The sequence below is a fragment of the Ascaphus truei genome, chromosome 2 (genome assembly GCF_040206685.1).
Source record: "Ascaphus truei isolate aAscTru1 chromosome 2, aAscTru1.hap1, whole genome shotgun sequence".
NCBI lineage: Eukaryota > Metazoa > Chordata > Amphibia > Anura > Ascaphidae > Ascaphus > Ascaphus truei.
In genome coordinates this window covers 79,437,855-79,726,212 of record NC_134484.1, presented here as the reverse complement: position 1 = coordinate 79,726,212, position 288,358 = coordinate 79,437,855, and the positions used below count along the sequence as shown (strand labels likewise).

Here is a 288,358-nt window from a genome sequence, read left to right as displayed (position 1 = left end):
TACAAGCGGATCGCGTTAGAAATAATGTACAATTGTATGCATTGTACAATAAAGTATTTAAGATACCAATAATCACGTAGTAAAGTATTCATAAATACGAAAATTGGGAGCCACGCTTGCATCGCGTTATAAGCGGACGCGCGTTATTACAGGGCTGAGCTGTATATACACTGCCTGCTGCTTATGTTAAGTGCTGGTTAAAAGCTCAAACCTAACTTTGTGAAGAATGCTGAAAAAATGCCAGAGTTGCCGTTTTAGGGCTGGTTTGTTGACCTGTTTTTAGAAACGTGTGACCATTAACAGACCCCAAATAAAATGTTATCACATCAATATTTCTCATTGGCCGAAAGCGATTTGAAATTCTAATTGACTACCATTAAATACATGTAAAATGTATTAAACATGCTTATACGTAGTTTGATTAAAGAAAGGTATCAAACAGACAGAATAAACCCCACAAACATCACTACCAGAATGAAGAGACGAAAAAAGGAAGGGGGCACAAAAGGAGGAAACAAAAGTAGTAAAATCTAAAAGATCAGAGCAGGTACATCCAAGTAATGTTTCAGGGCACTGAGTCCTTGCTTCAGACCTATGAACCCATAAGCTATGTAAGGGGTTGATAGGTCTGAAGAAAGGACCTTTGTAATGGGTTCATATGTCTTAGGAATGGACCTATGTAACGGGACCTATGTAATGGGTTCATTCATAGGTCTGAAGAAAGGACCTAGGTAATGGGTTCATATACACATATATTAAATTAAAGAATAAGTGACCTAGAAAATATATAATGACAATCACAGCATGTGTGGTATCCTGTCAGAGGTTTGTTAATTTGGCGTTCTGGGTTATTAAGCTCCAGGGGATAAAAGGCTGGTGAGTTTCAGATTTGAAATAGAGCAGCTTTAACAGCAAACATCAGTAAACAGCTCACACCCTTTGGCTGCGCCATAAGCTGTCCGCCTTTTGGGGCAACGCAGATGTACTCTGGGGTTATTGAGATTCAATGCAGCTGTGAACAAACAGTTCTTTGTGTCCTCTTGGCTCATTAACATTCCAGTGGGTGGGGTTGACGTTCCACAAAGTACAAGCAAATGTTGACGCTTAGCACGCTGTCCTGTGCAGAGGGGAGCAGCTCTTGGGAAGCCCCATCAGCGCAATTACTGTACATATCGCTTCACAGCAGCAATACACGTGACAATCATACAAATATCAAATAGCACATAATGGGAAGAAGTGCTTCATATATAAAAGTAACATTTAGGAAAAGGAGTCCCTGCTCCGACGAGCTTACAATCTAATTGGTAGGTAGGAAGAATGTACAGAGACAGTAGTAGGGCGTTCTGGTAAGTGTGTCTGCAAGGGGCCACAGTTTATGTATGAGGTGTATAGTATCAGCCATGGAGCTACTCATATGCTTCGTTAAGCAGGATTTAATAGGAAGCCAGGAGAGGGATTTCAACAGGGGAGACGCTGAGACAGATTTAGGCCCCGCTCACACAGCACGCTACACGATGTGTGCCAGCGCGCTTTCGTCACAGATGCCTGGCGGCCAATTGTAGTGTTCAGCATTGAAACTTCCATTGGCTGCATAGTACGGCGTCGACGCTGCTGCAGTCGCGGTAGTCTTTTCAATCTGTGATCTCCGGCTGCAGCAGCGTGACGTCAATTTCAGCAGCCAATCCATGTCCAGAGGTTTACATTGATTGATCGGCTGCTGAAATTGAGACTCGGCAGTGAAGACGGGGGAGGTCTCCGGAGCGGAGAGCAGCCCAGCACAGCCATTGTCAGAAAGCTGCTCAAGGCCATGTATACCCTGAATTACTTAAGGTTGATTATATCTGTAGTTGGACTTAAAAAAAAAAACACATTGGGAGGAAAACTCAAGATTACAGATTGCTATTTAAAAGATAACTAATGATTATTTATCAGTACAAATATCAACTTCATGCTTTAGGACTGGATTACCTGGTGGTAACCCAACTAATGAGTGTTCAACAAGAGCTAGCAGCTTTTTATATATTGGTAAATACCTGCAAAAGTTTTTGTTGCTAGATCACGAGAAAAAAACCACGAAGATGATAGCTTGAAATTACTTTTTTTCACGAGTAAATTTGTATTTTTAAGACCCAGATAACTGATTTTCTGTGACATTCAGCCCTACGATGCATCGCAAAGCCACCCTGCGCCCGTGACACCCCGCGGTCACACACTTCCGGGATGTCGGATCATTCCGTCTGCTTGGGATGAGCACACATCGCCCAGCAGATGGAGGCGCGCACACACAGCGTTGCGAAGCCCCCTGGGGGAACGCGGTCTTAGCAAAGAGTTTAGTGATTCTGGCAGCAGCGTTTAGGATAGATTGTAGGGGAGACAGGTGATAATCAGGAAGGCCGGACAGAAGGCGTTTTCAGTAATCGAGACGGGAGAGAATGAGGGCCTGTGTCAGAGTTTTAGCAGTTGAGCAACAGAGGAAAGGGCGTATCTTTGTAATATTGCGGACGATAAAACGGCAGGTTTTAGCTACCTTTTGAATGTGAGAGGAGAATGTGAGAGAGGAGTCGAGTGTGACCCCTAAGCAGCGTGCTTGTGCTACTAGGTGAATGATAGTACAGCTCAACCCTGTTATAGCGCGGTCCTGGGGGGCCACCCGATCCTATAACCGGGGTCGCGCTAATGGGGGGGAAAAAATGGCCGCCGAGCGCCCGATCAGGGGTGGGGGGGGAAGAGGTGGAGTGAGGCGCCGGCAGCCCTACACGTCCTGCAGCAGCCACCGTACTTCTCCCAGCATTCCCCCACTCTCAGCAGCCTCACTTCCCCCAGCAGCCCCGCACCGATCCACGCACTAATCCCCCAGCCCCGCACTGATTCCCCCAACCCCGCACGGATCCCCCCCAGCCCCGCACAGATTTCTGCCAGCAGCCCCACGATGCCCCAGCAGCTGACACCAAATGTAGGCGGGGCTGTGTGCAGTGCAGTGCAGTGTGTGTGTGTTCAAAAAATTATTATTTTTTTAATATTCGGGGTCCACGCTCAAACCACGTTATAGCAGATCGCGCTATAACTGGGTTGAGCTATACTTCCAATAGTAATGAAGGGCCATCCAGGATGATATAGAAGAGAGAAACTCAGAAACTTCAGTCTGTACAGCAGGTGTAAGGTCAGGGGTTGAACATTAAATGTGTGTCGTTGGCATAAAGGTGATATTTCAACTCAAGAGATGTGATTAGGTCACCTAGAGAGAGTGGAAAAAGAGAAGAGGTCCCAGAGCCCTGGGGTACCCCCACAGAGAGATCGATAGAGGAGGAGGTGTTGGCTAAAGAGACACTGAAAATACGATGTTAGAGGAGATCCATGACATAACACAATGGGAATAAGCGCCTCAATCATAAAACAATAGGAAAAGGAGTCTGTGGCCGCAAAGCCTACAATCTAATGTAAAACTGTTAGGTTCGTGTTTTTTCCTCTCCGTATTGATCTGCTCGCAGAAGCCTCCATCACAGCTGCCTGTACATATAGATGCTTTCTATTTAAAGCAGCATGTCGGGTTTATTTTTTCTGGTATAAGGAGGTTCATTCAAATTCATGAAGAATAATTTTGTCTAGTCTTGTGTTTTTCTTTTAACTCCAGTTCACCAGCATTCAGGTGCTTTCACAGTCCTGCTTTTTAATATATTCCTTTCTTCCTGCTTTTAGCGTTGCAGATGGCAGCACAATGTGTAACCAAGGTAGAGCTGAACGTCTCCTGTGACAATCTTCTAGATCGAGATGTGGGCTCCAAATCTGATCCTTTGTGTATGCTCCTCATGAATTCCAGTGGCCAGCAATGGTTTGAGGTACTATAACTAAAGAGTGACACACTTGTGTGCTCATTTAAATGTCATTACCCAGAATTCCTGGCTGCAGTGGAAGCACTGTATGCTAAGAGATCATTTATTTATATGTAACCCCCTTTCCCTATGCCTAAGGGAACTACGTGGGTAACTACGCAGGCTTCTATACCTGTTTGCTCACAGGAGGCCTAAGCCTCCGCCTCAGGGAGCCTGGGGGTGAGCTCTTTCTCCTTGCAGTGCAGCGCCTCCACCTAGAGGGATCCCAGCGTGGGCGGGATAACCCCTCACAAGAACCAATACACATTAGTGAATTCTATTGTGAACACTACTTTTTTTTTGCAGCCTAAGGATGCCCTGTTTCACTTGCATTGAGAGCCCATTTGACCAAGTTTGACAAAGTATTGTTCCCAAATGTAGGTGGTAGGTGGGTATAGCTGCAGCGGCAAACTTTGCAACATGATTGATTATTGGAGAAAAATTAGTGGGCCCATACAGTTTAATTTGTGGAAAGCATAACACTTCAAATTGTATAATTTACATACATATGGTGTAGGTCATGTACTAGTATCACAATATGTACATATACAATACAATATATAATTGTACAATAATACAAAATATGTATGCATACTGTATAGTACACTTCAAATGTAGCAGTAGGCAAGCTGCACAACAACGCACGGCTTCTGTAAGTGCATTTTAACATATGTACTGTTCTGCTATAATACCTGACTACAGAGATTTTGGTTGCTCCGTCGCTGGCGCGCCTACTATAAGCGCATGCGACAGATTCAATGCATTTGTTTTGATGCGACATCGTGTCGCCAGCACTTTAAGTGCAGCCTTACTGAAGTCTACGTACACCAGTTCCACATTTGGATCATTGTTTCTTGCAGATTGATCGCACAGAAAGAATACAAAATTGCTTGAACCCCAAGTTCTCCAAGAAGTTCTTGGTTGACTACTACTTTGAGGTGGTTCAGAAGCTGAAGTTTGGAATTTATGACATTGACAACAAAACTGTTGATCTGAGTGATGATGATTTCCTGGGAGAGTTTGAATGTACACTGGGACAAGTGAGTAAAACGCACCTATTATTCGCACAGCAACCCACAAACTACGGACCTAATAGCCATGATGGTTCAGGAGAAGGCAATGTTGGAGATCCCAGAAGTCTCTTGGACATACAGTAGAATTAAATGTACTGAAAGGGCATGGATGACATATATAATTGTGTACCTTTTTAATTCTGTTTTAAAAATGTTTTATCATTTGTATATGTGATTTATACATGTTTCTTATCATGTATATATTAGAAATGTGTACATAAATCCATGTAATTGCTACATTAGACTAAGAGGCATATGGAATGGAACATTGTTATTTATCTACAGTATGTTGATAGTAAATTCATGTCCGAACATAACTTCTAATTATAATTCACAGCCATCATAACATTTTTATCCAGTCCTTGCCAGGTTCACATTTCACTAGAAATGCTGACACCAGGATTCACTAAGCTCCGATAAGGGGAAATCATAGCTCGACCAAATCAAGCTACAATTTCCCCTTATCAGAGCTTAGTGAATCCTGGTGTCAGCATTTCTAGTGAAATGTGAACTTGGCAGGACTGGATAAAAATGTTATGATGACTGTGAATTATAATTTTATGATGACTGGGATGAATACTTTCCCCTTCAGTGCTAGAGGGACCTGCAACGTTCTGAAATGGTTAATTAAAACCATAATGTTCACAAATAAATATAACACGTTTTTTTGTTCTAAAAGGTTGTCTCCAGTAAGAAACTAACAAGACCCCTTGTTCTCAAGAATGGCAAGCCAGCAGGGAAAGGAAGCATCACGGTATGATCATTACTCTTTGGCACTCTTACCCACATGTTAAGGCCATTTACTGTCAAATGTTACTAAACCTGGAAGTCAGCTGCGTAGATATCCTCTTGCTGCACTGTACATCTACAGAGCAGCCAAAGTACCACAACAGTGACTCAGTCACTTACTGTAACTGCAGAGAGAGAGATATTATTTGCTTAGGAATTGCTAATTTAAGCAATCTTTTAATACTTTATAATAGAATGTATAGTGGGCATGTTGTGAGTCAGTTGACATGCACTCAAATTGTAGTTTTGGATTGCACAAATCAACAGAATAATTTTGTGGTGCTTTATCTGTAGATTGCCTGTGGTGACAAATGTTATACTGTATTATAGATTTAGTTTGAGACTTTATCAGTCTGAGTCAAATCCCATTGGCTGCCAACAGAAGTGGTGGGGTCTACAACAGGACTCCAGTTAATTGTTTCATGTTCGATTCAGAGGACTTCATCAGATAGGGGGAGCTATTCATTAAACTGTGATGGTGCTGATGGGGGCACTATCGCACAAACTCCCATTGGGTTAAATGGCACTATTGCTGTTTAAATGAATAACCCCGGGGAGGATTTTCACAATCACTATCTCTGCTTCATTCAGAATCATTATATCCTGTCATTTAGTTTGACTCAACTACAGTATAACTTAACTACACACACGAAAAATAGATACAATTGTGTTTTAAATGTTTGCAGGGATGGATAATTCGCATTTTTCAGGTGTACGTTTCTGTGTGTTTTTTGCCTTATCTTTCCTTCATTTGTCCTGCAATGTTGGTGTTGTAGATTTATGCAGAAGAAGTGAAGGATAACAGAGTGGTCCTATTTGAAATGGAAGCAAGGAAATTGGATAAAAAGGTACTGTAAAGCCGTGCTCTTAATGTGATTTATTCAATATATTCAATAGAATCTTATTTTCTGATTAGGATCTTATATTTGTCTATGTACTTAAACCATTAAACCTTTCCCTGAGCTAGTGTCCAGGTACACAGAGAAGGTGTTGATCTTTAGGGACAGGCATTACAAATATTGTATCCTCTGTCACTGATCCTTTTTTCTATTTCATATGTATTGGGTGATGGGTGTACTGTATCATGCTCATCTCTTGCTTCCATTCATGAAGTCGCACCCACAGCGCAATTCATTTTCAGTTATATAGTATAGCTCTGCAATAAAGGTGCAGTGATAAGTCCTCCCAATCAACATATATGGGAGATGAATACATTTCATGGGTGAAATATCTCATATAATATAACCTATGAACAATTGTACCATAATTAAAGCAGTTTAAAATGGATGAAAATTAAGTTGCAAATAAAACAATAACAAATATCATGGAATAGGCAATAAAAACTGCTCTTCTTAAGATTAGGCACTGGTGGTCTGGTCAGGATGGCATACCAGTTGTAAAAATATAAAATGAAGTGTTAAGGAAATCAAGTGTCTTTCATTTTATTTAAATAGCGAGACAAGAAGAAAACCAAACCTTTGCTTTTCACAGAACATATTCAACTCCTAACTATGCTAACACTTATCATAACAAAAGCATATGGGATTGATCCTTTACAAGAGAGGGGGAGGGGGTAATTCCAGTCCTTAAGGGCCACCAACAGGTCAGGTTTTCAGGATATCCCTGCATTGCACAGCTTGTTTCTGGGGGCACACTTTGACATCCCTCTGTATAGATCTCTGCACTGCAGCCTTCCTGTAAGTGTCCACCCTGCAGTGCTGACCGCTGTCTTTTAAAGATTGCAGATGTTCCTTCAAGCTGCTTGCCTAATGGGTTGGTTTTCTCCAGGGTGCTAGGACTTTCCCATGTATAATGTAGACTCCTTTACAGATGTTTTTTTTTTGCATAGCTATGGAAATAAGGGTAGAGCAGTTCCAGAATTGCAGCAATGCCATGATTGATTAGTTCAATGACTCGGGGTCATTTCTGTACCGTGTAGGAAATACAACTTTAACATAAGCCTGGAGTGTCGGCTGTGCCCAAACTTTTTATTTTTTTATTTTTGTTAGCCTGCAGATTCTATGTTGTTTGTATTCTTCTTCTTTTAAAGTAGACAAACCTAGGAACTTTCTTGTAACTATTAGCATATGTACTAAAACAGACATTCTCAAACATATCCTCGGTATCACTCGGCCAGATCAATAAATATTCTAGTTATGTGCCTTCACATATCAGTACATGCATTGATGGGCATCCTTATACTAAAATGTAAGTGTATTTCATAAAAAGAATCCGCAGTTTCACGTTTTGCAATACAATTGTGTCCCAAACTTACAGGATTTATTCGGTAAGTCTGACCCATACCTGGAGTTTCACAAACAGACTGCAGATGGAAGGTGGCAGATGGTCCATAGAACAGAAGTAAGCATTGCTCTTTTCTTCTGTTTATATTTTTCTTAATGTTTTCTACAAGATCTCTGCATTATAACCAGGAGCCATATTTATATGCAATCTGCCCTTTTGCTTGTATTTCTATTTGAGCTGAAAGTTACATATTTCAATCATTTAGAATCCCTCCTTACACCTACAACGTTTTCTATCTTATAGAATAGGATGTTATTGTTATTCTTGATATAACATTTTTGTAAAATGTTCTCGTAAAGGCTTTTTCACTGACTTTACTAATTACCACATGTCCAATTGTAACCATGTTACACCTTTATACAGTATATTATATACCCACTGATATATGTATATCAGTGTGCGTGTGTGTGTGTATTTAGATATATAGAGATATAGATGTGTGTGTATATATTGTCAGCAAATTCTGCAGGTCTGTGAGAGCAACCTGGGCACTGCAGCCTTGTATGTGAGGGGAGGCTGGCAGTGCTGCGGTATGTGTGTGTGAGGCTGCCACTGCGACTGTGTGAGGGTGAGACTTGCAGTGCCGCTGTGTGAAGGGGAGTCTGCCGCTGTGTGTGACGGTGAGACTTGCATTGCTGCTGTTTGTGTGGTAGGAGGCTAGCACTGCTGCTGTGTGAGGGTGAGACTTGCACTGCCGCTGTGTGAGGGTGACTTGCACTGCTGCTGTGTGGGAGGAGGCTGGCACTGCTGCTGTGTGTGTGGGAGGAGGCTGGCACTGCTGCTGTGTGTGTGGAAGGAGGCTGGCACTGCCGCTGTGTGAGGGTGAGACTTGCACTGCCGCTGTGTGAGGGTGAGACTTTCACTGCCGCTGTGTGAGGGTGAGACTTTCACTGCCGCTGTGTAAGGGCGAGACTTGCACTGCCGTTGTGGGAGGGTGAGACTTGCACTGCCGCTGTGTGAGGGTGGGACTTGCAAGCTGCTATGTGAGGGTGAGACTTGCGCTGCTGTGTGTGTGGGAGGAGGCTGGCACTGCCGCTGTGTGTGTTTGAGTGACTATGCCAGCCTACCACTCCTACGGCAGCAGTGCCAGCCTACCACACACACACACACACACACACACTTGCAGTGCCAGCCTCTCCCACACACACACTGGCAGTGCCAGCCTCCCCCACACACACCCAGCAGCAATGCTAGCATACCAGTGTGTGGAGTACAGGGGAGGTTTGTGGTTAAAAAGTAGATTGTTACTTTTATGTCTGAAGCACTTATTCCCATTATGTGTTATTTGTATTATTTATTATTTACATTATATCACGTGGATTATGGCTGTGAAGAGCTATGTAAATTAATGGTGCTTTATAAATAAAGACATACATACATACATACATACATACATACATACATACATACATACTGTACTAACATAAAAATGTAGACTCTGAATCCATGAATCTGGCATGCTTTTTCCAAATGTTATAACAGGTCTTATATTTGTCATAGTAACAATAACCATATGTTAATGAGGGTCATTCATACGGATCTGTGCAGCACAAACTGCTCCAAGACCTGACACGGTTTGGTAGTTCTCAAAAATGTAGTGTTTCTCTTAAAATATTTTTCTGTGTTTGTATATTTCCCAGGTGATTAAAAACAATCTGAATCCCGTCTGGAGACCCTTTAAGATACCTCTGCGTTCTCTCTGCGATGGCGAAATGGAGAAACCCATCAGGGTAAATGCTCGAAAAACATTTTTATGATAAAAATTGTGAATTAAAAGTTTAAAAAATATATTTATAAAAATAACGGATTTTACAGAGACGGCAAAGTAGCTACAGTATATACAAATCTCCCCAAACATTATTTGTTGTGCAATTTTGCAATAAGTCCCTCATTGTTCCATATAACCACTGCTCATAGCACTCATTGACACAACTAGGGAACAATATCCTGTGCAGTGCTTGCAAGGAATGCATGTGCAAGATGAAGCTTTCAGTGTAAGAACAAGAATTGTTACATATACAGTACTGTACAGTGTACATTTGAATATTGCCCTAGCTTTAGATATAAACATTTAGGCTCATTGTTTCTATGTGGTGCTATTCCACAAAACACCTTCTGGCGCCACGAGACCTAATATGGTTCATTCAAGTGAAGGTGCTGGGAGTAGTCTTCCAGGGCAGGAAGGTAGATTTTATGGTGTGGCACCAGTTAGTAAGTATGTCTCTCCGTCTTCTAATTTGTGGAGATGTGTTAATTTGATTTTAGTCTTCATGTACTGTATGAATATAGAAACTGTAGTATTGATGGAAGAAGGCTAAGCATTGTTTAAACCTTTTATATATCCAGTACCATGGGCTAAGTTGTGCTGTTATGATATTGTAAGTAAAACAACTTTCAGTTTTATACTTCCCACCTACAACTGCATTCATTTCACAAGAATCAACAGCAGACTATTCCATGCATTATTTGCCTCTGCTTAAGTGTTGTGTTGTGTGTACTACAGTGGTTTCAAAGCTGGCATCTAACATGTGTTTATGGCCTTATCATCAGGGCTGTAGGAATGCAAGCAAATCATACTGTACCTTCATCTACGTTTCTGACTGATGTGATGCTTCTTTAGTGCTGTTCTATGCATGCACCTGTATACATCTCCTGTCTCACATAGTTAACGTTTGTTGGCATAGCCAAAATGTGAAAGCACTTCGCCATATCTACAATATTATAATATTGGTGTCAGAATAGGTATTGGATATTTGTAACAGTTTCTCAATATTAGGCGTGAGAAATATGCTGTTCTACGTAGCCCAGGTATATTAAGGTTGCTACAAGTTAACTCTAATTTGTGTTTCTACCAGCTTTAATGTTTGTTTCATAACGTTCAAGTTTTTTTTAAATGTACACTTGGTAACAGTGCGCAGAAGAAACTAACCATGTATTAAGGCTTTCAGGCATGACCCAGTATACAGTGTTATTTCTGCTGTACACAAGCTTACGGAGAATTTGTAAACAGGGCTTGGGAAGCAGTTATGAAGCAGCAACAATGTGGTGAACAATATCCAATAAAATGAGAAAGATAACATTTATACCTTAGTAGAGTAACAATCTTAAACATGTTTTAACATGTCTTCTAACAATGCCAAGTACAAGAGATTATCACTTACCCGCCTTTCTCAATACCTACTTCCTAGTAAATTGTGCCAAAATGTTTCTGCATACATTACGTATAGGAGCAAATTGTAACATCTTGAAATATATCCCACAATGTATTGTAGATAAGTCACATTAGACAGCATGGGGCCAAACCCAGAGTTTGGGAGCAGATCAGCCAGTTCGACGTAAGGCTTCAGGCATGCGCTGACCTGTGCTGAGGCGCGCTTACGCTCGGCACTGAGCCCCTGCAGCCGCAATGAGAGTGGCTTTAGCAGGGGCTCGCGAACGCTTCCGCAAGCGTGCAGAAGCGTGTCTTAGCAAAATGTAAAATTTTCGCACTCATGGGAGCGCAGGGCTGGACACATGAGCGGTTCGCCCAATGAGGGCGAACCAGCTCCGTGACGTCACTGGCCTGCCCCCGGACGGCGCGCGGTCTAAGGCCAGGGAAAGCACCCGCTTTCCCTCAGCCTCAGCGCGCCTCCGCCCGGCATCACTCACCATGGACGCAACCTAAGAGTTGAGGCTCCGAGTGAAGCATGTAGGGAAAACACTTCAGGGTAGCTTTATCTGTTACTTTGAGCTGAGGCGCACTCAGTAATGACAGATAGGACTCACGGTTTGGCAGGATGCGTAAAAATCATACACCAGCCTTAAATTTAATTTTTTTTTATTATCTTAGAAGGAAATGTATAATGGTACAGTGCTGTTCCAATGGCTGAAAATAGTGTAACTCGTGTGTTTGTGTTTTTCAATCCCAATTTAAAAGGCACATTACTTTTTCAAATGTGAAACAGGAACATGGAATAAAGAAAATGTGAAGCTTTGAGCATGAATGTGACTGTTTCCTAATATTAATATCATTCCATGCAACGGTGGGCTTTTTAGGTCTTACTCTATATTGCTGTCGACCATTTAGTTTTGCAGATGTAGCATGTCACATTGGTCCCCCAAATATATCCCATTATTATGCAAATGTCAGTTTCCATATGATTCGATGGCAGTGCTGGTGCAGCAGAGTAGCACAACACATCCCACCTTCATGCACTGGAAGGGACAATGAAGCCTGCAACATCTGCCTGCACTGAACCATTTCCAATGTTCTCTTGATCTGTGTTCCAGGTTGAATGTTTTGACTATGACAATGACGGATCACATGACCTAATAGGAATCTTTCAGACCGAAATGTCTAAACTTAAGGAAGCCTCCCGCACAATGCCAGTAAGTATTCCCCAACAGGGAAATACAAATAAGCCACATGCACGTTGATTCTCTAATTTACAGTTGCAGTCTGTGTTCCTTAACGATGCACTTGTTTTAATGTCACCTTTTTAAACGAGATGTTCTTCTCTTGAAACGCTTTAATGTCTCTGTATTAATAATTTCATTCCCGAGACGTCTGCATGTAATTGTTGTAATTACCGGTGTAGGACATAACATCTGTGCACTTAATGATCACATGTGTGCGCCTTCTAAGGACGAGCAGTATATAAAATAAGTGCATTTTGTTTAAGGAATTAAAGCGTTGTATAGTTTCCACAGGTATTCTTTAAATCTGGTGTAATTCCTAATTAAAGTGCTAATTCTGTCTGTTCGGAAGGAGAACATTGTGAGAATGGGATAAGCACGTATAATTTGGAGGTGCGGTGTGTATATCACATCTTGCACTAACCGTTTTGCAGTTGCTTTATCTTGTGAGGCATACAGTAGGTCAGAGGTGGCCAACTCCAGTCCTCAAGAACCCCCCTCCCCACCCCCCAACGGTCAGGTTTAAAGATATCCCTGTTTCAGCACAGCTGGCTGTTACTGAGCCACCTTTGCTGAAGCAGGGTTATCCTTAAAAACTGACCTGTTGGTGTCCCTTGCGGACTGGAGTTGCATTCCCTGCCTCCCCCCTCTTCCCCCCCTTGCTGTTGGTATATAAATAACAGACAGTCTCCTGTGAACACAAAATACTAATATATACAGTATATGGTGGCATTCTGTATGTGATTTAGAAAGATTATATACACTGCTAGAAAATGTAAAGTAGCTTTTTGTTGGAACCAGGTAGAATTGACACTTTTGTTTGTTGCGGCAGGTGGAATTTGACTGCATAAATGAAAAGAAGAAGCAAAAGAAGAAGGGTTACAGAAATTCGGGGGTAGTGAGTGTAAAACAGTGTCAGGTTCGTACGAAACAAAACTGGATCCGCAGAGGCTTTTGTGTTTAAGTATATTCAGGATTCAATCTTACTTGGGATCTGAGTGATCTAGTGGTGGCTTTTAAGGTTAAACTGATCTCTGACACCTCATTTAAATGATATATAAGCAGACGAATATTCATATATATATATATATATATATATATATATATATATATATATATAATTTTTTTTTAAACATTTTTATTTCTATTTGTACTAAATCTCAATATAATAACACACGGACTGAACAGGTAACTTCCAGCGAAGACACTTACAGATGTAATCTCACTACGTGATGCTCCAGTGAGGCATGGAACAGTTTCTTTACCGATTTTCAACATTGTGTCCAATATCTTCGTAGCTTTTTACATTTAGATCCAAAAGTTAACTATGAAAAGTGCAAAAGGAGGGAATTCGGAAATGATAATACATATAACTTGTGTTGTAGGCTAGCAAGGGTCATATGTAATGCATTTTTTTTACATTTAGAAATGGCTAGCGATGCATTTTTCTTAAATCTGTGCAAAAAGTGCAATTATTTGTAAATCATTTTAAAAACCTGTCTTGGATATGTTTGTAAACAAGATACCTTGATAATGGGCAGTTTACTCCCAAATATTTGTCCATCTTTTGTCAACGTATAAAAACTTGTTGCACCACTTTCTTCCCATGGGTCTGTTTGAGATGTAGTGAATATCAGTAGGATGACTTAAACAAAGATGCATTGTTCACATATTGTATTGGATGTGTGTGTAATATACAGCCTTAAACTGTACAAGCAAGTACTGTACCTTTAAGCGAGTGACTGAGGTTAACAATAGGACACATGGCAGCCATCTTATAAAGTGGATACATTCTAACCTACGTTCAATCTACCGGAGACTCTCAACTCTCAACCAGTCTAAGTTCTTTCAAAACTAAAGCTGTCTCACATTTTAATCTGGTCTGTAACTGTTACATGCGTCTATAATATATAACTCTGTGCCCAGGACATACTTGAGAACGAGAGGTAACTCTCAATGTATTACTTCCTGGTGAAACATTTTATAAATAAATAAATAAGAAATAACCTGCTGTTGTTGCAGTTAAGCTGGGGCCATGGTGCCTTCGCCAGTGTGGAGGCGTGCGTGGCCGTGACGTCACCCGCTTGAAGCGGGTGCGTTTTTCATCCATGGTATGCGTGCCGTCTAGGGGCGTGCCAGTGACGTCACAGAGCTGGTTCGCCCTCATTGGGCAAACCGCTCACGTGACCGGCCTGTCACGCCAAGAAATCAGTTTGAACTGTTTTCTTCCGCAACGCGTGCCCCCTCCCGCTTCCGCACGCATGCCGCATGGACGCGAACACTGCCTTAAGGCAGTCTGAACGCTCAGCCCACACGGTCTGCAGTACCATGGCCCCAGCCTTAGACATAGCTCTATGCAGCTCCTGAGACAAAGCTATAGATACTCTGTTCTGCTACATGAATATGTTTGATTTATACTGACCTGTGTGTAGCTAGTGTTGCCAGGTGTCCATTATTGAACCGGACTGTCCTGTATTTTGGGCACTTTGTCTAGTAAAAAATGAGAGGTAATACTGGACTTGTATCTATCTGGTATTACCTCTCTGGATGTAGTGACCTGCAGCATTTCCCTGAGCAGGGAGAGAGCAGGGCTGTTGCTAGGGGACGGGGCAGTTTCCTCCATCCTGATTGGCTGCTGCTGCTGGGTAATCCAGCCAATCAGGAGAAGGTGTCAGGAGCCTGGGGATAGGGCCAAGAAGAGGAGGAAACAGCATGGAGCAGAGAGGTGTGTGTGTTTGTGTGTTTTCTGTGGCTGTCCTAGGGGATTGAGAATGACAGGCAGGGAGGTGAGAGAGGATGAGGAGGTGGGTAAGAGGATGAGTGGGGGGGGGGGGGGAGAAGAGGGGAAGAGAGGATGACGAAGGGTGCAACAATCTTGGAATTTGTGGGAGAGGAGCATTAAGTTCAGTATTGCTCGCCATGGGCCTGTATGACTGCAAGTATTGTATGTCTTTATTTATATAGCGCCATAAATATACATAGCGCTTCACAGTAGTAATACATGTTGTAATCATATACATAACAAATAATATAAATAACAGGTCATGGGAATAAGTGCTTAAGACATGAGTGACATTAAGGAAGGGGAGTCCCTGCTCCGAGGAGCTTACAGTCTAATTGGTAGGTAGGGAGAACGTACAGAGACAGTAGGAGGGAGTTCTGGTAAGTGCGTCTGCAGGGGGCCAAGCTTTATGTATCATGTGTCCAGGATTATCCACAGTGCTATTCATATGCTTCTTTAAGCAAGTGTGTCTTAAGGTGGGTCTTAAAGGTGGATAGAGAGGGTGCTAGTCGGGTATTGAGGGGAAGGGCATTCCAGAGGTGTGGGGCAGTCAGTGAGAATGGTTTAAGGCGGGAGAGGGCTTTAGATACAAAGGGGGTAGAAAGAAGACATCCTTGAGAAAGACCGCAAGAGTCGGGATGGTGGATAGCGAGAAATTAGGGCTGAGATGTAAGGAGGGGCAGAGGAGTGTAAAGCTTTAAAAGTGAGGAGGAGAATTGAGTGTGAGATGGGGGATTTGATCGAAAGCCAGGAGAGGGATTTCAGGAGGGGAGACACGGAGACAGATTTAGGAAAGAGTAGAGTGATTCTGGCAGCAGCGTTTAGTATAGATTGTAGGGGAGACAGGTGAGAGGCAGGGAGGCCGGAAAGCAGGAGGTTGCAGTATTCGAGACGGGAGAGAATGAGGGCCTGAGTCAGAGTTTTAGCAGACAAGTAACAGAGGAAAGGGCGTATCTTTGTGATATTGCGGAGGAAAAAGCAACAAGTTTTAGAAATGTTTTGAATGTGAGAGGAGAATGTGAGAGAGGAATAGAGTGTGACCCCTAGGCAGCGTGCTTGGGCTACTGGGTGAATGATCGTATTTCCAATAGCAATGTGGAAGGAGGTAGTAGGGCCAGGTTTGGGAGGAAGAATAAGGAGCTCTGTTTTTGCCATGTTAAGTTTCAGTTGGCGGATGGCCATCCAGGAAGATATTCCAGAGAGACATTCAGAAACTTTGGTCTGTATAGGAGGTGTAAGGTCAGGGGTTGAAAGGTAAATTTGTGTGTCGTCAGCATAGAGGTGATATTTAAACCCAAAAGATGTGATTAGGTCACCTAGAGAGAGTGTGTAAAGAGAAAAGAAAAGGGGTCCCAGGACAGAGCCCTGGGGTACCCCCACAGAGAGATCAATAGAGGAGGAGGAGATGTTGGCAAAAGAGACACTGAAAGTATGATGGGAGAGGTAAGAGGAGATCCAGGATAGAGCTTTGTTCCGAATACCAAGAGTATGGAGAATGTGAAGGAGAAGAGGGTGGTCCACGGTGTCAAATGCTGCAGAGAGGTTGAGTAATATGAGCAGAGTGTAATGACCTCTGTCTTTGGCAGCTTGGAAGTCGTCAGTTATTTTAGCGAGGGCTGTTTCAGTATGTTATTTATAAATGATCTGACCGTTATGTACATTTTTCTAAATTTCCCTCCAAGTATTCACCAATTTGCACCAATTCATATTCTATTTTGTAAAAAAAATACAAAAAAAGAATACGAAATGGTGCAAATTGGTCTATGGTCCTACTTTGAGTGAAAAAAAAATGATGTAACGATCAGATCATTTATAAATAACAATCCTACCCACCGACTTTTCTCGCGCGTGTCGCACCTTTCACCATGGTGTCCAGTATTTTGGGCCATCTGTCACATACAGTAGCCACCCTATGTCTAGCAAGTGTGCTTGGAAGAAGTGAAGTCTTTCAGTACAACTGAGAACATAGCAGCCACTAATCTGCAGGTTCTGAAACTAAATTCTAGTAGCCTCGATGAGGCGAGATTTGCACAGGGAGAGACGTCTCTCTCTGTGCAGCTCTCTGCAGCTAAAACAAATCGCCTGAATTGGCCTTTTGAGGGAGGCGATCATCACTTCGCCGACTACTCGCCCGTTTTGGGAATTTTGCTATCACAGGTAATAAAGGCTTTCTGACTACCATGATAGCGAAGCTCCAAAAACTGGCAGCGAAAGTGGGCCAGCGATTTTTTTTTTTTTTAAATGAAGGCTTATAGAATAGGCCCCTATGTATCTTCAGGATCAGGTTTCCACACTTCACTGGCTATTATAACATTGCAGAAAATGGTCCGGTGTGTGAACAAAACATTTTTTATTGTTACATAGGTGGAGATTTGTCAGTTTGTGGGGTAACGCACCCAATCTGGTGTTTAACTGCCCTTGATTTTAAAGGTAGTTAACGCTGGATCGGGGGCATTATACCACAAAGGACATTGATGGATTTCTCCTGTAGATCCTGCTGAATTACTTTGTAAATGCAAATGACCTTCTTTACTTTACTTTATTTTAGATTATAGTTGAATACTCTTTCCTGGACTATATCATGGGAGGATGCCAGATGAATTTTGTTGTAAGTATAATTATTTGCTATTATTTGGACTGAGGTTTTTTTGATAGGTTTCTTTGTTCTGTCTAAAGTAAGAGAAGAGGTCGTGTATACGGCACCGTCGTAGAAAACAATATTAAGGATTTTTCCAGCAATTCAACAATTGGAATATACAAAAGTGCAACAAGCAAATCATAGCAAATCACAACCGTATATTAGCAACAATATGAACCACATTTTATTTAAAGTTACTTCACTGTGTCCGGGAAGATGGAGAGGTTTGATTATAGTCTAATAAAAATAATTGACCTCATTTCTATAGGTACAAGGGCATATTAACAATTATGATATGATATTATAGCCGCACTTGTGGAGAACATTCATGTTGGTCTTTAAAACCTAAGAAAACATCTATAAAAAGACAGAAATTAAGACATAATGTATTTTATTTTTATTTTCCGTCTTGTGCAATCGAAGCGCATATTTTATTTTTTACATTTTACACAGGAAAGTAAGCAGGTGGTCTCCAGAGCTGAACCCCATTAATCTCAGCTCCCTGGTTCTGCTGATACAGATCTCCGTATGGGTGTGCCGGTAGGAGCTCCGGCTGGGTTCACAATATGGCCGCTTCACAAGCTCCCCCACCCTGCGGGCCAATAGGAAGCCGTGACATCATGCGGTGCGACTTCCTATCAGCCCTCATGTCGCGGTGTTTAAAAAGAATCAGAGAGATACCGGCACCCCCTACGGAGGCAAGTATTTCCGTATGTAGGAGGTCCCCGGAGCTGAAATTAGTGGAGTTCGGCTCCAGAGACCCCCTGCTTCAATACTGTGTAAAAAAAATAAAAATAAAAATAAAACAACAAAAATAAAAAAAAATGCTTGAATTGCCACATTAAATAACAATGTAGTTATGATCTGGAGAAGGAAAGACACAGAGGGAAACATGGAAATGTAGCTATATATTTTTATGTACTGTCGCTGTATAAACAACATTGCTGCCTCTTGTAATTACTCAAATGCCTCCTGAATGTGAGTGCCCATATAATCCTGATTGTAATATTTAACACCACTGCTTTATCCTTGCTGTTCCTCGTAGCACACCAAGCAGTAGGGATGTCAAGGAAAGAAAAACCAATTGTTCATAAAGACGGTTCTTCTTTTGACAGGTTGGAATTGACTTCACAGGCTCAAATGGAGATCCCCGTTCGCCAAACTCCCTGCACCACATCAGCCCGAATGGAGTTAATGAATACCTGACCGCCATCTGGTCTGTAGGAATGGTGATTCAGGATTATGATGCGTAAGTAACAGGGACTTTCTTCCTGTAGCTTACTGGAATTAGCGATTTGTTTAAAAAAAAAAAAAAAAAGATTATCATAATCAAATGAATTAATTATCCAGTAACCTATATACATTTTTTTTTATATATATACAGAGATCAAATGTTCCCATCCTTTGGTTTTGGAGCTCAGATACCACCTACAGGACACGTAACTAGCATATACATACTATAAATGTGCCATTTGTCTTCATATATCTATCTACAGTATATATAGATAGATATAGTGTGTGTGTGTGTGTGTGTGTGTGTGTGTGTGTGTGTGTGTGTGTGTGTGTGTGTGTGTGTGTGTGTACAATAAGAAAGCTCACATTGACTATGTTTGCAGGTTTCACATGAGTTCCCAATCAATTTTAACCCATCAAATCCCTTCTGTGCTGGTAAGTAGTATACATTAAATGTACATTTAAATGATTAAAATCATACATGCTATTATTGTACTTTATTTCTGCTTTGTTTTCTCTGGTATTGATTTATAATTTCTATATTTACTGGAATGTACAATGTTTTTTGTCCCTGTGGCACGAGCACATGTTCCATGACTAGGCCAGAATATATTTGAAATTGAAAGGAACACATTCCTTAAATCTATGTGATTGTATACAGTTGTTCATATAAATTATTTAGACTCCATGGGCAAGATTAACACATTAGACTTTGGCAAATGTGGAAATGTAATAAAAAAAAGCATAATAAATGCATTAAAAAAAGTATAGCAAAAAGGAATGAGTGCACCGAGCTAAGTAAATGTAATAACCGGAAGCGATGTGTTGTGTCCCAACGCGCTCGGGACGTATGATACTTAGTCAGGGTGATTAATTCAGACGTGTGTGTGTATAATATATATAACAAAAAAAAGTTATATAGTAGCGCTAAACCTAATGTGCTTGTAATAAAATGGGAATAACGTGAATAACGTGATCTGGTTAATGTGCTTGTGTTAGTGAAATGTAGAAAGTGACCTCAAAATGTGAAAACAATACTATTAACAATACTATTAACAATACTATTATGTATGTATGTCTTTATTTATATAGCGCCATTAATGTACATAGCACTTCACAGTAGTAATACAAGTGACAATCAAATAAATAACAAATACATCAAATAACAGGTCATGGGAATAAGTGCTTCAGACATAAAAGTAACATTTCAGAAGAGGAGTCCCTGCCCCGAAGAGGTTACAATCTAATTAGTAGGTAGGGAGAACGTACAGAGACAGTGGGAGGGCATTTGGCTAAGTTCGTCTGCAAGGGGCCAAGCTTTATGTATCATGTGTATAGTTTTAGCCACGGTGCTACTCATATGCTTCTTTAAGCAAGTGGGTCTTAAAGGTGGATTATAAAATGAACAACAATAATAATTGTTAGTGTTCAAACAATGAAGAAATGGTGTGAGAATTCCAGTTCCGGAAAATAGTTCTATGGAGTAGGCTGTAGCTTCTAGGTGATCTAGCCTGATCACATGGATACCTACAGAGAAAAGAGAAAAAGAAGCGCCAGCTCCATAGCATAATACTGTATGCAGATTTATTATAAAAGAGAGTAGGTCACAAGGACATGCACTCACATAGTGGAATAAAAAACACTCGTTTGAGAGAAGCTGTAAGCAGGTGTCACCAGCTGGAGAACGGATCAAGTGATGTATCACAAGCGATGCAGTGCTGAGTCAATCTGGGAAAGCCTTGAGATGTGTGCGTCTATGATAACCTGGTCCGCCGCAGGGCTCCTCTCTCTCGCCGATGCCAGCGATGATTACTCTGCCTAACTGGCGTCGCATGTACACCGCAGCTGATCTCGGGGATGAAAGCACCTCTTGGCAAACACTCCGTTCCTCCTAGCTGAGCATCACTACGTCTATGCGTTTCGTCACGTTCCTTCGTCACGTTACTTGGATGAATATATATTTTTATATATAACAAGTTATGCGCAAGCAGCTGGTTGGCCAAAAGGAGAATCCCTTGAGAAGCTCCTTGATTAGCTTCCATATCACGGCGCTACACTCCTTGCGCTTGCTAAGTAAGTGCCTCAGCATTTATTGAGTAAATGACAAGTTACACATACCTATAAAGACATACTCATATTTACTTAGCAATCAGAAGCAGTGTAGCTCTGTGATTATTGAAGCTAACTAAGCAGCCTCTCATAGGATTCTCCGATTCTTAATGCGCCTGGACTGCCGGTTCCTGCAGTCTGACGCGGGTCACTCAGAATAACGCTATTATCTTGATTACCATTTATTGCACCTTGTGATTCTTACCTACAGATGCAGCAGTCGTTATTTTAAGGCATCATGGCGCCGTTTTCGTGTGCGCTGCTGTACTCCACGCAGCATGAACGCGGCCAATCGCCCCAGGCACACGTGTTTATTGCGGTTGCTTTGTTTGAATTTTATGGATTGTGTGCAATTATATGCAATGAAATGAATGAATTGTAATTTGCACAGTACTGTGCTACTGTGTCAATGTCAGGTGTTTAAAAACCCGAACACTAAAATGCAATTTTCTGCACTGGCGTCTTAAGGCGGTACGGTTGGAAGTAATCCTGCGCCATGACATGGGTATTCCGAGGTATAAACCGCGTGATTTCGTAAAATTATGGCCGCTTCATCTGTACCTTTAAGTTTGACCATCGGTTGTATTTTTGCCTTATCTCATTTACTAACCTCGGTGTGCTCCTTCCTTTTTTTTTGTTTGGAGGAGGATCGCCCTGTAAAAGGAAATCTGCCAGAGGAAGTTTGTAATATTGTTACACGAGTGAGTCCTCTGTGCAGAGGATCATGTTTTGAACTTTCTGGAAATATGTAACCCCTATTGGTACTCCCCAAATCACAAGCAAAGGGAGCAAAATGTCTTGCCTCTAGATGAAAATACATTTGTACAGTACATAAATCTCAAAGATTACATGATACATAATTTCCCAATCGACCTATTCCTAATGTGGCAGCCATTCAGTGTGCTGTGAAGCTGCCTTCCCGGTGCTGGAGAAGATTTTAGTCCCATTACATTTGAATTGAGGTGACCTCTTCTCTAGCATGGGGAAAACCTGTTCACTATATAATGGGACCAAAATGAACAATAAGTTTGTCCTATGCTCTTTTTGAGGCGTTTCTGCAGCCTGGATTCTCCTCCAGAGGTGCTCGTTATTAGAGCCAGTTCAGTGTGGTTTAGCTATTTAGTGTAGCACTGTATTTGTTTTTCACATTATTTTTTCTCTCTCATTTCCCCCCCCCAGGAATCCAGGGAATTGTAGATGCTTATCGAGCTTGCCTTCCACAAATTAAACTGTATGGGCCCACTAATTTTTCTCCAATAATCAATCATGTTGCAAAGTTTGCCGCTGCAGCTACACAACAACGCACAGCTTCTGTAAGTGCATTATAACATATGTACTGTACAAGCACATATACAAATTTCCTTTATCCTTAGTAATATATAGAAGAATGATGGCAAAATCTCTGCGCGCAGGATTTTTTTTTTAAAGATGAGTCACTGGGACATTCAAATGTATATACATTTATTTGCAGCAAAAAAAGCACAAAGATTAATGGAAACAATCCCCTTCGTCAGGAGGCACAAATACAGTGCTCTTTGGTCGCTTAAATTGTGTGATGGCTGTAAGTCCACCCTTCATTTACATGCCAAGTTAATAAAATCCTAACATCATCATATACCCAACAAAGTGAGCAACGTAAGGCTAGGGCCATGGTGCCTTCGCCCACGCGGAGTCGTGTGGAGGCTGTGAGATAAGCGGGTGCTTTCCCTGGCCATGGTGGGGGCCGTGGGGGGGGCATGCCCAGGGGTGTCATGGAGCTGGTTTGTCCTCACTGGGCGAACCGCTCACGTGACCGGCCTGTCATGCCCAAAAAATCAGTTTGAACTGATTTCTTGCGCAACGCGTGCCCCCTCCCGCACGTACGCGCCCGCACACCACATGGACGCGAACACTGCCTTAAGGCAGTCTGTTTGCTCAGCGTGCGGACACCTCTGCACGGTCTGTGGTACCATGGCCCCAGCCTAAACAAGTTCTGTTCCAAAAGTGACAAAGTTTCATTTGTTCTACCAGTCAATTCCAGTTGTGTTAACACAGTTTATTTTCCTTGGGGTATATTATTTATTTAGGTGGGCAGACACTATATCTGACTTCTCTCACTACCAGTCCTGTGTGTGTATATACTGTATACACCAGACATTCAAAAAGTTGTGTATATACTGTATACACCAGACATCCATAACCAGACATTCAAAAAGTTATTGTGGGTTAAGAAAGTGACAAAAAAAAAACTCCATTGTACAGTGTATAGCAAATAAAAATACCACGTGTGGCGCGTTTGCATGTCTCAGATAGGTGGGCGACCCTGTCTTTCCCCATTATCGCTCAGCATACAATGCTTCCACTGCAGCCATGGAGTCTGGGTAATGACATGCAAATGAGCTCTCACAGTGAGTCACTCCTCACTTCTTATCCATTTTAACATTGACCCCTATAAAATGGGTAAGAAGTAAACTGACACACGTGAGTGCTCATTTGCATGTCATTACCCAGAATCTTGGCTGCAATGGAAGAATTGTATGCTAATTGACAATGGTGAACCACAGGTTTGCAGAACTGTCTGAGACCATGCAAATGTACCCACAAGTGGTATTTTTCTTTGCTGTATGCTACGATACCTACTCAGATCCTATTGGGTGAACTAGTTGGTTTACCTTGGGTTATAAATATTCAACACTTTTAAAGCCTAGCTTGCCTTCTTTCCTTCCACCAGACACTTATTACACGTCTAATGTCAAAAACGCAAACTCTACTTACTGTCCATATTCCTCTTTAGAATAGGGTGACCACATTTGTCCCAGGACACATTTCGTGCATGTGTGAATGGGCGGTCGACAAGCACACGAGCGTCCGCCACGTCCCCATTGCGCATGCGCAAAAGGCAAGCACACGTGCATGAGGGGCTGGCAAATGACGGCCGCACATGCACAATGGGCTCTTGCTTGACGCTCGTAAGCATGAGTGACCGGAACTTTCCGGCAAGTGCCAATCGTGCATGCTTGGCCAGTGCTGTCCCAAAAACTAGGACATTTAAGATCAAAGTCGGGACCTGGGACATCTGGTCACCCTACTTTAGAATTAAAAGTTATTGTTTTCATCAGCATCTAAACAGAAATATAAATACTTGTGATGTCAAAAATTCTTCCCCAAATTTTACTTATCAATCGTCTTAGACCCGGATTCATTCAACTCCATTAGGCTATTTACACTAACCTAAATTAACATTGGGTTAATGCTGCAGTGCCACTTATACAAATAATACAATAATAACCCAGTCATACTCCATTAAATAGTGAAAGATACATTTAGTCAGAGAGTCGGTGGTAATTATATGTAAAAGAGGCGTTTCCCCTAACATTACATATCGACTAAAATCCGTTCAGAGAGATAGATACCTGGGAAATATGCCAATATAAATTATTTGATTGATTATTATTATTTTGCATATCATAATTAGCATATATCCCAGGTATCTGAGGTGGGTTCCTTTTTGTTCTCGTGTATCTCTACACATGTTGTATTAAGGAGTGTTTGGGGAGGTATACAAGTCCCTGGTTAATTTGATAAAAAATAGGACTCTACTCTCCCTTCTTGCCCCAAAACCCACACCTCTGGGTCTGGATGGAAGTAACGCCACCTTTAGCTAAGACATGCTTAACACCAGGTTATTTGAAGCTAACACAATGTAGTGCTAACTTAACCTGACGTTAAGTCTATGCTAATGATAAACAACGGCCATTGTTTTTGCATATAAATTCAGGGAATAAAGTGTACATTATTATTCTAGGTAACCTAATGTTGTTTGCCCTGATTTAACTGATTACATAAATACTTGATTAGAAAGCAAAAACATCTCCAGGTTATACATTAAAAAAAATTTTTTTTTTTAATTTTTATTGAATTTGCATTTTTCCCCATAATCAAAAAAACAAAGCAAACCAACTTTAGGGAACACCAAAGCATAAACTAGAAACATAGCAACATTTTAGAGACAAAACCAACACACCAGGGCTAGTGAACATTTCGGCTTTTCTTCACATCACTTGAAGTCTTAAACTTTGACATCATTATATCCTGTTGTATGTGTATGTTTTACAGCAATACTTTGTGCTCATGATTATCACTGATGGAGTCATAACAGATCTAGACGAGACCAGACACGCCATTGTCAATGCTGCCAAGCTTCCCATGTCCATCATAATAGTTGGAGTTGGTGGAGCTGACTTTAGTGCCATGGAATTCCTTGATGGTGACAATGGAGGCCTTAGGTCGCCATCAGGGGAAATGGCCATCAGAGACATTGTCCAGTTCGTACCATTCAGGAACTTCATGCAGGTTAGTGCGCTTCCAGCAGATTTGCATGATATGACAAATTCAGTCAAGACGGCTCTCTACATATGTTTTTTTTTTTTTTTTTTAAAGTATATAACCTATAATTATTCTTAGTTTATTGTAGCACTATGTACGACTTTGCAAGATGAGCAGGATATTATTAATTATTACTTGTTGACATTGAACTTCTAATGTTCTCTTGTCCCTGTATTAAAGTCTTTATTTTATTTATTTATAAAATATTTTACCAGGAAGTAATACATTGAGAGTTAGTTACCTCTCGTTTTCAAGTATGTCCTGGGTATAGAGTTAAGATAAATAAAACATGGTTACATAAGTTAACAGGGTATTCATTATATACAAGACATTGCATGCACAGTTAAAGAAAATATATATTATAGGCGTATGAAACAGTTACAGACCAGATTAAAATATAATACACTTTGCTGAAGTGTATCACAAAAAAGCCTGACATTCTGATCAAATCCAACATTCATTATTTTCTGGTGTATGTCAGGCAAGAAATATATATTTTTCAAGATTTCCTTGTTAAAAAAAATATCACAAGGTTTCAGAATAAAAAATATATTTTTCCATGTAGTGCAATACATTTTCAATTGTAAATAGCTTTAGCTTCTGTGCAACTACGGCCTAGATTTTCTAAACTTCAAGATTGATATCACTCTGTGTTAATGGTCAACAAAATTAGCTATTTTTATTGTCGTCTTTGCGAAAGGTTTAATGATGAAATAATTACATTTTATTGCAGCGATACGTGCATTCTAAATTGAAAAGAATCACAAATTAGCATGTAAATGAGTGCATTGACTAATTACATATGCTAGAGGATTAACTTCAGTATGCAAATTAAGAAATAACAGCCAATTACCTATTCACGTGCACAAACTAAACTCAATACCTGGCGATATCGGCTAACGCCAAAAAATATTGTCTTTTTTTATCCCTTACGCTAGCTAGACTGGGGTTAAACCTATCTTGTTTACGTATATAATACATATAAGATAAGACTAGCCAACCTAGATTGAATTTTAAATACGCCACATTAACAATTGTTAACCTCATGGAAACACAACTGGTCAGCTACGCATGGTTAACCCATGACCCGGACACGTGGGCTACCAAAGTCTTAATAATTGCACATATGGATGATAGGATTTTGGTGTTCTATATTGTATATTAACCCCTTTTGGTGCCTGAAGGCATGCATTTACAATGTACTGTATTAGTAGGCTCAGCCATCAAAGGGGTTAAATCATTTTCTGCCATAGGGTTTTGTTAAAAGATTTATTACATAACCCTTTGGTAGAAAGTATGATGTCTTCAAACCCCCTCTCCCTCCTCTGCCCCCCCCCCGCCCCACAATTGCATCACTAGCGCTGATTAATGCAGATTTCTATGAGTTAATGCTTTATTGGTATCGATAGTGTTAATTAAGCGGAGTTACCGCTTTTGTGATATCTGCAAATTAGATTGAATATTGCAACCCACATATGAATAAATATGGTGGAATTCTCCCCAAAATATTGCTGTGATCCGAATATTTTATAGCGCAAACTTTTTTTAACACAGCGGTTTTGACCTTTATTACATCTAGGCCTACATTTGCAGAATGAAGGAATGTCATTTTAGTCTATTAAAAGATCAAAGTGTCTAGTTTTAATAATCTAGCTGCTACAACCCATTTATAAAAATGTTATTTTATGGTGAAGGATTATTTCAGCCAATAATACACATCTTTTCATTTTTCAGGCTCCAAAAGAAGCCCTTGCTCAGAGTGTCTTGGCAGAGGTGCCCCAGCAGGTCGTCTCCTACTTCAGCTTGTACAAACTCAATCCACCCAAGGACCCTACTGTGAAATGAAGAAACATCGGGCGGGGGCATGAATGCAATGCTCGCACCTGCTGAAGATTACTGGTTTTATTACTAAATACACATATATTGATTTTACTTTCTGTACATACAACTCAAAATTCTGATGTAAAATGTTAAATGTACCACAGCCCTCAATAAAGTCACATGCATTCTCTTAAGAGTTTTACTTCTTCTGCCTAATCAACTATATCTTGTACTGTTACATGGATATTCTAAAAATACCTTTACTATGGGGTGTATGCATCATGACAATTTTGGAGAGACTCCGGGGCATTGTCACCCTGCACCTATGTATCGAGGCATTTTGCCAGAATTTTTCCCTTTGTGCTCTTGCTCACTACTTATAGAGTGTCAGTAGGAGGCGCTACAGTACATGATGCGCAGACTATAATGCGATGTGGCTCAGTCTGCGTCTCTTTGAGGCACACTGTTTGCCTTTCATTTGCCCCAAAAATCCTCCATCTGAAGTGGTGCAAGTCTAACATTCTCCATCAGATGTAAGAAACAGTAGTTACACCTGCTGCCCCACTGCCGCTCTGTAGTACGCATGCTGTAAAAACACTTCTCTTTACGTTGATGCATAGACCCCTATGTTTTTATGGCAGCTGATATGAATAGCATTTGCATGGATTGGCATGTCGTTAAATATTCTGATTATCATGGAAATTAAAAGATATAGGAATAACTATAGCGTTCAGTTCAGAGAGATATGTTCTTCCAATAATACCATTACACAATTTAATTCATCTTCGTTTAGTTACAATGCGGTATCATTAAAATTAAACTGGCCAAGGCTGCTTCTTCATTGCATTGACTCTTCATTGCATTGCTGAATTTCTGAGGAACTTACCTTCTGTTTATCTGAACTCGTTGCTTGGAATCTATTGAGCCCCTGAAATTCGCTGTAATTAATTCTCTGGAGCACATCTTGGGAGCCCTCCCCCTTTTTTATGTTATAAGGAGTTTTAGGGAAGTACCAGTGGCGCTTGGCCTATGGGAATGGGCCAGAAGATGGGGCTTGTTCCCCTTTCTATTCCCCCCTCCCCTTTTTTCACTCTTTCCTATCCCGTTTGGCTCCATTGTTGTTTTTTCCTTCCAATATTATCTAGTTTCTCCCGCAAATGCATTATACATATCCTCCATTTACTGGATAAGTATCATTTCGATTATTATTTACACCTGTACGTTGTTTTTTTATGTCAGTTATGTGTTTTTTGGACTAGCGCTGCTGTATAACAACCTTCTAGTCAGTAAATATATATTTTTTTCTGATAAAGTCATTAGTTTGTTTTGGTATTTTATCACCCTTTGAGTGCTGGGAACTCCATGTGTATTTTGTTGTTTATCTTGTGGAAATAGGGTTCCTCATTATTCCCTTTGCAACACTTCTTTATATCACTGCAGTAAGGACATATTTTCAATAGCACCATACACCTGTGTCCGTACACTCGTTTTGCGAGTACGGAAACTTATTATTTCCTACAGACCGCCATAGTAGTGACGCGCTGACTCCCCTCACCCAATAGGCAAACAGCAGCTCGCGCATGCGCCTGTCAGCACGTCCTGAACCGCAATACCGGCTCCCTACCTGTACCTAAGCATCGATAAGTGGAAAAAAGGTAGTGCTTCACTTTAAGTACATTTTCTCTTTACATACATGCTCGGGACCCATTGCGTACGCTAATGCGGGGTATGCCTGTATTTGTTTTCTAGAGTGCTGTCTATACTGTACTATATACTTTTTGGCCTGCTTTACAAGTTCTCCTGTCTCTTAAGTTTTTTTAATAAGGATAAATGAATCCCTGTGCACTAATGTGAGCCGATATTAGAGGTTTTAGAAGCTGCAGTGGTGAATACACCGTATGTCATCTCTTCCATCACCCATATTCTTCCAAAAACGTTTTAATATTAAAATCCTTGTTTTGCCAAATGAAGAACCAGATACATTGATACAACCCATGGACCACCTAAAAAGTGTATAAATACTATCATATGACCGTTTTATTGTTTTTTTTGTTCTTTCTCTTGGGTTTTTTGCCACCAGTTTGTCAAACAGTTCGGAGTACTGTACATGTTTTATTGATGAAACCGCCTGGAACATGTTGGCACCTTTTTTGTCTATGCAGCCTTTTTAAAACCTATGTCATTGTTAAACGGCTCAGTTAATCTGTTATCATTTGAAATAGAAATGTGCCTTATTTATAGTAATGTTAAAGTACTTTCTTATTGAAAGTGAATGTATACTTAATTAGTTGTGTTCTTAAGTAATTCTACATGATGGTCTGACTGCAAGTTTGACTTCTGTAATCCTGTTTCCTTGTCTACTATTCATGTCGCTATTGGAACAGTAACTTTGAACACCAAGCCTATACCCTAACCTTGTTATTAAACTGTTTGAAAAGGGGCTATGTTACCATTAATGAAAGTTGCTACTTTTTTGAAAATCTCAATTAATTCTAATTACTGTTTCAAATGTTTGCGTTTTAAAAAAATGTACTTCTCTATTGTCCTCGTTTATTTCACCAGGAATTGTCAAACTAAATTGTGGTTCTGCCAAGCACCTAAAATCTAATTTTACCATTAAGTTAGACTGTTTGACTATTTGTCTCGTAACATCAGTGTACAATGCTACTTTTCTCCAATGTTGCCCAACTTTAAATCATTGGGCACTTTGTGTCATGGTTACATGGAGAAATAAAATAATTTATATACAGTATGTGGTTTTTGTATTTCCATAGTACTTTCATTTACCTTCCTTTTTCCTGCTAAAGAAACTTGTGCCAAATGTATCAAACTTGAAAATAAGTTTTTTGACCCCGACTGTATACAAAAGATTACAATAATGCCCTGTACTAAATGACATGAATAAATGAAGCTGAATACAGAACCTGTGCTGTATATTCTTTAGAACTGCTTTTAGTATTATTTTGTAAGTGAGTTTTTTTGCATAAACCTATACAGTAATGTACGTGCCATAGGTGATATCAATATCCATGTTTGACTGAATTTTATTACCTAAAAATAATTTCAAACTTGCAACACTAAAAAAAACTGAAAGTAAGCATTATTTTCTGTTCGATATGCATTCCTAGAAAAAAACCCAACTAGAATATCAATAATGTAATTTTGCTACTTTTCTATATTTACATATATTTAAACAGGTTACTAAATGTGTATAACTTTTACATAACTTTTATGCCCAGCAGTGTATAATGGACATGTATTTACATTAAATGTTGACCTAAAAAAAGTGTGTTTCCTTTTTATTTTAGCAGAAAAAGCACATACTACTGAACATGCAAAGTCAAGATATTAAAGCGAACATTTTCATTGCTATCTGAGGCATTCCAAAACGGACCTTTTTATAGAAAAAGGTGCTGCTTGGTACACAACTTTATCAATAAAATGAAAAATGTGTGAAAAAATACACAGGAAAGACCGCAAATCTAGTTCTCTAGACAGCACTAGATAAAAAATTACCTAAAAATTGGGGGATTCTAACAAACTGGAGCATTACTAATAATAATGTAATAACTTCTCTGCCACTTTAAAGCAGCTGTATGTGCTGCTCAATGGGGTTTGTTTTGTAAAAATAGATGTCTCTCCTTAGCCCAATTCAGTTTGAGGTTACCAGTAGATATCATTTTTTTTTTTTTAAACATAAACATTAAATGAAAAAAAAAGCAGAAAAATGCTCATGGTGCAAGATCTTGGCATTATACTGTATGTAACGGGTATTCCCCCACCCAATCGCAAATAGGGTCTCCTAGGGGAAATGCTACTCTGGTCACAAGGCATAATAGTGTAGCGCACCTGCTGGCTTACAGGACTCCTGAGTCTCCCGCTTGATGGTATTATGGGGAAGGTCAGGACAGGCTTCTGGGGACATACCCAGTACGTACTCACGGTGACAGTGCCTCCATCTATTGCAGGCCCCAGGATATGGGGTGAAATCCCTGGAATAGAACGCCCCACTCAGGGATGAGAGATTCCAGTCTCACAACCGCTTTTTTATAATCAGGAACACTTTATTTCCTCTGTAGCACACTGTACAGCATACACAGTCACAGCAGTACTTCTCAGGAGTTCTCCCTCAGGTTGACCCTGGCCTTCCACTCCCAGTCAGGGCCCTGGAAGCAGGTCTAGCTCTTCCACTACCCCCTATCAGAGTAGGGGGAACAGTCTACCAGCCTCTCCCAGAGGGAGGGCCTCAAGCCTGCCAGGTCCCTGACAGCTCGGTTAGGTAAGACTCAGCTCCTCTCAGGGTAGGAGCAACTGACTCAATACAGGAAATGCAGATCATTAATACAGATACAACAAGAGCCCGCTCCTGTCCCTTATTGGACACAGGCCTGACTGCACTGCTTTCTCTGCCTCACTGATCTGCAGTGAGTGGGGAGAACCCATCTTAACTCCTGGCAAACTTGCTCTTACCAGGGATTATTGCACAGAAGGAGGACAGAATAATAGCCCAAACCTACCAGGGCTATATGTACAAACTAAACTAGGAAAGATTGTTGCTTTAAACATTCTGTATACAGTGTATTTGATATGAAGTTAATTGATTGTTGTTTTCTTTTTCGATTACAATCATAGCCTAGTGCCCCTGGCTATGGGTTTCCCGGCCCTGGCGCATAAGTCCTGGTAAGTGCAGACAGTGTTAGGGTTAAATCCTTCCTCGTGAGTCAGCATGAGAGTCCTGCAGCACACTACTAATTGTATCTGAATGTAGCCATAGCCAGGTGCAGGCTAGTGACCATTGAAAGCATCATGCCTGGGGGGGGGGGGGTTATAGGTGTCTGCACCGTGGGGTGATGCCTGTTCCACCCTCCGACCTGCCAAGTTTTGGTCAGAGTCACTAACTCCTCCCCCCAGGTATATAAGATGCTTCCTTCCCAAATTATAAAGAGATTCCAGGATGCTCCTAGGGAATGAGATGGTTCTACCTCAACCCATCTGGGGGGTGACCACTAGCCATGCGCCTCAAGCCTTTGAGGGGCCTAGTCAGGGACAAAGTGACCGCAAGATACGAGGGAAGGTGTTCATCTGTAGGGTGTGATGAAGTACCTCTTGCGTGGGAGATGGAATCTGCTGGCCTGCGAATAAATGGTACAACGTTCCCTGTCTCATGGTCTAATTTACTGGAAAGAGGTTCCTTTGAGGTCACTCCTCTGCCCCTGGCAGATCCCTACAGGATGGCGGTGCTGCACCAGATTAGTTCCCTTGCCTTTCCCCATAGTAACGTGGAACTTCAGGCTTCCTAACAGACAACAGGTGAGCCTACACAGCACCGAAATACACCCGTAACAGCCAGATATCCCCTGGGGGGGAGGGGGGTGTTACATTTGGAGGCAGTTTGTATTTCTACCACAGTAGCAATGTATTAATTAATTTGCAGCCAATACATCAATATTCATGTTATCTTTTTGTACTTCTCTACTCCTTTTTGTACTTTTCTGCCTTTTGCAGAATTTATTTTCGAAGGCTCATTGGTATTAAAATCTTACTGCCCTTGAAGATTATTCTTTCTATCACTGAAAGTTCATGCCTGCAGCTCCAGTCGTTTCTTACAATTGTAAAGTAATCTCCTTTTTCATCAGACCACCCTTTCATTATAACATATTGTGATAGAGTCACTGTCTATCTGTTGGAGTAGTGCAGCTAGTGTAGGTTCCAGTGTGCAGGAGGTTAAATTCCTCCTGGAGAGGTTAGCTACAGGTGTAGCTTATTAGCATTGAACTCTGAAGGAACAAAGGTTTTAAAAAGCAGGCAAGCAGATACGTGGACTGAGAGTGACCTCTCTCCAGCCAGGAGGAAGCTGGCTGGCACGTCCCCTATGCCTGCTGGACATTGGTCGCAAAGCCTGCTGGGACTGCCTGGGAAGCAAGGACATGAGTATGCTGTGGAAGCAGGGCAGTTCTGTCCAGATGATTGGATCCAGAGGGATCCAGACTCTGCTGGGACCGGATCCCCAACAAAACATATATGGACTATGATACAGTTGCGAAGTGCATATTTGTAAGCAGAGTGGGTTGTTTAAAGCTGGGAACCAGGTTAGTTGGCCAGCAACAGAGAGGCTTATCCTGACATGCAGTCAGTCTCCAGGAGTAGGCCTTTATTTTATGATTTGTTTTCTTAAAAGGTCGGTGGGCCTGGTGTTATGTTGTTTTCCCCCTGTAAAATAAACCCTGTGTATATTGTCACATAGCCTTTCCGGCCTTGAATATGGGACAAAAGAACCCGCAAGGTGACGGAGGAATCACAATATGCAAGGATCTTTAATAATTAATACTTCTGTTTCTCTTTGATTCTTTGAAGTTGGTGGTTAGCAATGGGAATTGACTTTACAATGCATTAAGATGTACATCACACAGAAGACAATGGGAAAATATAACTATTCTTGTGTCAAAGGGTTTTGCACACAAAAAGTATACAGTATATTTACTAAAATTACTAAAATGTACTTAACATATAGCAGTTTATCAGCCATATAATTGTGATAAGGACCACCTCTTCTTTTATCACTCGCTTACTCATGAAACATTATCACTGTCTGGAATTCATTCATCTCAGGATCTTCCCCATTTTCAAGACTTCAACTGAAAATCCCCATTTCCATGGAAGCTTTTTCATAGCATGTAATTTATCATTCTTGCATCAATCATTTTAATTGTCTTCTTATACATGTGTATTTTACTTATACTGTCTCCATATGTCGTTCAAAAACACAGAATAAAAAAAAGTGCAGAAATAGCAGTCAAAAATGGGCACGTATCAAGAGGTACATGTGCCCTGATGCAGTTGCGTAACAAAATTGCCTTTATTTCTGTCTGAAACATTACATTTATGACGTGTATTTCTACTGTTTTAGAATTTGGCGCATGATGTGCTAGTATTCTGCGCTAAAAAAAATGACTCCATCTTTAAAGTGAATTTTATATTCTGTGAGTTTTTTATTCTGCAAGAAAACGGTGTATATAAGGCGCTACACACCCTATAAGTGCTAACACAATCAATTAAAAGTGACTTTATGTGATAAAAAGTGCATTTAACATAAACGTGCAAGTGCAAATATATAATATAATAAAGTGTAAAAACTCCCTGCTTCTACCCTCTGGTTGGGTTGTCTTCACTCTTTCCCAAATTGTAGAACTTGTATCACACGATCCAGGGGGAGCATAAGGGGAAAAAACACATAAAAAGAAAAACTAAGTGCAGATGTAGGTCCAGTGATAAGAATATTCTGAGTATTCAGGTGTCCATAGATGTGTGGTTATATTGTTACATTATGTATAATGAGATGTATTTCGTTTAGAGAAGTTCTATGTATAGACCAATTAATCCCATATAAATTGTTGCTATCAGTCTCAGAAATTATTGTCATTCTAATATTCTATAATATTTTATACTATTATAGACGTGCTGTCATTTTCTAAGAGGTATTATTGTCATTGTATAACCATATGTGATATACTGTTCCTGCATTGTTGCCTCCTTTGTCCAATATTAAGCTAGTATGTTTCCATTTCCCAATTGAATGGCTTAGATTAGTTTTTTTATTGTAAGTGTTTAATTGATTAATTGTTTAATAAATAGAGTTTAGATTAAGTATATATACATGGTATGGGAAAGGGGCAGGTACACTCCTGAGGAAGCCGAATCAACTAACAGGCGAAACGCGTAGAGTTGTACTGCCCACAACGTGACGCAGCTGTGGAGGAAGGCACCCCTGTGCTCTATACCTTACACCCTGTGCTTATTGGGGCATCGCGGTCGGAAGTGACGACATCACCCCGCGACCGGAAGCGGAGCAGCGTCTTCCGCAAGCGGCAGTAGGATCGGGTGACTCAATCGGAGCTCCAGACGGAGGCGGTGCGGTGAGAGGCAGTGTGGGCTTTCATCCCGGCTGTATCATCAAGCTTTTATAGCTTTAATGCTTTTTTATTATGAATACACCGTAAGTGTGCATTTTTAAGGTTTATCGATAAATTAAGTCTTTTTGCCAGATCTGTGCTACATGCGTTTTTCTCCTCTCGCTGAGGTATATCCCATAAGTGACGGAGGCCATTGGTTTTCTTTCCACCATTCGTTAATTAACCTACACTGCCTGAAAACCTCGTATCCCTTGTGAGTAGGACAGACATAGGAGCCAAGATTGAATAGGGAATATTCTTATCACTGGACCTACATCTGCACTTAGAGTTTTTCTTTTTATGTGTTTTTTCCCTTCTGGTCCCCCTGGATCATGTGATACAAGTTTTTTATTCTGAACAAAAATTGAATAATGATTTAATTAGGGGGTTGAACTGACCACCAGTGGGCAAGTGAAACAAATAAATGCCCACCTTTCTCCCTGGGGCCTACTTGTGCAGCAGGTCCATGTGATGCGGTAGCGATGCAGGGATGCTGCCCCTGCCCGGTAAGGACCAGCACTGCAAGTAGGGCCCAGGGAGGGGGTGTTGCGAGACGGAGGCCTTCAGAAATGCCAGAACACTGTTCTGCCAGCTTAATTATGTGCCGGAACAGCACTCTGGCACATGGAGGATGGGCCCATAAAGGTGGTGGGCCCTTGGGCAGCTGAACCGGCTGTACATATAGTAGGCACCCAATACAGTATTTTTACTTTTTAAAGTTTAAATGGGCCAGTGGCTTCCAGGAGAATATAATACCAGGAAGCTCATGGTTCTGAAATACTCACCCCAGATGTTGCAGAGCTATTTAGAAGTAGATTATGCCACCAGTCAATGGATAAGCAGAACATTATGAACTGCAGCCACCTAATTGACTCAGGAGAAGTGATATTGCAAGTAGCATGTTCACAGCATAGTGTATCCCCTCTTACTTCTAGGCCCCAGACTGATACCTATTGGTGAGGTGGGGACCTGAGTCCTTTATTTATAATTGCTACGCCACACGTGGTGGAGGTCAGACAGTGGGAAATAAGCACACACAGTTTGCTTTTATATGACAGTTAGTTTACTAATACTTAAGAACACTTTGATCCTCACCGAAAGATCACTACACATGTAATACAGCTTATATCACAACAGTACACACAAAAAAGCACGTGTGTATGTCAGTGTCAGTTAGAAGATGGCCACCCAATCCTGGGTATATTGATCTATATAAATGGTGGCGGAACACCGTTGAAGCTCTAAACACACTAACATGTAGCAGGACTTCACAAAAGTCCTACGGTACCACTGTTAACTGAAAACGTTGAGGGACCCCCTGCCATGGCGATTGACACACTGTGTGCGTTCCGGCGCGGATCTGCGGGAACTTGCTGCATCAGGTACTGCTCTCCCACCAGTGGATCCCCGCTCTCTCAGCGGGACTCAGACTGGCCCTGGGTCACACTTGATCAAGCCTGAAGGCATTCTGGCTTGTGCAGCTCTCACTCCGCGTGTCATGGATGTCCCACTTAAAGGCTCCTATCCCTCTTAGTCCTAACACTTACATCTGGTCATTGGCTGTTATTATGTTCATCACCAGTCACATGTTCATAGCACACTGGAGAGGAACTTGCCACGTGCAGTGTGAATGTGTTGCTTGCATCGCACATGGGGTTATTATAGTAATCAGCATTTTGTATTTTGCTTACATTTGCACCCACACACACACACACACACACAAACACACAAACGTAAAGTCTCTTATGTAAAGGTTGTTTGATTCTTGGCTTCTGCTTTTCATTTTTTAATCTGCCCTTGAGGCAAGAAAATATTGTTCATCTTTGTTTTGAAGATGAGCGATAGATATTGAATAATCTGAGTTTGATTTGTGTGATTTTTTTCCAATTTATCAACCATGCATGTTGTTCAGCATTCGATTGCTTCGCTGAAGGTGTTGATGTAGACATTTTTCTTGGTGGTGCTTTTAAGAGGCGATAGTCAACAGAGGTAATTAAGCACATGCTGCTAATACTACCATGACCACAGCAGACAGCTGGGGAGAGCCAGGACAGCTGTCCCAGGGGTCCTGACCAGCACTGGAAGTTTGGCCTGGCCAGAGGTTGAGCCAAACATCTGCATCCAGCTTCTGGGCCTCTGTTGGCTACCGGGTCCCAGCTCTCCTTCGCTGTGACCTGGTCTTAACTTAAGCCCCACCCCTGCACACACCAGAAGTTTGGCCCACCCAGAAGTCATGCCCAACTTGTGCATATGCCCAGGGGATCGGAGTGGTACCAGAGCCCTCCACCCAAGGTGAGTGTGAATTTGGGGAGGTGGTTATTGTATGTATTGGGGAAAGGGCGGGTTATTGTATGTATTAGGGTAATGGGAGGGGGGTAATTGTGTATATTGGGGAAGGGGGGTTACTGTATATATCGAGGGATGGTGGGTTTATTGCATGTTTAGGGGAAGGGGAGTTATTGTATGCATTGGGGGAGGGAGGGTTATTGTGTCTATTGGGGGAAGGGCGGTATTGTATGTATTGTGGGAAGGAGGTTCTTGTATGTGTAAGTCCTCTTTACCGGGCTCAAAAGTGCTACATTGAGGTGTCTTATTTACAGTGGTGGTCAGTGTCTCTATTTGCCTTCTCAGGGTGCTGGCATCTGGGCTAGCTGGGGCGTGTATGCTAAGATGGGATAATGAAGGGCACCAGGAACTCTATTCGTACAAACAAGAGTATTATCTGTTGCATTGATTGGGATCCACATGCAAGGACATCTTTCTACAGGCAATAATAAGTGGCAAATAATGCAGGCGCACGTAGTATTCTTCCCCAGACAGCTATCACCACTATCCTATGGAGGTACTTAACTTGGTAGGAAAATAAGAACAAACAGCGCACAACTCATAGTGTAATCAATTCAAATTATATTGAAAAGAAGTGAAGGTGGTAGTAAATGCACGTACAGAAAAAATGATGTTATCAGGCAATACATGAATTGTGGCACATGTTACCAACTGAAGTCAGCGTTCACAAAAAAGTTCCTCATCCAAATGACAAAAAAAAACAGGTACACCTCAGTGAACCAATTAGGTGCTCTAGAGGTATGTCAATTGCTGGAACATAGCCCATTTCTATATGTATATGTAGTGTGGGTCTCGGGCAAAGGCTAACCTGGTAAGGGCAGTCTCAAACATCAACTTGGCTCCCCAGGAGCACTATAGAGTTAGGAAGGACTTACCCAGGTATAGCCGTCTGTGCCATGCCTGTGACTGTCTCTGTCTGAAGCACCGCCTACCCTCGAACGACTCATCCGTCGTGAGGGCAGTCTGTGACCGGCGGTGAGAAGAGATCCAGCTGATCAGGCAACTCCAGCAACCCGGCGTGCGACCGGGAGAAGCAGATACGTGAAGACACCTCGTGGAGGGAAAGAACACGATGCACAGCCGTGCTAACAAATTGAAGGCTGGTCACAAAGGCCAATCGGCTGAAACGCGTCAAAGTACCTGCTAGCTCCACACACGGTACAATAACGTTTTTTCTAGTCATCTGACCAGCCTTCAATTTGTCAGCACGGCTGTGCATCGCGTTCTTTCCCTCCACGAGGTGTCTTCACGTCATCCAAATGACAGCTTGATCCAGCATCCACCGGTAATCAGGGGAACCCGTCAGCCACGGACACCGTCCCAGCTTTCCGACACGTCTGTGCTCCGGATATACATCCCGGCTATGTATCAGATACACCACTCAGCAGCCGCGTGAGTTTGGTAGCCTCTGATCTTCCCACCGATGCCTAACGCTGCTTGCTCGGTCCGGTATTGAATCCGGCTTGGAATTCCCTGCAGTTGCCCGATAGACATCACTCGACCCACGTCATAGAGTCATCGTCAGATATACTCCGGGAAGGAACAGTGTAAAGGCAATAGAACGCTGGCTATATTCGCTTAATAAAGCTCAATAGTGCTCACACAATGATAGAGGTGTTAGCTCCATAAACACACATCCTACGCGTTTCGTTATAAACGTCAGGGATATCCCAACGCGTTGCGTTATAAACTTCTTCAGGGATATCACTGAAGAAGTGTATAACGAAACACGTAGGATGTGTGTTTATGGAGCTAACACCTCTATTATTGTATGAGCACTATTGAGCTTTATTAAGCTAATATAGCCAGCGTTCTATTGCCACCTTCTTTTCAATATAATTTGAATTGATTACACTATGAGTTGTGCGCTGTTTGTTCTTTTTTTCCTATATTAGCTACATTGGATGTTGAGTCATCTGAAGTAACACAGCAGCAGACTCCATTATTATTATTAAGGTTTTCCTTATTTTCCATCACTTTCCACTTTATTGTTATATATTTAGTATTCACTAATATATCACTTTAATTAACACTTTAAATAACACACAGAGTTAGCACTTACTTGTTAATGAAACTGATATGGATGAAGGTTAATTTTATTCACTCAAATAATATATAATTAGTAGCGCAGATTTTTTTCCCTTTCACTTTTGTCACTTTACTTGGTACTTTTAGCACTTGATATGCCTCCTTCCCACTGGGACTCGTGGAAGAGATACTTCTATCGCCATGGATACATATCCCGTCACCCTGATGTCAATCTAACTGTGCTACGGAGCCTTTTATTTTAAAGGATTCCCCCAGAGTACCATTTATTCTCCTCTTTTATTCAACCTTTGACCATTACTATAGGCCAGGGGTTGAGCAAACTTTTTATGCTGAGCCCCCCTTTTTATCCATGAAATTTCTCGGGCCCCCCTGTCTGATGTAATCAAAATCACATGAAAACCCCCCCCCCTTTATTAAACGGTATACAATGTAAATACAAATATGTCTAAGGCCGCGCGTATAGTGCCCGCGATGGAGACGCGTGACGTCACCCGTCGCCGCTAGTGAAAGTTGTATTTCGCTTTGTGTCGGCGCAGGCGGCCATTGATTGGTTCAGGTGCTGTCACATGAGGCGACAGCCCCTGAAAAATCAAATATTGTCGGCTTCAAAAAAATCGCGTCGCCCCGTCGCCTGCACTATAAGTGCAGTCTAAATACTTACATACTTCAACAGCTCGCTCTTGCAAAATTAGGCTGCGTCCACGCTGCTGCATAGAGCGGTGACATCACCAACTCTCCAAGCATGAGCACAGGGTGTCCTGCATCATTTTGCAAGCACGAGCGGGGAAGTGTTTTCACTTTTTTTTTTCTTCATTATTTCTGTACATTCATAGTATGATTGATATAGTGGCAGCCTACCCTTTCACTCGCAGAGGATCGCAGCGAAGCAGGTTGCCAGCAGAGGAAAGCATGAATACAGCGCTATTGTAGGGCAGACACCGGAAGGAGGGGCGTTTGACATCACAGCGCTGGGGCGTGCTCCTACCCCGTACCTCCGTATCACGTGGCCGCCACCTGCACTATCCTGTTCGGCCACCCGCGCACATCTTTTTTGCCACACGCGTCCAGTTTGTGCACCGCTGCATTTAATCACAACTCCCACACACCCCATCAACCCCACACACCCCTCAACCACATACACACAACCGCCCCACACACACACACACACACACACACACACACTCAACCCTCCCCCCACACACACACTCAACCCCAACACACTCAACCCCCCCACCCCCCACACACTCAACAAGCCCCCCCCCCACACACACACACACTCAACCCCCCCACACACACACACACTCAACCCCCCCACACACACACACTCAACCCCCCCCATACACACACACACACACACAGTCAACCCCCTCCACACACACACACACTCAACCCCCCCCCCACACACACACTCAACCCCCCCCACACACACTTAACCCCCCCACACACACTCAACCCCCCCCACACACTCAACCCCCCCCACACACACTCAGCCCCCCCCACACACACTCAGCCCCCCACACACACACTCAACCCCCCCACACACACTCAGCCCCCCCACACACATTCAACCCCCCCCACACACTCAACCCCCCCCCATACACTCCCTCTTCCTCTCTGTGTCCCCCCCTCTCCCTCTCTGTGTCCCCCCTATCCCTCTCTGTGTCCCCCCCTCTCCCTCTCTGTGTCCCCCCTATCCCTCTAATTTACATCTATTTTTTTTTCTAAATTATTGAATCACACACACGCACGCGCACGCGCACACACACGCACTCACACGCACACGCACACACACACACCCCTGATTGTAACAGCCTGCTCAGGTCCCCCATGTGCTGCTGAAAACGGACGGCTAACAGACAGGAGGAGGAGGGCTTGTCTGTGTGCAGGGAAGGCCTGCAGCAAGGCCCCGCCCCCTCTGCAAGACACAGAGCAGAGAACCAGCAGCCTCTGCACGGAGCTTCTGGCCGCCCGTGCACAGCTCTGCCCGCCCCCAGGTTTCCCCGCATGCAGCCCGCGCCCCCCCCTACATAATCTTGCGCCCCCCAGTTTGCGCACCGCTGCAATAGGCTATGACTAGAAGGGGCAGGTTCCCTAACTATAAAATAATAACATGGACCAGACATCCTTCAGAATATAACAAAAGACATACAGCACAGTATAGAACAAAGGACAAAAAGGCCTAGTGCTACATCTAACTTGACATATTATATAGTTAAATACTTATCTGTTTACAAGCAAAGGTCATTTTGTTCAATTCTTTGGACAAAGTATTTTAAGCCTACAACCATTTCACGGCATGGCCCATCTGTAGGTCCTATTCCTGCTGCACCTGAAAAAAGCTCACCTAACCTCTCTAATGGAGGGAGGGCTGTATTTAATAGACTGGTCACTAACAGGTGCTTAGCAAGAACTGCAATTAAAAAGGTGAAATGAGTGAGCTTGGAATCAGGGAGGAGGAGTCACTAACCTCCAAGTTGCTCTACCAACTGAAATTAACAAAAGCACATAGTCACTGTAACCTCAGAAGTTAAATCCACCACATCATATCTTCCTTAAACATATAGCTCTACAAATAAACATCAGAGAGACTCTATCGCTGGGATTCACTACGCCACAATAAGGGAAGTCAGAACTCGATCAGGTGTTAACTGCCTTGACTTATGTAGCGCACTTTCCGCCACCTCCTGGGAGATATGACGGCTACCGTGTATGTTGTGCGCTACCTGCGACTCACAGGAGGCCTGGGCCTCTGCTGCTGGGAGCCTGGGGTGTGCCTGATCCGTAGAGTGACAGCGCCTCCACCTGTTCAGGATCCTACTATGTGGGATAACCCCGTTACAGGACCCCATGCAATAAAATACACACTGATGATAATAACAATTTACTGCATGCATGAAAAGAGTAACCATAACTAGTCCCCACCATTTAGGCCACGCAAGGCCATGCCCTCAAACACAATGTCCCCACTGGGTAAAAAGTCCCCAAATTACTGCGGGGCCCTTGGGCCCCCAACCACCCTGGTGACCGCAAGTAGCAACCCACCCAATGTGTGAGACAGCGCTGCCCCACTAATGTGTGTACAGTTGGTGCACTTGTCGAGGTGAGGTACCTGCCGGGTGCTCCAAAACCCGGTAACGCCCCAACGGGTGGATAGGATCCACTGATCCAGCGACGGTTGTGGTGTAACGCTTGCGAGCCCACAAACGAGACCTGACCCCGGCACTGAGGTGGGAAGGACTATGCCACGCACCCACAGTAGCGGGGGTGTTTCCAGAAGGTGGTTTATCAGCGTTGCTGGGTCTGGGTATGAGAGAAAGGATAAACTGATATTTGCCGGTGTCCGTGGGTTGGAGAGGTACACTTAGTTGATGTCCGTAAGCCAAAGGTCTAGGATTGGAGGGATACACGTAGTTGGAGTCCATAAGCCAGGGGTCAAGAGCCAGAGAGAATCCACAACAAGCTGGTTAGGTACACAAAGGCTTAACTGCAAGAAACTAGACAAGGCAAGGCACACACAAGGCTACACTTCGTTATGCTTAGCAAGGTATGACAGGAAGAGGCAGTCCTTTATAGGAGACAGGAACCAGTAGGAGAGGAGGCGGAGCGGAGGCAGGGCCTCCGCAGATGCCAAAGATAGGCTGCAGGAGACAAGGGCTCATAGCTAGACTTGCCACGCAGCTGGGGCTCGTTGCGCACCGTCATGCGCATGTACAGCACACAGCAGAGGTGCGGCCTGTCCGAGGGGGCGGAGCTATGCTCCGTGACCGTGCATAGAAGGAGCGGGTGTGCGTGTGCTCTGTAACAGGAGTGGGGATGCGTGCATCAGCAGGGGGCGGATCTTCGGCAGCTGCCACTGCAGTACTATAGGTAAGCGAGGAGGGAACGCGCCGCAAGGGACGCGGTCCCCGATTCCTCACATGTGGTCACCGACGAGTCCACCTCCGCATTGGGTGGTGTCCAGCTGGAGGGTCCCACACTGAAGAGAGTCTCTCATATGTAGCTGATGGTCTGGTCCCAAACCACCAGAGGCCAGGGTGCAGCCGCGTCCTGGCTGTGTCCAGTACACTGGTACTACAGGGGAAGTGTCCCTAACTGATGGGCCTATCCCTGCAGCAACCACAAGCTGAGGTGAGTCAGAGCTTAACTAGGACCAAAGGGGGTCTCTAGCCTAGTGCAAGGGCCACTGACACCCTGTACACTCACACCCTACCTTCTGATGTCCCAGCTCCGACTGGCGTGCTCCAAATGTGCAAATAGTATCTATATCTCTGCTGCAGGGAATCTCAGTGCCCTATTGGCTGCTGTGGTCCATGTGATGCTTCAGCCCTATGGTCTTCTGGGAGCTGTAGTCCTCCTGCAAGGTTCCTAGGCAATGGCCACCACTCTCCTGCTCTCTGCGCATGCGCGACTGCACTGCACATGTGCGGCAACATCTATCATGGCAGCGCCATGTTATGGGAGCCGCCACGGACTGTCAGCAACCCGCTCGCCTTCCCTAACCGCCCGCAGGCTCCTGCATCTCCCCCCATGCTCCCCCAGCCTCCGCTGCCAGTCACAGCTGCAGCAAGAGGTAGGGGACAACTGTGGGATCAGGGGGGACACAGGTTAGACTTATATGGAAGCTAACACTTGATCAGGCTCCAATGAAAACTTTGTGAATCCCCCACCATGGCTGCCATTCCCCCCCCCCCCTATAGTCCCAGTTTGTCTCATTGTCATCGTTTCCCCTGCCAAATAAGGGAAGGCACATCTTTCAGATTTAAATTCATCGGTGTTTGCCATGATATTCTATCCGAAAGAGCAGAGATATATAGAGGGACTTTCTCTCACTTATAAAGGCGATCAATCAATTGAAATGTTTGGAGATTTTATAGAATCGGCCCCTTAGAAAGGGTCAGTGGTTACTCTTTGTAGGATTGTGGAAGGATCCTTTCTAAGGGCAAGGAAGGCATTTTTAGATTGCTTCTATAAAAGTACTTTTACATTCATAAGGGTTTTATATAAAAGTCTGATTGTAAAAGTGGGTTAAAACTGGTAAAAAGAACAGTTTTTGAATCAAGAGAGGAAAAATCCATTTGCTTTAAAGGCGATTTGTTTGGCACTTTACTTGTTTCTTCCACAGTTTTGTAGCCTGATGATAAATAGCCCATTAGGAAACGAGCACATGCAAAATGTACACATCGGGTACCACGTGCTGATGTCACAATGTCAGCGACAGTCTACTGTATACTCCAGGCAGCCGAACGAGTCCTTCTAGCTCCACATGGTACTGTACCAGTGTGATGGTCTCTCTCTGCAGATCGATTACTAACAGATATTATACCTCTACCTAGATTGCGCTACTAAGTATAGAATTTAGAAATAGGGACTTCCTTTTCCCCAAATTTCCTGCATAGCAGGGCACAGAGCAGGAGATTCGAACGTCAAGCAAGACAATTCTGGAATTTGTATTTATGGAAAATTGAACGACTAATTAAAGGGATCTCCCATCCCACCCACTGAGCTGGGGCCCCCCGGACATGTCCGGGCATCCCAGACGGTAGTTATGCCACTGACCTATTCACTTTTAGTGGGCTTTGTTTAACCAAATCTTTCATAGCTACTGCCGTATGCCCCACATTTACAGTATATGCAAAGCAGTGTGGAGAAGCCTGGTAAACCATCAATGACCACCAGATGTCTCCAGTTATCCAGTTTAACAATGTCTTCTAGCCTTCTTTGCCACATTACTTCATAACACAAAATTTACAGTAGTTGTACCCTGACTCACATTTCCCAGGGACACAGGAAGAAAAGCATACAAGGGATATCTGTAAATACTACACCTTTGTTCAGTGTATTCATACAGTAGATACAATGACTTACCCTATTGAAGTATTGCTCAATTCTAGAATGAAGAACCATTATACACATAAAATATTATATATATATATTCAGGGTTTTATTTTTAGCGATAACCGCTTATGGGCTAATTGAACAGTACAGGTAGTCCTCACTATCCAATGTTTCACTTTACAATGCATGGCATACCCAACGCTTTACAATGCAATCCTAAGGGCCGTTTTTCAACACCGGAATGCGTGATCCGATGCCTGAATGTGTTATCCAACACTCACCGCCACTGATTAACACGGGACTCACTTTACAACGGTTTCACTATCCAACGCTACTTCCAGAACGCATTCCGTTGGATAACCGAGGACTGCCTGTATCTAGTCACTGTGTTAGGTTTGTTGAAATCCAAGGTTATGTAACGGGTATTCCCCCACCCAATCGCAGATATAGTGTGAGTGCGGAGAACCTACTGTTACCAGGTGTGGTGCTTTACCTGTTAGGCTCACAGGAGGGCTGAGCTTCCGCCACGGGGAACCTGGGGCAAGTATATTATGAGTAACCCTGTACTCGGTGCAGCGCCTCCACCTGCGATGGCTCCCACCAGAGGGGGAGTGGTTCCTCGCAGGACAATATATATCACTCAACACACAGTATATATAACCACCAATACCTTTACTTGTAAGCATAGGAAACGTACTTGCATATAACATCAACAGATCAACAGGTGTCCCTCTCTAGAGGAGACACTAACTAATGCGTCTCGCAGGACGCTACCCCCTTCACCAGGTGATCCCACCCCGTGTCCAGTAAACACATACACAATATGTCCGCACCCTTAAAGGGAGAGGATATGTGAGACTGCGCAGCCACTAGTCCCGCAATAATAATATGTGTAGGATCGTTGGTGCACTTGTTGATGAGGGTTACCTGCCGAGCACTCCAGTGCTCGGGCCTGCAACGGAGCTTCGCAAAGGATCAGATGACGGATGAACACAGGAACTACCGTCCGGGGCGATCCCACCCGGATGGCCCCTGCAGCAACAACAATGATCTGCGCCCAACCCTCTGGACTGATGCGCAGCATCTGCTGAGTCCCTAACTAACACTAATAGTAAGGGTGAAGCTCGCTGCTACTATAGGCCGTCCCTACAGCACAGCAACCTTAAATGTCTTCAGGGGAAACTCATAGGGGCCTACGGGGTAGCCTGTCCTATGAAGGTGGGTCACTGACCCCCTGCACCCACACTACCTCTCCCCTCACCACCCGGGTCCCCTCTGACTAACTCCTACCTAATACTCACAACACCTGCAGCAACGCACTGCAACCTTACACGATGCCCTCTTGTCAGCCCTCACAGCACTGACAGCTGTGACCTGACAAGAATGCACACCACACGCACCTAAGGGCACAGTCCCTAACCTAGGGGCCTTCCCTTATCACTTACCCACTAACCTGGTGGGGAGTTGGGGCCTGTCTGGGACCTGGGGAATCTTACCTGGTGTAGGAGCCACTTGCTCACTACACCCTTGCTTACCCTTCTTGCTCCCAGCTCCAACTGCCGTTGCTCTAAGCCCGCGAAATGTATCAATCTGTCCCCAGAGCAATCCTTCAGCCCTATTGGCTCCCTGGCGTCACGTGGGGCGCTGCTGAGGCTCATGGGACTTGTAGTCCCTTCCAAGAGCCTTCCCTGGTAGGCTAGTGTTCACGCGCTTATCACTGTGCATGTGCAATGTCCCTGGCTGGCCGCCGCATGCAGGGACTCACTGCGCATGCGCGAGCACATAGAGATTGGCGGCGCCCTGCTGCCCTGCTTCGGGAGCGCCGGGAGCCCTCGCAACGCGATCGCGGCCCTGGCAACCGGCCGTGCGCGTCCCCGGCAACCCCCTTGAAGCCAGGTCCTCGCCGCTCCCACTCTGGTGATCGGCCGACGGGACCGCCATTGGACACGGCGGCCCCCGTGATTGCTAGCAAGGTGAGGGGGGGCTTGACTGGCAGGGGGGGCCTGGGGGGGGGGGGTCTGGGGGGGGGGGCCCTTCACTTTTCATGTCCATGGCCAAGGGAATATTAAGATTTTTGCAATAACATTTTTAAACTGATTTGTTTGTCAGTTTTGTGGTAAATCCTAGTGACACATATAGATGTTGCAGCTGTTATTGCTCCCGTTGGCAGAGACCGTTGTAATGGCATTTGCCGTGCGTGATAGTAGTGCAGGCAGAGCTCCTGCCTGTAATATCTCTTACACTTGTATTAGGTGTTGGTGCCACGTGCATATTAGGTCGTGTGACGTCATCAATCTCATTAACATGCAAAACATATTGGGATTTTTTATTTATTTTTTGTGAAGCAGTATGTAATACGGCTATCTAAATTGTTATCTGAAATTGCCATATTACACACCATATAACACGTCATTTTGTTGCTTTTCATGTGCTGTAGGTAATATTTTTACAACAATGATACAACCAGGCACGGTTATATTTTCTTAAAGTAGGTAACCAAAGGTATCTTGGGAAAGGTCACTTGAAACTGTCATACAAAGGCTGACTGTATGGATTGCCCCTTGCTATGACACATGCAATAAGTATAATTATATTCTTCTTTGCTAGAGTAACGTGCACTTTGACTCTCTCTTACAAATATGGGGACCTTATAAATGAGAGAGGGCACAACCAACGTCAATCAAATGTAACCTTACATTTGCATTAATAAAAATGTGCCAGGGGGATCTTGTGAAATAGAAAATGGTCAAACACAATGTAGATTCAAATGTATGTGCTACATGGTTAGGTATTGATTTTCACAGGACCACTCAAAAACAATTGTGTGTCTGTGTGTGTGTGTACACAAACAACTAAAAATACCAAAAACTGGGCTGCTCTCTCTCTCTAAACTTCAAATTCCCCTCTTACCCCTCTGACTGGGGTAGAGGGGGAAGGAAGGATGTGTGTGAAAACAGAACTCATTAGTAGTCAGTGTAGGGCGACCAGTCGTCTCGGATTTTTCGGTTCTGTCCCGGATTTTCTCATTGGCCCCATTTTTTAGTTGTGTTTGTGGTGCGCTGAGGCGGCTGAGGCAGCGGAGGCAGTGAGGAGGAGGATGCGAGGATGCGGCATCCCGGCCGGTGAGTATTTTCAGATGCCAGGGTTTCTTACTTGAATATGTCGGGCCGCTGGGGATTGGTGGAGGATGCCGGGGGCGGGGCTTTGGCTCTTCCCTGCTTCCCGGGCCCGGTGAGTCAGGGGGCCCACCCAAGTGTCAGTCACCCACCTACCCACGTGTCAGTCAACCACCCTCTAACCCACTCTCTCTTTCTGCCACTCTCTCTCTCCCACTCTCTCTCTCTCTCTCTTTCTGCCACCCTCTCTCTCTCTCTCTTTCTGCCACTCTCTCTCTTTCTGTCACCCACTCTCTCTCTCTTTCTGCCACTCTCTCCATCTCTCTTTCTGCCACCCTCTCTCCCTCTTTCTGCCACCCTCTCTCTCTCTCTTTCTGCCACTCTCTCTTTCTGTCACCCACTCTCTCTCTGTGTGTCACCCTCTCTCTCTCTCTGTGTGTTTCACCCTCTCTCTCTCTCTCTCTGTGTCACCCTTTCGCTCTCTGTGTCACCCTCTCGCTCTCTCTCTCTCTCTGTGTCACCCTCTCTCTGTGTCACCCTCTCTCTGTGTCACCTTCTCTCTGTGTCACCTTCTCTCTGTGTCACCTTCTCTCTGTCACCTTTTCTCTGTGTCACCCTCTCTCTGTGTCACTTTCTCTCTGTGTCACCGTCTCTCTGTGTCACCTTTTCTCTGTGTCACCCTCTCTCTGTGTCACCTTCTCTCTGTGTCACCATCTCTCTGTGTCACCCTCTCTCTGTGTCTCCGTCTCCCTCTCTCCATCTCCCTCTCTCTGTCTCCCTCTCTCCGTCTCCCTGTCTCCGTATCCCTCTCTCCATCTCCCTCCCTCTCTCCGTCTCCCTCTCCCACCCTCTCTCCGTCTCCCTCTCCGTCTCCGTCTCCCTCTCCCTCCCTGTCTCCCTCCCTGTCTCCCTCCCTGTCTCTGTCTCCCTCCCTGTCTCAGTCTCTCCCTCCCTGTCTCCATCTCCGTCTCCCTCCCTGTCTCCGTCTCCTTCCCTGTCTCCCTCCCTGTCTCCATCTCCTTCCCTGTCTCCCTCCCTGTCTCCGTCTCCCTCCTTGTCTCCATCTCCCTCCCTGTCTCCCTCTCCCTCCCTGTCTCCCTCCCTGTCTCCCTCTCCCTCCCTGTCTCCCTCCCTGTCTCCCTCTCCCTCCCTGTCTCCCTCTACCTCCCTGTCTCCCTCTCTCCGTCTCCCTCTCCGTCTCCGTCTCCCTCCCTCCGTCTCCCTCCCTCCCTGTCTCCGTCTCCCTCCCTGTCTCCGTCTACCTCTCTGTCTCCATCTCCCTCCCTGTCTCCGTCTCCTTCCCTGTCTCCCTCCCTGTCTCAGTCTCCCTCCCTGTCTCCCTCTCCCTCCCTGTCTCCCACTCCCTCCCTGTCTCCGTCTCCCTCCTGTCTCCGTCTCCCTCCCTGTCTCCGTCTCCCTCTCTGTCTCCTTCCCTGTCTCCGTCTCAATCTCTGTCTCCCTCCCTGTCTCCTTCCATCTCTCCCTCCCTCTCTTTCATCTTAACTGCCGTATACCTATCCTGCTTTCTTCCAGATTCTCAAGTTTTACACGTGAGACATCGGAAAACAGGTAGGGAACACCTCCCCTCCTGTATAGAACACACACACACACACACACACACACACACACACACACACACACACACACACACACACACACACACACACACACACACACACACACACACACACACACCTATGCTACAAGGACTAATGGTAGTAAAGTATAAGTGTAATACAATAAATTAACTGTTAATGTAAAAAAAAAAAATTGTGTCCCGGTTTTTCATTTTCAAAATCTGGTCACCCTAAGTCAGTGGGATACAATACAGGACATATAGTATACACGTATCACATATAGTACACTATTGCAACAAGCCAAGGCTCAAATGTTAATTCTTAGGCACAACTATACATTAATGATAAAATATACAGTTTCAGATAAATGTAATGTAATACACCTAGTGACTGAATTACCCCTACAGGGCACCGCTTCCTAGAATTGTAGCACAATAAATAATGGCATTGTCCTACTGTCCCAGCTAAGCTCAGTCTAAAGCTTGCCGGGAGCTGGCCGGGATCGTAGCGGGCTAGCCACGGGTCCGTTGTCCGTTTAAAAACGGAGTTTCCCACGCGGCGGCCGCTTCAATAGATAAGCGCTAATGGCGCTTACTATTGAAAGCGCCCGAGGCGCAGGAAAACCGTCCGAAACCGGCCCGGTTTTGGCCGAAGACAGCCCACGCGCCGCCCGCGCTATTTTAAAACTGCGGTGGCGGCCGCATTAGAGTCAGCTCGGCCGCCACTGTAAGTCACTACAGCTTGTCTGCTCTAGCCTTGATTGTTTAACAGTAAACAACTTAGTAGGTCCTACTTTGTGGGAGAAGAGACTTATGAGATTTCAAAAGCTTTGCAAACAATATTTTAAGTTATGAAGAAGTCTTTTGTTGGTCCTTTAACAGTTACGGTATCACAACCTGTAATAAATCTAGACTTATCAAGGATCAATGTGGTTAATAGGACTTTGAACTATTTATTCATTGAGGAATACAAAACCAGAGTGGTTTACACAGGTTAAGACAGTAAAAAGTGGCACAAATGCCAAAACTCTCTAATAGCGCGTCTGAGATCAGTTACATTGTAAAATTCTTCTGTATTTGATACAATTTTTAAATGACCTGAAAATTGCAAGGAACCTCTTAGGGATGCTCGGGAACCCAATTTCCTAGGAACCCCCATTGAAAAACCACTGCGCAAGGGGATCTAAATAGCAGCACAAACTAATGATTACTTCATAATTAGGAGAGTAAATCAAGTCCACTAGGGCAAAATTAAAAGACAATTACCATGAGAAAAAATGGGAAGTCTTCTTATACTATCAGTCCCTTTTTACACTGAACAGCGGCGGCTACCAAGACTTAGTGCATGACACCCAGTGGGAGATGTTCCACTAGCAGCACAATTAGGATACAGAAATATTCAGATAAACAGTCTGCAAAGATGTACATACATTTTACTGGTAAGTTGAAGTGGCAGCTACTCTGCTCACTTTACACAATATAAATCAAACATTCACAGTAGAGGAGCAAATTGGAAAGCAGCATGATACAAAGAGGGTGTGGTTCAGGGAGGAAGCTTACTGTAACTGAAGGGGAGTCGCAGTTTCATGGTGCAAGTCATGATTCAGCGAGGAAGGAGAGTGATGTGGTTCCATGTCGTAGCTCCTATGTGCTGCTGATATACATTTCCTTGACACATAACTTTTCTTGTTCTTCCACCTCCCTCCAGAGGTATAGTACACTGTACACTCTTTCTTTCTTTGCATCTTTCGCTTGTTGCATTACAAGTTTTAACAAATATATTAGAAAAAAAATGTCTAGATTATTTCTTTATAAAATGTTTTACCAGGAAGTTATACATTGAGAGTTACCTCTCGTTTTCAAGTACGTCCTGGGCACAGAGATGATGACAGATACATGGTTACAAATACATTGGTACATTAGGTGAACAGGGTTATACATTATATATAAAGTCATTGCATTACATTAGATGAACTGTGTTATACATTATATATGAAGACATTGCATGAACAGTTAAAGATAAAAAAAGTTATAGGCGTATAAAACTGTTACAGACCACATTAAAATGTGAGACACCTTTAGATTTGAAAGAACTTTGACTGGTGGCGTTTTGAGAGATTCGGGTACAGTATATTGCTCCAGTTTTGGGGTGCACAGTAAGAGAAGGAGGAACGGCCGGATACTTTGTTGAGCCTTGGAACCATGGAAAGTCCCTTGGAGTCAGATCTCAGGTGATACGTGCTGCATGTGGTAGGGGTAAGGAGCTTGTTCAGATACGGGCAGATATAGAACTTTCTCCCACCAACAAATACAAACTTCAGTCTTTAAAATGAATTAATTTTATTAGACTCTGTTTTGTATGCATGTATGTCTTTATTTATATAGCGCCATAAGTGTACATAGCGTTTCTAAAACAATATAGCCGATTACTTTTCACATGGATGATGGTCAATCCTAGAAACCTATACTGCACCTACAGTATACCTACACCTGGCTGCAGCGTATGGCCCCTCTGCGGACCGTTCTGTATGTACCTGTAGTTCTCATGTCGGTCCATTATATGGTATCACAACCTGCAGCAAATTTACACTTCTTCAGAATCAATGTAGTTAACGGAACGTCGGAAAATGATAGTGCACAAGTGAGATTTGTCTAGTGAGAGTTGACAGATCTTCACTTATTGGTTTTCCTAGAAAAAGTGTATTATCAGCTTCCTAACACTAAGCTCCCATTATTTTTCCTGTTTGACAGTAATTAATTTGGAAAACAATAATTATAAATACATGTCTCTATGTATGATACAAACTACTCCAGTAATATATTTGTTCTAAAACACGTCATTATTTAAATGATAGACTTTCAAAAATACAATACACAGTATAAACAAAAATATAGTGTTTCATAAAACAAATACAAGATTAATGGAAAGGAGAGAGAGAATATCCAACAACTTACTCAAAGGGTAATTTACAATATAACAATGGAAAAATATAAAGAGGAGCCAGTGTTAAAGGTAGAGGGCCCTCTAACCACTTACAATATCACATTATTAAGAAGAAATAACACGGCACACTAAAAAATATGCCAATAATGTTTTAGAAGTATCAAAATGAAATGACAATAAATCATTTTACAAATAAATTATACAAATACATCAAGCAAAAAATAATAATATCACAGGGACAGACAACATACCAATGGCAATGAGGCACTGGTGTGATGTTTCGGGGTACAAATCTCTTGAAATGATTATATATATATATAGTTATAGTTATGTGCTGTATTTAATACATTTATTTTCATTCACCTGAGTGCTGTCTCCCTTTTTGCTGCTATGCGGTAATGTATACTTTTATATATATATATATAATTATTAAGGTTATGGTGGGTAAAAAAAGTGACAAAAAACCCTCCACAGTAAAGCATAAAGCAACTGTAAATATTACTGTATGTTCATTTGCATGTCTTAGACAGGTCTGCAACCCTGTCTTTGACCATTATCGCCCAGCATACAGCGCTTCCACTGCAGCAAGGGATTCTAGGAAATGACATGCAAATGAGCACTCAGTGCCACCTTTTGTCTCAAGCTCGTATTACACAAGCAAATCCTCAAGCCAATGCATGCTGTTTTTAACACAGCTTTTAGGCAGAGGCTGGGATGAGAGGCAAAGCCATCTAGTCTCAAACCAGCTTAGTCATTACAACCAACCTCACACTGATGATACCCATAAAGGTTGACACATGTCTGTGAGTGGGTTTAATGGCTTTGCATCTCACCCCAGCCTCTGCCTAAAAGCTTTGTTTAAAGCAGCATGCATCGGCTTGAGGATTTGCTTGTGTAATACGAGCTTGAGACAAAAGGTGGCACTAAGTGCTCATTTGCATGTCATTTCCCAGAATCCCTTGCTGCAGTGGAAGCGCTGTATGCTGGGCGATAATGGGGAAAGACAGGGTTGCAGACCTGTCTAAGACATGCAAATGAAAATACAGTAATATTTACAGTATATATATAGAGGGTTTTTGTCACTTGAGTATATATATATATATTTTTTGCTTGATCTATTTGAATACTTGATTTGTAAAATTATTTCTTGTAATGAAATGTTGATACATTGTTACTATTTTTTTAGTGTGCAGTGTAATTTCTTCTTCAAGTTGGGGTTTCATAAAACAAAACATATTATTTATTCAGGGTGCTCTGTTCATACAGTAAGTAGATTGTAGGTATCATATTTTACCAAGTGTTTTTTCCCCCTACATAAACACTTCCTAAAAATTAGTTTTATGCCATAAAGAAAGGCTGAACATTTAACCCTTTTGTGAGATTTTAGCATTGCCTCTATCATCTGTCATACTTTAGTATACAGTCATTTGTTTCTATCAAGGTGTGAAAGATATCTCATTCTCTCCAAATGTTACATTATTTTTATTGTAGTGTTATTCGGTCTTGACCACGTGAGAGTCCTCTACAACTCTATTCTTTCTTTATACTTTCTCTGACTTCAACAGTGAGAAGTTCCCCTTCTCCAGCATTGGGTGATGGGGACATGCTAATAATATAGGACTTATGCTTGGTCTCTCTTAGGCTGTCTGTCTTGGATGAGGTTTCTTGCAATGGAAGTACATCACCTGGGCTTTCCTCTTCTCTCTGAATGTATTTTGCTTGCTTTGATTGATCATGTGGTTCTCTCTGTTTCTCCTTAGAAACATTACATTTCTTATTTTGTTCTTTGGAATGTGATGGTGCTACTTTGCTGTAAATCATCTTTGAAATCTTGCTAGGCTTTTGGTCTTCTTCCTAAAAGAAGATATGCATTTATTTGTATATAGCTATTCTATAAATACATTTATGTAATGTCACAGATAAATAATATATGCTTCTACTGATGCCACAGATCATGTGAAATAGTTTTGCAGTTTCTTGTTATGAATAGCCATCATAGGTGCAGTATATCAGAATATATGTACAAAGTGTACTTATCACTGGTAGATTAATAAACCAGTGAATTACACCTCCCTTCTCTCAGTTACATCAAAGTAAAAATCTATTGCATTGTACATGAAGTAAATCTGAACCATTAAAACAGAGAACCATGTAATGTAAGGCCGGAAGCCTTAGAACTTGCAAACAGTGTACGGGTGACATAGCTCATAAGATAAGCTATATTTCAGAGCTTGAATTTGGAGAAATGAAAAAGGATTCGCTATGCTGCTCCTATTTTGCAGATATTTTTTTTTGTGAGCTGTTTTTGTGTCATTTAGCAGCAGAGCCGCCAACAGCAATCATGGGGCCCAGGACAAATGAAAGAAGTAGCCCCCCCGCAACCCCGAATCCATAGCGCACCTACCATGAAATTTTTTTTAGCGCTCAACTTTTACTTAACTGTTTTCTTCTTATTGTAATACAGAAACAAACATTACAATGCAATCTGTTTATTTTTATATTTTCAACAAAAGACAAAGATACCCAATGCTACATCAAATGTGACAAAAAGTCTGGGGGGGATTCAGTATGGGACTGTAGGTGGGGAGGGGGTTAAGTATGGGCCTGGGGGGTTAAGTATTGGCCTGGGTGACTGACTGCCTATGGCTGCATGACTGACTACGTGGGTAGGTGACTGACTGCCTGGGTAGGTGGGTGACTGATTGCTTGGGTGACTGACTGCTTGGGTGACTGACTGCCTGGGTGACTGACTGCCTGGGTGGGTGGTGACTGACTGCCTTGACTGACTGCCTGGGTGGGTGACTGCCTGCGTTGGTGGGTGACTGACTGCCTTGGTGGGTGACTGACTGCCTGGGTGGGTGACTGCCTGGGTGGGGGACTGACTGACTGCCAGGGTGGGTGGGTGTGTGACTGACTGCCAGGGTGGGTGTGTGACTGACTGCCAGGGTGGGTGGGTGACTGACTTACTGCGTGGGTGGGCAGGTGAGTGACTGACTGCCAGGGTGGGTGACTGACCTTGACTGGGTGGGTGCTGCTTCCTGCTTCCCTGCTCGCCAGATGCTTCCCCCCCATAACCCCGATCCCCGCGGCTGCTGCCTGGGGTGGGAGGTAGGCTCAGTGGGGTGGGGGGTCAGGAGGCAGGCTGGGGAGGGCGCGGGAGGTAGGCTGAGGGGGGCTGAGACTGGCAGGCTAATTCCCGTGGGAGCATTTCCCCCTGGCCCCTGGTCCCCATGGTTGCTTCCTGGGACAGGAGGCTGGCGTGAGGGGAGCTGGGTTGGCGGGAGTTGGGGGAGCTGGGTTGGGGGGCACAGGCTCACCACTGCGCTTCCCCTCCGTCCCACATTGGGAGCGTGGGGGGGAGCAGGCCCACAGGCAGCAGACCGGACACCCAGATTTCCCTGCGCATGCGCGCCGAGACCTCTGCTCTGCGAATGCGCACGGGGATCGCCGGCAATTTTTTTTCTGTCACTTTTTTTTAAAAATGAAACAGGAACGGCAATGCAGGGGGCCCGAGCAGCCGAGCCCCCTGACTCACCGGGTCCGGGACGCCAAACCTGGCAGATCCCCCCCTGTTTGCGGCCCTGCTTAGCAGGATAGCACCCCAGCAAATGTATCTTGCAATAAATGCTTAAATACAAATTGACACTGGATAAGATGTAAGCGGTAAAACCTACAGTTTCATACACTCTACCGCCTTATATGTGAATGCTTTGGAGTTGGCAGCATTACTGGTATTTTGAAAGTGTTTACAGTGGTTTTTATGGTTCTGATTGTCCAGTCTAATTATTGCTGAGTGCTTAGCAGCCTTGGTTAACTCTGATTGTCGGTGAATGCTTAAATCATCTCACCAACACTATTCTAATGTGTTCAGTTATCATGATCATTTTCAGGTCTACAATGTACTTACAGTCCCTCTCAGAGCAAAGATGAATGAATGCCAAATCCATAAAGAGGTTTACTGGTTAAGGTTTGTTAATTGTTTTTTATTATGTTTATGTACTTTTTTGTAACGGTCTGTTCTGAAAAGCTGTGTAATAGTTCAGGCATAAGCTTATAGGGGTTGTCCATGTTAAAATGGATAAGAAGCAAAAGGTGACACTGTTTGCTCATTTGCATGTCATTACCCAGAATCCCTGGCTGCAGTGGAAGGACTGTATGTTAAGACAGGGGTGCGCAAAATGGGGGGCGCAAGATTTTTCAGGGGGGGCGCGGTAGTTGCAGAGGCTCCGTGCTCTTCCCCAAGGCATTTAAATTAAATGCCGGGGGTTCCTGTGAGGCCTCTGTAACTTCACTTACCTTGTCTCCGTCAATGCATCACCATGGCAACGTGGCGTCAAATGACGCAGCAGGGTCATGTGATGTCGCATTGCCATGGCAACGTGACGTCACATGACCCCCACGGCGTCATTTGACGCCGAAGACATGGTAAGGAGGGGGGCGCGAGTAGAGGGTGGAGTGCAGACAGGGGGCTCAAGGGAAAAAGATTGCGCACCCCTGTGCTAAGAGATAATGGCGATAGACAGGGTTGCAGACCTGTCTGAGATGTGCTCACAAGTGATATTCTTATTTACTATTTTTTGGTTCAAGGCAAATGTATATATCTTATTTTTATAATTTGACCAGAAAAGGTAAATGGAAATGTGTACCTCATTTTCAAGCAAGCGCTGGGAAAGTAATAGATGGGTTGTCAGCTAAAGTCTGTGAGGAAATGTTAGCAATTCTGAGCATGTTCAGCCTTTAGCTATAGATAAGATCTCCAGGAACCTGGCAGAACTAACAGTAAAAATGTGAATCCAGGCATTGGCCCAGAGGAGTTAGTTAAAAAAGAAAAGACAAAGCATTTTGTTTTCCAAAAATGGTAATTTTCCATAATATTCTGTTCGTCTAAATGAAGAACACTTTTTCAAACGTTTGAAGCGCTTTTATGTTAATTTGAAGTTTTTGATGTATCCCACTGTACCTGTTCATGAATTACTTTACCCTTTCACTGCCAGGAGGCCCACTACACATTGGAACCCTCTGGTGGCAAAAAGGTTCAAAAGTTGTAGCCCAGTGCCCCTGGCTATGTGTTTTCTGGCAATTGCATTATAAGTCCTGGTAAGAGCAGGCAGTGTTGTGGTTAAACCCCTCTCACATGGGCCAGCATGTGAGTCTCTCCACTGGGTGGATTATTTGTATCGGTTAACAGGTACAGTCTGAAAACTGTTGGAGCATGTGCCAGTGGGGGTGGGCTCACTGGAGGAGTGCTGCCCAGTTACCGGAACTTAGAAGTGGGACCCTACCCTGGTATAAAACATGGCTCCCTTCTAAATTTAGTCTGTTCTATGTAAGTTCCAGTGTAGCCTGCTTCTTAGGGACTAGGCTGGATTCTACCTTTACCCATCAAGGGGTAAGGGGGTAAAAACTAGCCCAGGGGCATCAAGCTCCCGGTGGCCTAGTCAAGGGACATTGTCCTGCGAGCCAGGGCCTGACCATGATGCTAGATGCAAGCTGTGAGGGATATGCCGTATGACAAGGAGTAAATGCTGCACACCATAATATAATAAAGAGATTGATACACTTTTTTGCACTTGACAAAGACCTATTAGGTCAAAACGTTGTGTATGCTTTAATAAGTTATTTCTTTTTTTTTTAAATCCGTGTGCCCTATCTTCTATCCTTCTCGGATATACCCTATGGACATCTGTGGGATTGTACCTCACTTGCATGGGAGTTATATGGAGAAGGAACTGTATGAGCTGGTCCAGCAATAAACCTTGTTATACTGTTCCTGGTCTGTGGCTGACTTACTGAGAAGGTTCCTGTGGGGATAAACCCCTGCCCGTGGCAGAGCTCTGCAGGGTGGAGGCGCTGCACCAAAGACTGAAAGCCTGTCCTGTTGTCTACTCCCTATACCATCTGCGGAGACTCAGACCTCCTGAGAGACAATAGGTGAGCACCATACTACCCTAACACTCAGTATTATCAGATCTCCCCTTAGGGGGGGTTTCAAAGCTATGTAGTTAAAGTAGCTGATAATTACACAGCACTGCCTCATAATTATACTAATTAGTGTAATGCACCCAGGAAGTGAGTTACATATGTGGTATAACCTCTCTGCAACAATAGGGGTCACTGATGCATTGCTTCACAAATTATACAATGTGTAGTATTTAAACAGAACAGAGAACCTTACATTCAAGTTAATTGAGGTGACAATGAATTAAAAAAGATTTTTAAAAAAGAGGCATTTTGCAGTTACCAAAAATCAAGATATGTCTCCTTCTATAGAACTGGATTTTGCTCTACTTCACCCTTTACTTAAACCAACTAAAGCAAGATAGGCAAAAATATTTAATCATTGTGTCAAACGCCTTGGAAACATTTTGTTAGAGTTCGAATGACAAAGTGGCTTGAAGTAGAAATGTTCTTGCTATCTAGATGTGCATTGTACAGTGCATTTGTCTATGCTGATGGGCCTGTATACTGTAGTTTATTGTTTATCCGCCTTTAAGTACGCTCCACATTATAATTCCTTTGCTTATGCAATCTATCTTTTCTGCTGCTATTTCTGTGAGCGGCTATCCATCATCTTTGCCAAATGATGTATCTATCTGCCTTTTTTCAGAAATGTGTCACTAAGGGCAGAATCACAGTTTGCTTTCCTTATACATCTTTCTTCTGTGACCTTCTGCATAAGCTTCCTCACCTTGGAGTGTCACACGTGTGAGTCTCTGTAATGCTCAACTTCACTATGCATATTATTGTTTTAGTAATATTGAAGGTCTGTTATTGAATGACTACCTGTTGCCCCAAGTTTATCCTGTATATGAAATTATGCTTAGAAGAGAAATAAGGTACTGTATACAATAAAGCTTACATTAAATTCAGTGGCTCTAGACTGAACTTAACAAGTAACTGTCCTAATTAGACTAGGTGGGTGCATCTAAGGGAAAAATTAGAAGCAAGACGGAGGGAAAACCCACAGGGGGATAAAGGAAAAAGTCCCTTAATCAATGCACAACCACCATGAAGTCGCATCGGTGGCTATCAGTATAGCTGTAGGTGGACTAGTGCCCAGGGCATTGATTAAGGGACTTTTCTTTTACTCCTCTCTGGGTTTTCCCTCCATTAAGCTCAGTTGGCCTAGTAAACTTGTAGTTGGTGGAGTCTTTGGTGTCCCTGTGTTGTAGATGGGATTAAGCCCACAAAGCACAAAAATGTAGGATCAGAACACTAATCTGTTATGTGTGAATTGAGTCCTCCTCACAGAATATTCAGTTATATTTTAGCAAGCAAGGAGGACCCCATATTAAATAGAGATACTAGAAAACCTGTGAAGACTAATATCTAGGGAAAGAGAAAAGCAGGAGCAGATAAACAAAGAAATAGTAGAACATCCATAAGTGCATGCTTACTAATGTAGGAAATATGACAGCTAAAATGGAGGAGCTTGAAATAATAGGCATTACTGAAATATGATGGGATGGAACGCGGGACTGGGCAGATCATTTAGAGCTAGGGGGCACAACTCCAGTCCTCAAGACCCCCAACAGGTCAGGTTTTCAGGATATCCCTGCTTCAGCACAGGTGGCTCAACCAGAAGCGGAGTCATTGTGAGGATTTGTTTGTTTACAATCTCACTGCACTGGAAGGTGTCTTATGGAATAATACAGCTTGGTAAATACTGTATGGGTCTATGTGTATTTCTTTAAATTAAAATATGTGTTGGGTATGGTCCTTACCTGTGCAGCTTGCTGTCTTTTCAGTTTCTGCATTATATTGAATCCCGGATTGGCAGCCGCAGCAGCAGATATTATGGTTTGGAACATGCGCGGGGTTTTTTGTTTTGGTGGTATCAAGTGGGCAAATCCTTTCCTTATCACAGCGGGCACGGTTGGCTTTCCCTTCTCCTGAAGTAATATCCTTTCAACACAGAAAACTCTGTTAAATGTATGTCCTGTAGCGTCATCTGCAAAGTACATGGATTATTTTCATGCACCAAGTCTCAGCCTCAAAGATCAAACAACCGAATCTCTTTTTTGGCGCCCGAGACACAGTGAGATTCAGAGGAAAACTTACTAAGTGGTGGGTCGGGCCCGGGGCCGCACCGCTGTTCTGAAGTGGTCTTGTGGAGAAGACACAGTCTGGCATCTTACATTAGAACGAGTTCATTTTAATATCAAACCGGATATGGAGGTAGCCACACAGCCATCCTTGCTACATGTATAACCACCAGCCTAATGTAAACCAATGTCAACTTAGGGAAGTTTAGGCCTGAATATTTCATGTATGAGTGTATGATAATGTATATGATATTCTAGTATGTTTATTTAAATAAATGGACTATACTTTTATCTTAAGCAGCATATAAAATACACATATAATGCAGTATACAATAAAAATACAATCATTTGTATTATCATATTTGTTTAACTTGCCATTAACATATTCAATTATCAGAAAGCACAGACACTTATATATAAATGATTGGGCCTATATTTCCATTAGGTTTATAATCATTTTACAGTGTTAATATAGGTATTTTAGAGCTCTTATTTAAGACAGGTGGTTTATAAACTTTAGAGCTATTCATAAGCATTTTTCACACACATTTCTATACGATGTATTATCATTTCCATAAAACAGATGAGTATATTTGGCAGTATGGCTTCTTCCAGTCGGCATAGAAGCACCTGGCCACAACATGTCATTGGATGTGGTCAGGACTCTCGCTTTGTCGATCTCACCTAAAGTGTCCTGTTCAAAGCAACAATGAGCTGACACTGGGATTCCATTTTAGTTTGCCCACTTTAATAAAGGAAATTATCTTACCACGTTCAATAATACATCAGGGTAGGGTTTCCCAACTCCAATCCTCAAGACCCCCCTCCTACAGGTCAGGTTTTCAGGATATCCCTGATTGAGCCACCTGTGCTGAAGCAGGCTCTTCTACTGAGCCACTGATTGAGCCATCTGTACTGAAGCAGGGATAGCCTTAAAACCTGACCTGTTGGGGGGGGAAGGGGGGGGGGGGGAAAGGGGGAGGGTCTTGAGGACTGGGGTTGAGAAACCCTGCATCAGGGGATAAATATCAAACCTTATTTCAAATCTAAGTGTCTGAACTTCAGTTAATAGAAAGAAAGAAAATAAGTGAACATTAATTTAGAAATAGCGAAGCGGTATTTAGGAGATGTTCTATATGTGCCGAAATGGCCGATCGTGCAGGTTTGGGCCAAAGTTTCCCATTGACTTCAATTTTGTATCAAAAGACTAATGTGATGTAAAGTCCGACAGTTTAAAAACCAAACAAAAAAAGACCTCTCCCAGGTGGGCACTCGCCATGGAGACCAAGCTTTGCACCTTGTTTTGGTGAGGGAAGCTGCTATAGTTATTTTAATTTCCCTCAACATATAAAAAACCAATAATTTTTAGGACTTTATTCTACTCGTGTATCTGCCGAATCAGCGTTTTGGGCTGAAAATCACCATTACAGCCCATGGGGACTTTTTGCCTAAAGATGAATGGTGGTTGTAGAATAACGCTATTAATCTATAATGACTACTGTATGTAGAAGGTTTTCAATGTTTGCAATTTAGATTTCTAAAGACAGTCCTACAGTATCTAGTCTCCAAATTGATTTTACACCGGCAATATAAATATTTCTCTTTTATGGCTGTTTCTTTGTTTTTTTTTGCGGTTGCACCTGGGTATCACGTGTCCTTGGAGATGCAGTGGAGGTTCTGATTACATTCTTTGTGACATACTTCGGTTTAATTGTGATGCCTAATCTTACAGCTGTAGTAAATCAGTACATTCCAAAGCAAATATTAAAATAAATATTTTATACGTTCTTTGGAGCATGACAATTTATTAACCTTTCACAGATGAAGGGCCCTGAAGCGCACATTTACAGAAATTGCATTGCAAGCTGTTCTAGAAGCAAATGTTAGTACAAATAATACTTAGTACAACATAATTTACCTACTCTATCTAATATAGAGATAATTGTCCATTAGTTTCCTATATTTGTTTTGGAATACTAACAATTATAAATACTTTCATATAATATATAAAGAAAATACACTTGCAAGAAAACACCACTACCGAGGGCCACTGACAGGTTTGGGGGGGAGGCGGGGAACTGAGACAAGTGTCCCGAGCCCGGTGGCTGTGGAGGCTCGGCTGGCTGGTGCTGAAAGTTGGGCCCGGTCGGAGGTCAGACCAAAATTCTGCGTTCAGCTGCCGGGTCTCTGGTTGCTCCCGGCTCTCCCCAGCTGCTGCCTGCCTCTTCCCATGTCATCCCCTCTCTCCCACCGGTGCGCTGCAACCTGGGCCTGACCTCCGGGTGCACCCAGCTTTGGGAGCGCACCGGCAGCAGAGAGGATGGGGTGGGAACAGGAGGTAGCACCTGGGAGAGCCAGGAGCCAGGGCTCGACGGCGGCAACTAGAGGACAGGCCTAGCTGCCAGGCCTCTGGTTTCTGCTGCTATCGGACCCTGGCTCTCCTCAGCTGCAGCCACCTCTTCTCACACTGTCCCTGCCTCCCTCTCCCGCCGGTGCGTGCCAGAAGCTAGGTGCATCCGGAAATTATGGCCTACAGCTTTCGGCGTGCACCATCGGGAGAGAGAGGCAGGCCCAGCGTGGGAAGAGGTGGCAGCAGCTGGGGTGAGCCAGGGTCCGGCGGTGGTAACCATAAATAAATGTATTTGAGAAGGGGGAGGGGGATATTGTATTTTGGATGTGTAAGGGGGTTATTATATTTTAGGTGTGTGTGGGGGAGGGTACAGTATTGTATTTTGGGTGTATGGGGGAGGGCATTGTATATTGTGTGTGTGTGTGTGAGGCTTATTGTATTTTGGGTGTGTGTGGGGGATATTGTATTTTATGTGTGTGTGTGTGTGTGTGTGCGGTGGGGTATTGCAGATCTTCATCCGCTTCCTCAGTGGTAAAGTTATGGTACTGCTTCTGGAGTTATTTATAGCCACGAGCCCTTAATTATACAATTAACCCTTTATGGTTCTCCACAGATAGTATGCATCCACAGGCTATAAAGAAGTGCTATCAAAATTACAACAATAGGGGGATCACAAGTCATGATAAAATGATGAAAAACCACACACACACATATATATATATATATATATATATATATATATATATATATATATATATATATATACATATATATATTGAAAATGTGGTAACTCTTAAAAGAGCCTTTGTTTTTCGGGTATATATATATATATATATATATATATATATATATATATATATATATATATATATATATAGAGAAGAAATGACCTAGGCGCAAATAAGCCAGGAAAGAAACAAAGAGAAAAATATCATAGGGCAGTATGTCTGTTACTTTCAGAGTTAAGGTGGTAAGGTATACACTTACACTTAATCAGCCAAATATAAGCCTTTAATCCACCACTGGGATTCAGGAACACTGCTGCTGGGATTTCTTTGCTGTTTGCATGGATCTCAGACTCTCCACGACTGCTGCTTGCTTCAGGGGTCACCTTTTCATCTGCAGCTGCGTGTCTCAAACATCCAGTAACAATAGGCAATGGTTTGCAGAATTGTGCATCTGGTGTGCAGAAATCTTCCTCTGTGGGGATACTCCGCCTGCTGCCACAGCGTGTCCGCTGCTCCCTGTTGCCTCCACAGTACCCGGAGTCTCCTTCCGCACCACGTGACTCCTTCCCCCGTTTCAGCGTCGCAGCAGATCGGCGGTTCAGGGATGATGTAATTACAGACCGGACCAACAAGTTATCCGCTCCCTTCCTTCTCCTCCACAGTATCCCGTTCTGCACTCCTCACACACCAAACCTTCCTTCTTTCACCAATGAAAGCCAAGCGTTTAGAGGCGTCACACCCTGACGAAGAGGCCACGCCTCTAAACGCTTGGCTTTCATTGGTGAAAGAAGGAAGGTTTGGTGTGTGAGGAGTGCAGAACGGGATACTGTGGAGGAGAAGGAAGGGAGCGGATAACTTGTTGGTCCGGTCTGTAATTACATCATCCCTGAACCGCCGATCTGCTGCGACGCTGAAACGGGGGAAGGAGTCACGTGGTGCGGAAGGAGACTCCGGGTACTGTGGAGGCAACAGGGAGCAGCGGACACGCTGTGGCAGCAGGCGGAGTATCCCCACAGAGGAAGATTTCTGCACACCAGATGCACAATTCTGCAAACCATTGCCTATTGTTACTGGATGTTTGAGACACGCAGCTGCAGATGAAAAGGTGACCCCTGAAGCAAGCAGCAGTCGTGGAGAGTCTGAGATCCATGCAAACAGCAAAGAAATCCCAGCAGCAGTGTTCCTGAATCCCAGTGGTGGATTAAAGGCTTATATTTGGCTGATTAAGTGTAAGTGTATACCTTACCACCTTAACTCTGAAAGTAACAGACATACTGCCCTATGATATTTTTCTCTTTGTTTCTTTCCTGGCTTATTTGCGCCTAGGTCATTTCTTCTCTACATTATCCATTGCGGCAAGTGTGGAGCCGCAGACCTAATTGGCTGCATTCAAGCAAGAATAGATTGTAAGGTATAACACCTCCTGTTTGACTGATTGGCAAGGGGTAGTTAATATTTTTACTACTACAACCCCACTAAGTGTTTGGAATTTGCGCCGATTGTATTCTGTTTTCTATATATATATATATATATATATATATGTGTGTGTGTGGGTTTTTAACACACACACACACACACACACACACACACACACACACACACACACACACACACACACACACACACACACACACACACACACACACACACACACACACACACACACACACACACACACACACACAATACAATATCCCCCACACAAAAGCTATTTGTTATGAAAGATGCAGCTAAAAAATAAAACATTTGTTTTACTCTTAAAAACGTTTAAATAATATCTATGGGATATTTTTCTAATACTTCTAAATGTTCTCAAAAATCCCATATTGTTCATATTAATTTTATTATCTGCTAATAAATTGCAGAATTATATATATATATATATATATATATATACATATAGTCATGATAAAATGATGAAAAAACCCCACACACACACATATATATATATATATATATATATATATATATATATATATATATATAAAAGAGAGAGGAGAGAGCGCACGCCCCATAGTATAAAACCGTAAATTTATTGAGGGGAAGGGGAAAGGGGGGGTAAAAAATGCACTCACAAGGGTACAAGTATTAAAAGCATATTGTGATTATAATCACCACCATCCGGTAACTTCAACTGGTGCTGTGGAAGACCCTCGGTCCCGAGATTGCATGAACCACGCTGTTGGCAAGATTTCCTGGGCAGTTGGATATTGAGGAAACGATTTCCAAAGATCCCAGGGGAAAGCAGCCTTGCTTGCAAATCTCTGTGATATTCGGCGCTCGAGTCAATTCCTGCTGCGCTCCGTGATGACGTAATGTCCATGCGTCGACGTGATGACGCTCCCTGACGCGTTTCGTCACACTGCACCCACCGTGCTTTTCTTGCAGTTGCAGTAGTAGGCGGACATATTTGATGTTCAGCTGGTCCTGCCCTTGCATGTCCATGTTCCAGGATATTTGGACACGACTCTTCTGTGTCCTGGGTCCAGACACCCCCAACATCCTTGGGGTGTGTCACTGGTGCATCTTGCTGAGGCAGACTTCACTCGCTGAGAGACCACTTTAAAAAACCCATGTGTTTTTTTCTGCACACATAGTGGAGTAGACTTTCTTCACATAATCATTACTGTACTTTGTGTGTGTGTCACCGTCTGTAGCAGTCCCCCCAGTCAGACTGTGGCATTTGTGGCTTTATCGAGCGCAGTGTACTTTTCTGCCTGTATCTGTAGCTCCCTGCTGGACTCAGTGGCTAAAGAGAGGATTTTCCATCATAGGCTTTGGTCCCGCTGCGTCCGGCGGCTCGCGCGGCTGCGTGCACGTTACTCACCTGCAGGGGTATCCTACCGAGCCGGGCCCAGTCCCCCCTCGCTGCACAGCTCACTACGTGCTGTGACGCGTCAGCCGCCAGGGGATTCAAGAGAATTGCGATCCTGAGTGGTGACGCGTCACGTGGTGCGCTGGTGAGCCTATCAGCGGCGGGTGCGGGAGCTGTCAGCCTCCAAAGGCAAGAGAGGGGTGTGTGTGTGCGCGCGCCCCGACGGAGAGGAGGGCATGTGTAGGGGGGGAGCTGCTTACCTTCCAGCCGGCAACAGCACCCTCCTGCAGCCCGGGAGACCGACCCCCGCTGCAGCCATCCGTGTATCGAATGGTAGATGTGGAGGGGGGGTATCGGATGGTAGATGTGGAGGGGGGGGTATCGGATGGGAGATGTGGAGGGGGGGGTGATCGGACGGGAGATGTGGAGGGGGGGGTGATCGGACGGGAGATGTGGAGGGGGGGGTGATCGGACGGGAGATGTGGAGGGGGGAGTAGCACGGAGAGCAGGAGAGGGCATGTGGCGGGTCCCTCCTGCAGCCCGGGAGACCCCCGCTGCAGCCCTCCGCTCAAACCACGCCACCCCGGCCGCCGCTCCCGCTCCCTACAGACCGCAGATAGCGGTCAAGTGCCTCTCCAAGCGCTGCCTGTCTGCAGTGCGGGCGCGTGGTCTGAGGCAGCGGGGCCTTAGCCCAAGCCTTTAGAGAGGGAAGAGACCTGGTCACATTGCCCTTTCCAGTCTTGTTGTTATTTTTTTTAAATCTGTGGCTTCGTTCAGCAGATATAAGTGTTTGAAATATTAAGAGTTTAGGCGTTTATAATGAAGCTCTCCCTAGAGTTCAGTGCACTCTAAAGGCTGCCATGGTAACCTCAGAAGTCAGAGAGTATCACTTTAAGTGCCAATGGGGCCACGGCATCAGAGTATCAGGCCTCTGGCTCTCGAAACCTTGTGATTGGCCCTTTCCTCTTCCTCTAAGATTGCTCCTGTAGGGGAGCAGAACACGCTCTTCATTAAAAATGAGCAGGACATGCTCAGAAGGCCAGATACTAACATTATACGAGTTAAACGTAGTTAGTCTTTGAGGGGATTATGCTTTAAGCATGCAATAAAGAAAGAGAAACCTTTATAAATAGAGCTGGTAAAATATATTTCAAGATTGACTATACATTAATAAATAATGTACATATTTTAGAACAAAATAGTCCTATATTATGCCTAATTGCATTACATTGGCCTAAGGCACGCACTGACAAGAAACAAAAAAAAATAGATGGATTTAATTTGGTACACTAAGACAAGCAGCCTATTTTAAATATAGTGAACACTATGTACAGAAGAGTTTGTATGCTGTTATATTCTATTCATTAATTGTAATGAAGCTCAATTTTTTTTAACCCGTTTGGAGCTGACGATTCCTTGGATTAGTCTTAATACTTACCCATTACAAATAATAGCTTTTTCAGAACAACAATACTGTACATCTCTCTAAAAATGACCATACATAACATCCTTATAGTACATTGTAATATTCAATTTATGGTATACCTCTCAGGCAATTTATGTCCCATATACATTTATATAAAGCTAACAGAAAACGTACTTGGCTTTCTTCATAAGGAGTTTCTTTGAATCTGGGTAGTGAACCAAAATGTTGCTGAGAGTCTTTTTGTCCAGAATAAAGAGATTGGCAAATCCATGGGCCACCACATCAGCAGTACGTCGATTTCCTCCTCCAGCCGAGAGTAGGCTGAAAGACATCCCAGTAGTGTGGTTATTTGTAAGTAAATAAAGTCTGAATAAAATTAGTCACTTTTCATTACAATCAATCCTGCACCTATGTTGGTTGCTTATTTTGCTACTTCTGTGTTGGAAGAGCATGCAGTGTACCACAGAGAGGTTTTACAGAAGAGGAGTTATGTTTGGGTATTATGATTTCAGGCACATTTTTAAACCTCATTCATGCAAATAAAATGTATATCCAAGTTTAATAAGAAAAGAGAATAAAAATTGACTTCCTGCTCACTTCAACAAGATTTTGCTTACTGGGGGTAAATATATTATTTGCAAATATATTACTTGTTTTTTATTCAGTGATTTACAGGTTTAAAATTGTAGATCTGTTTTTATGTAGCACCTTCCTATTAATTATGGTCCTGGCTTTCTCCAAAGGGTTTATAAAACTGCATTTGCATTTTTTACAGTGCCAAAGATTACCCCGACAAATATATTTGTTCAGATTCTTTGTTAAAAACTATTATAAGTAGAATTTCATTATTTTACATTCTCCTCTATGCCATTAAACATTAAAACTGTGTTTCCCCAATTATCCCCCCCCCCCCCGGGAGATCTGCATACAATGGGTGGTATGGTGCTAACCTGCAGGCTTACAGAAGGCCTGAGCCTCTACTCATAGGGAGCTTGGGGGTGCCAGGTGCAGCGCCTCCACCCGTGAGGATCCTGCCGTAGACAGAATGGCTCTTCACGGGAACATATGTAGCAAATAACCCATAACCATATGCCCAGCGTTGGTTCTGATCTGGAGCTCAGTCACTGGAAGCTTTAAAAATTTAGTCCCAAATACCATTTTTACAGTCTTGTCAGTGTTTAAAAACAGTAATCACTTAATTGGGAGTGGACACATTTTCCCATGACTTTGGATAGTATTGGGAGAAGAGAGATTGGCCTGTAGTTTGAGACAGTGTTTTTGTCCCCACTTTTGAAGATTGGGACAACTCTGGCAGTTTTTCCAGGTCTTGGGGATATGGCCTTCAGACAGGATAGGGTTGACTATGGAAGCAAATGGTTTGGCAATGGCTGGGGCACCAAGTCTTAGGAACTTAGATTGTAGCAAGTCAGGTCCACATTGGCTGCTTAGTTTTAATTTGAGGAGTATTTGTGTGATCTCTTCAGATACTGGGCCAAATTGAAAATTGTGGGCAGTGTTGGGAGGGGGTGGGGCTATATGGGTACTCCCAGGATGAGATTCATGTTTGTGGTTTGGTTGCCATTTCGTTAATAAATTAGTAGCACACCCCACAAAGTAATCATTGAATGAATTTGCAATGTCAGTGGGGTTTGTCAGAGTAATATCCCCCTTAGCGATATTACTTGGTTGTTGATGATTAGAAGGCTGGAATATATTGTTGATCACCTTCCAGAAGTTAGCTGGGTTTGATGTATTCTTAAGGAGATTGTCAGAGTAATATTGTGCTTTTGCATGCCTTGTTTGCCTTGTGCACATATTCCGCAGGCATCTGTAGTGATTAAGATCCTTGGTAGTGCCAGCTACTTTGTAGCTTTTCCACAAGGCATCCCTGAAATGGTAGAGAGCTATAAGGTCAGTTGTAACCCACGGAAGGTGGACCCCCCGTATTCTTACTCTGTGTAGTGGAGCATGGGTATCACAGAGTTTTAAGAACTCGGATTGGAAATAGTCGAGCGCAGAATCAGGGTCAGGAATTAAATCGATTCTGTACCAAGGGCAGTTGGTGAGGTCAACCAGAATCTGTTGTGGGTTAAAGTTTCTAAATGTTCTAATGAGGAGAACATAAGGGCTTGATTGGGGTGGTTTAATTTTCCTTACACAGTACAGTACATTATTGCATGGTCACTGAAAATGGCAGGAAAGATGTCAGAGGATTGGATTCTGCTGGGATTTGAGGAGAGAATCCAGTCTAGCAAGGAATGGTTGTGCGATTTCAGGTTTGTCCGTGTGGGTTGCGATAGGTTAAGCGACTTGATTTGTATCTGGATTTTGTGATTTTTAGGGTCTAGCCAATTGAAGTTGAAATCCCCAAGAACTAGCAGCTCACTCTTCTCATTCAGAGAGGAAATGGAGCCAAGAAACTAGGTGATATCAGTGAGGGATTGTAGAGGGGATTTAGGGGGGCGGTAGAAGCCAGCAAGCAAAATAGACTTAGAAAAGGGGAGGCAGATTCTGCCAAGTAGGATTTCAAAAGTGGGTGGGCTTGGGGGGCAATTTACCATTGTAAATTGTATGGTGTCTGCAACATAAAATAACACCCCTCCTCCTCCTCTCTTTGACCTACTGTATTTCTCCTAGAAATAGAGTATCCCTGAATGGTAATATTTGCATCTGGAGTTTTAGGTGTTAGTCATGTTTCTGTGAGAATGATGGCTTTTGGCTTATGCATAAGGCACCATGCTCTTAATTCATCCAGTTTGGGCAGCAGGCTCCGGATATTTATATGGGCGACAGATAGCCCTTTTTGGAATTTGAAGGTGATATTCTCAGGGGTATGGGACAGAGTTGAAATGGGAGGGCCTGGGTTAGGTTTAATATCACCTGCTAAAGAGAGTAATAGTATACACTACCGACACACTTTATCACACTGCGGCCAGATCCGCAAGCCGGGAGATTTCCCGGCTTGCTAGTGGCCGCCCCTCGGCGTGCCGCGTGACATAGACGCGCGGTCACGCGTCTTCGGGAGCGTGCGCCCCCTGCACGCGCGTCCAGGGGCTCCCCGAGGGAGCCCTGGTGTCCCGCGATCGCGGGACAGCGGCAGGGGGTTCCGGGGGACCCGGCGGACCCGGCAGCGGTAGGGAGAGCGCCCCGATCGGAGGGCGCTCTTCCGCTGCTTCGGCGCGCGCCCGTCACTCTCGGGCGCGCGCCAGGCTACTGCTGCGGCCAAGAACGGGCAAATGCTCGAATAAACTTGGCCGCAGCAGTAAGTATAAATTTGAGTAGTTATTTCGAAGTTGTACATTTGTGGTGTTTGCCATTGGAGTGAGCAGTGGTTGGTGTGCTGGTTTTTAGAGTTCTCCACCAACGTTAAGTAGATAGTGCAAGGCTTTTGAGTAGTCCAGGGTGTATGGTGATATTGTGTGTGGGCCAGGAGGGAGGAGTTTGTAATGGATAGAGGGAGTAACATTTCCATGAGGCCACGAGAAAGAACAAAGTTGAGGTATATACCAGGTTCATTATGCCAGAGGTAGGTAATGTTGCATGAAGCTTTTGTGAGCCAAGTGTGTGTAGACTAAACAGCAGGGGTGTGCCTTTTCCTTGTCAAATGTTTTGCTGCATTGCAATGCTATGGTCTATTCAGGGTTTGCAGTGGGCTGAGTGGGTGTGGGAGGTAGTTGTGTGTAGTCAGTGCTGTACTGAAATAAGTTGTAAATGGATGGGGGGTTAAATTGTGCAGGCTAACAAGCAGGGGTCATAGTGTGGTCAGAGTAGCTCACCGTTTGTTGACTTGTGTAGAAGAGTTTGCAGAAAGATGCAGTCCCCAGGCAATCTCTAGTCAAACTATAGTCTAACTGTATAGAGGCTAGGATAGATCTCACCCACTCATAGATGTAAATGGTGACCGCAAAGTCCCTCAGCTAAGTCTCCTGCGTCCTGGAGACTACAAATATGCCGATCTGGATGATGTTTGGCGTCGTCACTCCAAAAAAACCGGACGCCCCGATGGCCATGGGGAAGGGTAGAGGGGGGGGAGGGGGAGAAGAGAGAACTCAACTGCACAGCTGATCCCCAAGCCATCAGCATTCTCCTATGCAAGGATCCCACATTCCCTCTTGCAGAGATCTCTGTATAACCCTAAGCGTTTCATCAGGAGGGGTACTGACTTCATCAGGTACCCTTTCTGACGAAATGCGTAGGATTATGTTCTTAATCTAATTACCCATCAGCTGCACTGAGGACTTTCATACTTCAGGTATTGAGAGATGGGAGAATCTTGCATGGTGGTTCATCTATTTACAAGCGGAGATAAGAGTGAGGTGGCCAGTCTGCTGTCACCATTATCACCCAGCATACAGTGCTTCCAGTGCAGCCAGGGATTCTGGGAAATGACATGCCAATGAGCACACCGTGTCACCTTTTGTCAGAAAAACCATTGTTACATGGAGCCTATAAAAGCTAATGCTCGCTGTTAACACAGCTTTAAATCACACCATGGGAATCAGATGCAAAGCCAGAAAAACCATTCACAGACATGTTTCAACCTTAATGGGTATCTGTAATGGATCGGGGGACTCGCTCTTCCCAGCGTGTCCCCGTCACCTTGCTCCCTCCGGCCAGCCCTTCCCTTCCTTTGCCTTCGCAGGCGTTACATTATGCAGAGCCCAACAAATGCAGACCCCCCTGAGGTGGGCCAAGGTGTTACTATGGAACACTGGCAATTCTTGAGCAATCAACTCACTGATGTCACTGAGAAAATTTCTACTCTATCCTTCCGGGAATCTCCTGTGACACCACCTACGCCGGTCCCGTTACCTCTAAACAATCCGGGACCACGTATTCCTCCCCCCAACCGGTATGACGGGGACCCCCTCGCCTGTCGTGGATTCCTGAACCAGTGAGAGGTACAATTCGAAATGTCCTCGTCCAACTTCCCTACTGGTTGTTCCAAGGTGGCCTACGTATATGCCCTGCTCACTGGTGATGCCCTTGCTTGGGCCTCCCCCCTCTGGGAACACAGATCAGACCTAATTCAGGATTATCTCAAATTTCGGCATGAGTTTCAACTAGTGTTTGATACACCGGCACGTAGGGAGACTGCTGCTTTCTCTTTATTTCACCTTTCTCAGGCTTGTAGGTTGGCTGCAAGATACGCGGTGGAGTTCCGCACCATCGCTGCAGAGACGCAGTGGAACGACGAAGCTTTTGCTGCAGCATACTGGCATGGATTGTCCGAGTCTCTCAAGGATGACCTTGCAGCCCGTATTGATTGGAAAAATGTTTTGCCGATCCAGTGGGCTGATTCTCCAGAAAACGCTGGTTTCTCCTCCTGTTGCTGTGCTAGCGGGCCTCGACACCACCTCATCTTCTCACTCTCCTTTGCCAAAGGTATATCATGAATACTTATATGTCTTCAATAAAACTCAGGCCGAAGTACTACCTCCTCACCGCCTTTACGACTGTCCCATTGATTTGATTCCTGGAACCAAGTCTTATCCCTTGTCTGTGCCCGAGACGGAAGCGATGACAGCCTACAGTACATCCAGGAGAATCTTAAGAAAGGGTTCATCTGGAATTCTACCTCCCCCGCTGGGGCAGGCTTCTTCTTCGCAAAGAAGAAGGATGGCTCTCTAAGACCCTGTATCGACTTTCATGGCTAAACAAAATCACCGTAAAGAACCGGTACCCCTTGCCGTTGATTTCTGAACTTTTCGACCGTTTACAAGGAGCCTCTATCTTCTCCAAACTCGATTTAAGAGGAGCCTACAATCTCATTCGTATAAGAGAGGGGGCCGAATGGAAAACCGCGTTTAACACGCGTTTGGGACATTACGAGTACTTAGTGATGCCTTTCGGCCTTTGCAATGTCCCTGCGGTATTCCAGGAGTTCATGAATGATATCTTCCAGGACGTGTTGGGTACGTTCGTCATCGTATATTTGGACGACATCCTTATTTTCTCCAAAAGCCTGGAGGAACACGTTCAGCATACCAAATTGGTGCTCTCTCGACTTCATGCTAATCGCCTCTACGCGAAAATGGAGAAATGTTTTTTCCATCAATCTTCCACAGCCTTCTTGGGCTATATAATTTCTGACAAAGGCTTTACTATGGACCCTGAGAAATTGAAGTCTGTACTCGATTGGCCGTTACCGAACTCTCTCAAGGCCATGCAGCGCTTTCTTGGCTTTGCCAATTACTATCGGAAATTCATCAGTAACTTCTATACTATTGCCCTACCAATCACTGCTCTCACCAAGAAAGGTGCTGATCCGACTGTTTGGTCTCCTGAAGCCAACGAAGCCTTTGACTTTCTCAAAAGAGCCTTTGTGTTCGCCCCTATCCTCCGGCATCCGGATACTTCCCTTCCTTTCACTCTCGAAGTAGACGCCTCGGATGTGGGAGCTGGCACAGTGCTTTCTCAGAGATCCTCCCCACAGGAAAAACTCTATCCGTGTGGATTGTTTTCTAGAAATTTTTTTTGGCCGAGAGAAATTATGATGTCGGGAACCGCGAGCTGCTGGCCATCAAGTTGGCTCTCCAGGAATGGAGACATCTCCTCGAAGGTACCAAAGAGCCAGTAGCCATCATCACCGATCACAAAAACTTATTGTACATCGAGGGGGCTCGTCGTTTGGGATCCCGTCAAGCTCGCTGGGCCTTGTTCTTTTCTAGGTTCAATTATACTATTTCTTACATTCCCGGTACCAAGAACATCAAGCCTGACGCTTTATCTCGTCAGTTCTCCACCGAGAACGAATCTAATGAATCCTCAGAGTCAATTCTTCCGGCTAAGTGTATTATTGCCACCAACACTTTTGATATCTTGGACGAAATTAATAAAGCCCAGGCTCATGTTCCTAGGAGATTTAAGGTGCCAGAGGGACGGTTATACGCTGCCCCACGTTTCCGCCACAAGATTCTTTTATGGGGACATTCGTCTAGAGCTGCTGGTCATCCAGGCTACAAACGAACTGTAGATCTCATCAAACGGATCTTTTGGTGGCCTAAAATGAATAAGGACATTTTTGAGTTCACCAGGGCTTGTTCTGTCTGTGCCCAGAGCAAATCCGTCCATCAGAGACCTTCTGGTCTTCTCATGCCTCTTCCTATTCCGGAACAACCTTGGAAACATATCTCCATGGACTTCATTGTAGAGTTTCCCAATTCTAAAGGGATGAATACGATCCTTGTGGTTGTTGATAGATTTTCTAAGCATACCCACTTTATACCCCTCAAGGGTCTTCCTAATTCAGCTACTTTAGTCGACGTTTTTTCCAAGGAAATTTTCAGATTACACGGTGTACCTATTTCCATTGTTTCTGACAGAGGTACTCAATTCATCTCTAAGTTTTGGCGAGCTTTTTCTCAAAGACTTGGCATTTCCCTTCTATTTTCCTCGGGTTATCACCCACAAACCAACGGGCAGACAGAGAGGATGAACCAGACGTTGGAACAGTATCTTAGATGCTTCGTGTCTGAATTGCAGGACAATTGGTGGACCTGTTACCCTGGGCTGAGTTTGCTATTAACTCATTAAAAAACGAATCCACGCAAGAGTCGCCGTTTTTCATTAACTATGGATTCCACACCAGCAGTCTTCCCCTCTCCTCCCTCCCCTCTGGTGTTCCCGCAGCAGATTCTCACATTTCCAATCTTCAGAATTCCTGGAAAAAGATCATAAAAACTTTGCGAAATTCCGTTCTAATTCAAAAGACGCAAGCGGATCGGCGACGCCAAGTGGGCCCAGAGTTCAAACCCGGAGACAGTGTGTGGCTATCTTCCAGAAATATTAAACTCAAGACCCCTTCCCAGAAACTGGCCCCAAGATTCCTAGGTCCTTTCAAAATTCTCGAAAGGATCAACCCTGTCGCATACCGACTTGCACTTCCTCCTTCAATGAAGATTCCTTCGGTGTTCCATATATCTTTACTAAAACCGGAGATCCAGAATCTCCATTTTCCGGACCGTCCTCGGAGGCCTAATCCTGTTGTTATACAAGGACAACAAGAGTTTGAAATTCAATCCTTACTTGATTCTCGTTGGCCCCGGGGCAGACTCCAGTTCCTTGTACACTGGAAAGGATACGGTCCGGAGGAGCGCTCCTGGATACCTTCTCACCACGTCCATGCCCCAACTCTCCTCAGGCAGTTCCATCGGACGTTCCCTCATAAACCTTGGGAGGATCGTCCAGAGTCCGATCCTCAAGGGGAGGGATACTGTAACGGATCAGGGGACTTGCTCTTCCCAGCGTGTCCCTGTCACCTTGCTCCCTCCGGCCAGCCCTTCCCTTCCTCTGCCTTCGCCTTCCCTGCCCCACTCCCTTGCGGCGCGCTCAGCGCGCTCCCGTTCGCGGTCCACGCATTCGCACGGTTCTTCCAGGGTACATGCGCGTTCCCGCTCCCTGGTCCCCCGTCAGGGGACTCGCACCCTCGGCGTGCCTCCGTTCCCTCACCTACTTCCCCCTCTCCTGCCCTTCTGCCGAGCACCTCCTCCGCGATGCTTCCCCCACGCTCTGGCACTCGCGTGTTGCGCGCACGTGACCGTGTTACAGAGGGCGCGCGCACCTGCTCTATTTACCAATCCTCCCCTGATACTGGTTCTGCCCCTCACAGCTTACAGGCCATTACCCTAGATTACCTCCCTGTCTCCTCCCCTACTCTCACTCACCTATCCCTGCAAGCTCCCAGACACACCCCTGCTCTTCCCCTTCCTGCTATTTGTCCTCCCTCCTTTATAACCCCAGTCTGCCCTCTGCTTCCTTGCTCTGCATAGCTTTCCTGTAGCTCCTGTGTGTGCAGTGTCTATGCCCAGCTCCCTTGTCTATTACAGCTCTCATTCCTGATTCTGCCCTTGTTTGGATTCCCTTGGTTTGAACTTGAACTCTGCTTTGGACTTTGACTACGCTGCCTTGTCCTGCCCTTGAACTTTGGCTTTCGGATCTTACTACGCTGCTCTCTCCTATCCCTGGACTCTGGCTATTGGACAACTACCTTCCGACCTCTGGCGCCCCGGACTCAGCAAGTATAACGTTAACCCTTTCTCACCAGGCCCGGCAAACGCAATTACCACACTCTGGGCACGCCCCCACTGCTGTGGGTGCGTGTTATACCCTTACCCACCTCAGTACTGGGGACTGGCCAGGTCTGCGGGCATACAGGCATTACAGTATCATCAGTGTGAAGTTGGTTGTACTGCTGTCTTTGCAATTTTCAAGACTGTAGGGTTTACCATCACGTTTTAAGTTATGGTGGGTGAAAAAGGCAACAAGAAACCTCCACCATATTGCATATAGCAAATAAATAGATCACATGTGAGCACATTCACATGTCTTAGGCAGGTCTGTAACCCTGCCTTTCACCATTATCACCCAGCATACAATGCTTCCACTGCAGCAAGGGATTCTGGGAAATGACATGCCAATGAGCACACCATGTCACCTTTTGTCAGAAAAACCATTGTTACATGGAGCCTATAAAAGCCAATGCTCGCTGTTAACACAGCTTTAAATCACAGCATGGGAATCAGATGCAAAGCCAGAGAATATTTACAGTGGTGTGAAAAAGAAAGTACCCCTCTTTGAAGTCTATGGTTTTACATATCAGGACATAATAACAATAATCTGTTCCTTAGCAGGTCTTAAAATTAAGTAAATACAACCTCAGATGAACAACAACACATTACATATGACACTGTGTCATGATTTATTTAACAAAAATAAAGCCAAAATGGAGAAACCATGTGTGAAAAACTAAGTATACCTTATGATTCAATAGCTTGTAGAACCACCTTTAGCAGCAATAACTTGAAGTAATCGTTTTCTGTATGACTTTATCAGTCTCTCACATCATCGTGGAGGAATTTTGGCCCACTCTTCTTTACAACGTTGCTTCAGTTCATTGAGGTTTGTGGGCATTTGTTTATGCACAGCTCTCTTAAAGTCCAGCCACAGCATTTCAATCGGGTTGAGGTCTGGACTTTGACTGGGCCATTGCAACACCTTGATTCTTTTCTTTTTCAGCCATTCTGTTGTAGATTTGCTGGTGTGCTTGGGATCATTGTCATGTTGCATGACCCAATTTCGGCCAAGCTTTAGCTGTCGGACAGATGGCCTCACATTTGACTAGAATACTTTGGTATACAGAGGAGTTCATGGTCGACTCAATGACTGCAAGGTTTCCAGGTCCTGTGGCTGCAAAACAAGCCAAAATCATCACCCCTCCACCCCCGTGCTTGACAGTTGGTATGAGGTGTTGTGCTGATATGTTTTCCACTTTTGAATAATCTTTCTCAATGTAGAATGATGGACTTTAAATTGTTTGGAAATGGCCTTATAACCCTTCCCAGATTGATAGGCAGCAACGATTGCTTCTTTAAGATCATTGCTGATGTCTTTCCTCCTTGGCATTGTGTTAATACACACCTGAATGCTCCAGACCAGCAAACTGCTAAAACTTCGGCTTTTATAGAGGTGATCACACTTGCTGATGATCAATTAATCAAGGGCATTTGATTAGCAGCACCTGTCTGCTACTTAGTATCTTAATTCCTATGGAAGCAGCAAGGGTGTACTTAGTTTTGCACACATACTGTAGCTTCTCCATTTTGTCTTTATTTTTGTTAAATAAAACATGACACGGTGTAATATGTCATGTGTTGTTGTTCATCTGAGGTTGTGTTTACCTAATTTTAAGACCTGCTAAGGAACAGATGATTGTTATTATGTCCTAATATGTAAAACCATAGAATTCAGAGGGTGTACTTTCTTCTTCACACAACTGTATATATATATATATATATATATATATATATATATATATATATATATATATATATATATATATATATATATATATATATATATATATACATACAGTTGTGTGAAGTTGTGTATATATATATAGCATAGTTACCAATCCAAGAACTGGTAAAGGAGACAGCATACAGCAGGGAGTAATCCAAAAGGCAATTGTATTAAAAAAAGAAACTCACTATTATGTGCAGCTAGCCATCACCCACTGCCATTGAAGAAGGGTCTTCACTACTCGCAGCTCCTAAGAGTCAAGAAGATTGCAACCGATCCGGAGGAGGCACAAAGGGCCCTCATACTGATGGCTGCACGCTTCCGGGAGATGGGCTATTGTGCTAAGGACATCCAGTTGGCTCTACAGAAGTGACCCGGCGCTAACAGTGACAACAATACCCCAGTCCAATGATTAGTCCATTTAGATAGGGAAAGTTCTCTTAGTGTTCCAGTTGAAAACGACGTGATGATTCAATTTCTGGCTGTTACTTCAGAACTCCTCCTGTAGTGTGATAAACAAAGGGAGAAAGACCATTGCGCAGCCACAAGTATCAACAGACGACTCCAAAAAAGGATTTTAGGTAATAAACTTACAAAAGTACTGTCTCAATATTCATTTGAGAGAATCTGTGCTTTAACCAACTTCTTTTCCTGGACTTCACGAATCCCCCGTGCTGTCAATCATACGTCAGCTCACTCTTCTGTTAACTCACAGCCTTAACACTCAAGAGTGATATCAGTGAGTTCCCAGAAAGGAAATGACACGGGAAATGATGGTGCAGATTGCTAAAAATTTATCACTTCATCACTTTGAGTCACGAAACGTGTTTGGAGAGGGAGGAGTTGTAACTGAAGCGTCCGGCAGCAGGGAGATTGGAGGGGGCGCCACCGCGTGACGTCATTGAGGTGCGCGGTGACAGGCGGCAGTCTCCGGTAGACTGAACAAAGAGAGTACACCTATCTCAGTGCTCACTACCCCAAGCTGCAAAAGCATCCGGTAACAAGGAAAGGGGAGTGACGTCAGTGAGCTGCGCAAAGTCAAGCGAGGATCTCTGGTATTGAGAGTAGTGAGAGCGCGATCAACCCAGGGATCATTACCCCTTACCATATCAAGCTGCGGAAGGCACGTTGTCAGTTGTCCTGTTACAGCACGGTTTATGTGAGTAAGCTTTTGGCTGTTTTTATTATTTTTACTGTCATTAAATTTTTAGCAATCTGCACCATCATTTCCCGTGTCATTTCCTTTCTGGGAACCCACTGATATCACTCTTGAGTGTTAAGGCTGTGAGTTAACAGAAGAGTGAGCTGACGTATGATTGACAGCACGGGGGATTCGTGAAGTCCAGGAAAAGAAGTTGGTTAAAGCACAGATTCTCTCAAATGAATATTGACACAGTACTTTTGTATGTTTATTACCTAAAATCCTTTTTTGGAGTCGTCTGTTGATACTTGTGGCTGCGCAATGGTCTTTCTCCCTTTGTTTATTACACTACAGGAGGAGTTCTGAAGTAACAGCCACAAATTGAATCATCATGTCATTTTCAACTGGAACATTAAGAGAACTTTCCCTATCTAAATGGACTAATCATTGGACTGGGGTATTGTTGTCACTGTTAGCGCCGGGTCACTACATTTTTGTAATATTGTCTGTAAACGAATTTGTGATTTATTTGTTAGGCAGGGACCCTATGGCAGCTTTCACTTAGCTATAAGTAGAATATTTTTTACTTATTGTAAACACATAATTAATGGTCTTAGCGCTGAGCTTTAGGGTATAAAATCATTATTCATTCATTTTTTTCTCTACAGAAGGTGGCACAGATCGACAGGAGTGTGCTACTGACACCAGTGCCCAACAAACAGGTCACTAATAGATTTAATATCGTCAGCACCTTCAGTACAGCCTCCAATGAGATCAAGCGAAGTATTCGGGACAACTGGCGCATCTTGGCAAATGACGAGAAGATTGGTGCGTGTGCCAAAGAACCACTGTTGTTTTGTTTTCGGCGAGGCCCCAGTATTGGTGATATGGTCACTGATTCAGATCCCATAGAAAAATATGCTGTCCCTAAAACCTGGTTGGCCAAGAAACCCGGCTCTTATCGGTGCCACGGCTGCACGAATTGCCAGTTCCTGCAGCAAGGCCCGAGTTATAATCACCCGCACACAGGCATATCTATTAAAATCATGCAAGCACTCAATTGCGAATCCAAATTCATGGTTTACTACATCAGATGTCCCTGTGGACTCCTGTACATTGGCAAGACTGTGAGGATGCTGAAAGAGCGGATGGCCATGCATCGCACTACTATTAGGAAAGCTCTAACGTGTGGGGTCGATGATATGGACTTAAAATGTCTCCCCGTTGCCAGACACTTTAAAAAACAGAGACATTCCTTGGCCACGCTTAGATGCATGCCTATCTTTCAGGTCCCTGTACCAAGACGGGGTGGTGACAGGGGCAAAATCTTGTTACAACAGAAGGCCAGACTCATTTATGAATTACGGACATTGTCACCTTGTGGCCTAAATGAGGAGTTAAAATTGGGGTGTTTTCTTTGATTGCTTTTTATTGCTGTATTTGCATGTGTATGTTTTAGGATCATCTTTATTCATTATTTGGTACCATTTGTGATTTCTAATGTTCACCATAGCTTCACTTCCCTTGCACAATATTCACTTCCTTTGTTGTCTATGTACATAGATGCACATGCACGCCTTTAATTTGTCCCTTCCTACCTTTTATACCTCTGTTCTGGCTTAAAATAGCCAGCAGTTTGATTACAAGTCATAGTTATATATTTATGCTCCGTGACGGTGCCGGTGGTTGTGGTGTTTCCCCCTTTGTCTATTAAGACTAGTGCGTATGCGCAAGCTGTTCGCTGGCATCTGAGGTTGCTTGGGTTACTAGAGACGCTGCTGTGTCCTGTTTGAGCACGCAGCTGCGCTCTCACTGGCTCCCCAGCTTGCAGCATTGGATGATGCGCATGCGCAATGGCTGATGCGCTGCTGACACCGGCACTAGTCGCTATGTTATGACGTCAGAACGGGCTGCCCTGATTGCAGCATTGATTTCCCTCCGGTTGCAGGTCTGGAAGGTATTACTCGTGTATAGGTATTGGTTAGTGGTATGGGACAGGCAGGTGAGGTGCATCTTGGTACTGATTGGGTGATGGTGATTGGTGTATTCTGTCTGTGGTGCACTTTGGATGGGGGTATATATGTGGGTCACTTACACTTTGTGTTTGCACGGCCCTGGGGAAGGCTTCCCTGTGGGACTGAAACATTTTCGTGTAACTGTTTGTTTTTTTAATAAAATTGCCTTTTGGATTACTCCCTGCTGTATGCTGTCTCCTTTACCGGTTCTTGGATTGGTAACTATGCCATGTGTGTTCTTATGGGATTAGCATCTGCCTTATGCCCTACATCAGTGTGCTGACTGTCTCTGCGATATTATATATTTATATATAAATATATATTTCCACACCCACCCACACCATTTATATCCACTCCCACTCCACACACACCTTGTGTAGAGCACTGTTTATACTGTGGGCTCTCCATTAATTTTTATTCACACTGATACACATACACACTCTTTCTTCACTTGCTTTCATCTACCTTTTGACACCTCTAGCCATAATACACATCCACACCGGGGGAAGGAACAGCACAGATAACATTCCAAGAGACACTGTTTTTAAGTATACCTTTTGCTTCATTCATTGTAACATCGCCGGAAGAAGAAATCAGTGTATCTCGAAAGCTCGCACAAATAAAAGCATTTCGTTAGCCACAGAACGGTATCATCTATTTATTTTTTGATTATATAAATATATATATATATAAATTGTGGGAGGAGCCTACAGCCAGCCGCAGAATTGCACACCACAGCCTTATAATTGTGTGTGTAGCCAATGGCATATGAAAGAATAGAGCTGCTTGGATGGATTATATGATTGGGTGATTGGTGCCATTCGGACAATCGGAATAGACATTGGTATGGGGGATGTGTGGCTTTAGACCTGAATACATGGCCAAAAAGGGGGGTTAAAACCTTTGGACTTGGGGACAGTTTATCCTTTGGCACTCAGGAGAGTAAATAATCCTAGTGGGGGAAACCTCTGTGGATTCATTGCTGAAGAACTAGCCCTTTCTTTGAGGTTAAATGGGAAAATGCAAAAAGGATTTCTGAAATAGGATTGGGGATGTAGATTTTCTAGCAAGAGGATCTCCATCTGATCAATTTCATTATGATGTAAGGCAGAACTTTATTTCTAGAGGCTGAGGAAGCAGTGCTGATTTTGGGGAGAGTGACCGGGCACCATGGGTTGTATGTCGGTTAGTAGGGAATGATGACAACTTTTAATAGGCTTTCGGTTGGAGTGGGAAAGATGCAGTTGGTAATAGTCAAAGGTTGTAATGAGATTGAATTTGGTGAGATCAATGGCTGATTTTGAGGAGACTGTAAATTCTCGGAAACCCATTTAAAGGTTAAGTGGGCTGCAGAAATTATAAGATTGCAGAAGAAAATGGTGAGTAGCTAGGAGGTTGAGGAGTTGGAAAATCAATGGACCTTCGATTGTAAGGCCCTTGTTCGGCTGGGCAGAGTTGATTGGAATCCTTGTAGAAGTAACTTGATAGAGGCGTTCACCAAGATGGAAGGACTGTCTGGGTGTGTGATAGGGATGTATTGTTGAATACCAGGTAGGTAAAGCTTAATGGTTATGGGTGGTAATCTGAGAAGCAATAGGTGGACAAGGCCAAAATAACTTTGTGGAAAATGGAGGGGCGAAAATTAAGAAGATATTGAAATTTCTCCAGACGAGTAGGCTTTTCTGGTGCTAGGATTGAGGGTGTTCCACAGGAATTGGTGAGCATGGAGGAACAATGTGTGGAACTGTGTTCAGTTCAGCTGTGGGATGATGGAGAAATAATTCCTTGGTAGTATGATGTTGGGAGTGGCTTATGTCGTAGAAAAATTGAGTTTCACACTCGTCACTTTTCAGGTAAGTGATTTGATTGAGAACTTTTATTGCTAACAGCTGTATGCAAGAGTGCATTAATACAAATCAAACATTGCTTTCTGAGTAACACAAAGGGCACTGCTGAGATAGTCCAAAACAGTCTAACTTATACCCCAAAAAGGGGCGGGCATGCATTAATCATATGTCATTATTGGTTATACATTTGGTATATATTTTAGCCGACTAAACTTATGCAACCTGGCAATCTCATCTTCCCCCTTCAAGGCTAACTGCTGTATATCTCTTGACTAACTCTACAAAGAGACAATTAACAGATAAGAACTTGACTTGCCCACCTCAGGAAGCTAAGCACAGCTATAATAGAACAGTTATTATAAGGTGACAGAAATTCAGAGAAGAAAAAAAAACTACTTTCAAAGGTCTATTCTACTGCTTCACTGCTACCCATAATACACTGTAACAACATGGCTTTTTATATAGTTATACATATTAGTAATATAAAAAATATTATACTTCCACACTTGTCTGGATAAAATAGTATGGTATGATGGTTCCATAGGTGTCCCCACATAGAAACAGCTGCAATAATGAGGTAGATTCGGGACAGGGCTGAGGTTTGTGGAAGTGTTGAAGGGAAATTAATTCACATAGCAATGTGACAAAATCCTGGCATTTTGGAAGATGGCAGCTTAGCTTTATTAAGGGGTAGCATATGTGAAGGCTTGCAGCAAGGAGGGATTGTGATCCTGGCGAAATAACATGCAACCTTTTGTGTTTAAGGAAATAAGCAGTTGTGGATGGTCGAATTTAGCTGAGGCATCAAATTACACTAGATTGGGGCAAGTCCAGGTAGGAGAGGATCAAGAATTAGAGATGTGGAAGGATTGCCACTGCGAAATAATGCACATGGCGAACTTAAGATAGCCTAAAGTGACAAGCTCTGTCACGCTGTGCTCACCACAAACAAGACAAGACTCTGGTACTGAGGTGGGAGTAGATATAACGCCACCGACAAGCACAGGGGCAGGTCCGGAGTATGGATAGTCGAGATCGCCGGGTCTGGGGTGGAGAGGTTAGAGTCGTCGTATATACTTGCCAAGGTAAGGGTTGGGGAGGTCGGGAATGTAGTGGGTACTAGAAGCCGAGGTCGGAGCTGGAGAGGGTAGAATGGTCGTGGTCCGAATGTTGAGGTCAGGGTAGGAGAGTTGCAGAGAGTTGAGGGTAGCCGAGGTCAGCAGTCCAGAGAAGCGGTAGTCCAAAGGCAAGCCGGATCGGTACACAGGTAAGCAATAGCAGGACAAGACAGGACGTCTGGAACACAGGAGAGTTAAGCACAGGGAACAAGAATCTATGCTCAGCCAAAGTGCCAGTGGCACAGCTGAGCATAAATAAGCAGAAGGAGCCAATCCCCTGGGAGGGGTGGAGCAGAGGTGCGGCCTCCGCGGAACAGCGATAGGCTGTAAGAGAAAGCCAGGGGAAGGTGGTAAGGGCTAATGTCCTGTTGCCACGGAGCTTGGGTGCATCACGTGCGTGCGCCGCACGCTGATGATGTGGGGGGATTAGATGAAATCTACTTGCTTAAAACAAACTTTTTGCAACCTGGTATGCAGCTATTTCTTATCATTGCTGGGCATCAATTATCTCCAATGTGACTGACTTAACTTCCGCAGGAATGGAAGTGCACAGTAGGAACCACAAAGTACAGTTCCCACATCGGCAATCAGCAATTTCTCTGCCCAGTGACAGTGACGAGAAGGCTGCTAAATGACAGGCCTCAATCTGTTTCTACAATTCCTGTGAAAGAACCACCACATTCTCAGTATTGTAAACAGGAATGGATACGGTGTATATTTGTGTAATTTGGCAGAAAGTCACAAAATTGCATATTTGTTTGGTGACATTCTTGAATGTAAATCTTTGCAAACTACATAACAAACATACAGGACACCTACAAGCTCATATTGAACCCCCAAAATTACCACAACATATATATAAGCATATAAGTAGCACATAGGAGTGCTACTGAGCATGGCAATATATATTTAAAACTAGAGACAGAACATGAAACACAGACAGAGCTCAGTGCACATCCAGTGAAACTTATACACGGTACAGTGCCCAAATATATATGTATAGATATTTATTTAATTAAAATGGTCTTTTAGTTTAACATTTTGGGCAAAGTGGTGTAAGCCCTTGAGCCCCACTACACAGCAGACCACATCTCAAGGGTACCTAACACTAATATAAATTCTTAATAACCTGTGCATTACCAGGAAGAATGATTTATAATAAATCTGTCTCTGGTTTTAAATATATATTGCCATGCTCAGTAGCACTCCTCTGTGACACTTATACGCTTATATATATATATGTTGTGGTTATTTTGGGGGTTCAATATGAGCTTGTAGGTGTCCTGTATGTTTTACAATTCTTGTTCAGCTAGTCTTAGCTGATTGGAGGGTGGCTCCTCCTACCTAATTGAAGCTCACCCCCTCCCACATTTAAATGGTTAAAAGCTCACTCCATTGCATCTCCCACTCTCAGGGGAACTTGCTTGCTTGCAGTTTGATTATGACAAATCTAATACAGAGTGCTTTTCCTGGTAATGTACAGGTTAATAAGAGCTTCAATCAGACTTAGAACTATGCAACTAATTTTGACAGATTTATTATAAATCATTCTTCCTGGTAATGCACAGGTTATTAAGAATTTATATTAGTGTTAGGTACCCTTGAGATGTGGTCTGCCGTGTAGTGGCTCAAGGGCTTACAACACTTTGGCCAAAATGTTAAACTCAAAGACCATTTTATTTAATAGATATCTATACATATATATTTAGGCACTGTACTGTGTATAAGTTTCCCTGGATGTGCACTGAGCTCTGTCTGTGTTTCATGTTCTGTCTCTGGTTTTAAATACATAACAAACATGCAACTTTATGTAGAAAGTTAGAACATTATTTGTGACAAGAAATGCAAGACACCCACACATCTCTAGTTATAAAGTGTATGTAAGCAAAAAGTTATATTTACCAAAAATATATATGTTCCAATGAGCTATGCATAAAATAGCATATTAACATGTAAAACAGTACAATGCATATGGTACAAATTGTGCATAAAGAAGACATTGAGATAATGAATATGCAGTAATTTAATGTTTCTTTGTAATGTTGATTTGGAAACAACTTACAAAGTATGCACGTTTGGGTAATATTAATGTTTGTACATTTTATAGAAAGTGTTGTCAACCTGATTTCTCCAAACACCGCTCCATCCTTTAGAGTAACCAATACTGTTTTGTCATCTGGCCCGCCTAATACTTGAACTGCACCCTGCTTTATGATATACATCTCTCTTCCAATCTCTCCCTAAATATAGAAATATGAAAAACATATTACTCAAATATGAAACATATTATGCATACATTATTAAATATCTTGGATGGTATTTAAAGAAGGAAGTTTGTAAGGCAAACATGTATTTTAATAGCTTTATACTAAAGTTCTATATCTCAACTAACTTCTCTTGCAAAAACCAGTGGAGAGCCATAACTCAGTTTAGTTTTATCATTGCACCATTTTCATAGTTTTTAGATTCAGTTTGTGTTATAGTAACGACCAAGCAGCACGGCTGTATTTGAGGAAGTCCAAATGATTTTTTTCATGAAAAAAACAAGAACATTTTTAATTGTTAAAATGTTTTCCTTGTCTCAGTTTTGGAAATGTTGGACTAGCACAAAATAAGGCAAAACAGTAAGTCTTTTACTTGGGAAACGGTTCTTTTACTGTATCAGCAAAGGTACTGTTGGTAGAGATGGGCAATTTTGGGGCCGGATTTGGATCCGTAGCGGATCGGCTGGTTCCTTTGCGGATTTCAGCGGATCAATCTCAAAAGGAGCGATTCGCATTTTGCAGATTTTTAAATTATTATTACTAATACACTCCACGAATTCCACAATTCGTTGACGGACGTTAAGAAGATTCTACAAATTTAACGGAGTATATCCAAAGGCTGTTTTTGATGAATCCGCGTGGATTAAAATGGACCTAATCTGTTCGAACGAATTTTGGGGGGAAAATGCGAGAAAATCCGGGAAACGGATTTGGGCAGATTCGCCCATCTCTAACTGTAGGAGCTCCAGTTACTTTTTATACACATAAATAGTATGGAAAAGTTTAAGGAACTGATAGGGAGTGAAGGGGTTAACTTCCTCACTCTGCAGGATCAGAAGACCACTTCCTAGCTGTCAGGTCTGCTAGGGTGTTTGCAGTTAACTCCTGAGCAGAAATGTTCTTTAAAAGGAAGAAAGTTACCGCCTGTCATAGATTCAAGAGTCTGCAAGGAGACAGGTTCATGTTTCTCAAAGGGATTGCTTGAGAAACAGCTAGGCCTCAAACCCATCAGGAAAACCCACAGAAGTTTCCCAGGACCTGGAAGGAAAGGTTTATGTTGCCCAAAGAGATTTCCTGTGAGTAGGAGGTATTCACAGCCTGCAACAGAAGCATGTGAAGGAAGCTGGGTTTCAAAATCCTGGAAACACTGCCTAGAGACAGCCAGGACTCCTACCTGCTAGCACAGATAAGGACCTTTTTGTTTCTGGCTGCAGACCGTTTCTGGTTATTAAGACTCTTTATGTTGTGCTGCACTGCAAAACAACTAAAACGTGGTGTGTTGAGTACTTACTGATCGAACCAGGAGGCCACCCTGTTACAGGGCCTTATTTTATATCCACCAAAGTAGCTGTTGGTGTTGTTTGTGGATGAAAATCCTCATTACCACCTAAGAGTATAGTGCACAACTTTATTTCTAAACATAATCCCAAAAATAAATACCTAATAAATAGCAGTCATAAAAATAATATCTGAAGTAGGATTTTTGAAATGTGAAATATGAAGGCAGCTATTTTGTGATGTTATTTGTTATACAGAAACTAGTTAAGAAGGTGCCATTCATTGATATTCATTATTATTCACTTGACTTTGTCTCTTCTGAAAGAACCTGTCTAATCCTTATTCTTCTCTTTGCATTTTACATGTAGCGGTCATGTAAAATGGCTACAGTCATCTCTCCTGCTGACAGTAAGGCCTGGTAAGTTGTGGGCATGCCAGCAGTAATCATGGAGGTTTGCCCTCACACCCTGGTGGGGTGCCCTGTGTATGGATGGGAGTGGTCACATGCTCTGACTCCATGGTTAGTGATGTCAGAGGTGTGTCAGCTTCCAGAGTGTACATAAGGCACAGCACTGAGTCTAAAGTTTGTTCTGGCAGGAGTTCAAGTTCTAGTACTAGCCTGAGTTACTGAGAGTTCTGGTTATGTTATAGTAACTGAAGAGGAGACTGTGTCCAGGGACCTGGCACAGGGCAGAGATCCCTGCGGGGATAGGGAATCCCTATCTAAGGAGAGATACACCTTTTAAAGGGAGGCACTGACTGGACATGAGTGGCTAGATATCTACTGCGAGGGGCAGCTAGCCCACTCAGGCAATAAAGATGTTCTCAATCACAAACCCTCTCGTGTACATGTGTGGAATGAATATACAGAGAGGAGCACCACGGAGGAGTTCCTCAACAGGATCATCCCCATGCGGACGCAGGGACCCTGATGAGGTGGAGGCGCTGCACTGGAACTAGGTGAGACTCGGCACACTACCTCAGCTGCCTGTCTGGACGGGTCCTCCCCACACACCATCATGCGGGAGACTCAGGAGTCCTGTTGCCAACAGGTGCACCACCAGACACTACCACACTGTAATGGGGGCCGGTTAGACCACAGGGGTCAATGTGAGATTGGGTGGGTCAGGCCGGTTCACAAAACCCGTTACATACACATAAAGGATAAAAGAGGAGAGACTAGTGTTGTTTCAGAGCAAATGTAAACAAGGAGTATTGCTGAAACTGGATGCATTTCAGCCTCCTTTCTGCAGTACTTCTATGGAATATTTATCAAAGTCTTCCAACGGCAAAACTGGGGTTAAGTATTTGGGAGACTTTGATAAATGGGCCCCCTCTCCCCCCGCCTAGTATCATAAATTATATCATACTGCTTCATGATTCCAAAGAAGAAGCCATTTAGTTTTGCATGTAATTATCCCTATACTGTACATACATTTTGAACAATCTGAAAAAATATATATATATATATATTTCAAAAAGGCTGGGGTCTACCTTTGAATTATGGAATAATTTATATGAATCATTGAAAATGACCTCTCTTCACCTAAACTGGCAGTGCCGTCATCATATCTCCTAGCTTTCTAGTATAAAGTATGCAGATAAGTTCAATCTGAAGCTTCATTTACACATACTGTACACTCACTACTCCGATGGGTTATGCCTCAACATTACGACGGAATGACAAACTGTTACAGGAAGCAATGAAGAGCGCGGGAGAGTGAGAAAGAGATAGTGATATATAGTAGAAAGAGTGTGGGAAACATTGCATGACATGTATAACATAACACATTTTGTGACACTAAGAGTTGGAAGAATATTGTGTGAAATAGAGGAAAACAGTTATTGCCTAAGAAGTAGGGTGACCAGATTTTCAAAATTAAAAATCGGGACATATTAAAAAAATATTTATGCAACAAATAATACCACTAAAAAAAGAAATATTATAATTATATTTGTTTAATAGCATCCCCCTTTATGCTGTATTATTGATGCTCTACCTCGCTCCCCCCATTCTTGTGCCCTTCCCCAAATTACCCCCCTCATTCTCTCTCTCTTTCTCTCTTCCCCCACCATTTTCTCTGAAATTCCCCCCCCCCTGCATTTTGTCTCTCACTCTGCCCCCATTCTCTCTTTCCCTTACCCATCATTCTCTCTTTCTGTAAGGGTTCCAGTCCAGGCTTTGGCTGGAACCCGCCCTTAACTGGCTGCTGTGGACATTTTGATTACTGGTAGGCTGCTATATTGGATGCACCTGTTTAGCAGCCAGTGAATTCCAGCCCCTGCCTGAGCATGGCATACTTTTCACTGTGTTCCTGGCCACCCTGGGTTCTAGTTCCTGAGCCTTCCCAGTTCCTTAGCCTTCCCCGTCCCCATTCCTGAGCCTTCCCTGTGGCTTGCCTATCCCTGTGGCATTCCAGTTCCAGAGGCCAGCCTGTTTCTGTGGCTTGCCTATCCCTGCGGCTTCCCTGATCATTTGGAATTCATGTTGCTGACCCCAGACTGTGACCCCGACCTCGCTGCCTTGTGTCTGCCCTGACCTTTTGCCCGTCGCCTGGATTCTGCACCACTGCCGCCTGCCCTGACCCTTTGCCTGCTTACTGACCACGGATACTCTAACAGGACTCTGTCCCTGGGCTCTGGTCGGTTAATTGTTAGATAATATATACTATTGGCATTCAAAAGAGGCCTTCCACTGTACGTCCAAATCATAGCCACTATGTCTTTTTAATGATTATCCCTTGCCTTTTAAAAAGAACACTTTTGCTGTTGGTATTCACATCGTTCTGAAGGTTACATCTTTCAATGTGAAGATGCCCTTTGCAAAGCTGTCAAATGTATAAAATAGATGTCTGCATAAAAGCTTCTATTATAGAACATTTCCCATGTTTTGTACTGTCATTTTGCTGTAAACACCCTGTGTTTAAAATGATTTCCAGTTCAAGTTAAAGGAAAAGCTATAATTATAAGTAATAATAAATGTTTTTCTACTACCAAAGTGTGTTTTTATTTTGTTTCTCACTAAACTACGTTTGACATTTAATAGCTGTAGAAAACTCCACATAAGTGATTAGCCCTACGGAGAACTGCTTAGCACTCAAAGATCTTTAGAGATGCAGTTTATGGTATTTCAGTTCTGATATATACAGTATTTTTAGTTGAAATATTATATATTATAATCAAGTTTTTCAACGTAACCAAATATTTTACCATGCAATTAACTAGCATTTATATTTAAAAATGATTGAGGCAAAATAATTTTTTAGGGACGCCTACTCACATTCTGTATGTATTAAATACACTGTTACATTTCACTGTTAATGTATGCATCAGTAGTCAGACAAATTGCATATTCTTACTGAGGTGGAAATTTTGAGTTGGTTGTACATAAATGCATTAAAAATCCAATTGCAAAGAAGATGTCAACAAAAATCCTGTTAAATATTTTGGAACACAAGGTATGTTTTCACTCACTTTTTTGCATACAAAATCGCCTGGTAAATAGACGATGGATTTCAGTCTCAGTAATAGCTCATGAATCATTTGTGAGTCGCAACCCTGTTAAAAAAAAAATTGTTGTTGATTACTATAATAAACCCACTTGGGGTAAAAAGTACCAGCAAAACATTGCATATTCATACACATACTCTTTTAATGACATTTCTGATGTAAAGCAATAATACATACTGTGTGTAGTCCCACACCCTTAACACAATGTCCATTCTGCTGAGCTACAGATGTACAGTAGGAGACATTACTGCTCCCATTAATGCAATACTTTACATCAATGCTGGACTTGCTGGTGCAAATTAATTTGAGCTTCAACGTACTGTAGATGCTTTGAAACATATGGTAACAGGAGAACTTTCGTTTTTCTCATTATTTGTGCAAAAATTACTCATTAATGGGAGAGGCGACGTATGTTACTTCAGTGTGTATAGTTGTACCTAAATGCTCTCAGATGTACTGTATGTATAGCTTTATTTACAGTATATAGGCCAACAGTGTTCTCAGCGCTTCACAAAGCCAATAGAGTACAGGGAATTATAATAATACAATAAACGCAGCAAATTCAGGCAACAGGAAAGGAAATCCCTGCCCCGAAGAGCTTACAATCTAAGTGGTATGCTGGGAGACTTAGAGACAGCAGGTGAGGGAATAAGCGCAATAGATGGCAGTGCTTGGCCACAATGGTTGGTAGGTAGTGACTGAGTATGGAACAGTAGCCATGAGTGCAGGCAATTGGGATGCTTCTTTTGCGATTGAGTTTTCAGGTTTTTGGTATTAAATCAGATGGGTTAATACCAAGCAGGGAAAGATGTGTCGGGGAGGCGTGGGTGAGAGCAGGTGTGTATATGGATGGGCCCAGGATTAGGAGAGATATGAGAGATAGATATGAGAGAGATACAGTATGAGAGAGAGAGAGATATATATGAGAGAGATGAGAGAGAGATGAGAGATGAGAGAGAGAGAGAATATTTGTGAAGGTGCTTTATATTGAGGGGTATAGAAGTTGTTGGGAAAGAGGCGTGTAAATAGTGGTCCAGTTTATGGGCACACGAATAGGTAGAGGGGAGGAGAGATGAAGAAATGTGGATGGAAGGAGGGGAGTGGGGAAGTTGAGAGAACAGAAAAGTTTACAAAGGAGTGAGACAACAGCTTACAAAAAAAAGCAATAGGGAGGGCATAATCAGAGGCAGGAGGAGAGACTTCCCAGGTATTGAAGGGTAAGAGTTGAAAGAGAAGGGTTTTAAATCAGGCCTGGGAGGGCAATGTAGCACTGAAGATTAAGCAGCAACTTAGAAACAGAGTCTATAGATGTGTACACGTTGTCAGAGCATTTAGAAAGTCAAGTTATAACAGTTGTAGGATTGTTGTTGAAGTGCAGATTATATTAAGAAGGCAGAGTATCAGTCTCACAATATATTATGCCATATTTATTATGTAGTGCTATACAATAAACCCCCTTCCAGCACTGGTTAGTAAATATGGCTCTTTAAGGCCTGTCTAAGTTACTCCGCATGAAGGGTGTCTCATTGAGTAGCACTTCTTGAATCATTGTTTTTTTGCTGTAAATTGAGGCTGACAGAGGCATTGTATATGCGCAATTTGGGGAAGAGGGAGTTGGGTATGAAATCTACTTATTATAATTGAATGCATCAGGTTCTGTTCCTTACAACATATAAGACACCAGCACTCCTTAAGAAACCAAGATAAATATGGTGAATAGTGCAGTGGGGAAGACAAACAATGAACACAATTGAAAAACTGGTAAGCAATTGACCCAAGTGGTCCCCCTACATAACAGCAATCAATCACACCATAGTTAAACCCTAACTGTATGAACCAAACATGAAAAGGTAGAGCTCAGAATACCCAATAGTGGTAATGATATGATGTACTGTATATGATAAAAACACTTTTATTAATGATATAAAGCTATAATAAGGGGTATTAAAAAACTCCCCAGAGCAAAGAATGGGCTTCAAGAGTAAAGACTCCAATGCAGTACTAAATGACTGTAGCTCACAGTGGGGCTGGTTAGCCTGACACAAATAGGCAGATGAGTCTACAAGGAGGAAGGGAGCTCCTAAGCAAGCTTCCCCCTCCCACGACCACTCTATAATTGATACTATAATAAATGAAAATCCATACTCAAAATGGGTATGTAACTGTCAGGACCGCACCTCCGGTCCCTGCACCTTCCTACCTACCAGCGTCCACGTCCCGCCGTGGCTGCCCGCGCAGTCACGTCCCCCACTCCTCCACCGGCCCACGACGAGTTGGCGTGTCGCTCCCGCCTTTCGGGGACACGCAGCGGGTCAAGTCCATGTGCGCATCTTGGCGCGTTGTGCTCCGGTCTCGGGCGCGCACACACCATTTAAAGGCACTAGCTTCTGCAATAACGCCTGCACTAATCTCTGGGCTACACCTGTGCCACATCCAGCCTCAGCCTATTATCGCTCTACCTACATATGAGCCACTCCTTCCCCCTCTCCCTCATTGGTTCTCACCTGCATATATTCTCATTCCGCCCTCTGGTTGTTGCTGAGCATAGACCTTTCTATGCACCGTGCTCATTCGCAGCCTGAGTACTTGTTCCTGTCGGTATCCTTATTCCTCTCGTGACCCTGCTTGTGCCTGACCTGCCTCTTCTTGTTTCCCTGGACCTTGGCTTGTTTAACGGACTTCTACGCTCTCTACTCCACGACCACGGCTTACGGACCTCGACCATTCTACGCTCTCTACTAGACGACCACGGCTTACGGACCTCGACCATTCTATGCTCTCCAACCCCGGACCATAGGTAAGTACCCGGTCCAACACTAGTATAGGGCAGCGATCCCGATGGCCGTTTCAGTCGTCTCAGATACTGTAGTGCCCACGGTTATTCTAACACAAACCAGTGACATTCGCCAAAAAGACCCAGGTACACCCAGGTACATGCTGGATACATGCCTTTAACTTGCCTTAAACTAGACCCAGCATTTCTGCATTGATTCTGCATCAGATTAACGGCGTGGGTCCCTGGCAGCCCCAAGGGACTGCCAGGGACCCCTGCTGTGTTAATGCTATGGGTCATTATTCAATGCAGAAATGCCTTAAACTTGCCTTAAACTAGCCAGGTTACACATTGAATGTAACTGGGCTAGTTTAAGGCAAGCTTTAGAATACTCGTGGTCTCATCTGTTATCTAATATTATTCATTGGCACCTTCTGCTTGCCGATGAGGACTTGTGTCTGGTACTCAAATCCAGATCAACATTGGTAAGCAGAAGGATGAGGAATTTAAAAGACCTACTCGTCCATAGTCACTATACTACACCAGTTTCTAAAACGTGGCTGACGAATATACCGAATGGATCATTTAAATGCGGGAAGTGCAAGGCTTGCGCCTTCATGCTGCCTACCAAATTATTCCACTATTGGAATAATACCAAAGAATATCCGATCAGGACCTTTTATTAATTGCACAACTATTGTGGTCATTTATATGGCCTCATGTGATTGTGGCAAAAAATATGTGGGGAAGACCCACCGCCAACTAAGACGCTTGGTCTTGGAGCATGTGGGGTCTATTCGCAATCATTTGGAAACACCAAATAGCTAGGCATATAAATGATGCACGAGGGCAATATGCAAGTCCTTAAATTCTTTGGCATAGATCATATGAAGATGGTCAAAAACAGGGCGACTGGAAAAGGATCCAACTGCAGAGGGATTCTAGGTGGATCTACGACCTGCAGACCCTGTCCACTAAAGGTTTGAATGAGGGGTTTCTTTTTACCCCTTTTCTGTGACATGGTCCATTTCATTTTTAACCTTTGTTTTTAGTTATTCCTCTTTACTTACAATGTTCTCTAGTTGCTATCTGCACTTTATATCTAGGTGTTACATTTGCTCTCCAGTTCCCACCTTTGTATTTCGCTCCATAAAATGGGTCGATTTTTGTAGTTTTAATATATTCATTCCATTTACTACCATAAGTAGTAATTTTGAGCCGACCCAAAATTTTGATTTTGACGCGCTTTAACTAGTTGTAACTGCAGCTCGCACATACTGTATTGTGTGCCTATATCTTAACCCCTTAGGCCTTGGCTATAGAGGGCGTGCGCACGACGGAGCAACTTGTGTCATGTGCGCCTGTTGCCCGAGTGATCTGTGGACTGAAACCGCTCGCGACGGGGAGGCGTGGCGGAGGTGTGGCTGTGACATCACAAAGCTGGTTTGCCCTCATTGGCTGAACCGCTCACATGACCCAGCCATCGCGCGTCAAAATCACATTTTTGGGTCGGCTCACAATTCAGCCATGCCGTCGTCCTTCATCGCACGCTCTATGGCCTGCCTCATAGAGGTGCAGCTCGTTGTTCGCACCTGCTGATAGGGTTACCTTGATGTGGTTGCAGGCTTGAAATTTTTGGGCAAAGGATTGAACTACATGACCCATTCTTACTAATAATATATATTTTTAAAAGAACACAGAAAAAAACATATAGTAATGATCTAAATAATTAGTTATATTGGATGTGCATTGGGGCTTCTTTGTTTACTGGTGTATATTTGAGGTCACTTTCTCAGTAGCTCTCCAGTAGACACAAATATATATATATATATATATATATATATATATATATATATATATATATATATATATATATATATATATATATATATATATATATATATACACATAATACTGTGGGAGCCTGGGTTTTGAGCTTGCTAAAATTGGGTATGTCCCAATAATATTTACCTTGCTTGCAGGTGTAGCAGTGGCACCAGAGCAACCTCAGAGGAGCCGCACATGTCTGGAGCGGTGGTTCTGCATCCCATAATGGCTGAGAATCCTATTCGGGACGCTCGCGGCACGTGGCGCAATTACAGGCATTTAGTGGTCACCTCAGGGTGGGATGTTGCGCCATGCCATCGGGAGTAATTTCAGTAGGCGGATATCACCATGGTTGGGCGTTCTGTCCATCACATGTTATCTGCTGCTCCAGCAGATCGTGAACGTGTGGTGGGTTTTAAAAGATATTTGGTTATGTTTTCGGGTGAGTCAAGTGTTGGTTCTTGTTGTTGCAGGATTGTGCCAGGGATTGTTTCTTGAATATAGGGGTGGGGGGAGAGAAGGGGATAAACCCTGCTCAGCTAGTGATTATGGGAGGAGAAACTAACAGTGGTGCTATCTGGGATTGAGGGGTACATGAATAGAGGAAAGCAGAGATCCCTGCTGATGCACTCACTTGAGTCAAAATAATAAAGTTTTAATAAACACATAGAAAACAGAAAAAAAATCAAATATTTAAAACCTGTGGTAGCGCATGTACTATCAAACAAGAGTGAGCAGATTCTCACTCAGGGCAGAGAAAAATTGTAAAACCTATTAAATAACAGGTAAGTATGTTACAGTGTATTACTCCAAAGAATAAAGAGGGGTAAGTCCCCAAACAAATCAAGGGGTCTTGGTCTGGCAATGGGTAGGGAAAATGCAGAAGCACTGCATAAATCACTACAGAGTTACCAAGTGCAGGCTACTGCTAGCCTGGTCGCGCTATGACGTCACCCGACACGTGTTTCGTTCCAGGGTGCATTGCTGTCTATACACGGGCAACATTACAGGTTGCCATGACAACATTTGTGTATAAATAACATCCAGGAGCAAGGTCCGCCCACCCCCGAAAAAGTTTCACCCTGGAACTAAACACGTGTCGGGTGACGTCATAGCGCGACCAGGCTAGCAGTAGCCTGGTCAGTCTTCATCCACGGTCTGAAGGATTTGCTCCTAGTTTAGCTAATAAAGATGTGGGCCGTGCAGGATCCCACTAGCTAGAATCAGAGGCTATTACAGCTCTCACGGGGGGTACTGCTGGATGTCAGTGTGGCTTGGGGTACTCAGTATACATGTCTGTGGAATAGCTATCAGCCACAGAATGCTATTTTGAAAGTGTCATACCCAGACTGTGAGTTGCAGCCCTGAGAAGGTAACAATTTGATACTTAGATTCAATGTATCTCAGCACATGTCACCATTACTACAGTAGCCTGCACTTGGTAACTCTGTAGTGATTTATGCAGTGATTCTGCATTTTCCTTACCCACTGCCAGACCAAGGCCCCTTGATTTGTTTGGGGACTTACCTGTTATTTAATAGGTTTTACAGTTTTTCTCTGCCCTGAGTGAGAATTTGCTCACTCTTGTCTGATAGTACATGCGCTACCACAGGTTTTAAATAGTTGATTTTTTTCTGTTTTCTATGTGTTTATTAAAACTTTATTATTTTGACTCAAGTGAGTGCATCAGCAGGGATCTCTGCTTTCCTCTATTCAGGAATTGTTTCTTGACAGATTGTAGTTCTCGTCGACAATGCACAGACGCATACATAAACAATATGGTGTAAGGCCACAGCAAAAATATGAGTGCACGAGCCGATGTAAAAAAAAAAAAAAGACTCGTAGGTGGTGGCACCCCTTCCCGCTCCTCCTATACTATTTCCCCTCATTATGTAGATATCCATATTCGGGCATTACATCGTCAAGGGACTGAGACTGCTTTTTATCTTCTGAGATGCTCTGGGACCTGGGACTCACGGAAACTGCTCTGTGCCATGTCTCTGTCAAGACTGTCTGATTGGCAAGGATTACTGCTGTGGGGGTCACATTCAGAAGTGTGGACTCCTGCAGAGTTAGTCCCCCCGGGTGGCAAAATGTATTGCTTTAAGTGCTGCAGATTGCCGCATGTTGGTCTGCGACACCAAAAACGCTAAATTTGGATATATATATATTTTCTATATATCAAATAAAAATGTAACTTGTGAGCACATTCACATGACTTCACACACTATGTTACCGATACTCCTCCACTGAGACCGGCAATCCGGTACACAGCTATACCGACACAGGAGCTCTTCACCACGATCCCCAGCGGATGCACACAATCCCAGTGTCGGACCAGGGTAAGATTAGCCATAAGTGTAGATTTTTATTCCCCACCCCTTACCCCACCTTACATTGCAGGGTCATGTATGTAAAAGGACAGTTAGCCCTGAACACTGGTGTACACAAGTTAATGCTGTTGTAAACTATGCTAGAATATTTTGTCACTGGCAGAGAACAGTTTACGAAGTGAGGCATTTTCTGTCCATGCAGTCTACATTGACAATGTTTCTTCAATTGGATTTTAACCAACTATGGATAGTAGCATGATTGATATAATCTGCTATTGCTCTCCTTTTACCTGCTGACAGAACAGACCTGTAAATGCTGTGCTATCTATTATGATAGTTTAGGCACATCTTTATGTGTATGTATGCTGGTGATTTTTGTACACCCTTTTACAGTTCACAAAGTGAGGCAGTTTTTGTCCATGAAGTCTAATTGACAATGAATTTTCAATTCTGAATTCAACCAACTATGGATAGTACTTGTTACTGCTCTCCTTCCACTTGCTGACACAGCGGAACTGCAATTGCTTTGCTATTTATCATGACAGCATAGGCACATATTTATGTGTACACCTGCTGGTGATTTGTGCGCACCACTGTTTGGTGTATCCTGCTAGTTTTGGGAGTCGAACCCACTGTGAATATACGTTCCGTACGCCCATTTATTAGTTCTTTTAATTGACACCGCATTATTTTAGTGATTTATTAATTAAAGAGTTAAGTTTAACCTAAACAATCTTTACATTACAACCCCTAGGGGTCAGCAGATCACTCTCCAGATATTATATTGATAATCTGGAATTGTCTGACAGATACACCCTCTTCCATCCTTGGGGAATTATACTTACTGTTGAAACTGCCTTTTGTTCCATTACAGAGTGTAGAGGGCTTGCAACCTGGGGCCTTTCTCCTGCCTCTTCCACAGGTTCTTTTTCTATTATTTGAACATCTCACGTATTACCTAGCTTTTAATTTGGGGACATTTCCCAGTATTACACACAGGCCCAGGTACACTAAGCTCTGTTAGGTGATTTAGTTTAACGTTACAGTTAGGTTAATAGTAACACTTATCCACTAAAGTGAATAACCTAACATTAACCCAGTTTTACTCCTTTGAAGAACATTACATTTGTATGGCTGCTAAAGCTAACGATTTACAAAAAAGACATTTCCCCGAATATTAGGTTAGTCCATTAAGGTTAATACACGGAATTAACATTGTTAGTTAGGTTTATATATCGATACCTAAATATGGCTATTACTCCCATCAAGACCCTAAAATATGGGTTTTGCTGTAGAGGGGAGAGTGAGGTTATATTAAAACTAGCATATCAGTGAATATAATGTCCATTGCTGTTTTAGGTAATATAACTTGCTCCGTGCATCTGGGCCATACTGTAAAAACTGACAATGTGATGTTTTATTGAAGCGCATTTAATCCTTTATTTCTTTTAAAAGAAACTTACTTTAAATAAGTCCACTTTGTTGACAATGGTATAGGTTATATCAATTGCGATAGCCAACTGCATCTTTGTTGGCATTTCCTCCAGTAGCGAGTCATCTGCAAGAATTATCCAAATAGAAGGATCTGTTGCATGTATCTCAATTTGTTTAAAATTGTAGTTACAAACATTCATGCAGAGATATAGCAACCATTATTGTGTAAATGAAAGGGTTTTAGCACAAATATCTTTACAGTGTAAAAAATCTTATGTCTTAAACTGAACAAAATTCATCTTAAATTGATATACAGATGCATCAACGAGTATCTGAACACTTGCCTGGGAAAATCTGAGGCAATCTCCCAAAAATACTGCAACATTTCTGTGATATTTCTGCAGACAGACTAATAGCCCATCGGATTAACACAGTGGGTCCCTGGCAGTCCCATTCAGTTTGAATTCAAACCCCGTTGTGTTAATCCGATGGGCCATTAGTCTGTCTGCAGAAATATCACAGAAATGTTGCAGCATTACTGGGCGATTGCCCCAGATTTTCCAAGACAAGTGTTCAGATACTCGTGGCTGCATTTGTACAAGCCATAGATTGAGTGTAGCTCCATATTGTCAAACTTGCCAAGGATCTGTAGTAGAATGTCCAAGGTTTTGCAGCCCATTACGGCTGAGAATCCTATTCGGGACGCTCGCGGCACAGGGCGCAGTTACAGGCATTTAGTGGTCACCTCAGGGTTGCATGTTGCACCATGCCAATCAGTAATACAGATGAGGCGGCCGTTCTTCGAACATTTCACGCGTTGTATACCTCGGAATACCCATGTCATGGCGAGGATTTCTTCCAACACCTGAAATTGACACAGTAGCACAGAAGCACAGTACTGTACACATTACAATTCATTCATTTCTGCCACGGATCCGCGAAGAATTGCACCCAAAGAAACCATAATCCATGAAATTCAAACAAAGCAACCGCGATAAACACGTGTGCGTTGTGTGATTGGCCGCGTGGAATACAGCAGAGCACACGAAAACGTCTCTGTGAAATGTTTGAATACTGGCCGCTGCATCTGTATTTTCAGTAGGCGGATATCACAAAGGTTGGGCGTACTGTCCATCACATGTTATCTGCTGCTCCAGCAGATCGTGAACGTGTGGTGGGTTTTAAAAGATATTTGGTTATGTTTTCGGGTGAGTCAAGTGTTGGTTCTTGTTGTTGCAGGATTGTGCCAGGGATTGTTTCTTGACAGATTGTAGTTCTCGTCGACAATGCACAGTCGCATACATAAACAAAATGGTGTAAGGCCACGGCAAAAATTTGAGCGCACAAGCCGTTAACATTCTCTGCACGGAAAAGCATGCTCCGAATTGCACAAAGTCTGTGACAGTTTTGTGCAAGCAGAGTCCACCCTTATTACTGGTAATGTACATAGCATGTACATTGTTACCATACTGTACTGGATTCTTTTTTTAAGCTATATAAAAAAAATTGCAACATTTGTACAAGTTTATGTGCAATTAATGGCACAGGAACATTAAGCTTGCCTATAGTCAGGACCACAGACAGTTTTCCGGGCCTCCCCTGTGTCGATGGTCTTGTGAGACCCCCCTCTTTCTCTTACACTCCCCCCTTCTCACGTACACCTCCTTACTCGCACCCCTTCTATTTCTCTCCCCATTTTCAAACACTATACCTGTGTCTCTCTCACTCCACCTCCTCTCTTACACCACTAATCTCCCCCTCCCTCTCACACCTGCACATCTCCCTCTTTCCCTCTTACAGCCAACCTCTCCCTCTGCCTCTCCATCACTCACTCCTCCAGATCTCCCCCTTACACCACTTCTATTGCTCACTCTCCCACCCTCCTTCTCTCTCAATGCCCCTCTCTCACTCAATCTCCATCCCTCCCAAATCCCACCCCCTCTCACACTTAATCCCCCATCCCCACACACAATTCTCTTCCTCAGAGCCACAGACAGCTTTTCCAGGGCCTTCCCTGTGTCGGTGGTCTTGCGAGACATAATTATTTTATTATATTTTAGGGAAAAAGTTCATGTATGTCACGGTCAGACAAAATGTGCTGGTTGACCTTTACGATTAGTTCCTTGAATGCTGCTTAGGAAGACTCAAATATTTTTCTGAGGATTAGTATCAGACCACTGGCTAATGAATTACTCAAGTCTTGCGAGACCACCCTCTTTTTCTTCCACTCCCCCCTTCTCACTCACTAACCCCACCTCCCCACACTCAAACACTCCTCCCCACACTCAATAACCTCCCAATCCCTTCCTCACACCCCCCTCCCATAATACACACACACACAAGAAGCCTCCAAGCCTCCAGAGCGACACCAATCCCACAGTCGGGTATGGGCCCAACTTCTGCTGCTGACCTGCACATGCAGGTATGGGTCTTGCAGTGAAGGCCAGGTCTGCAGCTAGTGAAAGTTGGGGTTTGGTCTGGCAGCTGGATGCGGATGTTGGGTCCAACCTCTTCTTGGGCTCAACTTCTTGCGTAGGCCAGCCCCCCACAGTTGCCAGGCCCGGGACATTTGTCCCAGCGCTCCCCCCCCCTACTGTCTGTGGCCCTGCCTACAGTACATCTGTACATTGTAGCATTGGAAAAAATGATTAGTCATTAAAATAGTAATATAACGTGGACATAATGTCTAAGTAACTTTCATTTCTTCAGGCGCCAACCCACTGCAGAAAACATTACATACATAACCGAAAAATAGCCCTATAATGAACTTCTTAATGCTGAAATTGTGAATCACCCACAATCAAATGCATATGCAGTAGGCAATTTAGTATTAAGAGATGTGATAACAATATAACTAAAGAGATTGATTTTATTCACCTTGAGAAAGGACTTGTTATAGTCCGAAACGCGTTGGTGTGTATCTTTTTTGTATCTGACCCATTAAATAAGCCTGCACTGTGGGAACGCATCCTTGCATTTTTTGGCATAGCCTCGTGGATCTAGTGCTCCGTTTTCTCCCCTCCTTTGCTACATTTGCTCTTCAACAGGCGGAGGCACAGTTAACCCGTGGACACCTGGACACCTGAGGACCCACTTTTCATCATGGACACCTTCCCATGTGAGTCTCTCCAGGATAGTTCTGGACTTTATTTATTATGATTGTTCCTTTCATATAGATGCTAACTACTCAAACATCCTTACTACAGTGCATTGTGGGATTGTAGTGTTTACATGCATCTTCTGGACATTTCATATGCATATCCTTTATTGGGTTAATCCACTTTTCTACAATCAAGACACGTGTAGTGTTTGCTGTATTCTTTAGAGCACCATACAACGTTTTCATCAAAGAGATTGATAGCCAAGTTTAAAAGGGAATTAAACGGTCTACCAATGGGTCATTTTAATTAATTGACAAATGACAGAATTTGCTCTCTCTTTCCATAGATTATCCACAGGTTTTGTTTCCTCTTATAGAATGTACATGACATATAAGGGAAAGATGTCTATGGCCCTGCACGCTCATGTCCTGTATTGCAGATGGCTTGTAGTTCCCATAAAAATTACAGCCATTTCCATATAAATGTATTTTTATAAAAAATCACATCAACCTTGACTGTTTGCCTATTTCTGTTCATGTCCATACCTAACATTCGTTGTGAGTCCCATGTGTATTCATACCAGGTCCGCACACGATTCTGCACAACTTTAGGGATGTTGTATGTGTTCATATAAGAGATGGTATTATCTACAGCGGCTCGGTAATAGCTTTGACCTGCAGTTGCTGCTCCAATCACATCCCTCATCTAAAAAAAATGGGATTTAAAAGATTAAACATCTTGTAGTATAACGTTTCAAAAAATTTCAAGCAATATACATGAAGGCTCTACATCAAATTAAGGTGCAAAGGCAATTTACATGAGTATTGTAGGTTGAAAATAAAAATCTGGTTTCCATTGCAATATACTGTAGTAACTGGAGCTCATGTTAAAGAATGTTTTTAATCTTTCAGGATGCTCTTTTGTACTGGACCACATTTGCATGAACTAGATTCGATTTATGGATAGAAAGCATAATACAGTATATTTAGTCGGAAGTATAATATATATCAACATTAATTTCTGAATCAGAATATTAGTTGTGTTATTTCGGTAATGGCGGAAGATTTGGTATAATTAATGTAGTTGTTTACCTGTCCAATTAAACTTGAGAAGACAAAGACACCAGAGAAATAATTTAAAAGCTGAAAAAGTATCTCAAATACTGTTTGAGGTTCGGCAAGACCACCAATTGTGATCAAAGTTCTAACGGCAAAGTAGTAACACCTCAGATACCTGTGGATAAAAAAACCCCATTAGAAATCAGAAGAGTTATTCTTTCAGTTTTCTAAATCATATTTGTTATTTGTTATTTGTTAAATGTTATAGAATTATTTTAAACCACTTTTGGAGTTGGGAGAATATTATTCAAAACCTCTTTAAAGTCTGTTTCGTTTATGCAATAAAAATTCTGTTGAGATCTACTGTACAGTAAAATTCCTATAAATGCTCTTGGAGATATAACGTCCAGTCTGAAGCATCATTTGCTTATTCCCTTTCCACATGGTCATACTCAGAGAACCCACAGAAGCAGATATTAAATAGGAGGTTTGGTCATTCCACAGCAGACTAAGGGACTCATTCACCAAGCCACAGTATCTGTAAAGTACACCATAAGCCTTTTGAAGTGAATAGGTTTAACTCTTAAATAAACACAAACCAAATACAGACCATACTTAGCTCTACACTGCTAATAAAGGGTGGTGGATAGAGGATTGAAACATGAAAGAGGGAAAGACAGATCCCTATATCTGCACTAAAAGTAGAATGGTTTAACGCAACCCAGGACTGATAGATAGTGCTAATAGGTGTAAGCTAAATGATGGGACTATGGGAAGGATCCCATGATGTCCCTAAAAGGTGCCAATAGAGAACATAATGTTGTTATAATTGCCAAAGGTTAACCAGAATCAAATTAAAATAAAAAGCCTTTAACTCCTAAAATACTGATTGTTAATACTTATTTTTTTTTTTTTTTAAATATATACAGTAATAAGGTTAGATTTTATATTTTGGGTTGGAGTACAGTAATAGGGTTCTGTCTTTCTCTGTTTGCAATAAACACCCATAAATTCACACATGCTCCACGTGACATTCTTCCCAGGCCGGGGTGCTTTCCTTGTATCCATATCATGATACTGTCAGAGTGGAGCAACCTTGACAATGCAGGGTAGGTCTGAGTGTCTGATGAGAGTAGAAATACAGCTTAAGGCCGCTTTCCGCTCTCCTCACCATAGAAAATAAATATCTTTTTTTTATCATTGCAAAGTGCTTTAGCTACTGATGGATTATTGAGAAAGAATACCCACCAACAATAATTGCCTGGTACTTCATAAGACTGGACCACAACCAGCCAGATTGGAAGGACACTGCCAGACCTACTGCTTTAGCCAAGGCCTATTGCCACCTTCTCCACCACATCCAACAGCATAACTGACCGTCAAACCTAGTGCCATCTGATCCATCTTCCACTGCCTATTACAACAAGATCTACAGCTGCATGCAACAATAATATTCAACATTCGCCTCCATTCTGTATCTCGGCTTTTTTTTTTTAACGTAAGCAAAACTTACACTCCATACACTTCATATTCCTCTTTCCTTTGGACGTTCTACAAACGCGTAACATCTTCTTACCTAAAGAAATGTGGGGGTCTTGACATCATGCACCCCTGAAGTTTTTAAAGACCCAGGGGGACTACATAGTTTCTTGATAAAGAAGGAAGGTTGCTGTGTTTGATAGAGATGTATTCTTAAACACATGACTGCATTAAACCAACACACCTTACAATATTGAACCATTTTTTAAAATCTCATTGCCAGTATTAACTTCATCTAAACTCCTTTGACAACTGTAACACCCCCTTTGCATACACATAAGGCTTAGTCCATAGATACTTTGCCCGTGCGGAGGCGCGCTGAGGCTCAGGGAAAGCGGTGCTTTCCCTGGCCTTAGAGCGTGCGCCGTCCGTGGGCGTGTCTGGGGGTGGGCCAGTGACGTCACGGAGCTGGTTCGCCCTCATTGGGCGAACCGCTCACGTGACCAGCCCTGCGCTCCGGCGAGCTCTGAAACATAACATTTGTTAAGACACACGCTTCCGCAGGTGTGCAGAAGCGTGCACGAGTCCCTGCTAAAGCCGCTCTCATCGCGGCTGCAGGGGCTCAGTGCCGAGCAGCAGCGTGCCTCAGCACGGGTCAGCGCCTAAGAGCTGACCATGGCCGAGGCCTTAGTCTATTGATGGACAATTGCCTCTAGCCAATGACTGGAAGGAAGAAAGAGTCTGGTGAAAGGGTAGGAGGTGTAAACAGCAGTAACAGCAGAAGCAGCAGCACCACAACTCGCAGAGACCCCTACTGAAGATAGAAGGTCACATGAAATGACAGCAATGAGTGACAAGGATCAGAGGTAGGAAGACCAGATCTGCTAAGGAGACTGAGCAGACAGGAGTCCCTACAGAGCTTAGGCAGGGATGTGTGCCAAGAGATCTGAAAGAGATCAGTGCGAGGGAACCAGTGAGCACTCTTCACAGCTGAGAATTCCCTCCTATGAGAGGAGAAATATTCAGGGGGCGGCTCTGCTGCACTACGGTATCCTACACACATGCCTGATTAAGGGGCGGGTTAGCCAGGCACTTGCCCGGGGGCGCCAACGACAACGGGGCTCCGAGCCCTCCTACCCCGGTGCCATATTTAAAAGAGTCCTGCGCAGCCTCGTCAATGTCGAAGGACATTTAACGATGGGACGTCAGAGCGGCAGGCGGGCGTTGAACTAGGAGCGGTAGCAGAAGCAGCAGCAAGGGAAATTTACATTGATGAGGATGCTCGGCCATGTGGGACATTGACGGACCGGCGGCTCAGACAGGGCATGCAGGACCTGTCCCGTGTCACTACTAGGTCAATGTCCCACATGACCCAGTGCCCTAGTCAATGTCCCTTGCAGCCGCCTCTACTTCGAGTTCGGTGCCTGCTGTTACGATATGCCATCTTTAAATGTCGCTCGACAGTGATGAAGCTGCGCAGGACTCAGGCATTTAAAGATGGCGCCGGGGCCAGAGCACGCATGCTGCTCTTATTCCACTTCCTCTCAGAATCCTGATGTCACTAGGTGATGTGAATAGCCATGCATAATAATGGACTGCAGACATCTTCCCTGTTGGCAGTAATCCTGGTAAGTACAGGAATGCCAGCAGTAGTTATGGAGGTTTTCCCTCACACCCTGGTGAGGTGCCTATGTATGGATGGGAGTGGCTGCATGCTCTGAGTCCCTGGATAGTGACATCAGAGATGTGCCTGCCCCCTGAGGTATATAAGGCACAACACTGTCAAGTTAGGAGTGGTTGTTGCTAAAGAGTTTGGCTCCTGTGAAAGGGATTGCAGGATAGCTTTGTGACCATTAGTGCTGTAACTAGCGGCACGAGTTAACCGATCAAGCCTGTCAAGGCCACACTGTGTCCAGGGACCTGGCGCAGGGGTGATCTCCCTACGGGGAGAGGGGATCCCACTCCAATTAGGAGGCAGTACCTGGCAAAGGGACAGCACGGAGGAATGTGCGGCTAGAGCTGAAAGCAGCATAGGGCAGTCTACTATCTTCAGATCATCAATAAAGATGCCCTTGTTAAAGATACCCCCACTGTGTGAGTGTGAGATTACTCTACAGTGGCAGTCACCACCGAGAAGGAGTTCCTCACCAGGACCATCTCCCTGCGGAAGCATAGATCCTGATGAGGTGGAGGCGCTGCACATGATGTAAGTTGGACTCGCACCCACTACCTCAGCTACCTATCCTGATGACATCCCCTAATACCATCAAGCGGGAGACTCAGGAGTACTGTTACTTGCAGGTGCACCACATACACGATCAAGTAATGGGGAACGGTTAGACCACACGGGCCAATGTGAGATTGGGTGGGTCAGACAGGAGGGAACAAGTGTTACATTTGGAGGTGCTGCTGAGATACCTCTCAACAGGACAGGCTTTTGCTAGGCACACTAGGAAACAGGGAGAGTGTCTGCTGCCATTTTGTGCTGTGTGGGACGGAGCCAGGGGTAGTCGGGGAGCTGCTGGAGCTGTAGACCGCACAGGCGCCTTGGGATCCTGCAAGGGGTTAGTGGGTCTGGAGAAGGGGGCTATTGCTGTTCTAGTCGCCTTGAGGTAGCGCTGGTGGGGGATGCCTGAAGGGGTAAACTGGTAACTTAGGGCAGGAATTCTGGAAGGGTCCGCGCTAGGCTAGCCAACAGTAGGTAGACGCCCAAAGTACTGCATGGAAGAGCCAGAGTACTCTAGTCTCCATTCCAGACCACTTACCAAGAGGAGCACAGACTGGGAGGAAGAAGATACAGTAGACACTGAGAGAGTGAGCCTAGCCTGAGGTAGTGCAAACATGAGTCAGATCTACGTTAGGTACACAAGGTGGTGCACAAGGCATTTTTATTGTACTGATGTGGTAGCTGCCCCGCAGAGCGGAGCTCCATGTACAAGAATCTTATATTCAGTGACCAAGAGAGAACCACAAGAATGGAGGATCTGCAAAGTGCAGAAGGTCCAGGATGGCGGACAGATGAAGAGATCGCACCTGTTCTGTGCGAGTATGAAGAACAAGCTACAGAAGAGACTTTTGTGAGCCTGTTGTGGACTGGCGTGAAAGCCGTGGCTGTGCCGTGTCTGTCCTGCTTATGCTCTTGGGATAGTACCCCCGAGAACAGTGAGGACGACAGTGTTATCCGATGGGAGGAACGAAATGGACTTGCTTATCATTCGATACACAAACAACCAAATGTGATGCAAAAAGATAATACGAACCAAGATGGCGGTTCCCGCGTTCCCGGGACACCGCGTGGGCCAGCTGCAGAAAGTCTTGCAACTTTGCAGTTTGCTAATTGTTGGCCAGGGTTGGCGCCAACGAGAAGACCCCACCCTGTTGGGGAGTTTTGCACGAAAGCTGGAGCCGCGCCCTCATGGACTATGACTCACTCCGCCACTGTGCCGGGTCAGCCTACAAGTCTACGAGACCTCCCCCTAGTTTCAACCAGGGGGAGTGGTTTGCAGTTCCACCGGATGCCGATGGAGAAGGTAGGAGGAGGGGTGGCCAAACCAGCCCCTGCACTCCAGTTGCGAAGAGCCATTGACCAGTACAGACCCCTGAAGCGAGTCCCTCCACTGGTGAATATGGCTGGTGTCTCTGAGCAAGTTGAACAGAGTCCTTTGATTACGACACATCCCTACTCGGCTCCAGGAGGCTTCCTGATCCTCCGGGTAGAGGGTGTAGAGACTGTGGCTTGTCTCTGCCTGCAGTGCAGACTGCCGGGTGGAGCCGTGGGCAGTGAGTCCCGATGCCCTCATTGTGGACTGCAATATCTGTGGCCCATGCCGACTTTTGTGCCGGTGCAAGCCATGGAAGCCAAGGAAGATGTCCCTATGCTGGCAGCGGAAATTCCGGGTGCCTTATGGCGAGAATCCACGGGTCCCGAAGAACCGGTTCCGGTTCTCAAGAAAGAGAAAACCAGTCACCGACGGGGTGACAAGAGAGGGGCACATCGGCGATCACCTAACGGGATGCCCCGCCCGAATGTGAAACTAGAGTCCTCGGACGAGGAGTGTGCCAGGCTGTCTAGTGCGATGGATCTAAAGACAGACTACCATACTATTGGTACACCTTGGCGAGATGCTATCCCTCGTGGTGTGGAGACACGGAGTCGAGTGTCACCCGTACCGCGTCAACCCAAGCAGCGGAGTTCCACGGCCATGGTGACTGGCGGTTCGGAAGGAGGTCGATCCACCCCGACACTACGAAGTAGTAAGCCAAAACAGTGTTTATCGCAGGCTCCGGGGGTGGTGGTGATTAAAGAAGAGCGGAGCCAGGCCCAGACGTGATCACGCCAGAGCAGGGCGTTGCCGGATGTCCTGGTGGAGGAAGAGGTCTCAATTGGGGACCCAACCCAAGATGGCGGCGAGGCACGTGCGTACACGGAGATGATTTCCGGTGACCAGAGCGGGGTCGAATGGGAAATGATTGCGCCTCTACGGTCGAGCAGCGGAAGCCGATCGCCTACGTCGAGGAGGAATGGGCGATCGAGTCAGAGGGTGAAGAGCCCCAGCACTGGTGAGTAGGAGAGACTTTGTTGTGGAGCAGAGTCAGGTATTGCCGAGGAGCAGGTCGTAACCCTGCCGATACCTACTGTCCGTCCCCGTCCCCAAACCCCGTCCACTCCCAAAGTTAGCCCCAAGGCCTTAGATAAAGTCCCTAGCTAGGGGATAGCCTAGGGATGTCAGGGGATTCCCGGGGTCCTTCCGAGGACCGGACTGTAAGCCTGGACTTGGGAACATCGGATGATGGATCGGTGGGAGGGGGGAGGATTTCCCGACATGTGTCGGTGTCTAGTGACTGTCCTAGTGCGTTGAGTGTCACCATTGGGAATAAGTCACAGCACCGGGGAATTACAGCATCATCAGAGGGTACCTCAGGGATATCTTCTGGGGGGCCCGAGGAGGAGGACTCCATAGAGTCAGGTCAGGAAGAGCTTAGGGAGACCAGATGGTGGGCCCCTCTGTATGAGGGATATGTAGCATAGATTGACCGCACCCGATTCATTTTGGAAAAAGATGGGGTGGTGGATCATTGGTGGGCTACAGGGGAGTTTGATGATGATGCTTACCTTAAAGAGTTGCGAATGAGGTGGGGTAAGATTAAGCGAGGTTTAATTACGCCAAAGGGTTCCGAGGGGTTAGAGGATCCCGTGAAAGCAGACGAGCCCCTGTCATAGGTGTTGCCGGGGAGGGCGGGCTATGCTAGGTTGACTCAGTCCTGTCGAGCCGAGCGAGCCATCGCTGCTAAATATAAGAGGTTTCATGGGCTTGAGTACCCTTATGTCCCCGAACCTCTGATGAGGGAGATTGAAGATAACCGGGAAAGGTGGCTTCGAGCTGACATCGAGTATTATATTGTTCAGAAAGGGGGTGCCATTACGGGAGTTCAGGCCGAACAGCGAATTTTTCAGCTAATGAGGGTTTGGACAATTGGGTGCAGTATCTACATGCATAAAGTAGTGTACCGCAACGAGCGAGGTTTGCCCCGAGAGTACAGCGTTACTGCTGCGGCACAGTTTATTCGAGCATTTGCCCGTTCTGTGCCGCAGCAGTAGCCTGGCGCGCGCCCGAGTGTGACGGGCGCGCGCTGAAGCAGCGGAAGAGCGCCCTCCGATCGGGGCGCTCTCCCTACCGCTGCCGGGTCCGCCGGGTCCCCCGGAACCCCCTGCCGCTGTCCCGCGATCGCGGGACACCAGGGCTCCCTCGGGGAGCCCCTGGACACGCGTGCAGGGGGCGCACGCTCCCGATGACGCGTGACCGCGCGTCTATGACGCGCGGCACGCCGAGGGGCGGCCACTAGCAAGCCGGGAGATTTCCCGGCTTGCGGTACCGACCACACTTCAATAAAGTGTGTCGGTAGTGTACAGTGACTGATGCAGCGGGAAGGGACTTGAAGAAGCAAGACCCTAGACATTATTATTAGGTTGCCTAACTAGATAGCGTCTGTGTTTAATCTAGCGCTCCCTGCTAGTCAGTGAGCATAATAATAGCACCACAGAGAAGGAGTTCCTCACCAGGACCATCTCCCTGCGGAAGCATAGATCTTGATGAGGTGGAGGCGCTGCACATGATGTAAGTTGGACTTGCACCCACTATCTCAGCTACCTGTCCTGATGACATCCCCTAATACCATCAAGCGGGAGACTCAGGAGTCCTGTTACTTGCAGGTGCACCACCATACACGATCACGTAATGGGGACCGGTTAGACCACACGGGCCAATGTGAGATTGGGTGGGTCAGACAGGAGGGAACACCCGTTACATGTGTTTCCATGACAATGGGACGCAATGTGGCATCACGTTGTCACAGCAACATGTCGCCACGTCAAGTCGCTGTATCACGCCTGCATGAGGAGGGGCAACCTGCCCAGGGTGCACTACTTCCTCTGTCCGGTACTGCCTATACCGGCACCCCATACTGGGGCCTGTAACTCAGGAAGCAGGGGGTTCCTAGGGCTGTTATTAATGTGGTTCAGCTCCGGAGACCCCCTGCTTCAGTATTGTGTTATTAAAATAAAATAAAAGCCGCAGGATCGCCTGTTCGAGATGCACAGAGAGAGGGACTGACTCTGTCTGCTCTCACTGAACATCTCTTCCAGACTGATGTGGCCCATAGTACTAACACAGCGGGAGTCCCATTCAGAAGCAGGGACCCCCGCTATGTTAATCCTGAGGGGCAATTCCCCCCTGCCAGGCACTTTGCTGGGAACACTCCATGTTTGGTCTGTAGTTCACCAACTCATGTGCGGGGCAGGTTGAAGATACAACTGACTGCATCTGTATATGAGTTAACCTCTTGTTTATTACTACAATAACTGTCTTTAAACCCTCACTGGATATTTTTACCACTCTCTTTTGTGGTTCCAAATGATACCAATTTTCCAGCTCACGAGATATGCGGAAGAGCATGTGTTTAATGGGAGCCCTTCAGCATTCAATATAGAGGTCGTTGCTTTGTGAATTTTTTTATTTTGTATATAAAACAACAATCAAAAAGATGCATGGCGTTAATAACAGAGCAAATGGCCCTAGAAATAGCTGCATATGTAAAAAAAATTGCAAACTGATTGATAGAGAATTAACATCCAGTAATCATAAGCAGAGACTTTTAAGGAGAGATGAATCAAAACACATGCAAATCATTAATAAAAATGGATATAAAACCACCGTACTATAGGTTATGCCAGAAGGCCATTGACACCAATGCTAGGCCTTCTGGCACTGAATTAAATATTTTATTATAGAGTGGCATACTGATATCATGTGAACAGCTACATTAGAATTTTGTCGACCGAGGAATTATAACAGGTAGTGAAGCTGTGACCGCAGGGTTTCATGATATGTGTATTCTCTGATGTACTTGCAGATGGAACATATTTAATTAAAAAAAAAATTGCAAATGAGAACGTAGTAAGCAGTTCAATTTACAGAAGAACAATAAAAGAAAATTGAACTTTAAAATGACCTACGTGGGTATTTTCTTTTAAATTTGAAAGAGTCAATAGAGACAGATGTTCTTTATTCATAAGCCCTTGGACCAAGTAAATGAACCAGTACACGAACCAGTTTACAGGGTACATTAATTCTGAGCCTCAGGTTGCTGAACTACAATCCATTATTGAACAACTGTATAGATAAATATTGCTCCTAAAGCATCTTTTTCATGATATTCATTTCCATAATTTATATTGTATTTGTGTCATTCGTAGCTTGCATAAGATAAAAAGGATGCCTGGAACATAAAATGTTTATGACAGAAAGCTATGTTGGTTTGTGTTTGTTGAATATGACCTTTCATAATGACATATTAGCATTTTTATAATGCCACAACAGTGTAAGGTGTAACATTTTTTTCACTCACAAAACATCAGCAAATCATCTTTCTTAACCTTAAGTGACATTTAATAAGTCACAGTAGCCCTTTTTGTACTAAATGTTAGAGGCATTTCTTACTGCTAATATTTATCAACATCAAATTTATACTGATGAAGACTTACATGTTTCCATTGCCGTCATACACCCATTTAGTGGAACCAATTCCTTCAAAGGTGGAAGCCCAGTAATAAATACATGCATTTATGTGAAGGATAAATAAGAGATAACCGGTTGTTCGAATGACTCTGTAAAGAAATAAAGGCGTACCATTAAAACCAATATACAGTTTTGTGAATAAGTAAATTGCATACGAGCCATGTTAGCTGAATCTCTTTGGACTGATTTAATCAAAGTATGGGGGTCTCATTTCTGCGAGAAAGCGTATTGTCTGATTGTAAATAGCACCTTTGCATATGCTTGTGTAGCAGGGCCACCCCTGACTACTATTCTGCCCAATGGGCTGGCAGTAAACCCTGGTACTATCAGGTTGCCAGTAGTTGCTATGGGGGTTTCCCCCTCACATTTTGGTACTGCACTTGAGTGACAGCTGGGGGTGGTATATCTTGTTGTAGCTGAGACAACTGGGTGCCCGCCTTCTGGCTGTACTTAAGGGTAGGACCCCCCTAAAGTTAGTAGTTCCTTCCCCCACTTGAGGAAGGCAGGTCACACATTGGAGAGGCTGCATATTGGGCCTACTCTATTCCTCTTCCCCTTGGGGGAGAGTGAGTGTGGATCATACCTCTGCCTCCGCTAGGGAGGTGGGGAGAGCTAGGACGGCTGCGGGTGCCCTTGGCCTGTAGTGGCGGTCCAAGGACCAACACCCGGTGAAACCTGAGAGACTGTATACGACAGATCCTGCCTTGTTCCTGTTACTGCAGTGTATAGTAATAAACCCGGTCCTGTTTGCAATATAGCCTGTAAACTGTTTGCAATATACAATCCATTATTGACAATAATGTCTCCAAAGCTGACACACATTAATATCAGCACCGGAGGCCACAGGGGACAGGCCCTGTTATGGTGTGGTGGTAATCCCAATGCCTTTAAATGTCCCATGTCACATGAATGGGGCATTTAAATGCATAGGAGATACCGGCACCCCATAACGGGGCTTGTCCCAGGACCTAAAATCAAAGAGGTTCTTCTCTGGAGACCCCCCTGCTCACGTACACTTGTATTAACATTTTTATTAAAACGGCTTCATTACCTTAGCGGCTAGCCCCACTACCCACCCAGGAGGCCTAACCACCCACCCCGGCACAAGTACCCCCACCCTCTACCCCTGATAGGCCCCAGCTAAGCCCTGACTCACCTGTAAGCTTGTGGCTGCTACAGAGACAGGCCTCTTAGACTGGGACACTGCCCCATTAGCTGATCAGTATCAGGGACACAGCAGAGACGCCGCACAGCACTGATGGCCTGTGGTCTGGGACCAGACCACCACCACAAGGTCTAGAGACTTTCTTCAAGGTGGGACCCTCCAGCTGGATACCATCCCATGTGGAGGTGGACGGCGACAGTGTTGGATCAGACGGTTCTATCATCAACTGGTGGTACCGGGTGCCAGAGCACCCGGCAGGTATCACACCATCTACAAGTGCACCAACCATAACACTTATTGTGGACAGCGCTGTCCCACTCTTCTGGGTGGGTTGGCTACTGTAGACACCAGGTTGGGATAGGTGCCCAGTACATTGGGGATACTCTCACTGGGGTGTGGACTAAGTAGTTGGACAGTGGGATACAGTGTGTGGGTAAGGCCGTGTGAGGCCTGAGTATATGTATTATTGTGTTACCATTTTGCATGTCAGTAAACCTGTTATTATATACGCTGTGTGTACTTATTGCATTGGGTCCTGTGAATGGGGTTATCCGGTGCTGTCAGGATCCCACACATGTGGAGGCGCTGTCACCAGACGATCCAGGTACACCCCAGGTTCTGATCAGCGGAGGTTCAAGCCTCCTGTGAGCCGCAGGTAAAGCACCACATACACTCAGTAGCCGCCACATCTCCCATAGGGTGGGGGAAACAGCGCTACAATTAAAACACTGCGATCACTGGCGAGATATGCGCAGGGAGTGGCGGCTCTCTATGTGCAGCTCTGGAGCCAGATCGCACGAGTAGACCTTTGAGTGAGGCGGAGATGAGTTTTTGAGCTGTCCCGAGTGGTTTAGGCATTTTCCTGCACCACGGTTTGAGATGGGTTCAGATTCTTTCTGAATACCGTGATAACTAAAATTTCAAACCGTTTGCGGGAACACACCAAACCGTTCGAAATAGCTGCAAACTCATCGAGGCTACTAGAAAGATGCCCTTAATATGTCAAACGATGATAACTCCTGGACGAAACATCAGATTTAAAATATAAATAAAAACAGAGCTGGAAATGGCAATGTGTTTTGTCAATGGGATGTAGCATTGGGCACCCCTGTCTCTTGGTAATAATAGTTGTCAGATGTTTCATTTTAAAAATACCTCAGTTACCCATATGTAATACCTTAAACATGTCTGTGCCTGTTTGATCCGAAGACAGACTGCTAAAATAGGAACAGACATTGTTTCCCAGGAATATGTATTGAAAAATGTTGCCCAAATGAATACCACACGAGTAAAAGTTCTTACATTTGAATCTTTTTCTCTGTATTCATTCTGCTGTGAAGCCAGTTCCTTTGTGCTTGAGAACACTCGTCCCATTCATTTAAATGCACTTGATCTCTTCTTCAGCACTGGAAAGCAGCTTGTTGAATAAGAGCCCATGTCTGATGTATTCAATATGCTTTGTAACCTCTACCAGTTCTAGAGAAGAGTTCAACATTTCCTTCTACAATGGGCAGCAGATTCACAGCACACTGAATACAAGTGTAACGTTGTTTCCCCCACCCGGTCGCAGATAGGGGCCATTACAGGGTGTATGGTGCATACACCTGCTGGCAACAGGAGGGCTGAGTCATCTGCCGATGGTAGTAGGGACACAGGAACAGGCTTCTGGGGTTTCTACCCCACATATCACTTTAGAAGTGCAGCGCCTCCATCTGCCGTAGGCTCCAGGAACTGAAGGTGATCTCCCAAGGTAGAACTTATTACCTCTCCCCCCAATAATGCCTTGTGGGTTTCCAAAAGTGGTGCGTGTGAAGTTTATTGGGGTCAGTTTGTCGCGAAGAAGAAATTAAGTTCATCTCTAAGTTGATTAAGGACCTTGTTTACACATAACAGGGACTCATTCAGTCTCAACTGGTGAGATTTACAAGGGTTAGTTTAGAAAGGGAGATGGTGGTCATCATGAAATTGCCCAGGCTTCAACCCCAAATAAGTCTATGCGTGAATAAAACTTATGAGGTTTGGAGAAAAAGATATAGTCTTGTCCTGTGGGATGCAATTGTCTCCATGCATCAAGCACCTGTAAATCCTTAAACATTTTGAGCAGAGCTCCCAGTTCCCCTGCGGCTGTGAATTCCACTTGCAAATTGGGTAAACAGATTGTTAGGAGGGACAGGGACTGACCAGGTGGTCTTGGTATACGTTGGCACCAATGACAAAGTTAAACAAAGATTGAGGGTCCTAAGTATGATTTGAGGGATCTTGGCCAAAAGCTTAAGGCAAGGCCATTCATGGTAGTATTTTCAGAAATACTACTGCCCCAGGATGGCAGCAGAAGCTTAAGAATGTTAATGCATGGCTAAGACAGTTGTGTACGAAGGAGTGTTTGGGGTTTCTAGAACAGACAGATAAAAACCTTAAGTACGCTTGTAATGCCAGAAGCCTGACAGATAAAATGGGTGGCTTTAATTAATAACTAGCATGTGCAATGTGTAATTATAGGCATTACTGCAACATTGTGGATTAAACAGTTAATTTAGAGGCGTATTACTTTTTTAGGGGGGATTGAGCAAATAGAAGAGATGGTGGAGTATGTTTATATGTTAAACCACATTTAAAATCTAATCTAAAAGGAAGATGTTTATGAAGGGATTGATGAAAATGTAGAGAGTTTGTTGATTGAAATTAATACTGGAGGTAAAAATAGAAAAATATGTTTGTAAGGAAATGCTATAAACCACTAAATATCTGAAATTGTAGAAGCCAAAATACTTATGCACATGGAGAAGGCCACAAAACTAGGTAATGTTTTCATAATGGGAGATTTTCATTATTCGGACATGGATTGCAGCAATGAGAATAGCATTACAACTAAAGGACGCAGGTTTTTATGAGGTGAAAAAAGACAATTACATGAGCCAAATTATTGAGGAACCAACTAGGAGTTCACTCAAGTATCTGGGATCTTGGGCACAGTGTATCTCTCGGAGAGGCCTCCAGAGCATCTCCCACGATCGCCTATCTGGTTAACAGGTCTGCTCCCTCAGAAGGGTTCCTGGCCAACATCGTGTCCCTTTGTGGAAAATCATTAGACAGAAAGTGTAACCCCCTTTTGTATCTTATTTCCTTCTGGTGCAGGGCATCTGTGATGGGTGCATCTCCCATCTTCTTTCCAGGTTTGTCAGGGAATGTCTGCCAAGAATGGGAAAGATTCCCTGCCAGGGTCAGCGCGGGGTGGGATCTCGCTGCTTGCATGAGAGCTTCCTTTGTATGGAAGTGTTGGTATCTCACAATTATATTGTGGTGCAGCTCAGGGGCTGCTGGTTTAGGCTGTAGAACTCTGTTTGGTTGGTCCAGACGGAGTGAGACTATTTTTATGTCTGGTAGGATTTGCTTTAGTATGCATAGAACGATTTGGTGCACTGTCTCAGATGATTCTGGGACCCCACTTACATGGATGTTGCTCTGCTGGCCCAGAATGATGCTCCCAAGGGTTCTCAGCTAAATTCAGTAATAGCCAAACCATTATATTTAATATTCAAGGACTCAATTTCCACAAGCTCAGTACCACAAAATTGGTGTAAAGCAGATGTGGTGCCTACAGTATATTTAAAAAGGGAGCTTGATCAAAACCGTAGGAATGACAGAACTGTAACCCTGACATCAATAGTGGGGAAGCTAGAGTTAACCTTACTGTCTCCTGTGCCGCTGCCACTTACGGTCACACTACTGCTGTGGTCATGGCACCAAAAGTATTGATGCTGCTGGGTGTTCCATTTGGAAACATGGACGCCCCGGAGAGCGATCATGGCAGACACGGTCTCTGACGCCGCATATGTTTGCTTCTTTGACTGAGGCGCCTGGGACAGTTAATCTTAGTACATCTGCACTTGAAGGTTTAGTATGGGATACTATTCAGTAGTACCTAACGGATAACAAAATTATTAGTAATACTTTAATCAGCATGGATTTATGAAGGATATGTCATGCCAAACTTAACTTATTTGTTTCTTTGAGCAGGTAAATTGGAATTTAGACCAGAATAATGCAGTTGATGTGGTCTACTTAGATTTTGCAAAGGCTTTTGATACAGTTCCACACAAGAGGTGTACAAAATAAAGCAAATTGGACTCTAAAAATATTTGCAACAGGATTAAATACTGGTTAAAAGATAGAGAGCAGGCAGTTGTCATAAATGTAACATTTTCAGGTTGGGCTAAAGTTGTGAGTGGAGTACCTCAAGGAGCGGTACTGGGACCCCTGCTTTTAAACATGTTTATTAATGACCTTGAGGTTGGCATAGAGAGAAAAGTCTCCATCTTTGCCGATGACACTAAATTGTGTAAGGTAGTTAAAATCAGAGTAGGATGTAACTTAGAGCCACAGTGTTTAGCATTTCATGCCGCGGCTCCAGGGACAGTAACTCTGGCTACATCAGTACACTGGGTATCACGCAAAGTGAAAAGTAAAATAATTAATGTGTGCGGAAAGGGGGGAAAAAAAAGTTTGCGGCATCATCACAAGAAAAATAAAAGGGCAGTGAGCTGGACATATTACAAGATAAAATCAACATGGTTGGACAACATGATCCTCAATTGGATTCTAAGGGATATCAAAAGACCAAGGCAACAACCCAAAGTAAGATGGGGGGGGTAAAATTAGAGAGGCTTGCAATGGAAGTACCTGGAAAATGATTGGACCTTCATCCAACAGTGGATTGACAAGGGCTGGAGATGATTATACATACTGTACGGTGCAGCAGAGTAAGCGGAGGACAGTAAAAGCCTTATACGCTATACCAACACTCAGTGCAGGAGCACTGGAGCAGTCAGAGACTGTATACTGTTTTAGCCAAGATTATGGTCTCTATTTACACTGGATGGGATGCCATTTTTAATAAGTCCATTTAATAAGTCCATTTTTTATTGTGTGTAAATTTGGCTTTGCCTTACAACATTTATACTTATATTAAATAAACTTAATAGGCGTGTGCGCTATGTTTCTTTGCAGACAATCTTAAGACGGTGGAAGGACCTTTATCACACCAGCAGCAACACCCAAGAGTTGATTTATTTGGACTTGTTCTAAGATCTAGTGGGTGCTCAAGAATGTGGACTAAAGACTTGGTATTTAACACGCACACATTGTTGCAGATATGAGACAATATTTTCATGTGTATGTGTATACATTTACATATTGTGACACGCGCACCCGTTCTTGACACTTATATTAATCTGTATAATATACATACATACATACATACATACATACACACACATACTACATACATATTTAGATTTTTTTTTAAAGTCCTGGTGCATTTTTTTTGCATTAGTTTTTTCGCCATTTTGCAGCTGCGAGACCATAGTAAATAACCCCCCATCTTTCTACAAGTATAATAGAGAAGTCTTATAACTAAAGTAGTGATGGCTACAAAGACAACACTTCTGATGAATTGAGTAACACCAATAAAAAAGGCTGTTTTTTTCCATTATACTCTAACTGTTTGCATTTTACCTGTAAATATATGCTTTATCCAGGACAGCTTCAAGTCGATCATTAAATTCAAAGAAAGCACCATACTGGAAAATAAAATAATAGAAATTAAAGTAAATAAAAAAACAGCTACAATTGAAAAAAATCAATAACACAATAAATAACATTGGCAATCATTATTTTGTTTTAATTTTAATTTTCTGCTACTTAATAAATGCACTTTTAAAATGTAAGGACCGTGATCTGAATAACACTGACACATGCTTGCTGATTGATATGATCATAATAGACATACAAAATCTATATGTTAAGAAGTAAAAATAAACATACATTCAAAGCATGAAATTAAAAAGAACAATTTACTATTATGCAAATACCTCTTGCCATGTAACGTATCTCTTACACACATTAAAATTCATTGCATTCAAATATTATGAATGTATTGAAACTGTATATTGATACTTCCCTTAATAAAAAGTATAGGGCTATATTTACTTATCAGCTTTCTGTCATAAAGCACCTACAGAAACATTTGATAACATTTAAAAAAGGTCTCATTCTTGTACATCCTTTAATGTCACAGTCATGGAGCTTTAGGATGGGAACGACCATTTTGAGCTAATTTAAATAGATTAGGAATAGGCACGCCTCTGCTCTGCCCGCTAGTTATTATACTGACAACCTCCACACAACTGGCTTTTATACCTACATCTCCCCTTTCATTAGCCAACTCCAAGCTCTATTTCAATATGCTATGAAGCCATTTACCTACAGTATGCTGGAAAGTATTTGCGTCCAAATTATTTAAACAGAGGTGAATCCTTCTCCAGTGTGGGGAATAGCCTTCAGTTTATTGAATAGGACCTCTGAAGAAAACCATGGGGCAGCCAGATCCAAGAGGAAACACATTGTACACCTTATCAACTCCTGAATGCCACTACCAAGTTTAGAAAGGAGATAAATGACAAACCGTCGCAGCAACGACATAATAATCAACAATGTTGTGTCAATGTGTAGCACAGATGACTGATTTCCGGATGGTTGCATTGATAAATAGAAAAAATGAAAGTAGCGCTATCCACTATATTACAAGCTAACAAAGGGTGAAAACTTAATGTGGGATGGGTGAAACTCATATAAGTGAAACACCCAATTAATCACGAGGTAGTAATATGTCCCAAATGGGATGATACTTAAGAGCGGCAGCCAGAGTCCAAAGGAGGGATTTCCACGTCCCTCCAAACAGTAGCAGAAAATAGGAGGACTTTCTTCTATTTTTTGCATTGATAAATGCTTTGGTATATTGATTGTACATGTAAAGACCAAGCACAAAATGGTAGCAATTACATTACACTATGAAATTGAAATAGTAGTGTTACAGTACCTTTAAAATTCGGTTTATTCTCAACACTGGTTTGCATCCAAATACCAAGTACAGAAGATCAAATGGTATCACAGATGCTGCATCAAGCTGTGAAATAGCATAGAATAATTTAGAGTTCCAATGGAATGAAACAAATGACATTTTCTCATGTTGATGCATTTACTATGTTAGCACTGAGCACTGAAATGGATTAACCCCGTGGTGATCAACTACAGTCCTCAAGATCACCCAGCAGGTCAGGTTTTAAGGATATCCTCGCTTTTGCACATGTGGCTCAATCAGTGACTTAGTCAAAGACCTGACCTGTTGGGGGGTCTTGAGAACTCGGGTTGTGAACCCCTAGATTAACCTGTTCAGACTTTAAGCAGCTTGAAATACATTGCTCTATCTACAGATGATATATGAGAAGAGAGGACGTGAGTAATTTTGGACACTTACCAGAATACATTTTGCCCATCTAATTATTTCTCCAGTAAGATCAATTGGAATATGTTTATTCTAACATCAACCTATGGCCTGATTTACTCATCGCCATTTCAGAAATCCATATTTAGTTTGAAATTTATCTTGAAAATGTGTAGGTATGATATATATGTTTGGATAATATTAGATTGGCTATGATATACAATTGTAGGGAATACTGTATTATGGATTTTCTGTAACAGAGCAAGTCTTTAGTGTAATATTCTAAAATATAGAAATAAATATTTATTTAGTTTTAACATCTAAAAACAAGTTCAGCCACACAAAATATATATATATTTTGCATAAATATTTCTTACCTTAAAAATATGGAATTACTTACAGCGTTGGTCTACATTTTGTTATGAGACTTCTATAATAAGTGCAAACTCACCCGAAACTTTGCAGATTCAAAATAGTTTTTTCTCATTTCTTTTGCATCCGTCTGGTTAAAAAACAAAAGTGCATGTTGCATATACATATTTTATAAGCCAGACAAACTAACACGTTACGGTGAGTAAAACGTACTGTACTAATAGAAACCCTCAACCATAGCATTTTTAATTGATGCATTTTAAATGCAGTCATCTAGAACTATACAATGATGCATATGCAATATCATCTAGAATTAGGTTTAGGGTTTAGACTGTTTCTTTCTCTATAATAGAGCTTAGCAGTTTTTTTATTTAATCTTTCTACTTATTTCTTTTTTAGCTACTGTGCACAGTATGTAATAGTTAAACAGTATAACATTTATTTATTTTATTTATTTATAAAAATGTTTTACCAGGAAGTAATACATTGAGAGATACCTCTCGTTTTCAAGTATGTCCTGGGCACAGAGTTATAAAAAATACATGGTTACATTAAAAGAACAGAGATTATACAGTGAATTCATAGACATTTCATAGGACAGATAGAGTTGGAAAATTGGGTACAGGGGATAAAGGGCATATGAGTTTCAGATAGAAATAGAGCAGCTTTAACATCACTAAAACATCAGCGAACGGCAGCAAACGGTTCACACCCTTTGGCTGCCCTTCGGCTGCACCAAAGGCTGTGCACCTTTGGGGCAAAGCAGATGCACAGGTGGGGTGGGTGGCTGAGATGCAATGCAGCTGTGAACAAAAGCTCTTTGTGTCCTCATGGCTCATTAACATTCCAGTGGGTGGGGTTGACGTTCCACAGAGAACAAGCAAATGTTAACCCTTAGCACGCTGGTCCTTTGCAGAGGGGTGCTGCACTTGGGGAGCATACATAATGAGACATTGCACTTAGTAGAGAATATATAGAGAAGGTCCTTGGAAGTGCAGAGCACAAATAAATGAGAATAAACAGTGACAATATGGGGGATTTTAGGGATACAGAAAGCTTTGATAAGGTTTTTATAACTTCCATAAAAAGCAAGGAGGGAGTTTCTTTGTAATAATATATTATTTAAACGCCTTCATGCAGTCATGTCCTGTGCTGCCTCGTCTGAATTCCTTCATCGGGGAATCATGGCACTTTACCAAACTCTACTCTTCTTGACAGCCTTCTAAGCCAAGCACCTCAACCACCACGCCAACGGGGTCACCTGCCAAAATCTCCTGGCTACAAAGTCAGGGCAAACCCAGGTCAAAAACACTGCACTGGATTTCCCAAACCAGAAAAGTCCATTGCTGTAAATAGTAACGTTTTTCATTAATAAATCTGGTGCAGTTTCTTTGCCACGATTTTGTATCTGGGAGACTTTGCATAAATAGTTATCACTTTAAAAACAGGTGCCTTTCAATGATTAAGGGCAAGTACATGAAGGGCCACCTAATATTACACATGTGAATGGTCGGTACAAAAGTGTAAAGACTTGAGGGATAATACACTCCAGACTTATTATTGTTTAAGAATACAAATTGTATTATTGACGTCAATGTTTCGGTGCTTTAACCCCACCTTCGTGAGGACATAACAAACAGTACCACATACAGTGACTTAAATAGAGCCCGAACTCTGCCCAAAAAACTGCCACAGTACGAGCACATCCCCTTCTGAGATCAGATGTCATGGATGACACCAGGCAATAACCATGTCTGCTGTGGTTATAGCACCGAAACGTTGACTTCAATAAAATACTTTTTATTCTTAAACAATATTAAGTCAGGAGTGTGTCATCCCGCAAGTCTCTATGATTATGTGAGTAGCCTGCAGCAGATGCTGATTAACAGCACCCTGTACCTTCATGTAAATGGAGCCATGGAGGATTCACAGTGAATAAGTGCGACACTTACACCAACACTATCTCTAAGTGCTATAAGTGGTAACACATAAAGCATTACTGTGAAAGAAACATTGATACAGTGGAAACGGAAACAGTTAAAAATGATATGTTACACATACGATTATGTCTCCACCCTTTACAAATTGCAGTCGTGGCTGAAACACAAGCATGTCCAAAAGATATAAAGCATCACATATGTAATCAGTGGCCATCCAATACAATAGGTTTTGAGGTGTTTGAAATGGGAAGACACAGCGCATTGGAATAAACCAGCAGTTCCAGTTGAATGATAGAGCAACAAGGAATAGCCACAGCACATAGGAAAGATCTAAGAAAGAAAACCATTGTGAGTTACTGTATATATTTACATAATACTTAATAATAATTTGTAAACTAGATAAAGAAAGAACTTCCAGTTATGGTACATACAGTATGTCTACTCAATGATGGTTATTATTCTACAGAAAGAGAATGCTTAGTACATTATTCATAAACTGACCTTATTTATTAATTGTTTATATGAAGATTCCAAAGAGTGACAAATAGCTTGTTTGTTTTAATATTCTGTATCTTGCAGGGATAGGCGAATATATTTATTGTTGTATGTGCAATTCCTTCTCTTTAAGATAACATGACGCTGAGCTGCTACACCCCCATTTTCCTCTATCATCTTTCAGCTGATTAATAACATGGTTAATGACAGGGCAATGCTACTTTTGGGCAATCAGCAAACTTCGTTTTGTTCCCATTGCAGATAATAGGGGTCAAATGTTACATGACAAAGCAATGGAGGCTGAGTTCAACAAGATATTGTTTTCAAGGAGAGATCAGTGTTAGGCGCTCACACTACTATCGTGGCAATAGGATATGACACAGGTTCCGTTTCCATCTGAAAATCTAAATCTTTGGACTCACATGTAGAATACAGTATTTGCTGGAACTTGTGCTTTATTAGGTCCCTTATGTTTATATTAAAAGACTTAGGGCCTCATGCAGAGAGCATCGTTATTTCAAATCTCGCCATTTTTTGTAGAATTTCGCGCAGAAACCTGCAGAAAATGGCGAGTTACGGAAAACGCGCCATTTTTTTTTTCCTATTTCAAAATCTCGCCGCGCGGCTGGCGAGAACCTTCATCTCGCCAGTTTTAAAATTCTCCGAATGCAGAGAGGTACGAACGGCATGTAGCGGCTGTTCGCGCCAAGAAAATGGCGCGATTTTCTCATTTTTGCCGCGCCAGGAAAAGTTGGCAAGAAGATGGCGCTCGCCGCCTATAGTAAAGGGGGAAAAAAAAGCGCGATTTTTTGTTTACACATTTCTGAATCGCGCATCTTTCCCATTTAAACTCGCCACACGCATCCATGTTAAACATAGCAGAATTCGAACATTTCTGCATATGGAGAATAAAACTCTCCAAAAAAGCTACTTTTTATGAAATTCGCCAATTTGAAAATTCGATGCTCTCTGCATGAGGCCCTTAGATAGTAAGCTCTTCGGGGCAGGGACTCCCTTTCCTATTCTTACTCTCATGTCTGAATCTCTTATTCCCACTGTGTTATATTACTATGTCACATGTATTACTGCTGGGAAGCACTACAGTATATAAATAAAGTTAGGTATACAGGTATACATAGTAATAATATGTTCTTGTATAGTGCTGCTAGTTTTTCTTAGTGCTTAACAGAGACATTTTGCAGGCACAGGTCCCTGCCCCGTGGAGCTTATAAACTGTTTTTGGTAGGGAGGGAGATAAAGTGACTTGCCCAAGGAGCCAACACCGGGAATTTGACCAGGTTCCCCTGCTTGAAACTCAGTGCCAGTCAGTGTCTTTACTCACTGAGCCACTGCTTCTGTACATACATGGTACCCATGATGTTGCTACTGTACCTTATTTGTACATAAGAGATTCTTGTACTGAGTAAGTAGTTTTAAAAGGAGGTTTTTTTTTTTTTTTTTACTCTTTCAGGTGCAAATACTCGCACAATAAGTTAATTACCATGTGATATTAGTCATGGTTAAGTGAGGGAAAGTAAAAAAATAGTATTTTCTTTCTTTATTAATTTAATTTAAATATATTTACCACATTATAGATAAACCTTTGTATAAAATGAAAATGTTGCAGAAAAGGTTGTACTTGATTAAAATGAATGTCTTCATCAACCTTAACAACAATATATCATCAACGTGCCTTAATTCCTGATTTCAAGTACCTGTATAGGCATCAATAGAATCAGGCATCTTGAACTTTTTGAGGCATTCTTTAAATGTTGATCTCTTAAATTTACAGCACAACATGTCACAGTAGTGTTCCTCATCTGATTCATTCTGTGGTTCTTTCACTATATTCTCTTTACTTTTTTCACCATCCTTTTCTTCCTCCTTTGTAGGTGGAGGAGGTGGAGGAGGTGGAGGAGGCTTATGTTTGATGGGAGCTGAAATATACAATGCATTGGTTAACAGCGTATCTTGTATAAACAGCACTCAATAAAGCTTAACTAGTAGAGACTTGTGAATGTCTCCAAATGTAATTCTAGAAATTATTTGTGACTTCTCTGTAATTTTCAAATTTTTGCAAAAGGTCACAACGCTTGAAAATGAGCCAAACTTGGGAAACTTGAGCTAAAATTCGCATCACATGAGATACCTATTTAGCAGAGGAACCATTTACTTATATACCTTCAAATACCAGACCTGAGAGCATATTTGTATGTTTAAATTTGCATATTTCCCAGGTATAAGTGACTATTTGTCCGTATATACCGTAAGTAGTGCCCTGTTTATTATTTACTACTATTTATTAGTAGACCAATTGACTTATATACCTCCAACAAAAAACACCAATACTTCACAGGTTGAGATACCTGTGACCAACCTGAAGGTATCTGAGAAGTAAGCTCATATCAATATGCAAATATGCTTCTTTCCCAGGTATCCCCGGTGTGTTTACAGGTTTCTCTCCACATTGACTATAAGTGACTATATTTTGAGGTACTGTATATAAATAAAACATTGCTTCTATACTAAATAGTACTCATTAGATCTATCACCAGGCTTACATATTGGATGTTTTAGAGGTCAATTGAAAACACTGTAAAACTTTTACATTTGTGTCTAGGTCCTGTTTATTGCTCATTGGTTTCTGGGTATGGCTTGTTTTTGCTCTTTTTATTGTAAACAAAACATCCCTACCGTATATATGGAGGTCAGATACTAAACTCTTCCAAGTGCAAAACCTGGGAAAATCCAATGCAAAAGAATGGCATAAGAATGGAAGAAGGAAAAACTGCAATTGCCTGTACTTTCAATTGGATTTCTTTTTCTTTTATTAAATATAGTGCTGGTTTTGCAGGGATTTTGCTGCCTTAGTAAAATACTAGGAAGCTTTTAATTAATAAACAGACATGTCTAATCCACATACCAAATGCAGTTTTGTGTAAAGCACTTCATGAAAGTTTAACATCTACCTCTTCATCCTTATCTTGTTACGTGTTTCTCTTATATCAGTGGTCCATTTGTCTATATTTACCTAAATGTATTTAAAAATATTTGAAGAGGAAAAATTCATTAAGTTAATATTATATCTACTCTACTACTATATATCCATTGGGATTCTGTAAGAGACATGCGCAGAGGTGCAATCAGGGATACATATTTGGTCGAAATAAACCATGATTTTTATTCAGCCCATAGCCTCAAACAATACGAAAGCAACCAAATAAACAAACAGCTTATCCCGTTGTAAGTGCTAACTCACTCTGATAAATAGGGAAAGTGGGGACAGGGATCAGTTTGGCATATACAAAAGAAAGCACCGTCCCAAAGAATGATACTCCCTATGAACAGTTGTAATAAAAGTAACTTTGTACAACTTGATGTTGAAATGTAATGATTCTGTAATATGTTTATACGGACACAGGTTAAATGTTACAAATTTATGCTGTAAAGAATAGCATGCACTTTTGTAACAATGGGAGTTCCTCTTAAGTTAAGTAAAAACAGCTTTGATTGCTGTGTATGACATCCGCATAAGGTCCTCACTATAACAGCTCAGGACAATAATGTGAGCCTGATTAATGTGGGAAGCCAAAACGAGTTGGATCCCTGTTAGGCACTGCTAGGTGTCTCTATTAATAGTTATGTAACGAGTATTCCCCCCCCCCCCAATCGCAGATCTAATGTGGGTGCGGTGTTACCAGGTGTGGTGCTTTACCTGTTGGCTCGCAGGAGGGCTGAGCTTCCGCCAAGCGGAACCTGGGGCAATTATGATTTATGAGTAACCACTTACTCGGTGCAGCGCCTCCACCTGCGATGGCTCCCATCAGAGAGGGAGTAGTTCCTCGCAGGACAAATACAATAATCACATACACTGTATGTATAATAACCAATACCTTTTACTAACGAGCAAAGCAAACATGTAACATCAATACCACAATAACAGGTGTCCCTCTCTAGAGGAAACACTAACTACTGCGTCGCGCAGGACGCTTTCCCAACACCAGGTGATCCCACACAGTGTCCATAGAATTCTCACCCAATGTCCCGCACTCTTGTAGAGAGAGGCAATGGTTGACTGCGCAGTCACTATTAAACTAAGGGCCCGTTGGTGCACTTGTGGATTTGATAGTACCTGCCCGAGCACATCCCGTGCTCGGATCTCCAACTGGCTTCACAAAGGATCTGGCGACCGAAGAACACCGGAACCACCTCCAGGGCGATCCCACCCGGAGGACTGCCACAGCCTCAATGAAGAACTGCGCCCACTCGCTGCACGGTGGCGCAGCGTCCACTGTGTCCCTAAATGGTTCCTTCTAAACTACAGTGACACGCGCTATACTATAGGCCGTCCCTACAGCACAGCAACCTGTAATGGCTTTGGGGAAAACTCCTAGGGCCTACGGGGTAGCCTATCTTATGCAGGGGTCCCTGACCCCCTGCACCCGCACTACCTCCTCCCGTACTACCCGAGTCCCCTCTGCCGCACTATTAACTAACTGGTCCCAGCGCCTGCAGCAACAAGCTGTGACCCACTGGGGGCTGGCAGCCAACGTGCTGCACAACACTGTGCCTACCTGTCAGACCTCATGGCACTGACAGCCGTGACCCTGACAAGACAGCACACTAACACTAAGGGCAGCGTCCCTATCTTGGGCCGTCTCTTATCAATTACCCCACTAGCCTCTTGGTGAGTTGGGGCCTACCTGGGATGTGGGTACCTATCTGGGTGCAGGAGCTGCACTCACTCCCCGCACTCTTCCTTCCCTCACAGCTCCCCAGCTCCAACTGCTGTAAGTGACAGGGTCCCTAACCTGAGGGCTGTCCCTGGCAACACTCACTATACTGGGCGACTCAGAGCTAACTTTGGCCTTGGGGGCTGCTGGCCTAGTGCAGGGAGTCACTGACTCCTGCACCCTACCTCCTTCCCTTGGCTGCTCCTGGGTCTGACTGACTAGCATGCTCCAACTCACAAAAACCCTGTCTGCAAACAACATTGTTGCAACTCTGCAGCATGAGAATATGCCAGCTCTATTGGCTTCAATGCTGCCTGTGACAAGGGTGAAAGTGCAGTCCCCAGAGGCTGCTGGGAATTGTAGTTCTTGGTACAGCTCTTTTCTATGGGGTCCGCGTGCGCGATCTTTACTGCGCATGGGCGAAGCTCGCTCCATAACCAAGAGGGCGGTGCCCACCGGGAGAAGTCGCCGTCCCCTTCCTCCACTGCCACAGGGGTAAGGCAGGGGGCAAAGGAAGATCAGGGGAACCGGGGGTGACCCCCTTACAGTTATAATTTACTGTATGGTAACCTCGGTTGGACCGACCGTTAGATGGCATTAAGTTTGGTGTAAATGCATCGTAACACAATTCAGTGTGCCAGTTTATAACGGGACTGTACCCGTCAATGTGATAGAAATATATTCATGGGGTTGGAGGAGCCTGTAGGCTCAGTATACTATAAAGCTTACAGTGAGGCACGTTGTCCTATAATACACCATATCACGAATATAGCCTCAGAAGTTTACAAAGTATTATTACATTCATAGTCATAACCTCCCTTCCCAGAGAGAGGCGCGCCAAATCTTTGAACCGTGTCCTCTCTCCACAACAAGCCGTGACGTCACTGATGTGTTTCGTGTGATTGGCTACTATTGTCTTTACCAATCATTACCCATTTTTATCAATTTTCTAATAAAGGTTATTTTATACAAATTTTATTTTCTCCATTTATTATATAAAGAGTGCAACTAAGTTGGGATCTTGTTATTGCCTGTGTGACTAACTCACTATCTGCAGGACTGGGAGGATAGACCTCTTGCCAACCTATGACCCCAAAGTCCAAAGAGCTACCTGTAAGCTTTATACCTGTAAGGTACCTGTAAGCTTTATATAAGCTTTATATTTGTACCTTTATGTCAGTCTTTGGGTTGTGTCTGTTGGGGGGCCACCCTCTGGCGGCTTCCCGAGTCTGCTGCACTCTGGATGTAGAGGGTCTGGTTTCAGGGTGTCTTGCAGGCAGCAGTCCTTCTGTACTCACGAGATCGCCTGCAGTTTATGTAGGTGGCTTTTCTACTTAACTTATGAGCCAGATGGAGACTAGCTAATTGTCTCTAGCTGCAGTTAACCAGCTCCCTGATGGACTCAGCCAGATACAGGCTTGCTATTTGGAGCCCTATTTAGACAGGAGTTAATCCCCAGTCACATGCCTCTGCCATTTGTGGGTAGCTCGGGCTAGCCATGGCTGAAGCCCATCCCTCCACTCTCACTCGAGATTGAGAATGGGTGGAGGGAGAGAACCCCCAGTCACGCTGGGATTAGAACCCTTCCTCCAGGTAACCAGTGTCTCGTCCAGAAGGTGCTTCAAATCAGCGTGCTTTAGTCGCTCAAGGAGGACTTTTCCCAAGCACAGTGTTTCCATGATGTGCTTAGCTTCCCCACCTCCGTGCTAAGTTGCTTTGCTCATGCAACTCTTTCCATTTTACCAAGTCTTCTTTTAACCACTTGGCTATGAGTTTTTCCATTTGTTGGGTGATCTTCTCTTCCCTGAAAGTAGGGTGACCACCTGCATTGGGTACAGTATCAAGGATCATGGGTGTTTCAACCTGGGCTGAGTTTTTATCCACCCGGATTGACCCCCATGGCATCTCTGTTTTGTAGTCGGTAGACTTATCGTCTTGACATATTACTTTTTCTACTGTACAATGTGTGGGGAAATCCCAAGTGATGTCTGGTGGGGTATCTCTGCTATAGTAGTGCTGTTTTGAAGCTCCTTCAGTACCAGGGGACCCCAGTCTACAGATTTCTCATCCATCATGGGCTAATCCGCAACAAGCATGGCCCCCTTATCAGTAGAGAGGACATTTGCATTTGGTTTAGGATATTTAAGTTCCAGTTCCTCAATTTGGTTGTATTTCTCCTCCCACCTAACCATTACCCGTGGCTTCTCTCTGTTTTTGTATTTGGCAAACCTGTAGTCATGTGCCTTTTTCCTTTGCAAAGACTAGTGGACAACTAGTGTTGTATCTTTAGGGGCGTGATCACAGATACAGTTCTGTCTCATTCTAGCCAAAGACTGAATCCTTAAAGCGGCTATTTTCAGGCATCTGATTGGGCCATGTTGGCACAATAGCATGACTGATTTGTATTGCGCTTCTCAGTCATAATTCTGTTCTTCTATCCTGAATTTTGTGGAATGCCGATTGTAGCACTGAGATGATAAAAAATATAAAATATAAATGAATGCACATCACATTGTGATATACTATACACGTGATTGTGAAAGAGGTTATAATATAGTTATAAAACCAAAATAGAATCTATATTCAGGATACAAAATAAGTATCAATTCAATGTGACAAAAATGTGTCAGTGAATAAAGTGATGTGAAGAAAAAGGAATAAAATGTAACCTTTCCTGTTCAAAACATTACACGAGTCTGCTGCTATTTCAACAGTGATGGCTCAGCATCACAAAGTGCTAATAGAGAAAAACTAAAACAGCGCACAACACATAGTGTATCAAAAAGTATTATTGCTCATTGCAGGGAAGGTAAAAAATGCAAGTACATCAAAACTTAACATATAAGGGAGTACATGTTAGGGACATGTTACCACAGGGCTCATGGGTCTAATGACACAGCCTCCTCACTATAGACACCAACTGGCACCTCCACTGCACTGAGGTGGCATTGCAGGTGCACTTATAGCAACGCACAGCTTGCTTGATTGTGACATAGGATCTAGACCTGGATTGAATCATACAAGCAGATTCCTTCATTTTCCTATAGCATCTTTGGTGCAGACCCTTGCTAACATGAGTAAAATTACATATTGCTTTACATGTTCATAATTCTTTCTTTGTCGTTGCATTCTCCATATTGACTGGAGAAGACAGGCTGCTTTATTCTAGCGACAGAGCTCATGAGTTTTTGGCTCTCTGTATGCAGCCAGTATGATGAGTGTTGCAGAGCATTGGCGCAGATACCTTTCTCTATCCCTTATTCATTGAATAAGAGCTTTGTAGTATTCCTGAATTATTCGAATGCTTTTCGCCCTTTTCAACAAGTTTAGTTCCCCAGTGAGAGAATTCTGTTTCTTGAGCATTTTGAGAGTGTGCATCAATGCATCCTTCATTATATTTTGGAGCCCTGCAGATTTCTTCGCTAGGGTAACAGCTGCTTGCTTTTTCCAGGTTTATTTCTCCTGGGCATACTGACTGTTGGGGATGGGGAAGATTTTCTGCTCCCTTAGCTTTTGCTTCAGTTTCTAGACCTTCTCATGCTCCCTCTCATACCGAGTCACCTGGTCTCTAAGCTTGGCCTACAGTGATGCTCTGGGGAGGCTCAGCATAGCCATTAGTTCCTCATGCTGCTCTACAAGGACACACTGGATACTCAGACATTCCTGCAGCACTTGTACTTCATTAGCAGCCTGCAGATTTTCTTCCTGCAGAGTTCACTGCTTCTCCTTGGCATTCACCTGCTTCTCCTTTGCCTCCTGTTAGTGTATATGCAGACCTTGCAGATGGCTCTGCAGCATGCGCTCTGCTTGTGTACGTTGTTCCAGTGCTTCCTGTACTTCTAACTTTTCTTGTTCAAATAGCTTCTTAATGTTTCCAGCTCATGAAGCTTTCCATTCCTTTCACTGACAATGTCAGTCAAATCTGAATTTTCCTTTTTCAGACATGTACAGTATTTTCTCTTTTTAGTCTCTATAATATTCAGGGCCTCCTCATAGTCCTCCTTCCATTTACACACTGAGTTGAGACTCCCGGTCTCCTGGCATGAGACTATCGCTAGGTTGAGGACCTGAACCTTCTTCTTAGAAATGTCAAGATCCATACTAAGACTGCGGACATCTTTTTGAGTTATCTCTTTGCTTCTTCTGTACTGTTCAACTTCTTGCGGTGTGCGCCTTGCCAAATCAGGTTGTTCTGTATAGAAGTTCTTTTCAAATTTAGGTAATTCATCTAGGTTCCATTACTTCTTAATGGGCCTCTCCCCGGGGTTTCCAAACCTTGGCGAGACTGTGAAATTCCTTTTGGAGAGATTTCTAGTTCTGTGCGGTGACTGCTGATCTCCTGGTGTGAGGTATCCAGTTGTAGGCGGAGAGAGTGTTAACCTCATTCTGGAAGTTGTCAAAGTCTATCCTGACCTCCTGGTGAGAGACCTCCAGCTCTGTACTGAGAGCCTGAATCTCTTTCCGAAAGACCTCCCTCTCTGTACCAAAACTGTGAAGCTCTTTTTGGGAGACTTCCTGCTGTGCACAAAATGACAAATCTCTTCCAGAGAGACTTCAAGCGCCATGCTGAGGCTGCAAAACTCCTTTGTTCACCCTTCCATTTCTATACCGAAACAGGGGGACTCCCTTTGAGCCTCCTCCTGCTTCTCGTCCTTTCCGGTAAGTTCAGTGTTTGCCGTCTCCAGAGCTGTCAACATCTGGTGCTGTAGTTGGCAGTGTCTCTGGCCTGATTGCCTAGAACTTCTTTAAACAATTGTTCCTGGTTTGTTGGCAGTGCATCTTAAGGGTTGGTCAAGGGATCATCACTCACTTGGTCCGGCTCTGCTTCCCTGGTATGGTTGGTTGATGGTTTCTCACTGTCAGAATTGGACAGACACTTCTTCGTCTGTACACGACTTCTGTCTTTGGCCCTCTGGAGTTTCTGTAATTCCTGGGACGTATCCACCAGTTACTCTAGGCTGCAGCTCAAGTTGCCTTCCTTCAGATGTCACAGGGGGGTCATCTGTGGATGTGTTTGTAACTTTCACGGTAAGCTGCGAACCTCTTCTTTTTCTCTCTTCCTCTTTACTTTGGATGACTCTGGTAGATCAGGGAAACCAAGGTCACCTTTTCCGCTTGAAATTTCTGCAGTTTCAGTGCGCTCACCATGCTTTTCTTGCAGTTGCAATAGCGAGCGGAAATATTCTGTGTTCAGCTGATCCTGCTCTTGCTGCTGCTGTTTCCATTCAAGGTCATAAGGACACGATTCACCCGAGTGAGGCTCACCACAACCAAAAAATTTAGAAATGTTTTCTATAGCATTTTGTTTCTTGGAGCACATACGAGACATTCTCATCAAAATGTCTGACGAGACACTCTATTATGTGGCTAGGTTCATTACAGACGTTACACATTTTGCCCTCCATTCTGGCACTTTATGGTGTATTCTTCACACTGACCTCGAGAGGCGCTATTTCGGCAATATTCTCTGTATATGATATAGCACAGCTGATAATCATACAGGTGGAGCAGGCTGCCATTGCAGAGTTTGTAGCTCTTGCAGATGTCGTTTTTGGTTTGTTTTTTCTTCGTACACCTGTTGAGTAGACTTTGATCACAGAGTCAGTACTTTGTGTGGGTCACCATCTGTAGCAGTCCCAACAGTCAAACTGTGGCCTTGTGGCTTTCTCCAGTGCAGTGTAGCTTTCCTGTCTGGATGTGTAATCCTTTAATTCTGGTCACTTCTGCACTTTGTTCTTTTGTTCTTGGTTTTTTTGCTCAAGCAGGCAAAATCCCCCCCCCCAAATTCCCAGACCATCTCTGTGGCCCCTTTGAAATTCAAGGGCCACCTCTCATCCCACTTGGATACCATATGTAAGAGACATGTTCAGAGGTACAACCAAGGAAATATATTTGGGAAAAATAGACCATGGCTTTTATACAGCCCGTAGCTTCAAACAATACATTTTTAAGAAAGCAACCAAATAAACAAACAGCCTATCCCTTTGTAATGGCTAACTCACTCTCACAGTCCCTATCTGCAGGTCTGGGAGGATAGATATCTTGCCAACCTATGACCCCAAAGTCCAAAGAGGTACCTGTAAGCAGGGAGCCCTTTATGTCAGTCTCGGTTGGGGGGCCACACTCTGGTGGATTCTAGAGACCACTGCACCCTGGATGTAGAGGATCTGGTCTCAGGGTATCTTGCTGGCAGCACAGTCCTTCTGTGCTCAAAACAACTGTTCCTGTGAATCTCTTCTGGCAACACAGTCCCTCTGTGCTGAAAAGATCTCCTGCAGTTTATTCAGGAGGCTTTTCTATCTAACAGTTGAGCCAGGTGGAGACTGGCTAATTGTCTCTGGTGCAAGTAACCAGGTCTCTGCTGGACTCAACCGGACACAGACTTCCTATTTAGGCAGGGGTTAAGGCCCTGTCATAGATTCCTTATGAAATCTATTAGATAAACAACATATAGTACTATTGGACATGTTACATTTGGGATTTTATACCAATGAGTAGATTTGGTAACTGAAAATAAAATTTTACATGCAGTAGGGCTTGGTTCAGCAGATGAAATGTCCACGTCAGCCAACTTTTCCTTGTATTGAGTTGTTCTTTCCCGCATACGTTTAATGAGGTCATGAATTTGGGCTTCTGCATACTCATTGGTTGAGGTGGTTTGTGCCTCTCTGTCATCTCTTCTAAAACAAATAAGAAAAGGGAAAGAATTAGTAGAAGAAAAAAGCACACCAACAACGACATAAATTTTAAATAAACAGGAATAAAGAATATTGGAGAAAAACATAGCACCAAATTCATAAGCAAAAAAAATGTCACCAAAAAAATGGAAACGTTTGATAGATCTGATGCAATAATTTTTAAGGTTTTGCAGTAGACTTTGATAAAAAGTATCAAGGCAAAGTATTCTCGCTTGCTTTCAAAGGGGTCAGCAGTGGTGCGCAAACTGGGGGGCGTGAGACTGCCGACGGGGGGGGGGGGGGCGCGGGGTTTACAGAGGCCCCGCGCGCTTCCCGAAGGCAGGCACTTAAATTAAGTGCCGGGGGAGCTGCAGGGCCTCTGTAAACCTAACTTACCGTGGGTCCGGCGGCTTCCTCTCTGCGTCGCCATGGCAACGCGACGTCAAAATGACGCTGCGAGGTCATGTGACGTCACGTTGCTCTGGCAACGTGACGTCATTATGCCGGAGCGCGGGTAAGTTGGGGTTGGGGGGTGGGGGGCGCGGGAGTCAGGGGACAGCCGGCAGGGGGGCGCAGGGAAAAAAGTTTGCGCCCCCCTGGTCTACAGTATTTAGTGAAATCCTAAAAAGCAAAAAGACCTGGCTCTGGAGACCCACGGCAATGTTAATCCTCGATCACATATAAATTATTAGTGCAATATTATTTATAATAGCCACAGTGAAATTAATACATTTTGTTAACCTATGTAATGAAAGATCAACTGTTTGGTTAATATATAGCAACTTCATTCTGTGCTTACAGTATAAACAGACTTTGTACTGTTTTTGCCAAGAGGAACAATTTAAGTAATTTCTCCTTTTTTAGTACATACCTGTAACGGGGACTTATCCCTGATAAAAAAATTGCTTCTAAATCCGGCAGGGAGCTGGTTAAGTGCAAAAGGCAAACAACCAGATTCCAGATGCCTAATCAGAGCTCTGTGAAATAGTGTCATTTGAGACACAGAAAGAGGATTCCTGAGCTCACAATTGGGGCTGTCCCAGGAAGTACAGACCAGAGTTTCCCTAGTCCACAACTGGGCTGACCTGGAGAACAACAGATGTCTTGAGCTGCATAAGGACTGCAGGCTGACAGGAAGACAAAGGGGACAAGACCTCTAAACCTGGATCCTGATATTGCCAGAGCACACAAGGGTGGGGACCCAGGAGAGCAGAGAGGCCTTCCCCTACAACTACAAGAAACAGATAAGACTTTTTCATATTTGGGGCTGGTAATTAGCTTAGCTAACGGCCCAGTTAGAGAGGGCTGGACTACATGTTTAGATGTTCTCCAAAGTGGAGTATGCTTTTTTTTTTGCTTATTTTGAATGTTTTTGCTGTGTTAAAGGAACAGACGCAATAAACCTTAATTTTATTTTCACTTTAAACGGTCTCCATTGCGTACCTCTGCACACATCTCTTACAATACCATTTACATCTGTATGTAAAGAGCGGTCCATTTCTGTGTGCCAAAAATATTCTAAAATATCATTTTTTTACACAGATTGAAGAATTTCAGGTACAGTAAGTACATAGGTGCACAGAAGCTCAATTTATAATAACATTTCTGTGCACCAGTTTTGCTTTAAAAAAAGAAAAGAAAAAGCAGTTTGACACTTAATAGAAGTCCAATTAAGAGCTGCTTTTGTCTCTGCTTTGCAGACATTGATAAATAGATCCCAACATGCCTATTTGTCAATGTGGCTGCAAAAGTGATGCAAAAAAACTCACAAATAAACAGGTGTCTCTTGAACTGTGGTATTGATGTCAAAAACGAGTTCAGGTTGACAGTATTTATCATAAACTTAATAGGCTACGAAAGAGTGAGCAAACTACATTTAGTATGGTTCGAAGTGACCTAAAATGCTCTTAAATCCTAACATAAAATGAATAAAAACAACATATGCCATGCTTTGAAAACTATATGCAAATTTGCTTCCATTTAAAACAAGTATTTCCTTTAGGAAAACGTTTGGAGTACATGATGACAGGGGAATCATTTTTTAATAAAGCTCTAAGGCTTGCTCAGAAAATACACTTGTTGTAATCTCATACATAATTCAGTGCTTAGTTGTAGGCATCAGAAAGTAGAACAATACTCCAAGGTGTTTAGCTTTTATTTCCTAACTATCCACTCACTCGGTGTTCTACACAGAAAAGGCATCAAGAGGATCAGAATCTCTCATGTGTGAACAGTTTTTTGTTTCCACTTCCATAAATCACAATCTGTAGAACAAAACTCAATCAAATGAGAGATCTAACAGTGTAATTGTTACCAGGTGGGAGAGTGAAATGTCAAGTTGTAATTTTGATCATTTGTACAAACCTTTTAGGGTCAAAGTCTTACCAACTGCAAAACTATGGCAAAAACATTCCACCAAATTTTACTGAAGGAAAAACATTTGCAATGAAACCAATGAGATGTTTCGCTTTGCTATATCTGGTGTTGGTTTTTGCATCAGCGTTTACACCGTTTTGCAGCCAGGAGACTTTGATAAATGACCCTCTTTGTATCTATAAAAAATTACCCAGCCATGTAAGAATTTTCCAACTTTAATGGATAAGCATCAAAAAGTGCAACGTTGGCTGTAATTTCAATGCAAGAGCTACAGTACAGTATTGTGTGACGTTTTTTCCCCCCACTCTCAATGGATATGACTACAGCTACTGTACATGTAGCTTATATCAAACAGTTGTGATAAGGGGTAGACCAGGTACCCATCTTGGCACCACTACATTATGAAGTCACGACCAACCACCACCATACAAAGTGGCTGGTAGACAACACAGAGTCATGTCATAGGTGGAGATGGAGATGGAGACAATACATCACCATCAGTCCTGCAGACACACACATCACCAACACAATCACTATTATCTCATGGTGGGGATTAATTTGATGATGAGGGTGATTTAGATGATCTTTGTTTAACAGGGATGACGATCAATAGTGATGATGATCAATAGCGATGATGGGTGATCAAGATGATGGACGATGATGATGATGATGATGATGATTGATAATGATGATGATCAATAGCAATGAAGATAATGATCAATAGATATGATGAAGATGTCGCCGCCGATCGTTAATAGCGATGATGGATACGATGGCGATGTGGACGCTACTGCTAGGCTGCACAGAAGCAGTTTACAAACAAGGCAACATGATGTCAGTGCTACTGGTCCTAGTAGTAAATGTAGCCAGATGTGCACCATGATCCAACAGCAGCAGCCCACAGTTCGGGAAGCTTTGTAAAAGTGAATAAATTCCATCACACCCATGAAAGTGCTCTGATGCTGGATGGCAATTTAGATAAAATGCTTGCTATAGACTTGTTGCCGTTCAAATGTGTTGAATATCAGGGGTTCAGGCCCTTTATGCAAACTTCGGAGCCATGTTGGACTATCCCAAGCAGATCATATTTCTCTAACAAGGCGCTTCATGAACTGTACAGAACAGTCGTTACATCAGTGGTTGAGGCCCTTGCACAGTTGGAGGGAAGTAGGGTATATCTCACTACTAAAAGAGTGGCTGGATCGATGAGTCTGCTGCCCCACCAAAAATTGAGGAAACTCACTAGCAAAGTTGAACTAAAAACTATTTATTAACCTACATAAAAAACAGAAAAAACTCTCCTCGTGTTTTTTATGTAGTTTAATAAATAGTTTTTAGTTCAACTTTGCTAGTGAGTTTCCTCAATTTTTCTTGGAGCGGCAGTTTCATCGATCTATCCACTCTTACCTGTTTATCTGATTGAAGAGACATCTTTCGGGGAATAAATAACGGAGGATTTTCTAGCAGCTGATCTTTACCAGAATCACATCAGCTGTGAGGAGCAGGACGGTGACTCATCGTGAGTATCAGTTACTCCACACCGGAGACACAGGGGCTGAATTGGAGCGGTATGTCTTTGTGAAATCAGATATACAGTACCCTGCACAGGCATACTACACCCCATTATATTCTCACCAAACACCATTTTTGTGTCTCCTCCTATCCTCTATTAAAGGGGTCTCCAAACTCAGTCCTCAAGGGCCACCAACAGGCCAGGTTTTTTGATATGCTTGCTTTAGCACAGGTGGCTCAATCAGTGGCTCAGTATTCAATTCAATTCAATTACTGATTGAGCCCTGTGTGCAGAAGCAAGGAAAACCTGGCCTGTTGGTGGCCCTTGAGGACTAAATTTGGAGACCCCTGTTCTATTACAATCTCACCCTATCAGGGTCATATTACTCCCTCCACAACCGTTTTACTGGCTCTGTTTTTATTTTGCATATTTTTTCAGTCAATTTGTGTCCTGTCTGCTCTCCCGGAGCCTGTACACTGTTTTTCTTCAGTACATCTTACTACTGACAGGGAGTAGTGGTCATGGAGGCGGTGACTACCTGACCATTACTGCCCATTGGGCGTGTTTTAAAATTGTTTAACAACAAAAGGATGTGAAAAAAAAGACATTTGCAGCAGCAAGACATTCCATAGACATGCTACTTTATGTATGCAGATGTAGCGCACTTTCCCCGTCCCTCTGGGAGATATGGCGGCTACTGTGTGTGTGGTGCATTACCTGTGGCTCACAGGAGGCCTGAACCTCCGCTGCCGGGAGCCTGGGGTGTACCTGATCCGTCTGGTGACAGCGCCTCCACCTGCGTGCAGGACACTATATAAGAAATACAAACGGGTATAGTATAACAAGTTTACTGAACACGCATGAATACTAAGGATAATAACAGAACCACTCAGGCCTCTAAGGGCCATTCCCCATCACCATGCCCCCCAACACCGTGTTCACACCCGGTGGGGTTTACCACAAAGTACTGAGGTGCCCCATGGCACCCAACCACCCTGGTGTCCACAGAGTCAACCCACCCAAAGTGTATGTGACAGTGCAGCCCACAACCACGTGTTCTGTTGGTGCACTTGTGTAATGTTGGTATACCTTCCAGGTGCTCCAGCATTGCGTGGATCCTCCCGGAGGGGGGTAAAACGCCGCACCGCCAAGGAATCAATGAAGGCTGAATATTGGCAGTGAAAAAACTTTTATTGGCACAAAGGTGCAAGCGGATCCTCTGACGCGTTTCAGCCTACAAGGCCTTTGTCAAAGAGTGATCCGCTTGCATAGGAGACACCCAGTTATAGTCTTTGCAATTCGCCACACCTGAGTGTGTTTCCCACTAGACAGGTAGCAAGTGTATATCATTACATATCTATAACACGAATGTCAATAAAAAGGAGACGCATTTAAAAGTGACCAAATCATTCTCGTCAATAACATTTACATATCCTGTTGTATACACAATGTATGTAATAAAGAATCACATTGACGTGTTAATGATGAGATCATAATTAAAAACAAATACATAAATGCACATGATATGCCATGATAAAGCATTAAATCCATATTGTAATTTAACTTGATCATATACCCATCTGCATGGAATGATTTGAGGCCATGGGTGTTTACAAATTCAGTGATACCATTAGTGATTACAGAAATTTTGTAGCAATGTAAACCACAATATGTTGAAGGTGTATAACAATGTAGACCACATAAAATCAAAATTCTTTCATTCAGTAGTATAGTCCATGATAACATGATATAATGGTATAATGATGTATTACTTGAATGAAGAAGGGGAGCGGGGAAGGGGTGAAGGAAGGAGGGGGAGGGGAGGGGGGGGGGGAAGGGGAGAGGGAGGGGGAGGGGGGATGGAGGGGGGGGGGTGTGGAGGGAGTACTGATAATGTGTGAAAGGGGGTTAACAACATGTGATTAATAAATGCAGAGGAATTAGTCATGAAGAAAGTGTTTCAATTCCCATTCTACATTTAACCCATGAGGTTGCAGAGTATTGAGAGAAAATATCCAAGACATTTCTTTTTTATTTAAACAGTTTAACCTATCTCCTCCTCTTGCATGAACAGATATATGTTCAGCACCAAAAAATGTGAAATTCTTTAATCCACCTAGCGGACATTGTGAAAAATATTTTGCTACGGGATGGAATAAATCACGTTTGTTAATTAACCTAATATGTTCAGAGATTCTGACATATAGTGATCTGACCGTTCTGCCTACGTATCTGAATTTACATCCACATATAATCACATAGACGACATGAGTGGTTTGACAATTGATAAATGTATTTATCCTGTATTTACCATTGGGGAACAGTGTATGTATTCTTTTAGTTGGAGATACCTACTTGCAATAATTGCAGAAGCCGCATCTGTAGAATCGCTTTGGTATATTACCAATATGTGATTGTTTCGATTGAAACATGCTCCTTGATACAGATGTGGCTATTGTATTTGCCCTTCTGAATGCTAATTTAGTAGCTGTTTTAGTGAATATTTCCAAATCTGTGTCTAGTTTGAGTACATTCCAATGTTTGGAAATTATGTGTCTGATTTGTGGCGCTTGTTTGCTGTATTTCGTAATGAACAGTGGACTGTCATTAAACGCTTTTTTAGTTTTCGTTCTTGCACTTTTTTTGTGAGTTAATAATTCAGTTCGGTCAAGAGAATTAGCATTCAGAAAGGCTCTGTCCACAATTTCTTGAGTATAACCTTTAGCCAAAAACTTGGAGCCCAATATTTTAGAATGTTTTAAAAATGTTTCCTGATTGGAGCAAAGACGTTTGTATCTCATGAATTGTCCTTTAGTTATTCCACGGATCAAGGTTTTAGGGTGACTACTGTCTGCACGCAGATAAGAATTCCTGGCATGTGGTTTTGTAAAAATGTCTGTTTGTATACCAATTGCTGGATCACCATGGATAGTCACATCAAGGTAGTTAATCTTATTAGTGTTGGTTTCAAATGTAAAATGAAGATTTAGATCATTAGAATTGATGTTGTGAATAAAAGAGTGAATACTATCAAGATCACCATCCCATATGAAAATCAAATCATCAATGTAACGTTTATAATAAATAATATTGGAGCGAAACATATTAGTGCTACCGTAAACGTGAACAGATTCCCATAAGCCCATAAAAAGATTAGCATATGAGGGTGCAAAAGAAGTCCCCATAGCTGTGCCCTGTTTTTGTAGAAAAAATTGTGAGTCAAAAAGAAAGTAATTGTGTGTTAATAAAAAATAAATAGCATCAGTGATAAACGTGATCTGTGCGATAGAAAGTGATGAAAGTTGAACGTAGTGATAGATGGCACGAAGGCCGTGTTGGTGTTCAATAATGGTGTACAGTGATGTGACGTCCATGGTGACCCAGCGGTATCCTTCCTTCCAAACAATGTCCCGTAAAGATAACAACAATGCTGTGGTATCTTCTATAAATGATGGTAGAGTTCTCACAATAGGCTGCAGAAATGTATCCACATAACGTGAAACACCATCTCCCAAAGATCCAATACTAGATATAATAGGTCGCCCCAGAGGGTACTCTAATGATTTATGGATCTTTGGGAGATGGTGGAACACGGGGACAATGGGAAACTCACACGCCAGGAATTGTCTTTCCTTATTAGTTATTACATACAGTATGTCACCCAGTTCAAGAAGTTTGTCAAGCTCCCCCAGAAACATTTTGGTGGGATCTACTTTTAATTTCACATAGAAGTCAGAATTGCTCAATAGTCTCAGGGCTTCATCCCTATATTTTATAGATGACTGTACAACTATGGCTCCCCCTTTGTCGGCATTTTTGATGGTGATATCTTTGTTCTTCCCTAATTCCGCTAGATCTAATCTCTCCTGTGAGGTAAGGTTATCAGGTATGTGAAATGAATAACCTTTGGCTAAAGTTCTTAGATCTCTGTCGACCAGCTTTTCAAAGGCTGATAGACAGGGCCCTTTAGTATTATTAGGGATAAAGGATGAACGTTTCCTTAAAAATGAATCTGTGTGGCCGAAGAAAGGGGGGTCCATAGTTGCGTCAGTATTGCCCTCATCATAGAGGGAATGCATGTCAAACTCAAATGCAGTCTCTGCAAAAGAAGAACTAATCTTGTTATCAGTAACCATACTCTCACCATCGATTCCAGAGGTGGTAGTTGTGGGTAATATAGGATTGGTTTTTCTAGCAAATAGCTTTTTTACAGCCCACTTTCTGGTATATTTTTGTAAATCAATTATGGTTGAAAAAAGGTCAAAGTTTTCATGAGGAGCATAGTTTAGGCCTTTATTCAACAATAACACTTGGGATGATGTGAGAGTGGTATCTGAAATGTTAATTACATTATTTAGTGTGGGGTTTAAGAGTATTTCTTCCTCTTGCTGTCTGCTCCATGTGTTCTTTCTACTCTTTTTGAGTTTTTTGACTGTGCAATCTCTGTGTTAATGTGACTAGTTCTCAAATGTTCCTCTCTAGGATGAGACATATATGTTTTATCAAAATAACCATCTTCTTGATCTTTTTTCGTATGTTTGTCCTGTGTAAAGAAAGACACAGAAGGTCTGTCAGCATTATCTGAGGAGTCGGTTACAAAACTTTGTCTACGTTCTATGTAGGGTGATTTTAGAATGGACCTAGTATTAGATTTTTGGGCACTGATATCTTCCTCTGAAGACCACCTGCGTGGTGTAGAATGAGCGGGATTCCTGCCCCTGGAGAAATCACGTGTGGGGACGGGTCTTTCCCAGAAATAAACCTGACCTTTTTCATAGTCAGCTCTATCCCTGGAAAATTTCTCCTGTTTTTTAGCTATAACCCCCTTCTCCATTTTTTCAATATTTTGTAGTAAAATTTTATCATTGTGGGGGAATTTCTCCATATCTTTAAATCTATACAGTTCCTTTTTCAATACATCAATTTCACCCGTTAGAACTTTCTTCTCAACAATTTTAGCATTAACAATAAGTTCCATAAGCTGGTTGGAGCATTCATCCAGGATTTTTCTCCATTGAATTTGGAAGTCTTTATTTGGAAAACCAAACGAAGGCATCTTCTTTATTCTTAAACCCCTGGGGATGCGTTTGACTCTCATATAGTTTTCTATGGTGGTAATGTCCCAAAAAATTCGAATATCATAGGTCAATAGTCTCTCCAATCTAACAAAGTGGTCGATAAGATCTTTTGAATTTTCACATGTGATATTTCCCAATGTATCATCAAAAATGTGTGTGGCCCTTTTGATTCTTTCTGTATTATTGTCACACTTCTGAACATAAGTGGTAGGTAGATCCATTATGACCTCTTGTTCATCATCCATGTTTGACATGCAATTGGTTTAACAAATGATTGTATATTAGCAAAAGGTGAAAAAACTTTTGTATTTAAAAAGTGGGTATATATATCCAAATAAAATATTAGTGCTCATTCTCAGCCTTCATAACTTGAAAAAAGAGAGGGTGGAAGGAATTCATCTGTTATGAAAATGTAAATGTATTTCAAATACTGTGTTTTAACAGCAATCCTCTGATTTCAAGGATATCGAGCTGCCTGTAAAAATACAACAGTGTATAACGGGTAAATGCAAGATAAACCCAACAAGCGCTCAGAAATAGCAAAGTCCTGCTTGATGATGCAATAATATAATATAATATAGTGTAAAACCGGAGTACAGGTAGGAACAGCCCCACATGGATTAAGTATAACTTGTATGATGTCTTTTCCAACAACTGGCTTGCCTCAAGCACTATGGCGTTGAGATAAAAAGACTCACTTGTATATCCTGGGGCCGTATACACTGTACCTGCTGGGTCCTCTTCTCAAAGGAGATGTAAGCTCTCGTGTTGTCCGACCTGTCCTGGTCTCAGGTAAGTGTGGAGTGGAAGGGGCGCCCCAGCGTCACGGATGGCCGATATCCTCTTCACTGCCAACCCTGCATCTGCTGGATCGCGGTGGGTGGTCAGCTGACCGGCGGCAATAGCGGAACTTCCGGGTTCAGTCAGGAGGTGAACAAAGCATCATCAGCAGGTTGGCGTGCTGGCGATATTGAACAGCATTGCGTGGATCCTCCCAGAGGGGGGTAAAACGCCTCACCGCCAAGGAATCAATGAAGGCTGAATATTGGCAGTGAAAAAACTTTTATTGGCACAAAGGTGCAAGCGGATCCTCTGACGCGTTTCAGCCTACAAGGCCTTTGTCAAAGAGTGATCCGCTTGCATATGAGACACCCAGTTATAGTCTTTGCAATTCGCCACACCTCAGTGTGTGTCCCACTAGACAGGTAGCAAGTGTATATCATTACATATCTATAACACGAATGTCAATAGAAAGGAGACGCATTTAAAAGTGACCAAGAGGACCCAGCAGGTACAGTGTATACGGCCCCAGGATATAAAAGTGAGTCTTTTTATCTCAACTCCATAGTGCTTGAGGCAAGCCAGTTGTTGGAAAAGACATCATACACGTTATACTTAATCCATGTGGGGCTGTTCCTACCTGTACTCCGGTTTTACACTATATTATATTATATTATTGCATCATCAAGCAGGACTTTGCTATTTCTGAGCGCTTGTTGGGTTTATCTTGGAATTACCCGTTATACACAGGTGCTCCAGCACCTAGTATCATCGACTGAATGTGAGGGATCCGCTGATCCAGCGACGTTGTCCGTGATGGCATCCGCCTCTACGTGGGTTGAATTCCGGTATGGAAACCATCACCGTGAAGGTAGTCTCTATGCCTTGCGGTCTTGGTCTGGTCCCAGACCACAGGCCGCAACTGCTGCGCGGCGTCCTTCTGTGTCCCTGACACTCTGTACTACATGACACTACAGTGTCCCTATCTATAGGCCTGTCCCTGCAGGAACCACAAGCTGAGGGGAGTCGGGGCCTAGCTGGGGCCTAGGGAGGGTCTCTGGCCTAGTGCAGGGGCCACAGACACCCTGCACACACAACCTACCCTATTCCTGTTCCAGCTCCGACTGGCATGATTTGCAGTGCGCCAAATGTATCCTTTCTGTGGAGCAGGGGATGCTGCAGCCCAATTGGCTGGCTTGTGCCATGTGATCTTACAGCCCCAGGGGCTGCTGGGTAATTTAGTTCTCCATGCAGAGCATAACTGTAATGGCCGCCCCTTGCACTTACTTTTGCGCATGCATGAGGTGCACCAAGATGGCGACACCCTGCTAAGGGCGCCGCCATGGATCTCCGGTAAGGAGAAGCCTAGGGGTGGGGGCTAATGGGGGATGCCCGGACGGGAGACCTGGCCACACAGAGTTATGAAGAAAAGGCCTGTAGACGGACGTTCACAGAGGTACACAATTAGGAGGCTTTATAATGTGAAATTATAATAGGCTTTATTGTGCCTGTTCCTTTTTATCAGGAAATTATCCAAACACAGGGGGGGGGGGGGGAACAAAGCTTCTATTCACTTGGGAGTATTTCTAGTGAAATCCTATGCAATTAGTTCACATCTCCATTAGTTAAGCATGTCTCGCAGCCCCAAAACATATAGCATGAAAATAAGCAGAGATAAGCAGTCTCTTAAGAATAAAAGTCTTATCTGTTTCTTGGAGGAAAAATCTTCTCACTTCCTGGTTCAGCTTCAGGTGTAGTAGTTTTCCCTGTGTCTTGAAATCAGCTCTGCTATGCAGAGCTCAAGACCGGTCAGCTCCAAAGGTCAGCTCTCAGTCAGAGCTAAGGAGAGAGTCCCTTCCTGTCTCAAAGGCAGGCTTTTGTAAGCAATCAGGCAGGTGGTGTTTAGTAATTAACTACCACACGGCTAGATTAAAGGCACATTACTGAACAGGGATAAGTCCCCTGTTACATACCTCCCCTGTTTGTGGGAAGCTCGAGCTTACCACGGCCAAAGCCCATCCTTCCACTCTCATTCTAGATATCTCTGTGACTTGAATGAGAGAGGATGGAGGAAGAGAACCCTCTGTCCCGCTGGAATTGGAGCCCTTTCTCCAGTTTATTTTTGTCTCCTCCCGAAGATGCTTGAGATCAGCACTCCTCAGTCGCTCGAGGAGGACTTTTTCCACGTAAAGTCTTTTTATCGCGTGCGCGGTCTTGAGATTTCTGTTGCGTCGGGCACTCCTCTTTTTGTAGACAAAGTGTATGGCAACAGTTGTAGAGCAGTTAGGACTAGCCCTTAGAGTTTTCTGCTCTTGAAGTGGTCTTTCTGCAGCTTCTCCACACCACGGAGTCGCCAGTTCAGCTTCTTCAGCTAAGGATTCTTCTGGCTTTGATTCTGCACTCCTACCTCTGTTTGTTGCCTGTTGGGCAGCTGTAGGTTTGGCTAGTGCTTTCTTTGGTGGCTCAAACTTTGTAATTTTGTTTTGAAGTTGCGTGGTGTCCCCAACTCTCACTGTACCCTTGTCCTTACAGGCATTAGTTACTGTGGAATACTGGTGCTTGGGCAGAGTCAATACCTTTTTCCGTATTGGAGGAATCTGTATCAGAGTCTCCTTCATATTCTGGAGCTCTGTCATTTTTGTCGTCAAGGTTGCCGCTGCGTCTGTTTTCTCCTTGGTGTACTGACTCAAGGGAATGGATCAGTCTCTCTGTCTCTCCAGCTCTTGCTCCAGTGTCTGAGACTTCTCACGCTCCCTCTCATACAGAGTCACCTGGTATCGAAGCTCCGCTTCCAATGATGCTCTGAAGACATGCAGCGTGGCCTTTAGCTCCTCATACTGCTCTGTGGGGACGTACTGGGTATTCAGACGTTCCTGCAGCGCTTGTACCTCTTTAGCAGCCTGCAGTTTTTCTTCCTGTAGCGTTTGCTGCTTCTCCTCAGCATACTGGAGGTGTGTACGCAGACCTTGCAGTTGGTTCTGCAGTTGGTGCTCTGCTTCAAACTTTTCTTTGACTTCGTCTGTCAACTGAAAATTTTCTTCTTTCAGTTTTAAGTTTTCTCTTTTTAATCTTGAATTTTCTCTTTTTTCAGTCTCTGTATTCTTCAGGGCTTCTTTGCAGTCCTCCTTCCATTTACACACATCTGCTTTGAGAATGACACTCTCCTGGCATGAGACTTCCTTCTCTAGGTTGAGGGTCTGAAGCTCCTTCTGAGAGACTTTGAGATCTGTATCAAGATTACCAATAGTTTCTTTGGCAATGTCCAGCTCCTCAGTGAGACTGTGTAGTTCCTTTCTGGAAACTTCCAGGTCTGTGCGGCAGCTGTTGGTCTCATGATGTGAGGCATCAAGTGCTCTGCGGAGTGTCTGAACCTCTTTTTGAGATACATCCACTTCTATCCGGACACTGTTGACCTCCTGTTGTGAGACATTCAGCTCTATACGAAGAGTGTAACCTCTTGCTGGAAGACTGTCATCTGCTTCAGTGCCTCCTCATACTTCCGCTTTAGCGTAGCCACCATTTTATCAGATTGGCTCTGCTTTTCATCCATGGCGGAAATAGTAGCCTTTGCAGTATCTAGCTCAGTCTTGAGATCGTCCAATTCTGTCCTGGCTAAAAAGTAAATTGTGAGCACATCTTTTTGTAGCCTCACGTTATTTTTCTGTAGCTCTGTGTAACCATCTTTCTTTTGTTTCAATTGTTCACAGAGCATCTCACAGTCATGCCTGGCATTTTTCAAGGCATCTTCAGGGCTGGTCAAGGGATCGTCACTCACTGGTTCCGGATCCACTTCCCTGGGGTGGTTGGTTGAGGGTTCCTCACTGTAGGCACCGGACAGACACTTCTTTGGGGTACACGACTTCTGCCTTGGGCCCTCTGGATATTCGGTTACCCGCGGGACGAATTCTCCATTTTCTCTAGGCTGCAGGGCAACTCGGTCCCCCTTTTCCTCCACAGGATCTGTGGACGTGTCTGTTCCTTCCACGGTAAGTGAAGAACCGCTTTTCTTTTTCCGCCTTTTTGATTTGGATGACACCGTCCCTTCAGGGATATTGGGGTCTCCATCCTCATTTGAATTTTTAGCAGTTTCATTGTATACACCAGGCTTTTCTTGCAGTTGCTTTAGCTGACAGAAATATTGGGTGATCTGCTGCTCCCGCTCTGTTTCCTGCTGATCATTTTCATCATCAAAGGGAGCGGTCTTTTCTGTTCGTGCCGAGTTCAGGCACCCCCACCATTCTTGGGGTGTTTTGTGGGTGTGACTCGGTTCGGGTTCCCCGTAAGAGAGGTCTTCCTCTTTATTGGACTGGAAGGGCCACTCTTCCGTGGGGTAGGGTTCATTACAGGAACGCTGCATCTTGTCCTCCATTTTTTGGCTATCAGGTGTAATTTCCTTCCTGACCTCAGGAGGCACTATTGCAGCTGTTGCCACTGTATTTGCTAGAACCCCCAATTGTGGTAGGCCTACAGATGGGCATATCTTGCATGTAGAGGTCGTAGCTCTCACAGGCATCTCTGTAGACTTTTCTTTTTTGGGATTTTTTTTTTTTCAATATCAGCAGTACTGTGCCTGCATTTTCTCTTATCAGGTATACAAGATGTGCAGTTGCTAGGTAAAAAAAAAGTATATTTGCTCTACACCATTTATTTGCTAGGTGCAATCTCTCCGCTTCAGCAAAAAAATTTGGTTTTCTGCCTGAGTTCAGTAATTTTCAGTCTCATCTTTGGGTATTATGGCATTCACACTTCACACTTTGGGTGTCTGTTTTTGCTCCCAAGATATATATAGGCAGACTTTTTTACTTGCAGAAAAAAAACATTCTTTGCAGTAGACTATTTCTTTCATTCCCGGCAGGGTGACAACACTCAGTAATTGGCTTTGGAATACTTTTTACACAGTTCAGCAATCCCTTTTTCCCCTGTAGGGCAATTTTACACTCAGCATTTGTTTGCTAAAAATTCCCCTGCAGTCTTGTATCAATTTTCACACTTTTCTGCATATACTCCATTCACAGCTGGTAGTCCTATGCGGTGTGGCAACCTTTATTTTCAAAATCAGTACCACTCGTGGGTCACCATCTGTATTCACTGCTTCAGCAAAACTTTTGAAAACAACAAACACCTATCCCTTTTTAAGAGCTGACTCACTTCTTGAACCCTGACTATGGCTGGAAGGCAAAACCCCTATTTCAATGACTATATTACACTTTGTGATAGGCAAAACAAAAAAAGGATTAGCTGTTTCAGCAGTCTCTCTCCTCTTGGGATTGGGGCAAAGAGTCCATCTGTGGTTTTGTACGTTTCAATGCAGTGTAAGTTTCAGTGGTGTGTCCCTTTAACTCTGATCTCTGCTGCATGAGGTTTTTTTTTCTAAGTTGCTTGTAGGCAAAAAGCATTAAAAAAAAATTTCACATAAAAATCTCCGGTCCTTTTTAACTACAAGGACACCTCTTATCCCACTTCTGACACCAAATGTAGATGGACGTTCACAGAGGTACACAATTAGGAGGCTTTATAATGTGAAATTATAATAGGCTTTATTGTGCCTGTTCCTTTTTATCAGGAAATTATCCAAACACAGGGGGGGGGGGGGAAGCTTCTATTCACTTGGGAGTATTTCTAGTGAAATCCTATGCAATTAGTTCACATCTCCATTAGTTAAGCATGTCTCGCAGCCCCAAAACATATAGCATGAAAATAAGCAGAGATAAGCAGTCTCCTAAGAATAAAAGTCTTATCTGTTTCTTGGAGGGAAAATCTTCTCACTTCCTGGTTCAGCTTCAGGTGTAGTAGTTTTCCCTGTGTCTTGAAATCAGCTCTGCTATGCAGAGCTCAAGACCGGTCAGCTCCAAAGGTCAGCTCTCAGTCAGAGCTAAGGAGAGAGTACCTCCCTGTCTCAAAGGCAGGCTTTTGTAAGCAATCAGGCAGGTGGTGTTTAGTAATTAACTACCACACTGCTAGATTAAAGGCACATTACTGAACAGGGATAAGTCCCCTGTTACAAGGCCCATATGGCTTCTGATGTCTTAGCTAAATTACAGAATGTGATAGAGTGGTGGGTAACTCTAAGGGCACCTGAACTAGGTTTGTGGCAGGGTATAATGGTTCCAACTTGGTTGTAGCACTGAAACAAGGCAACATGACACACATTACTTGTTTTGCACATGGATTCCATCTAATAGTCTGTTTCCTAGCTCAGTGTAGGAATGTGTAGAGCATTTTGTCAGTTTCCAGAAAAATATGTGCTCACTTTAGTTGATCGTACATATCCCATAATGCCCTTTCTGGGCTGCAGCAGCAAAAAAAAAAAACCCTGCCTCATCCCCAGCTAAGGGGCTTATTTTAGTAGCATCGATAAAATCACTGACAAAGCTAATGTTTTTGCATCTACCTCGCAGTCTAATGTTTGTGTTATCACGGTATTCAGAAAGAGTTATCGCAAGTCAGATACCGTTAGGTAGGAAAATGCCAAACCGCTCGGATAGAAGTGCCTTATCATTTCTGTCTTTTCATAAGTTCTTCCATGCAATCTGCCTACAGGCTGCAATAGCTACACAGAGAGATCAGCACAAGAGAGAGAGAGCTGCATCTCAATGCACATCTCTTACAGACTGTGGCACAATTTTTATTTGATTTTAATAACACAGTATTAAAGCAGGGGGTCTCCTGTGCTGAACCGTGTTAATTTCAACCGCGGGGACTCCCAGCTTCCTGAGTTCCAGCCTGGGGTGCCGGTATCTCCCATCAAAAATTAAATGTCCCGGTCACGTGACGCAGGAGATTTAAACAATGCAGGGAGATACCGGCACCCCATACCAGGGCCTGTGACTTGGGAAGCAGGGGGTCCCGGCTGAAATTAATGCGGTACAGCTCTGGAGACCCCCTGTTTCAATACTGTTTCAATACCCACCCCGGGCCCACTATACCCACCCGGTACCCATTGATTGGCATAGTGGTACACATACCCATATAATATAAAGCGCTCAATAGTCACCCAAATAAAAATGCATGAATGCCCAAAATACACAATAATAAAACATATGCACAAGCACCTAAACACCACAATTCAAGGAATAAAACCATTAGCCAACCAATTAAATAAATACAAGTACTAGGCAATCCATCAATTAAATAATTTAAAGCACTAACAAATCAATTAATTAATTAAATCACTAGTCAACACATCAATAAAAACCAGTAGCCAATAAAGTAAACAATTAAATAAAAAACGCTATACAATTGGAAAATTAAATAAAAACAAGTCATCAAAATTACAAACAATGTAAGCCAAACAATAAACAGAAAACTAAAATCAAACAGTCAATAGAAAAAAATAATTTGCCAAAAAATGCATTGGCTATCATTGTATTGATCTGTACCCTAAACAGGCACAGATTAATACATTAACAGTCAATGAGCAATAAAAAACATGAAAATACAAAAATACAATAAAAAAAACCTGTAAAAATACAATTACATACATTCAATATATAAGCCACTTTACGGCACTGATAGACAGTTATTCAAACACGCTCAATTCTGTAAGCCCCGATCAGCTTATCGCAGCTGATCGCCACTTTCGAATTGCGATTTCTTCTCCAAATCGTCCCACCAAAAAAAGTTGGCAAGAAGGTGGGAAGAAGCTGCGATGAGTGGCAAGACGGGACTTAGAAAAAAAATGCATTTTTCCTGCATCGGATTGATCTCCGGAGCTGATATCCATTAATACTAGCACCAGAGACCCCCGGCATGAATCCGATGCATGAAAATAGTATTTACAACCCACTTCATTACCTTAGCGGCTAACCATGGGGCTGGTGGGTAGAGGGGCAGGATGGGTTAACCCCTTAATTACTATAGCGGTTATTAGCCGCTAAGGTGATTAAGGGGCTAGGGGCCATTAGATTTTATTTTTGTATTTTGCTAATATATATATTTCAGGGGTGACTCCATTTTGTCTGCTGTATAACCATTTTATACTAACACTGCCATTATGCTTAGTCACACAATTTAACTATTATTTTTCCAACTACCCTTTTTCTGTATCTAATGTTGGCTGAGCTTCTGTGTTGAAATAGGAAGTATTGACCAAATAAGGCACAAACGGGAACTTATGTACGGTCTCAGCAATTTAATCTTGAATCATGTGATGTACGGGCGTTTCCAAATAAATGATTTAATATCTTGTTATGTCTAACATAAGCACAAAATAAGGGAAATAGAAATTGGCATATAATCACATTTTGTTTTCGCTTGGCTATATAACCTGACTGAAATTGCCTAATAAACAGGAGAGATTTTTGACCACACATTGGTGTCAGACTCAATTATTTCTCCTCCGAACGTTCGATTACTTTTCCAGGGCTGTAACAGTGGGAAATCCTTCGAAGGTGTTCGATCCGATGTACTGGAGATGATCCCGACATATGCTGAGTCGAGGATTATTTATTAAGATTTGGTGTCAGAAAGCGGGGATAAGGCTCAACGGCTGGGTAAGTACAAGATATCAATTTTATCTGTATATTATCCTCCCGGTGTCCCTTATTTATAACCCTATTATATATTACCTCCGTACTGGACGAATTAGACTATATGGTTAATCGTTAAAACCACAGCCAAGGATATAAAGGGTGAATCCGGGCTGAGTCAAGGATATAAAGAGTGAATCCTGACTGAGTATAGTGCCAGGGTGAGTCCCTGCTCATAGATATCTGTGTGAATATCAGGAAATACTCTGTGGAAACGTATACCCATTTTTGTGGGGAATATTGGTGTATTTTTATTGTATCTGTGCATGTATTTTTACATCTATAAGACATCTCTTTAAAGTGCATAAGGACGCCGTAAATTTTACTGTGCTCTGCTTTATTGCATGAATATCTAAGACATTTTAGTACGCCATTTTATTTTCAAGAACTTGTATTGTGTGTAAGATGGGAGAGTCTAACAGTAAACGTGCCCATGGGAATTCTAAACAAGTAGCAGGTATAGAATCCTGTCTACTAAGCAGATGTTTAAGTCCCCGCTGTAAAACAAGGGGTTAAATTATAAAGTTCTGTCTGTATACTGGACTGTCTTTTGGGACCCTATATCAGTATATTTAGATAAGGTTATATTGCATTAAGATAAGTTTTTTTTATAAGCTAATTATGGGTAATAAAGTAAAATATTGTCTGGAAGTGAGCCTGACAAAAAAAAAATAAAGTACAAGATTAACAATAACAACAAGAAATGTGTTAAAACTGATAAGGAATGTGCTGCAGCCTGTGTCAAAATTGCATCTTTTAAGTGCTGCCAACTGAATATTTTTTTATATAACTCTCAAAATGCATATTTGCCCCCTGCCCCTATGCCATCGGGACAATTACAATTTCCATAGGTAGCCCCAATTTACCCCAGTGTCCCTGTTCTAAAAAAACCCCTGATCCCTTAACCTTTCCTCGGTCACAGGCTCTGAGGCAGTCTCCGATAAAGAAGTTCTTATGGCTTCATGGAGAACCCGAAGCAATAGGCTCCCTAGACCAGTCCCTATTGATATGCCTGCCAGGCAGATCGGTACGGATGGGGAAGAGACGGACTCTAGGCAGGAATGAACCCCTGTCAGGGACCGTTCACGGGACAGGGAGAAGTCACAGGATTTATCAGAATCAGATACTGACACTGTGGCACAGGCATATGCAGGTCTGTCAAACAAAGCTAAAAAAAAAAAAAAAAAAGAGCAGGGAAGCTTAGAAAGCAAGGGAAAAGAAAGGACAGGAAGTGCTATAATTGTAAAGAGACAGGATATTTATTTTGCCAGTAATTGCAAACCAGCCCCTAAGAAGGGAACCAGAGAATTTTTTTAGTAGAATATTCTTGTCTAAATTCAGACGGGTCTTTCCCGCCGGTATTGAGAATCTCAAGTATTGTAAATCTTAGTGGAAAATATGTTTTGTGTGTAAATTCAAGGTAGGAAAATTAGTTTTTCCCCAGAATGTTTTATTAAATTTTATAAATATGGTAAAAAGGTTGATTGAGTAATCCCTGTGTGCTTGTATAATCTGAGTGAATCCTAACTATGTGAAAGTTTTATGTGCATTGAATAATATGAATGTCGGTTTATTGTATATATACAATTATTATCTAGGTACTTGCAAGTGTTTCTGAAATAAGAACATAATTAATTGCTCATGTTAAGTTTAAATTTTAAAGGTGAGAAACACCCCCACTATAACGCAAACTAATCAATAATGGGAAAGGGAGAGTTTGACTGGTTATAGAGAAAAGGACAAAAAATGGGCAAATGTCAGAAAAAAGGAAAAAAAAATTATAATTCAGCCCGGTCACTGGTATATTTTGAGGATTTATTCGTTCTGGCCAGACGATGATTTCTTAAAACCAGAAAGACATCCTTTTCCAACTTCTCTATTTCCATGTCAAGAGAGAGAGAGGGAGAGAGAGAATCAGAATAGCAGCCCAGACAGCCCCCCTTCTCCAGTTGTAAAAAATGTGCGGAGATACTGTACATTTCAGACACGAAAGTTAACTGAAGCTCTGTAGCTACAAATTAGGTTTAACTGTAGTTTAGGATATGATAATAAAAGAAAGGGACATTTTTATTAATATAGTTTGCGGGCAGGATCAAACAGTTTTGCATTGCCTTGTCTTGATAATTTTTGTTGTATTATTTTTGTTTCTTTTGTGTGTCACATTTTATTCTGTAATCAGGCCGTGTAAGGAGCTGCATTTTTAAGATGTCCCAAATTATATTGTAATGTAATTAACAGTTTTTTTTCTTATCTGTTTTGTTCCAAGGTTTTAGCAGGATGCCCAGAAAGTTATTTCAAGCTTGTTCCAATCCGGAAAAAAAAAAAAAAAAAAGTTTTTAAATCTGTGTCTATAATTTCTTATATTACAGGATGTTTCTGTCAGAAGACAATAGCTGATTATATTTATATTCAGTAGTGTTTTCAGGGTTTTTAATGCAAATTTTATACCCAAAGGATTCAGGTTAGTTTAGCTACAGATCGAGCAACAATAGTTAGTTACTTTTTGAATGCTGTTATCCTTTCTGTAATATTGTTCACATATAAAAAAAAATTATGTGAACAAAGGAGGGGTATTATTGCTGTTCATCATATAGCTGTCTATGCTCAGAAGTTAGATGGTTTAGTGCCCGGTATGAACGAAATCTGAAATTATTATTATTATTTTTAAGAATAATGCTGAGTGCCTTTTAAGGTTGGCAGTGTGCTCGGCACTTTTCAAAGAAATTATATTACAAGTAATTAGTTTGGAGTTCTATACAGAATTATTTTAGCTATTTTTTTCTTTTGGTTTGGCAATAGCTGAGGCACCAATTTTAATGAATTTAAATTGTAGCAAAGTCAAGACCACAGTGACTGTTTAGTAAAACAATTAGTAAGTTTTGTATGCAACTAATATATTTTTGAGTCTCTCTAGGCACATGTCAAAGTTGAAAGTGCACCTACGATAGATGGGTTAATGGTCAAGCATTTCCTACGCAAGAACGTTCTTGATCCCAGATGAAAAGGCGCTACTACTACTATTAAAAGTACTACTCATCACCATTACAGCAAATAAAATGGCAGAGGTCTCTTTTTGGATCCACGTTACGCATATGAAATTTATCCCAGCACCACCCACAGTTGCTTCAATCTACACCGTATCCAAAGTGGAAAAGCCTAGAGACACAGCCAAAATTCCAGGCCTCAACATATGAACTTTGAACTTTTTAATAATCATTTTTTTTCTTTACAGGTTTTGTTATTTTAATTATAAATGTATAGTCTATTACAGTAGGTTTGTGTAAATAGTGTGCACACAAAGACGATAGGGTAGGAACAGGTATATTTTGTTTAGTAATTGTTATTTTGTTTTTATTGATTTGTGTATAGCATATATGCACACCTTTTGTCACACAATGGAATCCTAGTAAACAAAGCCCATATTTTATATATAATGTAACCCAATGTACTATCTATATTCAATAGGTTGCACCCCAGGAAAAATGAGTGTTATATTTAACCCCTTGAGAAAAAGACAATATGATATAAGACATTTGTAGAACCATCTATAAGAAATTGGTTACGAAGGGTGTAGAAATACGAGTTTGCCCTAGGGAAGTTATTGACTCTGTGATAGGAGGACAGATAGAATATTACCCTGCAACTAGAATAGTTTATGTTATTTGGGGAAAATAGTCCAGTGTTTAAAGGTAGAGATGACGGATGGGATTTGTTGGGACTTGGTGGTTGGATTAGTTCTCTGGAAGCGAAGCTATTGGATGCTTTTGTGTGTGTGTCTGTCCTACTCATCACTCTCTATGTATGTGTCATATGCAGTAAACTTTGATCAAGAAGTGCATTGCACCCCCACCGACGCTATGCCTCTTTTCGGTGATGTCAGCAGTCCCCCAGAAGAAGAGACCGAGAAGAAATCAACTGTGCCGATATAATGGCCGAAAAAGAATGACAAGGCACAATTGGACAATCTCCTGGTCCAGCAGGACTATGCAATGGTTAACTGTTCTTTAAATAGACTGTCTCTAAAGAATAAGAGGGGACTAAGAAGATTGGATATGAGGCTATGAGGAAAGTGGGAGGTCACCCAGAGGCGTGTGTCAGCCACAAGGAAAGGATCATAAGTCAGCCATTTTTACCATAGCAGTCATTTTGCTGTTTTGCCATTCTGAATAAATGCAGTATGAAAGATGCGTGCAAGATGGATATTTGTGCAATCGCTCCCGGTAGAAATTAGCCCCCACCAATTTTCACAAATTTTAGCCGCCATAATGTGCTAGTTGTTACAGAAGAGCAGTGTGAATAGTAATTTAGAAATTGGTAATAGGTTTTGTAGTAATAGTCAACTTGGTAAACAGAAAAGATATTATACCAGCCACACCGATATATATCTCTCTACAAACAAGAACTCCTGTGGCCATATATATATATATTTTTATTTTCTTCTGACCCCCAAAACCTGCACCACTAGTTCAGTACGACAAAGTATATCAAAAATATCAAAAACAATATAGTAGTTGTTAGGTTATGGACCCATGACAGAATGAGGGAAAGAGAATTGTTTTGGGACTGATAATTATCGTTTGCATATTTGTAATATTAGTTGTTATTATTACATGCTGCAAGTTCATGTGTTCGGCTTTATGTAAACTTATGATGCCATCTGTTAAGTCAGTTAGCCACACGTATGCTTCACTGAACATTAACGCCCCTATTCCTGGTCCCGCAACCATAACCTACGACCATAGAATACCATCCACTAGTGTCCCGATACCTTTAGTGGATTATCCTTTAGTGGATTATGATAATATGCAAATCCAGTACGAGACCCCCGAAGTGTAGGAGTTGTCATTTTGATGACAAAAGGAGGGACTGATAATATATATATTTCAGGGGTGACTCCATTTTGTCTGCTGTATAACCATTTTATACTAACACTGCCATTATGCTTAGTCACACAATTTAACTAACATTTTTCCAACTACCCTTTTTCTGTATCTAATGTTGGCTGAGCTTCTGTGTTGAAATAGGAAGTATTGACCAAATAAGGCACAAACGGGAACTTATGTACGTTCTCAGCAATTTAATCTTGAATCATGTGATGTACGGGAGTTTCCAAATAAATTATTTAATATCTTGTTATGTCTAACATAAGCACAAAATAAGGGAAATAGAAATTGGCATATAATCACATTTTGTTTTCGCTTGGCTATATAACCTGACTGAAATTGCCTAATAAACAGGAGAGATTTTTGACCACACATTGGTGTCAGACTCAATTATTTCTCCTCCGAACGTTCGATTACTTTTCCAGGGCTGTAACAGTGGGAAATCCTTCGAAGGTGTTCGATCCGATGTACTGGAGATGACCCGACATATGCTGAGTCGAGGATTATTTATTAAGAGTTAGGTAGGAAAATGCCAAACCGCTCGGATAGAAGTGCCTTATCATTTCTGTCTTTTCATAAGTTCTTCCATGCAATCTGCCTACAGGCTGCAATAGCTACACAGAGAGATCAGCACAAGAGAGAGAGAGCTGCATCTCAATGCACATCTCTTACAGACTGTGGCACAATTTTTATTTGATTTTAATAACACAGTATTAAAGCAGGGGGTCTCCGGTGCTGAACCGTGTTAATTTCAACCGCGGGGACTCCCAGCTTCCTGAGTTCCAGCCTGGGGTGCCGGTATCTCCCAGCAAAGTTTAAATGTCCCGGTCACGTGACGCAGGAGATTTAAACAATGCAGGGAGATACCGGCACCCCATACCAGGGCCTGTGACTTGGGAAGCAGGGGGTCCCGGCTGAAATTAATGCGGTACAGCTCTGGAGACCCCCTGTTTCAATACTGTTTCAATACCCACCCCGGGCCCACTATACCCACCCGGTACCCATTGATTGGCATAGTGGTACACATACCCATATAATATAAAGCGCTCAATAGTCACCCAAATAAAAATGCATGAATGCCCAAAATACACAATAATAAAACATATGCACAAGCACCTAAACACCACAATTCAAGGAATAAAACCATTAGCCAACCAATTATATAAATACAAGTACTAGGCAATCCATCAATTAAATAATTTAAAGCACTAACAAATCAATTAATTAATTAAATCACTAGTCAACACATCAATAAAAACCAGTAGCCAATAAAGTAAACAATTAAATAAAAAACGCTATACAATTGGAAAATTAAATAAAAACAAGTCATCAAAATTACAAACAATGTAAGCCAAACAATAAACAGAAAACTAAAATCAAACAGTCAATAGAAAAAAATAATTTGCCAAAAAATGCATTGGCTATCATTGTATTGATCTGTACCCTAAACAGGCACAGATTAATACATTAACAGTCAATGAGCAATAAAAAACATGAAAATACAAAAATACAATAAAAAAAACCTGTAAAAATACAATTACATACATTCAATATATAAGCCACTTTACGGCACTGATAGACAGTTATTCAAACACGCTCAATTCTGTAAGCCCCGATCAGCTTATCGCAGCTGATCGCCACTTTCGAATTGCGATTTCTTCTCCAAATCGTCCCACCAAAAAAAGTTGGCGAGAAGGTGGGAAGAAGCTGCGATGAGTGGCAAGACGGGACTTAGAAAAAAAATGCATTTTTCCTGCATCGGATTGATCTCCGGAGCTGATATCCATTAATACTAGCACCAGAGACCCCCGGCATGAATCCGATGCATGAAAATAGTATTTACAACCCACTTCATTACCTTAGCGGCTAACCATGGGGCTGGTGGGTAGAGGGGCAGGATGGGTTAACCCCTTAATTACTATAGCGGTTATTAGCCGCTAAGGTGATTAAGGGGCTAGGGGCCATTAGATTTTATTTTTGTATTTTGCTATGTATTTTTTCTGGCACCAGAGGACATGGACCTGCATTAAGCTGATGAGGACGCCATTCACATTGCCAGGGGTACTGTAGTGCCGGCGGTTATTCTAACACAAACGACCCAGGTACAAGCTGGGTCTTGTTTAAGGCACATTTAAGGCATTTTTGCATTGACTAATGGCCCATCAGATTAACAGCGGGGGTCCCTGGCGGTCCCATTCAAACAGTACCCCTGGCAATGGGAATTGCTCCATGGAGGGTATAGATAACCACATTGACAATCAATGGGTTTATTGCCTACTGTGTATTGTATTGTCAATTGCTCCATGGAGGGTATAGATAACCACATTGACAATCAATGGGTTTATTGCCTACTGTGTATTGTATTGTCAATTGTATTTTATTGTGTATTTATTTTTATTTCAACGCAAATGGAGAAAAGCACTATTAGGCATATTTGGCTACTAGTTCGTTTGCCCATGTGTATGTGTGGTGATGGGGGTATAGGAGGTGGGGTATTGGGGTAGATGCCCTGGGGAGGGTGGTTAGTCCTCCCGGGAAGGTAGGGTTAACTATTTAACCACCATAGCAGTTAGTAACCACTATGGTGATTAAGTGGTTATAGGCCAGTAGCTAGTTTTGTTATTTTACTGTTCATGCCACAGAGGAAGAAGTGGAACAGGAGCACGAGGAGGACGAAGATCAAGATGGCCTTCTTCCTGGCAGGGGTAAGTACAACATTTATTTACTAATTGTTGGCTGGCTAATGTTTTATTTTTAATGGGTAAATGTGCATTTATCGATATCTGGTAGAGGTTGGGTAATAGGATGCCCATTGATTGCCAATGTGGTTATTTGTGCCCCTATTGAGGGCGTAGGTAACCACAGTGGCATCAATGGGTTTATTGCCTACTGTTTATTTTAATATACAGTATTGCAATGTCAATCTAATTGTATGTGTATTATTTTTTTTGCTACACAAATGGGCTAAAGCACAATTGGTGGTATTTGCCCCGGGCGGGTGGTTTGGCTTCCTGGGTGTGTAGCAGGAGGGGTTAACCCCTTAATAACCATAGCAGTTAAAACCGTTAAGGTAATTAAAAGTTAACCCATTTTGCAACCCTCCAAACCCCCCACTCTGGGACAACTAACGTACACTCTTCACCTCCCCCCCCCTAAAAAATACCAGTAACTCTTTCATTACCATTGTAACCGCTAAGGTAATTAAGGGGTTACTGGTGTTTTAAAGTGGCATTATGACCGCAGAACTCTTCAATGATAACTGCAGCACCTTTAATATCACTGATGTGAGATGTTTGAAAGGATATGCAAGTAGTTTTATTTAGAGCTTAAAAGTCCCCCTTGTGTAATGTGTTGCGCTTCATGCACGCTAAACACAAATGTTCTTTTGTTTGGGAAATGTACTTAAATGTTATGTGTTCTTGGTTTCAGTGAAACGTAAATACAGTTATAGATCATACAGTAGAACTAAATGTAATTTTCCCTTTGGATAAGTGTAGATCTGTAATTGGAATCCTTGAATTGCCTTTTAAAAGACCTAACCTGACAATTATAATGTACAGAGCATTTGAAAATTCCCAGTGCTCTATTTGTTGTGTGATGTCATGTAAGCAAGACGTCTGTGAGGTTTCAGAAGGGCAACAAGCTTCTGGCAATGTAATTTAGATACATTTAGACTTAAAAATGACTATACTTTAACATTTTGTAAATATTTAGAACATCTGTACTATGCTATATATTGACATTACCTTAACATACATGTAACAGTGTTTCCCCCTTCCCCCCAATCGCAGATTTGGGACATTACAGGGTGTATGGTGCATATACCTGCTGGCAACAGGAGGGCTGAGTTGTCCGTAATGACTTTGGGACACAGGAATAGGCTTCTGGGGTTCATATCCCACATAATACTCAGCAGTGCAGCGCCTCCATCTGCTGCAGGCTCCAGGGAAATGGAGATGATCTCCCATGGTATAACTTGTACCTCTCCCCAGTTAGATCACCCACCAGGCCAGAGGTATATTGCAAACAGGAACGGTTTATTACTACACACTTTGCAGTAACATAACAGCTACTCAGCAGTCTTCTGCCGGATACAGTCTCCTTAGATCAGCTCTCACTGGAGATGGTCACAGGATCGCCACTACAGGCCAAGGGCACACGCAGCCATTCTAACTCTTCCCCACCTTCCTAGTGGAGGAATAGGTATTGGTCCACACTCACTCCTCCCCGCAGAGAAGAGCACATGAGTAGGCCCCAATCTCAGGCTCTCAGTCATGTGACCTGCCTTCCTCAGAGGGAAGGAAAAACCTCCAAATCTAGGGCGGTCCTGCCCTTAAGTACAGCCAGAAGGCGGGCACCCCGTTGTCCCAGCTACAACAGGATGTACCACCCCCTGCTGTCACTCAAGTGCAGTACCAAAAGTGAAGGGGAAAACCCCATACCAACTACTAGCAAGGCCTGCTTATACCAGGACTTACTGCCAGGAGAAGGGCAGATTAGTAGTCAGGGGTGACCCTGCTACATACAGTAAAAGCATGTACCAGTGTGAAAAACTGCACTTAGCTGCCTATGCAACTAGTATGAAATTAGCAGGAGCAGAGAGTCTAATTCCCAGATATATCAAACTCTGTTAAAGTGGAGTTAATATCACATCCAGTAAAAAAAAAGAAAGAAAAAGTTACGCGTGTCATTACCTCAATTTTAGGGTACACGAACAAAGTTCAATAATAGTGCTCCAATGACAGTCGGTCACATTCATATAATAATTCACAGTTTCTGATTGTAGAGAAAAGTTCATAAAAGGTGTAGTCATATGTAGGTGAGTATTGTGGTATTTAGGTGAGCGTGAGACATAGACATATATATAATGTCCTGGTGAGTGCAGTAGATGGGGATGTATGAGCTCCAAACACTGGACTACCAATAAGGACAATATCTAAACACGCCTGTAGACACCTTAGACAATACCTCCCAATGAATGGTAAAGTTCAATAACTCACATAGACTTGTCCCGTTTTCTTCTGGTGTGCGTGCATCCGCAATGGAGTCAATCTAGTAGTATCCATGAGGCGTGGTGAGGCAGAGCACAGCTAGGCAAGGACTTCACAGGATTCCAGTGGTGTGGTAAAAAACTTCTTTATTGAGGCATCATGGTGCAGACAGGAACAGGAGAAGTCTTACTCTTACGCGTTTCACGCCTATTTCAGCGCTTCGTCAGAGTGAGAGTGGGAGATGCTATGGAGTGAGCTTTTAACCATTTAATATATATTTAAAACTAGAGACAGAACATGAAACACAGGCAGAGCTCAGTGCACATCCAGTGAAACTCAGGGGAACTTGCTTGCTTGCAGTATGATTGTGACAAATCTAATACAGAGTGCTTTTCCTGGTAATGTACAGGTTAATAAAAGCTTCAATCAGACTTAGAACTATGCAACTAATTTTGACAGATTTATTATAAATCATTCTTCCTGGTAATGCACAGGTTATTAAGAATTTATATTAGTGTTAGGGACCCTTGAGATGTGGTCTGCCGTGTAGTGGCTCAGGGGCTTACAACACTTTGGCCAAAATGTTAAACTAAAAGACCATTTTATTTAATAGATATCTATACATATATATTTAGGCACTGTACCGTATATAAGTTTCACTGGATGTGCACTGAGCTCTGTCTGTGTTTCATGTTCTGTCTCTGGTTTTAGCTATATAAATAATGACATACATACATAATAAACAGGGACTTAAGACCCTGGCAGATATTTATATATATTAATTACATATTTTTGTATATTTATTGAGGGGTGGTAGGGGAGAGATATGATTACAATTGAATAAAGGGGTTAATATTAACTAATTGAAAGTGCCTTGCACAGGAGAAAGATGAGTTGGCTAGAGTAGCCATGTGTATTAATCCTGGTTGCATATCTGTTCATGACAGATGTTATATTGAGATAGAGTGAGGGCAGATATTGTTCTTTTGAGGTACCTTTGCGAAGGTGAAAGTGGGCCAGCTACAAAGCTGTGTATTAACCCTTGTCCCATATGCAGGTCACATGCTCAATTTATGGGATCACATGGTACATCAACAAATAGGATTGGTTGGTATACCATGTGACTGGTCTAATGGGAGATCACAGGCCTTATCTACTATATATTTCTCAAAGTGTCCTATGTGTCGTTGCCTGTCTGTCTGTGTCTCCCTGTGTCCCTCCCTGTGTCCCTAGCAGCAATCAGATTGGACCTTGGGCCAGGCCAATGAGATTGCTCCCTTGGCCCACCCGCCCCCGCACACCTCTCATTGGCCTGAGGCGGAGTGACGACACACACACACATACTGCGGCGCTCATTGGGACCCGCGCGCACCTCCTCCTCTCCCCGGGTCTTCCGCTTTCCCGTGCCTTTTCCTCACTCCAAACCCCCCCCCCCGGTGCCGCTACAGTCAGCGGGGGAGCGGAGCGAGCGCCCGGGACACAGCAGGGGACTCTCACCTCCCCACGGCTCTCACCACCCATAGGCCACTCCCTCACCCGGCGCTCACCCCCCCCTGCTAACCCCCCCAACTCACCCCCCCCCCCGCTCACCCCCCCACTCACCCCCCCCCGCTCACCCCCCCCTCACCCCCCCACACACACACACAGAGCACGCGGCTCTCCCCTCACCCGGTGCTCCCCCCCTCCCCCCACACACACAGAGCACGCAGCTCTCCCCTCACCCGGTGCCCCCCCCCCCGCTCACCCCCACCGCCGCTCACCCCCCCCCCGCTCACCCCCCCTGCTCACTCCCCCCCTGCTCACTCCCCCCCCACTCACCCCCCCCACACACACAGAGCACGCGGCTCTCCCCTCACCTGGCACTCGCCCCCCCACACACACACAGAGCACGTGGCTCTCCCCTCACCTGGCGCTCCCCCCCACACACACACAGAGCACGCGGCTCTCCCCTCACCCGGCGCTCCCCCCCACCCACACACACACAGCACGTGGCTGTCCCCTCACCCGGCGCTCCCCCCCCACACACAGAGCACGCGGCTCTCCCCTCACACAGGCCGCTCCTCCTCCGGCTGTCTCTGCCTCTCCCGCGAGAGGCACAGCACCTTCTCACCGGAGCGTCTTAGCCTCTCCACGGAGAAGCCCGAGGTGGAGGAGGAGTACGGCCGGGACCCGTAGGAAGAGGAGTGCGGCCATGTGCAAGGTGAGGAAACGCAGGGGAATGGGTTATTTACCGCGTCTTTGACTCACCCTGCCCTTTGCACCCCCTGCCCTTTGCCCCCCCTGCCCTTTGCCCCCCCCTGCCCTTTGCCCCCCCTGCCCTTTGCCCCCCCTGCCCTCCCTCTCCCTGCCCTTCACCCCCCCTGCCCTCCCTCCCCCTGCCCTTTGCCCCCCCTGCCCTCCCTCCCAATGCCCTTTGCCCCCCCTGCCCTCCCTCCCAATGCCCTTTGCCCCCTGCCCTCCCTCCCAATGCCCTTTGCCCCCCCTGCCCTCCCTCCTAATGCCCTTTGCCCCCCCTGCCCTCCCTCCCCCTGGCCTTTGCCCCCTGCCCTCCCTCCCCCTGCCCTTTGCCCCCCACCCTCACTCCTAATGCCCTTTGCCCCCCTGCCCTCCCTCCCAATGCCCTTTGCCCCCCCTGCCCTCCCTCCCAATGCCCATTGCCCCCCCTGCCCTCCCTCCCCCTGCGCTTTGCCCCCTGCCCTCCCTCCCCCTGCCCTTTGCCCCCCCTGCCCTCCCTCCCTGCCCTCTTGCCCCCCTCCCTCCCTGCCCTCTTGCCTCCCTGCGCTCTTGCCCCCCTGCCCTCCCTGCCCTCTTGCCCCTCCCTGCCCTTAGCCCCCCTGCCCCTCCCTGCCCTTAGCCCCCCCACCCCTCCCTGCCCTATGGCCCCCCCGCCCCTCCCTGCCCTTTGGCCCCCCCGCCCCTCCCTGTCCTTTGGCCCCTCCCTGCCCTTTGGCCCCCTGCCCCTCCCTGCCCTTTGGCTCCCCCTGCCCCTCCCTGCCCTTTGGCCCCCCCACCCCTCCCTGCTCTTTGGCCTCCCCGCCCCTCCCTGCCCTTTGGCCTCTTGCCCCCCTCCCTCCCTGCCCTCTTGCCCCCCTCCCTGCCCTCTTGCCAACCCTGCCCTTTGCTCCCCTCCCTCCCCCCCTCCCTTTGCCCCCCTCCCTCCCTGCCCTCTTGCTCCCCTCCCCTCTTGCCCCCCTCCCTCCCCTCTTGCCCCCCCTGCCCTTTGCCCCCCTCCCTTTGCCCCCCTCCCTCCCCCCTCCCTCCATCCCTGCCCCCTCCTTCCCTGCCCCCCCTCCCCCTCCCTCCCTCCTCCCTCCCTGCCCCCCCTCCCCCCTCCCTCCCTGCCCCCCTCCCCCCTCCCTCCCTGCCCCCCTCCCCCCTCCCTCCCTGCCCCCCCTGCCCTCCCTGCCCTCTTGCCCCTCCCTGCCCTTAGCCCCCGCCCCTCCCTGCCCTTAGACTCCCCGCCCCTCCCTGCCCTTTGACCCCCCACCACTCCCTGCCCTTTGCCCCCCCCGCCCCTCCATGCCCTTTTCCCCCCCGCCCCTCCATGCCCTTTGCCCTCCCTGCCCTTCCACGCCCCTTGGGCCCCCCCGCCCTTCCACTCCATGCCCCTTGCCCTTCCACGCCCGGGCAACGCCGGGTATATCAGCTAGTATAGTATAAGGCTGAATTGTCTGATTTGACTGGAAGAAGACTAAGTCAACATCATGGATGAAGAAAGAAGAGAAGAAGACAGCCTTCAAGAAATGAAAAAAAATAAGAAACTAAAAAGAACTACTCAAGACTGTTCTTCAATCAACGGAAGATCCATTGCTTTGGGTCAAGTTGAGGATCCATTAATCTTCACATGGCAGTGAATTGGAAGAAGGCCATCGAAACTGGATCTATTTGACCTGTTTCAAACTTTATGTTTATTTTTGTGCTGTCGGGCAGGGATTAATAGTTACTGATTGTTTTTTTCAATGGTTTATTTTTTTGCCATCAGGCAGGGATTATTTTGCATTGATTGTGTTTTTATTTTTATTGGCCATCGGGTTAGAATTGTTTATTGGTCTTATTTTTTTTGTTGGGCATAAACTGTTTATTGGATTAATCTGTGAGTGCCACTGAGGATGAGGAATATGGCCTTCATTCTGGCTGGGGTAAGTAATACTTTTATTTATTTATGGTCTATATTGATTGTCACTGTAGCAATCAGTGGATGTAAAGGGCTTAGTTCACCCCTTCATTACTATAGCAGTTAGTGACGCATTGCTTAGCAGTGTTTTAGTAGCCACTAAGGTAATGGAAAGGATTAAGTAATGTATTTTAATATTGTAAATTTATAAAAAAAATGTATTCTAGCTTACCATTGATTGCTAACATAGCCCCCATTGCGGGGGTCTAAGTAGCCACAGGGAAAATCAATGTTTTTATGTTTAAAATGTATTTTTAATGTACTGTTTTTATATGTGTATTTTTGGGTTAATGCCCCAAACTACTATTAGCCACATTTGGCTAATATCGATATTGGGCATTCATCTAGAAGGTGTGTGTCTGGGGGGGGGTTGTTGGAGGGGGCTGGGTGATTGGGGGTAAATGCCCCATGGAGGGTGGTTAGGCCTCCCGTGGGGTGGCAGAGGAGTTAACCCTTTGCTTTTCCTAGCGGTTAGTAAACTAGCCACTTTGTAGGCCTATGTGGTCTGCTACTCATGAAAATCCATGACTAGTTGACCCGTGGGCTACTAAGGGTTTAATATGTACTGTAATGTATTTTAATTACTATTTTATCATCTATTTCAGGTTGGTTTAGCGTATCTTGACTTTGTGTATAATGGCAAGTATCAGTCACTCTAACTGCGCACCTCTCACAGGCGATTACGGGGGTTTTATTTCATTTTAAACATTACAGTAATGTAGCAGGGGTTCTCCAGAGCTGAACCGCATTGATTTCAGGTCCGGGGACACCCTACTTACCGAGATATAGGCCCCGTTATGGGGTGCCGGTATCTCTTATGCATTGAAATTTCCCGATCACATGACGCGAGACATTTACATGCTTAGGAGATACCAGTACCCCATAACAGGGCCTGTATCTCGGGAAGCAGGGGGTCCACAGACCTCAAATCAACAAGGTTCTGCTCTGGAGACCCCCTGCTACAATACACTAGTAATAAAATGTAAATTAAAATATGTAATAACCACCAAAACACAACCCATCCCATGTACCCCCACATAAAACCATATTGAAATTTTTTACACACAGGATTAATACCACAGGCCAGAGGGGGTCCCCGGGTGGTCCCGACAGGTGTCCGCAGGCCCCAAAGTGCACCCCAGGGGGTACCCAAAAGTGTCTGGGGGCCCTTGGGTTGTCCCCGCTAGGAGGTGTATTTATTGAAACGAGGCCATGTTTATTTTTTTTAAATACAGGAATGGTACTGCAGGCCAGCAGGGTTCCACGGGAACCACCCGAGGACCCACAGACACCTGCGGGGAGAAACCGGGGGCCCCACAGCTGTGGGGGCACGGGGACCCACGGGGACCACCCGAGGGCCTCCAGACACCCATAAGGATGATCTGGGGACCCCCAGACACTCATGAGGATAAACTGTGGACCCCAATGGGCACACAGGCACATGCGGGGACCACCTGGAGGCCACGGAGCCTAGCGGGGACCACTCAAGGGCCCCCAGACACCCATGGGTACCCCCCGGGGTGCACTGTGGGTCCTGCGAACACCCATCGGGACTACCCATGGACCCCCGCTGGCCTGTGGTATTAATCCTGTGTGTAAAAAAATTAAATATGGTTTTATGTGGTGGGTTGTGTTCTGGTGGTTATTAAATATTTTAATTAAAATGTTATTACTAGTGAATTGTAGCAGGGGGTTTCCGGAGCAGAACCTTGTTGATTTGAGGTCCGGGGACCCCCTGATTCCCGAGATACAGGACCCGTTATGGGGTGCCGGTATCTCTTATGCATGTAAAGGTCTTGCGTCACGTGATCGGGACATTGCAATGCATAGGAGATACCGGCACCTCATCTCAGGAAGTAGGGGGTCCCCGGAACTGGAATCAGTGCGGTTCAACTCCGGAGGCCCCCTGCTACATTACTGTAATGTTTAAAATGAAATAAAACCCCTGCGATCGCTTGTGAGAGGCGCACAGTTAGGCTGAAACAGTCACTCTATCTCTTACTATGTGTCTATTACAGACAGGCAGACTCCAGTAGGACTCACACATCAGGGGCACCTGCTGTGTTAATCCGATGGGCCATTATAGTCTGCCCCGGCAAAACTAGTGAGGATCACGGACAAATCTCGAAATCCATTTGAGATTTATTCAAATAACGGCCGCTGCATCTGTACATAGGAAAGATTGGGCAAAAATGCCAATCTGGAGTAGGTGATACATTATTTGTGGTAGCCGTTAATTGCAAAAATGCGACATCTGGCTTCTTTTATCGGATCTGATATTTTTAACAGATCCGATAAAAAGTGTTTTTTTTGGTGGTGCAATGGCACAATAAAAATAACACACTTTTTTGGCGGTAATACCACATTTTTTCATTACCGCAGCTTGATATATTTGGCGCTAAAGACCACATGTATCCGGCTCTTAAGACCATATCAAGGCAATTTGGGGGTCACATTTGGCCAACATGTCACCAGTTGAAGAGCCCTGATCTAATATTTAATCTATTGGAAAAATAATACTTCACGAGGACCAAGGGACTATCACGCTTTACCACCAGGTGGGAGCATAGTGCTACAAAAAATATCTGTTTAAATATACTTGGAGATGATTGGATGGATGTGCTCTGTCATTGCCATATCTTCACACGGTTGTATCCATGGCTCACACACATTTCCTCCAAGCCTATTTAAGCTTTCAAATACCATGCTGAAGATGTCAGGGTTTTGAATATGCACATGCAATAGGACACGGCATGGTTTACTTTGACAATTTCTTATCTGTATGGTTACATAGTGCCTATTGTTCAATTATTATTCAAACTCTTCCTGAAAAATCCAGGGGCGACCACTTAATCTCCAGAGATGGGCCAATGATTCCAGGTAGAGGAATTAACCAAAAACATACAGACATTTTGACATGCAAACTTGGTGAAAACGGTTATATCCTCTGCTGCAAAGGGACTTTAATGCTTATAATTCAGTGATTTAGGTTGGTATAAATAAATCTATACCACATCCCCTTAGTACAGGGCATTGGAAGATTTATCATTGGCTTAATTTAAAGGCTGGTTAGCGGAAGAAAAATTGGATTTTGTCAGGTTGGGGACCTGATGAAATAACTTGCAATGCTCAGAGGGTAGGACAGCCAGGGGAATATAGTGAGTGGGCAGCAGTGTGTGTGTGTGTGTGTGTGTGTGTGTGTGTGTGTGTGTGTGTGTGTGTGTGTGTGTGTGTGTGTGTGTAGGGGGGAGTTTGGAGGGAGGGAGATGGGGTGGCATGGGACAAGCATGTCCAGGCCCTCCATGTCCCCTACCACCCCCTACCAACTTTTCCCCTGTTCTAGTTTGGTTCTAAAGGTTGTTCTAAAGGTTGCCATTATCTTTTTATGAGCACATGATTTCTTTCAAGCACTGTCGGGATTTTTAATGGGTTACATGGTTGTGAATTAGGCGTTCTTTTAAAAATAAAATAGTATGTATTGTATTAGTAGTAGTATGTACAGTATCTATATACAATATGTAACAGTGTTTGCCCCACCCAGTGGAAGATGTGGCCATTATGGATCGTGTGGTGCATGATACCTGCTGGTAACAGGAGGGCTGAGTCATCCGCTGGTGGGGATACAGGACTAGGCTTCTGGGGTTCATACCCTACCTATCTCTTTAGCAGTGCAGCGCCTCCATCTGCCACAAACTCCAGGAACTGAAGGTGATCTCCTACGGTAGAACTATTACCTCTCCCCCCCTGTAAGGTCACGCACCAGGCAGGCGGAATAACAACAGGAACGGTTAATTATCTCTTCTGTACAGCACAGTAACAAGGCAGGCTTCTGCACGATGCAGCACTTCTCAGCTACCAATGAAGAATGGTCTCTGGCCCCGTCACTACAGGCCAAGGGCACCCGCAGGCGTCTAAGTTCTTCCCTGCCTCCCTAGCAGAGGCAGAGGTATGGTCCACACTCACTCTCCCCGGTGGGAAGAGGACTGAAGAAGGCCCAATAATCACCCTCTCCACTGTGTGACCTGCCTTCCTCAAGTGGGGGAAGGCACTATGGAATTTGAGGCGGTACTGCTCTTAAGTACTGTCAGAGGAGGGCACCAGGTCTGTTCTATGATTGGTCATGCCCAGGCCTGATGTCACCGCCTCCCGCCATCACTCAAGTGCAGCTCCTCGGAGGGGGAAAACCCCATATCAACAACTGGCAAGGCCTGCTTGTACCAGGGCTTACTGCCAGGAGGGAAGCAAACTAGTAGCCACAGATGGCATGGCTACTAATACTGAAGAACTTTATATATATATATATAACAAAAAGAACAACACAAAAATATGTAGCGCTCAGGTGGAAATTAGCGATAATAAAATAAAATATAATAAATTATAACTAATATAATTACTTAATTAGAAATAGTGAATATTAAACTAAACTATATATTGCAACAAACCAAAATGTGATCAGTGATAAAATAAAGTCCAAAAGAATGTTCCACTTGTAGAAAAAATCTAGAGAGGTAAGAGTCCAATGAAGATCCAGGGAGTGTAATGCAGCTTCAGATATAAGTGGTATAGCCGACCACTAGGAATCTAAGAAAAAAAAACAAACAGAAGCGCAAGCTCCATAGCATGCAACTGTTTAAACAAATGAGTACATTTAATTAAAATCTGCAGCCCAAAGGAAATTGACCAATCAGACACCCCTGATGAAGTCGCGCAAAAAACGCGTAGGGCTGGGGACGTCATCACGTGTGGGTGCGTGCACGTGGAGTCCTGGGTGTCCTAGTGTTCCAGTCAGCTGAATTCCAGTGCTGGCATCTGATCTATGCAGCAGCAGAGGACGCGGAGGCACTGAGAATCATAGGGACTGGTGCCAGCTTGTGACAGAAGTTGGTTGTAGCTACGAGCTGATCAGGTGCATCCTGCTTATCTTGGATTCCCCCACCCCTGTTGATGTCTTCACACAGAGATTTCTCTCCCACGTATGATTGCTTTTTATAATCCTGTAAGTGCATTTCCTTTGGGCTGCAGATTTTAATTAAATGTACTCATTTGTTTAAACAGTTAAATGCTATGGAGCTTGCGCTTCTGTGTTCTAGAATCAGATTCTGTGGGAGTAGCAGTTGGAGAAGGCCTCATTGTAAGTTATCTAAATATGTTAAGTGTATAGTTGTGTAGCCTGTCAGCTTTTTGTTTTCAGTTAGTGAACGTGCCCTTTACAGATAGAGGCTATAGTAATGAACATAAATTGCTCTCTGACCAGAAGAGGAGCAGGCAAATGCTTAGCTGGAGGTTCTCATAATAGAAACTCCAGAGCATAGGTGGATCGGCTCCATGGGAGAGTCCCTAGGGAAGCTCCAATCCAATAGGTATGGATGAGGTAAATGGTAACAGAGTGACGGGATACTGAATCCTTGAAGATAGAGTGTACTCTCATGACAGGTATTCAGTAAACTCCTGATCTGTTAAGTATAGAAGAAGAATGCAATCCACCGTTAAGGCATAATGAACCCTCTAACAGGGTCTTTCCCTGGTTTCAAAGGGTAGTACACATTTAAACTGCTTGATAAGCTAGGTGGTTAATTGACTCTAGCTGCAATTAATCAGCTCCTTGCTGGAGTTGATGAGTCCAGCAAGGAGCTGGTTAATTGCAGCTAGAGTCAATTAACCACCTGGCTTATCGAGCAGGTTTAAAGGTGTGCTGCACAAACTGCACAGGGTTTTCTAGCCCAGAAGAACTGTGTTTGCGAGAGAGAGATCCCAGCAAACAAGACCCTCTATTCTAGGGTGCTGTGGACCCAGGAACCCGCCAGGGGGTACGCACCACAGACACAAACCCATCCCCGGACCAATGTAAAGAGCCCTTGTTTACAGGCACCTCTTTGGACTTTTGGGTGAAAGGTTGGTAAAAGGGCTAGCCTCCCAGCCTTGCAGATATTGACTGGTAAGTGTGAGTTAGTCCTTACCAAGGGATAGGCCTGTTTTGTTTATTTTGCATGCTCACAAAATGCTGTAATGTTTAAAGCCATGGGCTAAATAAAAGCTAATGTTATTTTCCTGCACATAAATCTCCCAGCTTAAACCTCTGTACAGGTCTCCCCAAGAATACTCAAGTATAGAGTATGTCCCCCAACTAGGGTCCACTGAGCAGGAGGAAAACAACCAAGCACACAGTCTTGCAAAAGGGGTGGTTTAATAGCAAATCCAACATTTCGACTGCATAAGCAGTCTTTATCAAGGGGAGGGCCCTGCTCTGTGATCTCTCTGGGTTAGTACAGGATCTCCCTCATCTCCACGAGCAACGGCAGATTACCTTTATTTCTGCAATTACTGTGTGCCTATAACCCTCTCTGCATCCCCAACTAGATACATGTGCATTGAGGAAGCTGTACTGTTAGATTGCCAATCTAACATTACTAAATGACACAAGTATAAGTACCTCCCCCAGCGTATGAGTGAGAGCTACCAAGGGGATGAATCCTAAAGAAGCCTAAATGCCAGTATTGCAGTGAGAGCTACCATTGGAAGAAGCACAAAGTAACTATATTGATTGACACCAGTTAATGTCTATGTGAAGTCTGCCCTTGTACTGTATGTGGAGTATTATTAACGGATGTGAATAAAGCTCTGTTTGTACTGTAAAAGTCCCTGATGCCCTTCATTCCAACATCTGCATATTTTCCCCCAGCCTGCACGGATTCAGCACCCTGAACACTGGAATGGGAGGGGTGGTGAAATAGCCGCAAACAAACATCCTACACCGCAGAGCACAGACATGTAATTAGTCTATCTGATGTAACCTCCTTAAGAGCCGGGCAAGGAGGGTACAGAAGTAAGTAAGTACATTGTAAATGGAGACTAAAAATGTGTTCTAGTTTAATTTTCTTTAACCGATATCACTGTATGTACTCTCCCCCTCTACTTTCCTAACTAGGCGTTTGATCGGGATGGCACATACTAGTTGTCTAGTTTAGATAACATTATCATGGAGCTGGAGAAGATTATGGCGTCTATTTACCAAGCCATCTTTAGTTTCTATTGTACTTTCTCCTGTTCACATTAAAAACTGATGTTCCAGTTGCATTTTAATTGCTCTTAATTTATCAAACATATGACGATGTGCGCAATGTTAACACATTTTCGTTCAAAATGTAAGATTTGACAGCAAGAAATTGATGGATGAAAAAGGGGCAAACCTGCAGATGATTTGATGCTAAAATTGCAATATTTGAATAAATCTCATTTAAACGCGTTCCCCATTGTGTGGCATATAAGTCCTCTCCAGACTCCACCTTCAGGATTACATAAACACTTCGGAAAACTCACAAAGACAACAACACGTGAATACAAGAGAAATTACTATTTTCTCTTTGATATCTTGGCGATAAGCAATGCTACTGGATTTTTAAGCATCTAGCTCATTTGTAAAGTATTTTTTGAAATCCAAGTTTAGTACAGTAATTACTGTAGACCCCTACAGTATACCTACAACCTACATAGTCCCCACTGTAGATGAAACATTTCAGATTTTGAAAAATAATTTAAGCTCTTTGTGCCAGGGAGGCCTGAGTAAATTGTACAGCAAATGTATTTTAAGGACATGGCAGATGTTTGTGTGCTAAATGCAATTCTTTTCCAAATGTATTCATGAACCCAGAAACACAGATAAAACAATAGATGGTAATACAAAGTTACAAGAAATTGTTACGCGGGTAGCTTTGCCAAAAATAGGGATGTGAAAGATATAGTATACAGGAGAGGTGACCATTTAGTGACAGAGATTCTGGGAGCTTCATCGCACATACAGTATCTGACTAGCTTGTTCTGTGTCATCATCAAAAGTGGCATCCTCTTTGTAACTGTAACACATGTTCCCCCACCCTCTGGGAGATTTCACTGCTACATGGTGTGGTGTGGTGCATACCTGCTGGCTCACAGTTGATCTGAGTCTCCTGTGGTGTTGTGGAGGAGAACAGGACAGGCTTCTGGGGCAGTAACTGATTCTCACGGTGACAGTGCCTCCATCTCTTGCAGGCCCCAGGGCCCCATCGCACATACAGTATCTGACTAGCTTGTTCTGTGTCATCATCAAAAGTGGCATCCTCTTTGTAACTGTAACACATGTTCCCCCACCCTCTGGGAGATTTCACTGCTACATGGTGCGGTGTGGTGCATACCTGCTGGCTCACAGTTGATCTGAGTCTCCTGTGGTGTTGTGGAGGAGAACAGGACAGGCTTCTGGGGCAGTAACTGATTCTCACGGTGACAGTGCCTCCATCTCTTGCAGGCCCCAGGGATGTGGGGACAATCCCTACAGGAGAACTTACTTCCCCTCCCCTGATAGATTGTAGTCTCAGACAGGAAGATATATTTGAACAGGATCACTTTATTCATACACACTGCAGATGGTCAGCATACACAGCTCACACAGTAGGTACAGGGAGTTCTTGGGGCTTCAACCTCAGGATGTACCCTGGACCTCCACTCCAAGCAAGGGGCCCTGAAGCAGTCCTTGTTCTTCACTTACTCCCTGGTGGAGTAAGGGGTACAGCCTCCCATTCACTCCCCTAAGGGAGGGAATACAGAATGTCAGAGCCCTGCACAATTGTTGTGAGTAGACAAGCCTCTCTCAAGCAGGTAGAGGCACTGACTAAATTGAGCAGTGCAGCTCCTTAAATACAAGGGAAACAGGTATGAGATCTGAGTACCTGATTGGACACACACAGGCCTAGTCCCGCCACCTCCCCTGTGACTCACTAAAGCTGCTGTGGGTGGGTAAAACCCATGATTACTCCTGGCAGGCCTGCTCTTCCCAGGGCTTACTGCCAGGAAGGGCAGACTGGTAGCCAAGGAAACCAGTCCTGACTACATAACTAAAATGTAATAAAACTTCTCATCATGACTTGGCTACACAGATCTTTGCTTTTGGAGCATCACCCTCAAAAAAGTAAGTATTTTGCTTTCATGTTGACTTTTTTTGTGCAACCTTTAGCCTCATGACATGGTTTGTCACTGAGTAGTATCTCATTGTTACATTGCAGGAATACTGAGATACTGTACAATTTTACTCTATTCACTGCTAATTGAATTTTTTCAATTGCTTTATGGGTGACAGGGCCATATTTGTGCAGTGTATTTTATCTGCTAACACTTTCCCAAACAGAGCAATCCATGTTTTACTTCCGTCTTTTCTTCCAATTACTATGGCTTAGTGCTTTTCGTGTCCTTACTCTGTCTTCGTGCTAATAGTGTTTAGTTTACAGGGGTAATAGAGAACATTGCCTATAAATATTAGCAATGAATGTGGTTATTTATAGGCAATGTTGAGCCCACTGATTTCGAGGGCATAATTTACCTCATATATCCCACTCTTATCCACTGCCCAGTTGGTCCGTTATCACTGAGGGGATTTTATTCACATTGCAAATAAATTATCACTGTGTTTGTTATTTTAAAAGTATACATGTTAATAAAATGTTATTATTTTCTTGCATTAGTGGGGTCTCTTGGGAATCATAGTAGCCCTTTAGTTATCATTTGACATTTTGAGTATTCCGCTCTGCAGTCAACACTGCAATTACCATACCATACAGGTAGAGTGCAATTTGAGAGGGATTCTTTTTTTGTGTACCCGAGAAGTTATCACAAAGTTTCTGGTTCATATATAGTTCTATTCCCTCATGCATCACCATTATACTTGACCTATACAGGTATTATGTCCTCTACACTAGGTTGAGCGGCAGACCCTTCTCGTTTAGTTTGTACAGGGGTAATAGATAAGAAAGATCATAAAAGTCACCTCGGTAGACAGCCGGGAACTGCAGATGTACTGGGTAGCACATAGCTTTCCTGCTCTGAGCTTTGTTTGTTTTCGTGAGCCCAAGCTCAAGATTTTAGGTGCTCAGTGCCACTCTCTGTGGATCTGTGAATCTGGTTTACAAACTTGTCGACCTGTAAGGGCAGATGACCTGCAGGTCACTGGTTCTTCAGCCACAAGGCTATTCAAACTACTGGTCTTGGATCTTCGACATGAAGTTCTCAGAAATGCTTGTTCAGCTCTTTGACCTGAAGGCTTCTTGAGCCAAGTGCATCACACACAGCGTAATGGCAATGGCAATGACGATGAAAATGGGAAACATAATGCATAGGCTTGTGGGTGTCTGTGCTCTGAGCTTTGTTTACTAAAAGAATTCCAGAAAAATTACCACAATATTTAAAAAATGTCTGCACTGTGGACTTCTGCTCTGGACAGAAGGCCAGAGCAGAGCAAGTGAATTGAGGTGAAAAAAAGACTGTGTTCCACACATGCTCTTGTGCATAGTGCCGTTGTTCTGCTATATCATGCTCTGTGCAACAAGGTCTCTGCTTCCTTGTGCAATGTGTCACAGTCTGGTCCATAGGAACTCCCAAGGTTGACCACTCTTGGGATGCAAAGACTGTGAGAGATTGTTGGGCTCCATGAATCCACCTCTTGGCCAGGCCAGAGGACCAAGTGCAGTTAGATCCCTGCACTTGATCACTAAGCCAAAAGGCTTAGTCCTGCCGATAGTGTGACTAGATAAAAAGAATTGGAAGAGTTCAAAGTTAAGAAGAAGGGCTAATTGAATTGTTGAGCGGGTGGTCAGGGGTTTTGTCAGGCTTATCAGCTAAGCGAGTGGGGGAATTGAGGATAAGAAGGGGTAGGGATGGGGGATGGTGCAGGGGTTTCAGCAGGCCTACCAGCTGAGCGGGGTAGGGGCTTTCAGGATTAATGAGGAGGAGAGGGGACTCAGGAAATGACAGACATTTTTTAGCCTGGGGGCCAAGCACAACCTACTGGTGCTTGTTCCAGTGGTACCAGCGACCCAGCTCATCATTCAAAGTGGTTTTAGATATCCCACATTTAATGATCTGAAATGTTCGCAAAATAAAATAAATAAGAGGCTCCACTTTAGTGGTGCTTAACCCAACAAAATATTCTTAATTATAAATAAATAGATCTTTAAAAAATAAAATAAAATAATGCAACAATTAAAGAAAACCATTATTTGCATACAAACAGCCTTACAAACATGCACCTGCAATATATTTAACTTTTCCACCATTAGTGTATTGTAGTGTAGCAGTTTTCATTTTCAGTTCTATTCTGAGATGTAATTAAATAATGAAGTAGAAATATTATGCAAATAAAATAGTTATGACTAAGCAGTTTGTTCACATAGTTAAAGATCTCATCAAAGGTTGACTTTAATCAAGGATTTCCAGCACATCTTCAAACTGGACTGTTCCAAAAGAACTCGGTCTACTGATTTGATCATAAGTGCTTCAAGCAGGTCTTGTTTCATTGTAGTACGCAGTTGTGTCTTTATGAGTTTCAGTTTGCTGAATGCTCTCACATGCCGCATGTGTAAAAGATAGGGTCAGTAGGTACTCTTAAACCGTAGACAGACTTTCATACACAGCTGAATAAAGATAGTAATTTAGAAGTAATCTGTGACGGGAAAGAAAGCAATTTTTACACGAGTTACACTGTATTTTTCTGGATAAAATCATCAACAAGAGATGTATCACATTCATCTTCATCCCCCCATCATCATCATCTTCTGGAAGTACATCTTGTCTTTTTGCCTCATCTTCAAGGATGTGTTAGTAGTGGGAATATGTTTGCAAAACTCTCCAATTCCCTTTTCAGAGAGTATCCATCAATTTTTGCCAATTCACCAATCCTTTTTAGAATTCCTGCTTCTAGTATACTGGGGTTCATCTGGATTGTTTCAAAGAGATGAGTATTCAATTACTGGGTAGAAATAAGCAGCTACAGTACTTGTTCTCTGAAAATCTGTCAGATTTGCTGCGATTTGATCAATAATTGGTCTCTATACTTCAACTTGAAAATGATGCATTACATAAGTTGACCGTTCATCAATGTCATTCATTTATTCCTGACAATCCTTCTCACTGGGTTCTCGGTCTTACAAGGGAAGAAATTATTTCCCTATTTGAGATCACCTCATTAATTTTTTTTGCAATAGGAGTTGTCTTCCTATTGATATGATTGGGCTCAGATTTCTTGAGCTGGTCAATTACGCTTTCAACCATTTTCCATGCCATCATAAAGTTCTCTTGGTGGCCCTACTAGGTTCATTTAGATGTCAGCAGTATAAAGCCGGTGACTTCATCAAAGTAAGAAAAACATTCCATAATTGGAATGACACCAAAATATAGGACATAAGAAGGTTTATCAACTACAAGAGGGCAAAAAAACAAAAGGTAAATACTGCTTCCTCTTTTTTCCCCATTTCCCAGGTAAACCGTCGTCGCTTTATACGCTCTTGAGTTTCGTACAATCGCTGCTGAAACCGGATGGAATAATTAGTCCCTATCAGCTGCCTTCTGGCAAGGCCTCTGTGAGACATTAAAGGATGAACTCGCTGCACAAGAGCGTACTACTGATCTTGAGGAGCTGATCGCTATCTGCATCCGTGTTGATCAACGTTTACAGGAAAAGAGGTCCAAAAGATCCCCTCAGAGAGTGTCTTCTTCCCAGGTGAGCCCACCGGAATCTTTTCACCCCGATATCCCTGAACCCATGCAACTAGGTGGTAATAAGTTGTCTGCCATGGAGAAACAATGCCGACGCAACGCTGGACTCTGTCTGTATTGTGGGAATCCTGGTCATCTGGTACTTCATTACCCCCACAAGTTGGGAAATGCCAGCTCCAATGAGGTCCAGTGGAATCCCATTGGGAACACTTTCTTTATCCCCTATCACAGCGAAACCACCTACCAGGATTCTGCTTCCTGTTACGCTCACCGGCGAGGGCTTCCACGTTTCTGCACTGGCCTTTGGGGATTCAAGGTAGGGAGGTAATTTTGTAGATCAGGGTTTCACCGAAAGGAATAAGATCCCCCTCATTCACGAGATGCCCAGTGGGATTGAAAGCCATTGAAGGTCAACCTCTGCAACCAGCATTTATCTCCCTACAGACCTACCTCCTTTGTCTTCTTACTGGTGAGGATCATAAAGAGGAGATTCAGTTGGATGCCATCCACAACCCTTCGGTGATTGTGATTTTTGATCTCCCATGGCTGCAACTTCACAATCCACGCATTGATTGGTTTGGCAAGGAACCTGTCCTGTGGAGCCCTCTCTGCTTCAAGAACTGAACGTGTCCTCCAAAAGTGTCTGTGGGGTCACTACTTCCAAATAAGTAAAGGTAAAACTTCCTGAGGTCAACGCCGAATTTCTCGACATATTTGATAAAGCCAGATCTGAGGTCTTATCTGCATCATCCGTTCGATTGTCCTATTGATTTACTTCCTGGCTCAGTACCTCCCAGGGGAACTTCATATCCACTTTCTCTCCCTTAGACTAAAGCTATAAGGGAGTATATCCATGAAAATTTACAAAGGGGTATTATTCATAAATCCTCTTCTCCAGCCGGTGCAGATTTCTTCACTGTGAAGAAAAAGGACGGATCACTACGACAGTGTTTTGACTACAGAGGTCATAACAAGATCACCATTAAAAACCGCTATCCCTTACCATTGATTCCAGAACTCTTCGATCGCCTCCAAGGAGCCAACATCTTTACTAAATTGGATCTTCGTGGGGCCTATAATTTGGTAAGGATTCGCCAAGGTGACGAATGGAAAACGGCTTTCAATACCTGTGATGGCAACTATGAATACCTCGTCATGCCCTTCAGTCTCTGTAACGCCCCTGCCGTCTTCCAAGACTTTGCTAACGAGATTTTCAGAGATCTGCTCAATAAATTTGTGGCAACTTATCTGGACGACAAAGTGATCTTTTCTAAATCCTCACAGGAACATGTCAGCCATGTTAAACAGGTACTTCTATGCCAACGGGAAAATCATTTGATTGCCATGCTGGAAAAATGTCACTTCCATCAAACTTCCACAGCCTTCCTTTGATATATAATTTCTAACATGATCTTCACCATGGATCCAGCTAAGGTAAAGACGGTTATGGCCTCGTTCCACTACCCTCAAGGCTGTACAGCGCTTCCTGGGGTTTGCGAACTATTACCGCAGGTTTATTCAAAATTTCTCCACAGCAGTAGCTCCCATAGCAGTAGCGTTAAGTAAGAAAGGTGCGGATCCCGCCTCATGGTCGCCGGCAGCTAATCAAGCTTTTGATCACCTGAAGACCGCCTTTGTTTCTGCACCCATCCTTATCCATCCGGACACCAAGCTACCGTTCACCTTGGAGGTAGATGTGTCGAAAGTCAGAGCCGGTTCCATTCTCTCTCAGAGGAAGACCCTCAAGCCAGACTCCATCCCTGTGCCTTTTTTTTGAAAAATATTTCCCCAGCTGAACAAAATTATGACGTCGGTAACTGGGAATTCCTTGCAATTAAATTAGCTCTGGAGTAATGGAGACATCTGTTGGAAGGTACGGAGAACCCTATCACTATTCTCACCGACCATAAGAATTTGCTCTATTTCAAGGGTGCTCGATGCTTTGGGGCCCTTCAAGCCACTTTTCTTTTAACGATTCAATTTTATTATCTCTTTTCCTCCGGGTTCAAAAAATACCAGAGCTGATGCTCTCTCCTGCCAGTTCCTGGTAGACGACAAAACCGAGGATCAGCAAAAATCTATTCTTCCCTCCAAATGTATTCTTTCTGCCAACACGTTTGATGCTTTGAAAGACATCGTACAAAAGCAATCTCACTTTCCGGAGAATCTCGTGGTTCCTGATGGTCAATTGTTTACCCCACCACCTAATCGGAAGAAGGTTCTTGAATGCGGTCACTCTTCTAAACTTTCTGGACATCCAGGTACTAGAAGGACTACGGATCTCGTGGCGCGTGTCTTTTGGTGGCCGGTATGCAAAAGAACATCAAGGAATTCGTTGCTGCGTACTCAACATGTGCTCAGACTAAGACTCCCCGGAATAAACCACCCGGACTCCTTCAACCACTTCCCATCCCGGACCATCCATGGACACACTTGTCCATGGACTTCATAGTGGAACTGCCAGCATCTAAAAGGATGAACACCATCTTAGTTGTGGTAGATCGCTTTTCTAAGCAGTCTCATTTTATTCAATTAAAATGTCTTCCCAACTCTCCCAAATTGGCAGACATCTTTAAAGATGTATTTTGCCTCCACGGGGTACTATTGGTCATAGTCTCCGATAGAGGGTCAGAGTTCATATACAAGTTCTGGCGCTCCTTCTGCCAGCAACTTGGAATAGCGCTACATTTTTCTTCAGGGTATCATCCCCAAACTAACGGCCAGACTGAGCAAACCAACCAGTCGCTGGAGCAATATATCCGGTGTTTTGTTTCTGATACTCAGGTCGACTGGTCTGAGCTCCTTCCCTGGGCCAAGTTCACGCATAACAATTTGCACAATGAATCAATCACAGAGTCGCCCTTCTTCATTAATTATGGATTTCACCCATTACTTCTACCCATCTCTACATCCACTTCCGGGATACCAGCAGCAGACGACAGAATCAATAGCCTTTAAAAGTTGTGGAGAAGGATCTCAACATGGCAACTCCCAGACAAAACGCGCAGGTGGATCGTCACCTAAGAAAGATCCAAGAGTTTAAACCAGGAGATAAGGTGTGGTTGTCATCTAAAAACATCAAACTCAAGGTTCCTACGCTGAAACTGGCACCTACAGACGAGCCAATGAGTATTCTAAAACTTGCCTTAAACTAGCCAGGTACATGCTGGGTACATTTCAGTGACATTTCTGCAGAGGCTAATGGCCCATCGGATTAACACAGCAGGGGTCCCTGGCAGTCCCATTCGGTTTGAATGGGACTGCCAGGGACTCCGCTGTTAACCCGATGGGCCATTAGTCTCTGCAGAAATGACACTGAAATGTTGCAGCATGTACCCAGCATGTACCTGGGTCTTTTTGGTAATTGCCACTGGTTTGTTTTAGAATAACCGTCGGCACTACAGTAGATTCATAGGACCATTTGAGATTACTGAGAAGGTCAACCTGGTCGCTTACCGGCTACGTCTCCCGCCATACATGAGGATAGCCCCTGTCTTTCATGTCTCCCTCCTGAAGCCGAATATCCTGAACCCCCACTATTCTGACTCATGCTCACCTCCTCCTCTCCTCATACAAGGCCAACAGTAGTATGAGGTACATTCTGGGACCTATGCTAGGCATAATGCATTCGCTGTAATACCATCTGCAGTGGATGCTATCTGCAATAAAGAGGATTCTGTTTCATATACTCCTGACTGAGTCTAAATTCTATTGGGTAAGAGTGATGACTTTCACAGTGGGGACTGTGTAAGGATTGAACCTCGGTCCCGCCCCCCGTGACGCATTGTGTGACACCCCTCGCCTATGCACTGCACGCATGCACTGCGTGCAAGCGCTGAAGTACTGCTGGAACTGGACCTAGGCTCTGCCCCCGCACCACATCCCGTGAAGCAACGGAGGACGCTCCTGTCTCCGCTACACGTCAGCATCACACGACCAGAAACACTCGAGGGGTTAATGCTAACAACATTAATTCTCTTCATTACTCCACAGCTGCGATACCCTCTGCCCCTGACTATCAGTACACAGTCTATGTGTGATGACTCACTGCCTGCAGCCTTCCCATTGGCTCACTGTGCATTATATGCTCAGCCAGCCCCTAGACAAATTGGCTGAGCATAAACTTATGTACGAAGTGCTTGCCTCAAGCATCCTGCTGCCCTGCTGTTGCTCTGTGCATTCTGCCTTGACCTCTTGTACCTTTTGACCTCAGCTTGTACCCGGACCTCTACCTTCTATGACCCCTGGACCTCGGCTACGCACAACGACCATTCTGACCTCTCTATTCCTGGACCTCAGCTATGCACAATGACCATCTGACTTCTCCAAACCTAGACCATGGTGAGTATCACGACTATTCTAGCCTCTCCTACCCTGACCCAGCTACACGACTACGACTCTGCAATCCAGATGCGGTTGCGCGGTTGTTGGTCGGTGTATTCTAACATCCCCACCTCAGCCCTGCAGTCCCGTCCTGTTTGTGGTGAGCACTCGTTATAGTATGCTCAGCCCCACAAACATGGACCCCGCTGAGGTGGGTCGAGTTCTGCACATGCACTCGGACATGTTTAATGAAATAGAAAAACACCTTGACCAGAATAGTCAGCGTATGCTGCAACTTCTACTTACAGTACAAGCTATGACTGACCAGGCTAAAAGTGCTCCTGTGGACCTTGTCCCCTCAGCGGTGTCTGTCTCACAACCGTTCCCATGAACAGAGCCTCCAAACCCCGACTCCCTACACTCAACTGCTATGGCGGCAAACCCTTTGGTTGTCGCGGGTTTCTAAACCAGTGTTCTATTCAGTTTGAATTGATGCCATCATGTTTTCTATCCCAGCGATCTAAGGTGGCCTATATCGTGTCCCTGCTAGTTCATGACACCTTGGCGTGGGCTTCACCTATCTGGGAACAAAGGCCGGACCTTATGTGCGATATAGGCCACTTCACCAAGGTGTTCCACAGAGTATTCGAAACGTCCGGACGTAAGGTAACCGCTGCATCATATCTCTTCCATATTTCCAAAGGCAGTCATCTGTAACCCGGTACGCAATTGAATTTCGGACCATGGCGGCTGAAACCGGCAAGAACGATGAGGCATTGGCGGCAGCATTCTGGAAACATTATCTACTTCTCCTCCCAAGATGCCGACCAGGCTTTTGATACCTATCACCCTAACCGGTGACACCTTCAAGGCCACAACTCGGGCCTTTCTGGACTCTGGGTTAGGGGGAAAGTTCATGGACCCGGGGTTTGAGAAAATAAACAAAATCTATTTGGCACGTAAAAGTCACCCGGTAGGGCTACAGGCGATTGATGGTCAACCCTAATAACCTCCCTTTATTTGTCTTCAAACTATTCCTTTCCAGTTGCAGACAGGAGGGGTTCAGACCGTAAGGATCCAATTTGATGCAATTCATTCTCTTACCGTCTATGTCATCCTGGGCCTACCATGGCTTCAACTACATAACCCTCGGATCGACTGTAACGAAGAGCAGCCTATTCAATGGAGTTCATACTGCCTACAGAACTGCTCCAAAGGCCTATGTGGGGTTTCAGTACCAGAGCAGGTAACTTCTCATCTGCCTCAAATCTACTCGGCATTTCAGGACGTATTCAGCAAGGCTCAATCCGAGGAGCTACTACCCCACCGGTCATTCGACTGCCCCATCGACCGTCTACCTGGCTCAGTTCCTTCGCGAGGATGTTCTTACCCACTGTCACCTCCAGAGACCAAGGCCATGAAGGACTACATCCAAGAGAATCTGCAAAGGGGCTTCATCCGGAAGTCTTCATCTCCTGCTGGTGCAGGGTTCTTCTTTGTAAAGAAAAAGGATGGATCCCTCAGACCATGTATTGATTATCGGGGACTTAATAAAATCACAATCAAGAGCCGCTACCCCTTACCTCTCATCACCGAACACTTTGACAGACTACAGGGTTCCACAATTTTTACTAAACTGGACAAGAGGAGCCTACAATCTCATAAGAATCCGACAGGGGGATGAGTGGAAAACAGCATTTAACACCCGGGATGGACATTACGAATACCTTGTCATGCCTTTTGGCCTTTGTAATGTTCCGATACTGGCCTTGCCATGGATCCAGCAAAAGTGAAAGCAGTTTTGGATTGGCCTCGTCCTACGACCCTGAAGGCCGTACAATGGTTCTTAGACATTGCAAATTACTACCGAAGGTTCATACAAAACTTTTCATCCGTAGTAGTGCCCATTACAGCAGTGACACAGAAAGGAGCTGACCCAACAGTCTCCTGCAGCCCTTCAAGCATTCGAGAAGCTAAAAACAGCCTTTGTCTCGGCTCCCGTGGTAGTGCATCCTGATCCAGGACTACCCTTCACGCTCGAGGTGGATGCTTCAGATGTTGGGGCCGGGACAATCTTGTCCCAAAGGAAAACCCCACAAGCCAAGCTACATCCCTATGCATTCTTTAAAAAAAAAAATCTCGCCTGCCGAACAGAATTACGACGTGGGCAATCATGAACTGTTGGCCATCAAGATGGCCTTGGAGGAATTGAGGCCTCTGCTCGAGGGCAATAAAAACCCAGTAACTATACTGACGGATCATAAAAACCTCTTCTACATCGAAGGCACTCATCGCTTGGGGTCTCTTTTTTTTTATCACTTTAATTTCATATCTGCCAGGTTCAAAAAACGTAATGGCAGACGCTCTCTCCCATCAATTTCTCGTAAAAGACAGGGCTGAGGACCGTCAGGAAACCATACTTCCCCCATCATGTATCATCTCTGTCAACACATTTGATGCTATGGAGGACATCACGAGAGGTCTGTTTGATATTCCGGAGGGTCTTGAAGTTCCAGAGGGACGTCTCTTCACCGTACCAGCCTATCGTCAAAAGGTATTGGAATGGGGTCATTCATCTAAAAGCTCCGGTCACTCAGTTAAAAGGAGAACTATTTATCTTCTGAAAAGGACCTTTTGGTGGCCAGTGATGAGTAAGGACAGCCAGGGATGCGTAAGGACATAAAGGAATTCATCACCACATATACTACTTGCGCCCAGAACAAAACTCCCCGTAACCGACCTCCAGGATTGCTGCAACCCTCCCCGATTCCAGATCATCCATGGATTCATCTTTCTATGGACTGCATCATGAAACTACCTATATCCAAAAGGTAGGAATACCATCCTGTGGTGCTTGACCAATTTTCTAAGCAGGCCCATTTCACCCCCCTCAAGGGTCTACCCAATGCCCTCAAATTATCCGAAATCTTTATCAAGGAGGTGTTCCGCCTTTATGGGGTCCCCCAAGTCATTGTGTCAGATCGAGGCTTACAATTTATCTCAAAGTTCTGGCGGGCCTTCTGCAAACAGCTAGGCATCTCCCTTCACTTATCTTCCGGGTATCACCGGCTAGAAAACTTTTGGATACACACTAAATGGTATTATCTGCTCTAGCTCTCATTGCTACTTATTATGCTAAATGAACATTGGCTTATCAGTATAACACTGTTGATTGAAATGCCTCTATGTGCAGTATCTGTGAACAATCACTGAACAATATATCAGCCTACATTTGTTAACAAGTATTCTTTTTTTTAAACTGTATATGATACAACATTTGTGAAATATGTAACCTTATCACCAACACATACTACTCAAGTTCTCAGTCACACTTTAAACGTGCCGATAAGATGGTTTCTCTCTCTTTCTATTGTACACTGAAACATACCTACTGTAATAGCAGGTATCTCTCATTATACCTTGCGTGGTACAATTAGGTAAACATATACAACAAATAACCCTGTATTTTTTCTTGTTTGCCACACTACCATTTGGAAGTATCAGTGGCAGAGAGAAGGCAGCAGGTTGTATCAAAAATACCTTAATCAATTAGCAGGTGATTACAGTAGAACATAGGCTCTGTGAAGCTCTCAATATGCCGTGAAGCTCTCTTCTCCTTGTTTGGAAAGATTTACACCCAAATTACTTAAATGGGCTTTATAAAAATAGCTCACAGAGAGAAGGGAAAGAGAAAAAAACATTGAGATACAGACATTAGGAATGTCAAGTTTATAAAATAAGAAAGAAGTAACTGCAATTGAGTTTGATAAAGACATAATAAGAAATGGACAATAATACCGTAGCTACGAATTAAGGTAATGCTAGGGATAGAAAGACACATGTCTAATAATCATCTTGGTGTGTTCCAGCCAGTTCTGCTAATCCAATTGTTTCACTCTAAACTTTTTCAATTATCTTTACAACTTTGTAAGAATTTAAAATCAACTCACCTCGTTAGGAAAGAGCTGCCTACGTTGAATCTTCTTTGAGCTTGCAAAAAACTCTTCATGCAGTTGATGACAAATGGTAGTCTGAAGAGAACACCCAGATTCTTTCTAGTAGCTATGGTCCCACTTGTCAGTAAAAAGAGACAAAATTAGCAGTAAGCATAGCCACATCTACCAGATAACTGTCCTACGTAATGAAAGTAAGGTCAAGGTTCTTAATCTCTAAGCAGTACTATGCTATAAGACATGTTCCAGTGCCCAAAAATATCCCATGGAATAGAATAGCTTAGTAAATATGGCACCTTAATCGCTTGACAAGTGATATTTCAAAGGTACAAGATTCCTCTGTTATCACAGAAAACAGATGTACTGTTTAGAATCCCTTAAGTGGCAATTCACAAGGCATGCAGGCTATAATAATTATGCTTACACTTAATGCTTTTGATCTTATCAGTGAAGAGTTAAATAAAGCTATTCAAAATGTTTTGAAACAGCAGATTTTAGGATGATACTTTAATTACCTTGCATAAAATAAGAATATAGGAAAATTAAAGCTTTCCAACATCAATGTCATGTGTAGTAAAGTAATTTCTAAACACAATGTCAAGTTCATTCAATGCTACAGTTGTAGCAGACATTATTGCACATGCTGGCGCTCGCTGGCAGATGAAATTGTGCAGATGCAATTTTAGCGTGCATCTAATGCAGAGAAAATGGTGGATGCTTCCACTGACGCGTTGTGTGTGTGTCACGCTGCAATACTCCGGTGTGAGCAATAATATCTGCTACATCTGTGCATCACTCAGTGAGCTATTCTGTGCACAAAAATCTAGACTTTAAAAATACCATGTCACTCTAAAATTGGCTTCATTGGTTTATCCTCGGAATCAAATAGCTAACATTCATAATGTACCTTTATATCTTCATTTGTTCAAATGCCATCTAAAGACTGTACATTGCATAAAATATATTGCAAATAGTACAAATTGCCCAAATAATAAAAAGAAAAAAGTGTCTTGATTAGTACACAAATATAGCACCCAATATTCTTAACTGAATATTTCAATCTGTATTCAATAAACTCCAAATAGTGGTTTTAAATTACACTTTCTGGAAAATGTTCCGTTATTTTTTCCGATATGGCCAATTAGGCAAAATTACTCAAAAAGCTGCAAAATAAGACCAAAAATTGCCAGCGAGACCTGAGAATCAGCTACTATGCAATACCTGTCACTCATAGAAAACAATTGTGTGTAAGACATATGTGAATCTGTAGAATCACCAATGATTATTTAACCATTTTGCTCTCCCTGGGGGCCGTGCAAGGCATTGCAGAGTTCTTATTATTAGGTTCAGATTCCAAACCTGAAACTGTGCCAATCCTTCATTAATCGGTGAGAAATATAATGATGGAAAAGATCATGAATAAAGAGATAAGGTTAAGGTGGATATACTGTTGGAGACCACCATGCGGAAAGGGCTGGTTGTTATCTTTTCTAGGTTGGTGGGATGTCAGGGGAGCAGTAGAGAGTATATGTGTTTTTTCCGGTTGGAAGCACAGAGATATTCTCTCTGTTCAGATGCTGTCTGGCCTAACAATTTCCCCCAAATCTCAATGTCAATACCCACTTAGTGATGTGATGTGAGATGTGAGATGGAAGGTGCTTATTAGTGCTAAATAAGACATAAGGAACAAATAGTTGTGAACACAGTATTAGTCAGAGGGGGATGTAGCTTCTCCATGTGTTGCAGCCCTGGGCTGGCCACAGTAGGGCCCCTCTCCAAATGGGGCCTTGTCACGGGAGACCAGGACTTTTAACACTTTTATATCGGGATCATTCACTAGGCAAAACACAGTAGTTGAATAAAATGTAGTTTATTCGGGTAAACCCTTGTACACACAATGAATACACAAAATACAGACGAAAAAAAAACTTGCTGGGACTCTGGGGGTGAAAACTAGGCTAAAATAGGTGCAAGGTGCCTGCTTCGGAAGGCTTAACCTGACCGGAATATCAACCGGGCTTCCTGGTCCACTTTTCGGCTAGAAGCTCTAGCCGCGACTGTTATGTTCTAAAACGAGAACTTGGACCTCGCGCCTGACAGTCTGAGCTAGGCAGGCTTTCTTAGCTCCAAAAATTAAGCCGGTTGCTCTGCTATTTGTAACAGAACAACTTTGAAAAGCCCGCCTTTGCATCACCGGCCCAAGTCACAGGATCGTCTGGTTCTCTGACTGGGGCATCTCCTTACATTCCTTCTGCTGTTCTATGTTCCGCATGGAAGAAGGAGGAGCGACCAATCAGAGCGTGGGAATGCCTCTCTGTCAGCCAATAGGAATAGGGTCTCGTTCTTTGGCTGATGTCAGAGGAGGGTGTGTGCCAAGCCGGCTCTGGATGCCCCGCGGGCAGGATATGAATTGACCAATGGGAAACGCGTCGACATTCTGCCGCTTCCCCATGTCAACCCATTGCCACCTACTAGACAGGCTCCACTGCGTCAGGCAAACCAGAGGGTCCTCCATGTATGGGGTCGGTGTTCTCCGGACCCAGTACTCCACCCTTCCCTGGCCACTTAGCACCCCGAGACCTCTCAACATCCCATCTCCTCTTTGAACTACGATGTCTATCCAGACTTCCCAGCACCTATATGGATGCCCGGGCTGAATGAATAGACATTTATAGTAAATGCACCAAACATTCTAAAACATATTTTAATACATATTATAATTTGGGGACACCCATATCTATGCTGGACATATGACTGGGATATCTGGTCTCGAAAACCAGGAGTCGGGGACACAGTGCAGCCCCGGTGTAATTCAAACTGCATATGGGCATATCATTCCTGCACGCTGGGGAGAATTAGAGGACTACCAATATCTTTGGCCCCGAACTCCTGCAAACAAAACAACTGCATTTCGACCCAAATAACCCACCTAAAATTTACACGCAGAAAGTTTCATGAGTCTGGGGCAAAAGGAACATGAAAAGTAGAAAAGCAGGGGACACTAACATTTGCATGTTATGTTACCTGGCCCCTGGCTTATGGTGCTATGTAGCTGCCAGGGGTAAACAGATGGGCTTAACCTTTATTGTATAGCCTGGTTACGCCCTTCTGTCACAGGCTTGTTTAAAGGGAAATGAGGAAAACCAACATGGCATTACCTTTGGACATTTTGAGACTGTTGGCTGCTAGGTAAGTAACACAATCTTTCTTAGAGATTGTTAAGAAATTGCTAATGTCATGTTTTCCTACAGTTTGTGCTGTTAATCAAATGTGCTTCTATGGTTGAGGTGATGCAGGATATAGAAGCTGAGCCTGGCTTCTCACACCGGTTGCTAATCCTGTATTTTCAGCTGAGAACAGAAATAACAAGGCACACATATCAACTTGCTCAGTCATTGAGCAGACCTTTGGAATGCTAAAAAGTTGTTCCAGATGATGGGATAAGTTTGGTGGTAAGTTATCTTTAGAAAGAACACGTTTATAAATATAGCATTAAGGCATTTAATATAGTTTTAACATGTTTAGGTATACATGTGTATACAAGCACATTGCTCTAATATCAGAAAGGTATAAATCACAATTTATAGTCAATGTTCCCTCTAATTGTTTTGTTTAACAGAGCAAAACATTAAGCTTGGTGAGCAACAAACAGTACATTTTCTGGTGAACAAACATTCTAAAGTGATAACAATATATAATCACAGTGCACTCCCCTGGGGAAGGTCCCATATTTGAGGACCGAAACGTTGGGTTTTGTGATGTATTATATTTTACACTAATACATAATTTTTTGGTTATCTACATCTGAGTGCTGTCTCCTGATTTCCTGACTGCGGACTGACTGGAATGGTATCGTATGGTTATATTATCTACAGTATATGGGACATGCGCCTACTACTTTAAGCAATACAGGAGTGCCAACTGATTCTTCTACTATATATATATATATATATATATATATATATATATATATATATATATATATATATATATATATATATATATATATATATGAAAAAAGAAAAGAAACAGGCGCACACCTAGTGCATTAAAGTATAACAAATAGTTTATAGAACAATAAAAACAGTCAAATGCCCACTCACAAAAGTACAGGGTTTAAAAGCAGGTATGAGATAGGCTCTCATAAGCCAGTACTGCCGGATCCTCTTCCCCTGATGTCTCACTGACCAGGAGCAAGAAACTGGAGGTGCTAGTTCCCGGAGGGATTTCCTGTGTGGTGCACCCGACCGGAGGAACGTCATTTCCGGTTGCTCAGACCATGCGGAGAGCAGACAGGAGAGGACTCCATTGCTGATACCAGACAGCAGTACTGGCTTATGAGAGCCAATCTCATACCTGCTTTAAAACCCTGTACTTTTGTGAGTGGGCATTTGACTGTTTTTATTGTTCTATAAACTATTTGTTATACTTTAATGCACTAGGTGTGCTGAGCATGACAGAACTTCTCAATGTCCCGGATGAGGCAACAAACTTTATTGACACATAGGCAAAGGGGCTACACCACGATCTCCTCCTCTACGCGTTTCACCCCTGGAAGTGGGGCTTCGTCCCCAGGGGTGAAATGCGTAGAGGAGGAGAGGAGATCGTGGTGTAGCCCCTTTGCCTATGTGTCAATAAAGTTTGTTGCCTCATCCGGGACTTTGAGCAGTTCTGTCATGCGCAGTAGCGCCTTCTCCACACATCCAACTACCTACAAGCACTGAAGGCAGCACGTGGACGCTGGAGGAAGGAGAGAGCAAGACCCAGACCGGAGTGGAGCTTCAAGGTAAGAGTTTTGAACTTTTTTACCTCTCCTAACACTCCGGTCACATTAGGGTCCCTCTCAGCCAGCTATATGACGGCTTGACACCCTGGTGCTATTGCTGGTATTCTGATGCGCAGGACAGGTTCCCCCTCTTGCACTAGGTGTGCGCCTGTTTCTTTTCTTTTTTCATAGGTATCAACAGGAAGTAGTGACCCCTTTGAAACGGGCTGCCTTATATCTGGATGCTTTGTTCTGGAATAGGACTTTGTGCTTTCTGAGGTTTTTTAGGTTTTTCATTCCTTTTTATATATTTTTTATTACAATTTTTACATTTTTTATCATATACTTTTTATATGTTATGGTTATTTAGTATTTTTTTTATATATTAAAGTATTAGGTCTTTGTTATTGAACATTTTAAATACGTTATAGAACCTATTACCCTTGGTTAATACTGGTTTGGATTTAATTTACCCACTTATGTCACCCCATTGGATGCTTTCATAGTTGTTTTTCATTAATCACATTTTTGTATAAGCTATATTAGAGGCGCTACTTCGTTCTTTTTGTTTTGTTTTATAAAAATAAACAGATGGCACACACATATGTGGTAAAAAGGTGCTTGTCCCATACAGGGGGACCTCCTACAGTTCTATGACAACTTCAATACGTTCCACCCGACCATCAACCTCAAACTCACCCATTCCCCGGATGAAGTACATTTTCTAGACACCACCATTACTATAAAGAACAACCAACCAACCAAGACTTCTGTAAACCGCAAACCTACAGACAAACCTATACTAGACACCACCATTACTATAAAGAACAACCAACCAACCAAGACTTCTGTATACCGCAAACCTACAGACAGAGCCAGCTATTTGAGGGACAACAGCTTCCGCCCGACACACACCAAACATGCAACCATCTACAGTCAAGCCATACGCTACAACCGGATATGCTCCGACACAGCAGACAGAGACCAGCGGATTAAAGCCTTGAGATCAGATTTTATAAACCGTGGATATAACCACAGAATTGTAGACCAGCAAATTCACAAAGCCACCAGAATACCAAGAAGTAATCTCCTTGAATACAAACAGAAGGAGACAAGCGACAGGGTACCTTTGGTGGTCACATATAACCCACACCTAGGAGCCCTACGCAAGATCGCCAGGGAACTACAACCCATCCTCCAGGAAGATACAAGACTGCAACGGGTCTTCCCTGAAGCACCCTTATTATCATACAGACAACCTCATAATCTCAAGAATATTATGGTGAGGAGTAAAGTACTGCACCGACACACTTTATTCGAGCAAATACCCGGTATGTACCTGGCAGATACCTGGAATGCGCCACTCCTCACCTCTGACAAGCCCCGTTGCGTTTGCCTTCCCAGCCTGGGTTCATGCCTGGCTGATGGGCGGCTGATCTGTTAAATGATAATGATTAGGATTTAATAGGCTGCAATGCTTCGCGTGTCTACCAGATGGCATAAATTCATGAATTGTAATGCAGTATATATATATATATATACTGTGCAGTATTGCAGCCAGCGGGAATAAAATGCTTAAATCCCTGCTTGGAAAATACCTCAATGCACTCGGGCAGAAAACAGTCACAAACCTCAATACACCCGGGTATACCCGAATTCGTGGGACTAGCCGAGCTCGAATAAAGTGTGTCGCCAGTGTATTCAGCAGTACAACTGAATGCGGGACGAAACCATGCCAGGACCCAAGATGCAAAACCTGCGCAATGCTCTACACAGCGAACACAATACAAATACCACACAGGAATCGGGAATACAAAATCAGAGGAAGGTTCACCTGTTCCTCCAGCAATGTCGTGTACCTCATCATGTGCATGAAATGCCCAGGAGGCTGCTACTACATAGGTGAGACGGGGCAGGGGCTAAACAAGAGAATGACCCTGCATCGCCACAGCATCACACGCGGAACAAGAGACAGCCCTGTCGACGAACATTTCTCTGACTCTGGCCATAAGATGAACGATCTGAGGGTTGCCATACTCAAAGGTAATCTTAAAACACCGAAAGAGAGACGGTTGCATGAATACAAATTTATGCAACTGTTCGGGACACTTAACGGTGGCCTAAACAGAGATCGAAATTTTATGAGTCATTACTGACACAAGTGAACTCTCTCCCCATGAGCGCTTAAGACGATGTCTGTACATACTGTGCTATATGTATGCACACACAGCTGTCTCTTACAAATACCAATACACCTTGTTTTTCCATCCCTATACACCAATAGGGACCACATAGTATCCACACACACTTTTAGTTATGCTACTATCTCTCACATTTCCACACCTACCCACACCATTTATATTAACTCCCACTCCACACACCCCTTTTGTAAAGCACTGTATACACTGTGGGCTCTCCATTCATTTATATTCACACAGATATATACACACACACGCTTACATCACTTACTTTCAGGAACAATTTAACACCTCTAGCCATAAATCTCATCCACACCGGGGGAAGGACTAGCACAGATAACATTCCAAGAGACACTGTTTTTAAGAATACCTTTTGCTTGATTCATTCATTGTAATATCGCCGGAAGAAGAGATCAGTGTATCTCGAAAGCTCGCACAAATAAAAGCATTTCGTTAGCCACAGAACGGTATCATCTATTTATTTTTTGATTATATATATATATATATATATATATATATATATATATATATATATATATATATATATATATATTTATGTAGTATTTTTTTTTTCTATTGGTATAGTACTTAGACTGTAAATACCCTTATACAATCACTTTAGTGATTTTTGCACTGTTTTCACCCTCTTTATTCTGTTTGTTCTTAACATTCAACCCTTGATCATAGCTTCCTACACTTGACACGGTTTATAGTTTAGAAGATATACTTATTCAATTATAATATTTAGTGAAGTTGTGTCAGGTTTACATACATTTGTTAAAGATGATGAAGTCATGTCAGGAGAGATTAGCCAGAAGACATTAATTTGCTAAAATTGTGAAAGAAATCACTACCTCAGATTTAGAGAACAATGATATTAAATTACATTTTATGCAATTCGAGAAGCTGTCCAAGGAGGAAATGAAAAATTTGTGGAATTTATTGTCCCTCCAACAATATCTTGAGAAAAAATTGGTCGCAAGAGGTTTGAAAATTTTGAAGAAACTTACGATTGAGACCAATTTTACTTCTAATTGGATCAATGTTCTTGAGACATGTTCATTCTCTCTGATTAAATTACTAATAAATTATAGAGAGGAAAGACAAAATATTAGAGGTCAAAATTGAGTCCATTCAGAATAATTTGAAACCATTTATGGAGACTACTGAGTTTTTACATTTAGATTAATTTTGTAATAAAGAGTTGAATCTTTTGAGTAAGAAATCATTACTAGGAAAAAGAATAAACTCGCTAGAGAAAGTGACGATTATGCAAATAGCAGAGTTAAAAACTGGAGCAGGAATTTGAATCAGAGATTTCCCAATACGTATGATAATTTTACATCACATACATGTGGTTATTAATTTCAAGATCATTCCATGGATTCTTCCGATCATGTGTTGCCAGATGGGAATGATAGATTTAGACCTGTCTCTGTCCATAAAAGGGCCAACATTATGTCTCCCCACACATGCTCTACCTCTAATAGGTTTTTGGCTCTACCAGCTGATTGCCCTGTGGAGGATAGTATTGAGGATATCACAATTAAGGGTAATGTGTGTGTGTGTGTGGGGGTGGGGGGCGGAGGGCTAGATCTAAGGTCTATACTAATGTAGCCCCCTCACTAATTTTCCCCCAGCCTGGCACATAAATCCTGGTAAGAGCAGACAGTGCTGGGGTTAATAGTGAGCTGGTGACATCACATATCCTCAGTTAATGAGAGTAGCAACTTACAGGCACAAGTCTGAGCTTGTGAAGCTGCTAGAATGGGGGGTGTGGACTGACTAGGTCTGTGATGTCAGCTGGGCCTGCCCTGCTATGAGGGAAGAGGGATTAACCCCTCCCCAGATATAAAAGGTAAGGTTCCTCCCTTTTGCTAAGTGTGAGCAGCGCACAGCAATAAGTGAGGATAGCAGGTCTGGCAAAGTGAAATCCTTTAATGAGAAGCCATAAAATAGAGGGCTGCAACCCTTCTATGCGTTTTGTGCAAGTGCACTTTATCAAGAAGTGCCATACACGGTATACAGAACATTTAAATACAGCTGACTGCTGTTTTAGGCAGTCAGCTGTATTTAAATTTTCTGTATACCGTGTATGGCACTTCTTGATAAAGTGCACTAGCACGAAACGCGTAGAAGGGTTGCAGCCCTCTATTTTATGGCTTCTCATTAAAGGATTTCACTTTGCCAGACCTGCTATCCTCACTTATTGCTGTGCGCTGCACACACTTCGCATTTGGACTCCTTTACCTGGATACAGCGGCACGCTTTGGAAGGGAGCCACTGGGGGATATAAGTATCGTGAGTACGTTTACCTGGGGCAAACCCAATGAGGTAAGGGGAGGGTGTCTCTGGGCAACCTACCCCCACCTTCAGGGTATCTTTAGAGCCCCTTTATAGGTTTAGTACTGTGATTATTGATTAGTCATTACCCAGTATGTGCTCCCTTCCATTTAATATATACGGACCCCAGCACTTTTGGCACCATTTTTCACCAAAACTATGTTTCCTCCCTTTTGCTGTCTGTTCTGTACGATTCTTGGGGCTGGTGTGTTCCTGCCTTGCCCCTTAGGGTGGTGAGGGTGTTTAGACTATACTTAGGGCCTCAAGCCATTGGGATGTCTAGTCCTGTCCTACCAAGGAAGGGGGTGATGCCTCTGTGTCCCAGACGGATGCTGAGAGGAGACAGATGGGGTATTACCATTGCTGGTATTTCCTGCCTTGCTTTATGGCTGAAGATGCCTAGTGTTATTCTGCCAAGGGAAGGGGTGATTCCCCTGGGCTGGGATGTATGCAGAGATTGATCCTTGATGCATTGGATGCCCTGAAACTGTTGTGCTTGTCAATAAACCCCTTTGAGTTGCAAAAAGTCCTGGTGCCCTATTTCTTGTCCTGTCCTCACATCCACCACTTCATCCTCCATTACAGCCAAGGCATGAACCTGCCAGAAGGAACTCTGAGATCAGAGGTAACGAACTGGGGAGCTAACACTCTAATCCCATCAAGAGTGGGTCGGAAACCCTGATCACACATATGTACACCCTATCTCCTGCTGCCTGGGGGTGGGGAGGGGGGAGGGGTGTTACGCTAATGATCGATAAACCTTGATAAAGTCCTTTTTTTTTAGCACGCAACACCTTGGTGGGGCAACAACATTGCTCACTTTGTCTCATGACCAATAAATAATTTTTTTTATGAGAACGCCCTTTCCCTCTTATAATATTTTTTCAAGTGTGGATACTCTCAGTAGTGCTCTGTTATTTTCTACAAATCCTCTTATCCTGCATCCCATGACGGAGGCACACTCAGAACACCTGGAGCCTGGAAAAACTTGAACGCTGCAGCACATCAGTGAGTGTTCGGTGCTTGCTACTTGTTCTTCCTGTTTCATCAATGGATATCAGGTACTTATTAGGGTGACTTTATTGCTATGGTTCCTGGATATATTGTGTATCATACCTTCATTGTATTGTTTGTTGGTTAACCAACCAGGAGGCCACACCTAGTACCAGTCCACATTCAAGCAGTACATCATCCAGGGTTCGCCCTTTGAGTATCCGTTCATATATATGTATATCCGTTTATATATATATATATATATATATATATATATTATATATATATATAGCATTGTTTTGCTCCATCCTGCATTTGGTGTTTAGCAAAGCATCTATTTTTGCTAAAGATTTAAAAGAAAATGTTCTTCAAAATTGGATTCCTTACAGCAGGGCTAGACCCTTGATCACAAAATTCTTGGACAAGGGCTATGATGAATAAGTAGTGTTTATGGCCTTCAAGCAAGCTAAACTAGCGGATAGAAATGTACTACTTGCAAAATCTAACATGAGAAGTGTTTCCACCAGGGGCAGAGAGAGATCATGAGTGTAGAGAGGTAAACCTCCAATTCAACCTTTTCTGAATTATCCAAGGTTTATTACTCAATATAACCAGGCCGCTTTTCCCTCAAGGGTGTCCTAAAGAAAAATTGGGACACTCTATTGAGTGATTAAATCTTGGCTCCTACCTTACCAAAACAGGTTCCAGTAGTTTACAGGAAAGCTAGGAATATCAAAGCATAACAGCAAATTAAGAGAAGTTAGAGATGGATTCATGGGTGTACGTACCCAGCTCTGTGGGAATTCCACTTGCGGTAGAAGTCATTGTTTGACATGTAAACATATCGTTGCCATGAACAATTTGTGCTCCTTCTTGAATAAATCTTTACACAAAGTTAGGGGTACCATGTGGTGATTATGTGGTGTATATAGTTTCTTGTTCGTGCAGTCCCCAATATGTTGGACACACCACCTGTACACTTAGCACTAGATTCCTAGAGCACCAGCGTAATATTATACATTGTAATAGCACACATAGGGCCCGATTCACTAAACTGTGATAAACTGAGTGCATTGCCAATCGATTGTGCATTGATTTATCGCGCAATAAAACATGTTGGTAAAAATGGTATTCACTAAGAAAAAAATCCAAGTTTTTTTAAAAGTTCGATACAAAAATGCACTATCCAACAACTTTTTTTCTAAGTGCTATCGGTCTATAATCCTAGCGCTCAGCAACTGATAGTTGAAACTGCAGCCTGGAAGAGCTGCCAGGAGGCGATCATACAGTTTCAACATTAATTTTAATACTAGTGTGCGGGAGCAGGGGTCTCCTGAGCTGAACCACATTGATTTCAACCTTGGGGAGCCCCTACTTCCCGAGATACAGGCCTCAGTATTGGGTGCTGGTATCCCTGCCATGTTTAAATCCTCCGTGTCAGGTGAACGGGAGATTTAAATCCTGCAAGGGGATACTGGCACCCCAAACAGGGGCCTGTATCTCAGGAAATAGGGGGTTCACAAGGCTGAAATCAATGCAGTTCAGCTCAGGAAATCCCATGCTCCCGCGCACAAGTATTAAACCAAATTAAAAAAACGTTATCATCATAGTGGCTAACTATATTAGTGTATATGGTCATGCTTTGCCACTATGACAGTCAATGGGTGGGCAACCTAAAAAATAAACAACCACCATAATACCAAATTAAATCAAAACAATCACGAAAAGAAACACAACAATAAAAAAAAAACTTAAATTTAATGGCCATTAGTCCATTCGATGTGCATCCCCTGATAAACTCGCTCAATCGGGTGTAGTCTACCTGTTAGAATGTAAGTGTAAACTACAATATCTCGGCAGAACAATTAGACAACTAAAGGTTAGACTAGGAGAACACATCTGTAATATAGAAAAAGATTTAGGGACTCATCGTGTCTCCAAACACTTTAGAACCCATCATAACTGTGACCCTAGTGGTCTTAAGTTTTGGGGTATAGAATACGTTTCCACTAATTGGAGAGGGGGGAACTATATACAAAAGATATCGCAACAAGAATCTTTTTGGATTTATACGCTTAAAACCCTAGAACCATTCGGTCTCAATTTAGACATAGATTTTGTTTCATTCCTATAAATAATAAACACATGCTTTTTTTTATGATAAAGAACATCATTTTTCTCGTAGTCAGACCTTAATGTGTATTAGTATTACAATCTGGTCACTTTAATTTGAGCTATCATACTTCCCTCATAATACAGTATATCTTTCCCCTAAGAATATACTGTACTATGGTTTCTTTTATTCACTATTGTAGTAAGTCTGGGTTTTTAAACAATTATGTCTAATATTGTTTTTTATCGTTACATTGATGTTATGTATTTAATCCACTGCATGTATGTTTAAACATATTTTATAAGTCTATATGGGTTGCTATTTTTAATGCATTTTAAACCGATAAAACTGTCACTATTATGTTCAGACTATTTAGTCATTATTTGTTTTTTGACATTGTGATTGATACAATCTTAAAAAATTATTGTTACTATGAATTTTAATTAAATTATACCGCAACATAAGGAAAATATTAATACTTCAATGTATCTTATTTATACTAAGATTTTTTTTTTAAATGTAACTGTGAATATATACAACATTCATTTTTAATTTAAGTGTATTTTATATACATATATTAGTGCAAATTGTCCTTTACCTCTCTTAGTGGAGGGAATCTCTCTGTCCTAGTAATTTTTGCTGTAAATTCACTCCATTGCAACTATATACCCATTTTTGCTTCAGTGTTCTGAATCATTATCATGTACTCTCAACATCACTGGTACTTATCTAACACCATGAATCTGTAACAGGAATTAGGAAGTCTAAGTTTAGTAAGCTGTATCCCTTTATTCATGTATGATTTATAACTGACAGGCTACAAAAGAGGTGTTCAGGTGCACTGCAGCATAACTTCTTACGAAGCGAGATTCGCGAAACGCATAAGGTTGATCTCTACAGGCCACCATAATCCACCCAAAACTTGGCACCAAAATTGAAAGTACCCGCATAGAACTTGCAAGAGGACTGTGCTTGTCCCACAGTCCGCAATCATCAGAGCGAGACCGCGCACCGCTGGAGGAATCGCTGGAAAGCCGTGGGAAACCGAGGGCTCCAGATGTGCACTTCAGCACTGTTTTAGGAACTGCAGACATTAACTTATTGTGTGTGGAGTGACTGGAGGACCAGGAGGAACTATATTGCTGAAAAGCATTTTATTCAATTGCCGTTGAACACCGCCGTTTGTGAGTGTATACAGTACAACACATTATTTTTCTGTATTTTATAATAAACTGTATTACGCTATGTATTCTTTTATCCCTTTTTAATCAAGAGACAACAGACAACTGTGCAAAGCAGAGCAAGCATATACGTCAAAGACTGAAGGAACTATCTTGCAAGCAAAGCTAAGTACATTATTAATCTGTGCCACCACGGGACATTTATTATTTATTGTCTTCACTCTCCAAACTATCGAAGTGTGTGCGCCACAAACGCCCTATTTTTCTTGTTAATTCTACTACTAGGAGAGATGTGGAAATCCCTCCTATAAGGACGTCAGCTGCTACACTCGGGAAAAGGTTTTCATATGTAAAATATTTTATATTGTATATTTTTAATATCTCTATCCACTTGATACATTTTGGTTTGTTAATATATTTTTATATTGATTATCACATTTTTTGGGACCATTAGCGCTTTCTTTTCTCTCTTTTTGACCTATGATTCTGGGAAATGACATGTAAATGAGCACAAAGGGTCACCTTTTGTTTCAAGTCCATATTGACATGAACCCCTATGAGCTTATGCCTGCTGCATTACACAGCCTTTCAGCATAGCCTGGTTAAGTACAAAGCCAGTTAACCTACTCACAGATGGCTTTTTTGACCTTTTGGGTCTCAGCAGTGTAATGCTGGTTATACCGGCTTTGTAAATTGAAGCTGTGATAGGTTTCAACCACATCTTAGTAAGTTATGGTGGGTAAAAAGTGACAAAAACCCTCCACCGTAAAGTATACAGCAAATGAAAAGAATCACTTATGAGCACAGTCACACATCTAGGACAGGTATGCAACCTGTGAATGTGCTCATAAGTGAGCATGTTGATTAAGGTCTGCAAATTATGGTCTGCAAATGTTCAGTCTGTTCAAGTGGCAGGAATGTATTTCCTGTCTTAAGGACCACAGTTGGTATTCAAGGGTGGGATCATAGCTTAATTTCATGTAAGATATTTTATCATTGAGGAGTCTATGGGGCCTATTCTAGAAGCTTTGATAAGAAACTCATCAAGATCTGTTGACTTATCTCGTCTAAATGACTTTTTGCTATCAATCAGTGGCTGTAAGGGTTCCTGTCCAGGCTTTGGCTGGAACCCGCCCTTACCTGGCTGCTGTGAACATTTTGATTACTGGCAGTCTGCTATATTGGCTGCACCTGTTCAAGGGCTTAAATAGAAGCCAGTGACTTCCAGCCCCTGCCTGAGCATTGTATATGTTTCCCCATGTTCCCGACCACCTTGGGTTCTAGTTACTGAGCCTTCCTTTTTCCTGAGCCTTTCCTGTGTTCCTGGCCACCTTGGGATCTAGTAGCTGAGCCTTCCCTGTTGCTGTGCTAGCCTGTGGCTGAGTCTTCATTGTTCGTGAGCCATCCCTGTGGATTCCCTGTTTCGGAGGCTAGCCTGTTCATTTGTATTCCCTGTTGCTACCCAGGACCATGATCCCGACCTCACTGCCTGCCACCTGCCCTGACCCGTTGCCTGGACTTTGCACCACTGCCGCCAGCCTTGACCTTATGCCTGCTTACCGACTATGGATACTCTAACAGGACTCTGTCCCTGGACTCTGGTCAGTTAATTTGCATCCCCACCTCAGCAGGTCCGCTTCGTGATTGGAGACGAGCACGGTCACAGTGGCGGATTTGCCATTAGGCCTATTAGGCCTGGGCCAAGGATGGCAAAATTTTGGGGCCACAAATTTTCCCTGCTTCCTGATGTCACCGTCCTCAGACTCGCCTCCCACGAGCCTGGATTGGAGGAGACGTCTTCATGGGAGGGGACTACTACAAACAACTGCACAGCGCGGGAACAATGTTAGAAATTCTTTTTGAACATGCTGTGTAGTTGCTTGTGTGAGGAGGGTGGCAGGTAGCAGAGAGCTGCAAGCAGCCGAGCAGCAGGCATCCACTAAGGTGAATGAGAGGGGGGAAGAGGGGGGGGGTCTTTGTGTTGGTACCTCTTAATCCAGGTGCATGGTGAACTCTCTCCCGGGCCTCTATTTGCTGTAACTCCCAGTTTTGTGAGGGGGTGGGGGTGGGGGGGGGGGAGAATTCAGTTGGGGGAGGGGATACCATTTTGGGTGGGGTTCTGTTTGGGGGGGGGGGGGATTTCCATGAGGGGGGGTTCTCTAATGGGAGGGGACAGATTCAGTTTTGTGGGGGTGATTCCATTTTGGGTGGGAAGATCCACTGTGGGAGGGTCAGATTCCATTGGGGGGGGATCAGATTCCGTTTGAGGGTGGGACAGATTCCATTTCGGGGGGACAGATTCTATTTTTGGGAGGGATTGCATTTTGAGGGGGGGGGGGAGATTCTATTCTGGGGGAATTCCATTAGGTGTGTGGGGGGGGGGGGTTCTGCAGATGGGGTGCTATGTTGTGTGTTCTGCAGATGGGTGTGCCATTCTGTGTGTGCTGCAGGAGGGGTGCCATTTTGTGTGTGCCGCGTGGGGGGGGGGGAGGGTGTCCTTTTGTGTGTGCTGAAGGGGCAGTGTTGTGTGTGGGTGGTTATTCCTCTCAGGGTGTAGCGGGATAGGTTAATGCCTTCATTACCTTAGTGGTAATGAAGGGGGGTAATGTACGGCACATCCTGTGGAGATCTATATCTCCAGAAGCAGGGGTTACCCAGAGTTGAAATTAATGGGGTTCACTTCCGGAAACCCCCTGCTTCAATACAGTATAGAAAACTTAAAATCATATGTAACAGTGCCCCCCCCCCCCCCAAATCGCAGATAGGGGCCATTACAGGGTGTGTGTGGTGCATATCTGCTGGTAACAAGAGGGCTGAGTCATCCGCAATGACTTTAGGACACAGAAACAGGCTTCTGGTGTCCATACCCCCCATAATACTTAGCAGTGCAGCGCCTTCATCTGCCATAGGCTCCAGGGAAATGGAGATCATCTCCCACGGTAGAACTTGTACCTCTCCCCCCCAGTTAGATCACACACCAGGCCGGAGGTATATTGCAAACAGGAACGGTTTATTACTACACACTTTGCAGTAACACAACAGCTACTTAGCAGTCTTATGCCGGATACAGCCTCTTTAGATCAGCTCTCACTGGAGATGGTCCCTGGATCCGCAGCCGTCCTAGCTCTTCCCCACCTCCCTAGCGGAAGCAGAGGTATGGGTTCACACTCACTCCCCCCCGCAGGGAAGAGCACATGGGTAGGCCCCAATATCAGGCGCCTGGTCATGTGACGCCTTCCTCAGAGGGAAGGAACAACCTCTAAATATAGGGCGGTCCTGCCCTTAAGTACAGCCAGAAGGGGTGCACCCTGTTGTCCCAGCTACAACAGGATGTACCACCCCCTGCTGTCACTCAAGTGCAGTACCAAAGGTGAAGGGGAAAACCTCATAGCAACTACTGGCAAGCCTGTAAATACCAGGGTTTACTGCCAGCCCATTGGGTAGAATAGTAGCCAGGGGGTGCCCCGCTACACATAAAACATTGGATGGCTGTAAGAGCTTCTCAGGGAGACACACAGAGAAAGACTGTTTCTCTCTGGGATTCCTAGGTGCTGTTCTTACAGACTGTCTGTCCCGGGATGATTAACACTGCTTTATCCTCCTGGGCACATTTTCTAACTGCCGTGCACATGCCACACAAAGACCTCAGATTTTACCCTGTTGGTCTGCTCCCATGGCGGCAGTAAATCTTACTACAGTACATCTGTATGGCTATAATATAGTGTAAATATATTTGAATTTGAAAAAAATCATATACACATGTACACATTTGCTGTCTCTATAAATGGTCTTACATGAATGAGTCTATCTATTGTAAATATATATGATTGTCATTAAAAAACATAATAGGGGCTGCACAGTTGAGGACTCAAATACTGTAGGTCTCTATGTGAAGTAGAGGAAAACCTTGTACTTTGGGGGTACACCTCTAACATTTTCATAAGCAATGCTTATGAACCTTCTAATTGTAAAACAGGTATACATTATTTAGATTTTAAAAAATTGCATTTCAAGCCAACTCTACTTTGATCTCTTGTCTTAGTCGTCTATGCATTAATGCTTATGATAGAAGAATCGTATATATTTTACCATTGCTGGCTCTACTGAGTTGACATCAGATTTTAACCCTGAGACCACAATGAGGGTTATAGCTTCTTTCAATCTCATCTCCTACTGTTAATAGTGAAGTTCCAAGGGTGGGCCTCCTCCGTGTCCAGCTGCATGTTGCCTCTCTATTGCCATTTTGATTTTACAAAGTGCTTACAGTTCCCAAACCTTTTCTTGCAGACTTTAAAGTCTCCCACACTATTGACAGCATCCACCTTTTCCTGCGAGAGCTGCCTGTTTTGGAAACTGGATATGCAACCTGCTCCAAGGCCAAACAACTGCTCATAATGCTCAATGACCTTGGAAACAAGGAGTTCATTTTCTTCTTCTGTGAAATTGACATACTGTACCCCATCCTCTTATTAGCTTGGTTAATAAAGCAATAGATCCATATATGTGCCAGGTTTGATAAGGCCATGTTAGCTATTCATCAACGCTGCTCACAATGGCAGATGTTGAGTCTGCCTTTCAGCTTCTGTTTATTTAGCCAGTCAAGAGCAATACTAGGTGGATCTTTGCCTCCCTATGGGCTGCTCCATTTCATATGTTTAAAGTTATTTGTTATATTTTTTTAATGGATAGTGAGGGTCTAAGCAGATAATGATAGTATAAGGCACTTTTGGAGAACTTCTTATTTATGAGGCCTGCTGAAACCAAGACATGTAGGGGAGACATTTTGGTTTCTTTTTCAGGTGGTTGCAGCAGAGTTCTGGGTCCACCTTGCTTTTCATAGCGTAGTTGGTCCAAAGTCAGTTTTGAGTTTCTTAAGGTCAAAATAGATACAGGGATGAGGCTTTATCAACTTCTGGATGAGAAGGTCAAAGTGCTAAAGAGTCTAATAGAGTCCTTCTTCGGGCTAAAGAAGGCTACACCATGGCCCGCTACTTGTTTGAGTACCCTGGCTTTTGAGGGCAGATGTTCTACAAGAGGCTGATAGACAAATAGGGGGTACTTGTTGCCCCATGTGTTAGTTAGGATGGGTAAGAAGGTTAAAGTAAACCTGTAGGTTTGGTGGTTAAACTGCTAATTCTCCTCCAGTTGTTGCTCTCCTGAAATGACTGGTCTAGCATTGGTTGCGGTGGAATATCTTGTCTCACAAACACTATATTCCAGCTGCGTATAATGTGATAGAGTATCTGGCTGGCTTCCGCACAGCTCACTCCACTGATACAGCCCTCACTAATATAACTTTTGACCTCCATGCTGCCAAAGACAGTGGTCATTACACTCTGCTCATATTACTCGACCTCGCTGCAGCATTTGATACTGTGGACCACCCTCTTCTCCTTCACATTCTCCATACTCTTGGTATACGTAACAAAGCTCTATCTTATCTCTCCCATTGTACTTTCAGTGTCTCTTTTGCCAACACCTCTCCTCTATCGATCTCTCTGTGAGGGTACCCCAGGTCTCTATACTGGGACCTCTTCTCTTTTGTCTTTACACACTTTCTAGGTAACCTAATCACATCTCTTGGGTTCAAATATCACCTCTATGCTGATGACACACAAATTTACTTTTCTACCCCTGACCTTACCCTTGCTGTACAGACTAAAGTTTCTGAATGTCTCTCGGCTATATCATCCTGGATGGCCCTCTGCCAACTTAAACTTTACATGGCAAAAACAGGGCTTCTTATACTTTCTCCCAAACCTGGCCCTATTTCCGCCTTCCACATTACTGTTTGAAGTACTATCATTCACCCATAATGCTTAGGGGCATGGATCACATGGGCGCAACCGGCCAATTGGGCTGCTAGAATCATGGGAAGCTAGTGGATACTTTTGGCGCGCTCAGGGCTTGCTAGTCAGTCGGTGCTGGGACAGGTTAAGGGGAGGTTGTACTGTATGTGCAGGGCATCTGTGGCACCTGCACTAGGCCAGACATCCCCCAAGTCCTCAGCTAGGCCCCGACTCCCTTGAAGATTGTGGCTGCTATAAGTCAGGCCCCTCGGGTAGAGACACTGCCCCATTAGCTGTTTAGGCCAAGAACTCAGCTGCAACGTTGCGCATCACTGGAGAGCGGTGGTCTGGGACAAGATCACCCTGCAAAGCCTAGAGACGATCTTCGTGTGGGACACTCCAGCGGGATACCACCAGGTACCTTCACCACAAGTGCACTAACACACACAGTACAGTGGCAGCACTGACTACATATAGAGGGTGGGGCTATATCCTTGTGGACACTAGTGCGGTTGAGTGCCTGAAGGCCTCATAAGGTACTGAGGGGACTTTGAACAATAGTAGGGAATGTTGGTGGGTGGTTACGGCTGTGTGAGGCTGGCGGGTAGCTGTAACCAGTAGCATGACTATCCTCATAACTTTTATATCTGTGACAGTAGAGGTCATTATTGTTTTACACTGTGTGTGAATATCGTCATTGGGTCCTGTGAGGGGCTCCTCCCGCTACGTTGGCTTCCCTCTCAGGTGGAGGCTCTGCACCGATACGATTATCATGTCACCCCAGGCTCCCCGTCGCGGAGGCTTAGGCCCCCTGTGAGCCAACGATACGTCTATACTCAAACAGCGTATTTCATGAACTAAAGCGATGCGGGTGGCGCATGATCGGAATTTGCTAGCTCTTTCATTGGTCTAGCCACATTTATGGGCCATTTACACCAGGTCGTGAATAAGCATATTTGATAATGTCGTAAATAAAAAACAACTTTGCGGCACACTATGGTCAGTTTCACAGCACACCGGTTCAGAAACACTGGTATATACTGTAATAGAACCAATAAAAAAGAAAGTATGCTTTTTTTTTAAGGTCAAACTTTTAGTCCTGTTTAGACACATTTTTTTAAATAAACATTGCAAACAATAATAATTCCTTCAGTAATCATGAGCAGATTTACTTAATGTAAAGTACTAATTCAATTTACAGCATATCTCCATATCTAAAAAGAAGAAATGATTACCGTATGTGGATAAGTGGGTAAACTGAACTCCTTGTGACAAGAACATATTCACACATAGAATCAATTAATTTAATCCCTGGAGTCCACTTATCCATTTCCAAGCTACAGATTAGATATCTAACTCAATTTGTAATGCTACAGAAAGAGAGATATTACTCAGTTTCTGTAAATCCTTTTTGTTTTCATGCTGACAATTTAATATTCTTGTTGTTTATCCTGCCCATCGCTATATTATCCCATCAGTATACTGTTATTATGTTAGCTATAATTTAAGAATGCAAAATTGAATCAGCAGGGCTATAGACATGTACTGAACAGCTGTATTATTATTTAACATTATCTAATAATTTATAGATGACATGTTGAGTGAAAGTGAACCTGATTGTTTATTTGCAGTAGCGAGAGAAGTAGACTTGCAAAGGCTTTAAGACTAGAAACATATCTAATGGATGCAGAAAATCTATCAAATCCAAATATTTGCTGTATAAAAACAAAATCTTACCACTATTTCCTCTTCCTTTAGTCCCCGATGGAGAAAGGGGAAGAAAGGTAAAGATTTCTGGGTTTACAGTATAAGGATTCCTTTATGACTCCAGAGATAAATCCACATTTCTGTCACCGATAAATATAAAAAAAAAATAGAAAAACAAATCTAAAATCTGTACTTGATTCTATCTCAAAGTTTTAGGGAAGCAGTGGCTGTAGTCCAATATGTGGGAGAGAAGTAAACAAGAAAAACCAATGGCCCAATATCGTCACACTAGGTATGTGGTATGCTAATTCATCGGACGTGTTTACTCACAGCTCCAGTAGTTTGATTAAATGGGTATGTCCCATACTGTGGAATGTTTTGGGTCAATCTGTAAACTGCAATCGATCTCAGGGGAAAGTGGAGAAATACGCAATAGTGCAGATAGTGTAAACATATTTTATCTGGACAAATGTAAAATATGCATACTCACATAGGAAGAAACTTTTAAAACATTGCGGCGGAAATCTCCAAAGTGACAGCCTCGCTGTGATCTCACTGCCTTTCGACGTCTCTCTGCGTCTCACGTGACTGCGATCAGCACTTCCGGTTTCAGTCATCCAGGAAACACAAACGCATCTCAGTTCTCCCTGCAAACCAGGAACTCAACATGTTTCGCGGATTCTCTCAGCTTCCTCAATAGAGTCATACTCCTGATGAAGTTTAGTGCATCAGCGAAACATGTTGAGTCCCTGAGTAGACGCGTCTGTACGACCGAAACCGGAAGTGCTGATCGCGGTCATGTGAGACGTCGTTTTTTTTTTCTTTTTGTCTATTATGTGGCTTATCACACTTTTATTGTCACTGATTATATATACTTAGTCACTGTCTATTAATGTGCTATTGCACTCTTATTTGCACATGATATATACTGTTTATACATAAATATATATATATATACACTATATTATCACAATCACATTCATTTATATCACTATATAATTAAATCACTTTAGTACTGTCACTTTAATATATTTATTATTTAATCACTGAGAAGCACCAACTGAGACACTTTTTAGATCTCTTCTCATTCCTTCCGTACCTCAACTAGTAATGCAAAAATAGAAAGGGGAAAAAACTTATGGCTACCATGGAAGACTATAGGAAAAGTAAATATTGATAAGCAAATGTCTTGGCATCTGCAGTTGGTTGTGTTTTGAAAAGGTTTGAATGGAAGACCAATTAATCAAGAAGGAAAAACAGGGCGCTCAAATAGTTCCAGGATATAAATGTATCTTGAGTATATCAATGAAGTAAGAAAAGAGAAAACTCATGCATGGAGTCATGGAGTGGGTATTATAATTGAGTGGTATTAGTAATCTTGAAATGATCAATGGCAATGAACCCTCCTGAAGGTGACAGTCAATAATGGTGTCCCAAAAATGCTGCAACCTCATTGGGGGTAAAAATAAATGTAGATGAAAATCTTCAACAAGATACAGTGCTCACTTTTTTGTTTCTTCTCCATATGAACATAAAGGGGGCTATGCACTAAGCTCAATGGGTTTGCGTTCTGATGTTCCAAAAAAGCAAGTCCGTTAAAAAGTGAGGCCGGGGACGCGATTCACTAAGGCCTTGAGCCCATTTTTTAACGTACATGCTCAAAACACCCACAGCGTACGTGTTGCTTTTTTCCCCCTGCTAGCGTTCTTAAACTTCACGTTTGCCATCTCCATGCAAGGCTGTTACAGGCGATCGTATACTAAATAATTACATTTGAATAATAGTGTACATGAGCAGGGGGTCTCCGGAGCTGAACAGCATTGTTTTCGGGTTCGAGGACCCCCTACTTAAGGAGGTACAGGCCCCGTTATGGGGTGCCGGTATCCCCTGCAGAATTTCAATGTCCCGGTCACGTGACGCGGACGCTTGAAAGTGCAGGGGATACCGGTACCCCATAAGGGGGCATGTATCTCATGAAGTAGGGGGTCCTCGGACCTGAAACCAATGCTGTTCAGCTCTGGAGACCCCCTGCACATCTACACTATGAAACACATGTATATTAAAAAAAGAATTAACAAACATCAATACACGACCCCCCCCCCCTCCGCCCTAACACATACAGTACAATGTGCAAAATTACTATTATCCAGATATGGATAATAGATTATTTGCCTATTATAAAACACTGCATTAGCATACCTACATAAAGTAAATAAAAACAGTAGCCAGCTAATCCAATGAATACAAGCAGTAACAACATCAACAATGAATTAATTAAACCATTAACCAATGAAACCAATTAATTCCTAAACAAACTCAAAATGAATAGTAACACTAACCAATCAAACCAATGAATTACTACAAAATTAATGAATGAAAACATTAAAAGACAAAGAAATACATTCAAACAATATCTGAAATAACCATAAAACGTATTAGCTAACATAATACAACATTAACTACAAACGAACATATTTTTGTACTGTATATCGCATTTGAATGGAAGACCAGACTGCTCTGCAAGTCTTTTCCATGTTATGCAAGGTGAATACCATTTTTGATCCATATTGTGATTGTATATTTTGATGTTTTATGTACAATAAGCAGTCAGTATGACTACCTACATTTTTCAGTCTTATGCAGATATACCTCTAAAGGTGCTGATGAAATTATATTGCTGAAATTAATTTACTGTTGACATGGATGATATATTACTGAAATGGACTGGGGGTGGTGGTAATTGGCGAAGAATTGAAGGCGATGTTCTGTTTCCATTTTGTCTGTTCTGTTATGTCTTTAGTGTCCATTTATTGTATAAGAATGTGTGTGTGTGGTGTGAAAGAGATTAGCTCACAGTAGATTTGCGACTGTGCCTGAAGTAATGCCCACATTCATGGTATCAAGTAGTACCTGATTCCTATAGAGCACTGATTCCCAACCAGGGTTCCGTGGAACCCTGGGGCTCCTTGAAGCAGTCTCAGGGGTTCCTCCTACAGACCACAGCCCCACCCCCCCATGGGGGTGTTTTTTTTGGTATGTATTTTGTACGGTGGATTGAGTGAGAGTGCGGTAATTGACGGAAGGTAGGGGCGAGTGAGAGAATGGAGGGGCGGGAGGGAGTAAGTGAGGAAAAGAGGGAGTAAGAGTGAGACGCAAGGGGTAAATACATGGCGGGAGGGAGGAGAGTGAGTGAGACGGATGGGAGAGAAATACATGGATAGATTGTGGGAAATAGAGGTGGCTGGTGAGGTGTGACATTTTGTGACCGATCCCTGTCGAACCTAATATGTGTCAGCCAGATAAGGGTTCCTCAAGATTTTTCGAAATACTTCAAGGGTTCCTCCAAACAAAAAAGGATGGGAATCACTGCTATAGAGAGCTGTTTTAACCAGGTTTGAATGATTTTTAAGATGATTGGTTTAAGAATTAAGGAGTTGTTATTAAATTCTGCCTAGTAACCTATTTTAGACAAATGACATCAAGTATATATAATGCCTGCTTGGGCACTCCCTAGTAGAGGGTCTCATTGACTTTTGAATGTGTATGATCGTACTCTGTGCTGTACTATAATAATAATAATAATAATATGTTCTTGTATAGTGCTGCTAGTTGTACGCAGCGCTTTACAGAGATATTTTGCAGGCACAGGTTCCTGCCTCGTGGAGCTTACAATCTTTATGTTTGGTGCCTGAGGCACAGGGAGATAAAATTACTTCCCAAGGTCACAAGGAGCCGACACCGGGAATTGAACCAGGCTCCCCTGCTTCAAACTCTCTGTGCCAGTCAGTGTTGTTACTCACTGAGCCACTCCCTCTCACTATGAAATAAACTACTTATTATCTATGTCCTGTGTTTGTGAGTTTGCAAACAATGACTGTGCGCAGGTGTTTCTCTTTGTCACTTGCTGGTTGAGGACAAAATGATGTGTAGCGGTGCTTCCACCACCCTCTGGGAGATTTTCCTGCTACCAGGTGTAGAGTGATACTAAAAACCTTTTGGCTCACAGTAGATCTGAGATTCTGTCGATGTTGTTGGGGAAACAGGACAAGCTTTAGGGGTGACAGCTGGTTCTCTCTCATTTGGTGTCAGCGCCTCCATCTACCGCAGGCTCCTGTGCTTCTCGAAGCAGTCCCCGTGGAAGAACTCTCTCCTCCTCCCCCTGACAGACTGCACACCAAGGCAGAAGTATATTTGATAACAGGAACAGCCTTTATTCTTTCTGTATACAGCATAAACTGGGTACACAGCATAATCTATCACTGGTCTCCAGCCTCTAGATAGTCTCTGGATTCGCAACCCCAACCATGGGCACCAAGGGCAGTCCTAGCTCTTCCCCTACTCCCTAGTAGAGCTGGGGGTATGATACTCACTCCCACTCTCCTAAGGGAGGTGACAGAAGGTGACAGAGTCCCGAACACCTCTGCTATGAGACCAGTCTCTCTCAAGGGGGAGAGACAACTAACTCAATTTAGGAAATGCAACCTATTAAGTCCCTGGGGGAAGGTTCAAGGTCTGAGCCCAAGATTGGACAGAACACAGGCCTTGTCCTGTCTTCCCCAGTCACTCAAGGAGCTGCTTACTGGTGGGGAAAACCCTGGATTGGGCCTAACACTGCCTGCACTGATTCCAGGATTTACATGTCAAGCAGGGTAGATTAGTAGCCAAGCCAGTCATGGCTACTGATGGTACAAAAACCTCTTGATTTAAAGTAAAGTAGACATATGTTCATCTAAATTGAGAGATTGTTCTGATCATGAGTTTATGTGTATGAATATTCAAATAAAGCGGATGACATGAGAAAGCTTGAAGTTCACAAACATGTCTTGCCATTCTGATGGCAGTTATCACACAACCAATACAAATGTGACCACTTAAATTGACTCTTTAAGATGCTGGTTGAAGCCCTCTATAAAGCCTTCCTGAAGAAAATGTAACATCTGTGGAATTCTAATCTTGAAATACTCCACATTATTCTCCTTCAACCATCTCACAAAGGTTTAATAAACTCTATAATAGACTGAGAAGGTGGGCTTCTTCATTGTTTTTAATAAGGTTTTTATGACTGGTTTAGAGAAACCTTCTTCCCTGAGACCATCACAATCTCCATTCTTCTAGCCATAGATTTTCTGGATGAGGATGACAAATGTTTCAGTAGGTCTGGCACAAGAGGTTCAGCAGGGAGAGATGGAGCACTACCGGAAAAAATTGCTGGAGAGTGTGTTCCCAATAAAAATAAGGTTTATTGGATCAGAGCATGACAATAAGGATGAGCCCCAGGGCCCCCACCAACGCGTTTCGAGCTTCCGCTCTTTCTCAAGGTGATAACACTCTGATCAAATCTCTTACCTTATAAAGGTTCATTTTCCCGCCTTTCCTCACCCCTAACCCGTCGCTTGGCTGCGTCATGAGCAGCGCGCCATGTGTATAGGGCGCGCCACGAGTGGCACCCGTCGCGCAGGGTACAGCGGTGACGTCAGCGCGTCTATGAACATCAACAACAACTTTATTATTATTTCAAACGAACATTGAAAAAAACTTTAAACTAACTTTATTAACACTTAAGCAATGAGTAGTGCACACGATCTTCATTACAAATGAAGTATATATTGGAACAATGTTAAAAACAAAGATAATCAATGTATTTAAAAAAATATTTAAAAGAAAAGACAATCATGGATGTTAAGGTTTAGAATATATATATATGACTCTGTAAACGGACCCAGAAGATATAAATTAGAACATGCAGCCATTTGTGTGTAAGGTTATGTAAATATATAGAAATTCACTAATTGAGCCTTATCTGTGAATTTATCCATCCAACATTTCACAGCATCCCTGTTCAGTCTAAGTACGGGAACAGAGTCATATAATCAGATGTTTATGATCCATATTCTTGTAGAATCATTGGAAGTGTGGACTGGCACAAGAGGTAACATCCAGTAATCTTCACTTAACATCCTGACCAGGTCTACAAATCAATGCTGACATGGTTAAACTGTTCATATCAGAATCTCTTCTGCCCTGTTGATAATTTTCCTCAGTACCCTTTGAATCATGTGAATTGAATGAAAGATGTAGACCAGAGAGACTGTTTAATTGCCAGGGCATCAAGATGGAGATGCCCTTGAACTTTCCATTTTCAACAGTAAATTCAATTTTTTTGTGAATAAAAGATTGGCTCTTGTTGACATAGCTCAGTGTCATTTAATGATATGAAGTGCTATAGAAGTACAGTATAAAGAGCTGTCTATGTAGGATCAAGTCACATCTCCATGTTAAACACAAGGAGTGAGTGTGGTCACCCCATCATGGAGGTTGTGTTTTAATATGTAAAATATAGATATATTTTTTTATTATTGCCAAGACTTTTGTAGCTGGATCCATAACACTGTGTCTCTACTTTTTTAAGGGGTGGTTTTTAAGCGTGCAATTGCCTTTATTACTCCAATATTATTTCATTTCACAGCCTGACTTTGTACCCTGTCTGGAGGTGTGTTCCTGCAGCACTGACAGATTCAGAAAGGAGGTTATTCGAAACAGTAAAGTGAGTTTGATGGTGTTTAATTACAATCTATTGAATGATAGGAGTTTAATTAACTAATCTTAGAGATTTTTCTATTCATCTAGTGAAGACAAAATACATCTTACGTTCAGTCACTTGAATCTCTAACCAACAGAAGGCTATAGTATATTGATCCGTAAAAGTGTTACAGTAGTCAATTAAAAGATCTATGCTATCTACAAGAATAGCCCAGGCAAACATTTTCAATATCTGATGTAGTAGTATTTGTGCGCGAAAAAGCTGGGATATGAATGTATAGGTCAGAGTCATAATTAGAGGAGAAATCCTCAACATGTATGGGAAAGAAAGAGAGAAGAAAAAACAACATAGTGATAAAAAAAGAAGTAAAAAACTCATACATAAACTCACAAGTGAAGGTGCATAAAAAGCCTTTAGAGCATAAAAGGTCGCCCCAAGTCTCCTTTGGGTGCAGTCTGAGGTATTGGCATTCTATTGGTGCTCCACACTCACGCTCCCACAATAACTTCTGCCAGCTCCCCGATTGTCCCCCACATGGTCACCAGCCCATGTAGAAGGACATCTCAGTGCTTTCTGGATATAGCTCTTCAATTGCCCAATTGAGCTGTATCCAGAAAGCACAGAAAATTCCGCGCGGGGGATGATCGGGGAGCTGACAGAGGTTATTGTTGGTGTGTGAGAGTGGAGAACCGGGAGAATGTCAATACCTCAGACCGCAAAGGAGTCTTGGGGCAACCTTAAAATGCTTTACAGGCTTTTAATGCACTTTCACTTGTGAGTTGAGTATGTATGTGGGGGTTTTTTTTACCTCTTTTTTTCAGTAAATGATTTTACACTGTTGTTTTCTCTTCTTTCTTTCTTTGCCACACTGTACACGTTGAGGATTTCTCCTCGATTATGGAAAAAGTGAAGTCATCCACCACAGAGAAGGTTCTGACCTATACAATCATATCCAACTTTTTTAGCTCCTGAAAACTACCACATCATATATTTTTTGCACAGACTCATTGGACAGTCTGAACATTTGTGAGTGGTTGGAAAGTATATTTATTTAATTTTGTCAGATACGTGGGTGATTTGCGCTTAATCTTCTGTACAGTTGCATCAAACGTTTACAATAGTGGGAATATTAGAGGAAAAGTATAATAGACTCATACTTATGATATGTGAGATCACAAAGAAGGTTTTGGTTTTGCCGTTGGGTGGATAGTGGTGCTTATGCACTGTGATATAAGAGAGGAATTAAGATATTGTAGATGAAGCACACTTTACCATATTTACACTTTTCACATTAAATTTCACAGTATACAACTGCTCTATGCAGTGGTTTATTATTTTTTGACTTAATATTAATTACAGCACCTAGTTTTACCACAGCAAATATACTATGTACAGTAAATTACATATATGACCTGCAAAGGTCATTACTATACATTTTTTAATGGAAAAGTAAAGAAAGATTCAGTTCTTAGTAATTTAATGAGTCATAAGTTTGCTTGATTTTCCAAAATGAAGACACCGTCTCCAGATTTATGGCAAAATTAAACAAATAATAAGTTATTCATAACAGATCTATTTCAAGAGACTTTATTTGTAGTTGTCTTATTGTATGTTAAAATGTGGGTTTTCTAAGGCTCAAGTCTGTGATTGTGGAAGGGGCCATAGGTCATCCCATAATCAAATAAATAGCCACCTGCTCCTCATATCGCACTGTTTGTAAAATATACTAATCTCCTCCTCTATTCAACAATATCTAGACCTAGAGTGTGCACTCTTTTCAGGCCTAACCAGTACGTATGCCCAGGCCAAAGTCTATTCCCATTCCAACTCGTCTCACTCCTCCTCAGTCTACTGTAGGCCACACATACAACATTAAAGACAAGGCTGTAGGTAAAGAATGTGCCATAATATTTATCATTTACAGTATGCTTCAATTAAGATATAGTGGATGAGATGTATACTGTATGTACATTTATAAAGAAGCACCTTCTTTGCATTATTTGCTCATTTTTAATGCTCTAGTATTTCATTACAATAGAGAATCATTTGAATAGTTGCTTTATCAAGTATCAAATCAGGTTAACAAAGGGATATTTTACTCATTTTCAACTGGCTTTTCAATAAACAGCATTGTACAGTGTGTACAGTACAGTGCTGTAAAGCTAAGGTTTTTTGGTACATATTAGAGTTTAGTAATGTGATGACAAAGTATAGCTAAATTACACTGACCGTGTACAGTATATAATACCATTAGAAGTTCTTGAAAAGAAATGGGATATTTTGAATAAGCACATGCAAATTATAATCACTTTTATCCAGCCAATTTTCTGAAAATACTTCTGGGGTTAAAAGGGCTACATAAAACTCCTAAATTCTTTAAATGAGGCACAGTTTTGTGTTCCTTTTATGGCTTCAATTACTATTTAGTGGCTATTGAGTGACTCCTAAATGTGTGTCATTGAGCCATTACTGGTAATTCCCTTCATTTCTACATTTTTAAATGTTAAACCTTATGCTATTTTTAAGGAGGGGTTATGGATGTAAATTTGTAAAACTAAATGAATATGCTTCAACCGGCATAAAAACATCATCTGTTTTTTTAATTGTGCTGTGTATTATATATGTTTGGCAAATACTTTTTGCACATTTTATTCATAGTGGAGAAAAAATATAGACTGATAAATCATCTTTGTGAATCCTTTGGGATTTGGCCTTGTACATGCCTACAAGTAGAATAGGTTCATTTATGTTGGTGGTATAAAGATAGAGACCTATTGTACAGTACCTAGAATTTTTTTTATGTGTGTGTATATGTAAGAAATCCAATTCAGTGATATTATATTGTAATATGTATGAATCCGGTATGAAGACAAAATGCCAAAGAATATAGTATATTTTGCCATGGTTCTTTCTATACATACATATTATATCGCATATGATAATCTAATATTGAAATTGGTATTTTCTGATCAATTAAATTGCATTGGGACAGTTTTTAGTTGTGAGAGAATGCAGCGGTGCCGAGTTATCTGTAGCAAAGCTATGTGGTTGACATTTGAGTGACTATTGACTTTGCTCTGTGGTTGATGCTACCGGATGAGGCTATGGCCATAGGTTGGATCTTTCCAGAAGACATGCTATATTAGGTTATTCTCTGTATGGAGACATGGGCAGCTCCTTATCAGTTTGGCTGTAGGACCTTATCTGGTAATAGAATTAGTGATAGCAAAAGCTGACTAAGGGATATTATCTGGATAAATATCTAGCAGGTGGTAGCTAGGAAGAGAATGAGAGAACAGATGGATTATACCAGGAGGAGGACAGAGGGATTACACCCGAAAGATGGGAGAGGGACAACACTGAGATGATGGAGAGAAGGTTTAACATCAGAATACTCGTAAGATCAAATACAAGGATTCAACTCAGAAACAGAAAACTATGCAACCATTTTAAAGAATATTATGACTTATTGGAATGTCACCGCCATTTTGTACTATTTTTGTATGTGAGTATTTATCTTCAAAATAAATGTTTATTTTTATGTGATGACACCAGATTGTTGAGTGCTGTGTTTCAGGATATATAGTGGTGAGAAAACATTTTCTCACCTTAAGATTTGTTTTTTCTGTTGCCCTTTTGTTGTTTTATATTGTTCACTAATTTTTTGTCTAATTCATACATCATTTTGTTTCAAAAGACATAGCACAGTTGCTTAAAGAAGCATATGAGTAACACCGTGAATAATACTAGACATATGATACATAAAGCTTGTCCCCCTGCAGACACACTTACCAGAATTCCCTCCTACTGTCTCTGTACATTCTTCCTACAGTACCTACCAATTAGATTGTAAGCTCTTCGGAGCTGGGACTCCTCTCCTTAAATATTACATTGTCTGAAGCACTTATTCCCATATCTGTTATTTGTATTATTTGTTATTTATATGATTGTCACGTGTATTACTACTATGAAGCGCTATGTATGCTAACGGCGCTATATAAATAAAGACATACATACATACATACAAATTATCTGACTGCATCTGTACCTTGAATCATTGTAAATAAATATTTTATGAAACTTTGTGTGCTATTAACTTAAAAAGTTTTAGTAATTGACACATTGTGTTTACATTTTTTTACACTTCATAATAGTTTGTAGTCTAAGGTTTTTAGCACTTAATCTTATTTTCTACTAGACCAATAAATATGTACAGTAACTATATACTTTTGCAATGTTCTTTAGGTTGTGCACTGTTTTCATTCTATATTTGATTGGAATGATCTGTATAACATCACTAACAAGGCATCTTTAATATTTTTTGTTAATTTGGGAGTACATGTTATTTGATTTTTTTTCATATTTTGTGGATGAGTACCCCACTTCCAAATGTCATAATAGCAGGATGGACACTTTTGGAGGCAGGAAGTTTGTGATACTCTATACTGCATTTACCCTGAAGCTTCCAGTACTTCCCACTGTTGGAGACAGGATACTGAACAATGTAGATAGGCCATTTGCTGAGAACTAGTCCCCGACATTCTCATGTTCTAATGACTGCTTGTAGCAATACCAATCAGGGTTCTCGCCACATTCAATAAAATTTATATTTGCAGAAATATTGCAGCTACTAAAGCATTTGCATGCAGTTTTTAGGTCAAACCTGGCCACCGGTTTTAGTGTTATATAAAGAGAGAGGTGACTTGTGGTGAAAGACCAATGTTTTAAGAACATGTGTAAGTTTTGCAGGTATATTATTGAAGTTCTCACTTATTGTAGCAAAATTGAGAGTGGCCAGTTACCACAATCCAATAATAATTGATGTAAATGTCTTCTGGAGATACTAATGCTTATAGAGAAACAGATACAACACTTGTCAAGTCATGAAAACATACCTAGATCAAAAGTCTAATGTGCTCCAGTTATTTTTCCTGAAAATGGTGCACATCAGGATAGGCAATAAATTAGGATTAAACTCAAAGTCCATGTACAAAACGTCCGTAACAAATATTTTGTGCAATTATATTTCTGTGATGCTACAATATTATAGGGATACATTGTATGTCCCTTATAAATATTATAATAATATACCCCCCCAAACAAACAGTTAATTATATTGTTACTAAGGCCGCGCTTATAGTGCCAGCGACGGCGATTTTTTGAAGCCGGGAATATTTGATTTTTCAGGGGCTGTCGCCTCATGCGACAGTCCCTGAACCAATCAATGGCCTGGTCGCCCGCAACACCACAGCATAGCGGAATACAACTTTCGCTAGCGGCGACGGGTGATGGGTGATGGGTGATGGGTGATGTCGCCGTCACGGACACTATACGCGCGGCATTAGAAGTTCCAAAAGCCGAAAGTCCTTTTCGTTTCAGCAGGAAAAATATAACATGAACTAATATACAGTGGCGGCCGCCTTTACTCTCCTGCGGCCGTTTCCCCGCGATATTTGAAATCGCGGGCTGTTTTCGGCCGTTTTGGGCGCCGCGGGCGCTTTCAATGTTAAGCGCCATTAGCGCTTATCGTCAATGCGGCTGACGCGCGGGAAACTCCGTGACAAACGGAGAACATCCCCGCATTTTTACGGGTAAGTAGGAGATTAAAAGGGGCCGCGGCTGTATAAACAGGTACAAATGCTAATAGTCAATATGTTGTAAGCCCCACTCATTGAAAACATCACAACATATTGAATATGGTCCACTCACTCTGTGATTATCGTAACAAGATAATCCCTAAATTGAGAGAAAACAATGCTATGATGTCTACTTTACAAGTACAAATCATCTGCCTAGTGGTATATTAATTTTTTACCAAATGCCCTCTTCAGACAGACTATATTTCTTTTTATTTTTTCTTAGAATCACCACACTTCAATTTTTCCATCTTCTTTAGTACAATTTACCAACAGGTCTACATGCCTCAATCCCCTATAATACATAGCAAAACTGAACACTTTTGAGGTATCGGAAGCATGAAACATGTTGACGAAGAACTTGTGCTCTTCATGTTGTCAAAGTATCATGACCGGCAATGAACAATTCCTAAGGGCCAGAATGTGCATTACTTTCTTATAGTAGTGAGAATTAATCAAGTTTGTCTAGCTAACTTAAATGAATGTATCAGTAACAAAATCTCTCTTTAATGTTAAGAGAAGAAAAATAGAACTTTATGATAGCTTGAAACTCTGTAGAAGAAAAGTGACAATCCTATATCGCCATGCTTGCCATTTTTAATTGCTGCATCTTTGGTGCTTTTATTAATAAAAATACCATATTAGCCCGAATATAGTACGATCTCGCAGATAATACGACCCTAAAGTTTTGAAGGTGTTCTACATGAAAAATAAAAGCTGTTAGGCTGCACAGTACAGTTTTCGGAAGGACATTTTTAGGAAAAAAACATAGCACTATATTCAGGCCAATACGGTAATACTCAGTTGAAATAAAAACGTAAATTATGTCTATAAAAAACACAACAACAACAACAACAACAACAATAGTAACTTACTCATCCAAACCTTCATCTTTCCGTGTATTGTTTTTATTTCCTGTTTTAGAACATTGTCTGTCTAGAGAACATTCTCTTTGCTTGTTGGAGGGGGCTGGGTTTTCCTGTTTCCTAGATGTCTCTGGTTTATTATAAAACTTGTTGTTGTTTGAAGACTGAGCAGATGCATCATCTAAAAATAAAATGGTACAAATACTATATAAAGAAAAACACACAGAAAGGGATTATATTTCCCCCCTAAAATGTTCATATCGCATAACTTTATTTTCAGACGTACAACAATTCTTATTTACCAAGTAAACCTAGATGTTGGGGATTTTTCAATAATAGGAATTATTATGAATAAGCCATGTTGTATGCTTGCCAATAGGAAATAACCTCTTATTGGGTTATGTGTATAAATTACATAAGTATCAGAGAATATCTCTTTGATATAGTCCACAATATATAATTTTCTAGTGTCTAATTTTGTGCATGTTGCACTTACTGTATTAGAATTACCTCTATTGTAAGTGCTATGTAGTGTATGTAGCCATGCATAATAATGGACTGCAGACATCTTCCCTGTTGGCAGTAAACCCTGGTAAGTACAGGAATGCCAGCAGTAGTTATGGAGGTTTTCCCTCACACCCTGGTGAGGTGCCCTATGTATGAATGGGAGTGGCTGCATGCTCTGAGTCCCTGGATAGTGACATCAGAGATGTGCCTGTCCCCTGAGGTATATAAGGCACAACACTGTCAAGTTAGGTTGTTGTTGCTAAAGTGTTTGGCTCCTGTGAAAGTGATTGCAGGATAGCTGTGTGCCCACTAGTGCTGTAACTAGTGGCACGAGTTTCCAAATCAAGCCTGTCAAGGCCACACTGTGTCCAGGGACTTGGCACAGCGGTGATCTCCCTACGGGGAGAGGGGATCCCACTCCAATTGGGAGAGCGTACCTGGCAAAGGGACAGCACGGAGAAATGTGCGGCTAGAGCTGATAGCTGCCTGGGGCAGTCTACTTCATCGAGTACGTCAATAAAGATGCCCTGTTCACTGGGTGAGATTACTCTGCAGTGGCAGTCACCACCGAGAAGGAGTTCCTCGCCAGGACCATCTCCCTGCGTAAACACAGATCCTGATGAGGTGGAGGCGCTGCACATGATATAGGTAGGACTCGCACCCACTACCTCAGCTACCTGTTCCAGATGACATCCCCTAATACCATCATGCGGGAGACTCAGGAGTCCTGTTACTTGCAGGTGCACCACCATACATGATCACGTAATGGGGACCGGTTAGACCACACGGGCCAATGTGAGATTGGGTGGGTCAGACAGGAGGGAATACCCATTACATGTACATTGTTGATGCTATATTACATAGTTACATACAGTAGTAGAGGTTAAAAAAAGACATACAGTACTGTACTATATACCCATCTACTGTAGTTCGACCTATATTAAATTTAAACAACAGATACTCATCCTATATAGAGTATTTAGAGTACATAGATCCAGAGGAAGGCAAACAAAAAAAAACAGTGAAACATCATCAAATGATGTCTCATAATGGTAAAAATAGATTCCTTCCTGACTTCAGTAATGGCAATCAGATTACTCCCTGGCTCAAGGCTCAGATTACTCCCTGGCTCAACCTTCCTACAGTATGTTTACTTATTTGGCATATAATGTGTAAGACTAGTCCAGTGGTCCATCAGATCCTCAGCAAGCAACTTCAGGCATTCCCCGATGAAGTCAGCGTCATAGCTGACAAAACGCATTGGGTGTACGTCATAACGTTGACACCGGACCTGCTGATGTGAGGATTCCCTGTAAGACAAGCAGGGGGCTGGTGATAATCGTATTACTGAAGTTGCTTGCAGAGGATCTGGCAGACCGCTGGACTAGTCTTATAGTTTGCATCATTTTGAGTCTTATTACGGATAACCACGGGACTCTACGGGACTGCTCTACAGCTGCAGACAGTCCATTTGGCAGTCACTTCTGTTTGCCCAGCTTCAACTCCAGCAAGTTGCAGTGAATCACTCAGGCTCTAGAACCATCTTCATTTGCCTGTGGAGGTCCCAGCTGACGGGTACGCATTCCTACGTCATCCCCGGATCAGCTCAATCGGGAAACTCCGTTACATGAGCAGGAAGACCGTGATATCCGCACTGCCTTAGGAGCAATTGGATCTCTCGACAGGCTGCAGGATCGGTAATATATCCACTTTACCACCTTCATCTACTACACAGAGGTCTCATGGGACTCAGTTGGATATCTTTCACACTGTGGTTAGTGATCACGCCAGTCATCAATTTGTCAATATATCCCAGCCCCACAGACCCAGTTAGCCACACAGGCTATTTAAATCTCCCTCCTGCCATTGTGGAGATTTCAGCAGAATCCGGTGTCTCACATTCACCACTGTGATCTCGTACGTATTTTTATTATGTTTTTTAATCTGTGGGTGGACAATTGTTGTCCTGTTTTAATAAATTGACATTACAATTTTTTCACGCACTAGGAGTGTGCACTCTTCTTTTTGTTTTTACAGATGTGCTTTTGGATTAGGTTTATCCCTTGAAGAGCTGCCTGTCCTCCCCACCGGACTGCACTCCCCTTATTTGTTGTTTCCATATTGGACTTTATTTTATATTTTTTGGCAATATTGGGACTCATTTGCAAGTATATTTTGCAACATATTTTGTTGAACCCATTATTCCTCCAGTTCTATGCACATGCACATTTACAGTTAAAGTGTTCATATATATATATATATATATATATATTTTTTTTTTTAAAAGAGGAAAAAGCACAGATCCTAGTGTGATAGATAAAGATGTAATACTATACATATATAAAATACAATATATATATACAAAATACATATACAGTACAGTATAAATACAATATATAAAATATAAAATACAATGCACAACGTGATTACTTAGCTGTCTCCTATCCACAACTAGCACTAGTTATAAAAATAAACACACGCATAGTTTTATTTTCATTGAAACTGTATCAGGTATTAGACATGATTCAATTAATCAAAATCAATTTCAAACAACAAACTATACATCATACGTATGAAGTCACATAGCAGCCTTCAAACATACAACACATATGTTATGAAGGTTTGTACTACTTTTTAACACAAAAATGTTGATGCACAATACAAATTAAAATATACTGTATCTTAGTACATGGGTATTTGCATATCAAGGCCAAAGTAATGCAATTCTTGGACAAAGAAATCTGTACTGTATGTACTGTATCAAAGGGATACAATCCTATGCAAAGCAATGGGACTTTTTCTTTCATACATCGGAAGGCAAACAATCCCATTGCATTCCTTGTGGTCTACGGGCTCTGCACCAGAATGCGTGTATGTATTGATCTTAGCAGCATCAAGATGAGGGATTTATGGAGCAAGTAGGAGGAGTTAGAGTGGTGTACATTTACATATTCATATTGGAGAATGTCTATGTATTAAGAAATGTGTGCCTTGGGTTACTTTTTTCCATCTCTTAAAACTGGGGTAAGTCTCTTTAGCGGACAATATCAGCGCAGCATGCACCAAATTCTACAACTGCAGATACTGTATACACTAAATAAATATGTTGCATTTCGGACAGTGCATACAGTATGTACCAGTGCAGACAACATTTTTGATACATAGAGCCCTGTCTATCATGGCAAATTTCAAGCAGGAATGGGACAATTCCCCCCGGCACTTATATAGCAACGCATTTTGCCCCAATTTTGCACTGTCTGCCCTAGCATGCACCTTAAGGTGTGTCAGTAGGAGAGTTGGGGTAGAGTTACATGGTCCACAGACACCTCAGACCTGGTAGATTTTATTGACACAAATCCAAGATAGAAAACTCTGCATCCCCATGGGTCACTTTTTTATGTCTCATTATAATCGGTGCTTCATGTATCTCGTATGTAGCGCCACCTATTGACACTTTCCGAATCGCAAGCTAGCCCAAACAGCACAAAGCATGCAGCAAAAACATTGATACAAGGGATGTAAAGAGATGCAAGATGAAGATGAAGACATTTGCATTGATACATTACCCCTATTTTTGGGCAAACAAAATGAAAATATAATGGCACATAAAGATACAGAATGTGAGTGTGAGTATATGTATCAAGTGAAAAGTGGAACAATTCTGGGGCAAAATAACTGCACCACGTGTATCAAAGAAAAAAATTATGTTGATATCAAGGGGACTTTCTTTTTTGGTGCATATTGAGCAGTTAATTTGCCCCAGAATGTCTCCATGTCTGCCTTGATACATTTGACCAGATATCCCGTATCCCATTATACTGTATATTCACAATGTAACTCATCCCCATTTGCTCCTACTGACACTCCCAAAGTAGCAAGTTTGGGTAGACGGGGCAAAATTTGGAGCAAAGAACTTTGAGACATAGTATAGGTGCATAATGAAAGAGCCCCAGTTTTGTGACAAACTCGTCTTGATACTGTGAGGATTGGCCTTCGGCCCCGCCTCCATGACGCGACCCGTGATGAGACAGGCGACCCGCGCCATGCTAACAGGCTGGGGGGGACCGCACGCACCATGCTTAAGCCCCACACTGTGATGCGTCCCGTGACACAATGGGCGATGTGCGCTGCACTACAAGGCTGGGCAACACCGCACGGACCATGATCAGGCTACGCCCGTGACTTCACAGGGGATCCGCACTGCAGGCAAGCTATGCACAGCTGCCACGTTGCCATGAGTACGTGAGGGGTTAATTCCATCCACAATTATTATTCACCTGCACTTCTCCCCGCCCCTGTCTATCAGTGGACAGAATATGTCCAAGGGGCGGTGTTCATTCATTACCCTGCAGCTGTCTGCTATTCTACCTTTGGCTGCCTGTTCCTTAAATGCTCATCCGGCCTGCTGCAAATTGGCAGAGCATAATCTTCTGTTTGTGTAACTAGTGTTTGCCACAAACACCCTGCTGCCCTGATGTTGCCTTGTCTTACCTTGGACTTCTCCTATCCTAGACCATGGTGAATATTATGACCTTTCTGACTTCTCCTACCCTGACCCAGCAACACATCTACCACTCTGCATTCCGGACGCGGTTACGCGGTTGTAGGTCGGTGTATATCAACATCCCCACCTCAGCCTCGCGGTCCCGTCCAGTTTGTGGTGAGCACCCGTTACAGATACATAGACCCCTTGGTCAGCAATATTTGTATAATGGGGGCTATGCACTAAGCTCCGAGCTTTCGCACTGGCCTGAAAAAAAATTGCACGTCCGATAAAAAGTGAAGCCGGAGGCGCGATTCACAAAAGCCTTGAGCCCATTTTCTATCGGACGTGCCAAAAACTGGCTTATCGTGCGTGCAATGTTTTTTCCCTCTGCTAGCACACTGAAACTTCACGTACGCTAGCTGATAGAAAAAAAAGCTGCATGTAATATTTGCATGGAGATTCTGCATCTCCATGCAAGGCTTTTACAGGAGATCGTGCATTAAAAATATACATTTTAATAATAGTGTACATGAGCAGGGGGCCTCCGGAGGTGAACCGCATTGGTTTCAGGTCCGGGACCCCCTACTTCACGAGATATAGGCACCGTTATGGGGTGCCGGTATCCGCTCCACTTTAAAGCTTCCGCGTCACGTGACCGGGGCATTTAAATTCTGCAGGGGATACCAGCACCCCATAACGGGGCCTGTAACTCCTGAAGTAGGGGGTCCCCGAGGCTGAAACCAATGCGGTTCAGCTCTGGAGACCCCCTGCACATCTACACTACTGTCAAAACACACATATCAATAAACAATAATTCCTTACCGTAGCGGCTATCTGCTATGGTAATGAAGCAGCATTAATGTACATTTTAATAATAGTGTGCAGGGGCAGGGGGTCTCCTGATCTGAACCGCATTGATTTCTGCCTCAGAGACCCCCTGCTTCCTGAGTTACAGGCCCCGGTATGGGGCATTGGAGGCTAGCGTCGCCACCATCTTTATAGCGTCCAAGACGCGACGTGGACGCTATAAAGATGGTGGCGACACTGACACCGATGCCCCAAACTGGGGCCTGTAACTCGAGAAGCAGGGGGTCTCTGATGCAGAAATCAATGCGGTTCAGCTCAGGGGACCCCCTGCTCCCGCACACTATTAATAAAAATACATTAAAGCAGCTACATTACCTCAGTGGCTATCCGCTAAGGCAATGAAGGGGTTAAGGCACAATAGCATGTTTATTGGGGACAATTGCCCCCAATAAACATAGCAATATACAACACACATCCCCCCACCCCCTAACACATACTATACAGTAATGGGCAAAATTACTATTATCCACATATGGATAATAATGCATTTGCCCATTTTAAATACATATAAATTACAATAAATACAGTAAATACATATTACACTTACCTTTTCCAGGGACCCACGATGAAGGCCGTCTTCATCCTCATCTTCATCCTTCCCATGTCCCTCCTGTGCTGCAAAACATACAAAACAATCAAAAGAGCAAATGTAATGTCGCCTAGCCCCTTAATCACCTTAGAGGTCATTAACCGCTATAGTCATTAAGGGGTTAACCCACCCTCATCCACCACTCGGGAGGCCTATACACCCTCCCCCACTACCCACCCCGTGAGGCCTTACCACCTACTACCCACAGGGAGGCCTACCCAGCCTGGCTTGGGGAAAAATACCCACTTCCCCCAGCTAGGCGCCGTGGTCCACCAGGTGGTCTCCGCAGATCACAGTGGGCCCCAAATGGGGTCTGTTTGTGTCTGTGTGTGTGTGTGTGTACACACGTGTGTGTGCGTGTGTGTACACGTGTGTGTGTGTACACACATACAGGCAGTACTCGGTTATCCGACACAATGTGTTACTCAAAATGGTTTTTTATATAGCGAAACGTTGTAAAGCGAAACACGTTTTCCCATAGGAACACTGTTTAAATGAAAGTTCCGTTCCTGAAGGCATTTTTAAACACTGAAATACACCAAATATTTTACGCAGGCAATAAGATATGCAGCACACACATAAATTATATAGTTTATATACTGTATTATATATATATATATATATATATATATATATATATATATATATATAATATAATAAGTTATATAGTATAATATAATATTATATATATTATGTACACATAAACAACTTTGCAAAGCTTCGTAAGAGCGTTGGATAAGCCAGTTTGGCGTTGTAAAAATGAACATATGTATGCATTGCATAGCATTGGATAAGCCATTTGTTTATATGTATATATACACACACACTATATATATCCGAAATAAATTACAATCCAATACAAATCAATTACACAATAACCTATTTCAATTGTTAAACCAAACCGTTCAAAAAAAAAGTTACCATCAGACAAAACATAACTACCAAAAATAATCCACTATTAAAAAGCAAGCACACCCTGAAATCAAGTACTGCAAAAACCACCAAAAATTACATCTATCTAAATTAAAAATTACATAACACACTCATTTGTAAGCATTGCAGCAAAATACATATTTAAAACAGCAAAACAAGCATTTCCAAAACAATCATTTCGTACCCTGCATGTATACATCGATCTAGACATACATACATAAATACATACATACATACATACATACATACAGTGGCAAGAAATGATAATCAAAGAAAAAACTATCACATGCTAAAAAACAAAAAACAAACCTGTAAAAGTTAAATAAAATATACTTTTCTTTTGTTAACTTACCATTAGATGCCCACTCACCAAAATCCAGGGGAACCGGAAGCTCTTGAACCAACTGTGTCTTCTTTCTTCTATTTGTAATCCATTTCATCAAAGGGGGTTTTCATCTGAATTCTTCTGTCTTCTGTCTTCTTCCAGGTCTTCTGATCTTCATCTGCCACACCCTGGTCTTCTTCTTTAGGAGGTCCTTCCTCCTCGGCGTCTGGCTTCAAAATGAGACGACATAGGCTTTTATAGGCCTATGACGTCACATTTTCGTCAAATGGTTCACACGGCCCTGACTGGGCCGTGTAAACCATGTGAATTTGTAAAAAAATTAATAAATTTGATGACGTCATTTAAAGGGAATGAAGCCAGCCAATCAGAATTTCCTGAGCTTCAATTGCCTTTAAGATGACATCATCAAAACAAAGATGGTTTAAATAGTATACTTGTTTGGATTGAATTGTATTTTGTTTGGAAGATTTTATTGTTAACATTGATTTGCATAGTGTACATGATGCACATATTATATGCATCATGTATACACTGCAAAATTCAATGTTTAGATTAACATTTGGTAGATGAGATTTTGATTTGGAGATGTGGTATTTTCATTTGCGCATGTTGTTTGAATGCTTAAACATTTCTTTGTATATTGGTTAAGAGTGTGTGTGTGTGTGTGTGTGTGTGTGTGTGTGTAACAGTAACAGTAATATTTCCATTTGCTATAATATATATATATATATATATATATATATATATATATATATATATCAAATGGAAATATTACTGTATGTTCATTTGCATGTCTTAGACAGATCTGCAACCCTGTCTTTCACCATTATCGCCCAGCACACAGCACTTCACTGCAGCAAGGGATTCTGGGAAATGACATGCAAATGAGCACACAGTGCCACCTTTTGTCTCAAGCTCATATTACACGAGCAACCCTTAAGCCAATGCATGCTGCTTTAAACAAAGCTTTTAAGCATAGGCTGGGGTGAGATGCAAAGCCAGTAAACCCACTCACAGACATGTCTCAACTTTGATGGGTATTATCAGTGTGAGATTGGTTGTGCTGGCTATGCTGGTTTGAGACTAAGAGTAGGTATTCACCACACTTATTAAGGTTATGGTGGGCAATAAAAGTGACAAAAACCCTCCACAGTAAAGCATATAGCAAATGGAAATATTACTGTATGTTCATTTGCATGTCTTAGACAGGTCTGCAACCCTGTCTTTCACCATTATCACCCAGCACACAGCACTTCCACTGCAGCAAGGGATTCTAGGAAATTATATATATATCTAGCCCCTCTTCCCCCTCCCAATCGCAGATAGGGTCCCCTAAGGTGTTCTGGGGTCTGGCTAGGTGTCTCTGTGTGGTGCATACCTTCTGGCAACAGGAGGGCCTGAGTCTCCCGCGATGACATGGGGGATAACAGGAACAGGTTACTGGGGTGGATGCCTTCTTTCTGGTTCAATGGTGCAGCGCCTTCATCTATAGTAAGCCCCAGGAATGCGGGGTGGAATACTTACCACAGAGTTTCCCCACAGGGATGAGAGATCCAGTGTCACACAAGGATTATCTGTAAAAGCATCAGTCTCTTTATTCTCCAGGGCAGCAGCAGCAGCCGACAGGTACAGTTATTGCACAGTCCACTAACTGTTCTCCCTTGTGATGGTCCTGCCTCCACTCTGGACCGAAGGCATCCAGAGTGGGGCTAGCTCTTCCCTCACCCCTAAGCAGAGTGAGAGGTACTTGGTCCACCTCACTAACTATAGTTAGATCAGCTCTACTCATGAGCTGATCACTCCTCTCCTCCTAACTCACTAACACTTCACACTCCAACAAAATCACTCTAAAATAGGAAGTGACACTGCTTTATGTAACCTCCAGTAGGCACTGCCCCTGCATCTCTTGATTGGACACAGGGTCACGTGACCTACCTTCACTCACACAACCCAGTGTCATAAGCGGGGGAAACCCATGTCAACTCCTGGCAATCTGCCCTAAGCACAGTTTACACACAGGAGGAGGATAGAACTATAGCCCCATTTCTTACACTGGGCTACACATACATAATGAAGCCACTGTACAAATGAATGGGTGAAGGGTGGGTATCGGGCCAGGGTTGCTTAACCCCTTAATTACCTTTGCGGTTATTAACCGATCAGGTGATTACGGGGTTAAGTGACACCAGAATGTATTTGCAATGTATTTTTTTGGCTACGGAGGACAGAGGGAACGTGCAGGCGGAGAGAATTCATATTGATGAGGTTAGTAGAACTGTATTTATTTTATTATGCGAGTTAATGTGTTTAATAATGGACAAATATTCTATTATCCATATCTGGATAATAGTTATTTTGCCCATTACTGTACTGTATGTGTGTGTGGGGTGGGGGAGGGGGGGGGGGAGAGGGGTGGTATTTATGGAGACCACCTGAGGTCTCCCCGGACTTCCTACGGGTACAAGGCTGCCGGGTCCACGGGGGACACATGCGGGGAAGAACCGGTGGCCCCACATCAATGGGGGCACTGCAGACTCGTAGGGACCACCGAAGGCCCCCAGAACCCCAGGGGAACCACCCAAGGACCCTCAGACACCTGTGGGGCTGCCCGTGGAGACCTCATTTGGGGCCAACGGAGACCACCTGGTGGACCACAGCGCCTGGCGGGAACCACCCATAGGCCTCCAGACCCTGTTTGAAACCTTTTACTGGGCCACTGTGAGGCCTACAGACACCCGTCAGGACCACCGGGGACTTCCGTGGGCCTGGGGTATTAACCCTGTATGTAAAAGAATAAATCAGGTATTTATGGGGGGGCACAGGGGGTGGGTTATGTATTATTTATTAAATATAGTGCTGTTTATTGTGGTTAACGGGGGTGGGGGAAGTGGGTATTGTCCCCAAGCCAGGGTGGGTAGGCCTCCCTGTGGGTTGTGGGTGGTTAGGCCTCACAGGGTGGGTAGTGGGGGAGGGTGTTTATGCCTCCCGAGTGGTGGGTAAGGGTGGGTTAATGACCGCTAAGGTGATTAAGGGGTTAAGTGACATTATATTGGCTATTTTGATTCTTGTGTATTTTTTGCAGCACCGGAGGGGACATGAGCAAGATGAAGATGAGGATGAAGACGGCCTTCATCGTGATGCCTGGAAAAGGTAAGTGTAATATGTATTTACTGTATTTATTGTGATTAATGTATTTAAAATGGGCAAATGCATTATTATCCATACAGTATGTGGATAATAGTAATTTTGCCCATTACTGTATTGTATGTGTTAGGGGGCAGGGGGAGGGGGGTGTATTTAGTTAGAAATATTGTTTATTTTTTCGAGGCACATCATTGGTACCGCAGGCCCGCGAGGACCCCGGGACTGCCGCGGGGACCCCCAGACTTCCGCGGGGACCCCGGGACGCCCGCAGGAATAACCCGTCGGGGTCAGCGGGGGTCACCCGCCGGCCTGTTGTATGGATGGTGTGCCTGCAAAAATGTAAACAAATAAAAAAATTTAAGTCCTGATCCTTTTGCGCCTGCCTTGGGCTGGCATGTTTTTTTGGCGCGTTTTTAAAGAACGATTTCTTAGCGTAGCTTAGAGAATCGCGTAGAAAGGCAGAAATCAGCGTATTTAGCTGATCGTACGTGTTTGGTGGGACTTAGAAACATTTTTGGAAAAAAAGCCCATTTAAGAGCATGAAGTGCCTGTTAGCGCTGCTCTGTGAATCGCGCTGAGCGCAATATCACATTCTAAAAGTACTTTGCGCTCTTAAAGCCACTTAACGGAGCTTAGTGCATAGCCTCCAAAGTGTGTGATGTTTGTCCTTGACCCCCTGGCAGCAAATAGGTTAATACATGGTAAATTTGTTTACAGATCCAATATGATATAATCTCTGCATTATGCTGCTATTTAATAAATCTTGACGTTCATTTTATTTTTTAAGGCAGGAGTCTTAGTTCACCATAAAGGATAGAACTGACTAATGCTGGAAAAAGATATTCTATAAATGCAACTACTGTATAATTAATTGTAATGGAACTATGTCATTTTATGGTTTAAACATATGCTTTTAAATATTTTTTTAAATGTTTTCAATATTTTATAATACCACATATTGTCATGGGAGCCTATTAAATGTTGTTTACAGTATAACTTTATATGTTTTATGTCACTTCACTTTGTAAACTTTCAATAATGATAAGAAAGAACAAAACAAAGTTGAACTGAACACGAAGCCAGAAAGATGAAAAGAACAGCAAGCGGCCTGGGGAAAGATATATTATGTTAAAAACAGAGACATAGAAACAGAAATATGAGGAGGCTGTTAAAAAATAGTTTACAAAGACAATTACTAAGTTGAAGCAACCCCTAAATATGTAACACACCAAAAAGCAAAGGCCCTCATTCTCCAGAGGCTGGATTGTCCCTGGGTTAAGCTGCGGCCACGCTGGCGCTGGCCGCACTAATGCTTGAGAGCGGTGACGTCACCAACTCTCTAAGCATGAGCGCCGGGGGTCCTGGCTATTTCGCAAACGTGTGTGGGGGGGGGGGGGGGGAGGGGGCGTCATTGCAGGCAAGTTGAGCGCGCTTGAAAGTTAATTTTTTTTGTTTACTCAAGCATCAAGCTTGAGTGAGCGTGCGTGCCTGAGCACAAGCGCGCGCACCGCATGAGCGGGGACTTAAACATATAGATTTATGTTAGTAAAAGCGGCAAGCACTGCGTGCTCGGCGCTAGCGTGGCGGCAGCCTTAGACAGCATTTAGGAAGAATGCATGACGGCACAGGGTGCTAAGAATCTCTGGAGGTTAAACAAAAGTTATCATTCAAACATAAATCTGGCAACAATCTCTCCAGTGAGGCAGCACTGCAATATCTGGAAGATACATTTAGAAAGATTCAATGGGATATTGTTGACCATAATGAATTAAGAAGAAAAGATGAAGGCCTCATTGCGCTTAAAAGCAGACACCTATTATATTAGAAAGGTACAGTATAGAAAAGGGAGTAGGCTTTGTTATCAGGAGACGGGAAAGAAGAGACTCGCAGAAGTCACCTCCCACTAGAGTGGCCTATGATTCCTTAGAGGCACCTCACTACAAGTCTCAGCAGCTGTCTTAGAGAAGACTGGCATCTGTTATACATACAGGACACCTACAAGCTCATATTGAACCCCCAAATTAACCACAACATATATATATAAGCATATAAGTGTCACAGAGGAGTGCTACTGAGCATGGCAATATATATATTTAAAACCAGAGACATAACATAAAACACAGACAGAGCTCAGTGCACATCCAGTGAAACTCATACACGGTACAGTGCCTAAATATACATGTATATATATCTATTAAATAAAATGGTCTTTTAGTTTAACATTTTGGCCAAATTGTTGTAAGCCCCTGAGCCACTACACGGCAGACCACATCTCAAGGGTCCCTAACACTAATATAAATTCTTAATAACCTGTACATTACCAGGAAGAATGATTTATAATAAATCTGTCAAAATTAGTTGCATAGATCTAAGTCTGATTGAAGCTTTTATTAACCTGTACATTACCAGGAAAAGCACTCTGTATTAGATTTGTGACAATCACACTGCAAGCAAGCAAGTTCCCCTGATTGGGAGATGCTATGAAGTGAGCTTTTAACCATTTAAATGTGGGAGGGAGTGAGCTTCAATTAGGTAGGAGGTTGCCACCCTCCAATCAGCTAAGACTAGCTGAACAAGAATTGTAAAAGATATAGGACACCTACAAGCTCATATTGAACCCCCAAAATAACCACAACATATATATAAGCATATAAGTGTCACAGAGGAGTGCTACTGAGCATGGCAATATATATATTTAATATATTGGTAATGTACAGGTTAATAAGAATTTATATTAGTGTTAGGGACCCTTGAGATGTGGTCTGCCATGTAGTGGCTCAGGGGCTTACAACAATTTGGCCAAAATGTTAAACTAAAAGACCATTTTATTTAATAGATATCTATACATGTATATTTAGGCACTGTACCGTGTATGAGTTTCACTGGATGTGCACTGAGCTCTGTCTGTGTTTTATGTTATGTCTCTGGTTTTAAATATATATATTGCCATGCTCAGTAGCACTCCTCTGTGACACTTATATGCTTATATATATGTTGTGGTTAATTTGGGGGTTCAAAATGAGCTTGTAGGTGTCCTGTATGTTTTACAATTCTTGTTCAGCTAATCTTAGCTGATTGGAGGGTGGCAACCTGCTACCTAATTGAAGCTCACTCCCTCCCACATTTAAATGGTTAAAAGCTCACTTCATTGCATCTCCCACTCTAAGGGGAACTTGCTTGCTTGCAGTGTGATTGTGACAAATCTAATGCAGACTGCTTTTCCTGGTAATGTACAGGTTAATTAAAGCTTCAATCAGACTTAGATCTATACAACTAATTTTGACAGATTTATTATAAATCATTCTTCCTGGTAATGTACAGGTTATTAAGAATTTATATTAGTGTTAGGGACCCTTGAGATGTGGTCTGCCGTGTAGTGGCTCAGGGGCTTACAACAATTTGGCCAAAATGTTAAACTAAAAGACCATTTTATTTAATAGATATCTATACATATATATTTAGGCACTGTACCGTATATAAGTTTCACTGGATGTGCACTGAGCTCTGTATTTTATGTTATGTCTTTGGTTTTAAATGGCATCTGTTATAGCCATGTTTAATGAGCTGTACAACATTGTTTAAAGTTTGTATCAGATAAGTTGTATATAATATATGCATTTTCATTATATAACTTGTGTATATATGTTGCTCCCAAGCAGGGATGTTGGTTTCTCCACCAGGGGGAGGATGTAGCCAAGTCCCCTTTACCTGCTGGTTAGTAGGGAGGGGGATGGCTGTTGAGGGGCCGGGTGCCACCGGAGCTACAGGCAGACCCGGGTAGGTGCAGGAGCCACCTGGTAGAGGCTGCAGGCCTTCCGGGGGAACGTCAGAGCGGGGGAGCTCCATGGCGCACCTGGCAAGTGGGGGACGCCATTTTGGAATGCGCACACATGCGCAGTATGAATTTTGCACATGCGCAGAAAGGCAGGAGTTGTGACGGCCATTACTCATGCTCCACATGGGACTACATGTCCCAGTAGCCCCCGGGGCTGCTCATCACGTGGGCAGTGTTAACCAATAGGGCTCCCAGAATCTCCTGCAAGCAGTTATATACATTTGGTGAGCTAGGCACCTCGCGCTCAGTCAGGAGCAGGACGAAGAGGAGGAAGGAAGTGTTCATGGAGCAGTGCTCAGCTGGACTAGGCCTGAGTTTCCCCCCAAGTCTAAGCTAGGCCCTGACTCACTATAGGTTGTGTTTTCTGCAGGGAAGGTCCATAGGTAGGGACACTTCCCCTGTAACTATATAGTATCATTGCACTGGTGAAAGACGGCAAGTGGTGTGCACGGCCTGCTGTCTGGGACCAGACCCCAGGTACTTCTAAAAGACACTTGAAAAGGCACACACCCCAATGGGAGCTCCCTCAGAGGTGGACCAGGAAGTGTTCATGGAGCAGTGCTCAGCTGGACTAGGCCTGAGTTCCCCCCCAAGTCTAAGCTAGGCCCTGACTCACTATAGGTTGTGTTTTCTGCAGGGAAGGTCCATAGGTAGGGACACTTCCCCTGTAACTATATAGTATCATTGCACTGGTGAAAGACGGCAAGTGGTGTGCACGGCCTGCTGTCTGGGACCAGACCCCAGGTACTTCTAAAAGACACTTGAAAAGGCACACACCCCAATGGGAGCTCCCTCAGAGGTGGACCAGATGCCTGAGGATCCGTGCGGCGTGGGAACCATCAACCAAGGCAGCCTGGTCTGGCCTAAGACCACGAAGGTATTGCGTCCACAAGTGCACCAACGGCCACACACCCAGTGGGTAGCGCTTCTCCACACACTCTTTGGGTGGGCCCGGTCTTGGGACACTGGTGGGTTAACTGCTCAGGCACCTCAGTACTTTGAGGGTTCCACCGGGGTGATGTTATTGTGGGGGCAATATATTGTGGGTGCACTGTGTATTAAATTACCATGTTAGTATTCAGTAAACCATTTGTTATATACTGGTGTGTGTATCATTTCCCTGTAATTGGTCCTGCGAGGGGTTATCCCGCTGTGCCGCGATCCCTCCCAGGTGGAGGTGCTGCATCAAGTAGAACAACAGATCACCCCAGTCTCCCAGCGGCAGAGGCTCAGGCCTTCTGTGAGCCACAGTACTGGCAGCACACGTGGTTTCCATAAGTCACAGGGGAAAGGGGGCTGCAGTAACATACATACATACATATATATATACCTTAAATCTGGGTATTTGTTATGTCTTTTAACATCCTCATAAGCACACAATCTGTTTTCTTAACTTTTTCATTGCCCAATAACAGGTGTATTGTGTGTTGGGGGTGTAGGAGTGTTCGGCCCCACTGGGGATGGTGGTTGGGGTTAACCACTTATTTACCTTAGCGGTTAGTAAAGAATCTTATGGCAATGCTTTACAAGCCACTTAGGTAGCCAAGGCGGGAACGTAGTGTAGTTCCTTCTAATAGGAACCCTTTTGATGTCTCTGATGTACCTTGGTAGCGACAGGCATTAAAGGGGTTAATGTAATACCATACTGTTATGTAATAATTAATATTACATTACATAATTAATATTACATAACCCTATGGTACAAATATTACTTTACTCTCCCCCAGGACCATGATCATGATGTGCTAATTAATGCATAATTATTGGCTGCATTAATTACTGCTTAGTCTAAAAAAAAATTGCCGCAATCTTGATAATAAAATTACATTTAACATTTGGGATGCACATTGAAACACTGACATCCGAAAACTATGCCAAACCAGGTGTATTTTACAGCAACAAATCCTCCGTAAGTCTGCTGGTCAGAAAGAGCATTGCACAGCAGATGCTAATGCCAATTATCGACCATGGGAACATAGTATTCGGCTCTCCACCCCGAACCCACCTTAGCAAACTTGATACCCTTTACAATTCAATATGCCGTTTGCCCTCCAATGCAACTACAACACACATCACTGTGAAATGCTCAAAGAACTACATTGCCCATCACTTGAGTCTAGGCGCAAGGTTTATCTTTCCTTTCTTGCCTTCAAATACTTTCGGGGCAAGCTACCCATCTATCTGAACAAGCTCCTCACCCCTACCACATGCAGCACTTATCATCTGAGATCTGACTCCAAAAGACTGTTCATGGTCCCAAGGTTCAGCAAAGTATCCGGCCGTTCCTCCTTCTCTTACCGTGCACCCCAAAACTGGAACAATCTACCGAAGACTCTCACAGCTGCCACCAGTCTAAATTCTTTCAAAACTAAAGCTGTCTTATATTTTAATCTGGTCTGTAACTGTAACATACGCCTATAATATATATATATACTGCACCGACACACTTTATTCGAGCAAATACCCGGTATGTACCTGGCAGATACCTGGAATGCGCCGCTCCTCACCTCTGACAAGCCCCGTTGCGTTTGCCTTCCCAGCCTGGGTTCATGCCTGGCTGATGGGCGGCTGATTTGTTAAATTATAATGATTAGGATTTAATAGGCTGCAATGCTTCGCGTGTCTACAAGATGGCATAAATTCATGAATTGTAATGCAGTATATATATATATACTGTGCAGTATTGCAGCCAGCGGGAATAAAATGCTTCAATCCCTGCCTAGAAAATAACCCAATATACTCGGGCAGAAAACAGTCACAAACCTCAATACACCCGGGTATACCCGAATTCGTGGGACTAGCCGAGCTCGAATAAAGTGTGTCGCCAGTGTATATTATCTCTAACTGTGCATGCTATGTCTTGTATATAATGTATACCCTGTTCATTTATGTAACTGTATTTGTAATCATGTACTATTTGTCATCTTAACTCTATGCCCAGGACATACTTGAAAACAAGAGGTAACTCTCAATGTATTACTTCCTGGTAAAACATTTAAAACATTTTATAAATAACATAATATATAAAGGGAAGAAGTATGCACAGTACGTCACAACACTGATTCTGTGTAGCAAGTGCACAGGCAAGTTGTTAGGTTTTTTGTTGCAGTTTGATGTCTAGTAACACATTTCATACAATAAATAATTGTGAAATTATGCAAAATTGTTTACATATGACTATTTTCTTTCCAATTATAGTTCAGTAGTTAAAAATGTATTTTGAGAACCCTTGAATATGTTACTCAGCTTGTTTTATTTTTTTCTGTGCCAGGGTTGGCAATTCTAAATTATATTTTGATGTGAATGTGAGGGAAAAAATGAGTTCTCATTTCCTGGTTAGTTATGCATGACTAATAAGATTATAAAATATAGAGCCAGTGTTTTCTCTTGCGCAATTTGCTGCATTGTTAGTAAAATGTATAAGCTGTACGATATGTCTCGTTTAGTGTAAAAAAAAATACTTTAGTCTGAAATCTGTCATCAAAAATAAAATGTGTTACATCTGTGACTTTATTTGTTGTACAGTTTGTTACTGTAGGAGTTAGTGAACCGACAAAGTCAGACTGTTCCGTTCTGTGTTTGTAACTGAGTCATAATTAAACAGAAAAACTTCTACAGTACTTTGCGTTTATAGTTATATTTGTTTCATACAGTAACAGTGACAAATAATTTAACAGTACAGTTGACATTGCACAGGAGTTTACAAAATTGCTGTATTTCGTAAAAACTTTGTAAAAAAAATTGCAGTTCTTAAATCTCATTAGCGTGTTTTCTATAGAGGAATAGCAGTTGTGATTAATTTCATGCAGTGTATTTTAAACAGTGAGTGACAGTAACTGATGCTAATTTCCAACATACGGTAGCTATACTGTACAATACAGTATGTCTTACATTCATCTGTTACTTATTCCCTAAAGAAACTTTGTATTTAACAAAGTGCTGAAATACCATTTTTATCAAATTTATTCCAACTACAGTATTTGTAAGATTAAAATTAATGTAATGTCCCAGACTTTGATGATAATAAGACATACAAAAGTAATATTAACATTAAAAAAGCTGATTTGCATTTTGTTCAATTTAAAGTAATGTTTCATAATCAGGATCAAATGTACCTTAAAAATGAACAAGGATTAACTTGTAAGTGATACTAACAATACATTTACAAAAGTGTAGCACTCTTTCCCCCACCCCCTGGGAGATATGGCAGCTACCGTGTATATGGTGCGTTACCTGCGGCTCACAGGAGGCCTGAGCCTCCGCTGCTGGGAGCCTGGGGTGTGTCTGATCCGTCTGGTGACAGCGCCTCCACCTGCACGGGATCCTACTACAGTATGTGGGATAACCCCGTGACAGGACCCAATACAGTAACACACACACACTGATAAGTATAACAGTTGACTGTGAGCATAATATAATGAACAATACTACCATGTCCCCATCAACTAGGCCTCGCAGGACCGGAACCCCACAGTGTCATCCAACCAATGTCCACAACAGATGGATATGTCCCCACAGTACTGGAGGTGCTATTGGGCACCTAACCTCCCTGGTGTCCACAGGAATTAGCCCACCCAGATGTGTGGGACAGCCCACCCAAATGTGTGTGAAATTTAACAACTGCAATTTTTTTTACAAAGTTTTTACGAAATACAGCAATTTTGTAAACTCCAATGCAATGTCAACTATACTGAAATTATCCGTTCACTGTTACTGTATGAAACAAATATAACTATAAACTCAAAGTAGAAGTATTTCTGTTTAATTATGGCTCAGTTACAAACACAGAAGGGAACAGTCTGACTTTGTCGGTTCACTAACTCCTACAGTAACAAACTGTACAACAAATAAAGTCACAGATGTAACACATTTTATTTTTGATGACAGATTTAAGACTAAAGTATTTTTTTTTTACACTAAATGAGACATATCATACAGCTTATACACTTTACTAACAATGCAGCAAATTGCGCAAGAGAAAACACTGGCTGTAGATTTTATAATCTTATTAGTCATGCATAACTAACCAGGAAATGAGAACTCATTTCCCCCCTCACATTCACATCAAAATATAATTTAGAATTGCCATCCCTGGCACAGAAAAAATAAATAAAAACAAACTGAGTGACATATTCAAGGGTTCTCAAAATACATTTTTAACTACTGGACTATAATTGGAAAGAAAATAGTTATATGTAAACAATTTTGCATAATTTCACAATTATTTATTGTATAAACTGATGGTGTTATAGTTTTGCACTTGTAGTACCTGCCCAGGTGCTCTTACACCTGGGTATGGCCGGAAGATAGAAGAAAGGGATCCGCTGATCCAGTGACGACGTCAGCGAAGCCTCCACCTCCACTTGGGGTGTTATCCTGCGTGAATGGTTCCACCATGAAGAAAGCCTCTCTCTCTCTGTGTGGTGATCTGGTCCCAGACTACCTGATGTCAGGATGCAGCTGCCTCCCAGCTGTGTCCCTCACGCTTGTACTACAGGGGCAGTGTCCCTAACTACTGGGCCTATCCCTGCAGCAGCCACAAGCTAAGAGGGGAGTCGAGACCTACCTGGGGCGTAAGAGGGTCTCTGGCCTATGCAGGGGTCAAAGACACCCTGCACACACACCCTACCCTCTTCTTGTCTCAGCTTCAACTGGCGTGATTCTCTGCATGCCAAAAGTAACAATCTCCCTGAGCAGGGGAATCCTGGAGCCCTGTTGGCTCTGCTGCGACATGTGATACCTTGCCCCTGGACATTCTGGGGGCTTTAGTCTCCGCGAAACCCTCTCCGTAATGGCCATTGCTCCTAGCACTCTACTGCGCATGTGTGCTTCTGAAATGGCTGCCAGATTTGAAATCCACTGCGCATGTGCCAGATCTGGCGCATGCGCGATCGGATACAAGATGGCAGTGCCCTGTGTAGTTGGGCCACCGTGGAGCCTTTGGTGCACTGGAGCGCTCCCTAACTACCCTCCCTACACTCACCAGATGCGAGCGCGCACACTGCCGCTGACACCCGCGCGCCCCCGCAACTCTCCCACACCCGCTGGACACATCAGCACACCTCCGCAGCGCACTTGGAGTTATGGGGTTGAACGTGGACCAAGGGGGACATGGCCACAAAAGCATAACATCAAGTTATATACTGTACAGTATGTTACGAGCTAAGGGGAAGTAGGGTGAACCCAACCCTGAGATATAGTAAAAGGCAAAACCAATATAGAGAAACAGCCCTTGCTCAGCTAGTAATGTTTAAAGAAATAGGTTCAGGTGCATACTGGAATCAATAACGATGAAATCCCAAAGAGAAAATCACTGTATTCTACACTAAAAAAAAATGAAGGTAAGTAGTGCTGTATGTATTAATGAAAAAGTAACAAGAGGAAAACGATTATGGAACTTACTTTGTTTTTTTGGGTCAACCATATTCGGTTCCATGCTGTGGGATTGGTTTATGTTTTTTGTTGTCCCCTTTATGAACAAAACATAGAAGATTAGTTAAAGTCAAAGTATCAAACTACATTTCTTTTTAGATATAGTATGAAACATCACAGGGAGGTTTGGTTAGTATTGTTAATCTTTTCATCACATATTTCTCATTCATAAGATTATTATTATTATTCAGTGGTTATTACACTCAGTATCACCGTACCCAAACGTTGTCCATGTGTGCCATATATTAAAATGAATTCTTGCTCATCTAGATGACATTCAAAAGGGAAAAATTGCTTAACCCTTTTGCAGCCATAAGGCCTCCAATACTTTGCAGAGCAATGTGTTGCATGCTCTCCAGCAGCGACAGGTTTATAAATCGGAACAGGTAGTATTTTGTAAAGCAATATACAGTAATAAGCCACAGCACCATTCTGTTATACTCTAATATGACATGTGCTACATGTCAGTTTTTCCAGTCATACATATTGTGAGGTTTAATATTTAAATTCATACAATATAGATTAGTTTGTCAAATAATCTTTCCTCCGTGATTTAAATGCCTGTTATGTGAGGGACAGTTGTAGCTAGAAATACAGAATTTTTTGTGTTAGGAGTTAGTGGAAACATTTGTAAGATGCAAATAATTTTCTTTTTCTCTGTACGTTAAGTGGCTTATTATATATCCGCCAAAGCTGCTGATCTTAATTTTGGCTGGAAATGGCCAGATCTATTTGGAAGCACCAGTGGCGTTTCCCTCTACAGTTCTTAAACTTTACGTACATCCCCATTAATAACATAGGCAAGTCAATAGCGATAACAGAAAAACAGCTGGCATCAAATAAGAAGGATGAAATGTTCTGCGTTATATAAAAAAACAGCAGAAAAAAAAATAGCTCTGCTTGATCTTATTATTGTTAGTGATTTTCTGCAATGACCATATTATTACACTGTGAATGCAATATGAGCATATTTTACCAGACAAAGACAAAGATGTACGTGACTCTTAGCACACAAGGAAGGATACTGTATGTGCAGCTTTTTTTGCATGTGAGATTTTCCCTTTTTTTCCTAAATATTTTCCTATAATTTTTTGACGAGTATTGAGTAACTGTGGAACATCATGTGGCCTTTTGTATACTGACATTCACTTAAAATGTAACACGATTCTGGGGGGGGAAAAATCGTCAAACTTTCACTAACAGTATAAATCGAGCAATGAGAACATTTGTGCAAAATTAGCAAAAATTGTCAAATAGATTAAATATTTGCAGAAAATGACAAGCCACTTTTAAAGACATGTACGTCTCTCGGACTAGGATCCATATTTCCAAAAAAAGCCTTAGACATGAATATGTATACAAAGGAAAGTTTTGTTTCAGACAACTTAATGGTTATACTTCTCCAGAATAAACTAATCTCGTGTTCCCTTAAGGAGTTATTCTACCTCCAATGTTTTATTATACTGTATTTTACATGTGTGTTGTTTATTTCATGTTTTTAATATTTGATAAGTTTATAAACAAACTTTAGAGTTTCTAGAAAACCTATGGGAGTGTTAGTTTAAGTATTCATTTATGCTAAATAAAACAGTTCTATACTGTTATGATTATTGTTGTTTTTGCTTTTAAGTCATGATGTTTAGCAAAACATGAGCACACAAGTATATTGTTTCCTTTATTTTAATCAGACAGATGCAACAAAACTTAACATATTCAGAATATTCAGCTGAATCTCTAAGGATATAAATTGGTATGTACTTTACCATTTCTGCAGTCTGCCAGAAAGCTCTTAAATTATCCTATTTTGTCTTCATTTTCTGCTTTGTGATATTCTCTTCTTAACTGACAGGTCACAATGGTTTCTGTAGACCTCACTGGCAGTTTGACTTTCTTCTTAGCTATGACCTGACAAGCTAATTAGTCTACTAAGTACTGCACTTTAGGGTTTAGCTTAATTTAATTCCACAATGCAACTCTGACTAGATAAGGCAAGCAGTATTTTTTTTATAGAGACAATGTCATTAGAAATTTAGAATGACAGGCCCTGCAAAATAAATGTTATATAGCTTATATTATTTTGGTGTATTACAATTACACACTTTAACCCTTGACCAGATGGAGATGTACAAACTAAATACATAGTTATAGTAAATGAGGATCTTCAAACTAAAATGAGAAATATGTGGAAAATTACAGATTGTAATTAAAATGAGTGTAATATTGCAGTCCTTAAACTCTTAATTTCCTCATCCATGCATAAATAGAAAGTGCCTCCTACTGTACTATATCTCTAGTTAGAAGACCATCTGTACCGTTTTATCAGCATACTGATTTAGTATGTATCTAGATACATTGCCATCTGAAAGTTTAGGGGAAAGAAGTTAAGGTAATTAAAACTGCCTTAACTTGTTAAAGACAAGAAGGACAACACCCATTTTCATGGAAGAAAAGATTAAGCTAAACTAGTAAATGAGAACAGCAATTAATTAGTCAATCAATCATTTAAATTGGACCAGAGAATAGTTTTGATTTTACAGGCTTGTGGGTTTACAGTACATGGTTCTTAGATGAGGAACCTTTGCTTTTTCGCTCTGTCATATGCTAAAATGCTACGGCAACTTCTGTTAATTGAACTCCATAATCAGCAGTAAGGAGATTAATAGAACATATGGCAGGTTAGATTAAAGTTGTACAATTAACTTCTTATCTTAGAGAGCTCCACCAAGAGTTTACTGTACTCTGGTGAGAAGAGATTCAACATTTACTTGAAATAGTCCAACTATATTGTCATTAGGTTAATGGCAATTATAAGTTGGTTGACCACTAAGTTTATTTACCATAGTTTCTTCAAGAAAAATTGATAAGTGTGCAATTTTAAAGTTGCACTTACTTTTGTAGGCATAATTTATCAAATGATTATTCCACCTCTGCCTCCACAACAAAAACCTATGTAATCTTATTTAAAATTGTAAACTATAGTCTATTTTTATGTCATAATATAGTAATGTAAGTATTGAATTTTGTATGGAGTTTCACAACCAGGGGTTAACCTTTTTGCAAATTGTTTTTAAAGTTTTATTCTGGCAGCGGGGTTAGGTTTCATATGGCTTAATTTGCACACCCAGGTAATCCAAACAATTAAGGAAATACATTTTGTTTTCTCAGGAACCAACTTTCATTAACTGTTTATTTTAAAATGACAGGAGGGGCGGGGCAATTTATCCCAGTTACTGAAATGTGTTCATGTGAGTAAAGCTTATTTTGTTTGAGGAAAGCCTAAAAAAAAATCCTAAAAACTTGCTGACATACCTGAAAGACAATACATTCTTTATCCTTAGGTAGGTCAACAGGAATTACAATTATTTCAATTTTGTATAGCCTGCAGTCACTCCTAGGTATGTACAGTATGACATGAGCAGAGTCTGGTGTAATAGCATAAAATGTAAGTAGCAAATAACTAACTTATTTTACCCTCTAAGGTTACAAAAAGTCATATGTGTACTACGAGGAGGTTATCTTGCATATCATGGCACCTGTAGCTTGTATTTGCTAACTGCTGGGTGAAAATAATTAAGCCTTTTATACTGCTTGACTAAATCTGGAATAAATTAATTCTCCTCTCCCAGACATGAGGACATAAAAGTATTCCTGGTCAACGAAAAGTGACAAACGACTGACCGGACAAACCCATACCAGTCCTTCAGAGGGTCTAGTTTCTCTTACAAAGATCAAGCAGGAACTGGGTATAGGAATTTGTGTCTGAGACACACAAGTTAGATTCATCTGGGGCTACACTCTGCTTATGTCGGGGTCTCACATCTTCTTACAATGACCTTCTGGTGAAACCTACATATTGCAAGTCATTTTTAGAGCCTGTTAACAACTATTTCATTGGGTAAAGTACAGGCTTCTCTTTTATTTTATTTAATATGACATTGTCTGATCTTATTTACTATGTGTTTCTTTTAATCTTTATTTTTTTGTACAAGCACTGTAACATCTTTTGCTAAATTACATGTAAAAGTTCTTATTGAATCTGTTTACCTATTAAGGGATTGATATAATTATCGGAAATGTTTTAGCACCCTGTAAGCCTTTTATTCATTTTTTTTATAATTACATTTTTATGCCATTTGACATGACAAACTGTTCCTAAGGGGAATGTTTGGTCTCTGATTCAACTCTTAAATGCATACTGTATCTGAAAAAAAGTTAAAAACGAAAAGAACCCAAATAACTGTTTCTCTACAATTCAGTAGAGACAGAAATGACCCAGAGGGATCAAAAGAATCTCCAAAATGAAGCACTCAGAACATATTAAATGAACAATGTGAATGAACTGTGATAGTTCTCCCCATTAATATGGGGTCAGACAGTATATTGACTGTTGTAACCAGCTGTTAAAACACCAAAAATAATACAGTTTTAATATATTCCAATTACAATAAACACACACAACTGAAGTATATACATAAAAATATAATAAATGTAACAATAAAATCCTCACAGTGATGTGGTTATTGGAGGTAAAGGAAAAATAATGTTTATAGTATATTAATCAAAGTAAATCCTAATAACACTCCAAAACATCTCATAAGTGGTAAGTGTGAACAACTGTATCAGAAATTACGTTAAACCTGGGGTAAAATCCCTAAATCATCAACTCTAATATATTAATCCACCTAATAGTCACCAAGATAGATCTCCTGAGTATAACTGATACAGCTGTATCTAAACAAATGATCCTGAATGCAATAAAGTCATACAGACTGCAGATAATGGTAGATAGATACAACTGTAAGTGTAGATGGCGGAGATGGTAATTACGCGCTGTTAAAGGCTGCCAATAGCCCAACAGAGGGCTATCTATGAATAACAAAGCTGTAAATATACAAAGTATTGCTGTACAACTGGACAAGCAACCTCCCACTTCTCACGGAGGTGGTATTAAAATATACAAATGTCCTATCTAGAAAATGCTATTGAGACACGAGGGTAACGGCGGACCACCCCACAAGTAAACAAACACACACGTTGGTGCCTCATGAGTAAGTCAGTCCCAGCCGACCGCCGTATAAGCACACAGAACAGTGCGCTCATATACAAGCCTGCAGCATTGTGATATAGATGCCGTCAGATACTCTCTCAGTGCCAGAGGTGTCGCCACATCACCGCGTCACCGCAGTGACGCTTCATGCCGATGTACCTTTCGTGCGTAGACCGCACTTCTTCAGGGAATGGGGCTTAGATTAGTGTGCTGGTTACTTGGTGCTGTTAAATACACAGCCAAATTGAAAACACTACACCCTGTTAGACAATGGTTGCAGGGCATTCATGAGCTAGCCAATCAAATGTGAATGGCAATCGTGTATGCAAAATAGCCACGATATATTGCATTTGGGAAACATAGACAATACGATATCAATACATAGGAATCAAATATATACAAATGAATGTAGATAAAGTAAAGAAATAAACAATGCCACATAGCTTGGAACATGATGGTATGTGATAGTGTGGCAGTGTTAGCCCCTTAAGGTAATCTGCCCAAAGTAGTCAAAACAGATCTTAATATAATTAAGGACCTGGATCCAATTTAGTAAAGAAGTATCAGTCATCAAATAAATCTCAGTTATTACAAAAATGGAGAGTACAGAAATCTTTGATTCAGACCTTGTGATTTACTTTGATTAATATACTATAAACATAACTTTTCCTATACAGTACCTCCAATAACCACATCACTGTGAGGATTTTATTGTTACATTTATTATATTTTTATGTATATACTTCAGTTGTGTGTGTTTATTGTAATTAGAATATATTAAAACTTTATTATTTTTGGTGTTTTAACAGCTGGTTACAACAGTCAATAGACTGTCTCACCCCATATTAATGGGGAGGACAATCACAGTCCATTCACATTGTTCATTTAATACTGTATATACTGAATGCTTCATTTTGGAGATTCTTTTGATCCCTCTTGGGTCATTTCTGTCAATACTGTATTGTTATCTCCAGGTGCACCTACATTACTATAATATAATCATTATTTGGGTAAAATTAGGTGAGCGATATTATATTTCTTGTTATTAGGAATTACTTTTGGATACTCATTATCCTTTTCTTTATATACCAGTTCCCACTCTACAGAGTTTACATACAGTATTATATTTTACTTGACTATTCTCTTTTCATAATACACCGGTATCATTTACTATATACGGTTGTGTGAAAAAGAAAGATACCCTCTTTGAATTCAGTGGTTTTACATATCAGGAGATAATAATAATCATCTGTTCCTTAGCAGGTCTTAAAATTAGGTAAATACAACCTCAGATGAACAACAACACATGACATATTACACCGTGTCATGATTTATTTAACAAAAATAAAGCCAAAATGGAGAAGCCATGTGTGGAAAACCAAGTATACCTTATGATTCAATAGCTTGTAGAACCACCTTTAGCAGCAATAACTTGAAGTAATTGTTTTCTGTATGACTGTATCAGTCTCTAACATCGTTGTTGAGGAATTTTGGCCTAATCTTCTCTACAGCGTTGCTTCAGTTCATTGAGGTTTGTGGGCATTTGTTTATGCACAGCTCTCTTAAGGTCCTGCCATAGCATTTTAATCAGGTTGAGGTCTGACTTTGACTGGGCCATTGCAACACCTTGATTCTTTTCTTTTTCAGCCATTCTGTTGTATATTTGCTGGTGTGCTTTGGATCATTGTTCTGTTGCATGACCCAATTTCGGCCAAGATTTAGCTGTCGAACAGATGGCCTCACATTTGACTCTAGAATACTTTGGTATACAGAGGAGTTCATGGTTGACTCAATGACTGCAAGGTTCCCAGGTCCTGTGGCTGCAAAACAAGCCCAAATCATCACCCCTCCACCACCGTGCTTGACAGTTGGTATGAGGTGTTTGTGCAGATATGCTGTGTTTGGTTTTCGCCAAACGTGGCACTGTGCATTATGGCCAAACATCTCCACTTTGGTCTCGTCTGTCCAAAGGACATTGTTCCAGGAGTCTTGTGGTTTGTTCAGATGCAACTTTGCAAACCTAAGTCATGCTGCCATGTTCTTTTCAGAGAGAAGAGGCTTTCTCCTGGCAACCATTCCAAACAAATCATACTTGTTCATTCTTTTTTCTAGTTGTACTGTCATGGGCTTTAACATTTAACATGCTAACTGAGGCCTGTAGAGTCTGAGATGTAACTCTTGGGTTTTTTGCAATTTCTTTGAGCATTGCACGGTCTGACCTTGGGGTGAATTTTCTGGGACGTCCACTCCTGAGAAGATTGGCTACTGTCTTGATTGTTTTCCCTTTTTGAATAATCTTTCTCACTGTAGAATGATGGACTTTAAATTGTTTGGAAATGGCCTTATAACCCTTCCCAGATTGATGGACAGCAACAATTGCTTCTCTAAGATCATTGATGATGTCTTTCCTCCTTGGCATTGTGTTAACACACACCTGAATGCTCCAGACCAGCAAACTGCTAAAACATCAGCTTTTATAGAGGTGGTCACACTTGCTGATGATCAATTAATCAAGGGCATTTGATTAGCAGCACCTGTCTGCTACTTAGCATCTTAATTTCTATGGAAGCAGTAAGGGTGTACTTAGTTCTTCACATATAACTTCTCCATTTTGGCTTTATTTTTGTTAAATAAATCATGACACGGTGTAATATGTCATGTGTTGTTGTTCATCAGAGGTTGTATTTACCTAATTTTAAGACCTGCTAAGGAACAGAGGATTGTTATTATTATGTCCTGACATGTGAAACCATAGAATTCAAAGAGGGTGTACTTTCTTTTTCACACAACTGTAGATCCAATGTTGGTCTTTCTCCCTCCTAATAGAGGTAAATGAGAATTTGAATCCTAATAGAGGTATATTAGTATTTTATCTGGTAGTGTTAGGACCTGTGAACAGGGTCTGCCTTGTCGTGGCTCACAGGCTTACAATGCTTTGGCCAAAGGGTTAAACCAAATTACCCTTTTTCAAGAGAATATATAAGTATTTTACTGTGTATTTTTGTCATATTGGATATATATATATATATATATATCACAAACACACTGTAGGACCTGGATTATGTAGATGGGCATTTGCCATTGCACCTATAATACAGTGTGCAATTATAATAAGAGATGTGTGGGCACCTTTATCTTTGTCTGATCCTAGACAAACAGTCACTGATGATATTTATCAATATAATTTTTGTAGTATTATTGTGGATACAGTTTTGGAAGAAGCCTTTTTGGCAAAACGGCCGTCGGAGCAGAGCTGTGACTGCACCCCCACCTCCTCCTGACCCGTGTGCTGTATTAGAATGTCCAAGACTTTCCTTCGTGACGACGCTGGTGCCTGAGCTTGGGACGCTGGTCTGTATTGTGGACCTCCTCATTGCCCTGTTCACTATCCATCTGCAGTGCTCTCTGTCCCTGGGCTGCTCAATTATTACCTTTGCCCATTATCATTGGGTTCTTACCTTTGCTACCAGTGCACTATTTGGACTCCCTCCTCTTGCTGCTTATTTTATGTGTGCAGCATAGTTTTTTTAGAGGTCAATTAATTTTTTCTGTGTTCTGGTTTGTTTAGCCATTAATATTTTTTTTTGAGTTTTTTGCTACAGATCGGCCGATCTTAGTCACAATACTGGGGGAATGTTCTTTCCCCTGGTTTTGTTATGTTACATCTGAACTCCCATGTTTTGGTTCTTACCAGACTTTTGTGCCTTTTTGGTGTATAATTTTTAATTATTGCATCACACAGCAATTTATTATGTGATATTTGTGTGGGTCTGTCTTGTGTGTTTTTTTAATACTCATTGCTAATAAAGTCCATTTTTTCCACTTTTTCATTATATATTGTTTGAGTGCACCTTTTTGACCCTTCTTTCTCTTTTTGTGTAACATATATATATATATATATATATATATATATATATATATATATACACACTGTAGGACCTGGATTATGTAGATGGGCATTTGCCATAGCACCTATAATACAGTGTGCTATTATAATAAGAGATGTGTGGGCACCTTTATCTTTGTCTGATCCTAGACAAACAGTCACTGATGATATTTATCAATATAATTTTTGTAGTATTATTGTGGATACAGTTTTGGTATCTTTTTAAAGCATGTCTTGGTCTGTTTGTGTATTTTTAAATATGTTCAGAGGTTATTATTTCTTGTAATGTTTGCTACACCATATCATTTTGTCATGGTTGCTGTTCCAGTATTCATTATTCACCTTTGGTGTTGAATAGTATGAGATTACTTCTCTGTACTATTTTATTTGCAACAGTGTTAGTAAATATAGGTTTAGAGAGACAATATAGATCTTGTGAGCAACATTGTATGTGTATGTAGATACTTTTTTGTATACATTTTAGTTATGTTTGGTGATTATTTCCCCTGTGTTTGGACTATCCACATAGTTATATAGTTACATAGTAGATGAGGTTGAAAAAAGACTTCAGTCCATCATGTTCAACCTATGCTAAATTTAGACAACAGATATTTTATCATATATATATATACTTATTGATCCAGAGGAAGGCAAACAAAACCCCAGAGTCACATCATCCAAGGATACTGCATCTCATAAGGGGAAAAATAAATTCCTTCCTGACTCCAAGAATTGGCAATCGGATTAATCCCTGGATCAACATCTTTCCCATGTATACTTATTTGGTATATCCCTGTATACCTTTCCTATCTAAAAAGATGTCCAACCTTTTTTTGAACAAATCTATTTTATCTGCCATCACACTCCATGGGTAATGAATTCCACATTTTAACTGCCCTTACTGTAAAGAACCCTTTCCTTTGTTGCTGGTGAAATCTCCTTTCCTCCAACCTTAAGGGATGCCACCGAGTCCTTTGTACTGTCCTTGGGATAAATTGTAATTTTGAAAGCTCCTTGTACTGTCCCCGAATATATTTGTATATAGTTATCATATCCCCTCTTAGACGCCTCTTTTCTCATCTAAATAAATCTAATTTAGCTAGTCTCTCCTCATACATTAGATTGTCCATCCCCTTTATTAATTTGGTGGCTCTTATCTGCACTCTCCCTAGTTCCATAATGTCTTTTCTTAGGATTGGTGTCCAAAATTGTACTCCATATTCAAGGTGTGGTCTTACTAATGCTTTGTAAAGGGGCATAATTATGTTTACTTCCCTTCCATCTATTGCCCGTTTGATGCAAGATAAGATCTTGTTTGCCTTTGCAGCTACTGCATGACTTTGGGCACTATTGCTAAGCCTGCTGTCTACAAGCACTCCTAAATCCTTCTCCATCAAGGATTCCCCCAATGTATCCCCATTTAATTTGTAATTCACCTTTTTATTCTTGCATCCCAAATGTATAACCTTACATTTATCCGTATTAAACCTCATCTGCCATTTACCTGCCCACGTTTCCAGTCTCTCCAAGTCCTTCTGAAGAGAAATTACATCCTGCTCTGATTCTATTACCTTACACAATTTAGTATCATCAGCAAAGATGGAGACTTTGCTCTCGATGCCAACCTTAAGGTCATTAATAAACAAGTTAAAAAGCAGGGGTTCCAGTACCGATCCCTGAGGTACTCCACTCACGACTTTAGCCCAACATGAAAAAGTTCCATTTATGACAACCCTCTGTTGTCTGTCCTTTAACCAGTTTTCAATCCAGATGCATATATTATTACAGAGTCCAATTTTCTTTATTTTGTACACCAACCTCTTGTGTGAAACCATATCAAAAGCCTTTGCAAAATCTAAGTAGACCACATCAACTGCATTACCCTGGTCTAAATTCCTACTTACCTCCTCAAAGAAACAAATAAGGTTAGTTTGGCATAATCTATCCTTCATAAATCCATGCTGACTATTACCAATAATTTTGTTTTCCATTAGGTATTATCCCATATTAAACCTTCAAGTAAATTCCCCACTATTGAAGTCAGGCTTACAGGTCTGTAATTCCCCGGTTGTGATCTAGCTCCCTTTTTAAATATAGGCACCACATCTGCTTTACGCCAATCTTGTGGTGCTGAGCCTGTGGAAATGGAGTACTTGAATATGAAATATAATGGTTTGGCTATTACTGAGCTTAACTCCTTGAGCACTCTTGGATGTATGCCATCGGTGTCAGGTGCCTTATTTACTTAAATTTTTTCAAGTCGCTTATGAACTTCTTCCTCAGTTAACGAATCGTTCATTATTATGGAGGTTGTGGCTTCCTTCTGCGGCACTTCTATTGAGCTTGATTCCTCCCTGGTAAATACAGAGGCAAAGAATTTGTTTAACACCTCTGCTTTTACATATTGCTTCAGTCACTGTGATTGCTTATCTTCGCTAATTACCTGCTTTTTATCTATCAGCTGGAGCAGGTGCGGGGAAGGTGTCTTGTTAACAGCTAGTGGAGTGCCTAAAAAGGGGTTGTTTCTGAACAGTTAGTCACTCTTTGATAAAGTGCCGTCGAGGCAGAAGATGCGTCAGAGGACTACAATTTGTTTGTACAGTATGTGGTTTGACTCAATACCGAATAAATAATTCATTTTAACCAGCCTCCAGCCCGATTTTGTTGCATTACTCAACCTTACCTTTTTTTCTATTGACTTACTTCTGGGATTGATGCACGCATTGGAGAATGGACAAAACGCCAATCTGTGAGTATTTACTAACGATTTCATTGCAAGCTGTCTCTCTGCATCTTAGCCAGGGTGGATTTCTACCAGCTTGACAACGCTGCACGGAGCAGGAGGAAACAACCAGAGAACTACAGGGGAGATATGCCACGGATCGAAGGTATGCATTTATGATCCTCGTTGGTTGATATTTAAGGTCTCCCCCTCCACCTTCATACTAATGGACTCTGTGGGATGATAAGATTATACCACACAACACTGGGATATTGTGGGATTTCATACAGCCTGCACTATATAGCAAGTCCGTTATGTTTTTTCAACCCCATTATTTTGGGTGACTCACATATATTGCTATATCTACAGGAGGCTAGAAGCACCCCCGCAGGATATATTTCCATTACTGGAACTATTTCCCTTTTTGAATGAGCTGTTTTCCCTGCACTCCTTCTTTTGTATTTTACCCCTGATTGTCACCATTATCTCCTAGAATGCAGTGCTTTCACTGTAGCTTGGGATTCTGTTTTAATAATAGAATGTAAAAAATTAAGTGTAACCCTCCTAAGGCCTCGGTCCCGCTGCGCTCGTTGGCGCGGGCGGCCATGTCGCGAGTTCCCCACCAGCAGGGGAATCCTCGCGAGCCGGTCCCGGTCCCCCCTGGCGGCACAGCTGACTACACGCTGTGGCGCGTCAGCCGCTAGGAGACACAAGAGAATGGTGTTTCCTAGCGTTGACGCGTCACGTGGTGTGGCTGTGAGCCAATGGGGAGGGGAGGCTTTGGGAGGAGGAGAGGCTTCGGGGAGCGGGGAGGAGTGTGGAGTGAAAGCAGGTGAGTGCCTGTCTGTGTGTGTGTCTGAGTGCGTGCGTGCCTGTCTGTGTGGATATGTGTCTGAGTGCGTGAGTGCCTGCCTCTGTCTGTGTGTGTGTGTATGAGTGCGTGAGTGCGTGCCTGTGTGTGCGCGCGCGTGTATGTGTATGAGTGCGTGAGTGCCTGCCTGTGTGTGTGTGTGTGTGTGTGTGTGTATGTATGTATGAGTGCCTGCGTGTGTGTGTGTTTAAACTTACCCTCAGCAGCTCCAGCCCGAGTCCGTGGAGGGAGGGGGGGTGGGGGAGAGTAGCGGGTCCCTCCGCTCAAGCCACGCCCCCCTCCCTGTCAAGCCTCCCACTCCCGCCCACCTCCCGCTCCGGCTCCCGCTCCCTACAGACCGCATATCGCGGTCTGTGTATGTCAGCGCACCGCCTGTCTGCAGTGAGGAGGTTGAATCATATTAACTATACACATTGTAGTGCACAGTCTCTCATACATTTTCAGGGTGCTGGGTAGGTGCAGGCTGTGCTTGAATAAACACAAAGTAAAAGGATGAACGCCAGGAACTTTTGTAAAACATAAAATGTGCTTTATTTGACATCCGTCTATACCATAATTCTCCACAGATATTGATATATTTCCCTTGACAGAAACTCGAGGCAAAACATAAAACTCTGGACTTCATCCCCCTGGTAGCTCTCAGGCCTGTGCTGAGGGAGGGGGGGTTACTTATTCTTGTCTCTTGCATTGAGGGGAGTAATGCCCCATATGGAATGGGCCTCATCAGGAATACATTTAGGGCTGCTGAATTAGTAACCCGCTACTATATAGTGAATACTTCTTCCATACCTATTTGATTAGGATTGCACTAGGAACCTTCCGGTTGGGCCGGTTCAAACATACTCTGCAGTTACTATGCCGAGAACTCCTTACTAAAAACATGCTTCCGCGTTTTCAATAGTGAGAACAATATTGGACCATTACTGCAGGCGCATACTTGATGGGTACATTCCTAACAGAAAACAACAAATGGTGACAGGACACATCTTAAAACACTTAGCTATACGCACAAACCTATTTACAGAACTTACGATGAGGACCCCAGTCTGAACTCTGGAGAACCTGTTTTTAGAATATTGGGTGGAGCTATACACTCTTCTATCTCGTTATGGTGACATCACGGGTCACAAGACATACAAGGGAGTGGCATGCCATCTGCATAGTCATCCTACATCACTTGATGGGGAGGGAAGTTGCCTGAGGGAGTCCACACAGTTAACCCATTAAGGCCGTTAACCCCTTAACTGATATAGTAGTCCCCATAGGTGAGAGCTACATAAGAATAAAAGTATCTGCCACAATATTATTTGGTGATCAGCAATCATTTGCTTCTAAAATAAATGAATAAACAATATTTATAAACATATGTATTTTATTCACTTCTTTTGTAGCTTTTTGAACATATGAGAGAACAAAGGGTAAGGCTCCGATTTCAAACATAAAAACCCACTTGTTTGGGAATATCTATTAAATGGAGTATATGGAAACAAACATAGTTATATATAAAAACTATTAACATTTATGATCATAAAGAATTAAAATTGTGAATAGTGTTGAATCGGATTTATAAAAATACACAAATAAAACTTGTTATTTTAAAAAATACATCAAAGGGGTTTATATAATTAAATAATTATAGGGATATGAGAGAAACTATACATAATTTTAAAAATAATTTCTATAAACATATGGAACTGTAGAGTAAACTAAATAGGATCCCAAATCAATATCCGAGTTGAAACCTAGAGGACTTAAAGTCTTTAGTCTGTGTATCCGAAATGTTTTTGTTTGTTTTTTACAACTTTTTATTCCCGTCCCCTCCTCTCCAATAATGTTTTATCTGTTCTATTGCCATGACTTACATTTGCCTCGAGATGGACCCTTCTCCCATTTCCAATAAACACACCATAGAACTTCTTGGGAGGAATTAACGGCTACAGCTTTATTTATTACAACAGATAAGTATACTGTACATCATATTTATCCCCAACTAAGGACCCAACCAGATTGCTCCATGCACATCTACCTGAGCTTGAGGAATACCCCCAGCTCATGCTCATCTAGCCATTATGGAACCTTCTGGATGGCACAGAGCCCCCATCGCAATGTCAATACCAAATCAGCTGAGCTTAGTCTTGGATGGTACCGCCTTCCACATATTCCATCCGGAATGTCACCACTATTCTGGCTGCCCTAACCTGGAATGGAGTTAACACTGACTGATTCCCCCCACCCCCCTCCCAGAGTAACATTATTCCCACCAACACATACCCCAAGTTGCAACAAAAAACAGAGAACAGAATCCCAATCTTTCTTTACAATGCCGACATCCCTTATTTCTAAAAACATGGGGGGTGGGACTTCGCTCCAGTAGATCCTAGAAGAAAGAGGAAGCTAGTATCCCTCCCCAATGCTCTAAGTACTTAACCCCTATGCCTGGCCTGACATGGCTCCCTAGGGGAGGGCCCCTCTGCCTGAAGTTATGCCGCCCCTGCCTTATCAGGGCTCTCTTATACTTTAATTGACTGGGATCTGAGTTGTGTACCATCTTAAAGTGTTGATACACACTGTTAGCAGTTAATCCTATACTGAAATTCCTTAAATGACCCTGATAGGCCAGGTGGGTTTGCCTCCAGTATTTTAACAGAAGAAAACATGTTACATTTTTAAAAGCCATATTGTTTGGAACAGCTTTTGAAGCTATTGTCTCTTTCTGTAGAATCTGCCCAGATCCCAGATGTCACTGGTAGTAAAATAACTTCCACAGCAGGGCAAGCTGTGCACTTTGACAGTTACCTACAATCAAACAGTTTTTAATCTTGTGTTCAACACTTCTCATATATTTTATTGCATGTCTGTTAATACATTGTACTATGTTATCTCAGCCATGCTGTGTATTATATTTGCAATCTACCCCATGAATCATACTCCCATTGCAATTGTCTACACACCATAAATGCTGCAGCCCATTCTCCAAGCCAAATGCATCTACTCTGTGTCAATTTCAGATTAATTACCTTCTGTACTGGGTGTTTCATTATTGTACAAACAAAATCAATGTACAAAACCCAGCTTCAGATTTGTTTTACTGTCTGACCACAGTAGTATCCTCCATTTCAGATATATACAGTAGTAGTTGTTTTTATTTCTTTTCCTTTTAATGCCTATGTTATGGCACTTCTAACTGTATTTAGTTAAAAAAAAAACCCTGCAACTATAAAGTTGTTCAAATGGAAAACTGTACATTTCACTAGTTATTAATACTGGTCATTGCAAGCTATGTTTACAGAGGGGACATTAGTTGGTAAAAACCTTACTTGCAGAGAGATAACAAAACACAGCAAGCTCTTTTTGGGAACCCCTGAGCCCCCACAAAATATATATATGTATATGTGTCAAAATGGAGTGCTATTGAGCGTGGCATATGTATACAACAGACGACAGAGAAGCCCAATGCTACATCCAACATGACAGACATACACAGTAAGTACATCTCTACTCACAAGCTCATAATACAATTCTTCACTTATTGTGACAGCCAAGAACAGAGGAGGAACAACCTTTCAGGTCCAATATGGACCTTTCATCAGGAGGTCCATACGGGACCTGAAATGTTGTTCCTCCTCTGTTCTTGGCTGTCACAATAAATGAAGAATTACACTATGAACTTGTGAGTAGAGATGTACTTTGTACCTCTGTCCTAGAGGGCGACCTGCAATTTGAGGAATGTGTTTGTCTATGTTGTGTTGGCTGCACAAGCAGGATTCTCCTCGCCTGAAATTATTTCCCCCGCACTTTGGAACTGTATTATTTATGTTTGAAACAGCCATCAACAACATGCAAATAATAAATACCATATTTTCTCGATTCTAAGATGCACTTTTTCCCCCCCAATTTTGACGTCTAAAATTGGGATGCGTCTTAGAATCGGTTTAAAAAAAAAAAAAAAACGTTTGCAATGTGGCGCTGCTGGCAGTATTACCCAGCTCCGATCACAGCTCAGACCACGCCCCTCCTCCTCACCCCACCCCTCCCCCCCATGACTCTCGGTGACTCTCGACCTGGTGGGTGTTAACGGGACTGAAACTTGTCCTTACCCGTTGGAAGTGGAGGGGGGATGAAGTGGTGAGGTGTAGTGCAGTGTAGCGTAGTGAATTGTGAATTACCATAAAATGGCATCAAAAAGGCTTCACTATGATGCTGCATTGAAACGCAAAGTTATTGTGTACGCAGAAGAGCACAGAAATAGAGCTGAGGAGGTACATTTACCATAAATGAAGCAAATATTCGTCGCTGGAGGAAGGACCGCACTGCCATATTTGCTTGTAAAGCAACAACCAAGTGCTTTACTGACCTAAGAAGGGAAGATACCCACAAGTAGATTTTGTCATTGAGACACATGCAAAAGGATTGCCTGTCACATGCCAGGCAATGCAATTAAAGGCAGTAGAAATTGCCAAATCTCTCGGAATACATTACAGATATTTCAAAGCAAGGAGAGGTTGGTGTGACCGATTCATGCATCATGAAGGACTATCACTCAAGTGCCGAACATCTATCTGTCAAAAGATTACAGTTGACTTTCAAGAGAAGATGCTGAACTTCCAGCAAAGATAAAGAATATGCACACAGCGCACCGGGAGACAAAAATAATGTATAATTTGTCATTTAATACAGATCCCATGGACCTAGCAGCTAAAAATAAGGCAGCGTATAATATATAAAACAGTTATAATAAAAGTCACATATGTTACCATCTGGAGCTAAAAACAACCAAATAATATTGGTATAGATCATAAACCTCATGCATAGACTGCATAAGTCACTGCACACACAATAACCGTGCACAGCCTGAAGCAATAACCCACTACCAGAGAAAACGACAAACAACAAAAAACAAATAAACAAAACAAACAAACAACCACAATGAGGAAGGACAGGACTGACCATGGAGCTAGGCAAGTGGAGCACGAGGGTGATTCTGATGTTAAGATCCGGACTGCATACACACTCGGGAGAAAGTACACCGTGCTCAAGCTTCCTGGTCTCCTGCCTCAGTCAATGGGTATGCGCGCTGCAGAAGCCTCACATGACCTCGACGCTTTTCGTAACCCTCAGGGGGTCACGTGTGAGGCTGATATGTCCCCTTCAGCCAATATGAACGGCTGAATACATAAAAGGGAAGGGAAAAAAGCAGAGAAGGGGAAGGAGCATATACGACTCTGGAACTGATAATAAGTTCACAGACATCTACACCCAAAAATACTGAAAAAATATATTAATAGTTACATATAAAGTATTGATTACAATCTATTAAAGTGCTACCTAATGTGACTCTAATGTGAAAACTTAATAAGATGATATACGGACATTGGCAAGTGAATACTGTACTGTATATAACACCTGAATTGGTGAATGTTAGTGTTTAAACATATAAACATATGAACTTAATGGACTGATGATCAATCATAATCAGTCTAAATCAATGAGTGAATCAAATAAGTGACCCCAATATATTGCCACTAAATGACAAAACATTTTCAATTAATATATTGTAATATAATATTTGTGAAAACAATGATGATAATATTCATAATGTAACATGACAATCAATCTTAAGGAACAAAATAAAGAAACTATATATATAAATATGCATATATAAAGAAATAAAAAAACTTTTATTTGAACTACATTAAAAAATAGACATCCACATACAAAAATAGCTCCTCCTCCTACGCGTTTCACGCCGTCACTGGCGCTTTCTCAAGGAGTATGACAAGAAGGGAGAGGAACAGGTATTTAAACCCCTCCCTTCTGATTATAAATTGCACATACCTGTGTGCTTACTAATTAGTCTATGATACAGGGTTAATGGACAACAAAACATAATAGGGAGAACAATAGAGAATATAATAAAGCCAGCTTAGAACAGTGTTAATATATATGACAGATAGTAAATAATAATAATACATATATAGCGCTATTGATAATCAAATGATATGATTTTGCAAATGCAAATGCAAAACATAACATGATATTAGTGCTCAAATGTTAAACAAATGTCACCTATATCTAATAGATTAATTAGTGCCAAAGAAGTCCAAAAAGAATTAGTATCTCGAAAATCTATATAGAACTTTGTTCACATAGCTACTTTGGGAGTTAATGAACCCATGTTATAAATATATCTTGTCAGTTTAATTTTATATACAATTGGCATGGAACTAAACTTGAATGTAATTTTAAAGTATGCATGTATATACATCTCAGTAACAAATTAAATATAAACATTATTGGTAACATGTATAACTGATGTCTTGCTCAATGTATGGTGTCATAAGACATTTTAGATTTAGAGCATAGAATACAATTGAAAATCATGTTTTCTCTTATCTATGGAGAACTATTGTGAGAGCGACACCAGCATAAAGAAGGTGCATTTGTATTTGGTCTCAGTACTTTTTGTGACACTTTTTTAATTATAAGATATTATAGATGGTGTTGATTCTTACAGTATAATCACATTTTTATTATCACAGTATTGTGTAGAACCCATAATTTATGTTCCCATTTAATATTAATTTGAGACTACTCACAACCATAATAAAAGAATAAGACAAATTTCATAATAAAAAATGTTCTTGAATTTCCTTTTAGCCCACAGTTTCTATAAACTTAAATGATGATTGTGGCAATATGCCAAATATGCTTTCAGCAGAAATGCATGTGAGTTTGGAAACATCTCTAATTACTTAGCAATATTTTTGTAGCTTTTGGGCAACTGGAAAATACAATATATTTTTGTCAATAATTTATGCCTGCCCAAAGACAGATTTTATAGAATTTCAAGAATTCCAGGATTTGCTGTTTCAAAACAAATAAATAATAAAAACATAAACCGGAGAGTTAAGTGATCTCTCTGGAAACACAAGCTATATATTTCAATGTATTTGTCTGGGAACAATCATTTCGTAATTGATCATTAGACATGCTGAATTACTGTATAACTATAGAATATTCTCCCTATAGAGAGCAGTACAGCTTTTGTAATGTGTATTTTAATATTTATTTATTTATTATTTAATTTATTTATTTATAAATTGTTTTACCAGGAAGTAATACATTGAGACTTACCTCTCGTTTTCAAGTATGTCCTGGACATACTGTAGAGTTAAAATGACAAATAATACATGGTTAAAAATACAGTTGCATAAATGAACAGGGTATACATTATATACAATGCATTGTATGCACAGTTAGAGACAATGTATATTATAGGCGTATGTAACAGTTACAGACCAGATTAAAATGTGAGACAGCCTTGGTTTTGAATGAACTTAAACTGGTGGTGGATGTGAGAGTCCCCGGTATTTATATAGTTGTGCTTAAATGATATGATATAGTGCCCCTGATTTCTACCAATGCCCTTTACATCTGTTCCCTGGTAGTGTGTAGCAAGGTACATATATTACAGTCATTATTACTCCGTTAACGTGATTCGACGCATTAATGCTGCTGGCTTTTTATGGCAAGATTTACCTCTGATTGCTACTGTAAGCAATAGTATCACTTGCATTCTCATTAACACACAATTTATTTAATGGGTTATTTCTTGTGTTAATGCGGGGTAATATCTCTTAGTGCATCTGTGTCTGAGTTTCGTTATGTAAAACCTGGTGGTTGATGTGCCTCACGTCCACCTCCCTCCCTCCTTCCTAGCCTCTATACTTGGGGTGCTACTCAGAGAGGAGGGAAACACATTATCAGATTCATATTGCATATATATATATTTATATATAATAAGAGAAGAGATCAGTGTATCTCAAAAGCTCACAAATAAAAGCATTTCGTTAGCCACAGAACGGTATTGTCATGAACATACAGTAATATTTACAGTTGCTATATATATATATATATATATATATATATATATATATATATATATATATATATATATATATATATATAGAACACACAATAGAAAAGGACAAAGATAATCCCCTAAAATAGCACTCTAAAATATACCACCAAAATAAGTAAATAGAATATAGCGAAAAGACCCGGATGCTCTGCCAAAGTAGAAAAATGAACAAGATTTTATTTATGCAACAGCAAGACACACTAACTTAAAAACATGAACATGCTAATGACAGCTAAGAATATATGGGCAGTGACTCTCTAAAATACTATTAATTGAACCAAAAACTAAAATGTGTCTAAATAATAAAGAATATAATATGAATTGACACAAAAAAGCTAAATGGGACACAAATGGAAAAGATATAACCCTTAAAGCAAAAAAACCTTGCCAAGGGCTATAAGTTATATTTTTGCTTATATACACTTTGATGTATATAAGGTTATTGATTGCATACTTTTCCTTATGCCTTTAGTTACACTTTATATTTTGTAGCAAGGTTTTTTTGCTTTAATAGACCATACGATACCGGTTGCAACACGACATCAAGGGACAGCACTAGACCCTCTACAATCTGTTTTCCGCACTCTACTGAAACAGCCCTTACTAAAATAACTGACGACCTCCATGCTGCCAAAGACAGAGGTCATTACGCTCTGCTCATATTACTCGACCTCTCTGCAGCATTCGACACCGTGGACCACCCTCTTCTCCTTCACATTCTCCATCCTCTTGGTATTCGGAATAAAGCTTTATCCTGGATCTCCTCTTACCTCTCCCATCGTACTTTCAGTGTCTCTTTTGCCAACACCTCCTCCTCTATTGATCTCTCTGTGGGGGTACCCCAGGCTCTGTCCTGGAACCTCTTCTCTTTTCTCTTTACACACTCTCTCTAGGTGACCTAATCACATCTTTTGGGTTTAAATATCACCTCTATGCTGACGACACATAAATTTATCTTTCAACCCCTGACCTTACACCTGCTATACAAACCTGTATGCCTCTCTGGAATATCATCCTGGATGGCCATCCGCCGACTGAAACTTAACATGGCAAAAACAGAGCTCCTTATACTTCCTCCCAAACCTGGCCCTACTACCTCCTTCCACATTGCTATTGGAAATACGATCATTCACCCAGTAGCCCAAGCACGCTGCCTAGGGGTTACACTTGATTCCTCTCTCTCATTCTCCTCTCATATTCAAAACGTTTCTAAAACTTGTCGCTTTTTCCTCCGCAATATCACAAAGATACGCCCTTTCCTCTGTTACTCAACTGCTAAAACTCTGACTCAGGCCCTCATTCTCTCACGTCTCGCTTACTGCAACCTCCTGCTGTCTGGCCTTCCTGCCTCTCACCTTTCTCCCCTACAATCTATCCTAAACGCTGCTGCCAGAATCACTCTACTCTTTCCTAAATCTGTCTCCGCATAAGCCTGTGACGATAGCCTACACAGGTTGTAATTTACACCAAATAACTGGGTTTGAACTGAACGAGGCTTAGATATAATAAAGTATATTTATTCCTTTGGATAGGTGAACAGACGATATAGTACAGTAACAAGACAAGAAGTACACTTACTTTGGGGATGGGGAATGAGAAGTATGTTGCATAGCAATTCTCTCGCAATCAGGTTGTTACGATTGTGCTTGCCACAAACCGGGACCGGACCACGGGGCTGAGGTGGGGTTATATAATCACCGACCTTAGTCCATGCAGACTGAACCGGAGTGCGCAGTTCATAGTCGTACGTAGCAGGGTCAGGATTGGAGAAGGCAGCATCGTCGTTATTCAAGCAGGAGTTCGGCAACAGGTAGTCAGGAGTTTCCCGCTTCAGCTTAGGAGCGTGAGCGCGGGAGTGGCCTCTTCATGAGGAACGGCCTCGGCCCATGACGCCGGTCTCAGCAGGGGGAGACAGCAGGATGGCTGAAGTACACCGCAGGGCAGCGTCGGGAAACCAACGCTTCAGCACAGAAGTCAGGAACGGGCCCCCGCATGGAACTAGCAGGCGGCCTCAGGAAACAATGCTTCAGCAGAGAAGTCAGGAACGGGCCACCACATGGAACTAGCAGGCGGCCTCAGGAAACAACGCTTCAGCAGAGAAGTCAGGAACGGGCCCCCGCATGGAACTAGCAGGCGGCCTCAGGAAACAACGCTTCAGCAGAGAAGTCAGGAACGGGCCCCCGCATGGAACTAGCAGGCGGCCTCAGGAACTAGGGGCAAGAACCAGAAAGGTTAGTACACCAGGATACAAGCCAGGGTGGCTAGTGGCAAAGACAGTAACGTCCAGGGTAGGAATTTATGCTCGGCACTGTTTCAGTGCCAATGCCCAGGATATAAAGGGCGGAGATCCAATCACAGGAGGAGGGTGTGTGAGTATTCCTCCAATGATGAAGCACATGGCAGAAGCTGCAATGAGAGGCAGCACATGTGCCATTGATTGCCAGAGGAAGCTTTTGCAAATGCAGAAGTCTGCAAAAGCTATAATAAAAGCCAGGAGCGGATTCCTTACAGTACCCCCCCCCCCCTTCAGGTGAGACCTCCGGACGAACAGGGTCCATCACAGATTTGGGGGACATGGAGTTGTTTCTAAACCTCCTTAGGCGAGAGGTGGCGTTGAAAGCCCATGGTTTGTTGGGATTCCTTACAGTACCTCCACCACTGGATGAGAAGCCTGGGTGGACAGGACAATTCATACTGCACCGACACACTTTATTCAAGCAAATACCCAGTATGTACCTGGCAGATACCTGGAATGCGCCGCTCCTCACCTCTGACAAGCCCCGTTGCGTTTGCCTTCCCAGCCTGGGTTCATGCCTGGCTGACGGGCGGCTGATCTGTTAAATGATAATGATTAGGATTTAATAGGCTGCAATGCTTCGCGTGTCTACCAGATGGCATAAATTCATGAATTGTAATGCAGTATATATATATATACTGTGCAGTATTGCAGCCAGCGGGAATAAAATGCTTCAATCCCTGCCTGGAAAATACCTCAATGCACTCGGGCAGAAAACAGTCACAAACCTCAATACACCCGGGTATACCCGAATTCGTGGGACTAGCCGAGCTCGAATAAAGTGTGTCGCCAGTGTAGGTCTGGGAGACATTGAGTTGTTCCTGAAGTGTCTCAGGTGAGATTTAGGTCCAAAATCCAGGTGTACATTGGTGAGTGCTGCAAGGAACAGTGGTGGCACTGCGGTTTTTGGTACATGGGCAATGGGACCAGGGGACTCCGGAATAGGGACATCAGAAGGGCAGCAGCTAGGTGTCCGGTGCATAGTAATAATCCAAGAATACGGGACACCGGACACTGATTGTCGGACAAAAATTACATTGGGGAATCCGGGGCAGACAATGGCCTTGGTGGAATCAGCATGTAAGAAGTTGCGAGAGTCTTTAGCTCCCAAGGAATTCAGGGTGGTGGTTAGCGAAGGTATAGGGCGGGCGGGTTCATTGCAAGATATTGGAGCAGTAGTCTTGATACGAACCAGGCTTGTAATCCCAAGCAATTCGAGAGAGCTGGTAGTTGTGTTGACGTAATTGTTGGTTGTGGTACATGCAGTTGCAGGATCCGCCTCCTTTGGCCTCTGAAATTTGGGGGGAATCAAATCCAAAGTTATGGTCTTGGTGAAGGGCATAGAAAGCATCACGGAGACAGTAGGGGACAGCACGTCCAAACCCATAGTGGGGCCATCAAGAACAGGGATGGATGCCTCAGGCAAAGCAACGAGGTCCAGCATGAGTGTCTTCGTCCTAGAGAATGAAGACATGCAATCCAGAAAGGCCACTTCAGACACCGCACAGAAACCTGCGAGTAAAGACTCTGTTTGAAAGGTGAGAAAACAGATCTTATCCGAGAAATCAGGAAGCCAGGTAAGCGATGCAACAGGCTTAGGAATAGAAGTCTTGGGTTTAATGCTGGGTACCTCCAACACAGAGATGGAAAACAGAGAACCAGAGCTTGGCTTAGGAGTGGAGGTCCCAGGTACCCAGGTCTCGCATGATACTGTGGGAGAAGCAATGCGAAATATTACTGTTTTAAACATAGGGTTCTTAACATCGGTAGTTCCAGGCACCTTCCCAAGAGGTAACCCTAGTTTTGCGACAGGACAGTCAATAGTAAGTACCCCAAGTCTTGTGGGAGACACAGAGAAATACAAGTCCATCTTAAAGACGGGGTTTTTTGAAAAAAGGGACACAGCGGGTATTACTGAAAGTTCCAAATGCGATACCCCTGAGTTCGTGGTAGTAGACATACAGTCAGTAGTGGATACCCCGAATACTGTGGGCGAATAAGCATGAAACAGTATTATTAAAGGAGTGGGCATCCCAGACTTAAAGTCATCTTTAATCATCCCGGAGGCTGTGGCATGATCCATGAAAGAAACTGTGGTAGACTTTCCAATAGAAACAAGGAACATCTTGCTTGTCACTGAAGTGGGTGATTGAGAACCAGCAGGAACTGAACTAGCTACTGTAATAAGATCAGAGAACATTGTGCTTGTTTCTGAATTGGGTCCCTGAGAATCCCTAGTGAGGGCATCAGACTCCATAGGAGAGTCAGTGATAGGGGTCTTAGAACCCATTACAGGAATTGCAGGTATCACAGACTTAATAGGAGAAATACCTTGCAAAACAGGAATCTTAGAAAAGGTGATAGGCATCTCACAGACTACCACAGAGGTGGAGAGCAGGCAGTCAGGCTCTACCTCAGGAGTCAGAGAGAAGCCAAGGGTTAACACAGGGAGTACTGGGGAGACCCTAGAAGCTATAAGGGAAGACTCAGAGTGTAGTAAGGGATCAGGGACAGATAAGCTGATCTCTGAAGTGATAGCCTGAGGGACCGTAGAAGGGAGGCTAATAGCTGTCACCGGTCCCAAGGAGACAGACTTAGAGTCAAGGACAGGAATAACAGATAGGACGAACGGAAGTGAACTAGGGAAGGTTGCTTCTACAACAGAAGTTTTAGCAGCGGCAGAGCTTAACTCAGCGGCTGCTGGAAAACTTTTAACTACAGTGAGAAGGGACTGCAGGTTTACAAAATCAAGGGAAAAGGGAGTTTTAAATTTGAAAACCTGATCCTTCAAAAAGGAGGGCCCTAACTGTAATTGTACTAAGGGAGCAACAGCAGATACGCTGATCTCAGAAGGGGTCACTTGGAAAGGGGCATAATATGTACTGTTTGCTTTTAACCCTAGGATTTGAGAAGAGGAGAACACAGACAGTACAAGGGGGGCAACCACAACTGTGCTGGTCTCTGAAGTGGGTATTTGGGAAAGAGTGTCTGGGACATCAGAAACGACTACAGATTCCACGAAAAGGGGTCCATGCTCAGAAGCAGGGATTTCAGGTCGCTGAGTGACAGACTGGGTCAGCGACATACCTAGGAGTGGGGATTCTGCGAACAGGCTTAGGGAAACAAATGGTTCCAGAACACTTTTAACTGGAGCCAGTATTATTGCCGAAAGTTCAGGGGGCGTAGCGCCGAGAATTTTAGCTGAGTCAGGGGACATAAGGGGTTCATCCTCTGAAGCTAAGGAGTTGTCCTTGTCTGGCGGACTACAGGGCTTTACCATGGGAGGTTCATAAGGCTGACCTGCAGGGGTTAACATAGGAAAAACCTCAAGGGTTAAGTTAGGCTGTACCTGAGAATCAGGAAAAGATACGCTAGTCTCCGAGAGTGGGGACATAGGGTTTTCAGCTTCTTGCCCTAGAGACCTCAGCTTAGTCTGCGGGATACAAGGGTTAACAATGGGGACCTCAAATAGCAGACGAGCAGGGGTTAAAACCGAAATAACCTCGGGAACAGAGCTTAGAAATTCTGGTTTAGAAAGAGAGGGCAAACAGGATTTATTTTCTGGTGCTAGGGAAGACACACTGACCTGGGGGATGCAAGGGTTTACAGTGGGGGACTCATAGGCCTGTCTAGCAGGGGTTAAGACAGGAATAACCTCGGGGAAAGAACCCAGGGAGGTTAACTCAGGACTAGGGACCGTGGCAGCTTCTTCCTTAGCGGGGAGTGACAGGGAGATGGTTTGGCCTTTCTTAGGAGTGGGTAGTAACCCCACAGGTTTAGTAACAGGACTGGCAGCATAGAAATTGTGATTAGAAAGTGCGTAGGCAGCGAGAAGAGTGTCCCGCTCACTTATGATTAAGTCAAGATCTTGGCATAACACACAGGTGGCATCTAGAATCTAATCTAGAGTCTTTTGTTCTGAAGAGGACAAAACCCAGGACCGTTGGGAGAGCAGGGCCTGTTGAGACTTTCTTTCCTCATTAAATTGCTGAGATCTAGTAAGGAGTTCCTTACGAATCAGTCTTTCCTGAGGGGTTAAACCTTCATACAAGAACGCACTCTCAGGCAGAGGCAGTCTCTCAAACAGGTAAGGTCTTCCAAACAGGGACTGGTCCGCAGCCTGGGACATAGGTACAGTAAAAAATGTACCCACCCCCGCCACGGCGCGGTCCGGTTTTGTGGGGCCGAGCATACTGTTACGATTGTGCTCGCCACAAACCGGGACCGGACCGCGGGGCTGAGGTGGGGTTATATAATCACGACCTTAGTCCGCGCAGACTGTTCCGGAGTGCGCAGTTCGTAGTCGTACGTAGCAGGGTCAGGATTGGAGAAGGCAGCATCGTCGTTATTCAAGCAGGAGTTCGGCAACAGGTAGTCAGGAGTTTCCTGCTTCAGCTTAGGAGCGTGAGCACGGGAGTGGCCTCTTCGTGAGGAACGGCCTCGGCCCATGACGCCGGTCTCATCAGGGGGAGACAGCAGGCTGGCCGAAGTACACCTCAGGGCAGCGTCGGGAAACCAACACTTCAGCAGAGAAGTCAGGAACGGGCCCCCGCATGGAACTAGCAGGCGGCCTCAGGAAACAATGCTTCAGCAGAGAAGTCAGGAACGGGCCCCCGCATGGAACTAGCAGGCGGCTTCAGGAAACAACGCTTCAGCAGAGAAGTCAGGAACGGGCCCCCGCATGGAACTAGCAGGCGGCCTCAGGAACTAGGGGCAAGAACCAGAAAGGTTAGTACACCAGGATACAAGCCAGGGTGGCTAGTGGCAGAGACAGTAACGTCCAGGGTAGGAATTTATGCTCGGCACTGTTTCAGTGCCAATGCCCAGGATATAAAGGGCGGAGATCCAATCACAGGAGGAGGATGTGTGAGTATTCCTCCAATGATGAAGCACATGGCAGAAGCTGCAATGAGAGGCAGCACATGTGCCATTGATTGCCAGAGGAAGCTTTTGCAAATGCAGAAGTCTACAAAAGCTATAATCAAAGCCAGGAGCGGATTCCTTACACAGGTACAATCAAGATGATTTCAGAAGACAAAGGATAAAGGGTGGACAACAGTTTATAAACCTTTTGTAACCCTATCCTTAACATTGAGTACAGGTAATTGGTCTTCAATTACCTCTAGCCACTCTTTAACATGGGAACACATTTTGATACATGCCCCCCTGCTAGTTGGCACATGCGCATTAGAACTCTGGGGTCTCATTTCTGTAGCCCCTCATCTGCATCAGGAATGCCAGCTAGTCTACCAAACGGAATTCCTGGCAGGATATTCTTTGTTGTGAGGTGTGAAATGGGACACTTACAGACTGCTCTGGTTTGAGCCGTCTCCGCCCTCAGGTAAACAGTGAGGGTGACAAAATCCTTTGAACATTAAGTCCTAGACATTGGGTCGCCTCTCTGGCCATATGCTACCCTGGTATGCAAAGGAATTTCCTCTGGGTTTTATCCCTGCTTTGGGACACAGTATTAAAGATAAAACACAAACATATTAAAATATCCGGTTCCGTTGGGTCCATCGGGTCCAAACTTTCCAGTTCTCAATGCCGGAACTGGGACACCCTAGGGTCCAATTTATGACTTGCTACGACCCTCGGATCCGGAGTTACACAAATACACTTAAAACCGTTTCTCATTTTAATACAAACATCTCCGCTGTAAATTAAATCACGTTTTTTCACTAAATCCCCATTGAAAACAACGGGCTTCGCCGCCATAGACTTTCAATGGCAAACCGCCGCCATTAGCGGCTATGGGAATCCTCCACCATAGACTTTCAACGGGGCTGCGCCGCCGTTGAAGTCAATGGGGGTTTTCCGCTATAGCCGGTCAATGGAGATTGGCCGCCATTGGAGTCTATGGGAAAAGTCCCGAACTTTCAAGGGGGTCCATACTCCGTCGGGTTGGTCCAAGAGGGTCAAGGAGGATTCTGCAGCGATGCCGGAGCAGTGACTACAGGTACCCCAAACCCTGGCCCTCTGGACCCTCCGGAACCGGAGCTATGGATTCCTAAATTTCAGCTTTTCACCCTTAGCCGTTTTCTTGAGCTGTTTCTGCCGCCGCCATTGGAACCTATGGCGCGACCCGCTCTTCTCGGTTCGACCCTTAACGGGGGTCCAGGATTCGGGGACCCGGTGGTGGTTGAGTGGGGGGAGGCCTAGGAACTAGGAGCAAAAAGAATTTTATTTCTAGGTGCTCTAGAACTGTTTATTCCCACGCCACTTGTCGTTGAACTTGGCTAATAAGTGGTCAAAGCTCTCTTTTAGAAATTGTATCCGCTTTGCGGTTTTGCGGTTTGGACGGCAGCCAACTTGTTCCTGGAAAGCTCCTTCGAGGAACCTCCATTGAAGTCAATGGGCCCATTGACTTACAATGGGGAACCGCCGCTCCTCCTCTCGGACGCCATCTGCTGGTCTTCACAGGAAACAGGACCCAAACAGCAAGATTCGCCATTGAAACACATGGAGCCCCAATGGCGGCCTATGGGACCTTGCAAAATGGTGCCTGAAAAGGCGGGAAAATTACACAAAGGGCTATAATCATTAAAGAACTATTAACCCTTGTACTCCCGGATGGATTCTAGTGTGTGTGTGATGCAGACACTGATTAAACCAGATATTACAATAAAACATGGGAACAGGGGAATACACATTTTCATGTCATAACAAGGGTTAAATCACATTTCTGGACCTCAGCCCAGTTAACCCCTTGTCTCCCTGGTGAGGTCAGGGGATGGCCAAATGGGGTGCAACCCCTTTAATCCCGGGCCACCCCCTTTCTCCCTCTACACCTCCCCTTCTTAATGGGTGACCTGTGGCCCACTGGCCCTAACGAGGAGTGGGGCACTGCTGGCACCATTAATGAATTCAGTCTCAGAGGGATAGTCCTGGCGTGAATGTCCATCAGCATTGCTGTTTTCACTGCCCTTTTTGTGTTGAATGGTAAATACAAATTCTTGCAAAGCCAAGCTCCATCTCAGCAACTTGGCATTCTCCCCTGATACCCTCTGTAGCCAACTCAGGGGATTGTGGTCTGTGATGACCGTGAAAGCCCTCCCATATACATAGGACTGGAGCTTTTTGAGTGCCAAGCACTCCTCAATTGTGGCATATGCCACCTCCCTGGGGAGCAGTTTGCGACTGAGATACACCACAGGGTGCTCTTTGCCGTCGTCCCCTACCTTGCTCAATACAGCTCCAACACCAAAGTCTGAGGCATCAGTCTGAATGAGAAAATGCTTGGTATAGTCTGGGGCAGCCAGTATGGAGGCTCCAGCAAGCGCAGTTTTCAGTGCCTGGAAAGCAGTTTCACAGGCAGGAGTCCAGGTAATAAGCACAGGCAGTTGCTTCGTAGTCAGATCAGTCAGGGGTTTGGCCACGGCGCTGTACTGTGGGACAAACTTCCTATAGTACCCTGCGGTGCCCAAAAATGCCATGACCTGTTTCTTGGTTTTTGGAACAGGCCACTGAACTATGACTTCTACCTTGGCTGGCTCTGGTTTGAGATGCCCTCCACCCACCCTGTGCCCTAAGTACAGGACTTCTGCCATACCTACCATACACTTAGTGGGTTTCAAGGTAAGCCCAGCCTTCCTGATCCTATCCAGCACCGCAGCTACATGTCCTATGTGGGATTCCCAGGAACTACTAAAGACAGCAATGTCATCTAAGTAAGCCCTGACATAGCTCTGCATCCATTCCAGTAACCTATTGACCAGGCGTTGAAAGGTAGCCGGGGCATTCTTCATCCCAACTGGCATCACCAAAAACTCATAGAGACCACTTGGAGTGATGAATGCTGACTTCTCCCTAGCCTCCAGGGTCAGTGGGATTTGCCAATAGCCTTTGCTCAAATCCATGGTGGTCAGATACTTTGCCCCCGCGAGTTCATCTAGTAACTCATCCATGCGGGGCATGGGGTAAGCATCTGACACCGTCCCAGCGTTGAGCAACCGGTAGTCCACACAAAACCGGGTGGTCTTGTCCTTCTTAGGAACTAGGACTACTGGACTTGCCCAGGGGCTCTGGGACGTAGTAATTACCCCTAGGGTCAGCATCTCCTCTATCTCTCTCTCCATACTTGTCTTGACCTCTGCTGACACTCTATAAGCATGCTTATGCAGAGGCTGCAGGTCCCCTGTGTGCACTGGGTGTTTTGTGAAATGTGTGGTCCCTTGCATGTCAGTGAAGAGGGTGCTAAACTGAGCTAGCATGTCCCTGGCTTCTCTCTTCTGCCTAGCACTCAACTGTGCCCCTATCTCCACCTGTTCCACAGTGTTTCCCTGCCTAGCCTCCCCAGGAGATCAGGCAGAGCATTGCTCGCCGGATCCTCCAGCAGTGGGCTACAAATGGCCAGCACTGCTCCCATACTCGGTGCTCTGTATTCCTTCAACATGTTAATGTGGTATGTCTTGTGCCTCTCCGGCGCTACCTGTACAACATAGTTGCACTCATTCACCTTTCGGATAACCGAGTACGGTCCCGACCAGGCAGCCATCACTTGTTCTCCCGAGTGGGTTTGAGAACAAGCACCTGCTGTCCTGGGATGAATTCTCTGCTACGGGCATGCTGGTCATACCATTGCTTTTTCTTGGTCTGAGCAGCCCTGAGGTGGTCCTGGGCCACCCCCATGAGCATCTCTAACCGGTCTCTGAGATCTACTACATACTGGATCACTGAAGCATCAGTAGCAGTAGTCTCCCTTTCCCATCCCTCACGGAATAGGTCCAGAGGTCCACGTACCCTGCGGCCATATAGTAGCTCGAAGGGGGAGAAGCCTGTAAATTCTACGGTACCTCTCGGTATGTAAACAGCAAGTGCTGCAGGTGAATCTCCCAGTCTTTCCCCTCCGCCTCTATAAAGGTACGAAGCATCTGCTTCAGGGTACCGTTAAACCTCTCACATAATCCGTTGGTCTGGGGATGGTAAGGGGTAGTGCGCCGGTGCTGTACACCGCATGCATCCCAGAGACAATGTAACAGTTCACTCATGAACTGCGACCCCTGATCGGTTAGGATCTCACTAGGGAAACCTACCCTAGCAAAAATGTTCAGCAAAGCTGCTGCCACTGTCTTGGCACTTATGGTGCCAAGCGCTACTGCCTCAGGGTAACGGGTGGCAAAATCCACCACCGTGAGGATGTAGCGCTTCCCTGACCAGATAGGAATCATAAGGGGTCCTATAAGGTCCATTGCTACCTTCTGGAAGGGTTCCCCTATTATCGGTAGGGGTCTCAGGGGTGCCTTCACACGGTCGCCCGCCTTACCCACTCGCTGGCAGGCATCACAGGAGCGGCAGAAGTTGCTCGCATCCCGGGATGCCCCCAGCCAGTAGTAACGCTGTAATAACCGGGCTCATGTCCTGGTGACCCCCTGATGTCCCGCTAACGGAATAGAGTGAGCTACCCGTAACAATTGCTGTCGGTACCCCTGGGGCACTACTAGCTGTCGCTTACCGGTCACCCCCTCCTCTATCCCCGGGTTCCCTTCTTCTCTGTATAGGAGTCCCTTATGCCATAGGCAGCGCTCAGTGCCCTCCCCTGCCTGAGATTCGGACGCCCGAAGTCTCACGCCGGTCAGGGTAGGGTCTGCCTTCACTGCCTCCCTAAACTGGGCTCCTAAGTCTGGCCACCCCCCAGTCATGTCATTGTCAGGGGAAGGGGACAGGGTGAGAGGGAACAGTAAGTCAGCCTGTGGTTGCAACTGATCCTGGCTTACCTCCCCGGGCTCCTCTGCGCCCTCCGCTAACGTTGGTCCCGAAAGGCTGGGGGACTGGAGCAGCCGCCGCCGGCATTGCCGCTGTCTAGCTCCGGGTAACCGCCACCACTGCCGCTGGCTGGGGCACACGGTCGTAGGTGCAGGTCATTGGTCCCAGGTCGTTGCCCAAAAGAATTGCAGCATCCAAACTGGGTAAAACCTCCACCTCCCGCACACCCTTGCCCTCCCCCCAATCCAAAAAGATTCGGGCCACCTGCAGGAAACGTGGCTCTCTGTCGGCCACAGTGATCTGCATCCCAGGGCCTGGGAGCAATTCCTCTGGCCGGACCATATCAGGTCGGACCAGGGTCACTGCAGCTCCTGAATCCAGTAAGCCGACTGCTTGCCAGTCACCGACTGTGACCGGGGTGAGATGTTTGCTCCAGCCGTCCGTCTGCTGCAGGTCTGCGCTGAGATGTCCTCCGCTCCTGGCTGTAGGCACCGATGAAACCGGGATAGGGGTGACATGGGACGTCTCGCTGGGAGTTGTTTCCATGACCGGTCCTGGTTCTTTGGTGGAAGCCACCCGCACGCGGGCTACCGGCTTCGCAGCTGGGGTGCGTTGCCCCCGATGGGGTTCCGTTGGAAGGCAGGAGTTCCGGGCAATCTGGTCTGAGGTGACGAGTGCTGTTACAGTTGTAGCACCGGCGCTCATGCCGGAGCTCCCCCGCCCTCTGTGAACTGCTGCCCGCAGGCGGCTTTTGGGTCCACTGGGGGGTATTAGCAGCCTTCTTGGCCGGGGCCGGTGCTGCTGACGCTTTGGCTGGTGCCTTGGCGGTCATCTGGGATCGGCTGACCACATAGTCATCTGCAAGCCTCGCCGCCTCTGTGTAAGTCTTGGGCTTTTTGCCATACACCCAAGCCCTCACCGCCGCCGGGCACTGCTGCATGAGCTGCTCCTGAAAGATGAGGTCCAGCAGGCGTTGGTAAGTCTTGGCCTCACAGCCCTCCACCCAGTATAGCCCGTATAAAGCCATGCGGGTATCATAGGTGACGTAGGTCTCCTGAGGCTGCCTCTCCTCCAGTCGGAATTTACCTCGGTAAGCTGCAGGGGTAAAACCGTGCTGAAATAGCAATAGTTCTTTCAGGTGGGCATAATCATCAGCATAATCCTCTGGAAGCGTCATCAATGTCTGCTTAGCAAAGTCGGAGAGTAGCGGGTCCAAGCGTGCAACCCTATGCTGGGGAAGCACCCCGTACCGCCGGCACTGCGTTTCAAAGTTCTTTAAAAACATGTCGATCCGATCAGTGCCTTCCATGTACTTGGTGAGACTGTGCTTGTCCAGTTGGAGTTCATCTTTGCGGGGTTGGACCGGGGAGCAATAAGCTGGTCTGTTCACTGCCATAGATATAAACTTTAGCCGCTCCTCCGCTGTCCCTCGGTCTCCCCACGTTGTAATCAGTGCCAACATTTCAGGGGTAAACGGACTGGTGGCCGCAGCCATCAGTGCCCCTCCTGTCGCACTTGTCCCGGGAGGTGCACTCGTTCCCTCCCCGGGATTCTGCCGCCCCGGCACTGGGTTCAGTCCCTGATCTCCGGGCAGCTGTACAAGGGCAAGCTGAGCCGTATCCTGAGGCTCTGCACGCCGGGCTTCATAGTCCGTGATTGCGGCAATCATGTCTGCGACCTCCTAGTCCTCATATTCCAGTCCATATTCACGCCACTTGTCTTTTAGCTGAGTTCTAGTCCTCAGGTAGTAGACGTTTTCCGCTTCACTTATGGTTCTGGGTCGCAGCAGCGAGGTGGTGTGACAACTTGTGTTACTTGTTGCACTAACGTGTGTTCAATATCTTTAGACCCAGGAACTTGCAATTACCATCAAGTTCCCACTGGATCACAGTACCCCGCAGAATACTGTAATCCAGGTCCAGTTCAATCCCGCCGCTGACACCAGTTAATATACAAGCCTGTGACGATAGCCTACACAGGTTGTAATTTACACCAAATAACTGGGTTTGAACTGAACGAGGATTAGATATAATAAAGTAAATTTATTCCTTGGGATAGGTGAACACACGATATAGTACAGTAACAAGACAAGAAGTACACTTACTTTGGGGATGGGGAATGAGAAGTATGTTGCATAGAAATTCTCTCGCAATCAGGTACAAATCAAGATGATTTCACAAGACAAAGGATAAAGGGTGGACAACAGTTTATAAACCTTTTCTAACCCTATCCTTAACATTGAGTACAGGTGATTGGTCTTCAATTACCTCTAGCCACTCTTTGACGTGGGAACACATTTTGATACATGCCCCCCTGCTAGTTGGCACATGCGCATTAGAACTCTGGGGTCTCATTTCGTAGCCCCTGATTTGCATCAGGCATGCCAGCTAGTCTACCAAACGGAACTACTGACAGGATATTCTTTTTGTGAAAGAACACTTCTGGTGTGAAATGGAACACTTACAGACTGCTCTGGTTTGAGCCGTCTCCGCCCTCAGGTAAACAGTGAGGGTGACAAAATCCTTTTAACATTAAGTCCTAGACATTGGGTCGCCTCTCTGGCCATATGCTACCCTGGTATGCAAAGGAATTTCCTCTGGGTTTAATCACTGCTTTGGGACACAGTATTAAAGATAAAACACAAACATATTAAAATATCCGGTTCCGTTGGGTCCAGCAGGTCCAAACTTCCCAGTTCTCAATGCCGGAACTGGGACACCCTAGGGTCCAATTTGCGACTTGCTACGACCCTCGGATCCGGAGTTACACAAATACACTTAAAACCGTTTCTCATTTTAATACAAACATCTCCGCTGTAAATTAAATCACGTTTTTTCACTAAATCCCCATTGAAAACAACGGGCTTCGCCGCCATAGACTTTCAATGGCAAACCGCCGCCGTTGGTGGCTATGGGAATCCGCCGCCATAGACTTTCAACGGGGCTGCGCCGCCGTTGAAGTCAATGGGGGTTTTCCGCTATAGCCGGTCAATGGAGATTGGCCGCCATTGGAGTCTATGGGAAAAGTCCCGAACTTTCTAGGGGGTCCATATACCGTCGGGTTGGTCCAAGAGGGTCAAGGATGGTTCTGCAGCGATGCCGGAGCAGTGACTACAGATACCCCAAACCCTGGCCCTCTGGACCCTCCAGAACCGGAGCTATGGATTCCTAAATTTCAGCTTTTCACCCTTAGCCGTTTTCTTGAGCTGTTTCTGCCGCCGCCATTGGAACCTATGGCGCGATCTGCTCTTCTCGGTTCGACTCTTATCGGGGGTCCAGGATTCGGGGACCCGGTGGTGGTCGAGTGGGGGGAGGCCTAGGAACTAGGAGCAAAAATAATTTTATTTCTAGGTGCTCTAGAACTGTTTATTCCCATGCCACTTGTCGTTGAACTTGGCTAATAAGTGATCAAAGCTCTCTTTTAGAAATTGTATCCGCTTTGCGGTTTTGCGGTTTGGACGGCAGCCAACTTGTTCCTGGAAAGCTCCTTTGAGGAACCTCCATTGAAGTCAATGGGCCCATTGACTTACAATGGGGAACCGACGCTCCTCCTCTTGGACGCCATCTGCTGGTCTTCACAGGAAACAGGACCCAAACAGCAAGATTCGCCATTGAAACACATGGAGCCCCAATGGCGGCCTATGGGACCCTGCAAAATGGTGACTGAAAAGGCAGAAAAATTACACAAAGGGCTATAATCATTAAAGAACTATTAACCCTTGTACTCCCGGATGGATTCTAGTGTGTGTGTGATGCAGACACTGATTAAACCAGATATTACAATAAAACATGGGAACAGGGGAATACACATTTTCATGTCATAACAAGGGTTAAATCACATTTCTGGACCTCAGCCCAGTTAACCCCTTGTCTCTCTGGTGAGGTCAGGGGATGGCCAAATGGGGTGCAACCCCTTTAATCCTGGGCCACCCCCTTTCTCCCTCTACACTCCCCTCCTGAAATCCCTCTCCTGGCATCCGATTAAATCCCGTATCTCACACTCTATTCTCCTGCTCACTTTTAAAGCTTTATATTCTTCTGCCCCTTCTTACATCTCAGCCCTAATTTCTCGCTATGCACCATCCCGACTCTTGCGTTCTTCTCAAGGATGTCTTCTTTCTACCCTCTTTGTATCTAAAGCTCTCTCCCGCCTTAAACCTTTCTCACTTTCTGCCACACACCTCTGGAATGCCCTTCCACTCAATACCCGACTAGCTCCCTCGCTATCCACCTTTAAGACCCACCTTAAGACACATCTGCTTAAAGAAGCATATGAATAGCACTGGATAATCATGGACACATGATGCATAAAGCTTGGCCCCCTGCAGACGCACTTACTAGAATTCTCTCCTACTGTCTCTGTACGTTCTCCCAACCTACCAATTAGATTGTAAGCTCCTCGGAGCAGGGACTCCTTCCTTAATGTTACTTTTACAGTATGTCTGAAGCAGTTATTCCCATGATCTGTTATTTATATTACTTGTTATTTATATGATATGTATTACTACTGTGAAGCGCTATGTACATTTATGGCGCTATATAAATAAAGACATACAATACAATACAGCACGCAGGTTAGTAAATCATAAATTTTCTATATTTGATAGAAGACACAAAAACCGACGTTTCGGTCCCCCAGTGGGACCTTTCTCAAGGTGGTGTTTAGCTGCTGCTGCCGCTTGCTCTCCCCTACACTTTATGAGTGCTGCTGAACTCACTGTATGACAAGTGCTGCAGCTCTGAAATTCAAAACTTGGCAAGGTGTCTATGTAAAGTTCCGGGCATTATTCGATGAATATTGCCCTGAAATTAGCTAATCCTCTTTCAGAATTGAAGGTATTATCATAAATTCACCCTATAATATTTGTTATGTACTTAGGTACAGTAGGTAGGTAAAAATTGACAAAATATCTGATTGGAACCTGTGTTCTTTATTTCACTGTATCTGAGTGTAGCAGGGCCACCCCTGGCTACTATTCTACCCAATGGACTGGCAGTAAACCCTGGTACTATCAGGTTGCCAGTAGTTGGTATGGGGTTTCCCCCCTCACCTTTGGTACTGCACTTGAGTGACAGCAGAGGGTGGTACATCCTGTTGTAGCTGGGACAATGGGGTGCCCGCCTTCTGGCTGTACTTAAGGGCAGGACCGCCCAAAAGTTAGGAGTTGTTCCTTCCCTCTGAGGAAGGAAGGTCACACAACTGGGAGCTTGAGATTGGGGACCATGCCTCTGTCTCTGCTATGGAGGTGGGGAATAGCTAGGACGGCTGCGGTGCCCTTGGCCTGTACTGAAGGTCCAGGGACCATCTTCAGTGATAGCTGCTCTGACAGACTGTATTCGGCAGAAGACTGCTGTGTAACTGTTACTGCAGTGTAGTAATAAACCTGTTCCTGTTTTGCAATATACCTCCTGTCTGGTGCGTGACCTTACTGGGGGGAGAAAGGTAATAAGTTGTACCATGGAAGGTCACCTTCAGTTCCTGGAGTCCACGGCAGATGGAGGCGCTGCACTGCTATGGAGATATGTGGGGTATGAACCCCAGATGCCTGTTCCTGTGTCCATACTATCATCGGCGGACGACTCTGCCCTCCTGTTGCCAGCAGGTATATGTACCATACATATTTAAAACCAGAGACATAACATAAAACACAGGACAAAGCTCAGTGCACATCCAGTAAAACTTATACATGGTACAGTGCCTAAATATACATGTATAAATAACTAATAAATAAAATGGTCTTTTAGTTTAACATTTTGGCCAAATTGTTGTAAGCCCTTGAGCCAACTGCACGGCATGTCCCACTCCATGGCATGTCCCACTCTCAGGGGAACTTGCATGCTTGCAGTGTGATTGTGACAAATCTATTACAGAGTGCTTTTCCTGGTAATGTACAGGTTAATAAAAGCTTCAATCAGACTTAGAACTTTTGCAACTAATTTTGACAGATTTATTATAAATCATTCTTCCTGGCAATGCACAGGTTATTAAGAATCTATATTAGTGTTAGGGACCCATGAAACGTGGTCTGCCGTGCAGTTGGCCAAAATGTTAAACTAAAAGACCACTATCTCAAGGGTTTTGGTTTTGAATTTGTTTTTGCAATGTACTGTACGTTTCTTGTAGGTTCTAATCACACACACACACACACACACACACACACACACACACACACACACACACACACACACACACACACACACACACACACACACACACACACACACACACACACACACACACACACACACACACACCTAATTCTAATAATCAATCTTCATTTATTTATTCTATTTGTATATATTTGTGTTGTTTTTTTTTTCAATCATATTTATTTATGGCAGGGATTCTGTCTACAGGTTTATTAGCCATGGCTGGCTAAAATCTCGTAGGCTCTGGTAAAAGGATGAAGCTACGTGTAGTGGGAGGAATGGGGTAAGAGATGCAAGAGGTAGATGCCCCAAGAAGGGGTTAAGTGAACTGTAGTCACTAGTGGCAAACTATCTAGATAAAATAAAGATAATAAATAATAATGTGGTTAATGTCTGTTTCCACATAAAGGAAAGAACAGGATGAGAGAAAACAAAGAGAATGAGTGTATTTGGAAAGAGCACTCAATCAAATCAACTATGTTGTAAAGAGAAAATATGTAAGAAGCCAGTTCTCACAGATCTGACAACTACTCTAATGACTTTGAGTAAAAATACTGTATGGCTTTCCATGTATATGATGTAAACATACTGTATGCCTTCTTAACATGATGTCTTGTTTCGATGAATATGTAAATCTACAAGAAAAGGTTGTTTATATATATATATATAGTGACAGAGTCACTGACTCAGTAGGCTGGAACAGTGAATGGAGAGATGCTGCAGCCAGTTCACATAGTGTTAATCTCCTCAGACAGAGAAAACACAGCTGAAGACTGATTAAACAGGGGCTGAACTCATCAGGGAAACAAGTGCTTTAAAAAGCAGGAAGTAGCTCTCACAAGGTGAGCTTGTTTTTCCACGTGAGGGTGGAGAGACCTCTCCCGGCTAGGAAGCCGTAGCTGTTTCTCTGGTCCCCCAGTCCTGCGAGGAGCTTTGCTGCTGGGACCCCAACCCAGGATAAAGATACAGATTGCTGCGAGCTGGACACAGCCTGCTCCCCGGAACCGTGTTCCTGTTTGCTGTTGGAGCTGCATTACAGATAAGACTTTGTTATGATACTTATTGGTTATACTTTGGGTAGCATATGTTTTGGGCATAACCAGATTCGCTGGCTGCCCTGTTAGTAAGGGCTCAAGAAGTGAGTTAGTTTCCCTAACGGGAATAGGCTTTCATTTCTAGAAAGTAGTTTTTAAAGGGACAGTGCACCCGTACTTTATTTTGGTTGTGGCTAATAAACCACTATAGTTGAACGTTTGCCATCGTGTCAAGTATCTTACTGACCCCACCGCGAAGCCGTCCTGCTTTATATAGCACAATTAAAGTACATAGCGCTTCACAGTAGTAATACACGTGGTAATCAAATAAAAAACAGATAATATAAATAACAGGTCATGGGAATAAGTGCTTCAGACATAAAAGTAACATTAAGGAAAAGGAGTCCCTGCTCCGAGGAGCTTACAGTCTAATTGGTAGGTAGGGAGAACGTACAGAGACAGTAGGAGGGATTTCTGGTACTGTAAGTGCGCCTGCAGGGGGCCAAGCTATATGTATCATGTGTCCAGTATAATCCACAGTGCTATTCATATGCTTCTTTAAGCAAGTGTGTCTTAAGGTGGGTCTTAAAGGTGGATAGAGAGGGTGCTAGTCGGGTATTGAGGGTAAGGGCATTCCAGAGGTGCGGGGCAGTAAGTGAGAAAGGTTTAAGGCGGGAGAGGGCTTTAGATACAAAGGGGGTAGAAAGAAGATATCATTGAGAAGAACGCTTTATCTATATATGTAGCCTTTCCCCTTTTGTACCTCCGCTGCGGGTGATGGCAGGGACAAGCGGCAGGACCGCTGGCACTCTAGGAAGGTGGGGGTCGAGCATGCAGCGTTCGGGTGCTTCAGAGGCTCCACGGCGGCCCAACAAGTACAGGGCGCCGCCATGTTGGATTGTTGCGCATACGCAGTGTATATGTGCTGCGGGGAGCTCCTGGAAGGTCGAGCGTGTGCAGGGTAAGTGCACGAAAGGCTGGCCAATAGGTAGGAGGCTCTGAGCTGGGACTACAACTCCCATGAGCCTCAGTAAGTTCACAGGGGGCTCACGAGCCAATAGAATGTGCAGATTGCGGAGAGGCAGGAAAGGGAAGCTGGCGGAGAGACCACCCTAGCCAGTGCGCCCTGGGGAAGCAAGAGGAGAGGAGGTGTGTTGCAGGGGGTCAGTGACCCACTGCATAGGCCAGACATTCCCCTTAGGCCCCAGTGCAGGCCCTGAGTCACCACTAGCTTGTGGTACTGCAGGGAACGGCCACAGATAGGGACAGCATACCCTTTACTGAGATTAGCAGACAGGGACACAGTGTCTTCTTGCGCTGCTGAGCGATTGGTGGTTTGGGAGCAAGCTGCTGGGCTCAAGTAAAGACTCGTGGGAGACTACGCTGGATCAGCGGATCCTTTGCGAAGTACAGTTACCGGCTGCTGGAGCGGTCGGAAAGTATTATAATAAGTGCACCAACACCGGTACTTGCAGGCGCTGATCCCGCCTTGGGGGAGGGTTCTTTGGGGACACTGAGGGCTGAGTGACCAAGGGACTGGTCCAGTACATTCGACATGGTGTGGGGTACACGCGGTGGTGGGATAGGGGACATTACTCCAGGGTGGAGGTGGCAAAGCCACAGGTGTCATATTATTGCATTGCCATATCTGCTTGCATGGTGGTTATATATACATATGTGTGTATGTTCATGTTTTGCATTCACTTGTAGTAAACCGTTACCACGTTGTGGAATATTATTGTTATTCTTGTTCAGGGGGATCTTACTAATTGGGGTTACTGGGCAAGTGGAGGCGCTGCCAAGTACATAATTTTGCCCCAGGCTCCCAGCTAGCGGAGGCCCACATCTCGCTGAGCCAGCAGGTATACACCGGATTAGTAGTCTTTCTATGTCATTAGGAAAGAGGGCTACATATATATATTTATATATAGATTTTTTTCATGATGATCTGCAAGTATACACAGTGATTTTTCCATCTTATCAGTGGTGACCCCTTGTTATTTATTTGTTTCCTTGATGACCTACTGTAGGTGGTACTGTATTGGCAATTATTATTATTATTAGCAGTCAATAGTTTACAGCACACAGCTTCAATTAAAAAAAAATTGACCGTCCGGTCTTTACATATCTCAGGAGTTTACTACTTCTCTCCTCTTGAGCAGTATTCATCTTATACATTTATTAAGGACTACAGTATTTTTCTGTCAATTTGTATGTTTTATAGCTGCAGGGATCCCATGGGGATTGTTTTAACTTTGTATCTTTTTTGTGTTCTCCATGTTCATAAATATACATATGTAGCCCCGAGGTAAAATTTAGCTCCCTGACCTACCTCCGCGCTTACCGGGTGGTCGTGGGTGCCGCCAGAGGCAGCGGTGAACCCGCCGGGAGAACGCGAGGGTGGGGGCCATTGCAGGGAGCGGTGCAGGCCGGTTGCCGGGGACGCGATCGGGCCGTCGCTAAGGCCGCGATCGCGTTGCCACCGGCCCGGCGGCTTAAGCAGAGTGCGCCGCCATTGCGCGTTAGCTCGCGCATGCGCAGGAGGCGGAAAGCGCGCGATAGGATCCCCAGTGCAGGGAGAGATCGCGCGAGAGTAGGGAAGGTAGTAGAGAGGTTGAGGCGGCCATTAGGGGTTCGCGCATGCCCAAGGAAAGCGCGCACGCGGCCCCAATGCTTTAGGCAGCCCCTGGAAACTACAACTCCCAGGAAGGGTGCAGGGAGCGCGTGGCTCCTGCATCAGGTAAGGGTTCTCCCTAGATTCCCAGGCAGGCCCCAATTCCCGGGAAGGGCAGGGGGTAACTGAAGAGGGACGCCTTAGCTAGGGAGGTGACCCTTGGGTGTGGAAGGTGCAGGTTTGGCAGTGCCACAGCGGAGAGGGCTGTGGGCACTGTCAAAGAGGCACAGTGTGCAAGCAGTGGATTTGCTGCGGGATCCAGGTGGCTGTGTGTGAGTGCAGCTGTCTGTGTGTGTGTCGCTGCATGTGCTGGGCGCAGTGCGTGCAGTGTGTGTGAAGTGTGTGTGAATCCCTGCAGGCTGACAGTGTGAGCTGAGTGTTGGCTGCAGGTGCGTT

The 288,358-nt window shown here is 43.1% G+C and overlaps 2 protein-coding genes and 1 long non-coding RNA gene across 6 annotated transcripts in view; 2 read left to right on the top strand and 1 right to left on the bottom strand.

Annotated features, from left to right (window-relative positions):
- Positions 1 to 30,301, top strand: part of CPNE3 (copine 3) — a 53,546-nt gene extending 23,245 nt beyond the window's left edge. Inside the window, exons 2-16 of the mRNA XM_075582975.1 lie at positions 3,697 to 3,836; positions 4,730 to 4,909; positions 5,622 to 5,696; positions 6,508 to 6,579; positions 8,009 to 8,092; positions 9,676 to 9,765; positions 12,305 to 12,403; positions 13,263 to 13,349; positions 17,761 to 17,820; positions 18,966 to 19,099; positions 19,235 to 19,289; positions 19,467 to 19,518; positions 22,372 to 22,505; positions 25,288 to 25,524; positions 27,292 to 30,301. Coding sequence (XP_075439090.1) covers positions 3,705 to 3,836; positions 4,730 to 4,909; positions 5,622 to 5,696; positions 6,508 to 6,579; positions 8,009 to 8,092; positions 9,676 to 9,765; positions 12,305 to 12,403; positions 13,263 to 13,349; positions 17,761 to 17,820; positions 18,966 to 19,099; positions 19,235 to 19,289; positions 19,467 to 19,518; positions 22,372 to 22,505; positions 25,288 to 25,524; positions 27,292 to 27,402 — 1,602 coding nt within the window. The 5' untranslated portion in view covers positions 3,697 to 3,704 and the 3' untranslated portion in view covers positions 27,403 to 30,301. The remainder of the gene's footprint in view (positions 1 to 3,696; positions 3,837 to 4,729; positions 4,910 to 5,621; positions 5,697 to 6,507; positions 6,580 to 8,008; positions 8,093 to 9,675; positions 9,766 to 12,304; positions 12,404 to 13,262; positions 13,350 to 17,760; positions 17,821 to 18,965; positions 19,100 to 19,234; positions 19,290 to 19,466; positions 19,519 to 22,371; positions 22,506 to 25,287; positions 25,525 to 27,291) is intronic.
- Positions 30,302 to 53,887: 23,586 nt separating this feature from the next.
- CNGB3 (cyclic nucleotide gated channel subunit beta 3) lies at positions 53,888 to 247,549 on the bottom strand. 4 transcript variants are annotated; one of them, XM_075582968.1, is made up of 19 exons: positions 247,421 to 247,549; positions 245,628 to 245,694; positions 224,528 to 224,699; positions 190,384 to 190,506; positions 137,123 to 137,277; positions 127,580 to 127,801; positions 125,491 to 125,699; positions 123,509 to 123,559; positions 122,653 to 122,739; positions 121,290 to 121,354; positions 114,577 to 114,699; positions 105,090 to 105,231; positions 104,544 to 104,703; positions 100,927 to 101,021; positions 92,495 to 92,578; positions 87,600 to 87,718; positions 68,732 to 68,878; positions 60,918 to 61,098; positions 53,888 to 55,047 (listed from the first exon to the last, which is right to left on the bottom strand). In XM_075582968.1, exons 1-19 carry the CDS (start codon positions 247,421 to 247,423, stop codon positions 54,724 to 54,726), a joined length of 2,529 nt encoding a protein of 842 aa, XP_075439083.1. In that variant the 5' UTR covers positions 247,424 to 247,549; the 3' UTR covers positions 53,888 to 54,723. The 4 variants fall into 4 exon arrangements, with proteins under 4 accessions (XP_075439083.1, XP_075439087.1, XP_075439088.1 ...); XM_075582972.1 differs by having other exon boundaries at positions 137,123 to 137,274; XM_075582973.1 differs by lacking the exon at positions 190,384 to 190,506.
- LOC142481751 (uncharacterized) lies at positions 155,046 to 159,975 on the top strand. The gene is made up of 2 exons (XR_012796018.1): positions 155,046 to 155,513; positions 158,464 to 159,975. It is a non-coding gene; the product is annotated as an uncharacterized LOC142481751 (long non-coding RNA).
- Positions 247,550 to 288,358: the final 40,809 nt, after the last annotated feature.

Coding starts and splice junctions, on each gene's coding strand:
- CNGB3 (XM_075582968.1), bottom strand. Junction 190,507..224,527: donor AAAGATGAAGGTTTGGATGA/GTAAGTTACTAT, acceptor TTTACTGACAAG/TGGGACCATAGCTACTAGAA. Junction 92,579..100,926: donor ACAAAGTGGACTTATTTAAA/GTAAGTTTCTTT, acceptor TTTTTTTAACAG/GGTTGCGACTCACAAATGAT.